The 284,967-nt window shown below is 43.2% G+C and overlaps 9 protein-coding genes and 1 long non-coding RNA gene across 15 annotated transcripts; 6 read left to right on the top strand and 4 right to left on the bottom strand.

The window, feature by feature from the left end:
- Positions 1–66,292: 66,292 nt before the first annotated feature.
- Positions 66,293–69,306, bottom strand: LSM3 (LSM3 homolog, U6 small nuclear RNA and mRNA degradation associated). The gene is made up of 4 exons (XM_058845450.1): positions 69,191–69,306; positions 68,175–68,285; positions 66,993–67,088; positions 66,293–66,697 (listed from the first exon to the last, which is right to left on the bottom strand). Exons 1-4 carry the CDS (start codon positions 69,209–69,211, stop codon positions 66,617–66,619), a joined length of 309 nt encoding a protein of 102 aa, XP_058701433.1. The 5' UTR covers positions 69,212–69,306; the 3' UTR covers positions 66,293–66,616.
- Positions 69,282–78,705, top strand: XPC (XPC complex subunit, DNA damage recognition and repair factor). 2 transcript variants are annotated; one of them, XR_009278316.1, is made up of 17 exons: positions 69,283–69,416; positions 70,004–70,202; positions 70,389–70,513; positions 70,789–70,912; positions 71,402–71,486; positions 71,970–72,127; positions 72,327–72,447; positions 72,628–72,717; positions 73,136–74,068; positions 74,541–74,701; positions 74,951–75,032; positions 75,478–75,612; positions 76,106–76,275; positions 76,489–76,582; positions 76,784–76,873; positions 77,437–77,698; positions 78,279–78,705. XR_009278316.1 is itself a non-coding variant. In XM_058845425.1 (16 exons), the coding sequence occupies exons 1-16, from the start codon at positions 69,308–69,310 to the stop codon at positions 77,644–77,646; spliced, it is 2,886 nt and encodes a 961-aa protein (XP_058701408.1). In that variant the 5' UTR covers positions 69,282–69,307; the 3' UTR covers positions 77,647–78,152. The 2 variants fall into 2 exon arrangements, 1 of the variants encoding a protein (XP_058701408.1); XM_058845425.1 differs by lacking the exon at positions 78,279–78,705 and having other exon boundaries at positions 69,282–69,416; positions 77,437–78,152.
- Positions 78,706–79,106: 401 nt separating this feature from the next.
- On the bottom strand, positions 79,107–90,374 carry TMEM43 (transmembrane protein 43). Its single transcript, XM_058845447.1, has 12 exons — positions 90,225–90,374; positions 88,843–88,992; positions 87,721–87,855; positions 86,934–87,028; positions 86,160–86,209; positions 84,923–84,992; positions 84,479–84,549; positions 84,192–84,313; positions 83,526–83,600; positions 83,346–83,447; positions 81,902–82,019; positions 79,107–80,952 (listed from the first exon to the last, which is right to left on the bottom strand). Exons 1-12 carry the CDS (start codon positions 90,234–90,236, stop codon positions 80,750–80,752), a joined length of 1,203 nt encoding a protein of 400 aa, XP_058701430.1. The 5' UTR covers positions 90,237–90,374; the 3' UTR covers positions 79,107–80,749.
- A 79-nt stretch (positions 90,375–90,453) lies between these two features.
- On the top strand, positions 90,454–97,486 carry CHCHD4 (coiled-coil-helix-coiled-coil-helix domain containing 4). The gene is made up of 3 exons (XM_058845449.1): positions 90,454–90,697; positions 92,518–92,616; positions 96,330–97,486. Exons 1-3 carry the CDS (start codon positions 90,676–90,678, stop codon positions 96,617–96,619), a joined length of 411 nt encoding a protein of 136 aa, XP_058701432.1. The 5' UTR covers positions 90,454–90,675; the 3' UTR covers positions 96,620–97,486.
- A 3,678-nt stretch (positions 97,487–101,164) lies between these two features.
- Positions 101,165–143,030, bottom strand: LOC131582353 (netrin-4-like). The gene is made up of 11 exons (XM_058845446.1): positions 142,872–143,030; positions 141,593–142,751; positions 134,899–135,440; positions 123,691–123,954; positions 114,793–114,919; positions 114,308–114,496; positions 106,423–106,636; positions 105,558–105,694; positions 104,905–104,973; positions 104,019–104,189; positions 101,165–103,546 (listed from the first exon to the last, which is right to left on the bottom strand). Exons 2-11 carry the CDS (start codon positions 141,657–141,659, stop codon positions 103,410–103,412), a joined length of 1,917 nt encoding a protein of 638 aa, XP_058701429.1. The 5' UTR covers positions 141,660–142,751; positions 142,872–143,030; the 3' UTR covers positions 101,165–103,409.
- Positions 143,031–145,457: 2,427 nt separating this feature from the next.
- UROC1 (urocanate hydratase 1) lies at positions 145,458–182,906 on the top strand. Its single transcript, XM_058845445.1, has 20 exons — positions 145,458–145,730; positions 152,306–152,436; positions 155,014–155,107; positions 155,528–155,587; positions 158,305–158,433; positions 159,123–159,184; positions 160,085–160,151; positions 160,723–160,866; positions 164,858–164,946; positions 165,410–165,472; positions 165,656–165,835; positions 166,337–166,434; positions 166,683–166,755; positions 167,835–167,956; positions 172,426–172,496; positions 173,426–173,524; positions 173,960–174,059; positions 176,841–176,922; positions 181,959–182,058; positions 182,664–182,906. The coding sequence occupies exons 1-20, from the start codon at positions 145,605–145,607 to the stop codon at positions 182,802–182,804; spliced, it is 2,031 nt and encodes a 676-aa protein (XP_058701428.1). The 5' UTR covers positions 145,458–145,604; the 3' UTR covers positions 182,805–182,906.
- A 2,463-nt stretch (positions 182,907–185,369) lies between these two features.
- On the top strand, positions 185,370–197,002 carry ZXDC (ZXD family zinc finger C). The gene is made up of 10 exons (XM_058844775.1): positions 185,370–187,337; positions 187,823–187,975; positions 188,829–188,907; positions 189,032–189,162; positions 189,746–189,916; positions 190,461–191,146; positions 191,840–191,924; positions 193,707–193,879; positions 194,654–194,755; positions 195,586–197,002. The coding sequence occupies exons 1-10, from the start codon at positions 185,804–185,806 to the stop codon at positions 195,670–195,672; spliced, it is 3,201 nt and encodes a 1,066-aa protein (XP_058700758.1). The 5' UTR covers positions 185,370–185,803; the 3' UTR covers positions 195,673–197,002.
- Positions 197,003–198,077: 1,075 nt separating this feature from the next.
- CFAP100 (cilia and flagella associated protein 100) lies at positions 198,078–214,196 on the bottom strand. The gene is made up of 15 exons (XM_058845215.1): positions 214,178–214,196; positions 209,079–209,135; positions 208,572–208,678; positions 207,177–207,366; positions 206,506–206,573; positions 205,666–205,829; positions 205,012–205,092; positions 204,285–204,433; positions 204,024–204,162; positions 203,259–203,307; positions 202,529–202,680; positions 201,652–201,775; positions 200,971–201,173; positions 199,356–199,443; positions 198,078–198,429 (listed from the first exon to the last, which is right to left on the bottom strand). Exons 1-15 carry the CDS (start codon positions 214,194–214,196, stop codon positions 198,364–198,366), a joined length of 1,656 nt encoding a protein of 551 aa, XP_058701198.1. The 3' UTR covers positions 198,078–198,363.
- Positions 214,197–215,494: 1,298 nt separating this feature from the next.
- On the top strand, positions 215,495–231,503 carry LOC131582017 (uncharacterized). Of its 3 annotated transcripts, XR_009278254.1 has the most exons (5): positions 215,495–218,806; positions 224,427–224,531; positions 226,221–226,840; positions 226,971–230,340; positions 231,246–231,503. It is a non-coding gene; the product is annotated as an uncharacterized LOC131582017 (long non-coding RNA). The 3 variants fall into 3 exon arrangements; XR_009278252.1 differs by having other exon boundaries at positions 226,221–230,340; XR_009278253.1 differs by lacking the exon at positions 215,495–218,806 and adding an exon at positions 224,003–224,019 and having other exon boundaries at positions 226,221–230,340.
- A 783-nt stretch (positions 231,504–232,286) lies between these two features.
- On the top strand, positions 232,287–245,978 carry KLF15 (KLF transcription factor 15). 3 transcript variants are annotated; one of them, XM_058845341.1, is made up of 3 exons: positions 232,287–232,668; positions 236,892–237,999; positions 243,954–245,978. In XM_058845341.1, the coding sequence occupies exons 2-3, from the start codon at positions 236,957–236,959 to the stop codon at positions 244,120–244,122; spliced, it is 1,212 nt and encodes a 403-aa protein (XP_058701324.1). In that variant the 5' UTR covers positions 232,287–232,668; positions 236,892–236,956; the 3' UTR covers positions 244,123–245,978. The 3 variants fall into 3 exon arrangements, with proteins under 3 accessions (XP_058701324.1, XP_058701322.1, XP_058701323.1); XM_058845339.1 differs by lacking the exon at positions 232,287–232,668 and adding an exon at positions 232,782–235,794; XM_058845340.1 differs by lacking the exon at positions 232,287–232,668 and adding an exon at positions 235,815–235,944.
- The last annotated feature ends 38,989 nt before the right edge of the window (positions 245,979–284,967 follow it).

Raw genomic sequence — 284,967 nt, 5'->3', positions numbered from 1 at the left:
GGGGCTGTTTGTTCTTCATTCTAAATTTAGACCAACTCATCACTGAATTTCAAAAATGTCAAGCTGTTTCAGCATTTCTGTATTATTTTATTCTGAAAACACTGAAGCAGAACACTTACACTTTTTTAAGTAATGGCTCCTTCCAGCAGAAACAATTTGTAAACAACAACCTGAAAATTTCAGACACAAGAAATGGAAGAGTTGAACAGAGACTTTCCTGTTCCCTGGAACACTACCTGTCCCCTTGCACTCCAAAAACTCCCACCAACCAACCAACCCCCACCAAACAAAACCAAACCTCATCGTTTAAGCATATGACTACACATACCTGTACAAAATAGCACAAAAGTGCTACAAATTTGAAGCCTAAGGACTTCTAGAATAAAACTATGTGTGAATCCAATTGATTATGATTAAAATCCAAGCATCTCACAGTATAGGCATTCCCAGATAATTGTTGCATCCGTGGCATCATTTGGGAAAATAAATACCATCCCAAGGAAAGACAAAGCGGTATGGTCTCTTCCCATGAGTTTCACGCAAATGAGAACAGGAAATAAATGTCTTTTACACACTGCTCATTTGAAAACAATCACATTCTGCATGCAACAAATGCTCCCATTTTTGTCATCTATCATCTTTCCGCCTATAAAATTGTAATGACCAAACCAACAACTTCCCAGCCTCTCAGTTCTACAGTTCTCTGTAGCAGAAAGACCTGGATCAAAGGTTTAAACAGACCATATGCATTGCCTGCTCCATCCAGTTATCAGAACATTTTAAATTTAATTAGTGGTCCATATTGCCTCTTCCTGCCTGCTCACAAGTCCTGGAAGCTTCCTGTGCAGATTAAGTGTGCAGCTGCACCAAATCTGCACTGCACTGCTCTCTGCAGGAGAAGGAATGCTTCCACAGCTAAGGACATGGTGGAAATGGATGAGTTATGGAGCCTGTGGGGAGCATCCCCCTTTTACCATCACACACCTTGAACAAACTGACCTGAGAACTTTAAGGGTTGTAAAGCAAACCTCTGCTTTACTCCTATAACTGGAGCCACCACTCCACTGCCCCCCAAAATAAAAGCAAGTGGTCCCACCTGTGTCTGGACACCTAAGCATTACATTGACTTTGCTCCAGGTATTTTACCTATTTCACTCCCCAGAAAGCAGATACAGAAGTCATCAACCAAGACACCTGGCTACACCTCATAGTCCTGCAAATGTGACACTCCTAGAGCAGCCACACGTAGCCTGAGCACTCCTTTCTACAGAAATAACCACAGCAAAGGAAGCAGCTCTAACCTCCTGCTATGCTATCCTGCCAGCACACCTCAACTTTAACCTTTAAGGTTTCCCCCATCACTGCCCATTCTGCTGAGGCTGCCAAAAAGGGTACAATTAGTGTCATTTGGGATGGCAGGGTCTGCAGGGCTGACATATGACCCTTCGGAAACTGGACTGTACCCAACATTTCTATTTCCCCAGGCCATTAAACAGCTGTCATAGCGCTGACCTATAATTCCTCCTATCCCATCCCATGCAAATTCCAAGTTGGTGACAAAACATGGAAGGCTCTAGGTACACTCAGTCATTCAGGCATCTAGAACAGGGAACTGTCTAATCCATGGGCTGCCTGTGCAATGGCCAAAAGGATTTTGCAGCCAAAGATAAACACACCTCTTCAGTTTCCAGCCAGCTATAGCTTCTAAGCATTCTCCTGCTTTATACAAGGAAGGAACTGGTTGTTCTTCAGAAAAGATGTCAGGCCCACCTGCTACCACCTACCAAAAACAGATCGGTCACCTTCAACTCTGGCAGAAATCTCTTCCATCAACGGTGTGTTTAAATGGCTTTCAATCCTTTGAATGGGGCCTGGCGTGGAAAATTCTTTCAGGTGGGGTGATAGCATCATTTTAATGTTGATATTCACAAATATAAAGAAAAATAAATCTGCATTTACTTGCCAGTTATAAAATGCCTTTTAGATCACAGGTTTTAGCAGAAACTTTTCCCCAGAAAAATTTAAGTAGAAAGTGGAGGACTGAAAATGCAACATCTTAAGTAAGAAATTACCTTAATCTCCCTTTTTTTTATTAATTTGTTTACACTCAACCCTTTACCCTCTACTCATTTCCGTATATTTTCTTCTTCCTCCCCTCTTCTTCCATACCCACCCTTTATTATACATACATATGATATGTTTGCATTAAGGAGAACTATGATACTTTATCTGCATGTTGGATGATAAGACCCACTCTCAGAGCACACATTAAGACAGAAATTTGTAAAAAAATAATTTTAAAAATTTGCCTCATAACCTCTCTCTTCAAATCACTTCTAATTCCACCCTATTCCCTTTACTTCTCCTCTCTTGTCTGCCATACATAACAGGCTATCCCCATGTGGGTGGATACAGCAATAGCTAAGAGAGATGGGAGATGAAAGCCTGTAACCTGGTTTTTATTTATGTCTTGTAAAACCCAGCATGTGGAGTTACACAAGAAACCCTGTAAACAAGGTGAGGGCCAGTTGCTTTATACAGCACGGAAAATTTCCATTCCTTGGAATAGACAGGTCAGCTTGGAAGGAAGTCAGCCCTCAAGGTCTTTCTCCCTCTTTAGGGCTCCTCAGAAGCACTCGCTAACCCAGAAGCCGCTGCCCAGGAGTCAGGAGAGCCAAACAAACAGATCAGTGGAAGGCACAGCCTCAGCTGCAGTGATGTTTCCATTTCTCGCCTGGCCAGGCACCCGGAGGTGGGGTCGTGTTGTCAGACCAGTATTTCCTCAGCTGCCAGGCTCAGCAGTCTGGAGATTTCTGCTAGAGAAGCACAGCTGGGACTGGCAAGCAGCACTTGTCCCAGGGTTAATATACGCCTGTGTGCCTCCCTGACAGGCTTGGGAAGCCAAGGAGGGAAAACCTGAGAACTGTTCCAGAATTAGATCTGATGGCCCTGAGCCATCTTCCCAGCCCTGTGTACTCAGAGAACTGGGGGAGAGTCTCACATATGAGTTTCACACTGGTGGGCAGGTCCAGCACCAGTAAGGGTGAAGAGAAAAGTTCATTTGCACCTCTGCTCCCCTTCCCAGCTCCCCTCTTGCACCATCTGAATCTATTCTTTCTGCTTCATTTTCCCTCCCATGCTCAGCAGTGCTCTGACTTTCCTTCCCTCCCAGTTTCCCATATGCAGTTCATCTCCAAGCTGTCACTCAAAAAGTTGACATTTCTGAAAAATGTCCAGATACTTCAGCTATTTCTATTCTGCCTGGCATAAGGTGAAAATCTGAGTCAGCTGGCTGTGCTCTGTCAGGTTTTTTGCAGCCAGCGTCCTGCCTCTCAAAAACACCCACCTAATTTTGGAAACACCAGTCTTAACTTTGGTGCTCCTGATGAGAAGCAGAAAAACACACTCAGCTTAATCCCAACTGCACAACAGGATCCAGAGAAAGGAAGATGCCTGAATATTAAAAAAAAAAAAAAACAATAAATACTTGCTCCTGCTCATTTACAAACATTTTATGTAGTTTTTATGGAAGACAGAAGCCTCTTGCCAAAAATATTGTCTGGGCATAATTATTCCTCTCTCCTCCTCCCCCTGCCAAGCTAACCTCCCTCTGAATCAGGCCATAAGGAAGGAATAGAGCCAGACAGGACTTCTACACATTTTGGCTTGACATACTGCAAGTGTAAGCTGTCAGGCAGCACTGTAGCAGCAGAAATGTGTTACTGAGTAGTATGGGAATATTAATAAGCAAGAGATGGTTTTTAACATCTGTCACAAAGCATCCTTCAGAACCACAAAAAGAATAGAAAAGGAAGAAGAGAAGAAAACAAACTAATCTGCTGTTCAGGGCAGTACTCCGTCATTCCAGAGGGAACAAATTTACCCCAGGCCAAAAGCTTCACCATGACAGTGACCATTTGGAGTGACTAGTAATTCTGAGACTTGCAAAATTGGTTGAACTCTCCTCCCAGTGACATAAAGAGTAAACTCCAGATAGACAAAAAAAGATAAACTTTTCAATGAAAAGTGACATACATTTTAAAGAAGTACTTTTTAAAAGCTCAATTTTATGTTCCAGCTCCAAAAGCAATAAAAGAATCCACCCCAATCCCAAACCTCAGCTCATCCTATTTCCATGCCACAGGATTAGCTCTACCTTTGTCATGCCTTGTCAGCATTTCTCCAATTGCCCTTAGAATTTTTCAGTTCTGAAGGCTCTGTGCACTCCTAAACTGTCTGTCCCAGGACTTCACTGCCTTAAAATCCTATCAAAACCTGCTTCTTCAGCAGCAGAAATCCATTTCTTCTTTACAGGTTGCCACAAAACACAGTTTGGTCCCTTTCTTTTTGCAGGGATCTCAATAGAAAGGCTTTTTTAATATCTGAAAGCTGTAAAGGCTGGGATCACTTAGCACTAAAACAATGCACACCACTACTATGGTCTCACATTCATATCACCTAGAAAACAGTGATGAATTCAAGCCTGGAGAGTGAACCACAACACCTCTGATGCTTATAAATAAAATTGCTGTAGGGTGCAATAGCAAGAAACAACTTTTGGAGGCCTCACCATGACCAGCACCCACACCCCAGTTTCTAGGCAATTAGTCTTTTGTAGTTACTATTAACAAATAGTCAGCTACCAGCCATGAGATAACTTTAATAATGATTCTTTTAAAAAGTAAATTCTCAGTATCACTCACCCTTCACAACACAGCCACCTCTCCTTATTTAGTGGTGTGTCTGATGTCAAGCCAAGCCTCTAAATGAAAAACTCTCAGCCTTGAGTGGGGAAATAGAAGCAGGGCCTCTTGAAGCTGCACCTCATAAGGGTAACAAGGCTGCCAAGGTGCCTCTCCACAGGGTTGGTCAGGTGTGCTCTGGCTTTCCTCACAAATCCTGTGAGGACTCTTCATCCACAGCTAACTATTCTGTGGGGCTTTGTGGTTTACAACTACAGCTGAAACCAGAAGGAGCCTGTATACTATTTCTAGCATGATTGAGGAACTTCTGGTGAAAAAGTGAAAAATATTTCTTATCTTGGGGATACCTTGGCTTTAAATCTGAATCAGTTATAAACTCTAACTCAGAATTAAACTGTGTTTTTTTGTCTTTTTCTAATTAGTATTATCACTTGTCTGTTATGGGCATATCAAACAGATGTTGTCAGTCACCAAAAGTGGCTCCTGCCTTGTAGTTTCATTAAGGTAGGTAAGAGAGCCTACCAGGTAGTAGCTAGGGAAAAATCAGGAAGAAACTCCAGTCTATGGTCTGAGCACAGTGCTGGGGATGAAGCTCTGCTATGCTCTTTGCTGAACTTAAAGTATCATTCTGGAATCTGAGAGAATCAGTTAATGTCTCTGAACCTTCTCCTCTAGAATATTATCTCCATTTTGAACATAAAGCTGTGGTCCGCAGTTATCCATCCCTGCAGGGGGGACTGTGTTTGCACAGTGCTTTGTAAACCTATGTTTTTAAGAATTATCTGCTGGCACTCGAGTCAGAAGCTGTAAGTCATTCTACACCATCCAACTAAGAAATTGGATTCTACTGACATCCGTGGGAATGTTCTCATTGGCTTGAAGCTGTTCTTATTTAGGTATCATAAGTGTGTCCTGTAGCCAGTATTGTTTTGTGGCCAACATTATTGCTATAGCTCTATAAATCTGCAGACACTCTGCAGCAGGAGTGTAGTGCCAAAAAACTGCAGAGTTCTCTGCTCTGCTTCCAGTTTGGGAACACATGCTGGAGCAATACAGCTAGACAGATGTGGCATCCTGAACACCTGATAAAACCTGGTAACGAGAGGGATTTCTGCATGTCTCTCAACTGAAATCATTGCTTTCTGCTCAAATGTTAGAGCAAATGAATGAAAAATAAACAGGAGATGTTGTGTATTAGTACTTCTAGGACCCATACACAAAGAGGTATAGTTGGCAGTCACTGGGGGTGTCTGTGTCTTCTCAGTCTTCCTCTCCTGCCAAATCACCTCCCAGGCTTACTTCCTTTGTAGTATGGAGAGGGTAGCAGCCTTCTGGGGGACTGCTTACTGCAGGAAAAACAGCCCCTTCATGGAGCAGAACAAAGAGAACATCAATCCAAGCTGATGGGGCCAAAGGGACTTCACAGTGCTGCAAAACCCACCTTCCCATCTGTGCAACAACTGCAGGAGAGAGCTGGGAACCCCGGGGATGCTCTCTCTTGGCACCCTCCCAGCCTGTCAGCTGGCTGCTCTGCTCTTGGTGTGAATGAGAGAAACTCTGGCTTCAGATCCTATTCTGCCTCTTTCCAAAACCCCGCAGTCTGGCAGGAAGGGAGGTGCTTTAGCAGGGGGAACTCAAATTTATTCAGTACAATTCAGCCTGCTGCAGAGGACAGCTCTTGTAGAGCAGGTGGCAGCATTACAGCGACAGCAACACCTGCAATAACTGCTGCAATAATTAGCATTATGCCAAAAGCCATAACATGGCCTCTCCTAGGCCTGTCTGCTCCACTAACCACTGCTCCCACCCACAGCAGCTGCATCCCCATCCTGCCACCTGCTGCAGGCCAGGTGAGTAAGTTTGCGCCAGTCTAACCCCTGACCATCCCATCTTCTCCAGCACAGCCTCTGCCAGGCAGGACACAGCCTCTCCCAGGCCAGGTACCAAAGGATAGTTCCAGTCCTGTCCATGGAGCTCCTACCTAACTGAGAAGATGGAAGGGGAAGAGGGTGGGGAGTTGCCAGAGCTGTACTGACACTAACTCTGTGTGTCATGTGCTGTGGCCATGGGATTTTGCCCTTGGGCTGGCTCTAGAATGACTGCTCAGCAGGAGTGGGCTACTGTCTGGCCTTGCAGCTCACAGCACAGGAGGGGAGCTGAGGAGAGCGGCTGTTCCACTGCTGAGATGGGGACAGTGGGTTGTTATTATTTATGTTGTGGTGCTGCCTAATATGTTCTGGGTGCATTCCAAAGGCAGAGAGAAGCATGGGCCCTGCCCTGGAGAGACATGTATAATTGAAAGAGCAGTCAGTGCATTATCCAAGCTGCGGGCTCTCCGAACAAGCCATCCCCCCCATTCAGAGGATTGTTTGAGGCTGAAGGGAGTGCTGGGGATCATGCAGACCACCCCAACTACTGTCATAGATTGGGATTTATTTAATCTTCCCAGAGCAATGGCTGGAAGCTTAGGAGAGATTCCACAGTGTCCCCTGATAGTTTGTTCCAATTGCTGTAACTCTTCTTGGAATGATGAGGTTTTTTCCTAATATTTATACTAAACGTTCCCTGCTGCAGCCTCAAGCCATAACAGCATTTTCTGTCATTTTACTAATGAGAGTGTTTGATGTGTGCTCTTCCTCAGAACATCCCTTAATATATCTGAGCACAGCCAGCCTGTCTCCTCCGTGGTAAGAACTATCCCAGGGCTCCCAGCATTTCCTTAGAGGCCACAGCACTTTCGTGGGTCAGTGCACAGCCCCAGTCAGCTTGCCTGTCTTCATCTCAGCTGGTACAAATGAACACTAAGCACAGAATCTTTCTCTGACTTTCTTAATAAGTACCACATGGCCAGTTCTCTCCATGCCTCCAGCACTCAGGCCCTCTCAGCTCTTTGCACACCATCGTTTAGGAGCCTTCACAACCACTGACACAGTGAGAGACTCTTGAGTTGGAATTGGGTGCTTTTGTTACTGATGCAGAGAGATAGCTGGGGGTCCACAAGGTGCTCCAGAAAAACAGTGGTGAAACTCAGACTGCATCCAGAAGTGTTGTGGGTGGACCTTTATGCCACACTCCCTCCATTCTGTGGCACACATTTCTCTGCAAAAGGATGAAGAAACACACTGTGATGTCCTGTTCACATGGACCTGGAAAATCAAACTCTTAGACAAATAAACTCAGAAGCAGATTCATGAGATTAGTCATGAACTGGGGAAATACATTTTCTCTCCATTTCTCCTTGTCTCTCATAGATAGCTGGTAAAAGCATACATGTTGTGGTCTCAGCAGTGAAAAACAAATTAATTATCTATTGCAAGTCTTCCTGGGTAAAGCCTTTCAGAATAATTTTCTAATCTCTGGGTGCCCCAGTGAAGTCCCTGGAAAGGAACTCAATTTCTGGGAGCATCATGTAGCTGTGCAAGACCTTTCATTGCTGTAGGAGCACCCAGAATCCTAATCCCCTCTGAAAATGTTGGCCGTCATTAGCAAGCAACTGATTAAAGTGTGCAACAGTACACTGGTTCTTTTGCTCTGGATACAGTTACCTGTCTGAGATTTTACCAGGAGTAATGAACAGCAAAGACTAGATGGATGAAACCAAGGCTGCACTTGCTGGTGATTTGTCTTGATAGACATAAATCAATGAGAAGAGGGAAACTAAAGAAAGAAAGGAAAAATAATAGAATCCAAGACAAAGTATCTGTAAACAAAGATGTTTTGTAGAGTTTTTTATGAGGTTTCAGGTGGCCTTCCTTAATCCTGACTCAGAGAATTCATGAATATTCCTGACTCTAGGAGGACAGAATTATATTATGTAATGTTATTCTCTCTGAATTTTCTCTCTGAAATGCATGCATGGACTTCATTGGTGTTCTGGCCTTGCCACAGCATTTAGTACATTTAGTATTCATTAAAAAATGTGTTTGTTTTTGTTAGTTTTACCTGGCCTCTCCTGGGGTCCTGAATCACATCCTAGGCAAATTTATCATGAAGAATCAGGAATAATCAGTGACTTTAAACGACCATTAGGCTTAAGTATTTAGGAAGAACAGTCAGTTAATAATCAAGATCTAGAGGATATTCCTTTGGTTTATTTCCAGGGCCTGCTTTGAAATTCCCCATGCATTAAGGGCTTCAAGAGTAGCCTTCTCATTAGAGAAGCATAATTCAAACGTAATAATTAGAGAATCATAATATCACAAAGCCTGGTATTTCTTCCCAGCTTAGTACCAACGTGCCCATGTAAACACTGTATATTGCACTTGGCTGAGCACCCAAGATGAGTCCCATTCTTGCCCTGCTGTCCTCCAGCCTGAGAAGAAAATTCATACATCACGGAGCTGCTGGCAGCCTTTGCCAGCTGCTGTGCACATCACCACTTGCAAAACTAAGTGTTTACATCGTGCAAGTTTCATAAAGAAAACTAGACCTCAGCTCATAATTCCAAGCCTGGCTTAACCTGGAGGAGATTGGGAGCCTTTAAGAGGGGACAGAAAACTATTTTGTGACCCACCACAATGGTAACCATGGCCATCATGATGACACTGATCAAAGGACCAGTGGAAGAGGCAGCTGTGGGCACTGACAGAATATCCACTCTGAGGCCAGGGAGATGAGGAGCTGCACTGCCTGTGGAGCCTTGCAGGGACCATATGTGCTGTGCCATGGCAGGATTCCCAAAATGCCAAGGGAAATCAGACCGGCTGTGCAGCCAGTGCAGCCAGGACAGCCAATGCAAGACTTCCACTGTGGAAGAGGAAAGGATGCTGCAGTTTGGGTAGCTCCAGGGCCACGAGGTTGCAGCTGCCTCACTGATTTTGCTCTGGGTTAAGGCTGACAACTTCAAAAACATTCCATGACCTTGCTGTTCATTGCAAGGTTTGTCACTCAAAGCCAGCATTTGGCTGGACTCAGAGGAAGTCACAGACTCACTATTTCAAACGTGGGGAGAAAAATGAAAAGCCACAGCTAAAACAGCTGCTTCCTTCAGCCTCCCTGACCCCTTGGGTGGAGACCAAAGCAAGTTGCTTCCCCTGTTCTCCTCAATGGCTCAGAGGACAGCCCTCATGCATAATATTAACTCTTAGTAGGGAGGAGCTCCTGAGGGACCTCAGGTGAAGTTGGTGGAAATAAAAAAAAAAGTATTAAAAGTGGGGTTTCAGCAGCAGTTTTTATGCTGTACTAGAATGAAGTGAGGTGTGTAAATATACCTTGGAAAATGAGTTTATCCTTTGCTGAGAAGAGACCCCACCCCAGGTGAGTGCCTTCACAGCTGGGCAGAGCCCCAAGGTGCCAGAGCTCTTCCAAATCAGGCTGCAGTGTTATTCTTTCAGTTTCCTGCAAGGAAGATGTCCCAGGGGCTCAAAGCAGGGAGTGCCACCCCTCTGTGGTGTACAATGCTGGGGGGTCTTGTCTCCTTCCCCGCAGCTGGCAAATGAGAAACTTTCCCAACAGCGTGTTAGCTGAAACTCCCCTGGGAGAGCTGGTGGAGAACATTGACAAATACTTAATTTGTGACTGGGTCAAGATGGAAAATAAGCACTGAGATGTTCTGATGGGAGCATATTTAGAAAGAGCATAGGGTATCTCAGGTGTCTTCAGATCAGACAAGCAAGGGAGGTTTAACTGCTTCCTTATGTTAGGTGACCCCTCACTGAGCCTTCAGCTGACTAAAATTCTTATTTAGCTGCTTAGATCCTGAGTGGGTTATTTGAGAACATACAAACAAGTTGAAATAGGATGGGAATGAAACCCAGATTCCCTGTGTCCCAGGGTTCTATTTACCAGATCGTCATTCTGCACAGACAGTGCATGTGACTCATATCTGCAGTGTCAGAAGTGAACCAACACACCCCAGTAAATGAAAGAATGTTTCCAGACCTACTGTGACCTAAAGTTCCTCAGGATTTCAGCCTCCCTAGGAGGGAAGACAAGACAATATGGACAACTGTGCAGGAACATTCCTCATTTATCACAGAGAATCCTTCCATAACATGATCAAATGTCTCAGAAACAGATGATTTACTCCTGAACAGTCACTCCAGAACTGGGCTTTTCTGTCAGAAGCCTGAAAACTTCTCTAATTCCTGGGCTAAACAAATATTTTCAGTAGAATATAACAATAACACTAACAGTTAATGTCCTCCCATTTCTGTGATGAAGTTGATCTTCAACTTAAATATGTTTTAACACCCTGGTTCTGTGTGCCAGAACAACTGTATCCCATCTTAGCCTCATCTTCTTAGGCAACTGACAACTTCTCTTCAATCTTTTTTAACACTGCAGTCTCTCACCTCCCCTCTAGCCTGCTCCCTTCCCAATTTTTTTCCACTTTTGTGATAATCCCAAATTTCTTAAGTGTTTTACTGAAGTTTAGACACGTGTGATCTATCACATCTTCTTTGTCCAGATCAGTTATCTTATCAAAGAAAAGCATGAAGTTAGTCAGGTCAGACATGATTTATCCTTTATCAACACTTGTAGTTCACCTCATTTTTCCATTTCTTCCTTGTATTTAATTATTGTTTCCTTCACTAATTGTTCTGATAGCTGTCTATGCTACAGCAGTCAGAGTGACCAGTTTATAATTTTCCAGATGGCTTCCTCCTTCCATCTTAAGCACAGGTACTACATTTTCTATTCTCTAACCATACAGCACTATCTTTAACTTCATGATTTAGTAAAATATATCTTTTACTTGCAGTTTCATTTGCCAGGTATCCCCAAATTTTGAGGGTGAAGATGTTTTGGTTCCCTGCACACATCAGTTAAACACCTTGTGTTTTCTTTCCCATTGGCCACCCTGATTTTTTTCCACATGTATGAATGTACCTATTACATAGAAATGTACCTATTGCAAGTTTGGGTCATCCCTGGATGCTTTAAAGAAAAACAATTGGGGTGCCCCCACCATTTTCTGCATCAGATCGTTGTTACTGCATCTGCAAATCTGCCTTGTCTCCCCTTCTCCTCCCTCGTCCTCCTTCCCTCTTTCTGCTTTTAAAACAAGAGGTAGGAAAAAACCCCTCTGTATCTCCAACAAACTTCCTTTGCTGTTTGTTCACATGGTCGGGTATCGAGAGAGTAAAGGAACCCCTAGAGCAAGCAGGAAAACTGATTCTGATTATCCACTCTGACAGGAAAGCAATGTTCTGGCTGCTGACAATGCCTCCCTGGAACACTTGTGGACTGTCCATAGGGAGTTCATTTTTAGCTCTATGAGTTGAAACCAGTGTTATATTAGATAATTATTTAATTTCAGCTGTATGTGTAGTAATGCCTAGAAAGGGTCCTGAAGTGAGACATGGAAGTCATACAGATAAGGTCAATCTCCATGTTTTAATTCCAGCTCCAGGATCTTTGAGAACACCCTGTCCCTTTCCCTACTTAGAAGCCTTACTGAGTGAAGTGACCTTCATTCATTTCAGATGGGTTTGTTGCCAGATGTCTCCACAGGCAAGAGTGCTTTCTAACCTCATTCTAATAATAAATATGAACACTGCTTTCACAATACCTTTCAGCATGGGAATTCAAAGTGTTTTAAATATGTTGAGCATTTTAACAGCAATGAAGAACAAATTTTGTAAATTGTGGTTTGATCCTGTAAGAGCAGATGAAAATTAACACTGAGAAGAATACAAATATAAGGAGATAGCTTTGGCTTTCTGATGGATGACAACCTACATCAGATCTTTGGACAAACCTCACCTTTAATAGCCTTTTCCAAGCTCGTGGTGGTGCTACAGAAATCCCTTCAGTCAGAAAAGATGTTTCCTGGAGAGCAGTTGATATCAATGGGCTACAGGCAGCTGCTGAACAGCCCATCTCCTCCAAAACAAGGGAATGTATTCCCTTTGGATTCTGCTTAAGGAGTTCCTGCTATGTTTTGCTAACTGTACAGTGAGCCCATTAAACTGATGTTTGCTCCCAAGCTACGCCCCAGAGCTTCAGGGGAGATAGAGACTAAGGAGATCATCTGGCATAAGAGTGTTCTTGCTCTCTGCCAGGCTTTTCCCAGGTAACAACTTGGTCAGCACTGCTGCCCTGCTACCATAGTGATCTGGCTCGGAGTTCACCTCTCCTCAACATCCTTCAGTTGAGAAGGCCTGGCTTCTTCAAATCTTCCTCATCCGAAAGAAGATGTGATGTGTGCCTAGAACATCCTGCAGAGGAAAGCCTTTTTTTCCCAGCAAGGTGTGATGGCTCAAATTGACCAGACAATTTCTCTCTGTTGGAGGACAATATGTGAATGAGGAGCAACCCAAACCCATTGGATGAGAAACTTTTCACAGTGATCCTATGCTTTGGAAACACTGCAAGTTATTTTTTGGGCACCACAGCATTTGTTGTCAGTGAACTGCCTCTCCTGCAGAAGGGAAGAAGTTTGGAGCTCTAAACCATGCTATAAGCTGCTGGACTCCCAAATCTGCTTGGCTTCTTGATGTACAGGTGGGACCATGGAAGTTCTGGGAGCCCCAGTTCAGCACTGCAGAGGTACTTGGGAGCTGCAGACTCTCAGTATCTGCCAGTCATAGTAGTGACAAGGCTAGATTGTGGAAATCAAGAAGTATGAAAATTAATAGATTTAATAGGAAGAAAATATTGTTGAGCTCAACAAGGATGCTTTAAAAAGGGAGATTTTACTGCAGTTAGAAAATATAAACTGAATATAACTCACTTTCTCTCTTGGGGGTCATGGTTTTCTACATGAGTTCTACAGGTTGTCATTTTTTTGTAAAATATAAGGTAGGCAGAGCATAAGCCATGAGTATATATTTTAAAAAAATATTTAAAAATTAGAAAAAGCTCACTGTGGCTTGATTCCATAAAGAAGAAAAGGTAAGAGTTCAGACTTTTTTCCTTTAACACCACCCTATGGAAAATCACACCAGTTCTGTAGCACTTGCAAGAGCAGACGCCTTGCTTTAAGCCAGGCAAAGATTTGGTGCTGTTTTGCCCTTTGAGTGTGGGAAAATATCATGGGGGAAAAAAGTGTTAGTGCTTTCCATTTCTTGCATTAATCCTCTCAGCCTGCAGAGTTATCATTATCATTCAAAAAAAAAAAAAAAAAAAACAAACCAAACTCAGCCATCTGCTTAAAAAGCCCAGGCTGGTAATAAATCCACTGGATCCCTTAGATTTAAAATATGGGGAAATGCTTTGAAGCAATTGCAAATTATGCAATACCAGCCCCCTCCCTGGGAGTGCTGAAACCTTTAATCACCTAAGGAGGGGGAGATGCACCGAGGCCTAGGAGCCCTGTGTCAATATTATTCCTCTTACATAACATACTGCTTTATTTGCTGATTGAATAAGCTTTTTTTTATTTTTATTTTTGGTTTTAACTGAAGTTGTCCATCAGATGCCAAAAAAGCTTACTCGTGAATTGCAACCTCTTCAGGAGAAAAGCAAGCCCCACCCACAAGCAAAACCAAAACAGCATGACAGATTGAGATTTGCTATCTAAAACCAAACAATCATTAACAACAAATAATCCAGCAAAGAAGGTACAGCAAGCATTGGGCACCTTCCTGACACAGAAAATTCCTAGGGCCAGACTGGCAGGACAGAGACAGAGCTCCCCCTCTCCCACAAGGCAGAATTACCCACTACCTATTTTCTTTACCCTCCTGCAGGGAAAATGTTTTATTGATAAGGCCTCTCCTGAGTTTGTGATTACCCCCAGGGCTGAGTGAGATTTGAAGCAGGTCAGTTTGACATCATGTCTAGACAGTCCCTTTCCTTGGTAAGAAGTCAGTGTACCTGAGAACAAATCTGTGGGTCCAACAATGTGCAAAACTGGGCAGGAGGAACCTTTAGGGGCACACTGAGGAGGCTGCACAGAGATGCTTGGGGGCGTCTGTAGCACAAGGAGCCCTCTTACATGGGTGCAGCGACAGCTCTGCCCTCTCCTGTCTGGGTACACAGCCGTGCCCAGGCCGGCATCATTAAAGCAGCATCCATGATCCCTGTGAGCAGGCCCAGCAGCCCAGCCGTGCACACAGCAGAGCTGCCCCGGTGCCTCCACACAGCAGGAGTGCCAGGGGCACTGCCCCGTGTCCCCACAGTGCTGACAGGCCTGGGCTGCCTCACACCGTGCTGGGCCATGCTCCACATGGCACCTCCAGCTCGCTGCCCTGGGCCTGTTCCATGGTGATCTGAGCTACCAGGGAAATCCTGCTGGAGCTTCCAGCCTGCTGCTTTAAGGAAAACAAGCTCGGAACCATGTTCCTTAAAGCACAGCAGCTCTGGGTCACCTGCCCAAAGCTGGGAAGAGAAGGCTGCAATCCCTCTTCCAGCCCCCTGGGCTCTGGCATACACACGTGTAGGGGCTCTCTCACAGGCAGTGAGAGAGCAAACACCACATTTGTACATGAGAACAGACCTGTGCCTTACCCTCACTTCTTCCAGGGTTAGTGCATGCACAAGGACGAGTGCCTGATCCACCAGCCTGGCGTACACATCTCTCTTCAATCTCTGTTCTCTGGTACAAGAGGAGAGGGTGGAGACCTCGAATTTCCTCCGGGATGGCCAGACGCTGTGTTTGACATTGCCATCTTTTAGGTTCACACGATAAAGCTGCTGCCTGCAGACCAAGCCCATGCCAACTGAATTGTTGTCCGGGCCAACCGAGACCCACAGGGCCCAATCCCTTTTGTGCTCTCCCTCTTTGAACTGAGTAGAAATCATCTCTGTGAAAACTTCTGGTATTTTTAGGCCAGAGCTGAGCCGGCTCATGGCTGGTTGTCTTCCTGCCCCTTGGGGTCGGGGCATGCAGAAGGCAGGGAGGAAAAGGCACGGTCATGCCATGGTGTTTTGCAGCCGTCCTCAGCTGCCTGGGTGCCATAGACAGCCTGTAGGTGCTTTATTCTACAAATAATATAGGCCTGAAGGATCTCTACATAAGGGAGGAATTCAAAGGTTGCTGAGAGCCACCTTTGCTTAAAAGTGGGATAGAAGGACCTGAGAAGAACTTCCCTCTGGTCCTGGTTAGCAGCTGGCTGGTTCAGCTGAGCACCCATCATGCAGCAAAATGCAATAATTGTCTTGCTCTGTGCTCCCCAAACCTGCCAAGTGTGGCTGATGCCCACTATTAGCAAATCCCACCCTCATTTTCTGCTCCCCATCCTCGTCTGTCCGAGGCGCCGGGCTCTGGAACGCACAATTAAGCACCCGCTATCCCGTTGCTCCTAGGCCAGCTTGTCATCGCCAGCATTTGTTTGGGAATGTTTGTTGGGAAGCACATGGTGGCAGGGTCAGTGGATGTTGTTGAGGTTTTTTCCTCTTGTGCCTGGGGGCCAGAGAGCTTTGTGCGTTTCTCAGTATGTTAAACTCAATTAAAAAAAAATAAAAAAAAATAACATCAGGATAACTTAAAGCAGATGTGAACACAAGCCTGAGACCCTTCTGAGCACAAACACAGCCATTTCATTGCAATTCCAAAAGGCTTTTCTGGCAAGCTTCCCCCCCATGTCCTACATTCTTTCATTCCAAGGAAGACAAACAATTCAGACTGGAGCAGCAAGGCACGTTTTTCAAATAAACAGGTTCCCTCAAACAGTTTTTGCCTTTGTGTCATCCCAGAACCACATTCTTCTCTTAAAGGATCTTCTGGGATGATCTAAATGACAATTTGTGTCACACCTTCCATTTAAAGAGTTCAAAACACTGTACTCAGCCCATGTGAGCCTCTCACATGGAAGTGTTTTCGCCTTCATATGACAACACAATATCTTCATTACTTGAAGTTACAGACAGGATCTGTGGCACTTTTGGATGCTAAAACTAAAAATGCTGTGAAATCTTGTACTGCTGGAGGAGGACCATCCCTAGAACGTGAAGGGCACTACTTGATGGTGACTGGGTATCCTTTGAAAATCATGTTGCATGGTCATTTCTGCTCATCAATGCCACGTCTGTGGTTTTAAACAAATAAAGCATGTTTTACTTTATAAGTCTTTCAATGGCTGAACCAGAGGGAGATTTTTGGACAGAAGTAGTCTATAACACATTACCTGATTCCCTTGTTACCTTAATCCCATCTCTCATTTCTCCCCGTGTCCCTCAGACCAGCAGCAGCCTTGTCCAGAGTCACTCATTCCCTCCTTACAGTTTCTAAGTTTCATGCTTACTTCACCAGCTACTTTTGAGTCTGGCCATGACTTCTGTGGTTAATTCTTGGACTCTGCTCCAGCCCTGCTCAGGAGTTTTCAGCTCCACATTGTTCCACCTGTCTCTTGAAAAGTAAAAGCAAGGCCAAGTCTGGAAGGATTTTAGTATTTCAAAGTTTTGGTTCATTATATGTTTTCCATATTCTCCTCTGTGAGAAAGAACAGAGGTTGTCTCTGGAGAACCTCAGGAGGTGGGTGGAGACAGTTCCAAAATCTGCACCTGGGATCCTATTTCTCCTGGACATTCCCCATACAAGGAAACAAAACCGAGGCAGACTCAGCCTTCTACCCACAGAAAGTAGACAGCCAGTCAGGTGAAATGGTGAAAGCCAGTCTGAAATGGCAATTTCCATTTCAAATCAAGACAGTTTGGAGATATTCTGGGCTGCTGTATGTAGTCAATTTGAAGAATTTCTTAAACCCTTGAGTCAAATAACATCTACACTATTAAAACTGATTGTAAATATTACATAATAGATGTAATAAATAAAATAGCGGGTAGCAAATAATGAATAAAAGATAATAAGATGAATTATTTCTCACAGAATAAATAAAGAGGGATTAAAGAAAAAGGAATGCCTTCTGCAATGTGAGGACAGAGCAATGGCTTGGGGACCAGCAGGAGGTCAGTCCCTGGGTAAACAGTTTCAATCTATACCACTGCATCCCCCACTACAACATCATCTTCCCAAGTTTCAAATCTGGATTCCTTAGTAAAACACAGATACAGATGTGATGATCAGTGCAATGGCAGCCAAGTGACTCCAGTGGTGAGGGTGAAGCAAGAGAAATGAGATGGCCTCCACAGCCCAGCCCTTACAGGAGGTACTCTGTTGCATCAGCTAAGAACAGAAATATCTACTCCAGCCCCCTAATAGGATTTTCATATTCCTCACGAGCTTAACATGGGAAAATATGTACAAAAATAAATCGATCATTACAAATCAGGATGATGAAAAATCTTTAAATCTCCCAAATCCTTCTAAATCCCTTTACAGGATTCTGTATTTCTCACAGTAAGTTACTTCAGTTAATTCTACCACTGAGTTAAGGTACCCAGAGGAGAAATAAAAAAAGCTGTGCTTGAAAAACATTTTTCTCTGACTGCTGGACTTTGCAGGACCTGACAAACCAAGGGACAAGCACCCCACATCAAGGACAGCTGCATAAACTTCCTGAGCACAAGAAATTAATCATAATAAAAGGCTTTTAAATTTTTTTTTAATACAGTTAGGTACCAAAGATAAAAGGGTTATTTCCCAGAATCGTTCCTGTTTGGCATGAATCCTGATTGCTTAGATGAAGAACTTTTATTATTGAGCTTTTCATAACCTCTGACCTCAAAATCTGGGGAATGCCTTACATGGAAAATACAGAACACAGTAAAACTGCAAGTGATCCTGGCTTTTGTGTTCCCTCACACCAATATTCCTTCCAGCTCTTCAGCAACTTACCCCTGGGCCATGCAGGCAGCAGTGTCTGAAGGCTGCTCCCAAGCCAACTCTTGGCTAATAGAAATAATTCTGAAAGTTGTGTGGGACTGAACCAAGCAAAGTATACTGCTCTTTAAGCCTACCCTGATTTGCTTCTACTTGTATAAGATTGTGAATGGAGTGCTCAGGATTTCAGGCTTCTCCTGTATCGATTGATGTTCCAGATATTCCTGCTTTCAGTGCTCAAAGGCTGTTTGCTGTCAATATTGATTAAGTGTTCTCTATATAGTTCTACAACACAGGACCATTCTGCTGCATGGATGGAGAGTTCAGCGCTTCTTGTCTGGAGCCAGCTCCAGGAAGTGGCCTGGGAATGGCAGCCTGAGCCTGGGCAGAGCAGTGTCCACTCACCCACCAGCTTCCAGCTGAAGCTGGTGCAGGAGGCAGAAGAAGGAGGAGAAATGCTCTCCTGCTGCAAAAACACAGCATGAGCACACACACTGCAGTCACTTTACACCTTTGCTCACCCTGAAATTTCAAGCAGCTGGGAAATGAAACTGAAGTGAGCATGAGGCAGAAGGGAGTCCTGCCCTGAGCTGGCCGGGGCGCAGGGACAGGGCAGGGGCAGCGCTGCTGCGGTGCCATCAGTGGAATTGGAGGGCTCATGGCAGCAGCTGCTCCTGAGGAAGGTCAGGAGGCTGCCTCCATCCCCATCTGCCAGAGCTGTGTCCAGTCCAAAGCTGTCACTGCATTAGTGCTATTTCATCACATACCAGCACTGCCTCTAACTCCAAGCTCATCCCATAGGCTATACAGGCAGAAAATAGATTTTCGGGAAACACTGGTTCTGTCATGGCCTTTAACATTCAAAAACAAATATAAAGCTATTAAGTGCAAGAGGGGAAACTGATATTTGGGGATGGAGGAAGACTTGCAGCTCAATTCTACAGGGCATTCACTCAGAGGAACAGCCCCTTTGAAATTATCATGCAAATCTGGAGGCTTTTCAGCAATTTCAGCTAAGTCCTTCAGGCCTGTGCGCACAGAGAGGTTAATTTGGTTTCAAGCTGTATGGATTAAAAGCAGAACAGTTATTCCTGATTAATTCCCTCTGTGATCACTTCTATTTTGGAATAAAAATGCCTGACTCTGAACCAACCCAACTCATCCTTAGCTTGATTTAGGTACATTAAGAGTCAGTCAGTCTTTCCCAGCTGATATTTTTGTAAAGACAATTGGTTGGGAACAGTCAGGAATTGCTTCACAAACAGTCAAACCTTTACTAGGTCAGGAAAAATAAATATGGAATATTTCCTAGATGAGACTCAGCTATCAATTACATCATTAACAAGTTCAGGATAATCCTGTTTTCTTCCATGAGCCAACTTTTGATCTTACCCACAACAAGAACTTGACCACTGACTTTAGAGGAAGTTTTTCCAAGAATTGGAAGAAAAAAATGTTATCAGACCTTTAGCAATGATTCCAGGGGAGTCATTCACACAGGAAAGGGTGACAGAACTGACCCTTTATTTCCATGCAACTAGTTAAAAAATTTGCCAGTTGGAAAGAAAGTTTTATAGGAGGGAAAGCATTGAAGGGCTTGAGTTGCTTGTAATTCACTTTTTTAGCTAGAATTTTGTTTATATAAGCAGTGAAATGAAAACAGTGAGAAATCCAAACATTTCACCAGTCAGGAAACTAAAAGTGCAGAGAGACCTTGACCACTGAAGAGCAGCTGAAAGGAACATTAGAGCACAGCTGAGAACAGCTAAAACTGGAGGTGAGGAATCAAGAAACTACCTGTGGGTTCAGGGGATGCGCTGGAAATATCCACTGGAAATATCTAGAAAGTGACCTCTGAGCTGCAGTGAAAGCATTGCCTGCACTCCTGCTTTCTGCCCAGGAGGGATTCCTGCACTGGCTACGTGCAAATCTGTGTTTCTATAAATCATCAATTCTCCCTGCAGGATGCAGACACCTCCAAAAGAGAGCACAGCAGCTCTGTGGGTTCTTATGGCAACACTGCAGGGTAGGCAAAGAGACAAAGTAAAGGAAATTATCTAAGATGGAATATCTGGTCCTGTTGCAACTCATTCAGACAAACTCCAGCAAAATATCTCCCTCCTCCTACCCTGCAGGCAGAACTTTCACCTACCAAATTCACATCCCACTCTCACCACAAAGTCTTTCCTGAAACCATGCCTTGCCCAAGCTGATCTCAGAGAGACTAATCCTGAAAACTGCTTTTATAAATCTCAGTTTAGTGGATGAAGAAATGAGGAATTAATTACTAAATTAAGTGAGCAATAGTAAGGGAATCTTAAAAAGCTGGAAGTTTTAGTCCAAAGCACCTTTCAAGTTTCTGCTGTCACTCTCAGCCTGGCTTGCTGCTGTGCCCTACAAGACTTGGGGATTGTTAATAAACTACATCAATTTACAGTCTCTCAGGTCAGCAAGATTAGAATAAGAGGTGGCTCAAGTAATATAAAAAAAATAAAATTAGGCTCTTTGGGCAGTAGACACTATATAAACATTAGTCCCATCAGTCTCTGTTATTTACTGCTTGTGAAGCACAGCAGGGAACACGGAATAGGGCAAGAGGGGGCTGGTCACCAGGCTGCAAGTGGACAGAGTTGCCAAGCTATAAATATGCTGATGTATTTTTACACTTGTTGTGGCAAAGTCAGGATGGTCGTTGTGATGCTGGAACATTGCTGGGGCTGTTTTCTAATTATAATTAGATTCTGTTACTTTTCCAGTGTCATTATCAGAGACACAGTCATGTGTGCTTGCGTTTAAATGCTACTGGCCCTGCTAATTATTCTGGGCACAAGGGAACTCCACAGGCAGAGGGGAAATAATTCCAGTCCCAGGAGCGCCTCCTTCAGATGGTGAGTACCACTCTGACACCATCACAGTGCATAGCAGGGACACACTGCAGGATGCTCTGCTGATTTTTGGATGCCAGTTTCAGCAAGCAGCCATCCAATAGCACACCTCAGGATAGCTGACAGCCTCTCTCCAGGTGCTTTTTCCTTGCCCTCACCTGCTGGTGATTTCATGTCTGTAGGCTCTTTTGCACCTGTGGATTCAAAGGCAGGATTTGAAAGCAAATGTACTGAAATATTTTCAGAATCCAAAAATAAATGTCACCTGTCAACTATAAAATCACTTGCTGAAGCAGCCACACTTAAACATCTGTGCCTTACCTGAGCATCTGATGCTGAAAGGGTTTTTCATTTTTTCTTGGAGCACCATTGTTCTGTATCTCACAACCACAGGGACCTTCCCAAACAAACTATGAGGAGCTGTGCCCAGGAAAAACAGAATCCTGGACTTTGTGGGTGTAGTTGATATGCAGAAAGATTCCAGCTGAAAGCATTAGAGGACTTACTGGAACAGTTCCTCATCTACAAATCCACTGGAAAGTGGAATTAAATGATGGGACTTAACATCTAGGGAGAACCACACTGTGCTCTGCTTAATCTTCCTATTAGGATAACACAACCAGGACAAGGGCAGGAAACAGCCTACCACACTGATACAACACTTCAGGACTATTTTTTTCTTGAATTCTATGCCACCAATTGTATTTTTGATGTTAAGCAAATAGTAGGAAGAAATTTGAGATGGTTCTGTGCAAATATGCGAAAGCTCCCAGAAGCCTTGGCCATTCAGCCCCAGGCACTGCTCTGCCCAGTCAGGTCTGACTGATGCTCAGGTACCTCAGTCTGCACCAGTTCCTTGATACCAAGCCTGCAGACTCCAGATTCTGCATCTTGCACCATTCCCAGGGTGCATCCCATTCTGTGGAGTGGCCTCTGAAACATAAAGACTCACTCTGTCAGATCCTGCAAACTTCCCTGTACTCATTGGGATGTCTCTTTGGGTCCTGCGCATTCCCTTACGTTTGTGTCTGAATGAACCGCTGGAGCTTCAGAGGGGAAAAGCTTTCAAGATCAGCAGTGGTACTGCTTTTATCAGCTACAGATTCTTCTTTACATGTTCTTTCTGTGTCAGAGGAAGAACTGATTGACCTGACTCTTGCACTCAAAATTTCACAGTAACTGTTTATGGCTTTCCCTAATTACACTGGCTTTATGTTCAGAAAACAAGGTGTTAGTGCCCAGTGTATGTCTTCCTTTGCTCAGCATCTCTGAGTTCTATTCTCCTTTTTATCAATAGCTCTTCCCCTTCCTGATAATGATTATGATTATGACACCTTTCAAACATTGTAGATTGTTTTAAGTCACCTTTTAATCACCTTGTCTAGCCAGGGCACATATACTTAGCTCCATTAATCTTACTTTATTTAGCTGCCATACTGCAGGGCAAGATGCTCCCATCAAATAACCCTTCACCTTCCTGGCTCTGTAGGAATATCAATTACTCTCAGTCCCAGGGGGACTGGTCACCTCTGCAGCCCAGGGTGCTCCAGAGGCATGTGCAGGCCAGGATGATGGAGGAGAGCATTTCACCCCACTTTACAGCTTGGAAGTATGGGGAGACCATACAAAAGAATCCTCTTTGCTTTTATAAATACTGTATGAATCCTCTAAAGCAGGAAAGTTAATTAGCCTGGCTGCTCTGACAGTTTTCTCCTGGGAAGAAAACTTCCACTCCTTCAGTGATCAGAACTTTTTAATCCTGGTGCCAAACACATTTCTCTGAATTAATATTGGTGGAATGAAAAGGCTTTCTTCTCTGCTTCAGCTTTCTCTCCCAGGATAAATCTTTTTGGAATTTGCTTTACATATTGTGCTTTTGAATGTTCTTTTAAATGTTAAAAAATGACTGTGTGAGAATGTCGCCTTCTCATTAATGAAATTTACTACATATTTTCCTCTATTGTTACCAGTACAGTTCTAGCAGTGTTAACAATGGGAACCCTAGAGCAAATGGTCTGGCACCAGCACTTGTCATCCAACTATGGCTGGTCAAAAATGTGTTTGAAAAGTGGCCTTGTGTTTTTTTCAAGTGTGCTTGTTTTCAGTAAGCACTTCCAAATGATTTTTTTAAAATAAATAAATAAATCAATCCAATGTTTAGTTGTATTTTAATCAGAAAGATATTAAGTGGCTTCTGGATTTTTTGAGAAAATGTATGGTGGTGAATAAAGGAAAGTATTCTGTTACATTACCTGCCTTTTTCTTGGTTGGGGGGAGAAAGATAATGAAAAGAAAAGGAGCATATGGGTCTCTTCATTCATAATGAACTGAAGCAGTTTTTAAAATTCAAAATCGCTAACAAAATGGGAAAAAAATTATAAATCTTCTGATGTATTTTAAAATTCATTCTAGTGTATATTCCCTCTCTTTGTATCACAGAGGAGTGTCAGTACAATATGGCCCATCGTGACAACAGTGAGTGACCAAGTTTTCAAGTTTGCAAGAAGCTTTCAACACTAAGGTGAGGAGACCTCAGCTTAATTCAGCAAAGGCAGGGAATATTTAAATGTGTTTCTAGCACTGGCAGGAGAAGTGCAGCAGCAAAGCTCTCTGGTGAAAGCTCTGCAGGCTGCCAGAATGGTCCTCTCTGATAATAAAATTTAGTAATCTACAAAAGCTGCTTCCATTCATTGGAAACTACGGATACTTTTTTCCCTTTTGCAGATACTCAATTTCCTTTGTTACCACAAATCTCTGCTGTAACTAAAACACAGCAGAAGCACATGCTCTGAAATCTCTCAGCTGTGCCTTCCTATAGCCATGGAAACAGAATTTTGCATGCCCAGGGCAAGGCAAGGTGGATTTGTCAGTGTTTTTCCTTTTCCTTGCAACCTGTCACAAAGTCTATTTGCTTCTTGTGAATATGCAAATCAAGATCCTGGACTGAGACATTTTATTTCAGCTCAGACCAAGGTCACACCTGGGCATGACTGACACTTGCCTGGCCCTCCTCAGTGAATTGGTTTTTTTACTCTTCTCATAATGAATTTAAGTCATCAGCAGTTAATACTTCTGCAAACCTACTGCTTCCTTCCTGGTGTTAGGCGAGGATCCAGAGGACCCAGTTAATACTCACAGCTCGATCCAATTTAAGAAGAGGATTTGGAGCTCAATTAGGTTGCTTACTGGCTGCTTCTGAACCCCAGCTGGGACTAAACTCTGTGAGAACCTTCCATTGGGTCAGACTGAAATAACCCAAGATACGGCGGCACACCTGAACAAAAGCTCTGCTCCACTGCTGATTTAATGCTCTGTATTCCCAGCGGTCCTGTGGAGATGCCTGCAGTTGTACAAGAACCTGCTCATTTACAATACAGCCCCTTTTTCTTTTTTCTCTTTCTTTTTTTTTTTTTTTTTAATGTGATGTTATTAATAGTTTGTGATCTGCTGCGCTTTTCATCTGAGGATCTCTCACAAAGCATTTTAGGAGGCTGAATCAATTTTCAAAACACTCCTATGTAATACTATCCCAATTTTACTGGAAGCAGTACCAAGGCAGTGGGAGGCAGTTTTCCCAAGGGTTCATTGGTAGTGTCAGAAATAGAGACCTGGACTTGGACTCCAAATATAGCCGACATTCTCATTCCATGGCTGAAAACTGAATGCAGGAGTCTCCACTTTAACACAGAACATACCTTCTGTCTTATGCTTCCTAAACGGCTGCCCGTTGCCTTGGCAACTGCGCTTCAGATCTCTGGACCAGATTTGCTTCTGTTACATCAATGCAAATCATGAGCAAATTCATTGAAAGTAATGGAGCTATCCCAGATTTCCATGGTCAAGGGAGGATACAGAGCAGATTTTGTCCCTCTGAATTTGATATAAGAAGGTGGTGATCTCTTGAGAGTGGGAAAAAATTCTTTGATCATTGCAGGGGGGAAAAGGATGAAGATCTTTATCTTGCAATAAAGGTACAAAAAGAAAATGAGAACTTGACTTTGGGGTGACCTGACATTCTCAGATCTACTGACCACTGCCAATGGAAGGCTTTATTGTTCCCAGAGAAGTGTTCTGCTTTCCCCCTGCACTGAGAAAAGGCCATATTCATGCTTTTACTGTGAGAATGAGGGGTGGTGGAGAATGGAGTCAAAGAATCTACAGAATGGCTGTGGACAAGACCAGCTTGTGCTGCTCTTTGCAGGATGGGTCTTGCAAAGATGAGGGAGCAGGCAACAAGTCCTCAGGTTGCCTCCCTGTGACCTCTTCCTGGAGGGGAAGGGAATGCCTGATGGAATGGCAGCCCAAATAAACAATTTCTCCAGTGTATGCCACAATATTGCGAGGACCTGTCCTGCTGCTTACCACAGAAAGGAAGAAATGTGGGAGGCAAGACATGAAACAGGGAGAGCTCTTCTAGCAATAGTGACCATAACCTCAGAGCTGCCTCATTTCCTGCAGCTCTCTAGACCAGAGGCAAAACTGAGGCTGGCACCGTGTCCCCGCAGTCACACACAGCCTTTGTGCAGTGAGAATTCAGAGCTGGCACGGGCGAGGAAGGATGTGGTAAAGTACAGAAATAGGGCATCTTCAAAGCTTCATAGCTGGTTGATCACCCTGTGCTTGAGCTAATGCTCAAATTCTAATTTGAGATAAATTTCTATGATCCTGGAAAACAAAAAATTCTATCCTGTGTCCAAAGCTGAGCAGGCAGCTCCTGTGTCATACAGTTCACAAAGACGTTGGAAATATCCTCCCATAAAGCTCAGTTTGTAATACTAGCAGGGGTTATGCTGTTACTCTTGCTGCACTTCAAACACTTTAATCTACAGTTATTTTAACTTCATGAATTAATATTCAACCTTTCCAAGCTGCCAGTCATGCACATTACCCTGTGCCTGACTGCTCAAGGTAAACCCTTTGGATCAGGTAGATTCAGTACTCAAAGGAGGTGTTATGACCATGGCAAAACTGATGCAAATCTTTTAAGTGGAACTCCTGAAAATCAAAACAGGAACTGGAAAGTCCATGTGTAGCAAGATCTGGCACCATCTGCTGTTCCTTATGGCAAAAATCCTGCCGAGTTTTCAGAGCTGTTTATGCATTTGTGCTGCAAAAAACTTGTCCTGATCTGGGGACAAGGGGCACCTGGCAGTGACACTGGACAGGAGTAGGACTCAGTGCCCAGTTTGAAGGACCACAGACACCGTTCCAGAGGTCACTGCAAGATTGATCCTTGCACATATTGAAGCTAGAGCAAAGACTGGCTTTGGAAAGCAGAGCTGATCAGGCTGAACACAGTGACCCTGCTGAACACCCCAGAGCTGCACCAGGAACGTGCATGGTCAGCCAGGCCATGGTTTGGATACGTGTTTCATAACATCTCTTGTGAAACAAACATTATTTTTTTGCCCACCTCAAAATAAGAGGTCAATGCTCTGATACAGTATCTCATCACGTGCTAGCATTTGTATTTGTTCTATAATTTTACCAAAAACCTGACCTGATTTCAAGCTTTTAAAGAAATCCCATGAACATGAGGTTCAGGCTGAGGGACCAAGGTGAGCACTTTCCATATCTGCTACTGGAAAGAGCAACCAAGCAAAAAATGACTGGAGATAGTACAGAACTTAAGTTTTTATGCTGTGAACATTTCCAGTTTCTTGGGGAGTTGTGAATACAAATTTTCTTTTTTTATTTTTTTAAGCAATTTTCTAATTCTATCCAAAAGATTGGGTAAAGAGCTTGAAAATACAACTTAAAATTGAATTGTCATAAGACTAATAAAAAATTTTGCTCATATAAACAAATCTGTCATTTTTATATCCACTTCATTACATTTTTGAAGGCACAACATATAAGATTAAAGTACTTGATGTTAGTGATAGTACAGTGTCATTACTATGAGACAGCAATATCTATCCATGTATGATAAAGGCAAAAACTGACTTTTCCCTTTAAGTTAGACAACATTAATCTCCCACCCAATTCCCTTGAAGATTTATCCTCACAAAATGGAGACTCTCCTCTGACTCAGGAAGTCTTGTCACTCTACAGGATTGCCATAATTTGAAAGGACAAAATGTTTACAAGGAAAGGCAAAAAAATCTCATGGTTTGAATTTGCTGATTGTTGTTAAAAGCTCAGAAATTAGACAGTCATATTAATATTGGAAACACACTTTGTAAATAGGTGTATGAAAAAGGACTTTGCTCCTGTAAAAAGGGGATTATTTCTAGGTCTGATGGACCTAGAAATGAGTCTGATGGACTCAAAAAATGAGTATTTCCACTTCTGAGTGATCCAAACAAACCCGTTTCCTCACAGATCTTGGAAGAGAAATATCTGAAGATTATTGTCACAAAAGTTTACAGAATGAGCTTCTGCTCCACACACTGACTTTCACAGACATAGCTCTACTGTGCTCTATAGTTCTATAGCTCAGACATCATGAATCTCCTGTGCCTAGGAATGGCAACAAGCATTCTTTGGATCTATGTTTTACAAGTACTTTTTACATCCAAACTACAGAGTTCCCTTATTTTTTCCTCCCAGGTATCTCTGAGCACAGCCCTACACCAGGACACGTCCCTGGGCATTGTCCCCCATTCCTCATGGCTGCCTGTGGAAGCTGGGGAACAGTGCAGTCACACCAATTCTTTGTGCTGAAGTTGTAAAAGGAGCTTTTCAAGGTCAGAAAATATCAGAAGACTGAGTGGTCATCCCTCTGTGAGAAGGCCTGGTACCAGTGACTTTGCCAACACAGCTTGTTTTTGCTGACTTTACCCTGATTTTTTTCCGGCACTTCTCACTGCCCTTTTTCTGACTATCTAACTCTGTTCCCATGGTTATGGTAACATTTGGAACACAAAAGGATGGAAGCTGAAAACTCTGTGTCAGCTGTGTATATATATATACACACAGTTGGGTTTGCATAAATGAACTTTACCTGTAAAAGTCAAGAGTGCACCATACATTGGGGTATGTAAGTACCTGGTTGTCTCTCCTCAGTAATGAGACAGAGCAACAAAACAAAAACATCCAAAGACAAACCAGGGCCTAATTACATGACTGTGCCAAAACTGGAGAGCCATAAAAAGGGAGCAGCAGCAGCAGCAGTAAATTATCTCAGCTGCTGCATGAAAATAGAAAAAAAAAGTGTTTGGCTATCATGTTCTCGAGCACGGCTTTCACTTGCTTGAGTTGGTAAATTGTCCATTTTTCACGGTTTTTTGGCTTTGTGAACTCAATGTTCTTTTTTCCCCCGCAGTCAAAACTCATCCTGTCCTCATCCCATGGCCCCAAGGTGCAAAACTGCACTTTCTTACAGCGCAGCTCTGTCCTGCACCTACACCATGCCATGGGGAACCATCCAGAGACCTCCCAGCTGGCTGAGACCAGGCAGGGCAAGGGTAGAGCTAAGTCACACATTACCCCAACATGCCATTAGTCTCCTCCAAAGAGAGTCTATTGAAATGAAAATCAGATTCAGATGAATTAAAGTCAGTCTAATGTGGGTGCTTAAAGGGAGGAGGATGCTTTGCTGAATTCCAGGTGAATTTCCAGTGAGGCCAAGGTTTTCTCACATAAGAAACCAGGGTATAAACACTCCCTTTCCTCAGAGAGGGGCTGGGTGGGTAAGACCTCTTATGCTCCCAATAGAAACCAATTTCCAAAAGCTGTAAAATCAGTAAGAAATTCACAGTTCTACTCCACAAGCATTTAGTCTTCATAATGAATTAAATCTAAGAATAAAACATACAAATAAATGGTCGAAAAGTGGGGAGGTAAAATCTCAGTGACCAAAATTATGTCAAAACATAAACTAAAGACGGAGCAGCGCTGCCGGTCACAGCTGAGCTCCTCCCCACACTCTTCCCCTGGTGCAGAGCCTGACCTACTTGATACATGTTCCTGCACTAAGGCCCCAGCACTAAGTATCTTACACCCCTCAAATCGCATTCCAGACTTATAATTGCAAAGCAGCTGTCGGCCTGAGCCCTGCCACAGGAGCTCCCCATCTGTTCAGCACATCTAGCATTACAGCAGGGGACAGCACGCAGCCTGAAACTCTATCGGATGTGGAGACGGGACCTGCCGCACTGCCCACGGGGCTGGGGGAGATCACTTGCACTTTCACTGTCTTGAAGTGCTTCAGCCTTCACTAGAGTAGTGGGCAGAGGCTGATCAGAACAGGGGAGAAGGGACACTGCAGATGGATCAAATTCTGCAATGTGACTCTGGCAGCTGAGTCAAAAAGACAGACATCCTTGGCTTCACTGGGAGGAGATGTTTGACTTCTGGCAGGGCTGAGAATCATCTGAGAGCCCCTTAGAGGAAAACCTGATACCCTGACTTTCCCCAATGCCTCCCCCTCCACATCTCTCAGTATTAACTCTTTCTGTAGTAGCTGATTTTACATAATATTAAATCATCTGTGCTGAAATGTAAGCCTGGAGGTACACATTTCTAATTTTTTGTGCCATTGCTTAGACAATGTGCTAATGGGGGAGCACCTGTCCCTGAATCAAACAACAAAGGTCCTGTCCTAAAGTCTTTTCCAATAATCCCAGCAAAACTCCAGATGAAAACTGATCACTTCTCATTCTCAAGAAAAACTATGGAAATATAGAGGAAGGACTTAAATATTTGACTCCATCTGATCTGCACTAATTCAGTGCAAATGAAACATGCTGTATTTTATACAGAAGCTGGAAGTGCTTTGACTTGCTATGTTGTTAACACAGACCTTGAACAAGCAGTGTACACAAAGCCCATCTCCTGACTCTCAGGAGTTTTAGATCCTCCCTAACCCCAAGTCCTAAGGCACCACAAGTGGTCAGCAGGTGCTAAGATGTGAGGAACAAAGTGTGGTGCCATTCCCCTCCCTCTGAAAGCGAAGAACCGTGCTCTTGCCCTCTCAGTGCCACCCATGCTGAGTAAGGATGCAGGCAGCTCAGTGCCGAGTTCCAGTGGTCCTTGTGCTGACAGATGTCCGTGCTCAGGGCTGCTGGGGTCACTTCCCCTGTCCTGCCTTCCCAGCTGGGAAGCATCCTTTAATCCTTCTGCTTATGCCTCCAGGTGGCCTAAGATCCCCCAGTTGCTCTCAGGGTAAGAAAAATGTTCTTTGATCATCTGCCCAAGGAATTTTTGCAGGCTGGGACTTATCCACCTATAGAGACCCAAACCTATAACACGAGCAGCCTCTCAGGGACTGGAGCTGCCCAGCCCACACTCAGCACAGCCAGGATGCTCCGTGCCCTGCTGTGGCAGCCATGCCCTCGTTGGCTTGCCCTGGTCCATGTGGGATGACGGCTGCCCGAGGAGCTGCACCCCGCTCCTTGTGCCCTCTGTGTGCACACGTGTGTGTGCTGGTAGCTGTGAGTGCCAGGCTCCCACGTGGCAGCAGCTTGGAGGCAGAAGCCAGCGTCTCACAAACTCATTTCCTGGCAAAGCATGAACGGGGGAAGGGACAGGCGCTCTTTGTCAGCCCACACAGCTTCACCCAGACCCAGCCTGGATAAGCCAAACCTCTTAAAGGCACAAAATGTGTGTGCAGCCGGCAGCAGCTCTGCCCTAAGTCCTCTGGACCAGCTGGCACGAGGGCAGCTGTGAGTTCAGCAGCTGGGCAGAAGGGATGGTGACGCACAGTGCTTTATCTGGAGATTTGCTTTATCATTTGCTGTTTTAACCTCTGAGCCTTTGGGTTCTGAGGGCCAGATGCTGGGCTCTGGGCAGGCCCTCCCTGCCCAGTCCTATCGACCCCAGCATAGTCACTGTGACGGCTCCCACCAAGACCCTGTGCCAGGTGCAAACAAACCACATGTTGCCCGAGCACACTATCCCTCAAACTCCTCCAATGGATCAGTTTGGAGACACATGGTCAGGTATGTCAGCCAGAATTTTCCATCTGGGGCAAAGCAAACTCCTACAATTTCCCTGCAGTACTGTGCCAAAGGTGCCGTTTGGTATGCTCATCACTCTGGTATGTGTTTCCTCCCTACTTACACATGGGCATATTCAAAGCTTTTGCAACTTATCCAGAAAAAAAACCCATCACAGTAAGAGGATTTTGCCTCCCTGAAACCCCTAAGTTTAGAAAGGCCAACATTTCCTGACTTCTGACTCAAGAGATCTCTAATCTCAGACTGCTTGAAGGCTGGAGACCATACCAGCCAAAGGATCACTCTGTGCTTCATCTGATCCTCTCTCTTCACCAGTGGCTGCCCTGTATCCTAAAGACAGGATGCAGAGCAACAAGGTTTTTAGCCTGGCCCAAAAAGTCGCTTCTTATAACAAATAAAAGGATATATTTTACTGCCTGAGCAGCTGCTGGCTCCACACATGCCTCCCTATTTCAAAGTGGCAATAAGGAGTGGAGCTGAAAGGGCAACATGTCCTTTACTCTAGATCTCCAGCCAAGTCCACAGGCACAGGTTCCACTCACAGACAAGCAGGAATGCTCATGTGGAACTCAGGATTTCAAAGCATTTGGACAGTCACACATGTAGCAACACGTGAGAAATCTGCAGCGTGAGATGGGCTTTGCTGGCACGTGGAAACTGACATCCCCAAAACAGGCTTAGGCTGACGTCCCCAAGCTTAGTTCAAGGACTGGCAGCAGAATTCCAACACAAGGGTTCTGAAAAAAATTCCCTGATACCAGGTACTGAAGGAGAGAGGGAAGCACACTCTGCCATTACAAATCACAGCATGATAGTCACATTTGGTGACATCCAGAGGACCACATCAGTCCACCATAAGCAATTCAGCTCCTTTTCTGGTAATTCCCAAGGGACCAGCCTCTGTTCTGAACATCCTATATGTCCCCAGCAGCCTAACACAGATACTGTCTGTGTTGTCTATTGTGCATTCACTCCATGAAGGCATATGTAGTCCTCTCACATGAAAAATATTACTGGGGAGAAGGCAGTTTGAAATTCTCAGGTACCAACAAGTCATGACACAGCCCAGTCTCCAACTGCCTGTACTTGGCTGGCTAGCACACAAATAAGAAAATCTTTCTGTCTTCTACAATGAGATTTTAGCTCATCTTAACCATCTGTTTGATTTTTTCTCCCCATAGTAACAAGTCCTCTTTGGAAAATTCCAAGGGTATCTATCTAACCACTCCTTATAAGGCATTACCACCTATTAAGGTGCCATCAGAAATGGCATCTTTCCTATGAACTATGAATAGTAGTTTTTGCTGATATAAAATGCAATTTTTAACTGCTCCCTTGACAGAAAAGCTTAAACTGGCAGTTTTATAATGAACACTGGAAGCTGAAATTATATCACTTGTTTAATAAACATCAAGAGGAACCAATCTATGCCAGAGCAAAATTTCTAAATGTAGTATTTTCAATATTAAAAATATATATTGTTTCTAATACCCAGAAAAGAAAGGATAGAAAAAGAAGTCTGGAACTGACCTACTTTCATTGCCAAATCAGCCTGTTATTGAGCCAAAAGTATTCTATCAAACTTCTTATTGTTCTTAGCAAAGAGATGCCATTTCTATGAATTCAGAATGATTTGGGAAAAGCAACCTCTCATTTTGTGACCTGAAAAATTTTATACAAGTGTTTCAAACAGTTCCAGAGCACACGAACTTAGGAAACTGCCCCTGTGAGACAATTTCTATAATCTCCTTGATCTTTTCCACTTCTGAAAGTGATAGTGGTTACAGCTGCAGAATAGAAGCTTGCCAAATGTCAGGCTTTTGTCTACAGCTTCCTTAATATTTGATAGTTTTTCTAATCCCCAGCTTCTAAATTCATGTGATAAACCAAGAAATTCTGCTTGGGTAAAGTAGGAAGAAAATATTTTACCTCTCCTGATTGCAAAGTGCAGCTTCAAGTTATGAACTCTGGAAAGCAGAACACTAGAGAACAAATAAAAATAAGTAAAAACTCTTTATTATTTTTAAAATGTAAATGCAAACCTCACAATTGTCTGCAGCCCCATGCATGATGCCGCGAGTGCTGGGAGTTGAATGAATTAAGCTCATTCCCAAACATCTTATTGAGAAACAAGTTGTTTTTGCAGCTTGAATTACTTAATTTCTCAATTCATGAGTTCCCAGGCAGGAACTACTTTTCTGGCGAGGTGATGGGGCTTGAGGAGCAGTTTTTGGGCAGAAGTGTCCTTTTGCTGCTGTCTGAGAACACACACGCTGTGCCCAAAGCCCTCACTGTCCTCTACCCCTTGCCTTTCATGCCAAGCTTGATCCTCAGCCTGGGTTTATATATTTCCACATACTGATGTCAACTGCTAAGTGAGTCATGGGAGGGTCTGAATAGCAACCACATCAGCGATCTTGAGAAAGGAGGGAGCACTCAGGGCAGTCCTCCTTATGGCTGGGAGAAGGAGGAGGCTGCCACCCAAACATCTTGACAGTCAGATAAAGATGGGGTGAAGGGAATGGACTGGGAGAGGATCATTAGTGAAGGCATCCATCTCCCCAGAAAACAGAACCTCAGCAGAATCTGGCCTTGACTTTGGCCTGAAAGAGAGGTACATCCACAACAATCCACTTAATGTGGATGTGCCTCTCTAAAAATTAGTAACAATTTTAAAAGAGCAGACACAATAATTTTTGCAAAGCCATCACAACCTGCAGTGTTTCTTGGCTGTTTTGTATATAATTGCTTTTTTAGGGGAAAATTTTCACTCCCCCTCCCCATGTCTAGGAAGACAGCAAACATTTGATTGTTTCACTGCACAGATCCCCTTTCAGGATCCTGTTCCATCTTGATTAAATCATAACTGCTTTGCTGGAACAAAGAATGTGCCTAGCAACCTTTGCCTGTGTCTTCAGAAGTTTGTTTTGCTGCCAATCTTCTTGCACACTTGCACAGATAACAGAGAAAAGTCCTAAATGTAGCTGGACTTTACTGTAAGAGAAGCAGAAGGGAAGCAGAGGGTTGTCAAATGACATGTACAAAAGAATGCAGCTTCAGGACACTGTCTTTACAAGAACTTTTCTTCCTTTTCTTTTCCTTTATTTTTTTCCTTTTGGCTTTTAAGTCAGCCTACACAGACCACAGAATCTTTTAAAATCCCAGCAGGAGTTTAATAAAGAAAATGAAACTGCGTTTGTTGAGACCAGGTCCCAGCTTCACAGATTTCTGAACCAAAGTTGTACCCTTTGTAGGCTGTCAGATGCAGAAGATAACAAATCCAGATATTTGGATATGATTTGGTAAATCCAGTGGATTTACCACAAACATGGGTCAAAACAGTAGAAATCAGAATTGTTCCAATTTATTGATATACCTACCAGTTCTAACATAATATATTCAGACTAAAAGTGCAGCATAAAATGCATTTCTCACAGCCACATCTTTTGGAGAGTGCTTTAGCATCAAGAAGAAAACACTCCTGTCCTCTCACAATTTCAGCTACAGATGGAATACAGAAATTTCTGCAGATCTGCTTGGACAGAAAAAAGCAAACTTACACATGACATCATGGGCACTTGTGCAACGCAGCAGTCTGGGATCCTGGAGGAGCACGGAGATCCTGGGAGTGACATTAAACAGACTGGAAACAAACACTATTTGTGGGGGGACATGCTAACACCCTTATTTTTGCTGTGAGACATTTGTGAGCAATGACTGACCCCAGCAGAAGCTGCAGCTCTGTGCTTCAATGTGCAGCAGACATAGCTGGCCATTTTGTTTCAGCTTAGTATTCCTATTTCTGTGCCAGAGCATGTCTAAAGCACCATTTTGCATTCAATTTTTCAGGTTACAGTATTTCCATAAATGAATGCACAGCTCAGAGAGAGCCCTGAAGAATCATAAAGAACATTTATATCTGGTAAGTACTACAAACCCTTGCTAATGCCAAAAGCCTGCACCATGGACCTGAAGAAATCTGGAGATGCTGATGGTGCACAGACCTGCAACAAAAGCCCCATTTTCAGGCTCGTGTGTGCATATTCTCCCTTTGCCTTTCGAAGAGCACACAGTCCCCAGGTCTCCCAGCCCAGCCCTCCCACAGCTCAGTTATCTGAGTCTGCCACAGACCCACACTCGTCTGAAATACAGGCTCAGGCTCCCACCAGGATCTTCCAGTGGGTGTCTCATGGCAAAGAATAACATTCTGTTTCTCCAGGCTAATTGCACACTTGTGCTCCCCAAAAAGAGCAGCCAGGAGACAGCTCCCTCATGCTGACTGCTTTACACTTCTTTTTTCCCCTCCCTTTTTTCTCCAAATACTGCTTGAGGGAGCCTGCTGAGTAGATATCTGTAATAAGCTCCTTCTGGGAGCAGCTGGACTGGTACAGGCTGAATGCAAAGGCAGCCCCAGCTCCCCTCAGCCAGGCTCTGGCTGCACTGGTGGCACCCACCCATCCCTCTTCCTCCTCCCTGCACTGCCTGAACATTCTGTGCTGCTGCTGCCTGGGATGTCACCATGAATAAGTACAACTGTCAGATTAAATCACTGCCTGGGTGGGATCTGCTGAGCCTACGACACACATTCCGGGCACCTAAGTCACACCAGGGAACCTGTCCAAGAGAGAGATCTAACTGGAGCTGCTGCACATGGCAAATCAGCTTTGGGGCTGTAGGATGAAATATGCTCTGCCCTGTGTCAAGAGGGCTGCAGGGGGTGGAGGGGGAGGCATACAGAGGAGGCATACAGACTCCTTTTGCTGTGATTGTAGAATAACAATGTTTTAAGTTCCTGGGGGTTCAGAGCAAGAGCTGATGTAGCAGCTGCTGCTGACAAAGCAGAACTTTTGTGTGTTGGGAGCACAGTTGTGTCTGTGAACCCTAAGCAGAGGTGGTCAGAGGGATGGCAAAGGTTTACTGCTGCCACCTGACATCCAGAAAGGGCCAGGCTTTATCCAGGAGTCTCTCCTGATTACAGTCCCCACTGCAAGTTCTAGCTCTCAGGAGAAAGCCCTGAATTACTTCACTCCACCAAAGTCCTCCCAGTGCTGGCACTGTGATGTTGCATCCATGCATTGTCCATCCTAGCCTGGGCTCAGGGCATGTTCTTCCCAAGTGTCCTTCCCTGGATTATGGTGGGCACACTGCACAGAAAGCACTCACTGGGCCAGTCCTCTCAGCAAGCACATGTATCAATCTCCTTTCCTAACAGCTTCTGGAAGGTCTGGCCCAACTTCTCTGCACACCTCTGTCTCCCCCATGACTCCATTTCACCAGTGGTTCCTCAGAACTCTACTCCACATGGCTCACCCAGACATACCAGACCTTGGGGGAAAAAACAAAACAAAACATGGGGTGGTACAGCAAATGTAGCAGGAAGATGAGGGAAGAGAAGTCATGTATGGACACTCTCCTTCTCACTTGCAGGTTTCTTTCATGTGAAAATATGAGCAAACTTATTCTGTGCCTGCAGTGTCAGCCACAACTCTGTCACCACCAATTCTACGTGTCTTTAGCATTTTGTGTTGATTGCTTTTCCTCCCACTTTAAATATTTCTCCTGTCATCAAGGGTTTTTGAAAACCATGCTGTTTGGAAACTGGATTTCTTACATACATTTGCCACCTGCCTGTGAGTGGAATGCTAATTTTTTATGAATATTTACTGCTGTGCTGTAGCTCAGCATGGGGAAAGAGGAGCCCTGCTTGCCCTTGCTCTGACCTTTGGTGACTGTGGCATCAGGACAAAGATCTATCCCAGAGTGGCTTCATTCATGGCTGAATGTTTAATTAGGCAAAGTGGCACAGTTTAGACAAACTTCCCTTGAATGTGCTCACTGAATGAATAGGAATGACAATAACACTTTATTATAATATTGTGTCTTTCACCCAATGTCTTGACAATGCTGCACAAGGAGGGGAAGATTTATTTATGTTTATGAAGATAAGTGTGGAAAAAGTGAAGAATAAAAAGGTGAAACTTCTGCAGAAGACATTGGTAGAGACAAGGAAGCAGAACTCAGCCAGTCTCTGGCTCTGACTGCTATGGCTGTCAAACAAAATGAGTCCTAGACCTAACCTCAAAGTGTGCTGCCCTCCTAAGAGAATCTCAACTGTTCTCTTCACTGAAATAAAGAGTACAAACAGTACTGTGGCTGTGTCTGTAGCCTAATCAAAACTGTGAGGTTCTTAATTAGGGCAACTATAAGGCTGACTGACCTTTATCTGATCACAGGAATGACCTTCCCATGAAGAAGCTGCTTTATGGTCCCCAAAAGCCACCTAAGAACCCGTGTGCTTCCAGGACTAAGCTGCTGATGCACGTGGCAGTTAGTGTCTCTTCGAGGTGAGGAGAGATGTGTACCCCCACATTTTATCCACGCTTCTCTGCTTCCTCTGGATCTGGTTCAGCAGCAATGGAGACTTGCCATGGACATATTGAACAGCCACGTGGTGGGGTTCTGTGAGCTGAGCCAAGCCAAGCAGTGTGATGCCTCTAAGTGAAGGAAGGAAGGGAAGAATTTGATTGGGAATACGCAGAGGGCAACAGCAAAATAAAGAGGGAGTTCTAAACACAGTAGGAAGATAAAACAGATTAAAATGAAGGAGAACTACAGGCACAAAGAGAAGCTGGACACAGATGGCCACATCTGCACTGGGTACATCACTGGGCTTTGCCAAGGCATCAGAATAAAGATCCAGTTAAAATGAAAGGCAGAAGACTGGTGCCTGCAGCAGAACACTGCTCCCTATGAGATCACTCAACACGCGCCTGATGCTGTCACTGACCCGGCATTGTCCCGGCAAAGCTGTTCTCCAGGACACCCTGCAGAGGAACAGTGATTTGTAACACGCTGGGGGGTGAAAGGAAAATGATGGGGCAGGGAAATATTGGGCCTCACAGTGGGAGGCATGAGTAACAACCAGACAACCCAAAGCATCCGACCTCAAAGAGCTGCGCACAGGGGACACTGGGTCCACAATTTTTGCTAGGCTTACAGAAAGGAATGTAAGTTTAATTTATGGCAGTGAGAAGCCACTGGGGATTCAGGGAAATTAGTAAAAGGAGGTGTTGCTGCGCTACTTTATAGGAACTTGACATGATGTTCAAATGCTGTCTGTTGGGAGCCTGGATTACTTTATTATTATTTTTAATAACTCCAGAGGGCTTTCTTTTGCAAAGGAACTCAAGCTGAGATGGTGGGTTTGTATGTTCACTATTCATTTGCAGGGAGAATTGTTTGATGGATGCTGAAGTTTATGTTTCTTTTGCAATGAGAATTGTTGGAATGTTTTGTGGCCCAGATCTGTGTTCTCATTTTCACCACGCAGTTATGTAAGACTGAAATAATAAAATAACACTGGCTTTTTAAAAGAAAGAAATGGCTGCATGTGCTCCCAGTGTGATGGCCTGTGTGTGGTATGCACACAGCACAAGTGTGATCTGCAGGGTCCATTGTGATGGGTCCCTGACATCCATCAAGATTCTTTGTTCTACTGCTGGGAAATGAGAAGGAAACTGTTTCAGAAGCTCAAAGGATTACTGGATTTGTGTATACTATATGTCGATACTATAGAGCGTACAGATGTGAGTTGACATCAAAATGTCTATCTCTGATGCTCTTATGTGTATACTTTGGGGGAAAGAGAAATGGGATATTTCCAGCACTGAGAAGATCTGGTCATTTCTGCTGTTCACCTGATTTCCTTTGTGTGCATCCATTGCATTTTTTAACCCAAGGATACTTCATTTTACAAAGGAATGGTCATAAGGTCATTTAAATTGAACTGAAATATTAGCTGGTCATCTATCCAAAGTACTTCCTCAGGCACAGCACAACTGATTTCTCTATCTCCTACAATTCCCTGAGATGCAGGTGTCTGGTCAAGTTCTGATGTCCTGATATGCTGATTCCATACTGGCCCTGGGCATCTTGATACACAGCTAAAGTACACTACATAAAACCTTTCCTTTTGCTTAAATGACCTTGCTACAGCCCAAGCTGATTTACTTCTGTTCCTTCTTCTCTGGCTAACAAATATAACTGATGCTTGATTTCCTTCTCTCAGCAGTAATAGAAGGTTGCATAAACTGTTTCCCAATATATTGTGTTGTAACATGATGGGCTGGGTATTAAAATAAAGAGCAATAAACAATTTAAGATAAGCAATTAAATTAGTGCACTGCAAAGACTGGGAAACCAAGCAAGAGAGACTCAGGAATTCCAAAGGAACTATATTCTGTTTCTGCCCTTCTTTGAATGTGAATTCAGAGGGACTCCATTAATTACAAAGAAATCTCTGGTGAAGATTTGCCAGGCTGAGAAACTGAATTGGAGTCTATACTGTTGTAAAAAATACAGAGAATTTTTTTTTTTTTAATGAAGCTTTGTTTCTTCAGCAAGTTTCTACCCACTGCAGTTGGTCTACTGCTCAGTTAAGCTGAATGACTAAGTACATCCATGTAGCAGATTTGTACCCATCTACAGTAGGGATTTGGGAAATAATTTTATTAAGTCTCTGTCATTTCTCTGTGTAGAATGACCCTTTGTGTAAATGAAGCTCAGTGGCTCATAGTCCATGAGAGGAAAATCTCCCAGGGTTCTCACATGCAGTATCCACCAAATATATCCCCAAGGAAAGCAGATTTGCTGCTGCTTTCCCATGCACAAGAAGCAGAAATCAGCTCAAAGTTGATCAAAGCAAGAATAAGCTGTGGCTGCTCCAAGATTTTGAGAAGATACATCCAAAACCGAAACATCTACAATAATAAGGGGTTCTGCTTTTATGTTTCTTCCAACCATGCTGTGACCATCCCCAAGATCCTTTGCCAACATGGCTGTGAGGAAATGCAACAGATAAGATTTCCTTTGCCCTTTTAAGAGAAAGTTTGAAAGCCCAGGGAGCTCTGCTGGAAGATAATGTGACACAGGCTGTCTGTGCTCTCCAAAGGATTAAGATTAATAATAGGCAGATGATTAATTCAAACAACGATAAAAAATTCCACTGGATTGTTACAAGATTTTATAAATTGGCTTTTCCTCCTTTACAATCTAGAAAATCTGAGCAGATCCATTCTCAGAAGCAATTAAGCTCACAATCTGGTCCCTATCTTCAGGTTTCATCAGTTCGATTTCCAAATCTATTTGAACACAAATACTAGGAAACCTGAAAGAGAAGCTGTTATATTGTAAATCAATCAGCTACCCTGTCAGACAGGAACTGAAGCCTCTGCTTTTATTAGTAGAAAGAACTGAGTCATTTGCCATGACTACATGCTTCTGAATATGATTTACTGCTTCTGCAGTTCATTACAGAAAAGAAACCACAAACCAGTGCACAGAGCTTTCCTTAAATTTCATATCAACATATCCTGGGAACTAGAGATGGACACAAACTGACTTTGGCATCTGAACATCCCTCTGATAATAATCTCCCTTTATATTTGCTGCACACATTTTCCTGAGCAGTAAGAGAAATGTGGGAGACAGGTCGTGACACAGACCCAAAGAGAAGGGCAAATTGGCTCGGAAATGTCGATTCCTTCCTTTCAGACAAATAGACTTCTGGCCCCTCTCACAGCAATTCCTTATCTTTGCTGTGAACACTTAGAAGAGGGATGTCACATTAGCCCAGAATATGGCTAATTGTTTTCAGAAATTCATGACAAATGGGAAGTAGTTTAGGTCTCTCTCTGGAATGACAGGGGAAAGAACTGGAGAAAAAATTAATTGCCATGAAGAAGATTGCATCAATCAGAGAGACCAACCATGGTTTGGTGAATACAGTGGGACCACACAGAGCTGTAATTTCAGAAAAAGGTTCTACTTTGACTAGCAAGCCAGTAATGTTTTAGATCATTGTTCTATTAGTAACTATTTTCTTCATAGTAATACAACAATTACTACATTTTCCAACAGCTTCTTACAGTTGTATCATGGAAATTACTGCCTATAAATTATATAAATATGGCTGATCATAATCTCAAAACAAGAAACTGAATCAGGCAACTCATTCACACCTCCTCTTCCCACCTATCGATGGTATTTCTTGGACGCTGATGGCCTTGGCAATTAAAAGCTATTGCTATATACATAATACATAGGAAACACAGAAGCATGTTCAAGTTGTGTCATCATAACCTCATCTACTGAAGATGTTACTTAAAGCTACATTCCAAGAATTTGTGCTCATGGGACTCAAGGTGAATCATTTGCCTGGAAATTGTCTTTTTTTTTTTCTTAAAATGGGAATCTTGGTTTGGTGCACTCTTATGATGAGAGGGTTTGGCCGGAACTGTGAAATTTAGATTTGAATGCAAACTCCAGCTGTATTATAAGCTGTGGAAATCCCAAGGTTAATAGACAGACAGGATGACTTGAGCCCAAATTTCCCTAAACTGTGATTATGTTTGGAAGCAGGGAGAGTAACAGATTTGTGTAATAAGAACAGGAGTTGTTGAAACAAATCTGGATTGAGCATGACCCCCTGGGCCGGCTACAGCTGTACCTGCAGGAAGTGAGTAAGAGAAGAGAGTTTCCCTGACATGGTGCTCACTCCTGTGCCCCCGTTTGGGACTGCTTCAGGCTGAGCTTTGCAGAGCAAAACAGATCAGTCACTGCCTAAGCACAGGTGAGAATCCTTGGAACTGCTCCTTGCACTCCTCACTGGCAGAGTGGGGAGTGGGCAGGCCAGGGAGAAAAGTGTGAAAGACAATGTCCAGTGCTGTACCTGCTCCTCAGCCATCCCAGAAGCCCGGTGAGATCACCAAGAGCTAAAAAACTGCTCACTTCCTTTGGGAGCTAAAGCTGAGCCTCCATTTCTTAAGGAACAGGAAAGGCTGGGTATCTTTGCTCCCTCAAATGGGAGCTCACTGATGCTGATGATCTGTTCTGTGGCTATTGTTTGAGCCTTCAACAAATAATTTTCTCATCATAATCTAATGACCTTATTTGACCTAACAGAGTGGTACTGAAACTCATTTCCCATAGAATCTCACACCCAAACAGCATTGTTACAGGTCTCTGTGGACTTGCACTGAAATAACTTTTCCATGTAAAGGGACATTGTTCCTTCTCCCTGCAGACTTGAAATAATTTTCTTGTTACATCTCACATATCACAGTGCTGTTGATATCTATAGGCCATCTCTCTTCAGAATAGCTTTCCACAGAATTTCACATTTAAAATGCTATAATCAATAACCTTCATCTAGCACAACGTAGTTACCCCCTAAAATTACACATTCAAACAGCATCACTTCTGTTCCCTCCAGACTTGCATTTACAATCCATTTCCCACCCTAACAACATTGCAAAGATGTTTTAGTTGGTGTTACATTAATGCTGCAGGCAATTTTCACTCCTATGACTAGAAATTGCTATTCAGAAGCTTGTGCCCTATATGAGTGCCCGTCCAAATGGGCAAAACACTGCCATTAGAGAAGAGCATTCAAAATGATATGGCACGTAGCTTACACAATAGAGCTGCAACAACCTCACTGTACAGTAATGTCAGGCTGTTAACTCCAAATGATCTCATCTTTATCATGCTAGAATTTGCCCTCTTTTTTATGTTGTTACTCTTTCAGCTTTCTCAAATCCTTTCCCTCTCTGTGCAGCATTTAGTCCCTCATTCTTCTCCCTCCTGCGCTATTTACAACCAGTGGTTTCTCAGACTATGGTTTTCCATTTCTCTACTGTAATGTAATTTTAAAGACACTTGCTCATGGCCTTCTCATTTGCCTCTTTGGCCTCTTGCCTTTCAAAAGGAAGGCTCAAATTCACAGCCTATCCTATAGTACAATCAATTCTCACCTGTCAAAACTAATCACATGGGTTAGAATTCAGGAACTCTCAGATTTGCTTGCATGCTTTGTGTCTGTTTCTTCTTCCTCTTCAATCTGCTGTTACCCAAGCCATTGAGGAGATTTAATTTCTAGAATTTTCTCTGCAAACTAGGGCCTAGAAACCTTATTTTTATGGAAGTCAAATGACAGAAATCACATGAGTTGGGGGGCTGTGGCTTTAAGAGCGTTCAATATCTTGAAAAGAGCAGCCTGAATATGTCACAAGAAGTGACTATGCAGAGACCATAAGAGGCATGGTTAGGAAGTTTCCATCTGTTTCAAACCCAAAGAGCACATCAAACATTGGGCTGGCTCCAGCACTGTTACCTCTTATCTATTATTCTATGAATCCCTGGACTTAATAATCCTGTAATAGGAAAAAAGCCTCAGATTCCTGAAGATCAGACAGCAGCACAATGGCTCAAAATATATGTCAGAGAGGTGAAAAGTCTGATAAAACCTGCTTTTCTTCCCTAGAATCAAGAGATTATTCTTTATGTGAAGAAGAGAACAGTTCCCCTTGGCTGTGCTATCTGACATGTATTTCATTATTTTGCCTTTAAGGCTGATGTTCTTTGGAGTTCATTTGGACAGAAAAACTCCCCATTGACTCAGCTGTACAGTTACTACTGCAGGGATTCCTGAACTGAGCACACATCCAGTGAGCACTGAAACCTGCACAATTATTTCTCACATGGTTTTCTCAGCCTCTTGCAGTGTCAGCTCCTGAGGGTGGTGTTTGGGTCCACACTCAAACCCTTCCTGAGATGTCATCAAACCCTTGGCATTGAGAGTACAGCTGCAAGTCCCTTGCTGATGGCAGGGGGCTGTTTGTTGGTTCCAGAGGGCAATGAAACATTTTCCCAAAGAGCTTCATTTCCAGCCTGGTCCTGGTCAGGGTCAGGGTCTCACTGTACCTGGCACCCTACAAAGTGAGTAGAGCAAAGCCACGGCCTCCAAGAGCCTACTCGGTAAAAAAACAAGCTGTAAAAGCCAGGGCTAGAGGCCAAGAGAAGGAAAACACCAATGAGCAGAGAGCTCCACCTGCTCAGTGTTCTGTGTGCTCACAAAGAACAGGGAAAACACAAACTCAGGCCCTTTCTTTGCCTGAGTCAGGCCTTGGACTCGTCCCTGGGTCATCCAACTTTGATATCCCAACTGTTATTTTTTTCATCAACTTTTGACCCAGTCTTTCTATTTGGGAATTTCTGTTTTGTGTAACTAAATTAAAGCAAATTGATCAAAACTATGACAGCATGTGTGTACACATGAGAGCACTGACTGACAGCCTGGCAGAAAAAAGCTGAAGTCCTTCACAGTGATTTGATTTGAATTCTATCTCAGTCCTCTTGCAGGCAAGTTCTGCAGCACTTTTGCTACCAGCAAAGCTGGTGTAGTGCTGACTTCCATATCTGGTCCAGCTGATTCTTGATAAACTAGCATTTTAGGAAGAAAAGTATTTGTCAGAAAGCTCCTGAGGATTCCCTTAATGCTAAGCCTGCAGAACCAGTTTAGCTACTGTCCACCTTGATGGCTCTGAGTCATCTCCAAATGCTGCTCAATTCAGCATCATCAGTTGGTTGATTTCTCTCAGCCATCACAGCCAAGAGCGCAGCTCAGGCTTGGATTTTGATAAATCAAGGCAGGTCTTAATTTTAAAAGCAAGATACTCAGTGGAACACATCTGGTGGGAGAAACACTTTTGCATTCAGAGACAAGAGTCAAAGTTTTCCAAATCCAATAGATGTGCCCTAGGTAACCTTTTGTTACAGCCTGACCTATGCATTGAACCAGCAGTTGGACCCTTTGATTTGGCCTTTCTTCCTTCAGGCATTCCATTTGTCTCTTGGCACAAAATGCACCTTAGGCAATTCTAAAATATCACAGCACTGCAGTGAGCTCTTCAAGATGTACACATGAATGCTTGGTCCCCTTCACGGAGATCCCAGTTCAGATAATGACCTTCCCAAAAACTCCTGCTGATCACACACTTGGGAGGGAGAAATCCTAAAGACAATGTTATGCAGATGAACATATTAGCTAAGAGTATCTGAAATTATTCTATGAGAAGCCCTAGGGAGGATGAATTAACAGGAGAAGCAGAGCATGTGAAAGAAACCCTCTCAATGTCATTTTGTGCTGAGTATTCAAAAACCACACACAAACTGCATATAAACTTGGTAAGTGCTTCAAGGGGCACAATCACCATAAATCTGGGCTAACACTCCAGTCTATTCAAAATGATTTTTTAAAGTACTGTTCTGTTGATGATGTCTTTGTTTTATTTCATCCGGCTTAGGCGGATTCTAGACTGGCTATGTTTTTCTTTTGTTTACAGAGAGTGTCTCAAAGCCATGAGTCTCTGAAAGTCATCAGGATTATTATTTCTGTGGAGACACAGCTCAAATGTGGACAGGCTGGGTATACAAGTGTATACAAGCTGCAAGTGATGCACATGTGTCCCTCAGCAGCTACAGGACTCAGTTCTTGCACTTACACTCCTGGAAAACTCTCCAGGTTTAGACCCCAGCCCTCACTTATTAAAATGGGTTGTAGGTTTGGCTATATTGCTGCCTTCACTTTCCACCTAGAAAGGTGTATAATTTATTTATTCTTGAAATGAGACAAACAAACTCTCAGAGCCATCCAAAGCAGATCTAAAGCAAACCAACCCAAAACTTAGTTACAGAAGCTAAATTCTACTCTCAAGCCCTTCCCAGCAGCGTGTTTCCAGGTAACATTATACTGTGGCTGCAGCTCAGGATCAACTCTGTCATAGACAGAACATGACATAATACTGCACAGTGTCAAGTGTCCAACCCCAAATTCTGCAGCTGATGGCTTGGGGAGGATATTAGAAAGCAAGAGAGTGACAAGCCATGTAGGGAATGAATCACGATTTCAAGGTTGTTTATGGCCATAAAGAAAATAAAACATTAAAAATGTCCCATGGAGTGCACTCAAAAATCAGTTTAGAGGAAGAAAATATAGTATTTGTCTTTTTTAAAAATAAGGGTATGTATAGCTTGGGCTGCCCCTAAATGTACTTACCTGTAGTATCTGCAAGATCAAGCACGAAGGAGCTGAGTCTCTCAATCACAGAGGAAGAACATTAACACTTTCTTTTCCTCCTTATTAAGAGTTTATAAACAACTTTCTGATCTTCTTTAACAAAAAGAATATTACTTTTTGGAAATTTTAGAAATGAATGAGGAAAGTTATATATTTCAGTTGCAGAAGTCCTTGCCCTGCTTGTGGATGAATGATTTTTCTTTTTTTTTTTTTTTTTTTTTGGCAGAAAAATACTTTTTCTGCCATCAAACACATAAAACTTGGACTGTAAAGGGGTCATACCCAGCAGCAGCTTGCTGACAGTTCAAATATTGTATCTTATGCCAATTAAATGGAGCAGCCTAGGAGATGTAACATATATTTAAGAACACGTGGGTGCTTCAGAACACAGACAAGTGAAGAAGATAAAACAAGAGGGCAGAGGTATCTTACAAATAGATGGATATGATACAGAACATATCCAATAAAAGCATGTGCTGTCTCTCCTACCCAAAGAGAACAAACATTAGTAGAGGGCTGCAATGAGATCACAAGTATTTTAGAGGATCTGGCACTGTCCCTGCAATACCCTGTGTACTGAGGCAACAGAAGAAACAGTGTGAGGAGGAAAATGAGGGATATATCTGGAGGCATCAGAGAGCAATTTGAAGAGATACTTGGTGAAGCAAATGATTCCCAGGACTGATTGCCCCTCACTGTACTACCATTGTACTCTGGGAGAATAGAATTAGCCATGAATGCTTTGCACCACTGAAAAGGAGATGCAATCTCCTCTAGCACAAAATGCAGCCTTTGGACTTTTTTGCTGACCAACGGTGAGCCAGCACAGTCAAATGGAAAAGGGACTAAAGAAGGGTCAGGAACCCTCCATTCTACCCACCTGTAAGGAGTGGCTGAAGATCAGTGAGTGAAAAGTCATGCCAGGTATGATCTATGTGAGAGAAGAGAAATCTTTTGAACAGGAACACTTTTACAGAAGGACATTTTTGATTCTTATTTAACCTATAAAGTCCTGAAAACTACACTGATTTTTTTTTTTTTTAACTACTATTTCCCTAGATTGAAATAATCATCATTGCTATGCAGTGAATAGAATCTGGATAAACTCTTTGAGACAGTACACTTAAAATACAGAAGTCATGAACAAAATGTCTGGGGAGTACAAGTCAGGGAAAAAGATAGCGTTTGAAGTCAATATTTTGTTAAGATCACATAAAATTGGCAGGTAGAGACAACAAAGGCACCATTTGTAGAGTTTAAATCAGTTTAAAGCATTATTTACATGGGGAATCTTCCTGCAAACTGCTGGCAAACAGTGTTGAAAAAAGACAGTTATTTAGGAGAATACTCCTCTTACTCCCTGAAATTATTCTCCAGCCCAAAGCCTCATGGCCTACTGCTACTACCTAAAAAATAAAAAAGGAAGGAGAAAAAAAAAGAAAATTGGCTGCTCACAGGGGAGACCAGGAGGTATTTTTCTATATTGGCTAATCATTATTAGTGAAATCTTACATCAATCATAAATTGAAATGTAAAAAGGGTTTATGCTGTCTGAAGATTATTCTGAGCCATGAAATGAATTCCTATATTCATTTCCACAAATTCCAAGCTTGTCAGATAAAAGTTTGTTTGATTGCAAATATGTACTGAAATAGACCTTAAATTTCAAGTCTGAGTTTGAAAAGAAATGTGAATTTTTTTTAAATCTGAAGAAATGTTTGACTTGAATCTATGTTTATGTCCAGAAATCAGTTGAGGAGGAAGGTTCCTTTCTGACAAACCCCTTTGGAAGACAAAGCTGCATTTTAATCAAACAGAGCTCCTGCCTCTAATTCATGTTTCCTTGCAGTTGGTCTGTGAATTACGTCTGAAAAACCAATCTCAGAACTCATCATCACCTACACGAACACACCCTCAAAATTAAGATAGACTCAGCTTCCAATAACCTTTATCCACAGATAGACTGTGTTCTTTTCACTGCTGATATTCTCAACACCAGATTAGTGTAATTTAAGACTGGAGAGTGACATTTTCTGTTTCAGTAGAAAACATTGCCCAGGTAAAAGCAGTGCCAGTTACCTCACCATCCTACCATCTCTACTGTTTTTTATCTCCATTGGATTGCTCTAATTGACTAATATATTCCTATTATCCTTGGAAAATGTGTTAACTGTGCCATCTATTCCATGTGTTTTACTACAGACACCGTTGCCAACAATACAATACACACAAACAGTGCCTTTACAGGTGCACTCAAAGTTCAGACTAGCCATGAATTACACCTATGAATGAGAATTAAGTAGAACATTCCTTTCTAAGTAGTTAGAGGCTGGAAATCAAGGCTTCTTTAGTAAAGAAGATATTAAGCCTGAAGGATTTGGCACTAAAATGGAATTTCTTTCTGGGACAGAGATGATTTTACTGAAACATTTGATAATTGTAGTTACTATAAGCAAGGGTTGGTAGAATCAGTTATTACAAAGGTTGCTTGACACTTCCCATTCATTATAAAATCCTGTTTTCAATTGCTGCAAACATTGCCAACCTTTAGCCAGGCAGTCTGAAATTTTCCATGCTGGGTCTCTCTCTTAGGCTGATTTATTTATTTAAAGGAAAATTTTAGCCACAACAGTCAGATTTTACCAAGAACGAATCTAGATAAGAATACATAATTTTGGCCATATTTAAAAAAGAAACTGATCTGGAAATCCATATTCTTCAGAAAAGATCCTGAAGGAGAAGAGAGTTTTTATCATTAAGTGTCTTGTGCTGTTCCCGTGAAACTCAGAAATTATGTTGCACAGACTTTAATCAATTTTTCTTGAAGGTGGAAATATCTTCAATACTAGGTAAAGGTTTATGAAAAATCTCTTTTCACTGCAGATCTTTGTTCCTCTGCAGCACCTACATGGGAAAGGGGGGTGGGTGTGTGCCAGCATACTTAAACCCCTAAACTGAGCCTGCAGAATTCAGGACTGTGATGGTGGACCTGATTTTCTTTTCCCTGCACACTCTCATTTCTATCCCATCCTGACAGGGGAAGATTCTCCACTGCCCTGTGCTTCTAATGACCTCCTCACTGCTGAGCCTGTAGCAATGATGGGAAAACTCTCCTGACACAGGAGGTAAAAGTTCCAAGACAAGTAGGAAGGGAAAGAAGGCAGCTGGAGCTCTTTGGAGAGGCAAGAAGTAGAAGATGGTCAAAAACTGAGTACAGGGGTGTTCAGGATGAGTGTGGATGGAGGGAGGGGGAAGAAGACAAAACAGCCACTGGGACTGGGAGCCTGGAAATGCACTGAGTGGGGCTTAAGGGCAGCTGGCAGGCGTGGAAATGGGGCTCGTTTACACTGAGCAAGTTCAGCCTAGTGAGCAAGGTGTCCTTCAGGTACCTCTAAGGTTGAGGGGAAAGCACTTGTGCCACTGGGTTGCTGGTAATGGTGACCAAATTAAGCTCCTAGCTTGAATTGCCTTTTGGAGAAATATTTCTCACTGGGGAAATGAGCCTACAGAAGGGGAAGTTAGATTGTAAAGGAGAAGCTGTGACAAAGGCAAAGGGATGAGAAGATTCACTGCCAGGTTTCAGCAAAAGAGAAGGGTTTGGGAATTCATTTGGGAGTCAGTTTCTTCTCCTCCTTATCAGTCCAGGTGTCTCCCACTGATTTGTGAGTGCTGCTCCTGCAAGACTAGATTTCACCTAGCCCTCCACCACAGTGTTTTTTTGTGTTGCTAAGCAAATGGATTAATCCACATTTCCACAGTCTGTCAGTTGTCCTCTTAGGGATCCGACAGGATACCCTTGAGTCTCATCTGCAAAACTGTTGGATATTCACAGCAAGAATTGAAATTGGTAGGAACTATTCTTTAAATATATAAAATATTCTGTGGTGCCATGAAATCAGAGAAAAAAAAAATCAAACCCCAGAAAATCAAGAACCTTTGGCAGTTTTCTCTTCATCTTCGTATCTCTATTTTCCATCTGTCCAAATAGAGGTGCAGTATCCCCTCATTTCACTGAGGCATTGTGAAAATAGATTATTTCATGTCTGTAAAGCACTCAGATACAATAACCATGACTGCTGAGGAAAAGCTCCCAAGGAAATTGAGAATTCTGTATTCAGAACAGGCTTTGAATGGTGTGCAGTAAATAAGCCATGGGGTACACACTGAACAATGAAGATAAAAGAAAATATTAAATAGCTGCTCATTAGGTGAGCAATATCCATCCTGCACTTTAAACAGAGCAGAGATTTAATGTATGTGAGCCTGTGATTAAAGACAATGCCCTACTGCATATGACACAAAGGTTTTAGTGAATTTGTAGCAATAACTTCTTGCATTCCCCTAGTTTTGAGTGTTTGTCTTGATCACTTCTTGAGAATGCCAAATACTCAAAGGTACAGGAGAATCATAAAAATGTATTCTGAGCTTTGTCTTGAGAAGCTAAGTGCCATAAACTGCCATCCAACTGCCCACAGATATTGGAAAAGCAGAGGCTCAGAGTAGGAAATCAGAGAATGCACACAGAAGGTCTCATTTCCAAGGCAGACAAATCCTGCAGCTGCACCTGCTACTACAGCCTGCAGCACCACCTTGAAATTTGCTTCAGCTCTACCACGTGAAGCCACAGACAAACAAGAGAATGTGCCACTTCACACAACAAAGCATTTATATTTGTCCTGTCCTCCAGGCTGTTGGCTTCTGAATCTACAGGTACACAAGCAACAGCACCCGCACTCAGGTCATTGTGCACCTGGAGTTACACAGAGGCCAGAAAGTGTTCATTTCAGACACAGAATCACACCGTTCCACATATACACACTCCTGATGGACTGCTTTTATAGTCCTTACTCTTAAAAACTTAAACAAAATGTAAAGCAGCTGTAAAATTTTCTTTTATACAATAATTTATCCCAAACATCTTGAAAAGAGTCTGTCAACAAGAATGATCAGTTACAACACTGTATAATAAATAACTTTGTTTTATGGTGGCTGAAAGCATTTGCTTTTATCCAGTATGAACTTGTCAACAGTCAGGAAATGATATGGATGTTTGGTCCTACAACCTGAGAGAGAGGTTAGGAGCTCTTGATCCACTTCTCTTGTTTTATTCACTATTACATAAAACCTTCACTGTCTATGCAGAAATTATGGAAACAGCACATCAGAGGACAAAACTATTGATATAACCAGGGAAAAAACAAAACAAAACAACAAAAAACCCCAACAAAAAAAATTCTAATCTATCCTTCTTGCCATTGGATTAGCAGCCAGAATGTTCAGTATTCTAATCCTGGCTACTGAATCCCATTTCCCATACGAGAGCATGGGCAATACTGCTTTCTAATACCTGAGGTGCCACATCTGCTTAATTCCTTTTCCAAGGAAGGAAATTTCTATGTTTTCAAAACTGCAGACAGCTCCTGCTGGTCTCTGAAGCGTGAGTAAGCAATGATCACACGATACATGTGCACAGAGGTGTCAGGAGTGGCACAGCTCTGCAGCTTGTCCTGCTGCTGCAGCCATCGCAGCAGAGGTGGCGCTCCACGCCACAGAGGCGTTCCCATGGGCACGTGGGATGTGAATCCTCTTATCCCACATCAACCAGACAACACTTTTGCAGCATTCTCAGTGTCTTTTCATTCTCCGCTTTTGGCTGTGCGGTCACAGAGCAGGTGCAGCCCCGTCAAGGGCCCGTGTGGTGCTTTAGCTCCGTGTCCGGAGCGCATCTCCCGCGGCTCTGCCCAGCTGAGCCGGTCCAACACCGGCACCTAGCGGGGAGCAGCCCCGAGCATCCCCCAGCGCCAGGGACTGCGCTGAGGGATGGGAAATAGTCACCCTCCTCTAGCTGAGCGTCACTCTGATTCCTCTCGCTTATAAACTACAGCTGCTATCAAACAGGAATCCCGTGCTATTCATTCTTTTTTGTGCTCGTCCTCCCCAGAAAATCCATCGTGAAAAGGGTGCTAGAAGGAAACGTGTTTGCTGCTGCCTTACTGGAAGGTTCTTCAAAGCAAGTGCTAGAGGTCTGTGATTCAACATGTTTGAGCACAAACACTTCCCAGTGCTGGAATCTGCTACATTATGAACAGGCAGCTACCAGCCTTTGCTGGGCAGAACAGTCCTGTTCACACAAACTCTGCAGAAATAAAACCTGATCTTGTGAGAAGATCATAAAACGGTTTGGGTTGGAGATGACCTTAAAGATCATTCAGTCCCACACCCTGCCATAGGCAGGGACACCTTCCATTACCCCTGGTTGCTCCAAGCCCTGTCCAACCTGGCCTTGGACACTTACAGGGATGGGGCAGTCACAGCTTCTCTGGGCACCCTGTGCCAGCATCTCACCACCCTCACAGAGAATTATTTCTTCCTAACATCTAATCTAAACCTACCTTCTGTTGGTCTGGATCTATTCCCCCTTGCTGGGGACCCCAGAGCTGGATGCAGCACTGCAGGTGGGGGCTCACAGGGGAGCAGATCACCTCCCTCAGTCAGTGTGAGACCAGTAGAACATTTTGAAAGTCTTAAGCAGGTCTGTCTTCTCCCCAGATGGTGAAAAGGAGTATTAGCACCCACTTACAGGTGGTGAAATGCTGTTGCTTGGATCCCACCCCAGCTTTAGATTTGTACTTTAACAACACATCCAAATTGGTCTCTTCTGCTTTCCAATTTGAGTAGCCCACTCGAAAAATTTCAGAACACACCTTCAGATTGCTCATTTTCCCTAACCCCCATAATAAATATTGTAATAAAGAATTTGGTGCTTGCTACATTTGAAAGATTTGTGTGCCAGAGTTTCATGGGGGCAAACCTGAAATATGAATACAATGCATGTCAGCAATGACTCATCAGCTTGCTAAAATAGTGGCACTGCTAACAGAATGGGTCTGACTTCTTCCACATGGCTATAGTGAACAGAGCCATAGCTAGGTTTGTGCTAACCTACCAACCTCATTGTACTGTGACTCCTGGTAAAATTAACCATCCAGGATTGTCTCAAGTGAAAACTTCCTTATCATATCTCTTGTTTCAGTTACAAAGTTCCTTTTCCTTTTCTCTAAATACATAATCTAGTTTTCAAATGCCAGTTTTATTACACTGATTCCTCAAGTCAGTTTAAAGCAGAGGGTATCTCAGAAGGAACATCACAAAAATACAACTTGATGTCAGAATTTCTTTCACCATTCATGTCCTCTGCAATTCCTGCCACTTGTGTCTATGTTGACTTTCTGGCCTCGAAGAATCAGCAGAGCAGCTTACTTGGTGGTGAACAGATTTTTATTCTTTCAGCTGATGGCCTTTAGAAAGTTCTGTTCTCAAGCTCCCGGATCTTGGTGCAAGAATAGGTGAACAATGACTAACCAAGCATCAGAGACTGGAAAGGTATTTTTGTGGTGACTGGATTTCTCATTTGGAGCACCATGGTTCTCCTAAGTTCACTTCACTAGCTTCTAACTAGCCAGTTGCCAGATGATAAGGGGTTTTTTGATACTTAAATAATTATTTTCCTTTTCTCATTGTTTCTGTAGCTATTTCCACCACCTCTATTTTAAAAACAATTGAAAATGGGAAAAATCATCTAAGTCTAAATGCCTGCATTTGCCTCTCCATAAAACCAGATTCTTCTCTTTCATGGTAAATATATTCATTAATTTCACTTCAAGGAAAGAATTTAAAGGGAGGAATAGTATTACTCATTTGCCTGCTGTTCTTGACAGGCAGTGACATGTACAAAGCAAAGCCACAGGTCCTGTAATTGCCTTCAAGTTAAAGGAAAAGAGAGAGAGAAACAAAGGCATTGCTGTTTCACAGAAAGAGAAATGAGTAATGGATATTTTGCGGGTCACATTAACTTGTATGGACGCTTCTGAGTAATTCTTTGAATCCTGAGGTCTTCAGGAGGTCACTTGCTTCTTAAACATTGATTTACAGTAAACTCAGAAAACATAGCTCTGGATAAAGTGATCTCAGTTCTACTTTCTGTTGAAATTTATTTGTAATCGTGTCAGGATCACTTGTCCAGTTTCAGGTTCAGTGGTGGGGCTTTATACCAATATCAGGCATTACAGATAAAAAAAAACCAACATGTCTAAAGTTGTTTCATAAAGTGAAGAGAATGTCTTCAGTGTTCAAGAAAACATATCTTTGGGCAAAAGCTGAACTTGAGAATGGTGAAGCTGTTTTTGGTGAAGCTGTGACAATTCCTACCAGCAATCCCTTACATTTAATTTCCAATTTTGTTTTGATGCTCCTTGCTGGCCTCAAGACAGACTGAAGACAGAAACACGGTGAGTGTGTTGGAACAGCACCTAATGGAATCCCAATCTCAGTTTGGGCTTTCAAGCACTACCAAAATATGCACAAGAATAATTAATAAAAAGTAATCACATTTAGGGGCCTTCTGACTAGACATGAATACCATGGCTGTCTAGATTAGAGAGTGACAGCCTGCAGACCATATCTGACTTATGGGCTGAATCTACTCCAGCTCTAAATGATTTTGCACCCTACATTTGCTAATATATATTAGCCTGGAAACTGTGATAGTGCAAGATGAGAAAAGGGCAAGGATATGCAGCCAAACCTGCCTGTGACTGTAAAGCTGATCCTTGATATCTTACAGGGTTTATAGAAGCTTTCCAAAAGTGGCCAGAGGCTAAACATTGTGTACCCAGGTAATCATAATTCTGGTTCACAGTTTCTTCACTTGTACCTTAAATAAATCACTTAATAGCTAGACTTCAATTTTGCACATCAAAATTGCTTATTGACAAAACATTTAGGAGAGAGCTGGAAGGGAGACGTGAAGGTCAGTCAGCATTCATTTGCTGCTGAAGCTGAGCAATCTCCAAGCGATCCATGACTGCAGTGAATGAATTTCCAGTCCCTCTGAAGGCTTGTGGTTGATTCAGGGGGGGGCAGGATTCTGTGTGCAGCATTGATAGCAGCTACAAACCAGCCTTTCTCGGGAATTCAACCCTAGACATGCTGAGACAGGGGTGAGGGAGTTTAGGAAGGGTTGTGTGGCTATGAATACAATACAAGGAGGACTAATAATGCTATGAGCCACACCATTAGCGTCTGAAATCAAAAGTTTCCAAGAATCTGTAACATGTGAGAATGTAAGAACAATCACACTGAGCCAGCTGACAGCTCCCTTTAGCCCAGAGCATTGTTTTCAACATAAAGTGAAGAATATAAGAAACAAGGTGTGTGTATAGAGCAGTTCTTGCCCAGGGACAGCCTCCTACTCTCTAGCAATCAACAGTTTATCATGAGAGATCACAGCAGAACTATTGTGTTTAACAGTCACATACAGACCAACCCTTCATAAATTATCCTAATTCCATTTTTAACCTACGTTGACTTCTGACCTGCACACCATCTCATGGCAAAAAGTTTCTAAATGTAACTAGGAGTTGCATAAAATTGTGCTTCTGTGTTATCAACTGTAAACACAAAACTAGTTAGTGCCATGTAGCTAGTGGCCAGAGCATTTCAGCACAAAGTACTAGACTTCATTAACATCCTGGGTAATTATGACACCTTAGAGTGCTTTTAAATAATAATGATTTAACACAGCCCTTGAAGAAAAAAATAAAAAAGGTATTTTCAAGAGCAGGCAGTGTTGGGTATCATCCAAAGTTCCTCCTCTAGCAATGTTCCCTACCCACTGTCTAGACCAAGAATATTCAGATAAGAATCTGAATCCTGATCACTGCACTGGAATCTCAGGCATGTAGACCATCACACATCCCTAGCCAGAATACCTCTCTCTGTGCTACGTGCCACTGCTCGGAGAGCACAGGACAGCCTGCTGCAAAAGTTATATTAGAATCCTGTAACAGATGGAAGGGAAAAAGCCTCCTTTGCCTTCTGCACAACTGCCTCAGTCTCTCCCCACCAGAACTGTTATGTCTCAAAGACAGAAGCCAAAAGATGGTTGCACAAGCTGTGTTCACTTCTGTGGCTGCCTGCAGCAACCCAGTGGATAAACAACAGCCATTTCAGCTGAAGAATTAGGAAAACCATCTAAGTGCATTTCTCATTGGTGGCATTTCCAGGGTAGTGCAAAGCAGCACAGGATGAAACAAAGAAAAGCAAAACCTTCTGCAAACAGAGATTTCAGCATCTGCTTAGCTTGCAGGAGTATTTCACATTCAGCATCTGCCTTTGAAGGTGAAACTTTCTATACTGGTCACTGAGGGAACAATTACGTACAAATTAATTGATACCATTAACTCAATGGGGTCTGAAACTTAGGGGGGGGGACAAGTCAGTGGACTTTTTTCTTCCAGAAATAGACTACTTCTATCTTGGAAATAATCTTAATGTTTGCTGACACTGTAATTAAGAATTAAAGCTGCAGAAAAATGTGAGGTTTGCTAAAACACAATAGATATATTTTTTCCATACAATATATGGCACCAAAATATGCAGTGTTCTGGGGAGGATAATTAATCAGTGTTCTCTTGCTGAAGTTCTTTTAATTGTCTGTGATGGTCTGTGTTGGGGGAGACTATTGAGTTTTAACAGGGAACAAGATCAGGCACCATGGGGAATACTTACATGAATAAAGATTGCATGATCAAGATTTTTGATCTGGGAATTGCTATTCTGTAATCATCTGTAAAGCAACAGGAGTGCCCCTGGCACTGTATATATAATAATAAACTATTAACAATAAATCATGTAATTAAATCTTCACTTCCAACATTCTTTTCATAATTCTTGCCTCAGATTTAAGTTCCCACATCAGACATGTTAGGTCCTCATAATATTATTAAAGCTCCTACACTTCAGATTTTAAAATTCCCCTAGGGATCTATTGTTTCTTTGTTTAATGTGTTTATGAGCCAAAGGCCCTATTAAATACAATAGGGAAACTCCCAGACCTTTAAAAACTTTGCCACCAGAGACATTTCTTAGGAAACAGGACCATTTTTGTCATTCCATCGTGTAACTATTGGAAAGTCTATTGATCAGAGAAGTTTTAGGAGAAAAAAAAAAGAAATATATTCACCCTTCCACAGACCATCAGGTCATTAAAGCCACAAAACCATACAAGGCAGGACTGCTGTACACAGAGTTTTCCCTCCTCCATCTGCTCATTCACACAATCCCATATTACGAATATTTTCCGTTATGATTTTCTTTGTGCCTCATTGCCTTGGTAGATGCTGTCTGTAAGGATAAGAGCAAGGCCACTCATATTTCCTTGGTCTGCAGGGTGAGGGGATGGGCACATGCTTATGTTCCTCTAAACAAACAATGTACATTGTCCTCTACAGATTTAAACAGAACATTTGGTCTGAGACAGGATATGCTGCCAAAACCAGTGGAAATTTTGATGATCAAACCCTGACTTTTAAAAATGAATGTCCATCTACCTTCAATGGGACTTAAATATGGAGTGAGATCTACAGAGAGTAAGAGAGAAGGATGAAGCTCCTATCAAGTGTGCTGAAAAATCTGGAATTTACCAGAGACATACTTCATGGGCTGAACCCTTGTTGAAAATTATTTGACACTGTAATCCAGTGTGTGTTATGGTTTATTTTAGAGGGGTTATTTTATCCGGCTGTGAGATTCTCCTCAATCGCTTGTCATATTTCTCTAAAAGGTAAAACTCATTCAGAATTTATTTAAGTCTCTTTGGTGAAGCCACAAAGGATAAGCTGGGGTGCTGTGATTTATCAATCACAATTCAAAGAAGGCACAAAGCTAAATGGGGAGTTCACACTTGTGTAAAAATACACCCAAGGGATATGCAGAATGTTCCTGTGTAAGAGCTTAAGTCTAAAGTGAAAAATGCCTGGTAACACCATGCCAATGAAGATGGTTCATCTGCAGTTGAGTTGACAGTTTCTCAACATAAAGGAGCTTAGAATGAGGTTAGTGTGAGCCATGGGTGAAATGGAAATTCCTTTCGCCTTGACTAATGCATTTTAAGTGACTCCCACTTCGGGTCAGAAAATTACAAGTTCTGTTTTGTTAAACAGTTAAAAAACCAAACATAATCTGCATTAGGCTGGAAAGTTCTACATTCCAGTGAACATGAGGGATGGTGAACATAGCCTGTGGGCCAAACACAGCCCACGCAGAGCTTCACACTGTTGAAGCTTTCATCTTCAGCACCCCAAGGTACAGCCCACAGAGACTACAGGATCTCAACAGGCAGTGCTCCATCTTGCTCCAAACTAATACATTCCACATGCCAGGACCTGCATCTCCCATGAGCTGCACTGTCACACCACAACTGAAGAGGCTGACAGCTCACTGTGCAAGCATCCAGGAGGTGGGGGGCTTCATTTGGACTTGAAGAGGACGAGACCAAGGTGCAAGCTCTGTAACCAGCACAGTTCCCAAAGGGCTGCTTCTTATTCAGGAGTTACTAATGAATAGTGAACATATTCACCCATCAGTCTGCTGATGCCAGATAAATTGCACTCTCATGTAGTGTATGTCCCATGCTAATATTTACAAGTCACTAAAAAATACAAACCAAGTGTGTTTCGCTCCTGCATGTCCCTCCTATCTCTCTAAATTCATATAGAAATTGAGTATCTGCTTGGTTGTGAAGGTATCTGAAGAAATATGGTCATGCAAAAATTCACATAAACAAGGGAATTTTCATGGTAGATGACATATAGCTCATGACCCAGTGTTAAATAAGGAGGAGCGTGAAAAAAATGAAGCTTGGATAAATGAAGGTGCAGCTGTATCTCTGTAATGCCTTTACAGGACTTCATGGTATAACTGTAATGAAGAGATCTGGTATCATAATCTACTTTCCCAGATTGCCAATGGAAAGTTTTAACTATGATTAATACAGATATGGTATTTTACTAATAAAAAATATTGCAGACAAGCTCTCCACACACCCGTGAAATGGCTACAAACAGGGTTTGCATGCCAAGATTTCAGTCAAGTCAGATGGCTGCCTAGAGTAGCTCCAAAGCTACTGGTACAAAACCCCTTCTAGAAGTAGCAGTTGTGCTCATGACTTCTGAGTTATTTAGCTGTGGCAACAGAATAAGAAAGGACTAGAATAAATTTGTAATTTCTCATTCCCAGATCTTGAGCCAAATCTGAGGATTACATCTTATTTCTTAGCCTAGTATTCTATTCCTTTATTTCTTCCTAGTATCCTGTCCTTTGATTTACCTTTTGTTGAGTTGAACTTTATAGCAGCCTGATCAACCATCTGCTCACTCTAGGGAAAGAGATTAGAGATTGAGTTATTCAGGATTGATCCTTTTTTTGGTATTTTTCTTAAGTCTCACACTCATAATTTCATCTTTTTAGTATTAAACCCACATGGAAACTGATACTTACATTCTACTAGCATTAAGCACTTTTGTTTGCTTTATGTGTAGAAAGAAACTATATTTTATCCTGTAGGTTCAGTTGAATTCCTTCTCCAATGCCTTCAGTGTTGGAGGTTCCAGTGCTCTCCATGCTAGCAGTGTAACAGTGGAAACACTGATCCAAGTACTCATGGCCCAGGCTGCATTCCTGGGCTCTAGGGTTTAAGAGACCCTTTACAGAGGACAGGGCTGTGCCCTGTTTGCAGTTCTGCCATGGGCTCAGCAGGCAACCTTGGACAAAATGTTTAATTGTAATATCCTGCTTTCTTTTCTTCAGATGAAAGAAATTAGACAATAATTTATAGCCTCCTTTTAAAATTCTCTCAGATTTATGAATGAAGCAATCCTCCTTCCCTTGCTACTGCGTTCCTGCAATGGCTTTCTGTTAGAAACAAAGGATGTCGTGTTAGAAGGGTGACTAATAAGCAACCTAAAACCAAAAGGAATCTAGTACTAGGACAGCATGACCTGCAGTAATTCTGCTCCTCTCAGACACACACCAAGGATTAGCAGTCACCCTACACAACTCCCTTGACCACCAGAACAGTAAAAAAAAAGGAAAAGGAAAAAAAAGATAAGATAAAGCCTCTTGTCCCAAGCTTACAGCTCAAAGGACACAAAATACTAAGCTCATTCCAAACTTACAGAGTATTTATTTGGAGGAAACGCTGGGAAGGAATCCTATGGAAATTAACCCTTGCTTCTCTAGATGCTTTTACTACTTGCAGAATTTCCATAATGCTCAAAAAATTCCTCATCCTTAGAAGTAGAAACTACCCTGATTAGTTTCTCACACAACCATCCAACCCATAAACACCAGAGCAAGGCTGGAGAGAACAGTTATACAACAGAGCCCATGAAAGAGAAAAAACTGCTTGAGGCCAATTGGCTGCTTACATCATATATTTTCATGCTCTGTTTACAAACTCTCTGTGTAGGCATCTCACATCTCACATGTGCTGTATAAGTTGTGGGTGAATAGCTCTTGATCAAGTAAGAAAAAAAACAAACAACTTATTGAATGTTCACATCAAATTTCAACTCTACAGTCTGTTAAGTGTCACATGTTTAATGAAGGGTTTGCTTCATTAATAGGCTCAGTATGAGTGGGAATACCTTCCATATAACTCCTGGGAGTTATTTTTTGAGACCACAAATCACACCACATTCAGCTCTTCTTAACTCTTTGAATGTATTACTGCTAGATCAAGAACCAGCAGATCTCTGTAGGATGTGTGATGATGGGGCTGTTTCTCTGTGTGATCTCTCTGTGCAGCTGAGGCAGTCGAAGAACAGTTTTCCCCTCCTTTTCAGAGCTGTGTATCAAGGCTGGCACCAGAGTGAGATGGAGCAATGACTGCTGGGGAAATTTCATCCCAGCTATGTCAAAGCCCTTCACAAGAATGAGACCTTTTACCCTGTTTGTAGGACAACAGTACTAAAAGAAAATACAGAGGAAAACAAAAGTAATGGAAATTTAAAGTGAACTTCATATTCAGCACCTGAAAGACCACATGTAAAATATTTCTCCTTAACTCATGAGACTGCACATGAGAGAGGAGAACAAAAAAAAATCACTGTATGGACATCAGACATCACAGTGCCTCAAGAAAGCAAAAATAGCACCAGCAGCTGGCTTTAGGATTGAGTACAGAGGACAGAGCTCTTGTTTTACCCACAGGAAGTTGCAAACCTGGAAGCTGCAAGCAAACAGCACTGCTGGGTTTAGATTGTTTTTCAGGGAATGAATGCAGGGCAAGTAAGATATAAAGGCTTAACATTTAAACATCAAAATAGTCTCTATTACATTAGAAAATCTCCACTGAGATTAGAGCCTGTGCTTTATGGATAGGGCCACATTAATTCAGAAACAATTCTGAATATTTGAATTACACCCACAGGCAGCAATAATGATCTGAAGGTTTGGTATAAGAAAGCTGTTGAGAATTGTGTTCAGTTTAACTGCAGTGTATCCTCCTGGGTTGCAGTGGAGCTTTGGATTTCTTGCCTTTTATAAGCAGCACGTCAGTCAACAAGAATTTAGCTTGGAGGAATGCATTACAAATGTAGAACAAATCAAATTAGCTCTCAGATGTTATCTGTTGATATCTCATTTCTTCCTCAGACTTCTAACCACTGGAACACAACATCTGGGCAGTTGGGGGAGGCAACTATTTTACTAAAAAGTACTAAATATAGGTGCTGTAGAACAAATTACAGCAGCTGCATTGTCACACCACCTACACCACAGGATGAACCAGGAACAGTTACCTGCTGTGAAAAAGGTAATTCAGTCTAGCTATCGTGTCACATTTACAGCATAAAAAGGAAACTTAATCATTGCAATTATGTGCTGAGGATGAGTGACAGTCATCTGTTGCAGCAGTTATTTAAAGAAATCATGATTTGGAGCACCATTGACTTGTTTCAAATTTTCCCTGCCACTGAAATTTGAAGGCTCCTGAAGAATTTAGTAATGCAGTCCAGGAAGGAAACTACAGGCTTTATCCTTAATATTCTACAGACTTCAACATAAATTTAGAGCAGCATTCTTTCTTCTTTTTAAATGGAAATAGTTTGCTTACCTGAAAATTCTCGTGATATTCAGAGATCAGAGTGGGGAAGGAATTATGTGAGTTGCTTGGTCAAAGTTTTACACACCCTGATCAGCATTAAGTGACAAGTTCCAGTGACACACACTCGTGATGCCATGACGTGCATCAGACTGGAGGTTTTACTGCCCAACACTTTAGTGGATTCAAGAAGAGCAAATGCAAATTTCCTGCAGCAGAAGTGCCACAACTGTGAGTTCTGTTAAGTAGCAATTAAACTATGAATCACATCACAAACTGTGCTATTGATAGCAAAGGCTTTTGCAGCCTCCCTTACCCACAAAGATGGTAACTTTTCTGTGCCATAGCTGAGTGCTGTGAGAAAGGAACTGTAACTTGCCTGCAGCACTAAGGTTTCCTTTAGAGGCTAAAATTGATCCACTATTGCGGAAGAGTTTAGGAAACTCAGGCTTCGACTTGTCAGTTTAAATCCCCTGGTAAAGGCTCCTTGCTCAAATCGCCCAGAAACAGGCTAGAGGAGTACATCATCTGCTGCAGGTACTGACATTGGCTTTGGGTGACATGAACCAACAGACTGAGACCCAAGAGCACCACATTTAGCCAGCCCAGGTGTGTAAAACATAAGTCCTTATCAGAAAATTAATTAAACAACTGGTTCTAAAAATGTAAAGCAATTTTCATTGCTAAAGCCAAAGAGAAAGTCAAAAAATATGCCTACATTTGAATATCCTGATGCCTTCCATGTGCGCCTTGAGGAAGCAAATATCCATGCTTACCATGTGCCACCCAGAGGAAAACTTTGCTAAAACCCCTCTTTGTGATCAGCCATTACCCAGCTCTTCCTGAGGTTTGTGCAGTGCTTTCTGCAACAGCCTGTCCACCCAGACAGTGAGCACGCCTGCCTTGTCCCCTGCTGGTGCAGGCAATCACATCATAAACTGATCAAATGCCATTGTACAACTCAATAGGCTTTTTGGACTTGGTTTCCAAAATTTGGGAGTGGGCCTTTCTTCCATTCAAACTAATTTGGGCAACAATGAAAAAATTCACTCATGCACAGGGTTTCTGACTACATCTTTTTCCGTCAGTGGTTCTTGCTTTCCGCTCCAACCCACATCATCTATTCTCTTCCTTCCACCCATTCTTCCCCCCAAAAAGGCTGGCTTGGACACTGTGCTTCAGTTTTCTGAAGAACTTTCTATTTTTCTTTCCCATTCTTTTTGTTTAACATATGAAAAGAGCTTCCTGTTTAGAAACATGGGAGTCCTACACCCTCAGTAATGATGTATTCAGCCCATCAATGATCTTGGCATGAATGCTTTAAAACCTTAATAAGTCTGATAGAATTTTTTGTACATGTCACCATCATCATCAGTTCAAAAAACAATGCACAGCATTTGTCATCTTGTACTGTATCAGCTCCCCTCCCAGTCCTATGGTTCTAGTAAGGAAAATCTAGCAAGAAGGCTTAAAAGTTTCCTTCTCTTAAGTATTTCAAACTATAGATTTCCAATGAAATCTACAGAACAGAAACAAAAACACCAAGAGGAGAAAGTGCTGTTGCAGAACTCCCAACATGATCAATACTGTCCTGCTTTTCCAGCCCTGAATCCCTGCAGCAGCTTGCCAATGCTCACACTGCTCAAGGCTTACTATAACTGTAATGGCCAAATCCTGGGCTTGTCCTGTGCTAGGGAATAGGAATAAAATATGCAATGTAATCCCTGTTAAACTTAAAAAAAAACCCAAACTAAACACATCTTCCCCCCAAGCCCTACATGGCCTACAACAAAATTGTATCTTGTTCAAATATGTAGGATGGATTCAAAACCTGTTTATATGGGTCCAAAAAAACCGGCAACAGCATCAGTGACTTGAAATAAACTCAAATATTTATAATTTCAGGAGTTTAATGTACAGAAACACCTAAGTGCAGGCTGTTCCCCTCTGCTGAATTTGAACTGCAGTGAAGTTCTCTGGTGAAGGTAATGGACAGCACTCGAATCAGTGGGTGCAGCAGCAACCTTGTGAACCAACACAACAAGGGCTGTTCTTCTCCAAGCAGGGCGCAGCAGCACAGTAGTCAACCTCGATTCATTCTATATGGTGCAATTCTTCAGATTATTCTCTGAGAAAAGCTGCCAGCCTGAAGCCTGGGCATCTTAACCTCTGACAAAGCAAGGCACAAACACTGCTTTACTTTAACTCTTGTGGGGACTTGCTCTGTGCCCACATAAACATCAAAACATATTTTGATTTTTACTTGTGTGCAAGCAGCAGTTAATTTAAAACTGTCGGCAAGTGCCATCCTAATTAAAAACAAATGACTAATTGTACAAGCACAGGGCCTGTTGACACAGGCTACATACATCAAAGCCAACAAAGCTTGAATTTGAGGAAAAGCAGCACCATCTAGTGCCCTTCAGGAGTCAGATCAAAAAATCAATTGCACAAGCCCACACAGAAATTTCAAGATAGCAAACACCCACAAAGACAGGACATCAGAAGTTTAACTCTATCAGCACTTCTGATAAAGGGGATTGCATAGTAATAGTTGTGTTAAAAAAGAGCTCCTGAGAATGAGATGTTTTCAGGCAGAACAGAAATTCTTTAAAGACAAACTAAGAAATTATTCTGCCATCTATAAAAAAGATGCAGTTGAAAGTCTAAAACTTACCAGAAGACTACTACTGTCTATAAAAAGCTACTAGAACTAAAATTCCTCAAGCTTCAAGAAGTTCAATATTATTAAAAGTTCTAGGAGACTGAAAGCATAAGACAATATGAAACCACATTTGACAAACCTTGAGAAAATACATGAGGAAAATTAACTTTTTCAAACTCATCAGGAACAGAAATCTAGACAAATGGTTAAATATATGATCAAAAAATAGAAAAAACAGTATGAAAGAAATCAGACTGCAAAAAAACTTTTCAAATGTTTTGGGGTTTGGTTTATTTGGGATTATTTTTTTTATTTGGGGGGTCTGTCGTTTGGGTTTTTTGGGGAGTTTATTTAGGGTGATATTCTTGTTGTTTGTTTTGTTGAGGGGGTTTTGGTTGTTTGGGAGGGATGTTTGCTTTTTCTTGTTTTTCTTTTTTAATCCACATTCATCATGGGGAGGCTTAGACCGGCTCCCACTCGACAGCTCATTCCAAATCAGAGGATCAAGGATGATACTGGCCATTTCAGAGACACAAAACAGTATCAGATCTTTATAATTAGACAGTAAATACCCAAGAAAACAATTAGACAATAACTGAGCTACTATAATCTCTCACTTAAAAAGAAGCAGGTGAGAAATGAGACAATTTTTAATGAGTTTTCCAAGGATTTATGTAGGTGAACTGACCTCTTCCCACTGTGTCAATACCCTGTGATAGAAAAATGCTGTAGATAAAGATATATGTGTTATATTGGAAAATATGGCTCATCCATTATCATTCTCAGTCTACAAGTGTTACTAGCAGATATGAATTCAAAAATTTTTCATGGTAGAAATTCCTGATTTGCCAAAATCCAAGTACAATTAGGAATGGAGAAAAATAAATGATTGGCAGACCTTGCATTCCTCACCACTGTCTCAAGCTATGGACTGTTATGAAAATTTTTAAGTGTAGGAAAAGGTGCCAAAGCAAGCTGCTTTTGCTAACCCTACAGAGAACCTAGATAATTGTCAAAAGTCAAGCTTTACAGGAAGTGCAGACCTACATCTCTCATATGACTCTAAAATATAATTATAGCAGAAGTGTCTTTTTTCACATAAGAAGGAAAGTAAAATGCAAACAAGGTGGGCATGAGAAAGTATGTATTAAAAAAGCTTTGTTCAGGTTCTAGTGCACCTTCACTACAGATAATTTATAAGCATCTTAAGGCATCCAGCAGAATTTAATGTATTCAAGAACTGAAACATGCTACAAACAGCAGTAAATGAATGCAGCAGGCAATTCAACAGCATGTGAGCAACAATCTCAGCCTGTACTTACAGCCTTGCAAACCCTGTGTTAACAAAGCCAATGAAACAATGAAAATATCTGAAAATATTGCACAGAAGCCCATCTTCTTTATCTTAGGTGGAAGATTCATATAAACATCATTTCCCTACAATGAGGATATGCATCACAAATTTGAACACAGAGCCATAAGTTACAGCACCATTGATTAACATAGTGTTGTCCCCAATAATCTGCAACACCTGCATGTTAGTAAGGACAGAAGTTAAAATAACACACTAAAGATCCTGCTTTCTCTGACAGCAAGGCTGATACTATAACTTCATAAAGCACTAGCTCTATGGAAGAGCCCTCAACATAAAAAACATGACAAGTCAAATCTCAAAGACAAACCAAAGTTTATTTAAAACAAAAATAAGACAGTGCTACTGCCAAGATAGAAAAGTTCAGGATTATTTTACTGAATGTGACAAGGCAGCCAATTTACAGCAGTTTACATTAATTCTGAGATCAGGTTGGGTTTTACACTGCTTCAATTGACTACATGTACTTTCTGCAGGACAAACTGGTTCCCCTTCCCTTTTCAAAAGAACTGACAAAAATATCCTATAAAAAACATATACAGAATTTTCAGACATGATTGAAACATGAACCACTGTCCAAAAGTCTGGAACTTTCCAAGAAGGTTAAGTCCTTTGTTGCTTCAACCAACCCTCAAGGGGGGAGCTACAAGCACAACGCCATCCCCTCTGACAAAGAGCATCGGAATATTCCTTTTGGTAGACTGTGAAGAAGGAAAGAAAAGTTCACATTTACAAAACATTGACTTCAATCATAAAAACACACTTGAAACAACTCCAACAAACAATATTCTGGCATGCTGAAGAGATCAATACAACTAACACCAAATCTCTAGATATCCTGTGTACTTTCATAACGATTTGTCCAAATCCTGTTAGAGCTTGGTTCAAAAAACAGTCAGCAATAAAGCAATAAACTACTTGAACAATATAACACAGTGTAGTTCTAGATAAAAAAAATATCTGTGATGATAAATTAACTCTCTTTTTAGTCCTTACTTTATAAATCTCTTCATAGGTTTCTTCATCAATCTCTATTGTAGTCACAGTTTCTTCCACATCACCCAAAATCATATTTAAGTGCTGGTCATATGCCTGTAGGAATCAAGTTTAGTTAATTATGTTTTCCAAAATTCAAACATGAGTTTATTAAAATGAGAATTTTTAGCAAGACTTTCAGACATAAATAGTTTGGTCTAATTTTGACCAAAATGAAGCACTATCAGTTATAGCTACAACTCAAGACAAACAAACAAATGAGATCTCTGCAGCAGGAAAAAGAAGGCACGACATTTACATCAAACACTTGCAGGAAATAGGTCTGAAGAATTTTGTGAGAGCACTTACAAGACCTCAGAGACAGACACACTTTGTTAACATTAACCCAGCTACACATACTGCTGCCAGTCCAGCCTCCCCGAATTGACTGCCTGGGGGCAACTTAAAGGATATGAAAGCTGCTTCTCATACACTGCTACAAAACCTTAAACACATGTTCCAAAAACCTTACAAAAGCATGATGCAAACTGCGTGTGTCCCTCGTGGAGCTCTCATTATCTCTGGGTTTCCAAAGGAGTTGAGGCCCAGTTAACTCACAGGGCAACTGGTTCTCTTCCCCAGCAGAGCACAGCACTCAGGGAGGCTGGCTGACTTAATAGAAAGCAAAAATCTGAGAATCCAGCTGAGTACATATCCCATCATACCTCCCAGGGTGTGCCTTAAAGGATTTTTGTTTGATAATGATGACCTCAGTCTAGAAGCAACCTTAGGGTACATCATAGGAAAAGGCCTGCAATATTATTGCTTATTTGACAGACAGAGAAATGGAAGCCAAAAGCAGTGAAATTACTTGCCTGGTATCATTCAGGAGACAAGCAAATCAAAATACATCTCTTGACTTTTTAGGGAAGCAGTTAATAGCTGACAAAGTACTGAGGAAATGAGATTTTTTTCCACCAAGCACATTATCGTTCTGGTAACCAAGACAATTCTTAACCTACTTTCTCCAACCACTTCTGCACTTTCAACCACGAAATGCAATTACTCGTGTTTTAAAATTAATTTTTTTAACAACCAGTGGAGTATTACAGGTAAACTTGTTTAACACATTGTTGTACATAAAGAAAGACTGCCCAGTGCTTACCTGAATGAGCATGACAATGTTCTGAAAGTTTTACTTACATGTAATCTGCCTCTAAGCTCTCTGTCATTTCTCATTTTGACATAGATTCGCTCATCTAGACTGAGTCTGATGAGATCAAGTGGCTCCTCTACAGTATTTGTTGTTTGTTGCTAAAAAAACCCAAAATAAACACATTATTTGTACAGAAGAAGTCTTTGCACTTTTCCATTCCTTAATGTTTGCAAGGCACAGGAAACAAACGAGAAAAAACACGGATGCAAATACTTCAAATCATTCCTTCACATCCTGGTGAACCCAAGCACTGCTCATTTACCACTCCACTGATACTCACCAGCCCTAAGCAACGTGAGTCAAAAGATTTTAGTTTAGTCCGCAGCAAATCATTCTTCACACAGGGGGATTGGAACTGGCTGATCTTTAGGGTCCGGTCCCTTTTAACACAAACCATCCTCTAACTGTGCGAGCTGTTTTTCTTAGGGGCAGCCGGGGCTCATAGCGCAGCAGAGAGCGCACACTGCGGGAGCCAGCAGCACCCCTGTGCCGCGGCAGGGTGAGGGCCGAGCCCGGCTGGCACCGGGGCCAGCACCGGGCGCTACCGAGCACCCACTGCCCCGCACCCTCACGGCTCCCGAGCCCCTGCAGCCGCCAGGCCGGGCCCCGAGGCCGGCGTGAAACCTCAACACAGCCCGGCCTAAGGCTCCTTTCTGTGAGAAAGGCACACTTCGAGGACAGCAACTAAAAAAGCGTAAAGACCTCCGTGCACATCCCACATCTTCCGTATCTCATATATTTCCGTTCTAGCTACCCCTTTCCTTCAGAGCCGAGAGCATTGCCCTCAGCAGCCTTCCCCGCCTTTCCCTCCTCCGGCAGTGCTCGCTCAGAGGGCCCGCAGCGCGCCCTGCCCGCGTCCCGACAGCGCCACAAACGCCGAGGCCGAGCGGGGATTTCACCTCGCACGGAAAGCGCTGCCGGCCCAGCCGCGCAGCCCAGAGCCGCCTCCCGGGGCAGCCGCTGAAGGAGCCCAGAGCTGCTGAAGGAGCCCAGAGCCGCTCACCTGGTCCACCTCATCCGCCATCTTTCAAACCGCCTCCCGCGCCCGCCCGCGAGACTTTATAGCCCCGCCCCTTCCCCGCGCGGGGCCGGCCCGGGACCGGCCCCCCCCGGCAGCGCCATGGCCCGAAAGCGCCGAGCATCGCCCCGGCCCGCGGACGCCAAAAAGAGGCGCTCTGGGGGGCTGCGAAAGCAGGAGCAGGAGCAGGAGCAGGAGCCGGAGGAGCAGGGTGAGTGCGGCAGGGAGGCGGTAGCGGGCCGGAGCTGCGCCACCGCCGCGGCTCGGGCCGCTCCAGGCCGCGGGGTCGGAGGGCAGCGCCCTCGGGAAGGGCGGCCAGGCCGGGCTGGAGCGCGGCTGCTGTCGGCTGCTATCGGCTGTGTTATCGGCGCTGGGATCCGTGCCCTGGGTCCCGGGCGTTAAACCCGTCCGTGACACAGGCCCCAAGGCTGGGCGAGCCCGTGAAGGGCTGTTCGTTGTTTCACCTCGGCCGCTCTCCAGAGCAGCGTCTCCTGGTCATAAGTTGTTGTGAGTGGCAAGCACGATGCTTGGTTTTCCACCGATTCCATCGGTAGGGCTATAGGAATCTTTAGGTACTTCTTGTGAGTTACATAAGCATTCTCCTCAACAAGTCTCACTGTTCAAATCCTGCCTGTTTATAAACAAACAATGACATGCTCAGCATGGTGAGTGCTCACACCACTCACACTACTTTCTGTAGCTGCCGCTCATGAAGTCCATGGAGATGTTGTTTCAGGTTGCCATGGAGATGAAACTCTATCCTCTAACATTAATCTTAATTTCTTTTGTCACATGCAGATGATTTTGAAGAGAAAAAGCCCTGTATAAAAAAGAACTCGAAAGCTCCAGCTAGGAAAAAAAAAGATTGTGATACTGAAGTTTCCAACTCTGCAAAAACTTCCAAACCTTCAAAACGAGAAGAGGCAAAATCACAAATAAAAGAAAGTAAAAGGAATGCAAGAAATAAAGAGCATTGTATCAAAGAGGAAACATGCAGGTGAATTTATAATTCAAGTCTATAGGATGTTTTTCTTCATCTTAATTTCTGTGGTTTGATCGTCAAATACTTAATCTGTTGTTACTGATGTAGAGGTCATGCTTGATTTATTTCCCTATTTTTAGTCTTTGATAAACAAGCACCTACATTTCCTGATGCTAACACTGTTTTGGTGATTTTTAACAGTGACTCACTGAAGCATCCTCAGAAGGAGATTAAGTTAAAGACAGAATCTCCTGTTAAAAAAGAGATGGATGAAGACAATGCTGATGATGATGATGAAAGTGAAGATGAATGGGAGGATGTGGAAGGTAGAAATTTCATATTTTTTCATACTAAGCACTTTTTAGGAGCTTGTATATCACAATGATTCCTCAAGAGCAGCAGACCAGCATCCCACAGTTATTTGAAATAACTTAGCACACACAGTGTTATGGAAGATCCAGGAGCTGGTAGGTACTGGATGTGTTCTGTTTAAAGGTTGTTTTAACACTTAAGACGGAAAATGTAGATTCTTATCCCATCATAAGTCCTCCTTGGGAATCTATTCCATGTTTACTTATAATTTGGAATTCTATTTGTACAGAACTTCAGGAACCTGCTACAGGTAAGTTAGAAGAAGCTGCTGTTCTTCCATCAGTGGGTCTGCCAAGCAATCCTGTTGAGATAGAGATTGAAACCCCAGAGCAAGTGAAGAAAAGAGAGAGGAGGTAAGAACAAGGAGGTGGTAGAGGGCTGTTGAAGGCTGAACTTAAAAATATCCAAAGTTTTGACTGTCACTGACGTGTTGAGTTCAGGGTGAAAATCTCCACTTTTTCATTGAGTTGGGTGATGCAGGGTTGTAGGATGAAGAACAGTTATATATACTGACAATTCTACCAAAAATCCTCAGTGTAAGCTAGCAGGAATGGAGGAGGCTTTTCAGCTTCCTTGAAAATCAAGTGTGTAACTTGACTGTATTTTACTGTCTCCATTTCCAGTGAAGGGACAGCAGGAGATCTCTTGAAGGAGAGCTGTGGTTGAATGGTGTTGTGTTAGTGCAAAATCTTAATGGCCTGTTCATCTAGCCTGTCACTAAACCTTTCCTTAAGAGTGCACAGTAGGATGGATTCTCTCTGTGAACTGACCCAGTTCAGGAATATAGAAAGGCAGGGCCACAGAAATGCCACAACATCTATTTCTTTTGTAATCTTCTGCAGAGAAAAAAGAAAAGCTGAATTTGAGATGTACCTTCGGAGAATGATGAAACGTTTCAGCAAGGAGGTTCGTGAGGACACACATAAGGTATTTGTCACAGAGAGCCATGGAAGAGAAGAAATTGAGCATAAAGGTGTCTGAACTGATTTGTAATCAAAAGAAGCTAATTTTTATCAAATATCATGGGGCCACGGCTAGAAGTGAAAAGATAGAGGCTGTAGACCTGACAGATACTTGTAAAGGTTACTCCTCAACTGTGAATTGGAAAAACCAGTGCCTGTGTTAGTAAAATTGTAACTCAATACATACGTGAGTAAGATGTATATTTCTCTGTGGAGGGATATCTTCTCATTCTGTCAGGATTAAACTGCCACTTTTGTAGAACAGGAAACACTTGGAAAGACTTCAGTGCTTTACTGTCTTCTGAAGACAGCACTGTGAATGCTTGGGAGGCTTCATTGTCACCTCTCTGTTAAAAGGGATGGTGAAGTATTCCTTGTCTTTACCATGGACAGTAGCTCCAATGAGGAAAATCTCTTGTGAACTCACTTTTAAACTTTTCTCTCTCAGGTTCACTTGCTGTGTTTATTAGCAAATGGCTTCTATAGGAACAGGATCTGCAGCCAGCCAGATCTCCTCGCCATCGGTCTGTCCATTGTCCCCACCCGCTTCACCCAAGTGCCCGCAGGCCAAGTGGGCCTTGTCTACCTTTCCAACTTGGTGAAATGGTAAAACTCTCTTCTGATCATGCTGTCACATAGAATGTAGAGCTAGGGTTCAGGGAGAGGGCTAACTGTAATTAGCAATTTTAAATTTTATGTACAAGGGTGAGAAAGGCTGTCCTTTTTAGAGAAGGAGAGGGTGAACTCAGAAGTTTAAGAATACAGTCACAAACACTGTATAATAAGCAGGTGTTTTGTATTTCAGGTTTGTTGGAACCTTCACTGTCAATGATGAACTTTACACTGAAAAGGGAGAGCCCCTTCAGTCAACACTAGAGAGGAGGTTTGCCATCTATGCTGCACAGGATGATGAGGAGCTTGTTCATGTAAGAGACTGGGAAGTGCAGGGTTGGTGAATTTGTATGTTGTGTGTCAGGTCATAGACAAAGTGGTGGGAGGGGTGGATTTGGAGAAAGCAGACTGGTGGTTCTGTAGCTATTTATTTTCATGTATTTTTATCTCAAGACCTCCTGTGATTAAGTCACTCAATTTAAACTGTTTTGCAGATATTCTTAATTATTCTGCGAGCATTACAGCTGCTGTGTCGCCTCGTACTGTCTTTTCAGCCTATTCCTCTCAAGGAAACAAGACCAAAGGTAGTTTTTGTTGTTTGTATGGAATAAGGAATAGGTCACTGATTTAGTAGGATTAAAAAAACTTTCTGGCTATTACAGCTTGCAGTGAATCACTTACTGCATTGAACCAGGGTCTTGTCTATATTGCAGAAAATGCACACCCTTAATTTTTAATTTTCTTCTTTTAAAAAAGCCACTAATTTCTGTGTTTCAGCAAAGATTTCTTAACATTTCAGTGGGTTTACATTTCTTTAAAACTTAGATGGCAACTTGTGCTGCATGAGTACACCTCTCTTCAGCCAGTTGCCTGAAGCTTTCGAATTAATTGACTGTGCCTGTCAACCTTTGGTCTGCATGAACCTTGGGCAGATTTCAGTCTTTTTTTTTTACCATATTCTTAGCTGTGGTGATAAAAGTGACTTGGCCTGTTTCTCTGCAGGGAAAGAGCTCATCCAAGAGACTGTCTAATAGCAGCACCTCTGAGGTGCAGGAGAGTACTGCCACAACACCCAAAGCTGCAGCAAAAAAATGCCCCTGCAAAAAAACCAAGCAGGAGGAGAAATCCTCAGAGAGCAAAGGAAACAGTGTGGAGCCAAAGAAACCCAAAACTGCCCAGACTGAAGTGACACACAAGTCAAAGCTGACTAAAGACAGCCAGGAACAGAAGGAATCAAATAATGAGACCAGTTCAGCAGAAAAAGATGTGCCGGTCAGGCCCAAGAATGACCGCCGGAGACGAGTGGCCTCCAAAGTGTGTTACAAGGAAGAGAGTGGAAGTGATGAGGGCAGTGCTTCAGACTTCGAGGTTTCAGAGGAGGAGAGTGATCTCTCTGATGAGGATTTTGAAACTGTCCCTAAAAGGCGGAGGAGCTCACAGGCCTCCCAGAATTCAAAGCTGACAACTGTAAAAAGGTCAAAAACTGAGACTTCAGAAACAATGCTATCAAAAAATTCGTATGGAGCTGAGACTAAGCCAGCAAAAAGTGCAACTTCAGCCTTGCCTCAAGCACAGAAGAAGAGAAACAAAATCATTTCTAGTGATGAGGATGATGGACAGCAGGAGGTGAGGAAAGCAATGGGCACAGACCAGTGGCTGGAGGTTTTCCTTGAGTCTGAGGACAAGTGGGTTTGTGTAGACTGTGTTCATGGCAATGTGGGTCAGCCCCAGCTGTGCTTTGCACATGCCACAAAACCGCTTTTCTACGTTGTGGGATTTGACAACGATGGGAGTGTCAGGGATGTGACACAAAGATATGATCCAGTGTGGATGACCTCAACAAGGAAGAGCCGTGTGGACCCAGAGTGGTGGGAAGAGACACTGCAGCCATACGAAAGTCCCTATGTGGAGAGAGACAAGAAGGAAGAAAATGAGGTAAATGGCAATAGGTTGTTCAGGACACAGAGTGCCAGGAGTCCCGTCCCTGGATTCTCATTCAGGCAAAAAGCATTAGAAATCTCTTTCCATGAGGAGGGAGGTTTGTATTTGAACTTGAATTGTTGGGATTGAACATGTTTTAAAGAGACTATACAGTAATAAATTTAAATAATATTAAATTTTGGAAGTTATTCAGACAAGTTTGCATAGTGGAAGTACTGCACAGCTTGTGCTGGAAACTTACTAGTGAGATTTGTGTAGTGTTTAGCATTACTTTTCTCAGAGTTTTTAAAATACATAGGTCAGGGTACACATCTAAGTACTTGCAGCAAGAATGTTTTGGTCTGTTGGCTCATCTGATAAGTTTTCGGTGTTTTTTTTCTTTGGTTCATATTATAGTCGTTCTTATTTTCTTACAAAGGGTAGTGGAAAAGTTGTGAAATTACTCTTTTCTGTATAATTCTTACAGTTTCAAGTGAAGCTTCAAGATCAGCCTCTACCAACAGCAATTGGAGAGTACAAAAACCACCCTCTCTATGCACTGAAGAGGCACCTCTTGAAATTCCAGGCCATCTATCCTGAGACAGCTGCTATCTTGGGGTACTGCAGGGGAGAGGCTGTCTACTCCAGGTGAGCTGTGCACCTATTGTCACCTGCACCTGTGATCTTTGTAACAAATTGGAGAGCTAATTTGCATGATTGTATCAGCAGTAGCCTCAGACCACATGCATAAACAGGTGAGGCATTTTGCTGCTCTGACAGCATTTGTGTATCACTAAGATAGAGCTTTCTTTATTATTCCTAATATGGTAAGTTTATTGTGGATCTGTTATGAATGACTTGAAAACTATTACATTTGCTTCTTTCTGGCCTTTTCAGAGACTGCATACACACACTGCACTCCAGGGACACTTGGCTGAAGCAAGCTCGAGTGGTGAGGGTTGGAGAAGTGCCTTACAAGGTAAGAGGGTTTGACTTCGTCCTGTGCAATTCATCTGCCCTCTAAAGCTCAAGCTCAATTGTGTTTTGGTTTTTTTCTTCTATCTTGTCAGCAGATGTAGATTTCACACTTTTTTTGCATGGTAGCTGTACTGTCCACCTGCTATGCCTATAGCTCATACATGCTGCCCAAAGTCCAGCTTTGCTTTTTTCCCACCCCAAGGGTATCTGGCAGAACAGCTCCCTTTTCACCTTCTCCAAAGGCATCCCAGTGTTTTATATGCACTGTTGGATCTCTGCCTGTTGCATACAGGTGCCATGGGTTGTCATTTACAGGCAATGGATATTGAAGCTAGGAAATAGCATCTCTGCTCTTCCAGAAACTTCTCCTTTGGTGTCCTAGGAAAACCTGAAACCACTGTCAGCTTCTTGTGATTTTTACAGGCCTGGTTGTTATATATTTGCAGATGGTAAAAGGATTTTCCAACCGGGCGAGGAAGGCGCGCCTGGCAGAGCCGGCAAACCGGGACCGGGAGGACCTGGCGCTGTTTGGCCACTGGCAGACAGAGGAGTATCAGCCTCCCATAGCAGTGGATGGAAAGGTAGCTGGAAGGCAGAGGGCTGGTGCTAAAGGAAGTGGTTTGTGTGCAGCTCTGGGCTTTATTTTTCCAGAAGTTGCATGTTTCAGACATGAGATGAGTCAGTAATATCTGAAATCATGATTAAGAGTTCAGACGTAAATGTTCACAGGAGGAAATAGTCAAAACTCTACTGAGGCCTTTCTTTCACAAATACAGGTAGTGAGTGTGGACTGCTAAAGTCAAAATTCTGTTGATCTGATCTTCCTAGCCCATGTTATGCCTTGGTAATTCTCTGCATTACAGCCTGAGAAACAAAACTTGAGCAGAGGACATAGCTAAGGGATAACCATGCAGCTAAAATCTAGGCTGGTACCTTGTCATGTGAATATTAATTGAATACTGGAGTGGAATGTAGCAGGTCAGGATGGTAGAGTCCCTGAGTTGCAGCAGGAATTTTTCACCTCTCTCCAGAAAGCAGGATTATCACCATCTCTCTTTAATCTTGCCATAACAGGTTCCTCGGAATGAATATGGGAATGTCTATCTCTTCTTGCCATCCATGTTACCTGTTGGCTGTGTGCAGCTGAAACTTCCAAACCTGAACAGAGTGGCACGGAAGTTGGATATTGACTGCGCTCAAGCCGTCACTGGATTTGATTTTCATGGTGGCTACTCACACCCAGTGTATGTAAAAGCTTTGTTGCACCTGTCAGATGTTGATGTCCTGCAGAAGCTGTGTATCTTGTGTTAAGGGGAACATGTGACCAGTTACACACTTTGATCCTTTGAGACACAGTTCTGTCACTATTCTGTAGCTTTTGGGCTGGGTCAGCAGGCATTTGCTCCCTGTTTTTTTCCTTCTCGTAGCTGACAAGAGGATTGTGTTCTCCTTCCTAGTACTGATGGGTATGTGGTCTGTGAGGAGTATAAAGAGATCCTTGTTGCTGCCTGGGAGAATGAACAAGCAGAAATAGAAAAGAAGGAGAAGGAGGTGAGAACTATTTTTGCAGCTTCCTTACTGTTATACTTAAAAAGTAAACTACATTGAAACTGGGCAGTCAAACAGGGCAGGCTCTGTAAGCAACAAGCTTTTTAGATGACAGTTCAAAAATCTTAAAACTTTTTATGTGCATAAATACATTGAAACTCACAGTAGTAAATTTTTCTCTTTGCCATTAACAATCCCCCACAGAAGCGTGAGAAAAGAGCTCTAGGGAATTGGAAGCTACTGACAAAAGGACTTCTCATTAGAGAGAGGTTGAAGCAACGCTACTCCATCAAGGTATCCTGCATTTCTATTAGTAATTTCTATTTCTGGAGGTTATTTTAACTGTAGAATAAAATTTGCAGAGTGTAGTTCCTCAAAAAGTCTTCAGCTAGTCAAAAATCTATCCCAGAAGTTCAGTGTGGTCATGTTCAGTAAAGATTTATTACTGTTTAACAAGGAATAGTTTTTTTATTTTATTCCTATTTTCTGTTTTGTCATACCCCTTCCTAGATTTCTTCCTCTAAGTCAAGCACGTAGCTAACAGGATGAGAGTTGGGGGGCACTTTTTCTTTTAGTTAGATGTTTTAGTTCTAATTTTTTTCACAAGGAAAAAAGGTGAAAAGCCTGATCTTTTTAAAACAGGTTGGTTTTATTCTTCCATTGTCAAAAATGCTTGTGTTGCAAGAATGTTTGGTGTTCAGAAATAGCAGCACTTTGGGTGGGAAGCCCAAACCAGAGCAACCAACTTCTGTAAGGTCACACAGTGTCACTGTGACCAAAGTCAAGCTCTTTTAGAAAGGGGCAGTTACAAGTGATTCTTAGAGCGACTTTCTGATTTTCACACCTTTTTTTTCCAGACTGAGCCATCAGAACCTGAGACAGAGAAAGGAGGGGGATTCTCTTCTGATGAAGAAGGAGCTCCGAGCTCAGAGAGCGCAGTGGAGAACACAGCCATTTATTGGCCCCAAAATCGCCAGCTCGAGAAACAAGAGGAGAAAATAACCAGAAAGAGCAAGCGAGAAAAGAGAGGAGAAGCAGCTCAGTTGTTCCCTTTTGAGAAATTGTGATGACAAGCTTTTCTTTGCTGTTTTCAGATGCAGGAAAATAGTCATGATAAAAGTATCCTTTACCAGTTAGGGCCTTAGGGTCTTGTTGTGCACTGGTGTTTCTGAGGTGTCAAGGACCAACCTAATTCAATATCTAGTTTCCTTTGAGATCACAGGTATTACTTAGGTGGTGTTAGATTATTCCCTTTGACCTTGGATAAACAGCAGCACCTTGCAAGATCACTTTGCTTTGTTGGGGTTTTTGCTCTGTATCACTCAGCACTAATAGTTGAGTTCCCTGAGGCATTCCTGTCCATCAGCAGTCTCTTCCCATTTTTCTCATTTTTCATTTTTCCCTGCTAGTTCTTGCTCAGAACTAAAGCATCCAGCTGCTTTTTACCTGTCTGCAGAGATATGGCCAAAGGAATGCTGATGCCTCCTTTGAGTCATAGCTTACCCAAATGAGTGGTGAGGCAGAGTTCTGGCCTGTCTGTCTCAAGGGGAAATACTGCCTTTCAGGTCTAAAAGAAACCCCCCACAATCAGAATATGGAGGAATTAATACTTTCTAAAGAATACTTGCATTTTGTGATCTAAGTTTGGCTTTTCAGCCTACTATCTTCCTTTACTCTCAGAAATCTTATGCTGTGGAAGGGAGAAGCCCTGTCCTTACTACAATTAAGGTTTAGTATGCCTTTTTAAGCAATTTACATATATATGTATTTGCTTCTGTTGCTTACCAAGATCCTGGTGTGGAGCAAGACATGTAAAACTGGCTTAATCTCACTGCTGGAGCAAAATTCACTAAAACCACAGAATTCTTGTTACCCAGTACCATAGCATTAAAAACCTGCTGAGAGAGGAATGTTAAATCTATGTAAGCTTTTCCTGCACTTTTGTAGTAGAAATACTGATCTGTCTTTGGCAGTACTATGTATCTAAATTCCACGGACACAGTCTCTTCAAAAACCAAGGGGAAAAACAATTTAGTCATTGCTGGACATTGTCACAGAGACTGAAATGTAAGAAAATGGCTTTCATGTAATTATTTTCAGAAAAAAAATCTATTTTTGTACTGTATTTGTAGATCAAAATAAAGTTTGAAAAAAAGAAGATGCTGTCTGTTTTGGAATGCACAGGTAACCCTCAGTATCCTTAAAATACAAGAGGCTGTAGCAGTCAGCTTGAATCATATTTTTCAAATAATCTTAGTGGGGCAAGGAAGTGACTGACTTCTTTGGTCAGTAATGGGGAGTAAACCCATGGCAGGCTGGCAGCAGTACACAGATCAGAGAACAGCTTCCCAAAACAAGGAAATATGTGCAGGACAAACAAACCCCAACAATAAGAAACTAGTTCTTGTGGAAGCTACAAACTAATCCTCCACCTACCTGGGCATTACTCCTGGATATAAAACATGCAATACTTGAATTTAATAAAAAAGCCTACTGACCAACCTTTTGATAAAACTGTATTTTATTAAATATACAAAAGCTCAGCACTGCTGTAGAAAATTGTCACTTCATTTCCAATAGGTAATGCTGGTTAGTGTTCCACATCACGGGCAAAAGAGCAGCAGTTCAAACCCAGTTTCTCTCTCCCGTGGAGCACAATTCCTGACTGCTGGAGCGTGAGCTGGTGTTGCTGAGCAGCAGGAAGACTGTGCAGCACCACTGCCATGCACAAGGCCATCTCCTGTAGCCACCCCTTCACTCACTGCTCCTGCTTTCACCAGCAGGACAGAGCTGTGAGACCAAACTGATAATATTCAAATACCAAAAGAATGCAAGTAATTATGACTAATCAAGTAATTACAAATTCTCAAAACACTTATGATTTCTAACTCAGATTTCTATTTCAGTATAATTTTCTAGCAAACATTTGCTCCACTGTATGTTCAAGTCAAGTTCCTTTGGTACAGAGAACACTCCTCTGAGTCATAAGAGATTTCATAATTGAAAACATTATTTTTGTACTGAATTGTGTATACTTAGAAAAACCCCCAAAACACAGTAGTGTAGGGAGGCTCATCTGGAAGTCAGACTAGCTTGGTGGAGACTTAAGGGTGTCTCTAACCTCAAGTATTGGTTACAGCAGACAAACATGAGCCATCACAACACTACAAGGCATTCCTCTATTGATACAAAACTAACAATTTAGGCTACAAAAATATATGAAACTAATCAGGCAAAAATACTTCCATTTCTTAATTTCACAGAGTACTGTCATCGTCCTTACTAAGTGAAATTAAAGAAAGGAACAGAATACAGAGCAAAAAACCCCAACTCTTTTAAAGACTACCCATTCACTTATGAAAGTCAATATTGTTTCAAGGCAGTAAGTTTTATATTTACAGGTGAATGACCTCTGAGCATCCCTTTAAGTGCAATTTGAAGTGAAATTTTTGAAACAGTTTGCAATGATATGGTCCAGGCTATCATTTTGGATGCTTAACCAAGAACAATTTCAGACACTTAAAACCTGGGGGAAATCAATGTGTCCTGATAAATCTGCCCAACCTCAGAGCACAGCTAACCTGGCCACTCATTACATCAATGACTTTAAAAATCCTCAATCCAAAAGCAGAGGGTTTACATGAATATTGTGTTGAATTCACCTAAACTATGTTTTCCCTTTGAACACATGCACTGCCAAACACATCAGCCAAAGGAGTGTTCCTGACTGTGCAAACAAGAAGAGGCAGCAGAGGGAGGGTTTGTCAGAGACAGGCAGACACATGTTATTTCCTAAGGATATCTAACCAGGGTCCATGGGATGCAGCTGGCACTTTCTCCAAAACGCACAAGGTGCCCCACCCAGCAAGGACTTGCCAGTTGTTCTCAAATCAGGAGAAATTACTAAGCAGTTAAGAGGTACAAATCTGCTTGTTCAGTTACTTACCCAGAATGTTTTTTTCTGCACAGCTGGCGTCACTGACTTCCCACAAACAGCATCCTATAGTCCCATGGATAACGTGTACCAAAAGCCAAACTGAAGCCCCCTCCCCAGCTTTCAGTGCTCGCTGCTGAGCTGTGATTTGCTGTAAGCTTGCTGCAGGAACCGGGCAGAAATGCACTTGGGAAGGTTCTAACCAGGACTCAGTTCAAGACCTGACCACCTCCTTGTCACTGCTGCTTCTTGGACGGAACACGGGACCTGGCCACCACGATGGGGACTGCGGAGAGCAGCGCGAGGAGCAGGGCCCAGAGCGGGCGGTAGAAGAGCCAGCCCGCAGAGATGGTCAGCAGGGACAGCGAGCTGGCCACACACAGTGCAAACATCTTCAAGCCAACATTAACCAGGTCCCTCACAATAGGAAACCAGTCCACTGCAGAGAGAATTAAACATGGCATGAAGTAGTTGGTAAGATGACAGTTTAAAAAAAAGTCTGATTCATGCTTAGGATCTGCACCCTAATGACTGCAATCCCAAGACAGACTCAAACTATTTTATCAAGAGCAGTGGATTAGGCATTTCAGCAGAGCATCATCAAGACATTTGATCATTAAGCAACAGCTAAACATATAAGGCAGTGCTACCCTCTTCACACAGAAAGAAATCCAAAATGAAGTCTGAAGATTTGTCCAAGGCTTGAGAAGCAGAGGACACAGATAGCCCTGCAGCTATGGAACAAATCTAGGGCAACTGATACAAGCTGCTAGCGCAGAAATTCCCTTCTGGCAACAATAAATCTTGGAGCAGCATGTATATAGATAAATAAATCAGAAAATTAAAGTTCATAGCTACAAAGTGAATGATATCTTTGATGTCTGAAGTCTATGCAAGTTTGAGGCGTTGTCCTGCCTTTCTGTTTTTACTCCAGCATTTTTTTATATTAAAAGAATAAACAAAAACTTTCTTCGCTGTTTGTTTACAATAGCGTAGAATAACCAGACACAAATCTTATTTCTGTACAACTGCTGACCAGGACCTGCTGGGGGGACCAGTTGTGTGTGGGTGCAGAAAGTAATTGTATTGCAGCACCTTGAATTAGATTTGAAAGAACCAGCCCAACATGTGCTTCAGCTTTTTATTTTGGTAAGCACCAGGCTGGGATCTTCTGAGACTGATAAAAGATATTTGTGGGGGGTTTTTTAATGTTCACAAAGCAACCAGTTGGTTTTGCAGTCCTGTTTACCTGCAGTTGCCTACAGTGACTTTTCAGATCAAATAAAATCAGAGTTCAAACCAGATTTCTCCTGGTCTCCAAATGAATTAACTCTTTAGGGGTTAGGATCTTATTTCTAGATCATTTTACCTTTCTGTGAAAAACTTACCTAATGTGTAAAAGATTCGGGTCATCAGGCTGATGCCCACAAACATTGAGAACCAGCCAGCTGCACGGAGGGCCCAGGTCTTCATGGTGTTACTCTCATGCTCCTTCTGAAATACCTCCTGAAAGCAAACACCATCACGTGCAGCCTGTTTCTTGTTCTTTTTCAAGAACTTCTTAATTCCAGTATATTATGAGCCAATCAGAGCCAAGAGCATTTTAGGAGTCCAATTTCTCTTGCAGAAGATACACTGCAGCTCATTCTACAGGGTCTGTGCAGTATGGCATTGCACTGCAATAGATTGAATGGTGCAGCATGGGGGAAACTGGCACTTTTCTTAATTAAAACAACCTAAAAAGCACCATTCAACACTACCCACAGGCAGAAAGCACGCAGGTTTTGCTGCAATTAGATACATTCAACATTACTGTGGAAAATAAGACACTAATAAGTAACTGTAATAAAGAAGGAAGAGTCTGGCTTCATTCTGAAGGAAGAGAGAAAAGGCAACAATATCCACTGATGGCTGAGGGAAGGTGTGTGAAAGAGAGCAAGCAGGATGGAGGGAAGAAAAGCTAAAAAGTATACGTGCATTTCATCAGGCAAAGCAAAACATCTCTTTTCAAGAATTCTGAGGAAGATTTTTGGTTGTGTGACCCTCTGGCTCAACAAAATGTTCACATGAAGATGGCAGGGATGTTAGCACTAAATGGTAAGAGATGTGTAAAACTGATTGATTACTTGCACATACAAGTACTCGATGAATTATTTATTTGTAACCAGTTAATTTTCAATGAAACAAAATTCTATCTAATGAAGATTCAGAGCTTACAGCAGAGGGTTGATTCTACTGCTACTTTTTCAAGTCAAAACAAAGCCTTTTTAATGCTTTTGGGAGCACCTGTAAACTCTTGACATCTGCTTTTCTTTGCAGCAGGGCATGAAACAATCATTAATGGAAACAAATCTACCAAAAGGAGTAAATGAATCACCAAATTGCTGGAGCATGCAGGATTTATTGAAGCATAATGCCCTGCCTGAAGGTTCTTTCTCAGCCAGAATAGCAATAAACATTTCAAACAAGCCTAAACTCCTGTTATTAGGAGGTGACGGGAGAATAACTCTTATGGTTTATTTAATTAAACCCTGATTTTTACTATTTTTACATGTGATGTGTGCTTGCATATGTAAGTGGGAAACAACCAAGGAGCAAATAAAAACAAAATGAGAAGGCACAGAAACAAACTTTAAAGCAAACAGATAGAATGTGTAGAAACCTGGAAGCAAACACAGGCTACAACCTGTTGTCCAAGAAGGAGGAAGAAAAGCCAATGTTTATATGAGTATCTCCTCCTCTAGAGCAGGTCTGAAGGAGAGTAAGAGCTTCCTCTTCTGCTGCTTCCGCACTACCATCTCGAGTTTTAACCCTTCACTAGAAGAGTCTCACCTCCACAGAGAGGTCCCCAGGGTAGAGAATCTCCAGAACATCTCCAGACTTGGTAGGATAAGGAACCAGCTGATCACCTCGCTGCCGAGCAATCACAGTCACCTTGGAAGAGCGGCAAATATTTACTGGTTACTGAGTTGGGGACAGGGCTTGCAATAACAGAAAGAGCTGAAGATTCACCTTATCAGCAGAGCCCAAACGGGGATCATCTCCACTCAGACCTGCGTAGAAGAAAGAGACACGAAGGTCTCCAACCTACAAACAAGAGAAGACTGGAAGTCAAGAAAGATTGTTTTACAAAAGGGAATCACAGGAAAGATTCACAGCACAGGAGCATCCTTTATTTATCAACACTTTTTCTGAACATTTATGTCAGGAATGACTGAGCCAGAATCATCTCCAAGCTGTCCTTTCCTCAGGGCAAGCTGGCAGCTGGAACAGGAGAGCTCAAATGCTGTTTTGCAATATCCCTCTGATTAAGCTCCAGGAGCACATGATATGCTTTGTTCATCCCTCATCATGCCATCTTTTGGCAAAACAGAGCAGGCAGCACTATTTGACAACAAGCTGTTTGATTGTACTCCTAAATTCAGCAAGGCAGAGGTGGAACCCACTGCCCAGAACCAACCCCGTCCATTTAAAAGCACAGCAGACTTGAGAAAACAGAGAACAAAGAAATGGGATTGGAAGCCTTCTGCAAGAGAAGCTCTCATTCTGAAGGGCTGCACTAAGGAAGTCATCCTATGTGATGGTCTGCACTCCATTTTCTATACATTAAATAGAAATGGGACATGCCCTTTTTCACACACAAGTAATCACTACTTTAGTTTATCTTTCCCATCTTACTTCTGGACGCCTGGGGTTGTCACTGTGATAGAAGTAATCTCCTCCTCGGGTAACATCAGCATGGGGATCCTCCAGGTGTGATAAGCTCAACTGCTTGAAATCATCAATTTTATCCACGAGACCTAAGCAGAATAAAGCATCAAGCTGAGGCTCAGTGTCTAACATGGAACAGCCAATTTGCTGGCTGGCTTCCTGATTATCACCTGACATGACAGCTGTTGTGGAAAGAACCAAAGTACATTGCTGATGCAACAGCAGACACAAAGTCAGGACAAAACAATCCTTACCCTTGGAAAGAAAAAAGCTGCCAACCTGGACATTAGGAGAAACAGCAGTGAAAGACTCCACAGCCATGGCACTGAGGAACAGAGAGAGTCCCTGATTAGTCCCAGAATTGTGATCAAATGCTTGATTTGCAGTATGTAATGTACAGCACAGAAAAGGTACTGTGGCAAACATCAGGAGAAACTCAAAGAGCTAAATGACTTTCCTGATGTGAAAACAAATCCATCAAGAGACTATCCAGACTGCATACTGTTGGAGCCATTAAATTAAGCTCAGCCATCTCTGCTCTGAGCTGCTCTAATTTCTTTATGCCTTTGTTCTCCCAACTACCAAAAGAACAGCAGTTTCCATCTACTGAACTCTGTTATGAAATCAGTCATTTAGATTTCATCTTTGATTAGATGCAGTGACAGAATTCAGAGGGACTGTGCCAGATGGTACCTCACCTCGGGTTCTTGTGTCCAATTTCTCGATCAAAGTTTCTGCTGTTCACAATTTCTGATTTCCACTCTGTATCTAAACAGAATGATAAGAAGGTTGAGTAAAAGACACTCAGATCTCAGTTACTGAAGACACCTGTGTTTTGCCAACACACAAGTCAGCAATTAAATATTTATTTTAATTGACAATAAACTTTCCCTAAGGTGAGTCTGTTTTGCCCATGATGGCAATTGGAAAGCCATCTCCCTATCTTTCTTTCAACCTGTCCTTCACTCCTGTCATTCCCAGTTTCCTCAGTCCTGGAAGTCTCCTGAAGGGAGAGTAATCAAGCAGCTGTGTGGGTCCACTGCTGGCATACATCGACATTTACAGGACAGAATCCATCAATCTTGAGAGGACGGCTGTTTTTTTGGATGGCATTTCTTTTTGTTCCCTGTCACTGTGAGCCTGTTTTTCATGGCTCACAATCACCAACTTTGCCCCTTATGTACCTCCATGATACAGGGTCTCCATGCCTCACTCAGCTGAGCATTTTTATATGATCACACCCAGAAACTGTTGCACACCCACGTTACACATCCACGTGCTTTGATCAGAGCTAAATGAAGCACAGAGACTGATCTCCCAAAACACAATGACTCAGAGTACTTTTCTGCCACTGGGTAGATCAGAATAACGCACCCAGTTCTGCTCCTGCCAAAAAACACTTGGCAAAAGCCACAGTGCACATCAGAAGGTACTGGTGGTTTTCACTGGCTGGTATCAACATCTAAACAGGTTCTCTACAGGCTCCCTTACAAGCTGGAGCTACCCTGCTTTTCCCTGTCTATTCTCTTCTGCTCACAGCTGACATTCCCAATTACTCCATGTCTGAAGTGTAAACTCAGGTGTGGCTTTGAACACACTCTCATCTCTGGTCATTGAGGACCTTGTGGGCCCTATTTCTGGAACATCCTATCCCTGGATGTTCTTCTCAACTTTTAGGGGTTTCAAAACAAGACTCAGATTTTCTGTAGCCCTTGCTTGCTGACAGCATGTCTCCTTTCACCTCAGTTACCTCAGGAAAAGGAGGTTCTGTCATTTGTTTAGGAAAGAGAATTTTTGCTTATTTCTTCACATTCCTTTCTTTTCCAAAAAGAAAATACAGGTTTTGTAACAAAAATCAAAATACACACACACACACACACGTAAACCCAAAGTTACATGCATAAAAGGAAAGGGGCTTTCTGCTAATCAACTTACTGTATGAATACGTTGTCTCTTTCTTAATCTCACCATTCTCCTCATATTCCCTGCAGAGAAAAAGGGCTGGGATGAGAACCAGGACAGTGCACACACCCTGTTCAGGGCAGAATACACTTCACCAATGAAACGCACAGACCGATCTCTGGCAACACAGACTTATCTTTATACATAACCTAACTCTTCTCTGAGCTACCTTTTCTGAAGACAGATTTTCTGTACCATGAGAAAACTATACACAAATGTTCAACAGCCACAACCTTTTTATTCCCATACTTTGAACAAAGAGGTGTTGACTAGATTGATGAGGAACAACCAGAATTAAATACAGTGAGACAAGCTGGCCCAAATCAAGTCTCTAACAGATGCTGCACCATAAGCATGCTAAAACTGAGAAACTATTTTTGACACCTTCACAACCGCTGACCTTTTTTTTTTTATATTACATGAAAGACATTTGGAACATGAATTCTGTGCAGTCACACATACATAATAGCTAATAACATTCATACTAGCAATGGTGGAATTATTAGCAATAGGAGAAATGTTTTTCTTATTTGGGTTGCAACTATTGGCAGAGCAGTTAACATCTCTCAAGGAAATTAAAATGATTCTCTGAAGGAAAAAAATCCAAGAGCTCTAGAATTGTTTTGCTATAAAGTGGGTTTTTTAGTTTGTTTTTTTTCTTAGGTAAAAGGAAAGAAAAAAAATAGTGATAGGATCCTGGTAACACAACAGCCTCATAAACTACTTTCAAAGATTACTTTCACTTACTTGGAATCTTCATATTCTACCCACTGGTACATTTCCACATTACGCTTAAGTTTGACAGCTTGGATGGAGAGCCCGTAGCTGGGGTCAAACAAAGGCTGTGCAAAAATACATGAAAATACAAGTCAGTCTAAATGCTGCATCTCACAACCTCAAACACTCTACTTTTACTACTGAATCCATTTACATACCTCACTGTACAACTAGCACTATCTTACACACGTGAACATGGTATAAATGTTACAAAAGACAAAAAGGAATGTCTCTGGAAAATGTGACCTGAAGAATCCTTATCAAAAGTTATGGCCACAGTGAAGAATGAAACCAGAATACTGACTATGGGTTTACAGGTTTCAGTGTTTAAACTAGGAGATTCTGTTTTGCTGAAAGGTGCTGTGTCACCTTCTACAATGTGTGTGGACTATGGAAAATGTCACCACTACTGAAAAGTCAGAACTTGCAAAGCTCCTGTGCTGCAAGAGCCTGAAGACTTATCAATATCATGAATACACAACAGGTTCCCTACACAAATGGCAACTGAAATTATCCGCAAAAAGCAGATGGAGGGTAAACATTGCGAGAGCTGGTATTGGCTTGGAGAAGTGAGTGCAAGGCCATTCAGCATCTTCCTGATTTCAGGCCAAGAACCAGAGCTTGAGTGGTAGCTGGCAATGCTTAGAGGAGGAAAAAAGCCATGTGTCTTTTCCTGGATATCAAACAAAACTTTAATTGACAAAGACTTTTCCTTCCCTCCAAACTTGAAATACTCATTTCTTCCAAGATACTTTACCTTAGATGTACTCAGATCTCCAGCCAAGTGCACCAGTCTCCCCTCATTCTGCTGAGAGATACCGTGGATGCTGTCAAGAGGGACCACAATAGAAAGCCCCTCCTCAAGAGACTTGGCTGTCCTTACAGCTCGTCCCTGCAATGAGGAGAACAGAAATCAAGTTGTTCAGAATCAATGTCACAGCAGTATTTTGTGAACAAGGTTAGCAGACAAGTGAACTGATGACCATAAGGAATGCTTGCATATTCAGCCTAAGGCATATTTTTGAAACACACTTGTACTTCTCCACTCTCTGTGTCTGAGCCAGTTTGGGGCAGTACTTCTCCACCCAGGCAGCAGGACCATTAACATTGACTAAGCTTCTCAAACAGACATAAATTCTTCCTATAAAGGTCCAAACTTAATGCTCTTCACCTCTTACCTTGTCCATTATTCCTGAATAACTGCAGAAATGACACAAATTACAGTTCATTTTTCCAGACACATATAGTGACTCCTTGGCAGAAGTTTTCCCTGCCTTACCATCATATCCTGATGTGCTTGCTCTTCTGCAAAGTCATCAAAATTTGGAATAGTTATTTTTTTCCTTTTCAAGAGGTATGAAAGGAAGTCTCTAAGTGAAAATTATGATCTCCACTCCAAAATTGCCAAAACAAGTACATTTTCAATGGTAGAGTGTTCAGATTCTTGGCTTACTTTTTTTTTTTTTTTTTTAAATCTAAACCCAAGAAATAATACTGAGAAAAAATTGAAAAATTAACACCCCCAATTTTGCTACATGGGGTATGAATTCCTTTAAAGTACTTAAAACAACACTAGAAATGAAGACCTTTTGTTACCTCAAAGAAAAAGAGAAGGCTGGAATGTGGCTGGCTCATGCACATTGGGCTGCCTCTTACCACAGGCTGTTTTGTCATCAGTTTACAAGCTTTGGATCTTATCTCTCATCACACACTGCTACTGTCTCTACCACACCTAGTTCCAGACAAATACTACCTGTGGCCTGTGAATTCACTTTTCTGTTATATCCTGAACATAAACACCAGGTCCCCAGACAAAACCTCCTCTTCTCATAGATCAAGTAATAAAGCTGTGTACAAACACTAACAGTATTGCACTTACTTCATTGGTAAAAAGAAGGTAGAAAGCCAGAAGAAATGTCACAAATCCAATCAACATGCCTCCAGAAGTCTCACTGAGCCGCTCCAGGAACCCTGGTTTGGGCTCACTTGTGATTTTAACATGCTCTTTTCTGCTGCCTGTGTCAGAGAACTGTTGAAAATAAACCAAAAGTGCAATATTGGTGTGAAAGGGGAAAGCATTCAGTTTCAAAACAAGTCTTTTAGTTTTGCTAGCACTGCTGCCCAAAGATCAGAACCTCTTGCCTTGGACCAAAACTTTCCCACACTTATTAAATGCCTTATCACACTTTTGATACTAGAAACACATTCAATAAATAAAACTCCAGCCTAACAGAGAAAAAACCAAAACAATTTCTATTAAAGTGGTTCTACATATTCAAGCTTTCTTCAGTCTGCCTCCAGGTTCTGTATTTGGAGTCCACACCCTGCATTGAGGCCATGACAAATTGAGTAATAGTCCTGAATTCCTGACCAGCTAAAACACTGCTATAAATAACAAATTATGATTCATCTCACCAGTAAAAAGAGTGCCTGCACACTCTAAAATAATTATATCCAGGGTAACAATAACCTATAACAAGGCACAGGACTAACATGGGAGCCCAGGGGTTTATCTGTGCATACGCGACTTGTGGGGAGTTACTAAATTCAACTTCAGCACACACACACAGCCAAGGCAGGGCATGGCATTTCTCTGTATACGGAAAATCACGCTATGAAAAGCCAGTGTCCATAAAGGAGACAGAGGAGTCCTGCAACTTTATTGAATAAAGGGAGAGTCCACAGGGGCACACGGCCGCGGGGTTTTCTCTCCCGAGGTTTCGGAGGGCGCAGCCTCCTTTCATCCTAAACTCTCCTTTCATCCTAAACTCTCCTTTCATCCTAAACTCCCGGCCGCACGTTGTCCTCTTCCTTTCCCCACTGGCTGAGGCACTGGGGAGGTACAGCCTTCCCGAACCGCCTGCCACATATCCGCCCCTTGAACCTACTGTTTTACCCTAAAGTTCAGACGTTCACACTTATGGAGACCCACTTTCTGTTTCATGAGTTAGGTAGTTCAGAAACCCAGGCTCACTTTCTGTTTCAGGAGCAAAATTGTCTCGGCTCTGCAACCAACCTGCTGCCCAAAGTCAGCAGAAACATTAAGACCCATTTCAAAGCCATTAACACCCCTACCTTCACCCACTGAATTATTTGTAAAGACATTAGCACACATTTTCCCTCTCATCTGGCTGTGGCCGGCGGGCTGTGAGCGGCACAGGGCCCTGGCCACAGCCCGGGCACCTCGAGGGCGAACGGGGCGACCCGGGCGGCCGCACACGGAGTGCGGAGCAGAGGCGGGGCCGAGCGAGCAGCACTTACGTTCCTCGACATCCTGAGCCTCTCAATTCTCCCCGGGAACCACAACTCGGGGGCCACCAGAACCGCGCACCGGCAGCCTCGCCCTCACCCGCCTCAGGGCTCCCCCGCCCCCGAGCCGCTCCCCGCCCGCAGCGGCGCACGCCGGGACGCGTAGTTCCCGCCGCGGCGGGGAAGCCCTTCCTTCCTCCTTCCCTTCCCGCCTCCCTCTCTCTCCTCCCTGCCGGGGCAGGCGGGGCTGTGGTGCGGCGGGGCCGGGCCTGGCGGAGCCCTGCGGCCGGCAGGAGGTGCGTCAGCGGCCGCCTCAGGGCCGGGAAGGCGCTTCCGGAGGCGGGAGGTCGCGGCGTGGAGCAGCGGCGCGGCGCTGCCCGAGCGGTGCCGGCGGGACGGCAGGAGCGGAGCGGCGGGGCCCGTGTGCGGCGCGCTGCGGAGGAAGGCACCGGCCGGCTCCGCCATGTCCTACTGCAGGCAGGAAGGTACGCCCCAGTGTCCTCCCAATGTCACCCGCCGGGCGGGCTCGCCGGGCGGCCGGGGGTGGGCGCGCCGAGGGGTGACCGCCCCCTCCCCGCAGCCCGTGAGGGGCAGAGGAAGCCGGAGTGGAGAAGGAAGCGCGGCAGCCGCCCGCAGTCCTTGTGGCGGGGCAGCGCTGCCTCGCCTCCCGCCGCCGACCTTTCTCCTCACGGAGGGCGGGAAGGGCGGCGGGGCCATGAGGCGGCAGCGCGGGGCGTGGGGACGGTGCGGGCCGGCTGCGGCCGGACGTGCCCCGCAGGGAGCGTGTGCTGAGGCGGGCGGGCAGCGCAGCTCCCGGCTGCGGAGCGCCTTCTGCCCGCAGGGGTTAAATTTATCCCAGCCTAGCTGAGTGGCCAGAGGTGTGGAGTTCTGTCTTTTAACGGTCGGTGGACAGAATGGGTAGAGTGCGAGCTTTTCTGTATCATTTTGTACAGGTGGTGGTATTTATGACTCTTGACCACTTCTTAAATTGGCAGATACGTAGATGAATATAGTAGATGTATATCTGTGCCTACATATGTATACATAAGTATATTTACACTCTTAAGTAATGCGAAGTGGCTAAATGTAAAGTTTCAGGCTGGAAAAAAAGCGTCAGTAGTTCTAAATGCCATTTATAAGTTACCAACTTGGACACAGACTATAAACTGCATTGAGGTAGTCATAACCTATGGACCTCTTTTATGCTGTGCTTTGTTTAATTTTGCAAGATCTGTAAGTTGCCTTATGCAACCCTACAAAATTGCAGTGACGGGGTTAGAGTTCGTGTGTTTCTAGCTCCTTTTATATGAGAAATGACCGAACATTCCACATTGTAAAGTTTGCTGGAGTACAAAGCAGAGTTGTAAGAAAACTGTTTCCCTTGTTTTTAAAGTGTTAGATTTGTCTGTTTTTCAGACATGTTTAAATGCATGGTTACTGAGCAGAGTTAAGTTACTGAATGTCTGCTGGCTGAGGTCACACTGAGGGGCCAGGAAATTCTAATTTCTAATATGCCAAGTTGCTGTAGTGGCCTTTATGAGTTTGGAGAATTCTTGGGGAATTTACCATTTTTTCCACTCTTAGAATACTTGGTTTTGTATTCTGAAGAGTTTCAGCTAGCCGTTCTCTGCTTGTGCCTCAGACTGTGTGTTAGAGCTTTGCAGGGTGGTTAGAAAACTAAAACTACTGAAGTTTCCTGCCAAACCTCTCCTGACCCCGCTACAGAATTTTTTAGTTAAATCAAGAGCAGGAAATTCGCTCTGTTGGATTTCCATCCCTTGTGATGTTCACAGCACCTTTCAATGTAGTTAGTTCTATATGGTGATGACTATCTTCAGTTTTTAATTCAGATGATTAATGTAAAATATTACACCAGTCTTCAGCAAAGAGCACTGTTATTAATAAGTTCCTATTGAACACTTTACTGTTATTATAGCTTTTATTTCACTTTTTTTTTAATTCTAAATCCTTCATCTGCTTTAGTCTTGATATTGAAGTAATTTGAGTTTGTTTTGAAACAGCTTTTTAAGTTAGCAGTTCAGTGAACTGTACTGTGATCTGCAGCCATTACAGGACATTGCTATGAAAATTGCTTTTGAGTAACAGAATTTCAGTTTGTATGTGTTCCTCTGAACTAGTAACTGTTCTAATTGAAGGTGATTGTTAAGTACAACAGTTCATTCTCTATTAACATAAGTGTATCACACTGAATATCTCATTACCTTGTGGTGTTCAGTAGTTTTGTAAATGACTCTTTCTGTCTCAGATTTTTCTGAACTTTTGCTTCTTGTCTCCTCCATGGTAGGAAAAGACAGAATAATATTTGCAACCAAGGAGGACCATGAGACACCGAGCAGTGCTGAGCTGGTTGCAGATGACCCAGATGACCCTTATGAAGAACAAGGTCAGTAGTGAGCAGAAGAACAGAAGTAAGGGATGTTATATCATATATAAATCCAACAGAAAACAAACCCTCTATGAGTTATAAAAGCTCAAGCATATTTAAAGACTGGGGGCAGCTGGTTGTGCAGTACATACCCAAACTCTTGGGAGTTTTAACTGCCAGATTAGGACATCACTAATGACACACTTTCTTCCAGTCTTTCTTTCTCTACATTTGTAATGGTTTGTCTTAGTGGCCTGTTCAAATAATCAATTGATGGCTTTTAGTTTTGGTTAGTAGCCAGGGATAAGCAGGGATACCTTTTCCTTTTATTAATAAAGTTAGAGCCTAATCAAGTGAAAATTATGTTTGTTTTTTCTAAGTTTTAAGTAACAGCATGCAGTTTTCAGAGAAGCTGGAGTGAGTTACATATCACTGTCATTGATGTGAGTTGCTCATCTGGTTGTGTGCAGCTGAAATTGCACGATTTGGTGATCTCTGAGTATCTGATTTAATATAAGTTAATAGCTGGCTAATCAATACTGTTAGCAATATAATCAGTATCTTTCAGTGGCATGTGATGGGTAAGTTAAAATTACTGAGTTTTCAACTGTAATCATCTTGCCTTGAAAAGATAAAAGTTTTCATGAAGATTACAGTTCTTGTATGAAGTATATCTAACCTGCAAATAGACATTTAAGAAAGAGTATTTCTGAGGCCAAGACATAGAATATTCTGGTTGCACAGACCAAATAACGGGTAAATAAAATAATCTTCCAATCATGATGATTTAATAAATTTTGCCCAGGGCTAATCGTTGCCTTGAAAATGTGAGTTTAGGTTATTTTTTTATTAATTACTTCTATGTTTACAGGTCTTTTGGCCTCTTTGTGTGAAGTGATTTCATTGGTTTCAGCTCAACTGAGGCTGAAGTAAATTCTTCAGGCTCTTTGAAATTTAGTTAGAAAGTGAAAGTTATGTTTTCTAAAGTGTCTCCAAGACCTTTAGAGGGCAGCATTTAAGCAGTTTAGTAGCTGGAGCTCACAGGGTCTCTTTGTTAGCTGTTATGGTGTGTACTGTCATTTGAACCACCCCTTCCTATGTCATTAACGCTTCTTGTACATAGATTTGTGTTGAAATGTTACTGCTTTTATCTGCCTCTTTTGGCTTCATTACAGCTGTATGTAGTCAGTTATATATTCAAAAGTTTTTCTCACATTTCTCACAGGACACTAAGTCTGTTTATGACCTGGTGTGACATGCATTTGGGTAATAAACTAATCAAAATTAAAAGAACCACTTAATTTTTGTTAAAATGCCATAGCAGTTGATTGCTCTTATGTCTGTTTTCCTGGACATGGAAAGGCTGTGGTGAGGAGGAGAGGTGATGGGGTTTGTTTCCTAGCAATCCTGCATTTACAGAATGTTAGGTCACTTTCTTCCTCAACAGTAGGTCAGAGAATAAAGGGGGAAAGCCTGGAGCTTTTAATGTCACCTTACAGTGACAGTGTGTATCTGTGGGATTCAAAATGAGAAACTATAAACTATGTTTAAGTGCTGTCAGTGAGTTTGGGTGGCGATTTCTTGTTGCGTGGTTTTCTATGTTAGTTTGTTGAGTTTTCTTCTTAGTATGTGGTAAATTACTGCTGTGTTTTAAAGTCTGAAAAACCACTTGAATGACCCAGGGCTACAGTGCATGACATCAGAGGAGAGAAAATGGACATATCACAGAATGTAGCTGCATCTAATGGGAGTGAAGCTTGTGGGCAGGAAATGCATGGGTAAAATGGTTCGGAGTCTGCTGAAATGCTGACGGTCTGTCTTGCATGGCTTTTATTTAAAAGAAAATTGGGAAGAGTTTTGCTGTACCTAGTGTAAAATGCAGGCTTTTCTAATTTCGCTTCTATTTGGAATAGAAGACATGGTTTCCAATGTTCAAATTCTGTTGAACTATAACTATAATTAACTATAAAGACTCTTTACGTGCTTTCTTCTGTGCCAAAGACACCAGTCATATCTGGGAAAGAATAGATGCATCATATAGACCTACCATAATCTGTACTGTTTTCTAATAACCTGAAACTTGGGTTTGAGGTTTTGGTTTTTTGTAGGGGCCTTTTTCATACTTGAGATAGACATGTAGTTTGGTATTTGTTAATTTTTGATGGTTCTTATTTTGTCCCAGACATTAGTCTTTGAGCAGTTTACTTGAGTCAATAGATGGTCAGGAAAACCTGTGTTCTGTTTCCCTTAGCATAAAAACCAGTTGTATGCTGCTCTTATTTCTGTCAATATTTTGTTGTTGTTGTTGTATCAGCTGGGAGATTTTGGTAGGCAAAATGTTAATGGATCACTTTAGGCTAAAAACATTGAAAGAAAAAAATCACCTGAAATGGAAAGGCAAACTGGAGTAAATTCAGGTTAGGATTTCATACTGCAGTGAAAATCACAGTTCACTGTCTGTGCCTTTTGACAGCTGTGGCTGATGGAAACAAACTAAGAATTCATTTGCAGTGGTTTTGAAAAACTCTTGTTACTGTAAAGCTTCTTTTTAGTCCTATGTGTTGCAGATGGTGGAGCTTAAGCATGAAGGATTCCTGGTTTTCACCAACATCTTGGCTGCCATCAGAATGATTTTTTATTTTATTAAGCTTACATGAAGAAGGCACTGATGAGTTTTATGCATGCAAAGTGACTTTTATAGTGCTACAGCTGTGATGGGAAGGTTGGATAAAAGTACTTACGGAATTGGACCTCAAACACAGATTAGTGCTGGTCTTTCCCTTCTGTTTTTCCAGATTTGTTCCTGTCATCTTATTTTAGAGACAGTTTTAAAGTGGTTGCTACAGAGCACTGATGAAGCAAAACCCCGCGTTCTTTTAAGAAAGAACTTGATGACATGATCAGATGTACAGGACTGTTTCTATGACTAATGATGTCCCTCTCAATCCTGCTTCATTGTGTAAATCAGTTGCCATCTAGAAGAACATATGCCCTTAAATCTCCACCTTGCCAGTCCATCACTGAAGTATTTCTGTCACAACTTTGGCTGTTCCAGGGCAGAGGTTTACAGCTGTTCCAGTTTAGAGTCTGAAGTGGTACTTAACTCCTTTCAGTTGTTTTCTAAAGTACAATTTGGTTTCTGGCAACCAGACAGGCTTGCTCTCGCTTGTGTTCTGTGGCACATGACTTAATCTGTGCTTTACAGATACACTGATTTTTGTTTTTGCAGTTCTGGTCTTCTGGCTGAAATTTGGAGGGGGAAAGTTGTGGGTTGTTATTTCAGAGTTTATTTAAAACAAGAAGAAAAATGCATCCATTTGATTTTATTTAAAAGATTTCTAGGCTTAATATTGTATTTAAATTCTTATTACTTGTATGACATGTTTTTAATGCTTGCTTGTTCCCCTGACAGAGTCTGGTAAATCAATTTACTTGACTTCTATCTGTTTTGCAGTTCTTTTAGAATATTCTCAGTGGTCTGTAGTCCAGGGAGAAGGACTTAGTTCAGAGAGGGATAGAGAGCTAATCTCACTTGTGCCATTAAAGGATTATACAGATCAGAGGGAGAAACAGACTGGCTGGGAAGTGAAAGGTGTTTATCAGCCTTGGAGCTACAGAGCTAAGATGGCATTATAAGTGCCTGAGTTCACACCTGCAGCCCAGCAGCTGTCGCTGAGTGAAACCAACATTTGGAAGGAGCATTAACTTTTCTTCTCTCTTTTTTTGTTCAGGATTGATATTGCCCAATGGAGATATCAACTGGAATTGCCCATGTCTGGGTGGAATGGCTAGTGGTCCCTGTGGGGAGCAGTTCAAGTCTGCCTTTTCTTGTTTCCACTACAGCACAGAAGAAATAAAGGGATCAGACTGTGTGGACCAATTCCGTGCCATGCAGGAATGCATGCAAAAATACCCAGATCTTTACCCTCAAGAGGATGAAAATGATGAGAAGTCCAGCAAAGATTTGGAAGCTGCCTCTATGGAGGCCTCTGCTGCCAAAGAGGAGAAGGGATCCAGCTAATGAAGATGGAAGGAGGCTGTCGTCTCCATTTCTCATTTTCAGAGGCATGGACTTTGCACTGTATCTGTCTTCTGAGTAGCGAGGAAATGTTTCACTGTGTTCTGTGCACTGTATCATAATAAATAATTTATTCCTGAAGGAGAAATCTCAGAGCTGCAGCCTTGCAAATAAATACTGCGAAAAGAGTGAGTGCGTGTGTATACTGTGTAAACTGCTTTTGGAGACACAGTTAAAACTTTAACAGCTGTTCTTTATTCTCAAGTTTTCCTTGAGTTTTGACTTGAATAATGTCTTGAAGTACATAGCTTTCAATTAAAATTCCACTGGCACACCAGGTCTGTGTTCATTTCAGTATATTCTGATCAGTAGTTGCTTTTTTTTTTTTCATGTATTCTGTTCTATCAATAAAAATTGCATTAAATGATTCTTTTTCCTTATGGATTTTTTTTTTTTTTTTGCCAAAGCGATGCAAGACATTGAAAATGGCCTAGATCAAGAATTTCTAAAATAATTTCAAATGGTCTTATTAGATTATGGTTGCATTTTATTGCTGGCATCAGATCAGGATTGCCAGTAAAATGTTGAAATGCACATCTTTGATTTCATTCATTTACTGTGATGGCTTTTGCATTTTTAAAAATGGTGTGTTGTGCAACTGATGATTAAAAGGAGTTAAGAGAATGTTGGTCACTAGCTTTATTTTTGCTCTGAAAACAGCTTTTGGGTTCCTTTGGTTATTACCTACTTTAATGTGTAGATGGGCACTTGTAAAATACTTTGAGATACAATAAATTGTTACCTGGTGTAATGATCTCAAAACAGATACTGTGACTTAAGTGCATATTAAAAAGCAACTTTTTACCCTTACTGGAAGCTCCTGTGTCTTTGTGCTATGGTGGGTTTTTTAGTTAACACTGATTGGATTTGAGAACTGTTCTGTGCTGTAAGTAGACCTTGAATTCATTTGTGGGTTGTGAAGATCAGTTTCTCCAGCTTCTCAGATTTTTATTCTCGTCTTATTCTTTTCTCCCCAGCCCAGGCAGGAAGGCATAAAAAACCTATAGCATTTTCAGTAGCTGTAGTAGACTGGATCATGAACCAGGAAATAAACCTGAACAGCTATTAAAATATTTGAAAATTACTTAAGTACAAATAATTTAATAGTTCACTATAGTTTAATAGCTGTAGATAAGGGAATACTACATTGTTTGTCTTTCCAAGCAAAAGAATGGCTGATTTTTTTTTTTTTACAAAAGAGATTGTGGCTGTGGCTTCAGTAACTTCATTACATGTTGGTTTGGGTTATTTTTTTTCTATCCTTATGTGTTGGTTACCTCAACCAAAGCATAAAAAGTTGTAGTGTCAGTAATGCAGCCCACAAAGTCCAGCAATGTTTAAACACGTGTCTTTCTCTGTGGGTAGCACTCAGTGCTCAGCAGCATTCATTCCATGTAGCACTTCAGTGTCTTGTTCTTGTTTGCATGAGTGAATTTGGTGCTACTGCTGTTACTGAGTGTTTGAGGGGAATTTCTGTCAAGTTCTACAATGTGTTCAAGGTGTTTGTATTTCAGGATGGCTGCTGGATCCTCAGCAAGAATCTGTAGGCAGTTAGGTGGCTGATAACTACTCTGTTCTGAGGCCAGTGATAGCGGGGACTCTGGCATCGCTGCTTTTCAAAGAAACAAATTGACACAAAACTTAGTGTGACTCTTTCAGGCATGGGAAGCCAAGTGCCAAGTTAACCTGAGTAAACAGGCACAAAAGTAGCAGAGATAAACTTTGGCACTTAGGCACTTGGGCCACGAAAAAAATCTTAGGCAATAGATGAACACTGGGCACCAGATTAAAAAAAAATCACATGCACCCAAGCTTCTGGTTGTTCAAATGGAAATCTAGTGCAGTCTCTGTGAGGAAGCTTTGAAGGGGTGCTCTGTTCTAGCCAGTTGCCTCTTCTTTCTTTTTTGCTGTGCTTTTCTTCCCCACATTGCTTTTGTGCTCTAACCAGTTAAGATTTATTCTCTGCAACTGTATTTGTAGCAATCTGTGTGCAAAACAAAATGTGAGAATCTTGGCCTACAGTAGGTAGAGACATGCACCTAATACTGACAGAGGGAGCATGGAGCATAATCTGACACGTTTGAAGGTGTGTTTAGGATGGGCTTGGTAACCTGTTGTGCTGCATCCAGTACAAATATGAAATATGTGTAGGGATCTTACACCAGAAACTGTGAAAAACACTGTGTAATGTGTTTGAAGTGTTTTGAGAAAGGAAGCAATAGTTTTAATCCTAAATAGTTTTTTGTGGAATTATTTTTTTGCTATGTAAACTCATGCAGTTGTGAATGCATAGATAATGTAACTCCTTGTTTCTGTTTCCCAGCGTTGCTTCATTTGTGTGATTTTCCTGCTATAGTTACATGGTACCATTTTTAAATCTAAAATCAACCAGTGTTTTTTAATATATAATAAAAATTATAAAATGATCCTTGGCAATATGTGACAAGCTTGTGAAATAAGCAGATGATAAGTTGTATTTTTATTGTGTGGATACAAAACTTACAGCTGCATATTTCCTGTTTTAATGTGTTTCTTATTTTATATATATATTTTATAAATAATGTCTTGGTTCTCTTCCTGCCACCACTGAGCTACTGGTTCTTGGACAGAGAGTAATAGATTCAAATGGGTTTGAGTAATTGTGTTGATAGAGTAATTTCATAATGATTTTATATTATCAGGTGGTTTTTTCAAGCCATGGGTGCTGCTGTGTCAAGTCACAAGCAGTCATTGGGGGATAAAGAAAGCTTTCATTATGAAAGAATTGCTCTTTAATTTGTGCCTTTTGATTCTTGTCGTGTAAAAGCTGATGTGCTGAGTGTGATGAAACGTTTATGAAAGTTTAGTTAAAAGAAACTGTTAACCATGCATGATGCACTTCTGGATGTATTAGAATATGTTTCCAATACAAGTTACTTAGCCCAAACAGTTACATGTAGATGGAATTCCAGTTGAATTTTTTCTGTTTAGTTTTTAGAATAAAAAGACATGGTTTTAATTGTATTCACCCTACAGACCTACCACTGCTCCCAAAATACTCCCTTATACCATATTGCTGTGAGTAATACTCCAGATTTTCAGTTTTAACCATACTTCAGTTTTTGCACACCCTTGTCCTTCTGGTGCAGTGGTGAAACAATCTCAGCTTTTGAAAGCTGTGTGGATTGTTATCAGCTGGCTGCAATTCCTGCATGTTTCGTATATAACTTGTTCGGATGGGATTGTTCCTGCAGTCAACTTAAACTGGAATCAGTGGTGCATGTATCACATATCCTGATGTAGGTAAAGATTGCCTCTAAAACTTGTCTCTTTTAGTTGATCCTTTAAAAAAAACCCATATATTCTAAAATGTAAAAAACTACTGAAAAATAGTTAAAATTAGACAAAACTGCATTTTCAGGATTAAAAGTTACTCAGTAGATTTTCTGCTGTTCTCTGCTGTACAGCCTGAGGGCATTGCAGAGACCTGACTTCAGCCTGTGTGTAGTAACTTTCCTGGAGGTATGACCTTGCTTCAGGTGCAAAAAGAAACTTTTTTTCTTCCTTCCTCCCTGCAAAAGGAATGATGAACTAAATGGTGGCTAGAAGGAGACGTTTATCTTGCAGGCCATTGTAGGGATCATTAGATCTGGGGATCTGGCAGGGCTGTTTTGGAAACAAGATCTATATCCCATGCAGTTCTGACTGAGGGTGTCCTTGTTAAACCTGACAACGATGTCTCCTGTTTATCTGAGCCACTGATCTGATCACACGTCAATGAACCTACTTATTCCTAGGGAAATAAAAAAAGGAATTTGTATGCTTCTAGACTCTTGTTTTACCTCATTAAAATTCTATCAGTGTTAGTGTGGGACAGTATAGAGAATACCATGCCTTCTGTGGTAGCTCTTTTAATTTACTATGTACCACCTGCTTGCTTCTTCTGACAAATGTGCAACAGCTTTTCCTAGGAGGTCAGTTGTCATCTTGCACTCTTACTCTCATTTTCATTTCAAGTGTACTGCAGAAAAAAATAACTTTTTCCCCTCTCGAAAGTCTCGTGGTGATCAATTTAGACTTTCCCATCATCACTAGCTGTTCTAATGTGATTTGTGCAATCCATTTCTATTTAGATTCTTATTTTCAGGCAGGCTTCCTGGATTGTAGCTCTGCAGAACAAAGACTGCACAGGATAGCTCTGTGTGTATTGAAACTTTATTCTTTCATTTTTCTTCTCTGTGAACTCAGAGATGCCTGTTTAGCAGAAGTAGTGATACCAATAAAAAAATTGCAGTCAATTTTAAAGAAAGATATGTGTATATATCAAATACTTTTGAGATACCTGAAATGTATGAAATATGTGATGTACTGATTGTTTGCATACCACTGTGTTCCATTTGGTAGTCATTAATCACTGTATTATCATAGGCCCCAAGAGAACACACCAGGGCATCAATACTCTTGTTCCAAGTTGTATTTCTACTGTCAGTAGCTAGTAATGCTAGTAAATGACTGTGTCAAAAATCAACTTTCATTCGCAGAAGAGAACTATACAGATGTTTACCCTCCCCACAAAATCACCAGTCTGGCACAAAAAGTGGAAGAGAGGTGTTTGCTTTAATACAGTGCTGACTATAAACCAACATGGAATATCCTCATTGTCATTAAATAAGATCCCCTACAGGTAAATTGGCCTCTGTTGAAAAGCACATTCCTTTGTTTAATTCTAAACCTACACTTGAATTTCATTCCTTGTGAGAGGCCCTTTGAGATCAGACTGTAAATTCATATACAGGTTCTTTATTGATATTTGAAAGAGAAGTAGTTAATCTTTTCGTTGTGAGACAATTTCTGGAGTCAGTAAAGAAAGCAGTTGCTGGGCTCCTAATTTCGTAAGGCTGACATTTCAAATTCTGCCAAATGCCTTGGTTAAAAAGTGTTTTATTGCATTAATTAAATAGCTTGTTGGAGATGCCACATTGTTGGATACCACTTTCGGTAACAACAAATAAATAATGAAGTGAGAGGGGGAAAGCAATGGAGGAAGGGAAATTTCCTGAAAAGGAGGGAGGAAGAAACACTAGAAGCACTGTTTATATCCTGTTGGGAAACAAATCAGAGCTTTTTTTTTATTTGCCAAAGATCTGCCTGTCATCCATTTCCAAATGAGCTGAGGATTTTTCTGCTGTTGAATCAGTGTGAAATTCAAAGTAAAATAGCAGTAAATAGAAAGGAAGAAGCTGAATTTTTTACATTCACAGTGGTAAAGAGAACAAATCAATGGCCTAAATTGTAAGCTGGAACTTCCATCATTCTGCATTAGTATTAGGGTTTTCTAGGTATCCCACTTCCCAGTCAGATAGTGCTAAATTAAAAGATCACCTCTTCCCTAGAAGTACTAAAAATTAGACATGGAATTGAAATATGCAAAAGTGGCATGTGTGCTTGCTCTTTCTCTGTAACCCACTGAAAGAATATAGATTGATTCATTGTAATTTCTGCTTAGTTGAAGAGAGAGTGCTTCAACCAGCTTCATTTGGTTGTGAGTCCTTAAACAGGGGACATAGGTCTCCAACTACAATTTCCTCAAAATTCGGTGTTAGGGAAGAACTTAAGTAGCTTACCTCATGATTACTGTAGGATAAAATGGATTTAGAAAGAATGTTTTTGCAGAGCAGAACTAATTTTACCTGGAGTGCAAATGTTACCACTCCTGTATTTTTGCAGAGGGAGAAATAATCCTCAGGCACTATGGGAAGGAAGCAGAGCTTCAGCATCTTACCCCGGAGTGTAACCAAGAGAAATAAAGCACAATGAAAGCACCAAGTGCAATTGAAGGCCAGTGGTCTTGAGCACAGTTGGAACAGCCAGGTTGCTTCCCCAGAACTACAGCTTACCTCATTTGATACATGCTCCAGCCAATAAATTTACCACCTGTTTCTGCTTTGTAGCTTTTGTATCGTCACAATTTCAACATGAGAGCAGCTGCTCTTCCCTCACTTCGGCTTTTTCCTATAATTAAGGTTTATTTGCGGTTATTAATGTGAAACCTTTGTGGTGTTACAGACTAAGTACTACAGCAAAGAGCTGCATTTGGAATGGAGTTTGAGCCCAGGTGTTTGCTGCAGCAGAGCTCAGCACTAAGCATTGATGGTAGCAGTGCACATCTCTAAAGGACACTGTCCCAAGATAAGTCACATTTTTTTCTGGTCAGCAGTGGGATAATATTCTCTTCTAGAAAGCAGCCCATTATATTGGCATAATTGCAGTCTGATGGTAAATCAGTTTGAGCTCTCTTATATTCTTATTTAGTATTATGCCACTTGTAAAGCTGAAAGAAGTTGAGCTGAAAGAAGTTGCTGCCTTTTAGTGGTCACTTATAAAGAAAGTTACACCCCAATAACGAATGTATTATGAAAGCAGTTTGTGCATATTAATATCAGACTGATCTGAAGTATGGCAACACTAATCCATATCTTTAGTTTTGCCTTGTAAAATGATTCTGGGTGGAATCCGGCTCAAGTGTAGAACTGACTTGTGATCTATATATGATGCACTAGGTAATTTTGTATGATAACGCTGTGTATTTAAAAAAAAAAAAAGTAGTCATGTCCCAAGTTTCCTGTCTAATCACATGAAAGGAGGGATGGCAAGTCTGTTTTCCTCGTTTCATGGGAATGCATGAACTAACTACACCTTTCATTGCAGTGTTACTAAAAGGCAAAGTCCAGCACTGTAATTTCTGAAGCAGAAATTATTTGCATCCAGTTCGAAGAATATCTGATACTTGTTTTCCCAGATATGCCTTCCAGGGTTTTACCAGGCTGTTCATGTTCACAAGGAGTTTGCCAGTCCTAGAGTCCTCCTGGCCTGCTATAAGATAGTCAGTACCTAATTCAAAAAAAAAAAAAAAAAGGGAAAGCCCTTAGTTAGAGAATAGAATAAGAAAGAACCAAACCAGAATTTCTCTGTTCAATATGGATCTGGCATACAGCACCTTTGCCAATTTCATCCAGTTTATGCATGTGCCATCACATGTGTATATGTCCATGTGCATACTATCACTGCTGCCTGGGCACACAGTGTGTGTTCACTGGTGTCAGGACTCTGTGCTCAGGGGTTACAGCTACAAATTGATTTCCTTCCAGTGAGGTTCTGCACACAGATCTGCTGGGATGTGGCAGCTGCTGCCTTTGCCCCCCTCCTGCCATTGCCACCCTCCTTGAGAACCATGAGCTGGAAAGCAAACATGCTTTGGTGGGGATGAATCAAAGGATGCTGCCCCAGGAAGGCTGATCACAGCTGATATTCCTAAGCACTGTTTACAGGGGTAGCAAATCCCCCAGTGAGCATTTGTCCTTACCAGGATTGAGAATGGGGCATGTACAGCCCCTGTTGGTCCAGGATTCTGGGTAAATGCTTCTGTTGCTCCGAGCAATTTTCACTTTGCCTGATTTCAGGACCTTCTTCACTTTCACAACAACTTCTGCATGGGTCCCTTTGTCATGAGCAGATAGGATTCTTGCTTTTATTACTGCCAGAGAACATATCCAAATAGAGACCAACTGTGAATTTCTAAATGAATTTTGGTTAATGCTGCTAAAAGGTAGAATTTTAACACCTTGAAAGAAGATGGGGAAAAAACCCCAAAGTGCAGCTGTACAGAAAGTGCAGTGCTTGTCCACTTCACTTCTGTTCCTTCTGATTTAGTAGGATCCCATAGTTTTTTGGTATGACAGGTTCATGTAGATCAGCCCCTCAAGCGGGCTTTGTTGTTTCCTGGCACAAACACATCAAACCTGTGGATCCCAGAGCTTTCCTTTCTTGCTTCGTGTGATGGCATGAACCAGGTGTTCATAAACAATAGTTTTAAATACATTCTTGGTGAATGAGTATGGCTATTGGAACCTACATAATGACTGCAAAAGCAATGACATTTCAGATGCGAGGTTTTTTATCACTTCTTCTTGGTGTGGAGGCCAATAATTTCACTGAGTATTATTCTAGCACCCCTCCTGCTGTAAAGAGGGAAATGAACTGGTGGGAAGGAGATACCACAGAGTTTTGCATGAAAAATGCTTTTTAATTCTGATCAGAAGTTGGACATGTCACTAGACAAAAAAGGCAGAAGAAATTCTACCTCTCAGGACTTAACCAATCCTGTCATTTTTTCACAGCTATCAGTTAGCAATATGCATAGTGGGAACGTTGTGAAATGATCATAGCTTGGGGGCATGTTACCCACTTACCATAGGCATATTTCATTTGGCAGAAGTCACTGACGCTTCCAAGCACCTTTTCTTTGCACACACACTTTTCTAGCAGGAAAACCCCAGAACATAAAAGGTTGGAGAAGAGCCAGGACATGAGAGAGGAAAGAAGAGCAAACAGTCATCAGTTATAAAGTTAGATAGCTACAGTTCCCATAATCTATATGGACCTTAAGCATAAGTTGGAGAGTGAGCTCAGTTATTTGCAAATGTGTTTCTTGTTATATGATAAAATAATTACTCTGAAATCTGATCAGTACTGTCAAGTAAAATGCAGCCCACATGAGGTCTATTGTACAGTTAATAAACTGATCCTAATGAGATTTGTAGGAATCAGATCCAGCTGTAAATCATGTAAGTAATGAGACCTTTGTTTGATCCCATAACCTAAGAAATGCTGATCCTTCCTGGTATTAAGGCAATATCCGTCTCAGAAAGGTCAAGCTATGCAGTAAGTGGCACTATTTCCTCTGCCAAGCCACCAGTGATGGTCACTGCTGATCTTTACAGGGCAGGCAAAACTGAGAACTATTTAAACACTACAGACAAGCTGGAGATGAGTGGGGCAGACCCAGTCAGGGTGGAGGGTTGAAAGAACTGGCAATTAAATGTTCCCAGACTCTGGGCTGTACCTGGGTGCCTCAGCGCAGAGAATCCCTGCTCGTGGTCGTTCCATGTCCACTCCTCTTCGCTCTCGTTGGCTGGAGTTTGGATGAGGTGGGGGACTTGTCCCCCGATGGGGATGTTAAAGAGGGGCTCACTCTCATAGCTGGGGGACACACAAACCACAGCACTGAGTTAGGAAACCACAGGGGTGGGAAACAAACAAACAAACAGCTGCCTTTGCTTGTACCCAGATGAGCTTTCTTCAGACTGGGAGTGCAAATACAAACAAGACTTCATGGCAGATAGAGAGATCACGAGCTCTAGGCTTTTGTTTAGGCCTCCCACTGCTGACTTAGTGTTTTTTAAAGTGCCTATAAATTGGGTGGTTTTTGCTTACGTTTGTTTGTTTTTAGGGAATTATGTAACTTAATGAGCACTTGTTGATGTCACCAGGATCTGAGGACAGCTTGCAGGAGTGCAACTGCTCAGCAAATCACAGGATTTCTGATTAATACCTGTCTGGGGTACAGATGCCTGGCCCTCTAGAAACAAATGGGAGACTATAGTTCATTTTACCCTGGGCACAGATGAGAGGCAGGCTCTTCAGACTCCTCCATCTATTTCCAAAGCAAAGATGTGTTTAAAGACCATGCACATATGCACCCAGGGGGTTTTGTAAATGCCTATTATTACTGCAAAGATTCATCTGTTCAAGATTACCTTGGATAACACAGTGGACTTAAAGGTGTTAATGTAACCTAAGAAACCTTTCATGATTTACAACCACCTTTTCAAATGATTGTGCACTCCAATTTTTGTTAGTATTTGTTAGTGTTTGTTTCATTTCACAGAGCCCCATCGCAAAGTGAGCCCGGAGCAGGGGTTCTTTACCCGGTGGAGCAGGTCCCAGTGCGTGGGTCGCAGTCTCTGGCGCAGTCACAGGGCCGACAGCCGTGTTCCCCAAAGCCCCAGTAGCCCACCAGGCACCTGTCACACTTGGGCCCCGCCACTCCTGGTTTGCAGTAGCAGAATCCTGTCCTGGGGTGGCATCTCCAGCTGCTGCTGAACGTGGCGTTGGCTGATCCCAAGGGCTGGCAGGCACAGGCTATGGACACACAGCAAGAGGCAATTCAAATTATGTGCCAGCTTCAAATTATGGGTCAGCTGGGGAAGTGACATTTTTGCAAGGCTGATAAACTTATTCCCTCTTCCTCGTGCTCAGCAGTTTTAAGCCAGGACTAGTAAACATTGCACTCCAGCCTACATTTGCATTTTTTTTTTCCTTTTTAATTTGTTAGGCAAACCAAAACGAGTACAACTGTGAGCATTTGTGCATGAAAGTCAGTTCTTCCCTATGATGCAAATAATGACCCCACAGGGTTTTGAAATGATACCAGGAAGCCCTCTCTGTGTGTTTATTTTTAAAGGGCTTGAAGGTGATTCACTTTAAAAGTGTTTTGCAGAAAGTTTCACTTGCAAGGACAAAATAAAGTTTTATAGCTATTGCCTACATTGCCTTTCCTGTAAACACAGAAATTACAAAACTACTGTTTCCTCTGGGGTAGGTGCAGCTTATACAGTGATTCAGATGACCTGAAACCTATTTTCAGGTTCTGCCTCCAAAGAATGCACAAATTTCCTTCAGTTCCTTTCTGCAGTGCTAAACATCACACCATGCAGTACTGTATGTGTTTAAAGAAGCTGAAGATTTTTTTTACAAATGCAAGAGCTGATTTTTTAAAGGAAGGCAAGCAGAATGAGAGAAGACCTCTAAACTTAGTAGATATATTTTACATGTAGCTGAAGATGAGCAAATATGAGGAAAAAAACCTCTGAATCTTTCAAATGCTGTTGCCAGTTTGACACCAGCCTAGCAACTCAAAGCAATTTGGCAGGAAAACAGCTAGTTCTGTGGGCATCTCTTCCTGCACAGACAATAAATTGTCATAATCCCACACCACTGGTACATTCCTGATGTGACAGCATCAGGGAGGGATGCACATAGAGCTGCAAGCCAGCATGGTTGACTCCTCTCCATCAGGGCAGAACCTGGCTGGGATGGTTAAGCCTCATGCCAACAGCTCTGCAGAAGTAAAATACAAGCAGTAAACAAATCCATTCTGATGTTCAGATAAGTTTGATCAAAATGAGAACTGATCTGAACTCCAGGACTTCATATTTCAGCTCTCTTTTGTATTAAGAAAGCAGCATGCCCTGCCTTTTGCTTGTAGCAGACTGAAAAGGTCACACATCACGACTTCATCCATCTGGAAGAGGGCAGAAATAAAAATCTTTTGGCTAAGGCCTGCTTTTACAGAGATTTTCAGTTAAATGTTGGACACCCAAGGTGTTTAGATAGCTTGGATCAGAGGCCAGCCTTTTTGGATGCTTATTTGAACCAAACATGATCTCCAAAGCTTTTGAAGTTTGCCTGTCATTGTCTCGGATCAAACTACTTTTCTTCATGAGCTCACAGATAAGAGACCAAATGAACACTGATCCCACACAACACTTTCCAAGGGGAAAGGGGCAAATATATGACTAAAGAGAGTTTAAAATGTAGCAGGGACAGATTCACTTTCATCTGCAACCTCCTATTTGAAACTCAGGAAAAGAAAAATGCCTTTTGAAAACAGTACAAGAAGAAGGGCGAGCAATTTTGTTTAAAGGGCATTTCTCTTATGATCTGCTTACTGTATAGTTATTTTTTTCCCCTTGCCCTGTGTTCTTTATGCCAATAATTTTAATAATATTATTATACTGCTGTGGATGGATCTGGGCCCGTTGTGCTCAGGGGACACTAGCACAACAGCCTAGGGACAGAAATGCCACGTGCTGTCATGGGCAATATGCTGGGCACAATGGGCAGGCTGGCGGAGGGCAGCAGCCTCTCCTGCCTGCCACAAAGCAGCCTCGACTTTGGGAGCAAACCCAGGGCTTGTGCTGTCAGCTCTGGAGAGCAGGTGTGACACTGAAGTGCTCATTAGCCCTGACAGGTTCAAAGGCATGGTCTGATTTTTTTGCTGCTAAACTTGATTTCACCCCCCCACCCCATTTTTGCAGGGCTGACTACATCACCCTAAAAAAAGAACCTCTTGGTTTGTCAGTCACTGGAAAAAATGGATGTCATAGATTTAGAGATAAGGAGGGGAAACACCCTTCCTTTATTGCAGACAGGTTTGAGAGACAAAGAGGAAGAGTTTGTCGACACCAGGGTTATTCAAATCCAGTTTGTTTTCACTGTAATATTACTACATGTAGGATATACCTGTGGAGTTTTTACTTCAAATGCCTTACATTTCTGCAACCTCTGTGTCTGTCTTTATCCCTCTTACTTCTAGTTTTCGGCTTTCATCAGTTAAGAGTCACTTAACAGATGGGTAACTCACATCATTAGACTCCCTATCCCCAGCTGAGACTGGACCCTGATTCAGGAAGATGAGAACTTCTCCTATTCTATTCCTAAGGGAAAATATTACAGCACAGTGACTGACAGAAATGGTGAAAGCTGATGAGGAAGCAGAAAACAAAAGTGCCTGTTGTTTTTTTTTTTTTTATTTCGAGGCTACAGTTCAGTAAAAATAATGTTCCCAGATGAAGAGTGGGACATATTCTCATGTTAGAAACTGGGACAACTTCTGGTGTATGAGAAAGCAAGCTGAATCAATACATGTAGAACACTTTCAGATGAGTTATACAAGTGGCTTGCAAACTCTTTACTCAGTCTGTGTTTATTTAGCATTTCAGCTTGGGTGGGTACATTGTCTGGCTTCCAGAGTATTACATCCAAAATCCCAGTTGTGCATCTAAGGTAACTCCTAAAATAAGAGCCCACATGTCACATGCTGAAGGGGCAGCTGTGGATGACTGAGTTTTTATCTGTTTAACAGTACCATGGGTTTACAAATAAACCTCACAATTAAAGAAACATAAAAACAAGTTTCCAAAACCTCACCATTTAATATTTTCCAGTTTTTGACAACACTTTCCCACTGCTTTTTGCTTCTTTTCTCTTGGCAAATGTTCATTTTCTCTCCATCCACCTCCCTGTCTAACAAAACAGCAGCTGATGTGACACTGGCCTTGTTTGTCAAAGGCATCATCAATTATGTTAGGGACGGTGTGCAGACAATCCTGGCTCAGAGCTGGGCAGTTTATTTTGGCTCTCCCCTTGACAGTAGTGCAGTGAAAAACATCATTTTACTTTAGAGTTGCCTATTGGTCACAGAGTATCATGAAGCATCCTCTTGCCTTTTAGTCTCACTCCCATACTAGGTTTTTGTGAGACACTACTGTAAAAGGGAGGAGACAAGAAATAATGAAAAATGAATAATTCATACTGCAATCCCCACTCAAGTCTGTCTGCCCTCAGCACAGCTGTCTTCCCCAAGTAATTAGACACAGATGTAAAATATAATATTGGTTGTAACAATACAGTCCCAACTTACAGGAAAATACCAGGTCCTCCAAGTACGTCAATGGCCTTTGAGGTATCTTGTATTAAACTTTTGTCTAATAATACTGCATAAGAGATAGCCAATCTGCTCACAGCTATTTGATATTAAAAAAAACCAAAACAAAAACCAGGCAAAATGAAAAATCAAACAGTCTTTTAGTCTGAAATATATACATGTGCATCTTGGGAGCGTATGATCAAACCAGTGTGATTTTTAAAGCATGTCAGGTGTGGGGATTGACTCTGCCAATGATGTTTCTTAAATGAAGGAAATAACATAGACAGCTCTGTGTGTGGTCAGGGCTGATTAAGACAGACTTTGAACCAAGATGTGATGGGGCCTTTGTGATATTAGAATTAAAAGTTCACTCCCTCTGCTCAGAAGTAAAAGGATGAGAAGCAGAGCCTTTCAGACCATGTGTGTGTGCATGTGCATCTGGGCACATTTTAATTTTCCAGCCTCGTTCTTTGAGTAAAAAAGCTTGTTTTCCTGGAGACCCTTTTTAATGGGTCTACATGCCTGCATTATTTTTAAGCTAAGCAAAGGGTGAGTACAAAAGATGGTGCCATTTCAGAAGGATCCCTTAAGCCTTGGAATAAGCCACAGGAAAGAGCCAAGGATACAGCAGCTTTTCTAACCATTGGTTAGGAAACAATTAGGCTTTTGAGTCAAAGCTCCCATACAAGTCTATATACAAACTACTTAATCCTGTGTTGTCACCCCCAATAACAGGCAGGTGTGTGCCTTGCTCTGAGACTCTTTTCATGCCTTTTTTTCTTTTTAATATAGATCTAAGCAGTGTCAAAACAAGGCTCTGCCCATGACCCGGCTCTCATTCATCCCAGCTGGTAGGAACAGGAGAAGCAAAGGGATCAGAGGCAGGCTACCTCTGCAGACAAAAAGGAATAGCAGATTCACACTTCCATATCAAATTTCATCACTTTTTTTTTTTTTTTTTTTTTTCTGAGGGAATGTCTTTGCAGTCTCAGACTGGAGGGTCAGCTAAGGGTGGTTTAGATAGTGCCAGGAGATCCAATTGTTATACAACTTTTTTTTTTTCTCGAGCAGATTAAGAGAGAATGCTATTCATTATTATGACTAATGCTTAAAGACTGTTTCTGGGCCTGAGCAGTGTCGTGTTAACTTTCTGGGAGCCTGAGGGGGATGTCACAGCTGAACCTAGACTTTGCTTTGGATGGCAGAGCACTCTTCAAGCGTGCTTTCTCAAAGGGATTAGCACAGCATTTCATTCAGCTTTTTCATCAGACTTCCTTTCCCAGCTCAGTATCTACTGTACACAAGGGTCAAGTATTCATCTCCCATTGAAGGTTTTTTTTTCCTCTGAGCTCAAAATGGGAAGATGGGCACTAGGTTGCTCTCACCAAAGCCATCCATTCAGTCTGCTGTTTGCAGTTTATTACTGCTTTTCAGCACTTGCTCATTGGGAGGGTTTTTTGTTCAGTGTTTTTAGTCTGGTACTGTTTGCATGAATATCTCAAAGTGAGATGATGTCTTGGAACTGGTACACTTAAATCCTAAAAAACATGCTAATCCAAGAGTGGCAGCTCTTCAATTTATAATCAGCAGGCTGAGGTATGACAAAAATGTGTCTGGTGGTCTCATTTTCTAAAATAATGGCAATGCTCAAAATAGAAACTTTTTTTACTGAGTAACCAGAGTGGATTTTAGGGTCACACAACCTGAACAACTTGGACCAAACCAGATGAGGTTTACTGGCAATGCAAGTTTTCAACCTAAAGGATGCAGAAGAGGGTCTCTATGCTTCATGTCCTGCAGGAGGCTTTTCAGTTTAATGTTAGCTGATGATGGTCCTGGAAGAAAAAGCTTCCCTTTATCAAACTGAGTCTGCTGTAACCAAAGCCTGTTTCCATTGGTTTTTCTGGTTTTGCTGTCTCTGGTAATAACCAGAGTAGTGAAGTGTTCCCTGAAAATTCTCTGCAGAGGTGCAGTGTAACATGAAGTACTCACTTACTGCCTGCAAACCACAGGGGGAAGGGTTTGGGGATCAGGACTTCCATCATACAAAGTACTGCCCAGTATGGTGATTTCTCAAATCTTATTGGGGAAATTCTCTTATTCTCTGCCTTAAATAAAAGGGAAAAGGCACAGATTAACCACCTCCTTCCCAGTTTTCTCTGAGCTCTGCAGTTATATCCAGAGTACCTCCTATTCTCACAGAGGTACAAGCATCGTGCACACAGCTGCTGTAAAAGCCAAGTGGGCTGCATTGCCCTTTCCTTATATCTTGACATGGCAAGCATTCATGAACGCCTTTACACCCCTGGGAAAAGGTCCCATTGACTTGAATCATTCACAGATAGGGTCGTGTTTACCTTTGCTGCTGAATCAAACCCATTAAATTCATCCCAGCTAAGAGAAACTCTAGGCAGGCTAGTGATCCAGGGTACCTCTTAAGGAAATAGATATGTTTAGAGGGCAATTCAGTCCACCTGTTTCAGGCATCTGCCTTAGACTGCAATAAATAACTCCCCAGAGGTCCCTCTGTTTCTCCACTGACAGAACAAGGAGCCTAGGAAAGACATATAACTTTCAGTGACTAAAGCAGAATGGCAGCTCTCTAGGCCTGAACATGCAACTCAGAGTGGAGACAATTGCTTTTGGGGGCCTTCTGCTGGCAGCAGCACCTTCCCAGGTGAAAAGAACATTGTTGTGCCTGACTGGCACAACAGGAATAAAGCTCTTTCAACAAGGTAAATTTCTGAAGAGTTTTTCTTTTGCTATGCTGAATATTGGCAGGGGTTACTGAGAGACCTGTAACCAGACCAGACAAGAGAGGCAGACGTAGAGTCAAGGTCTGATTTCATCTAGGCAAGCAGTTCTAGGGTTTCCAGACAGATAGGCTGTATTTCCAAACAATGTTTTTTCCTCTTTGCTGCTCGCCAGTGCTCCTTGACTTCAGCAGTTATCTAGTATTACACACGATGCTGGTTACTGCACCATCTCCCTGCTGCTCAGTGCAAGAGTTCACACACAGATTCTTTCAGGTGCTATAAGATTGAAAGCTAATCTTCTGGCACAACAATTTGTTCTCATTACAATATTTCCCTGTAGTAAATCTGCTCAGAGTAGAAACAGAACTAGAAAGGGGCCATCATAGAACACTACAGGATACGGGGTGAGCCAGATACGCTCACCCTCTGCCCCGTCTGCTGATCCGTGTTCTGTGATGAACATTATGAAAATGAGAAGAAAAAGTTGTGTGGGAACAGTCTGCTGTCACCAAGTTCCAGTGGTAAGAAGGCAAAAGAGCAGAAACATTGGATATGTTGGGCACAGAAGGTTTAAGCAATATCACAGGACCCACAGACCTAGGGAGAGGAGTAACCTGAGTGTTTAAGAGGAGTCACGTTGAAGAGCATTAAAAGGGTCAGAAAAGCTTCAAGACTCATTATGTCAGTGGCCAAGAGGTCAGATAACAGAGGATGAAGTTCTCTATGATGATGTCTGAGCTATGGGGAAAGAAAATTATCCAAAGGGAAAAATGAAATTAGGTATATTGCTGGAAATAACAACCTCTCAAACAGATGTGAGATAGAATCAGATATGTGAAGCCTGGCAGGATACTCAGGAAATGTTTACTTTAAGTGAGGGAGGTTTGGGCTGTTTGCCAGACTGGCTGGGTGCAAACTATCTTGATCCAGAGGCTGTACATCCTCTGTACAGCCATTAGTGCCTCTGTGCCCAAGACACACCCTAACACATTCTGTTGAAGTGCTAGTGATGCAATTTATTTGGGCACAGCACCCCATAACACAGCTGTAGAGTCCCAAGATAAGTCTGAGTTCTGATGTATTTGTTCCCAAGTGAATACACACAGGCCTCCTCTATCTTCTGCATCCTTTATATGTATTTATGTGCACATAAATACTTTATATGTATATATGTTCCACAACCAAATGGAATTTAACAATAGCTTGCACATAGGCTCACACAGCCTTGAGAGACACAGAAAGAAACCCCAGGTAAATAAAATGTGCCTCAGGAGAAAAGGAACCATATTAATTTAAAACCAAACATAAGAAGAACGTACCTTTCCTCAGGAAGTAATGCATTTGGAGTTTTCACAAGAAAACGTTGTAATGGGAAAAATAAACACAAAAAATCAAGATGATTACCTTTGATCAAAACCCCCTGTCATTTAGGAGAAGAATAGAAAGAAAAGATAGTAATACTCATGAGTTACCTCTATAGGAGTTACTGATTGGATAGAAATTATTTTGTTCTTTCAATGAATCTTTCACCATTCATTTTTCACCTCATGTAACACGATCACTTACGTTTGCAGACCTCTGGAGAAGACATGGGCTTCCCTCTGTCCCGGTAAAAGCCTGGTTTGCACCTCTGGCACCGATGTCCCTCTGTGTTGTGCTTGCAGTTGTCACAGACTCCCCCACTGCGCTTCCCCGAGGCCAACCAAACACTCAGGTCGAAGTGGCAGCTCTCGGTGTGGTTGTGACAGCGACACTCTGGTGAGGACAAGAGAATGTCCTTCAGGCCTTTAAACTGACACAGTAATCATGGTATCATTTTCCAAACCAATCTGGCAGGAACGTGAGGGGGTGTAGCTACATGAAAACCCAACTTCTGGCTTGTAAATTCCCCTCCCCAGTAGCCCCAGTGCAGAAAAACGAGCTGCACACTGAAGTTCTCCGTCAATGATCAGCAATATATCCCCAGTTTCTGTAATGGCACCATTACTGTAAATCACAGAAGTCTTTGTGGGGAAGCTTTGCCTGAGAGCCTGGGTCAGCCTTCCACTTACTTCTGCATTCATTTGGTGCCCCTGTTTTCCCATCTCCTGGCTTCCACGGCTGGTCGTTGTAGAGCGGAGCGCATTTCTCGCAGTGGTGCCCAGCCGTGTTGTGCCTGCACACACACTTCCCGTGGACCTGTCGGGGAAAAGAGACACAGTCAGACAGCTGCAGGAACAGCTGGAGCCCCCAGCAGCCTCATAAGGTGGTGGGACCTCTGCACAATTCCCATACAGCTGCCTGGCACTCTCAGGAAACCCACAGAGCCTGGAGTTAAAACATGTAGCCCTCTCTTTTCACAGTTGTTAATGATGTAGAATTTTTCCAACACCTTATAAAATGCAGATAGCAACAATTTAACTCTCAGCTGGCTATTTAACTACTGCATTGATGAACAGCTCTCTAGACTCTAAACTGGGTGAGCTAACAGGTCTTATTTTGATTTACAGGTTCAGGGCAAGAACATACAAAGAGTATCAAATGTACTCTGTGCTAGCAAAGCCAAGTCACAGGAGAGCACAGGCTAACAGAGGATGCTGGGCTCTCTCTTATTTGATATTAGCACTGATCTGGAAAAGGGAAATGAAATAACCATGAATTACTAAATTATAAACTGTTAGATGAATGAGCAAATAGTCCTGGACATCCTAGGACAGTTAAAAATATAGCAAAAATATTAAAAATGGAAAAATACCAACCAGTAACGCCACAGAAAAGTAACCTAAACCCACATATTCTGTAAGAAAGGCACTGATATTTTAACTTAGGTACAATAGGCACCAGCCTGCCAACTTACATATGACAATATATAAATTAGATTAGTGGAAAAGGCCTAGTAAAATTTTGGGCTATGGAACTAAGAGCACTGTAACTCCAAAGGGACAGAAAATTGTACCTGCAATGCTGTGTTCAGTTTTGAACATTTCATTACCAGATAAATTACAAATTGTAAGATATTCAACAGAAATGAGCAAAAGCTGGCTGAAGAATGGGGCTGTAGTAAATTAACCCGTCTAAGCTGGAAAACAATACATACTATTTGATGGACAAATAAAGTGCACAAAGTCTTGACTAAGACTGGCTGAATAGTTCTCTCTGTGAAAAATTACTTGAATAAAGAACTTCTTTCCTTTGTATATACCTACCTTCACTGGAACACAATAATGATTTTTAGTCATGGGAATATTTAAATATATATCAGATTTGGAAGCAGGTATTCACACCAGAAGTCAGACCTTGCAAAGTGAGCTAGTCCAGACTTCAAAGAGAAAGTTACCATTGAAACTACTTCTGCTTTCAAGCCATTTTACACACCAGGAGTAAAGCAGCCACTTCCACAATAAACTATGATTTGGTGCGCGAGAGGGTGGGCAGGGTGGGCGGGGTGTGGCAGGGCAGGGCAGGGTGGGGTGGCTCTGGGCAGAGGCAAGATTGATGCCACCAGTTAGGAAACAAGCCCGTTTTTAGCTAAAGCCTGAGTAGTTTATGACACTGATTTATATGAATGCATATAAATGTATTGTAAAAGCATTGACATCCAGGGGATTTCTCTATCACATCTATATTTCACTTTATCCTTTTGTTCCATAGGTAACACTGCATCACTTGACATATCCTGACCCTTAGATACAAAGGTCTTTAGGCCTGCATGGACTTCTCCATTGTGCTCATTGCTGCAATATTTGAGTACTTTGGAAACATTATGGAGTTCATTTTTATGACACCTCCCTTCATCTGCTTTTCCTCATTACTCTGACAACTGTATTTTCTCTGAGGCTCTTTCCCATTCATTGTATTGAGAGTTCAGTTGCTCTCACAAATATTTTTTTAACTGGATGGTGTCTTCCAAAGTTATTGTGGGGAATGGATCTGAGAAAAAGATGCAGGCAGGCAGACAGTGTGATGGTACAAACCTCCCTATTTCATGATACCAGTCTCAAGTCCCATGTGCATCACCTGGAATAGTTTGCGTTCTTGCACTCCTGCTCTCCAAGTGCATTTAGCTGGTGTTGCTCCTGTCACTAATGCAGCCTGTCAGCTTTTAAAGATGAAAACTGAGGCTTTAAATGCTGATATTCTGGCTTCTTCATGCTTCAAGTTTTCTAATCAGTTTTGAAGAGTAGATGTTTATAAACTGACAAACCTGAATTTAGAGGGTATTAGTCCAGGAAAGGAACACAAATGTTTTGCTATACTCAATCACCATCATACTGACTTTAATGGCCACATGAAAGTGAGTTCTACTTTTATATTTTGGTGTGTTCTCGGACTGTAGCTTTATGATGTAAACTTTTTTTGGGTAATCTCAATTTGAGACCTTACTGCTTCTTTCGATGCTGTCACCTACATCATGCTATGAGTTATGTATAAATTGGACTGTAAAACCAAACCATGTTTGGAAAAAAGCTAAACCGAGGGGTTTTTTCCCTTGGCACTAGTATTTTTAATCTGGATTAATTCCCTCATCTGTCTCACAGCACATTCATGCTGTTACAAGTCTGGTGTTGTTGCCAAAGGCTTTGATTTGTACATCAGCCACCCCGAGCAGCTTTGAATCAGGACATAGAGGAGGTTATAGCCTTGTGGATTTTAATGCCAGGATGATCAGTTCTAATAATTTAGCTTGACATGCTATACTCAGCCATGAGTTTTATCCAGTAGTTCTTCCATCAATCTCTGTAACTGCTGTTGGATTTATAGCACATAGTGTAGAACTTTATCCTGTTTTCATACAACAGTTCCAAGAAATTACATGATACGTAGTCGTCTTTGCACAAAGCTTCTTCACCTGAATTCTGATCCACTGCTGAGAGAAAATATTTCACCTTTTTGTCCTCCAGTTTTTAAATTGTTCTAAACTCTGTTTAGCTTTGTATAACACTGGAAGGCTCTTGCTTTCTCTCTGCCTATTTAGTTTCTTTACCTATTGTCTTTTCAGTCAACATTGTGGTTGCTCTTTCTCCTGGGCTACTCTCAGTCTGTTTGGGGGCTTTTTTCCTAATGAATGAAGGTTACATTTGGAAGCCTTCCAGGTCAGAGCAACTGCTGCTGATTCAGAAAAAATGTTTGCCTTTGGTCTCTGTATTCACTCTGTAATGTCGCTGGAGAAAATTTGGGACACCACAGTTTGCAATGACATCAGATGCTATCCCTTACCTGCTTGTAGTAAATTGAGTCTTCCTGGGTCATTTTGCATGGTTAAATGAAACAGTGTCTGCTGTTCTGCTTTGTTTCTCTTACAGTTCAAATGGGCTCTGTGGTCTCTCCAAATGAAAAGACATATCCATGCAGATTTATAAGAAATCCTTGAATATCAAGTCCTAAGGAGAGCACACACAACTTATAAGAGGTCAAACTAAAAATTTCCTTTATCTTTTTCAAAGTCACAAAGAGAATGGATGATTTGATGGGTGATCCCAGATTACAGTGCCTGCTGTGCGCAGATGGACAGCTCAAATTCCTGTTCTAATCAGGAATGAGAAAAGCCATTATTTTCCTCTGTCACTTGCTGTTGTCTGGGAAATGGTTTAATACATGTGTATGTCAGAAAGCTACTACACATTTGGGTGTTTTCTGAGGGAACTCAGTTTCTGGCTCATACTTGGTGACTGGTGAATGAAGTCTGCAGGAACTTGGCAGGGATAAGTAGAGCTGGGACACTTGAGGCAGCACCTGAGCCCGTATAGGTTTTGATCTCCATAGCAGTGAGTGAGTGAATGAGCTGCTGCTGCTTCCAAATTCACTGAATTGGTAATGCTGGAGAAAAATCAGTGATGGTGTTCAGCTGAATATTCAGACTGACATCCTGAAGAACTTTTTGAACAGTATCAAGATAATATCACTCAGTCTGTAACAGTTTCAAGACACAACTCCACCCTCTGCCTGAATTCACCTCCCTCAGTCCATATTTCATGCTGCTTTCTTATTGTTTTCTTTCTGAATTCTACCTTGATTATTGCTGATTTTGGGGGCAAGCTGCCCTCTTTTTTTTTTTTTTTTTGCCTGCAGTGCCAGTAACTCCATTATCAATCTGTAACAAACTGCACATGAGGAACAGCTGTCAGGCTGAAATGCTGCACCTGACTTACAGCAGGTCCCCAGCTCCTGGTGAGTGTCTTAAGAATGGAGGAAGCAGAAATGGAAATGAGACTCAATATTTTAGCACTAAGTGCCCGAATCACATAGAAATTAGTAAATTCCCCTGTTGAAATGTCCTGAAAGTGAGTGTCACATCTTGCATCTCTGAGTTCTGGGCACAGCTGGAATCAGATAATGTGAAAACTTAGCTGGGGATTATGAATAGAACTGCACAGGATATCTGAAGAGGAGGTAGATCATATTTGCAAGGGTTACGACACCCTGGTCACCTAGAAAATTGATATAAAAAAGCAAGTTTTACCTTATGTAACCTCCATTATGCCAAACAAGGAATCCTACTTAGAACCAGATCCTGCTCCCTTTGAAGTAAATGGAAAAACTTTCCATTTGCTTCATTATGGAGGATCAGGCCCACAGGGAGTCTAGTTTGTCTCTGTAAACAGGATAAAGAAGCAAAAGAAACATCCGAGGCCACTTGTAAGAATTTCCTGGCAGTGTAGGTACCAATAATTAGAAGTAAAGAAAAAAACCCTAATGCTTTATAGAAAAAAAAGCATTTTAATCCACATTTGCTTTCCTCTTTCCAAACTTACTTCTCATGAGCTAGAAAGAGAATTGTGAAATGTTTGGCAAACAAAAAGGACTTTGGTCTTGATTCTGTGTTCTGTCCATATGCACTTTCTGCTTTGTAAACTTTGTTCTGGAAACACCTCTGGGCTCAGCTAAAATGGGCCATCAAAGCAGATCCTAAACCTGACAGCTCTGTAGAGACACACACAACTTTGTACATCCTGCAGTGTCAATACCTTGGACAGGATTGTGTTCTGTTGCATCCAACCATAGAGCAAGGCCAGATTCAGCTGCCTGGGTCCTGGCAGTTGTTTCATTTATAACAACATATTGATGCCACCCATTAAAAAAAAACAAAAAGCAAAAAACCAAAAACCTAGAAACTACTTGTAAGAGTTTGAAAAATGCAGGCTGTGTTATTCAGAAAGGAGAATTTTGCCATTATCTACCATTTGAAGCTATTGAAATTGGGTGAGGAATGACATCTCTGGGTCTCCTTTTATTTTCCCAATCTGAGTAAAGATAAATAGAAACCAAGAAAACATTACTGTCAATAGCAACAAACCTCAACAAAATTCATGACATGTTTGACCTGAAGTTTCTTGCCTATTTACAGCTCCTATCTTCATTTCTCAGTTTTCCTCCTACCCAACATGATATTCTCAGCTGTTTGTACAGAAAATGTCATCTAGATAAATTGTGTTGAGGGGGTGCATGGATTGTTTAAAAACAAAACAAAAACAAAACAAAAATAACCAACAACAACAACAACAAAGTCCCCACAGAAAGAGTAATTATTACTGTTTTGCTCCAAAATAAGAAGTCAGAGAATATTTTCATTGGATCCTATGGACCTATTTTGAATCTTGCTGAATTTTTACAAACTTTTGACCAGAAATATGCATGAAACTATGTAAGATTTCAAGGTATGAGGAATGATTTACCATTTGGACATTGGGTTTACAGTCTGCAGCTTTCTTGTGTCCATTTGTTGCTATGACACTGTGGCATCTGTGACATTGCTTCTCACGGGGCTGCATTTCTTATTGGCAGCCTCAGTGGAGAAGCCAGAAGCTGAACGTGTTGCCATGACTGAGGTGACATGTCCACAGATAAACTGATCATGGATAGATTATCTAAAAGCCATAGCTCATCCAATCCCTCCAAAATTGTGTTGGATATTGGTTCAAAAGTATCAAGAAATTTGCTTTAATTTTCTCCTTTATTTAGTATCAGTTTAGCAGTGTTAGGAGTATTGCAAATGGGAGGGATTTCTGTCAGAGTAAGAAGAGCAGACTTGCAATTTAACACAATAATGCATTTTCTAAGACCCAAGTGCAGAATGGTCTCAGATTTTGGGCCTATCCCATATCAAACAATTAGTTTGTATGTATCAAACATTAGTTGTATTCTACATGAAGTTGCTTTTATTTTTGTTAGCTACAGAAGAAAATGCCTCATAGGAGGACTATGAACAGTTAAGAGGCTGAAACTCATATTACTTAAGAGTTTCTGTGGAGGTCTTTATATTTTGCAGCATTTTATTTAATTACCTAACAGCAGCCCAGGAAACAAAGCTGCTCTGCCTTCAATCTGTGGATGATGTGACATCATCCTCAGCAGGCACATTAAAAACTGTGTGCCTTGGGACTTGTTCTGTCCATCTGTACATTAAATATTAGATGTGGCCTATGGATTGAATCAGATTATTTCTGGATGTGAAGTGTTTGTAACATCTTTTCCACACCCTGTTTTATGTGGGTCACCATTACCATGTGACTGAAAGCAGAGCACCTTTTCTCTGACAAGAAATTGCAAAATGGCAAAGTTTTGCAGTGTATTTTGGCTGATAGGAACTTTATCACTGATGTTGAACCTTCAACAACAAAGGTCTTTTCTCCTGCCTGTAGGCAAGGAGATTACTGTGTTTCAAGTCAAAAAGTTATACCCTTACATAAACTCCCTCATGCTGGCTGTGTAAACCAAACCTTGAGATCTGGACCTATGTGAGCTCTCCCTTCACCACTACTGTATCATTATTGGTAAATATTAGATAAAATGGAAAAGGATCCAGGGATCAGGCTCTTCCAGGAGTGGGTTTTCTTTTGCATTTGAGAAAGACTTAAGCTGTAATGTCTAAAGAAAAGATTAATACAGTAGCATGATCATCTTTACTCCAGGCTTGTGTGGTCTGCAAGTAGAATTTTCAATTTTTACTGCGTAAGGTTTCACACTTCTCTGGTTACTACCAAAAATAGAACATAAGGAATTATATGGAGAGAACCTTCCAATGGTATCTGCAGAAATAGGATCAGCTGCTCACTTTGGTTATTGAGAGAGGGGACAAGGAGGAATCACCTCAATTTGCAGCAGAGATTATTTAGGCAGGCACTAAAGAAGAGTTTTCAAAATGTTAAAGCTGGAACAACTACTGAAGGTTTGAGTGTTCTTTGTCAGGAAAATCACTAATTGACTAGTGAATGGTTTAGGTGAGCTTGATCACACTTTTATGTGAGGACACAAACCAGCCCACTCGTGGTCATTTCCAGGCCTCCCCTAGGATTCTAGAGACAGTTAAAACTACAGAAGACTTTCTTATTTTTTGCACAGCTGTGTTTGAATCCTTGCTTAGACAAAGACTTGATAATATCTGTGCGAATCATGTGCTGCATCCACCCTCTCTCTCCTGGGACATGAGTCACTTGTGAAGTGCATTTCATCAAAACTATTTCACCTTCTGCCCTGTGAAGTCATTGATGGCACAAAAAAGATTCTGTTCCCTTGTGACCAGTGGGAAAAAATATCCAGTCATGGTTTACAATGGTTATGCCAGTAACATACACAATATTGTGTTTTCCTTTTCTGATGGGCAGAATGTTTCTTTTTCTACCAGCTGCTTTCACTTAGTGTGTTATTCATCTATTTGACTTCACTGTGTGTCTAAGTTTGCAGTAAGAACATTAAGAGATACTCTCTTTAAACAGCTTTTCTCCACACAGTTATGATTCAAGTGAGTCTATATTATTTGAATCTTACAGTATCACATAGGGTAGCTGAATCTTGGATTTATACCACAGATGGAACAGATTCAGAAATTATTTGAAAGTCATACAGTCCTAATTATCTTGCAATATCTACCTCTGAACCTGGGAAAGTTGAAAGAAAGACAATGAATACACATTCCAAAATGACATAAGCCAAAATGTCACGTGTACCCTGTATCTAAAGGGACAGAAATTAGCTTAGGATGTTTTTCTTGAGTCTTTTATGTCAGAGTGCACTGGAGACTAGAATTTTAAAAGTTATTTGGATTTTCAAAACCCAATACAGAGACAGAGATTTCTGGATCCCGGGGAGATATTGACTAGTTTAAAGAGGCTTGAATTCCATCTCTGATGTATGTGTCTAGATGTACCTAGATATTTGATTAGATTAAATCTCCTTGTGGCTGTTATTACAATTGTCTACACAATGCTTGCAGATAAATCAAAAAGGTGTCATCAGCCATTTCCTCTGAATTTCAGTGTCTGAGTGGGCATTCAAACACAACTCCTCTTGTGCACATCCAGTGTCAAATGCAGATAAAAGATTGGACAGGGAAGGGACGCTCCAAGTACTACAGAAAAATTTTAGTACAGGGTTTGGCTTTTTTTAAAAAAAATGTTCTAGCTTATTTAAAGATGCATGGATAAAAAAGTGGGAAAGAGGAAATTATGTTCACATCCTGAGCATTGCTAAGAACACAAAAGGTTGAAAACATAAAAGTGATGGTTTAAACCCTAACTATGACAGAACTGCTCATGTCTCACCAACTCTGAAAATCTCAGATCTGATGATGAAATTCTGCTCGGGGCAGACTTTGCATCAAAGATATTAGTTCAGTTCTGTGCAGGCATATCAGTAGGAGATTTCACTCACTATATTTGGGGTTGGATCTCTGTTCCAATTACAAAGACCCCTTTCAATTTATAGGTATCTTGAGGTCCATAGATTTTAACAATTTATTTGAGTTTTAGAGTTCCAGAGTGTTTTGCAGTTATTATACATAAAACTGCAGAAAAGAGGATAGGAAATATTTTCCCAGAGTGGTGTAGATTTCACTATAATGGATTGACCGTGCTGCCCTTTTTTGGGATAGGCTTAGGGAGGCTGGGACAGGATCACACATAAAATTCACATTTAGGCTGAGGCAGCAGAAGCAAGTAGCAAGTCTAGTACACTGATAAATGTCTGGAACTCACCATGTTCTCCACGACTCCCGTCCTGTTGGCAAGCTCACATTCCTCGGCATGCCCATTGCAAAAGCAGCTTCCCCGGATGATCAGGTCATAAATGGCATAATGGGAAAATCTCTGGGGTTTCTCTACCAATCCTGAGCCATGGCATGGACATTCCTGTCTTTTTAACAAGAGCAGGCGGAGGTTGGTGAGCTTCAGGAGATCCTGAGCCTCAGGACTGTAAGGGTCTTCAATCTTGTTAGCCGGACTTAAGGCACGGTAAATCACCTGAAAAAGAGAAGGTTCACATTCCAGAACAGATAATAGCACTCTGCATGCACAGCAAATATCCCAAGACGATTTTTAGGAAAAAGCAATAAGACTCTGCATAAGCAGTTGTGGGGCTGTGGCTGATCCCAGAGCATGACAGCTGAGTTACCACCAGCTGGCCAAGCCACAGCAAGTGACTGTGCCCCTGCTTTCATCCCATCTCAGATGTGAGATGGGAAATGCCTTTGTATAAACATCACTCCCTGGGGTTACTGAGCCCTGTCACTTCCTGCAGTTCAGCCAATATGTCAAGGGACAAGATAAGTCTGCTTCCTTGTATTTCTGAGCCAGGTGACAATAGTGTCACTCAGAGAAAGCCAAGGTTTATTGGCATAAATGCAAGGTTAATGCCATCCCAATTTCTGGAAGCATTTTAGGAGTGTGGCTTTAGCATGAGTTCTAGAGTCAGGTAAACAAAGGCACTATGGGCATCCACGAAAAAAGTGGAAACTGTGGTCAGACTTTTTCCTGGGTGACCTGAACTCTGCTGGAAACACAGTTTAGCTTATGGCAAGTGAGCACTGGGAGAGCCCTATCTGCACACAGAGCCAGGTGGTTTATTAGTTAGAAGCAGCTACAGAGCAGTGAGTTCACAGGACCCAAGGTGCTTGGTGCTTGCTGGCTGTCTGTAGGTTGTTACTCCTTCGTCACAGCATTTTTGCTGTTTGATAGTTCTCCAGAGAAGCAACAGTTGGGTTCTGAGCATCACAGTTCTAATCTGGTGTTTAACAGTGGCTGTTGTATTTTAGCTCATCAGCACCCTACCCTTCTCTATCTCTTGGGGTGTGCTTGTTTCTGTTGCTTTTGGGAGAGGTTGATAATGGAGGGCTACACCACAGTCCTTGCCATTGAAACAGAGAACTGCTAGCACTGTTTCCAGGCTTAGATGTGCTAACTCAAATTTGGTAGTTGTTTTCTCCTCTGCTTGAGATTTTCCATCATGGCAGAGGGATTTGCCCTTGGGATTCTTTGGCCCTGCTTTATAAGTGGTCACAGTCTCTGTCTGACTCACTCTGTCAGTATTACCAGAGTGAAATCTTTGTTTCCACAGGGATTCCCTCTTTCCCTCTCCCAGTTTTTCTTCCTTCCTAGTGAATTGATCAGTTTAAATACTTGTAGCATGTAAAATACTTTTTTGCTTGCAGAATCCACAAAAGAGCTTGGTGGTACATGCCTAGGAGATAGTTCATTTGCATGTTGATGGCACATGGGGAGACAAATGCCCTTAATTAACAGAATCAGCTGCCAGACTTTGCACAAAACCCAGCAAAGGCAGTGGTACCTCTCCCACATGTCCACAGTGTTTTCTATTTGGTTAACTCTGTTCTTTTTTTTTTTCTTTTTAATTCTCTTCTATTGTCAGCTATTTACAGAGCTGCAAACAGCCTTTCTTGGTGAGATCAGAGATGCCCATAGCTCCTTGTTTGGCAGAGCTGTGTGCAGATTGCCCAGGCTGTGCAATGCAGGTGCCCACATTCCCCTGACCAATGAAGCCATGACAAAATAGCTCAAGCATTTCCATCCCTGTGTCTACATTCCCCTGGCCAATGGAACCATAAGCAAATGGCCAAAAGATTTCTTTTTTCTCTCTGGCACTATACATCTTGATAGCAATAGTGTTGCACTGTGCTATGGTAAAGGTGAAGAAAATCCTCTGTACTACTAGAAGCCTACTTTCTAACTGGTATGACAACTTTAAACAGATGGATTCGTATTTTGGGGTCTCCAGTCAATTATCCATCCTCCCCATGTTGTAATTGGCATTCTGAGAGCCCTGAGGTCTTTAGGCAAGGAGCAGCTGTCGGGGGCTCTTCTGTCAGCAAAGGGCCACTTGCTTTCACCAAGCTGTTTTGTTTCTTGTTTCTTTGCTTGACAGCTTAGAAAAAGGTTTGGTTTCCTGTGGCTTTATTGTTTTGCAAATATTTTCATTTCTGGCCATGCCTCTCTTGAGAGGAGTTGCTTTGGCATTTTCCGTATCCCATCAGAGCACTGAACATCATTTGTGAGTAGAGACATTAATAGCTTGGAGTCCCATAGGGATTGTGGCATCCTTTTAGGAAAAAACAGTATTCCATTCCAGCTGAGGTACAAGAGTTTGTTTGTATGATTAATTCATGACACATTTCTGTCTGGAATAAGCTCACTGGTGAGACTGGATTTGCTTGTCTTTATTTCTCCCAAGGCAAGGCTTGTTAAGTGTTAAAGATCTGATTTGGGTGACATAACACTACTGAGGTCTTCTGGGAGCTGCACTTAAATGTTCTTCTAGGATTCAACCTCCAGTGAGGAATTAACCTTCCTTAGCTTAGTAAAAATCAAAGACATTTTGATCAGCAGATATATTGTGTCAACAGATGTAGGTTTAGGTGAGCTACATTTTGCACAGAGATAGCAGCTTTATTTCATAATTAAATCAGTTTAGCAGTTTTATTTCACATATGCACAGGATTAGAAAATGGATTTTCTCTCTCTTCTGGATGTCCCATTCTCCTTGAAATATTGGTGGTTAAAATTCTTGAGCACAGGCAATTGGGTAAGGTAATCACCATCTCTTGCCTCACTTTTTAATATTCGATTGAATGTTTCATCTGACATTAAAGTGCCAGTCAGAAAGTGGTTCCTTAACATATAGATTGTTGTACAGTCAAGAAAAATATGTTATTTTCTCTTCATTAGTCTACTATGTGTATTTATTCAAATAATTCTAGATTAGGATAATTTTTTTAAAAGAACTGGTATCTTACCTTACATGCCAGGAATTATTTTTCCAGAAATACATAATTTAGATTAAAATAAATAAACAAATAACCCAACAAAACCTGTTCCCTAAACTTTTTTCTGTGTTATAAATGCATGGTTATGTTTTAAATGAAAGTGTTTGGGTTTATAGTTCCCTAAGGAAAGATGGATCCTAAATTAAGGGACAGATTGGTGGTGGCTATATATATATATGGGTTGACAATTTTATATGATTTAGGAAAGAATTATACTTATTTGAAAAAGGAGAAAGTATAGCTTTGATAAAAGTACAGAGTTGGGAATGCAACTATTTGGTCATAGCCCCAGCACTATTGTTCTCTATAATGCTCACCAATTAACTAGGGCCTCATGCTGTTCTGGATTGATTTCAGTAGGAACTCAGTTTCATGTACTGCTTTCTTTCCATAAAAATGGGTTATTGGTATTCAAGTACTTTGTGCAATGGGATGAATATTAATAAACTTGTATCTGGAAAAGTCCCTGAGAATTCCTGGATGTGGTTATACATACATGCAATTTTAATAGTTGCAGGCAAAAGATAAGAGTTTGGCTGTCTCAACTGCTGAGACATGAATGTATTAAAGATTAGATTATAAATTGATGCAAGTATTAGTGAATTCCTAGAGTCATGATCTGTAGGAAGAGACATTCCCTGTGTTATTTGTCCTTTTTATTTCAGTTTGCAAGGTTGGTAATTCTAAAGCCTATGAAACAAATTCCTTCTATACAGATAGACATTTGACTTCTGCCTTTTGCAGAAAGGCAAATTATTTTTTCATTTCCCAGAGATACTGTGTGAGTTTTCAGTTTTCCATTACATTCATGTAAAAGATATGAAGAAAGCATAATGAAAAAGAAGTGTTTTCTTTTAATTAAGATGTAAGTTTTGAAAAGAGCTTCCCATGATTTTCACTGTAAAGCTGTTTCTCATCTAATGAAATCTCTATCTGGTAGCAAGCTCGGTTCTTTTTTTGCTGTAATGGACTGCTGGGAAATCTCCCAGTTGTTTCCCTGAACATCAGTGTTCAGCTGTCATAAAAGTAGCATAGGCACAGCTGCAGAAGAAAATCTGCTGGTGATTGAGTCTGCTTAGGGACACCCTAGAAATCTTTCCATTGAACTGTGTGGAAGCTGAAGGTGTGCAGCACCTCTATAATTTAACCCTTTGTGGAAATACATCCTAGGTCACGAGTTTCTCTTAGAATCAGGAGCTGGCTTTGGAGCTGAATGCTGAGTAGGATGTTCATGCTTATCTGCATATCTGCTATCGAGCACATATTTGCCATTCTCATTCTCAAAAGTCAATCAGCTGTGCCTCAAAAAGATGGTCACTACCCTGTCCTCTCCTGACCTTCCTAAGAGCAAGGAAGTCTGGAAAATGCTGTAAGTGTGCAGAGCTAAACGGCAGTCACTGTTTGTGACTGGTTTTGCTGTACACAAGTTGACACAGCCTCACATTGTTTTGTCACCTATCAAGAGATCATCTTCATTTCGGAGACAGTGTCTCAGATTTTTGGTTTCTTGCCATAGGTTTTGCTTCTCCATTCCTGATGCATCTAATTCTGTTTTCTTAACCTGATCTTCCAGACAGTATTAGTCAGAAGAGATATGGACACAACAAAGGTTCCACCTTGCAAACTCATAGCCTAAGGCCAAGGAATATGAATCATGAATGGGGGGCAGTGCCAATGCATGGCCTCCTACAAAAGAAGATCCTTATGCAGAGCAAGAATTCGATATTACAAATCATCCTTAAGCTGTGTTCATCATGCTGCACACAATCAGGTTAATGAGGTCAGAAATGTCTGTGTGCTTATACTGGATCCATCAGAAGGAAGCTGCAATAAAAACTCTCATCACTCCTAAATCCTCTTCACTAAGAGATTCTCATGTGAGTTAATTTTATTCTTAAAGGAACAGTAAACAATTGTCTCAGAATTTTTCCTATCCAGTGGCATATGTCCTGTGCTTTGTTTGATGGATTTCTGTCTTGTGGTACAGTAGTCTTAACTAAGAAGTAGCCTCTTTTCTGATTTACTGTTTGGAGCACAGAGAAAATGTGACTCTTCTCCCAGCCTTTATAAGGTCTATTCTGACAACTCATGGAATGGTGTTTCTTAGTCAAGATCCACTGCTTTTCTGTCCTTCCAGAGAACAAAGCTAAGAAATCAGTGTGGAATATGGTAGCTTGTTAAAGAAATAATTGTGCTTTTGATTTTTAAAATTTCTTTGATCTGGGTAAACTCAGCTACCAGTGGCATCCTGAATTCATTCTCTATTCTCCAAATCAGAAAGGATTGATGTGTCTTCAGTTTCCATTTGCTTTGAGGTTATTCCAGTAATCCAGTTGGTGTGGCATTTTAATATCAGTATTTAGGCATGGCTGCCAATGTGATTATGGCATAATTAAGTCAGGCAAATCTAAGAGCCATGCAGACTTTTTCTCTTCCTCAAACAAATCGTATTCTGTAGGTTCAGGTTATCTGCAGATGTACATCCACGTAGAAAGGCAAGGGTTGTAGGGAGAAGCAGTACCCTCTATGAGACAGGTAATGTAGTTGAAAAACAAAATCTAGATTATTTGACAGAAAACTCTTCATCTTTCAGTCTGGATAGAGGGAACGGGCAAAACTCCACATAGCAGCACCGTAGTGGGGATATGAGAACATTTCCATGCTCCCATGAAGTGCAGTGTCCTTTTTCATCAGGAGGGATGGTGCTTGCTCTGAAATGGCAAAGGGCAGCACAAGGAGCTCTGTGATGCAACATCTGACTGGGAGCTGGATTGAGAACAGGGAGACTCATTTCTCTGCTTGCTGGATTGTCAGGGAAAGTCAAAATAACCCACCACCATCAGTGTCAATGCATGTCAACCAAGCTGTGTTCTCAAGGGAGAGCATCCATTTCTTGTAAGTGGAGCCATTTGCATCTCTAGGTCTTGGCTGAAATCTTACACATGAACAGAATTAGCTAAATGTACAGTTTCACTGTGACAGTGATGTGTGGACAACTGGAGAGCAAATATTTAAGTGTTCTTTTGCCTGGAGTTTGAAAATTACACCAATAAATTACTAAATTTCATAGCAATTTAGGCAACAATTTTTTTTCAAACTTAAAGCTGGGGAAAAAAAAATAAACCTCCACTAAGGTTTTATAAAAAAGGGTGAGAAGAAAAGATATTTAATATCTGCTGCTGCCTTCTATGTTCAGAAAATGAAGAAAATGCAGAAGCAATGCTAAAGAACCCCCATTGCTGTGTCTTTCTGTCTGATTTATAATCTTCCAAATGTTTCTGAAATGGTTCATTACAAACCAGGTCAGAGTAGGAGACTTGGTGCCCTCCTCAAGTTCAGTTGCCAGGGATGGGATTGCTGGATGAGTCTCAGTCAGTTTGAATTCCCTTCAGAGACAAATCCTTGAGCCCCTTAATTCTTCCTCCAGGGAAGCACGGCCTGGCAGTGCTATCAGCTTGTTTACAGTGCTGGTGTTAACTGCTTCCTCTCAACTGGTCTCTGCATTCTATCTGCTCTGCAGCTCCAGTTAAACGAAATGCTGAACAGACAGCCCTAATCATAACAATCAGGCACTTACCTACACTAGTGACTAATCCCTCCTGGAATCCTTTCCAGATGGAAGTTGGAATAACCCAGCTGGAAGTTGGAATAACCCGAGCATCACTTTCAGAGGCCAGTCCTGCTGGCTGTTGGATAATTCACTGAAGTGCAAGACCCTGTCTTTGAATCTTAGCTATTGGGAATTCAACCTTGTGATGTGCTGAGCAGGTTTCTTTCCAGTGACCCCACTGCCATATGAGATCAGAACTATAAGAAGTCATCGAAGCCTCAGTGGTGGCCTCTTGAATTATTGATGTTGCCATTTAATGAGGGGTGTGTGTATGTGTGTGAGCACAGGGAATACTTCTTTGTTTATCAAAAGGTTTGGCATGAACACAGTAAAAGAGAAGCTTGAGAAAAGACAGTGGGAAATGCAGGTCCTTGGAACAGGATCACATACATCCCACACAGAGCCTTGTCCCTGGCCTGCTTTGGTGCTTGGGTGCGAGTGGTCCCCCTCTGGCACAGCTATTGCTCAGGAACACCCCGGGGATGGAGAAAGGCACCAGAGGCTTCAGTGTCAGTGCAGAAGAAAAGACCTTCCAGAGGGCTGACTGTGGCCTCTGTCTGAACAACCTGGTGGCTTTTGAAGCAGACAGAACTGCACCCATCACAACCTGTCTTGGTCTGGCATTCACTGAGTGGAGTGTGTTTAGAAGAGTGATTAAATGTCTTTGAGTCACAAAGAGGGTCCACTCATCTTTGACAAAAGGCACTGCTGGGGACTTCTGTCCCTAAAGAGGTCACCACAGGATACAAAACGGAGAATGAACAGGTCTTCTGTGCAAGGCACACTTAACATGTTGCCATAGAAACCAGTTACTTAATTCAGGCATACACAATTCTTCCAGCCCCCAGTGAATTCCAGTAATGGGTTTATTATATCACACTTCATTGGTGTCATCTGTCACACAGACACTCACATAAATGAACCAGCCTTTGATTCAGAACTCCCTTCCACCAGCTAGACCCAGTAGGGGAAGGGTCTCCTTCTGAGCCTGATGGTTATGAGCAGGTCAGTGTTTCACCCCACTTCGCATGCTAATGTCTTCCTTTCATGCAAACATCATATTCAATGGAGAAGAACATTTGTTTTCATTTCCTGATATTCCAGTTTATTAAAAACGTGCTTTTAATCTCTCAGATCCTTGAGTGCACGTGCTGTCAGGATGCAGGTTCAAACATTTCAGTCCCTTTTTCCCCCACGTGATGTTTGAACTGCAACTCGCATTGATGTCTGATGCAATTTCTCCTTCTGCTTGGGCCAGAGTTTTGGTTTATGTTATCTGACCTGATGTCTCATTTTAGGTTCTGTGACTATATAGTACAGTGTTTTTAAGTTAGAAGAACAGATGGATGGACAAGTGGGTAAAAAATCTCTCAGTCATGCCAGTATTCCCTGTAGATGAGCTTACAGATGATGAAGAGGCCTTAAAACTGTGGTGTTGGTTGGTTTCAGTTCATGAGATAATGATGAAGATCCTAGGATTCAGATAGACAGATTCTACCTATTAAAGTACTCTGGATCTGAATGGGAGTAGGGGATTTGACAAATGCTTGAGTAAAAGAAAATGCAAAAGATGTATTAGAAAGTAATCTTCTTGAATTTCTATATGAGGTGTTCCCCAATGCCTTATGTCTCCGATGTATCTTATCTGAGATGGAATGGAGATATGTGACCCTGTCAGAGGGGAAAAACAGGGGGCAATCAACCAGAGACAAGGGATGTGCCTTAACTTAGCATTATGTTCTGCTGTGACTTTTTCATGTCACTCATCCAAATGTCTTTTGCTCCATTCTAGTCTCCTAAATTTTTCTCTTCTGAAAAATTTTTTTACCTTGCTTTTAGGAAGAAACTCTTTCAGTGGTCTTGGTGGCCAGAATGTGCTGCGTGAAATCTCAGTTTCCAGATGTGTGTAGGTTACTGTGGCTCTACCCCCTTCCCCTTTCATGTCTGCATTCTCAGTTCTGGAAGCCAGTTGACCTGAAATCTTGTTTCATGATGTGTCCCAGCATGGGTTTTAAACCTAAGTACTCTCACTAGGCCATCTTTTTTTTTTTTTTTTTTTTTTTTTTCCTTTTTGAAATTCCTTTTGTGCCCTGTTAAAAAAGGAATTTATGTCTGTTCTAAGAATGAATAGGACCCAAGAATAACCTGAGTCTCATGTGGTGAAAATTACTTCAAACCCCTCAGTAAAGAAAACTGGCATTTATGTCAGAGCATTAATTAGCACTTAAGTTGGAACAGTTTTGATCATTTCAGTCATGCTGTCAGCTTGTGATGTGAACCCCTTGGCAATCCAAGGCTTAGCCAGAATCAGTAACTGGGTAGGTCAGAGTGGAGGTGAAAAAGAAGCAGAGAACACTGAAAAAATACTGGTGGGGATTCAGTCAGCTGCCTTCAAAGTCACTTGAGTCAGTGCTTGAGGGGATGCTCTGGTGACATTTGTGACATCTTCAAAACAAGGTGTAAAATTGCAGTTCTGAGGTGTGTGGGCAAAGCTCCCTTGAGACCTGTAGTAACAGTAGCAGTGTCACTCAGGCAAATCTGATCAGGTATCACTTTAAATAGCTACACTCTGCCTTCCTTTATTTCAACTCACAAAAGGATCTGCTATGTCATACTGCTGACCTGAAAACCTGCTGCTTCTGCACCTTTGCCACGGGACATTTATGGATTGATTAAGAGGTTTCTGTAAAGTCTGTCCAGATCTGGACAATCCTTTTGGGTTAATCTGCTGTGATACATCATGATAGGTCAATCTGCTGTGATACATGTGATGCTTTTGGGCATCTGCATTTGTCTTGTCCTCTGTTGCTGCCACACAGATTCCTGTGTGCTGCTTTAAAGCCTCAGCACTTCTCCCATGGAGGAAGTGACCTCTGCACCTATTCAATTCATGTTCATGAAAGTATTTGGGATCTACAGGGGTAAAATAGGACTGGTTTCATTATTAGTATTGTTTCCTGACATCTACTACCATGCCATTGATTAAGCACAGACATACTCATTTCAGTGTAGCTGCTGCCCAAATTGACAGAATCACTTTGACACTTGTAATCACAAAGGCTTGCATCAGATGAATGTTTTATTATTTGATTTTCTGCCATCCACTTCTTAGATTTGTTGTAGCAGCAGCAGCACATGGTCTTAATGATATTCCCCAGGTCAAGTAAGTACAAAAGCCAACACAGTGCAGGGGACACTGCAGAGAGGGAAGGGTTATTTTGCATTTAAGGCCAAAGCATTTCCCTCAGACCCTGTATTCTGTCCCTCACTCAACCAGAATTGTCCTCCTTTACCACAAAACATTTCACCTTCCTGTGCTGCTCTTTTCCCATCTGTGAAATGGCAGCAGAACCCTGTATGTGTGCTGAAGATCATTAACTGGATCTTGCAAAGTACTTCCAGATTTTTGATTGGAAGGCACACAAGAATGGAAAAGTATATTACTTGCCGAGATTCTTGACGTGGCAAATTGCAACCTCCCTACAGAAGACATTTGCATGCATTTGACTTGCATTTGACTTGGACATGAAATGAATCATGATAACTGACCAGCAGAATTACTGCTCCAGAAATAAGACAGTTTAGTAGTCAGATGATCTGTTCCAGGTTTCTAATACTCAGAGATGTTTCTTAGCCTGTTACACACGGATGAATCTCTCCCTACAGCTGTGCCCCTGCCTCGGGTATAATACCTTGGCTTCTTCTCATGTGCATTTTGAAGTGCACTGCTGCAACACTGGGTTTTCTGAAGCCTATCTGGACCATTCACCTCCCACCTAAGCTTAATTTGCAGATAAGTGTTACTGCTGAGTCTGCTGACCACTCCAAGATTGAAACCAAAAGGATTGTGACTTCTCTGAGGAAGAGAGAAGGAAGTGAAAGAACATGAAAATATTCAAGCCTCTCTTGAAACAGAGAACAAATCAGAATATTCATACCAAGGCAGAGCTTTTCCCACCATTGTGTAGTGAATCCTGGCTGCTCTCTCCCACTTCTGCTTCCAAGCAGTTTCATTTCTGAAGCCTATGGCTTGATACAATCAGCCATAGTCACCACCAGCATGAAAAGTGAAAGCAAGAAAACATTGAACTTGGAGAAATTATGTATTTAAAAGTCAGCCAATCATCTAAGAATTTTTATATGAAGAAAAAAAAAGAAAGATCATGCAGTTCACATCATCCTAAAGTGAAAATCGTTTGGATAAATCTGACTCTGCAGATGTGTGTTTCCCACATCTACTTTGCTAGAATTCTAGTTCAGTTTTGGGCATCTGCAGTGTAAAATTAGGTAATGTTCATATTATCCTGTGAGCTCTCATAAAAGAAATTTGCTAAAGCATTTCTATCCCTGATGTATAATTTCTCTTCTTCTTCCCCTTTATTTGCTCAGCACAAAGCCTTTAGGGAGAGGATACCTTTTTAATGTATATGCACAGTATCTCTTTGAGATACACTCTGTTTTCTGGCAGTCTGGAGCTGTCTGACATTAAACTTTGTCCAAACCTCAATTATTGCTTACCTCTCCTCTGGTGCAGGGCACTGCATCTGAATACCTGGAAGTGCACATGGAGCCTTCCTCAATGAGATCATCCTGGAGCCCAAAAGTAGCTGTACAGTTGACAGAGAAATACTTGTAGGGCCTCCAAGTCTGCCCATAATCCTGGGATCTTTCCAGCACCATGGCAGCTGGGCGAGGTGACTTGAACACAGCAATGACGTGGGTCAGGTAGAATTCTGTTTCAAAGTCCAGTCGGATTTCCTCTCTGTGTACCCCTTGGGCTGACTGCCACCAGGAGACGGGGTTTGCAAAGAAATCATCTGTCATGTCAGCAGGGAGGTGGGAGTTATCAGGCTGGTTGCTGTTGCATTTGGTGCAGCGGGGCTGCCCACAGCTGGGGGAGGCGTGGTGGAGGAGGTTCTGCTCTGGGTAGAAGCAGAAGAGCTCTGTGCTGTTCTGGCCACACGTGGTGGTGGTCACTGGTGTCCTTCCTGTGGCGAGGTTCCCCACGGGAGGGTTGCAGGCATGGCCATTGCAGCGGAAGGCTCGTGGCCTTGCGGGATCTGAAGGACAGGGAAAAGAAACACAACAAGTAGAATTTCTCAAGTAGTTCTCATGGTGTAAGCCAGGTGACAACACAAATGTTTGGAGTCCTCATCTGGGGACTGGCATTTAAGAGGACACCTTTGAAGGAGAGCTGCTTCATCTTTTCACACAAGGTTTTGGGATAGTGACTCAATAAATCTAGTCTTTGTGTTTGGTGCCTAACTCAGAAACTGATCTTTAGAAAAACTCGTGCTTATGGTGTTTAACTTTGATTTCCATTGAAAATGCAATTGTGCCAGTCTATTGAATTTTATGGTTAACCAGAGAAATCTTGTGGTTTTTACTTTCCCTCTAGTAAAGCTCCATATTGAAGGAGTGAATCTATTCCATGGGTTTATTTTCATGGTAATCAGAGAGCACATTCAAACTGGACTGGACACTGTCAATACATTAAGAAAAGAGATGATTCCTGACTAACAAGTTACAGATATTAATTACAATAATGAACACATGAAGAAAGCCTGTATTTCTATAGCTGAGTGTTGAGCTTCTACTGCTTCTAATAAGATCAGGTGGAGTTATTAATTTGTTGCAAAGCTGAAAATCGCGTCTCTGTTTTGTTTAAATACCTTGATATGGAGGTAGGTAGTTACATTCTATTTGCCAAGTCTGCAAATACTGACAATTTTTTGGTATCTTCAATGTATATATTAACTTATTTCTAAATTAATAAAAGGAAGGGATAACCACAGAATCTTAATGTTGTTTGAAAATCAGTAGTATCTTGTGAACTGGAATTAAAGGTCATTCCAAAACCTTATCACTATGCTGAAGAAAACTGCATTTCTAATGACATACAATGTTCTCTTTGCAACTTAACACTCTAGAAGGAGCTAAAGACTGACCTTCCAAGGTCATAAATCTAATCCAAGAGGTCACAAGTCAGATGACTGGATTTAGGTCTTACAGGAAATGACCCTTCCAATGAAATGTGGCACGACCCTGGGTAAAGCCTGGGTAATCTAGGAGCAGTTCAAAGGTCATCTATAAGTTCAGCATTCTAGGCCAAATTTTAAAATCCCTACTTCATTTATATTCAGCCTTTTCTTTCGTAAAATCAGTTTAAAAATCAAGTTAGGTCAAAGAAAGGGGTCTGCAAAACTGTCTTATGAAAGTACTCAGATTGTAAATGTTGTTGAATGAAATGGGCATTCCTGCTTCCTAAAGGAAAGTTTAAAGTGAAAAAAATGCATCCAGCTTGCACAGTTTTGCTTCTGGGTTGATCCTGTCCTTGGTTCCTCAGTGACATCTCTGCACAGGCCAGGAAAGAAAGGTCAGACAAGAACTCTCTGTTGCAAAACACTTCATCAATTCTGCATTCCAGGGGTAGGATGCAAAATAGTTATTTCATGTCCACTGAATCCCATGACCAATGGTTTGTGCCATTGTAGCTCACATACAGTTCCAGGTAGTCTAAAACTTCAGATAGCAAGGAAGGAGATCATTCACAAATGCTCTTGTCTGCTCTTAGAAACAGGTGGAAGCCACCTCCAAGGTAATTTGCAGTGTGTTGTCTGGCAATGGTTTTCTTTTAGTGCCACACTGAAATCAGTCCCAGGAGCCTGGCAGAGCTCAGAGGGCAGCAGTGCCTGGATTACGAGGGCACCTGACAGTCCTCAGATCAAAGGGATGGAAGTGCCTGTCCCCTGTCCCACCACCACTCCCTGTGCCAGCACAGACATGAGGAACTGCAGACCCATCTGGAGAGGAATGAAGATGGGGATTTTTGGCTCTGTTAGTTCTGTTTTGTGCTCCCCACCTTCAGCTGAGCAGGTGATCCTCAGCACTACCAGAAGTAAGCAAAGATATAATGAGCTACAAGTGCACAGCTCAAGAATGACTCCCCAAATGGCATTTAGGTTCATGTCCAAACTGCTTGGTAAAAACTGCTGGAAATAAGGGAGGCAATTTCTGTGTTTAAAGCAGATTCAGTATTAACTGATTTTGCTCAGTGCTGCACAAAGGTGTCATCTTTGCCTCCAGAGAATTTTAGTGGGACTGGTCTTACAACTGAGCTTTGAACAAGCATTAGTTCTGACTAAGAGTCAGGTTACATAGTTTTGATTAAGAATGGATCCATGTTACAAATGTTATTGGATTATGGATGATTATGTATAAATTTACCATGTAATTAAAAGAAAGCCCATCTCTATTGATGGATTATGCCACTAAAGCTTTCACAGAAGAAATGGGATGCTGGAGTTCTAAATTAAGGAAGTTGCATAAGGGGGAAGCTTTGCAGACAAGAATGTGAGAAAGCAGAAAAGGAAACATTTTCTAAAGGGAATGGCTGCTTTTTGTATTTCCCATAAATGGGCTATTAGTTTTGTATTGAATTTTTAGCTATTTTTTTCTGAGCCTTGAAAAGAAAGATGTTTTTTCTCCTGAACAGTAGTCACAAGAATGTTTATCTGCTCTGCCTGCTAATGCAGCAACATCAATAAACAGTTCCTGTCTGAACTGCTGTGTCATTAGGTAAATGGGAGAAGAACAAAGTGCAAATTAGCAGAAGGGAGTTTGAGAGAAGGAGAGAGACTGGAAAACAAAATCTGCAGTCGATTAAAAGCTTTGTATTTAAAGAAATCAATTGGCAGAACATTGTTTGGCCACAAGGATAGTGCAGCCCGTCCATCACTCACTGGTTCTGTGGAAAAAACACAAAATATTGAGTCTGGACAGCAAGAGGAGACTGCTGCAGGAGAGAAACAGCAGCCAGGCGAACACACAACTTACCCCAACTGCCAGGAGGAATCACTGAATAATTCATAGAGAATTAAACAATTTGATTACGCACGGGCACTGCATGTTATTATGAGGTTGATTAGCTTTTACTCCATGGAGGGTGGCTTGGCTCCATAAATGGTATGATTAAAAAAATTATTTGTTTGTTTTCTGGTCCCTCAGATCTGTGCCACAAAGTGGCAGGTCAATGGCACATGCCCAGCCCGTGTTATAACAGAGCTGTTACCTGGTGATTAGGGACTCATACTCATTACTCAGTTCAAGGGAGGTAATATTGTGGATATTCCTGGGACACCATTTCAAATTAAGATCTCTTACTTCACAGTTTTGTAGTAAAACACTGTAGACATTAACTAAAACCAGGTTCAATTATTTTTTCTTCATTTCTTTTCACCCTCCATTGGATACTCAACAGAAGAAAGGTCATATGGCAACTCATCCAAAGCCTGCTGATATGACTGGAAAGATGTCTAATATTTTCTGAGTGATTCGAATTGGAATTTTTATTTGTTTTCCATATGCAGGTTTATGATTTAGTGTGTTCAAATCTCCTGCAGTGAGTCAGGACAGTAAATTTCACATATCTCAGAAAGAGCAAACCTTTGGACATCTTCTGCTGTGTGTTTAATGGAGCAATTTCAGCATGTATGTCCAACCTGGATTTCACTTGTTACATATCTGTTCAACTTTTTCTTAATAACCAAGACCTTATAAATGTTATTCTAAATCTAACCACCCTGGGGACTTAAGTTGCTCCATTTTTTCTTAGCCAGACCTAGAATTTTATGCTTTAACACTGGTTTCAACAGCTGTACAACTCTTTGGTTTGTCTGGGGCCAACATGCTGAAAGTTTGGCAGATCTTCATCCCCTTTTGAGAAGCCTGGTGTATTTCTGCACTAAAATAGTTCTGATAACTGGAGCTAATGAGCCTGCTGTCAAAATACCTCTGAGGTGAAATTCAGAATGTGCCATGAAACTGAACTTGAGGCATGGACAGAAGAACAAGATCCCAGGCTGGAGCCCTCTTCCATCGTGTCCAGTTGCAGTCTGCCTGTTCACATCCTTCCTGGAGCAGCAGTGGGCTCCAGCACCTGCAGCTTCATTGGCAGATGAGCTGAATAATCTCAGACCAGATGAAACCTAGTCCTGCTAATAACCAGGTCCTGCAATCCTTGATTTTCAGCTTGATGGTAGAAGTGGCCATTTTTGACCACATCACACTTTCTTTTCCAGGGCTCCCACTGGGATGAGAGCTGGCCTGGGTGCTGCTCCCCAGGCTGCTGCTCGCATGGGGAGGTCTGGGGCTGAAGCAAGAGCTCAAGCTGTTGTCAGCTGCACTAAGTGTCCCTTATGCAAGAGTTTTCAGATGACTGCAGAGTTGATTTGAGGGGAATAATGCCCTCCACCTGCATAAGACAAGGGGAAGGATTGTCCAAGTGTCACATCTTACAGTATGAACCCAAGCTGACTGCTCCAGCCTAATGAGTAAGGTGTTTGGTTTTTTGTTTGGATGTTTTTTTCTCCATTGTGTTTAAATGACTAAGGAGTCAATCTTGACAACCCAGACTGCCTTCTCTGCACAGAGGTGGCAGAAGGCAAATATTGGACTCCCCACAAATATTATGTGCCTTGTACTCCCCACAAATATTATGTGCCTTGTACTCCCCACAGGCTAATGAAGTATGCCAAAAACATACTTCTCTGTGCTTCTCTAAATAAAGAATCAAAACCTAACGTGCAACCCTTGTGCTTCCACAGGCTGATTGTTTGTGCAACCTTTCATTCAAACACTAAATATTTATTTAAAGGGGCATTGAATCCTTAGCAGCATCACCTTCAATATCCAATTATTTTGCTGGCATTCACTATGTTCTACACAATTATTTTGAGTGAGTTGAGCTCCAAACAGAACACACTCCCTCCCTGCAAATTCACTTTCTAAGCAGCCAGCTGGGAGCTGTGTTTCCTTGAAGATTCATTTTCTCTTTGTGAATTGGATGCAGAGCAGATTTAGGCTAGTTTCTAACAGACTGCCTTCTGCAAGTGTCAGCAACTTCACAGGAGGTCTCTGCAACCTCTCTGTGCTGCATGTTATGTGTCCTATAGGAGCTTACATCCTAGCCTGGGGAGCTAGAGAATGCCTAGAGTAAGACACTAAGAGAATTAAGGCACATGTACTCCCTCCCCTCACTCCCTGTCACGCTGTGACAGACAGCCTTTTCCCCAAATGAGTTACTGGGTAATATGACAGGATGGTAAATTTATGAGCTGTTTCCAGTTTTTAAGAAAATAACTCTTGTGCTTATGGAAATCTGCTGTCTGTTATCAGAGGGGTTCTAGCTAGGGAATAATCTGAGCTGAATCCACTTGATCTGCCTCTGCCTTCAGTGGAACTTGCAGGATAGTTGAGCGCTTCAGTTGCTTTCAAATCACTTCATGAGGAGTGTTGTTCCTGTCCTAATACTCTGAGCACACAGGTGAAATTTAAACCATTGAAATGCTTTCCTATACAGGAAGAGAGATTCCAAGAGAGTATCTCAAAGGAAAAGTCACCAAGGATGAACTGTTTTTTCATCAATAATTATTTTTATTTTTTTCTGACCTGATTCTTGTAATTAATCCTTTTTGAACTTAAAGATGTATTAAACCACTGCAGAAAGGACATAAATCCAATGCTTTGCTTCCTTTCCTTTAAGGAATTTGTCTTCATCATAATCCAGATATTTTTAGAACCCCATGTAAATACCATTACAGCTGTATCATTCCTATATGTGTTTATTTGTACACCCACATGTCTACTCACGACTAATCAGCTTCTCTCTCTGTTTTAATTAATTTTTCTCTAATGCTAATTTAATCCTGTCCTCTGCATGTTAACTATTCAGTTAAGATTTCCTACACAGTGTTTCTGATTTTCAATGATGCAATATTAAGTTAGAAGAGAATAATTCAGATTCCTGCACTGATGCTTTCCAAGGATGTTGTCATTTCACTCTTGTCCTGCCTAGGAAGGCAGTGTTTCACCCTCAAAACAAACATCCAGTGTATCTCACTCCATCTACCTTTCTTTCTCTTACTTTTCTTTTGTCTTAAAAAATGATACTCTCCTTTCTTTTAAGGGTGTATGAACCTGTGCATCCTATGATAAGTCTTTGGAAGAAGGCTGAAATATAAAGTTGGGTATTGCAGGGAATAAGAAACATTTGTATATATTGACTAACACAGATTCCTTGTAAAAATCAACCTAAAATAAAGATGTTGACACAATTTATTTTTCATAAACAGACTTGATTTCTATCCCCTTTCCCCTTGCTAAATCTAGGATGAATTGTTTCAGAATGGCAATATTGATTTATTTTGCTTACCTGCTTCCCCATGTCCAAAAATAAAATATTCCAAGAACACAATCAGCATGATGCCTTTCTGCTGCATGGCTGTCAGTAAAAGATTTGTCCTCAGTGAAGCAAAAGAGACCTGCAGTAATCTACAGGTTTGGTGCTTGCATGGCTTTTCTGTTTTCTTTCTTTCTGCTCACCTTCCTCTCAGTGTAGGGGTCAAGGCTGCTGTCTCATTCTTCTTGCTCTCGTTCGGGTCCAGAGGTGGTTTGGTTTTTTTCAGGGCTCAGATGCCTTCTGGGTGTCACCCATACATTGCTTCCAATAAATAAATAAATGACGAGGTGTTTCTGAGCCTTTAGCCCTCTCCATGCAGCGGGCAGGGGACGTTCACATCTCTGGCGCAGCCCCTTGGATGCACCATCGGGGGCTGATGCGAGGCGGGGAGCTCTGCTCGGTCCGGTCCTTGGCGCTTGTTTGGATGCTATTTCGAAACTTTCATTTCTGCTCCTTGCTTTTGGTGGAGCTCCGGCTCGGCGGTGCCCGGGCTCGCCCTGGCAGCCCTCCGTACCCCGCCGCTGCTCCCCGGGCTGGAGAGGGGTCCTGAACCCGGCTTTGTTAGGAGGTGCCCCCCTGTACCTTCTCTCCCTTTGCTCCCTGCAGCATGGGGTCATAAGAAGAAAAGAGTTGGCTTTGGTCCCTGAGAGATGATGAGAAGCAAGCGCTTTCTTGGCTCTTCTCTTTTTTTTTTCTTTTTTTTTTTTTAATTTTTTATTTTGGTTTGTTTTATTTTATTTTATTTCCCTCCTCCCTCCGCTGTCACGGAAGCCGCTTCTCCCCCACCTCCGAGGGATTTGCTTCACACAGGGAGCGCCAGGGGAGTGGAAAACAAACGCAGCGCCAGCTCTCCGGGGCCGGTGCCCGGGCAGTTCCCGGTCTGCGCTGCTGGAGCGGCTCCTGGCCGCCGCTCGGGGCTGCGCTCCCGGGATGGAGGTGCGGGGAAAGGGAGGGGGCTGGAGAATCCTTCCTCCCTCCTGCTACAGCAGGGCTCGGGGCGGGGGGTCCTGCCCTCCCGAGGGCGGGTTAGTTATCTGCAAGTTTTGTCTCTGCTCCCTTCAACCTCCGTCTAGCACATCTCTTCGTCCTGACCGGGCACTTCTCAGTTCTCCTCCTTTCCGGTCCTGTCTGGCTGCAAAGGGGGTTATTAAAACATGTGATCTTTATTCCTGGGCTTTATCTGTGCCTTTTTTTGTTGTTTCGTTTTGGGTTTTTTCTGCCTTTTTTTATTTTGTTAAGGTCGGTTCCGCACCTCCTCTCGGCTGGGCTGGTCCTGGCTGGGCTCAGCTACGGGCGTTGTTTCCCAGCCGCGTCCTCTCCTGCGCAGCCGGGCTGGCTGTGCTTGTCCCTCTGCGTGTCCGTGTCCGTGTGTCCCTGTCCCTGTCCGTGTCCGTGTCCGTGTCCGTGTCCGTGTCCGTGTCCGTGTCCGTGTGTCCCTGTCCGTGTCCGTGTGTCCCTGTCCGTGTCCGTGTCCGTGTCCGTGTCCGTGTCCGTGTGTCCCTGTCCGTGTCCGTGTCCGTGTGTCCCTGTCCGTGTCCCTGTCCGTGTCCGTGTCCGTGTGTCCCTGTCCGTGTCCGTGTCCGTGTGTCCCTGTCCGTGTCCGTGTCCGTGTCCGTGTGTCCCTGTCCGTGTCCGTGTCCGTGTCCATGTGTGTGTCCGTGTCCGTGTCCGTGTGTCCCTGTCCGTGTCCGTGTCCGTGTCCGTGTGTGTGTCCGTGTCCGTGTCCGTGTGTCTGTGTCCGTGTCCGTGTCCGTGTGTGCGCACAGGCGGGGGCGCGCCGTGTCCGTCTGTCCCTGCAGCACCCTCTGCCCGCCCGGCCGGCACACGGCACTGCCCGGTACCCGGGGCCGCTCCCAGCCGCGGCAGCCGGGACAGGACAAGCGGGCAGCCGGGACAGGACAAGCGGGCAGCCCGGACAGGACAAGCGGGCAGCCTGGACGGGACAAGAGGGCAGCCCGGACAGGACAAGCGGGCAGCCGGGACAGGACAAGCGGGCAGCCCGGACAGGACAAGCGGGCAGCCGGGGACTGGCGCTGCCCGGGACTGGCGCTGCCCGGGGCTGGCGCTGCCCGGGGCTGCGGTGTCCGGGGCTGCGGTGTCCGGGGCTGCGGTGTCCGCGCTGGCAGAGCCCCTGAAGCGGGTTCGGGAGCTCTGGCACAAACCCAGGACACGGAGACGCTCCAGCGTGTGGCAATCGCGGGGTGAAAGTGTCCAGCCCTAGAAAACATCCTAACTCAGGGTGTGAGATCCCCACATTTTCATTCTCTCTTTCTTCGGGCTTCTCACCAATCTAACGCCATTAACTTCTGCCGATGTCATGAGGGAAGCAGGTCTGACGGCCGTGCAGATAAAGACGAGGTTGTTCTTGTGCCCCTGTGTGTGCAGGATCAGACCATAAAGGGATTTGAAGAATGTAGGTCATACAAAGAAGAGTAAGGAAAGATTTATTTCCCTTTGAGGTGGATATGTTTATATTAGACAGGGTTATCTGGTTAGATTTTGGGGTAGAGTTTTCTGACTTTATGTGCTGGTTTTGCATTAATTGATAATTAATTGATTTGGTGTGTTGGCCGGGAAACTCAAATCAGCAAATCAGCAAACCTAAACCACTACACTTTACCCTTTTCTATTTTTTTTAAAATTTTATATTTTTAATATGAAAACTCAATAGAAAACTTAAAAATATAAAGGCTTTTCTATCTCCTTTTTGTCTTTGCCTTTTGTTTGAAAGCAGCTAAAATACTGTATAATAACAAAACAAAATTCTCCTGCTGTAAATGACATTATCCTTCAGAGGGTCTGAGTCTGCTGTGTGCTCAGCTCCCCTGGGATGCCCTGAGTTCTTTCAACTTGAGCATCTTCACTGGGAGCTGGGGATGTGAAGGATGTCCTGGAGCTAAAGCAGACCTGACATTAATGAGATGCTGTCATTTAATAATTGTGCTTTGTTGTCACTGCTTGTTGATTGCTGCCTTTGTGAGGAAATGCTGTATTTTTTCATTTGTAGGGTTTAGGCTCATTTCTAACCAAAACGCTTTGCCCAGTTAATTTCACCAGGCTTAAAAGGTGGCACATGTAGTTCAATGCATGTAATAAAGGTCAAGAAACTTCTGTATAATTTAAACAACAAGCCAGAATGGAGAGCAAAGTTCACATTGCACTGTTAAGGGGAAAATCAGAGTTAAGTACATTCATTTACCTGTGATAACTGGATAGCAATACAAGACTTTCTAGTTGTTGTTGACTGTAGGGTATAAAAGTGACATAGGACTGAAAGCCTTTATTATTCCTCCCACTTATTGCCTGTCTTGAGAAATCCACTTCCAGTGCTAATGAGTACATTTCCAGTTCAATGCTATGAAAATCCATTCATGCCTGTGAGCTGAGAGGAGCTAACACCTACGGGGGAAATTCTGCTGTTATGATGACCACTGCTGCTGTCTAGAAGAGGAATTGATGAGATCTGAGGAGCTGCCCATACCACGGGGTGTCAAACAGAGAATGCCTGTCTTAACTGAACACTGTGTATGAACAGTGATGTGAATAATCCTTAACTTTCATTAGTTCCTAAACTATAATAACACAAATATACAGTTCTTGATGTCTCAGTCAATATTCCTGCTCCAGACCAAGACTCTTACTTGGACATTGTGGGGGAATCAGGTTATTTGGAAGGTGACTGAATTTTCTCTAGTGACTTAGCACCAGTTGACAAAGTACCCAAAGAACAATCGCTCAAACTGTGAATCATTCATTTTGGGGGAGGAGGGAAGAGCCAATGGCATGGCACAGAGCAGGGAGGTGTGTCACCTGTACCACCTGCCCTCTCTGCCTGACAGCCCTGCTTGCAAAAGCCAGAGCACAGTCTGTCCTCTTGGAGATCACCCTGGAGTGGAGGTGCATTTGAATCGTGCAGCATCTTGCTTTCCTGAACCCTTCCTCTCCTGTTTGCCTTGCCTTTCCTCCTCCTATTTCCTCAGCAGCTATGACCAGCCTGAAGGAAATCTGTCGTGGCCTTCCTCTAAACCCTCTGCCTGAAAACAAAGGTCGGAGAAAAGGAATACCCCATGCACCTGTGAGAACACCCAATCTCACTGCTCAGGAGAAAAAGGTAACATTGGGTTTCACAGGGCCTCATTTATTTTCAGATAAAGGCAGCCTGGGGCAGCAAACCTGATTGCCTCAAATGCTTTTCTGAATGGGAAGCTAACTTTGTGTCAAATGTATTTCCTTGATGTTATAATTCACTCTGTAATGGGACAAAGGACTGGGAGCTCTTCTGTTTGCTTCCTTTCTTCCTCCTCCAGAATAATTGGGTTGATTGAGGAAGACTTTCTGCACAACACCTTCCATGACTTTGAATGGCTAAACAAGAAGCATTAGACTTCAATGCCATCAATCCAGCATTGTTTCTCAGAGGTGAAATTCAGAATGCTGTTGCAAAACCATTGCATATGTATGGGAGTGAAAGCTAACCCCTCCAATAAAATAAACATCAAAGCTCATGAATCAGCATCATGGTAGCGGCTACAAATCTGTATATTTGCCTAAAAAATCCAAAGATTACTTATTTTAGCCAGTAGTCTGGGCATGCAATTTAGGTGAGTTTGTAGGGAGTTAATTATTTGTCTTTAGTTGCATAATTATTTTCCTGTCTCTTTTTGTTTAAATAGTCTTCGTACACACCAAAGTAATAGTTGCATCACTTCATGTTCAAGACTAAAAAAATCAGCAGCAGAAGAAAATAATGGCCAATGGGTGGAGATCCCTAGGAATTTGTGTGGGAGAGGATAAGGTGGGTTCCTTAGTTTGGAAGTCTGTGCTTCATCACATGTAACATCACTTATACTGAGACATTCTGGTCAGAACACAGAAGTTCCTTCCCCAATAACAACTTGCACACAACTTCCTTGCCTTCGTGGGAGTTCCCCTGGCATCAGCAGTCAAATTCTTTTAAAGTCACTTCTACAAACAGAGGAGAGTCTAGTCAAAGGGTAGAAAGAGGAACAGCTGTGAGATATCCAAAGAGAATTTACTTCAATGTCAGGAGCATTCATGGCTGAGGCATCCTGTCTGTGCCTGGGACAGCTCAGACCCATGGAAATGTGGTTCTTAAGTGTGCAGAAGGGCTGAGGTGATGGCTGTGAAGATAAAGGAGTGGGGAGTGAGTTTCACTGCATGTCAGAACCTTGCCAGTCATCCCTGTTTTGCTCTTTACTGTTCCTAAATCACTTTTCCCCAGAAGTCTGATATAGCAGGAAGGAGTCCATGTTTCAGGAGAGGAGACGATGTCTCTTGAGAGGATGCCAAACCTTGCTCTCTAACCTGTGGAGGGGAAGGTAATGACAAGGTCTTCACTCCCTATAAAGAAACTGGAATAGTTTCCTGCCTCCTTTAAGGTTTGGAGCAGCAGATTGATTTTCTGTCCCCAGCTGACTATGTAACATCCATCTCTCATCTCTCCATTTTACCTGCTGCATGTGACAAGAAGTCATGCTAGCTGAGTATATTTCATTAAACTATTAGAGATTTTAAGGCTTCCTTTATGATTTACTTTATGGTCAGTCCTCCACCTTAAACTCTTAAGAGAATTAGAGGTTCAGCTAGCATTTGTTTCATATCTGAAAGGTCAAATCTCTTTTTTTAAGAAGTGCCCCATGCTTAGAAAAGCATGTAGATGAAAGATTGTCCGTCTATAAGGTTTTTTTAAGTCTTGAGACAGGCTTCCAGATGTTCACAGTGTGTAATGCTGAGCATGAGACTTGTCTTTATGTATGGTTTCATGTTCACTTTCTAATTGAAATATTCACAGGAAGCTTTGACAGAAGTGAAGTTAATAATGCTCTCCTGATTTCCTCTGGATTTGTCCCTCTTTTTATATTGCCTTCATTCCAGTTTTAGTTCTTGTTACAATAATAAACCTGACCACTGCCAATGTTTTATTTTTTTGAGCATCCTTTTGTGGTCATAATAGAAATCCTGTAAGTGAGATTTATAAAGAACTGTGTGTTTTGGGACTTGCTGAAGAAGTATCTAACTCTTCCTATCATACCAACTTTAATCTCCTTGGATAAGTTGAGCCATATCTCAGAACTGATTCTGATTATATGTTTCCTGAATTCTCTTCCTTCAGCATTCTTTGCCTGAGGCCTGAAACAGCCACATCCTCTCTCTTTCCCTCCCTCCCCAGCTCAGGAAACCCCAGCTTTCTGTTTCTCAGCATCTGTATCTTGGTGTAAATATGCCTCAAAGACACTACTCTTAAGATCTAGGTGTGGTGTGAGCTTTGCAGAACAAGGGTGTTGCCTGCTCTGTACTCACTGACATTCCAATAAAGCTGGAGCAACTTGGACAGAATGGGCACTTCTCTGTCTTGCTCAGGATCAGGAAAAAATGGTATTGCTTTATCCAGACAGCAATTCCCTTATGGATCTTAGAGCCAAGTCATGTCACAGTCCTGCTGCTCCCCAGCAGGGTCCTGTCTCCCCTGATTGCAGTGTCCTGTGTTTCTGGAGGGGCACTGAGGTCAGTAATGGGCACTGATGAGCCTCTCCTGAGGTCTCCTTCCACACCCTCTGCCCGCAGGCTTAGGGGCTCCATTCAGGCCTGGGGTTTCAATCTCAGCTATGCTGGTGATGCCTTTGGTCCTGTTCAGGGTGTCCCTGTACTCAGCCATGGACCTCCTGGATCTGCTCTCCTGCTTGTGGGCTGACATTCCACTCTGAACCTCCCTGAGCATTCCTGTGCTCCATCTCTCCATGGGAACCATCACCAGACCTGGTCCTGACTTGCACTTCCAGCTTGGTCCTGGAGCTGCAGGTCAGCCTGGTCTTGCCTGCTGCCCAGGACTGCTGGTGGAACCTGGCTGCCCGCCCTGGGCTGCCCTGCTCAGGGAGCACAAGGCTGGGGTCTGCCAGGGGAGGTGCCTGCCCCGGCTGTGCTCTGCTCGGCTCGCTGTTCCTTAGGGAGCAGCTGGGACCTCCTGCCTGGGGACATCTTAGGATGAAGAGCTGAAAACCAGAGCCTGAAAACTCATTCAGCACCTGTAGCTGTTCTTCAGCCTTCTGGTAAAGAAATGGAATGTTTGACCTTTATGATTTCTTTGCACACCCAGAAATCAGGTTACTTTAACAAGTTTGTATGTGCCTTGGGAAGGCTGACATATTAGCTCCTGTTTTGGGACATCTGGATGATAAAGAACTTGCTTAAACTTTCACAGCTCATAACCCATTTACTGCAATGACCAGTAAGAAATCTCCATGTTTACTTCCCAGCTGAGCCGATTGAGACTGGGACATATCAGGCAGAGTAAAAAAAATGAAACAGTCTTGTTTTCTGCTTAGAGAATAGTGCCACCAAAGATCCTGGGTCTCGATGTCATCAGGCAGAAGATGGCAAGTGGGAGGGAAGCACCACCTCCACTGGAGAAAGGGCAGAACTAAGAATGAAATTGTAGAGTTAAACCAGTCACTTCCTCTCCTTGTGCTTCCCTTTCCCTCAGAAAACAGGGAGACTGCAACCCTTATTGCTTGAGTGTTTCAAGGGCCTTAAACTGGAAGTCCTGATGATCCATTTCAGAAAATGGAAATGAATGACTTTCCTTCTGAAGAGGCTTCCTTCTGGCCCTTAACAAACACCAATTAACAAAGAGGCTGGTTTACTTGATTTCTCAAGAGAATCCCCGGGCAAAGTAATTTACAGCTGATTGATTTTATTTCATGGGCTCTCTTGGTTTATTTTTAACCTTGAGCAGTCTAAATCTTGATTAAATAGAAATAGATTCCTGTTACAATATAAAAATTCTAGGGAATATAGAAAAAAAAAAAAGACACCCTAATTCTGATTAGAGCTTAAGCACAAGAACCAAATGTTAGATCCAGCTGGCAGATTTAAGAGGAAGACTTTACATTTGCTTACATTGTGTAGAGTTGAATTAAATCAGTAACTCAGCGAATTCAGAGTAGATAATTTTTTAAAACAGGCTATGAAACTCAGGATTATACCACAAATAATATTTTTAAGACAGCAGTGAATTCTGGAACGGCTTCTTCAAAGGTACTGAGAAGGTGCAACTTAAGCTTTTGTAAATGGAAGTTATGAAAAGAGAGAAACAGTATATATCAAATACAAAAAAAATTTCAGAATACAATGTATCAGAGGTAAATCAATCCTAAAAGGCTAGGATAATGTTTTTTATGGTGCTTTAATGAAATATACTGTCCTCTCACAAAAGCATAATGATCAGCCTATTTGAATTTGCTCCTTGAGTGTCTTTCTCAGGTTATTCTGTTTATGACTCAATAATAAATATGCAAAATTTTTCCCAATGCACATGGCCATTGCCCTTTCACAAAGCAGCCAGGCTTCATCTAAGTAATTTTGAGCACCCTGGCTCTTTTATTGAGAGGTTGTGTCACCATCTCTTACATTTAAATCCTTCTACTTTCAAGACTACATTTTTACAGGTAATTCACAGCTATTTATTCCTTTTTCAGCATTTCCCTGAAGCTTCTTCCTGCTTTGACATTTATCCTGCAGTGAGACAGCAATCAAATATCACCTTTATTCCATTCAGCTAAACAAGCCATGGTCTTAATCCTGTTTTATAAAATCTCTGCTGTCTGTGTAAGGTGCCTTTCCCATATTTCATGTAACATTCGAGTTCATGTTTCATTAATGTTTGCATCATCAAAATTCAGGCTTCTGATAATGTGCAGCATTAATAGGATAGAGGCTCAGTCTAACTGAATTTACTTGAAAGTCAAAACAGATTTCTCTTGCTTGAATTAAATGGTGAGGAAAAAGATTTGCCTATCAGTTTCATTTTAATACAAATAATATATTCATCAAAGACTGTGGGTGATCCTTGCTACAAAGGAAGCCTTATAGTTCTCAAAGACAGCCAATAAACCAGTGTTTGCCTCTTGATCTTGTTGGTTTTAGGGGTGCAGGTGATTTTATTTTTGCTTTAGAAATTTCTCATATTTATCTGCTTACCTCTGGGAATGACTTTGGAAATCGCTGTGTATTCTGTCATTGTGTGGATATAGGTGGCACTTTTGTGTTTATTAATAAGGTGCCCTTGGAAAAAGACTGCTTATCTAACTGGAGAAGAGTGAAGTGGTATTAGAAGATGGAATTTGCATTTTCTCATCTGGTAAATAAGCTTTCCCCCTTGTCATCCTTTGTGTGGAATGGCAATTCTAATTTGTAGGCTTGTGCTGGTCTGATCCTCGGGTGGTGTAAATCAGCACAGCCTCACTGATCTTCAAGCTGCATGCCTGCTCAGGGGCAAGTGTGCCAAGAGAAACCTCTCTCAGAATGAGGCATTTTAGACTGATTGTTCCCTTAGTGAGCTCTCAGGGATGTGAACCAGCGTGCTCAGATGAAGCAGCTGGAGAGCTCCGGCCATCAGAGCCAGACCATGGACAGGTGGAACGAGGAGTTTTGTTGCTGAGCTGAGGGTTTTGTGGAGCTTCTCAGCACTGCTTACCAGGGTGGCTGGGGATGATAATTACAGTGGATGTTTCTAGATGCCTTTGCTCTGGATGTCTGCACTACAGCCCACCCTTCATCCCCCCCAGGAGGCACATGATTCCACAACTGAACTGCCAATGGCAGGTGTCACAAACTCTACTCAGTCCTCTCAAAATGTGATTCAGAAGTAAACTTGATCCCTTTCTATCCCTTCCTCAGCCATTAAAAATCAACCAAAGGAAGATATGAAATTCCATATGATATATGAATCTTTTAATCTAAAAGTCCTTTGGATGGTGTTGCCATTTGTCAGGGAACTTATAAGATCTTTGCATGAAACTGGCTATTTAAAGATGACAAAATCTTTGTTCTCATTATGGTTTTAATCAAATGAAACACAGAATACAGAGACATGCCTTAACAGGCTGTTACTAAAGATAGTGATTTATTTATGGATTCTTTCATCCAAAAGGACATATTGTACTTTGCAAACCATGGCTAATGTCTTTGAAGGCAATAGGGAGTGAAAGCCACGTAGTATCATCTGCAGAATTTAGCTGAGTGCCTAGTAATCACTTCAGCTAATTTGGAAGAGATACATGTAACATCAATAAAACAATGTAACCCAACACCCTCTGCAATACATTAGGATGCTAAATGTAGTGAATCTGCAATAAAACTTAGCCCACAAACATCTTTATCTGGGGGTATGTCACATAACTTTGGGCTAAGTTCCCTTTTTGAATGGAAAGTACAGGAGGATCTTCAGTGTCTTGGGAAAAAAACCTAAGTTTTGGGACTTAGTTTTAAGGATTTCTGAACAATGTTTCCTTGGTAGTTCAGCGCTTCCCAGCACTGCTAAAGAGAATTTGTCCATGTCTGATATTAATAAGATTGAGCACTACTTGCCAAATCTCCAAGGTCTCTCCATGCAGAATTGGGGAGGCAGGTGGGAAGGGGATGGTTACATGTTTACCCCAACTGAACCTACAAGGAAAGATAAAGTAGATAGAAACACTTCAACAGGGAAGCAGGGATGAATCTTCCCTGGTGTGAGCTTGGCCTTTTGCATTGCACTGTCCCTGCAACAGCTTAGGCAGGCTTTCAGCTGGGTCTGGTTAAAGTTCAGGGCCACCCACTTACCTCCGTTTCCCTTGTAGCTCATTTTTTTTTCTCTCTTGTTTATTTTTTGTGTGTGTTTTTTGGCAGCTGGCTCTGCGCAATGCCTTGCGCTATTTCCCACCTGAAATCCAAAAGAAGCTGGTGCTGGAATTTGCTGAAGAACTCAGGCTGTATGGCCACATCTATATGTACAGATTCTGCCCAGATATTGAGATGAGGTGAGGACTGGACGGTTCACATTGTATTCAGCTGGCATTAGCTTGCCAGCTTTCACCTGTGGAACTGACCTTTAAAGAGTGGCATTGCTGCCTCCTAATTTACCTCTTGTAGAAGCTGTCATATTAGTGAAGCTCAGCATCAGCTAATTTGGATGTTCTCTGTATTGCAGTGATTTCCTTTCTAGGGAGCGCTTCTGCATGCTTCGGGGAGTTCCATGGGACTGGGAGGGAAGCAGTGTGTTCCCTTCTGGACAGGCTGTGGAGGGTATGGGCAGTCTCACTGCTGGGAAGCTCAGTAACACAGGGAAAGGACAGCCAGGCTGAGTGTGTGACAATGCCAGCTTTGCCACACACAGGGATCCCAAATGCTCTGCCCCATGGTAGGGCTCAGTTTCCAGGGGCCAGCCATTACTCAGAGACCTCCAATGACAACTTGGCAGAAAACTTGCAATAGTTCTGAGCTGCTGCAAGTCAAGTCCCAACTGAACCAAGAAGTAAGACCAGGTGAGTGGCTGGCTGGGTAATCTGTGCTCTCACAGCAGAGGAAACTTTCTGGGCTTCAAAAGTAAGGCAGTTTTTCCATTTTTTTCCATTGGAGCCTTTATGTGACCCCAGTGTGTAACAAGCTGTGCCTGTTGGTCTTGGACCATCACTTCATTCTAGGGCTGCTGGGGCTAATGCTTGTGAAGCAGAACAGACTTAGGGAGGGCTGCCAGGGGCTAGATGCTTTTTTTAGACTGACTGATTCCTTTTTGCAACAGCAGGGGCCTGGTTAATATCCATACAGAAATCTGAATAAAGCAGTAGGAAGCACTCTGATTTCCACAGGCAACCATGTTCCTATGCTGTTCATATTAGGCTGGGGACAGATCTTGCAGAATGCAGCTAAGGAGTGGACAGGTGGAAGACTATCTGAAAGATTTTGCAGAGCTGGACTTCAGAGGACCCTGTACTAAACTACAGACGATGACTCCTTCCAAGTAGGCTTGGATAAGTCAGTCCAGCAGCTTGTTTCCATCACTGGCATCAGTGATTCTTTGATAGCTTCAAGTAATTTTTATTCTGTGACCATTTCACTGATCATTTTCTAATAGATTATTGCAGTCTCTTAATGAGAAAATTCCTTTTGATCTCTGTAGTCTGAGAGTATTTGATTTTTGGTTTTTGTGTCCCAGGGGCCATTGCTCCATTGAAGTCATGTTCCTATGCCAGAGCACTCACCTGATACTGGATGTTTGGTTTCTTATGTTCAGAACCATATTATGTGTAAATATCTCCTCATTATGAATTGGTATCATTCCACAGAAACTCTCTTTTATCAAGTTTAGAACAGCAGAAATCCCTAATAAAAAAAGCATTGTGGAAAAACTCAAAGGCTTTCCCTCCTAGTTTGGCAATGACTACAAGGCATTTGTTTTAGTATCCTGATGTAAAAAGCCAAGATAAAGTGCTTGGGATCATGGGAGGAGCCCATTTGCTGAATCTGTGGAATATGCATTCCAGATCTTGGCTCATGATCTGGACAGTGGATGTCCAATTTATATTTTTGTCGTTGGCACTCTTTAGCCAGACCTTTTCAGTGTAACTTTTCCTGCACAAAGCAAGTGTCCAGCCACTGAAGATCTGTGGTCCACTAAAGGGATGATAATTTGGAAAACATGCCAAGAGATCCCATCCCTCTTTAAGAATTTTCAGCATTAGTAATGGTGGTGTTGCTCACAGAAAGGGAAGGAGTAAAACTCTTGATCAGTGGTACTACTTCCTTTAGGTGTCATACCTTGGAGGACTCAGCACAATTGTACTAAAACCTGTGCAGACACAGTGAAGGAACCATCTCTGACCTAAACAGCTACAGTATAAATCCCAAGTAGAAGTTTTAGAACAATTTGATACAGAGACAGATGGTGGAGGAGAAGATAACAATGATCACAGCAGGTGGCATTAAGGACATTAGTGCCAGGTAACCTGAGCTGGGATAACTTTGCCAGTGTTTCTCATACCTCACCTCTCAGCTAGTGGATAAAGTTCATCCTCACCCACACAAAAAGGCACATATTTCTCAGAACTAGTTCAGTTTTTGAGAGTTTCTTGGAGTCTGAAACTCAAGCAGAATTTTTTTCTGAGATACAATCTAAAGTAAGAAGGATGGATGAGCCTGAGGGCAGCTTCCAGGGATGCTGCTTTCCTTGGCATTGCAGGACTTGGCTGCTTGGCCTGGAAACTGCTGCAGAGGCCACTTCCACCACCCCTGGAAAAAAAAACCTGCAGTTAAAAAGCAATGAGCATTCTTGGCCACCACATTTATCAATTGCGATCAAATAATTCAGCAAGTGATAAGCTGAATGCAATTCCTTGGTTTTGCTTTGTTCTGATAATAGTTAAAACCTGATTTGCCTGTTAAGGTACATATATAACTTCAGATCTGTGCTTTTTTCTCTTTACTCTTCTCCCCTGAATAAAAGCCTCCAATTCAGACAAGTTTGAGTATCCTTGGCATGCAGAGATATTCCAGTGGGGTGTGTTCTGGTTGTCTTTGTGAGCTGCAACACTTCTAAATTTTTGTGCCTACCCTTTCAGAGCGTACCCCATAGGAGAATACCCTTGCAAGACCAAATCAGCTGCTGCCATCATGCTGATGATCATGAATAATCTGGATCCCTCTGTGGCTCAGGTAAGGTATAGTAAAAAGAATCTGGATTCATAAGCAGCAGCAAATTGGCAAAATTCTTCCTGTATATGTTCTTACATAAATACTGAAAAATTTAGACATACAGGCACTATATACAGGAGCTTGGTCGCTGCCTGAGACAGAGCTCAGCTCTTGGTACATTGCTTCTAGAGTTGATGTTGAAAAATTTGTGCTGATGGTGTTTTTGGAAGCTTATCCTTGTGACAATGTTACAGTAACAGACACTTAATTTTGAAAAATAATTTTTTGTTCTTAACTTACCGCTTTTACCATGTTACTTTCTGATTTCAAGAATTTTGATGCAGTAAACGCTAGAAAAAAATTATTACTGAGATGGCAAAAATAGCTTAGAGGTACAGTAAAAGTTTTGACAAAAGCTTAATGTTGAATTGCCTTTTTTAGTTTCCTCAGGAGCTCGTCACTTATGGAGGAAATGGGCAGGTCTTCAGCAACTGGGCACAGGTAGGACATTGTTGGGTTTGCAATTTGTTTCACAGAGCCTGTTTCACCCTCCCCCATGCACATTCTGCTTAGGCAGTTTGGAATAATTCTTGGCAGTTGCTGCCTTAAAATACTCCAAAACATCCTGTTTGGATAGGGGAATGCTCAATTATGAACTGTGTAGATGGAGAGTTTTATTTAGTAAGGAGAACACAGATAGCTCGACAGAAATACTAAACATGATACCATAAACAAGCTGTGTAGGGTGATAAAAGGCCAGTTCTTCATCTTTCTCTAATGCCTACATATGTGCCTCTGAAATTAGCACAGATAATTTTAGAGTCTACATCTAGGAAACAAAAAAGGGTATCCTCTATTTGTTTGTGGTACTTCCACAGCATTTTTCACAAGTAGTGGAATAAAAAAAGGCTGTGATTGAAGAATGTGCAATTCTGAGTCTTTTTCCAAGTAAATCAGATTAGCTGTTAATATTTGTATTAGCTGGCGAGTTCATGCTACACGTTACTATGGACATTAGACATTATCTTCTAAGAATAGTGGTAGCTGGTTAAAAGCCTCTCTAAAATCTGAGAATGTTTTAAACTGTGTTTGCATAATCTCTGTTCTCTTATATATATATATAAAAAAAGTCAATAAATATATTCACTTTATTCTAAGTGCTGCAAAATGCACATGGGAAACACTTTCAGGAGATCTTTGGAATCAGCAACATATTTAAAATACTGTTTGCAGTGCAGGATAGAATCAGCACAGGCAGGAAGCTAAATCTCCCTGGAGAGCAGCATCACTCCTGAAAGCTGGGGAAGTCTTGATGTCTGACTGTAGCTGGGATTGGCAAAAGCTGATGTAAGGAGCCAGCTTCTGTCATAAAGAATCACATATGCACCTTGCTGTGGCTTTATCTGCATCTGGCCTCTTGCTTATTAAAGAGCCCAAGCAAAAAGAACGTGAATGAATTTCCTAGTTAAGGGAGAGGAATGGATTCCTCACTGCAGCATGGGACTGAGTGACCTGGGATTTCTTCCCAGTCTGGGATTTCTCATTTGTGATTAAAAGAAAATTCATGTTTCAGTTTCATAATCTGGTAAATTTAATCTAGAAGTTAAATGGAAGCCTTAGGCAGATTTTGAGGCAAAATTGTTCTGTCTTCTCAATGAGAGGTACAATGTCAATGCTCACCATTTCTTTATTCTGTGCATTAATTAATAAATGCCCATTAACTATTGCCTGTTATCTATGAGTGTTACAGCATTTCTGTGGTGAGCAGTGCTGGCAGTTTATATAGTGGCTTTTATTGGTCTGACAATTCTAAGGCAGATGCTGGGCTACAAGGTGAGGTAGAAGTGCTGCCAAAGTCAGAAATATTTTCTCTTGTTCTCATCCAAGCCAGTCCTATGACTTGCAGTTGTTTCACAGCAGAGCAAACAAAACCTTTTTATTTTTGTTTACTTAGAGTAGCAATCACATGAATGATTCAGTTACCACAGAACATTTTATTCTGTTTGTAGCTTGAAAACAGCATTTAAAAAAAACAAAAAACAACTAACTAGGAAAGGCTTTTCCCTTCCCTCTTGCTAGTTATGCCTTTCAATTCCAAAATACCTATTTATCTTACAGCTTCTAGTTTTATCAGGATATTTTTCCCAGACTGCTGGGTATTTGAGAGTTCAGCTAGTTACCTGTTCTGTCCTATGCCATGAATTCAATTATTCAATATTTTTCATAAACCCAATCGCAAAAAGCAAGACAGTAACTTGACTTTTTCCTCTTCAGCTGAACTTGCAGCCTGGGGAATTGGCTGTGTTAGAAGGGACTGGCATCAAACCTGTACCATTTAATTCAGATCAAAGCCACAATCTCAGAGCTTAAGTGCCTGTGTTTATTTGTCACTGATACTGCTGCCTCTTTGATCAGCAGTTCTGGGGGTACTTTTCCCCTGAGAGTTTTGTTTGTGTCCCTACAGAAACTCTGGTTTCAAACAATAGTTGAATTCCTGTATTACACAGGGGTTTCTCACAGGCCTAGCTGACACGTACAAGAAGTCCTGTGGAGCTTAATGGGCTTTGTCATAGACAATGATGGATTAAAGTTAAATTTAAATTCAGTTTAGATGGTCAAAATGTACATTTTGGCATTAATCAAGAGTAAATATTGAATTATGCAGACAAAGCTGAAATATATTTGTGTACTCCAGGGTGCATCAAGGATTTTTTTCTGTGTCCACAATGAAAGCTGATTTTTTTCCCTTGAGAAGAAAAGCTATTTAATTTTAAAGTACACATGGCAAAAACCATTTATTGCATTAGAAGATGCTGAATTTTAGATTAGGATCAAAAATAAGCATGACTATTTAATCACTTCTAAAGGGAAAATTATGCTGTTTGGCTTTGGAAGAATTGCCAGAAAAGTGCCAAATACAAGTGGTTAATCACAAGATAAAATTAGAATGGCTTTAAAAGTGAAGGATATCTGGGGTTTGTACTGGAAAAATTATTCTGGAACTTATTCATACTTTTGTTAGTTGAGGACTTGTGTTTCCTGATGAGTGATATCCCTTAAAGGACTTTGAAAGCAAGGATGTGTTGAGAGTTGTGTTATTCCATATGTGAATGCACCCTGTTATCTCTACAGCTGCCTTCACTCTCCAAAATTAGCACCTTCACAAAAACCAATAATAGTAAGAAGCAGACAAAGTCCCTCTCTTCCTTGCTTTTCAGTTCTGGTTGGTGATGCACTATTTGTCAGAGATGACAGAAGAGCAAACCCTGGTGATGTACAGTGGGCATCCGCTGGGGCTCTTCCCCAGCCCCCAGCGTGCTCCTCGTTTAATCATCACCAATGGCATGGTAGGTATTAGCATCTTGTTTTCTTTTTCCTCCTATTGTGTTTCATTTTCAAGTGTTGGCTAAGTCAATATATGTTAAAAGATTATTTATACTGTCTGAATTTACTGCAACACACAGGAGAATCTGGGGTCCAAATTCTGCAGCATTTTTTCCAGCACAGCTGCTGCCACCTCACGTGCGCTGATCTGCAGTGATGGAGGAAACAACATTCTCCTTATTAGAAAATCTCTGTTCTGACTGAGTCTGAGACACTTCCTTGCCCCAAACAGTTCAGCTAGGCTCAGCCTGGAAGATTTAAAAGCCCTCAGTAAGCAAACATGCTTCATGATCAATCAGAGCCTCAGACATCTGGACTGCTTTTCTTGCAAGGCAAGGTGGACAAGTGGAAACACTGGTTCACTGCCAGTCTGTTGAGCCATTCAGTATCCATTCCCCTGCAGGTTAGTTTTGTGGCTGGGGAACTGCACTCCTTAAAACTTGTGTGGCAGGCACAGTGCCAGGAAGACTGGACATCTTTGTTTCTAATACTAGAATATGTGAAATAAAACACCTGGATTACTTCTCCTGTTTCTGCTGTTTTTCTGCATAAGCAATAGTTACAGAAATAGTTAAAGAAATTTAGGCTGCTTAAAAGACCTGCGTAAATCTCTAATTTGCTTATGTGGATTTTATTTTGGTTGTTTTCTTAGGTTATTCCCAACTATTCCTCCAGAGATGAATATGAGAAGATGTTTGCTTTGGGTGTAACAATGTAAGAAGATAGCTCACTATTAAAATATATCAAATACTTAACTAAAATAAAATTTAGACATCAAGCAGTGAATGGTTAAAATTTCTAATGCAGATGGATTTCAACTGTGCTGCATGAAGCACTGATGCTGCAAAGCATTAATGAACACTTAAATGGAATTACTTCAGAGTTTGAGTTATGTTCAGCCACATATATAAGGATGTAATTGAGGTCTGTTAGGAACTAATATTATGTGTGAGGCTTGGCTGAAAAATAGCCTAAAGCCTTAATCACAAACCACTTAAAGCATTTGCTAGTTCTAATTTTCAGTGGTTGTTTTGCAGTCTATGGAAAAAACAAGTCATAAAACATTCTTTCATGCTAAGAGAAACTTTGAAGTAGAAAGTGTTCCTTTTAAAATGATTTTTACATACTCTTCTACTGTTGATGAGCACAAGACTATCATCCTTTTGTGTACTGAGGAGAGAATAAATTAAAACAGCCAAAGAGCTATCCCACTTCTCTGGGAATTTAGTATAAACGTTTTCAATCATTCTGGGCTAAAAGCTTCCAGAGTGGCCATGTGTCTGAGAGGCACGAGTGCCACTGAAACCCTCAGAGATTCCAGTGAGGTCTAAAAAGGGTATCCTTTTGTCACTGTGCTAAATGCCAAGACCATTTTACACTCAGATTTTGATCCATGCATTTTTGAGCTCAATTTAATGAGCTAAACACTCTTCCAAAAAGATGCTGGTGCATTGCTAATGGTAAAACTCCAAGTTGAGAATTTGATAACAGCAGACCTTTAACGACAAATAGAAGCCCAGAGGGTTTTTTGTTGTACTGGAGACACAAGACAAGAGGAAGCGCCACTCCAGCCTGAGCAGTGTGTGGTCTCACCGTGTTCCTTGCTGTCCCCAGGTATGGTCAGATGACTGCAGGGAGCTACTGCTACATTGGGCCTCAGGGAATAGTCCATGGGACTGTGGTAAGGACCTGGGAAAGCTCCCTGCCAGCACCTCTTGGAGGAGGTTTTCTCCCACAGTGGCTGTCTGTGGGAGGGGGTTGGACTGCTGTGAGAGGAATTTGTGGCTACTAAAGAAATTCTCATTGCCTGCTCCATAAAAAATTAATATCTTTTCACTTAGATGTGTCTTGTCCATAGCACAGACTTGAAGGGATTTGCAATCAAGGTCTCAATCTGAGCTCATATTTAGCTACAATATGTGAAGTATGAATTGACCAAATGTGCTATATAAAAACATATTCTTGGCTGTTTTCCAAAGCTGTCCTTTTCTGCCACCCTTAAATCTCTATGCTGCAAGAGCAGCATGTTGGGAACCACTGATTATTCTATTTCATGATGAGAGAAATAAGCATAATGAGGACAGATGGCTTCACAACATCATTTTGTTAACACATTTCCTTCTTAAAGGATTAGAGTGCTTCATGGTGCTGATGACCCCAGAGTTTCAGAGTCTGTTTGCTAAAGGGACAGAAGATCTTTCAGGACTGCAGTGGAAATGTCTCCTGGTGACGGCAGTGTTTGTTGTGTGCAGCTCACGGTGCTGAACGCGGGCCGTCGGTACCTGAAGGCAGAGGAGCTGTCCGGGAAGGTGTTTGTCACCTCTGGCCTTGGAGGGATGAGCGGGGCTCAGGCAAAGGCTGCAGTCATTGCTGGCTGTGTGGGGATCATTGCAGAGGTGAGAGCAGTGCTGCTGTCCTCCTGTCTTCTCTCCTTGTGCTGAGTCACAGCCCTTGTTCTTCTCATCTGCCGGGTTCCTGAAGTGACACTGACAAACCAAACTCAGAAAAGATACTATTTTCTAATATATGTCTCCTCTTTTCCACTGCTGAGCATTTTTCACTGCTATTCCATTCTTTATTCATTGGATCAGACTGCAAAGATATGGACTTAGAATTGCTTCAGAAATGATGCAGAATGATGCTGTCAGATGAGCCATTCCCTCTGTTTGAACTACCCTCATTTCACGTATGAAAAAGTGTAACCTCCACAGGCAGCTCCCATGAGAACCACATTCTCTTCTGCCTATAAAAAGTCTGTCTTAAGAAGGTGTTGTGTTAATTAACTTTGATTAAAACCCCCAGCACCCTTATTAGACACAATAGGAAGTACCCATTAAAAATGTTGGCATGGTTCACTTAACAAGATTGGTACTAATGAAGTTGTTTGATGTTGTGGTTCCTTGAGGTCAATGGGACTTTGTTGAGATCTGAGGTTAATCAGAAGCACTTCTGAGAACCCCAGTTTTTAGGAAATGAAGGTAAACTCTGCTCAGAGAAAATTCTGGTGGGGGATAAGTTCTGTAGTATCACTTTCCCTGTTCCCAAAACTCTCCCACAGTATATATTTGTAGAGAGTCTTTCATCTTGTGGAAAATTTCTCTGTTCCTAATACGCTAAACTATCCCAGTAACTTCTTCCTGTAAACAAAGAGAATCTAATAATGATTTGTGATTGGAAGAATGCTAATGCCCATACAGTTAGAATTGTGGATGATAGGATCCACTGGATCCACAGATATCCTAAAGTATCATCTAGTGGAGAATGCAAATATCATCATTTGGTAAAGTGCATATGCCTGCACGTTTTGAGTGAGAGACATTTTCACATAGAAAGGTTCTCCCAATACCCCTCTTCTCAGCTCTTGTGCTGATCATAGGATTCTGTTCTAGTGAGCAGATGGAAGGAGGGATTGCACAAGCACTCCAACAACTTTTAGAAGAGATTGATGCTCTGAAGTTCTGTGAAAACGTAGTGATGATGTTTAGTTGTTACTGGTAAGTGAGGCTTTATAGAAGAGAGACCTTGTAAAATCATGGTTCAGGCCTGTTACTCTGGCTGAGTAAGTAAAGGGCTATGGGAAAGAGATTCAGCTGAATTAGGGCTAGAAAAGCAAGTTATATAACCACTGCATGTTCACATTGTGGTGAATTGGTGATTGAATTATGGTTTGTTAGGGTTTAAAAGTAACTGATAATCAGCTAATGGCTTGAAAAGGCCGGGTTTTTGGAACAGAGTGGCTCTCTTTTGCACCTGCCTGGGGACCCTGCTGCACTTAGGGCCCTCACCTCACATTTAGTGATATTGACTGCTTAGGAACATTAAACTTTTGCATGCATGTCTTTCCTCGTGGCTGGCTTTGATTTCAATACACTGGAGAAACATTCTTGGAGGAGCAGATCCAGGACTGACCGAAATGCATTGAGCTCTTCTGAGTAGCTGCATGTGATGGGCTCTTGTTTCTCCACAGAAAAAGGGATTTTTGAGAACTAAGCTCCAGTCAGAGCTGACTGCAGTGGGAGCTTGGCCTTCTCAGCTGAGGTCATTTATAGACAGCTGGAAATCCTACGCTGTGGGCATGTCTCACTGCAGTGGAAAGAGTAAGAATATCACAATCTGACTTATTTTAATTACAATTAAACTGCAAAACATAATGAGTCAGACTGCCCATGTCAGGGCCAGTAAACCTGGCTGTTCTGGCTACCTCAGGTCTCTCATGGAAGGCTTGAGCTTTGTCAGCTTTACAACAATGGTGCAAAGGTGCTTTTGTTAGCACGTGGGTTTTGCATGTATTTGAGATCTCAGCAGGTACTCCCTGCAGATGAAATAAATTTATTCAATTTACTATTGAATAAATAATTAATGAATGAATTATCTTTATTCAGACTTCTGCCATCATGGTCTTTCAAACACTAGAATACAAAAGAAAGATTTCAGTGAATGCCACTGACAGCCATCCTTTGTCCTTTTCATCTCCATGGCTGCAGATGATTTTGTTCAGGAGACTGAATATCGCCTGGTTTTTATCTCCTGTGAGATGATCCTTGTCGGAAATGAGTCTCAGGAGCACATGTGGATAGCTATATATATGTACAAATTATTTATTTAAGGAACTATTTATGCAAATGACACTGAATTGTGCAAGAGATCATTTTGTCAGCCAGGGCTTCTGAAGCTCCAACAGAAGGGATTAGTGGTGCAAGTATTTTACCTCTCCTGTTTGACAGGAAGCTGATTGTGATTTTATGAAATAATTGTGTGGAGGGACAGATATCTCCTCTGAGCTGCACTGGGCTCTCTGGGGTTACACTGGAGGCAACATTAGCTCATCATCTTTATGCAGTTTTTAAACTACTGAGATGCTGATCCAAAAATGAACATATTTTTCAAAGTGTGGTTCAATAAGCTAGTTTTCCTGAGCCAGCAAGTCTGTGAAAGACTGGGAATGTCAGAGGGAACTAAAGTAAAATATGTAGGATGTGGTAACATTTAAAAAGATCTGATCTGTGTTATGTGGGGATTTAAATGAACCCAATTCCTGTAATTCATACAGACCACTTAATATTTTTCCTCCTGTGCTGATTTAAATATCTCAGAAGAAGCTGTCCCCCATAGCACCTGACTTCATTGAATAATTCCATTGGCAGTGACACTTATTATCATATTTTGGGGTTTGGGAAAGATAGTCTTCGTTACTGATGTGGAAAATGATGGATGGTGTTCCATGCTAAGAATAATTAGGGAAGAAAAGGTTTTCTGGTGTTCAAGAAGCACCTGAATACAGAACTTATTTAATTTACAAGTAAATAATTTCTTAATGAGGAAGAATTAAAATGATGGGGAAAGATTATAGGGAAGTAAAAAAATGCTTTAATGAAATACCAGAAGATACTCAGGTTATGTGTTCTCATGAAGACACATCACTGTGGGGGATTTAAATCTGTTGTCACCACAGAATATTGGTTTAAATTAATTTTGCCACTTGCCTTATGCCACTGATAGCTCATTATAAGCATATTAATGATGTGCAAGCTTGTACATTGGACCATTAATATGGAATCTGTGCCAAAGCCTCCATCGTTGGTCCATCCATTTATATTTTTATCCAGCTGTCTCTTAGGCATGTACACACTGGCACACACAGAAGCTGAGCCCAGAAGAGAGGACAGATTTGGGATTGAGCTTGTTTGGAGCTTCAAAGTTCAGGCAAGGGGGAATTAAAGACATAGTTTTGTTTTTCTCTGTGCTATTTTCCAGTGGCATTAGGCAGCTGGGACAGGAAAATGCTTTTCTCTTTTCTTTCCATATTTGGTTGAGCTTTTCAACCAGCAGCCCAAGAACAAAAGTGAGGGTTAATTTTATTCAGCAAACCCTACCTTCATCTTGGGCAGCATGGCAGAAATTTATCTCTGGGCTGATCAACAACAACAAAAACATTTTCTTAACTATTAAAAAGCATTATTTTCACAAAAAAATAGCCAGATTTGAAAAATAAATTGAAAACATTTTTTCCTTTTAACATAATAATGAAAATAAACAGTAGGAAAATTTGAAGTTTTCAGAAATGTACTACCTGTTATAGAATTTCAATGATAAATTTTGATACATTAAGTATTTTGGGAAGTGATGTATCAAAAAAAGTATTTCCTGTTTTGAACCTGGAGTAAAAAAGAACAGAAAATTTTTAAAAAATGAGGTAAAAAGCATTTGAACAATAGTTGTATATATGTATTATCTATATCTTTGCAATGTATATGGATAACTCAAGTAATAGTAGGGCTATTACCTTTACTTTTTGTTGCTTTTTCCTGCAGGGTAATTGAAAAACTCTAGGTAAAAATGACTGCATGGGGGAAACAGGAGTTTTAAGATCTCTGCTATTTCTCTTAGGTTGATGAAGCAGCACTTCTGAAACGTCACAAGCAGGGATGGCTGATGGAAATCTCCAACAACCTGGACCATTGCATTGCTCGCCTCAGGTATGACTTGTAACATAACCCAGTGAGTTTATCTCTGCTTCCTAACCCTCCCTTCACATCTTTCTGCACTGTGCCATTGTAGTCTGCTTACTGAAGGAGTTGAGGGACACCTCTTCTTATTCCAGGTCTGCTTTGGAATGTGAGTCTGACTTCCCAAGCTGCAGCAGTCTTTGTTACTGACCACTAATGCTTCACATTATTTGTATATGTTAAACATGTCTTCATTTAGTTTCATGAATATGCACTGAGCAATTACAACTAATGTTACACTTGCAGCATCACTCAAGCTTCATGGAATCTGTGATTAACAATTATGTGAATGTTGAAAGATCTGTTTCTGAGACAAGTGTTGAAAACAACATATAGGCTCTTTTTTTTTGCTGGGTTTGATTCTGTGTGTGATTTGTATATTTCAAGATAGAATGAGGTGAATTTTCTTCAACCAATCTTTATTATTTTCTAGAGAAGCAAGAAAGAAAAAAATTGCCCTCAGTTTGGGTTACCATGGGAATGTGGTAGATCTGTGGTGAGTAGTATGAATGGATAATGAATACATTAATGCTCTGTCTTTTTGGCCAATGTGGAATTAGTTCCCAAACTTGGTAGAGGCATTAAATTTAGTGCTGCATACATTGTTCTAGATGCTCATGAAAAAGTGCTGTCAGAAGGGGGATCTTCACCCTTGTGTTCCATTTGCTGTCCTCCCTAGGGAGAGGCTGGTGCACGAGCTGGACACAACAGGAGAGCTGCTGGTTGACCTGGGCTCTGACCAAACCTCCTGTCACAACCCATTTAATGGGGGGTACTACCCAGTACAGCTCAGCTTTGAGGAGGGGAAACAGCTCCTCTCCTCCAACCCAGGGAAGTTCCGGACGCTGGTGCAGGAGAGGTAAAGGTTTGACAATTCATCTCCCCCACCTTTGAGCTTAGTTTGCTCTTCAAGCCGTGCAGTCCCAGGGTATGATCCGCTTCTGGAAAGGGTAAATTGGGCAGTCTGGGCCAAGGTAGAGGCCAGAACAGTGATGTTCTGTTTTTCTTTTTTTCTCTGCTTGCTGTGTGAACTACTTAAACTGTTCTGCAGTTTTGTGCAAGCTGCTTTTCGTTATCAGCTTCCATCTCCAGAGCTGGCTGCATAGCTCGGCTGAAAGATATGACACCTCTTTTCTATTTAGTGAAGTTTCCTCAATGACTGTAAATCACTTCAAGATTTGGGGATAACAGGTGCTATAGACACTGAAAGCATCTCAGTTGATGTTTTATGTCTGAATTTATCTGGGGTCTTTTCATTCCCTCTGTCTCCTCCTACTCCCATGCCTTTGGTTAGTTAATGATATTACTCATTTTTATATTTCATCGACCTCAAGATTTACTGTTCCCTTCTTTATTTCAGTCTGAAGAGGCATGTGGCTGCTATTAACAAACTAGCTGATAAGGGCATGTTTTTCTGGGATTATGGCAATGCTTTTCTCTTGGAAGCCCAGAGAGCTGGTGAGTAGATCCTGGAGTTATAGGTGGAAACAAGGACAATCCTGCATGCATCTTCCCAGCTGTGTATGTCAAATAGGATAGGGTTATCCACTGTAATTCTAATCTTTAGTCCTTCTTTCTCTCATGTTCTTTGAAACCCCAACCGTCCCTGGCTGAGGTACAACCTTCATAGGAACTTCTGTGCAGCCTGGTTCTGCATTTTATAGTTTCCCTCCATCAAGTGACTGACTATTAAAATTCTTTTATAGGTGCTGATGTTGCAAAAAAAGGAGCAAATAAAACAGAATTTCGATATCCTTCCTATGTTCAGCACATCATGGGGTATGTTGGGCAGAGTTGGGAATATGCTGTCAAGTACCTTGTGATTCCCTCTGTTCAGAGGGAGAGTACTACAGAAATTAATGCAGATTGACAGTGCACTGTAAGTGATCCAAAGGAGGCAAGAGCAGTAGGAAAATTGCTCTCACAAATGTTATGCCAGAGTTAGTGTAGGCCAGCCATTGTCAAATCAACACTCTTCACTCCTTTACATGAATAGCTACATTTTGTCTTTGCACAAATTTTCCTTAAGCAGTTCTGCTCAAGAAGAGCCAAGTCACAGCCTCACAGTGTGACTAAAGAAAATTTCACTTCTAGGTGCTAAAAGCTGAGAGCTTGTCTCTTCAGAGCTGTAGAGATCAATTCCAAGTCATCCAAGCCTTATATCTGCCCTGAAGTTAAAAGTATGATGGAAACAGGACACTCTTCTGCCCTGGTCACCAGCAGTGCCTCTCACCCACACTGTACATGCTGCTTGTAGAAACAGCTGAGCTCAGGAGATCTGTTGAGGGACTGGATTTATAACTCATTTTTCCTCTGACTCATGCTTAGCTTGCCTATGCCATGTGAATAAGAGCCTGAACGTGGAGTAAGGCCCCAACCAGATTAGATCTTTTCTTCCGGCCCTCAAGTGAAGCGTGTCTCATTATTGTATGCAAACAATGTGGACAGCAAATGAGGCTGGACTCAGGCACTCGGTCAGAACCTGCACTTGTCTGACAGTGTAGATGCACTCAGGGTTAGCCTGGGTTAAGGACACAAAGACCAGGCAGCAGGGAGAGTATATTTGATGAAACTGAAGAAAAGCTGCAATTCATCTGATGATGCACTTGATTGAACTGTCTAACATGACTATGGAAATTCTGGCCTGACTATACTTTTATATACCAATGGATGGCTGCATGAAACAGCACTGTTTAATTTCTCAATTAATGGTCCTTGATGCTTCTGTTTAGATTAGTGCACTGAAAATGTTTCAAATTCTTCCGTCTCCAGCTAATGAAAGAAAAGCACTGCTAGCAGCCAGGATAAATAAGGAAAGAATTTCAACTATCTCTTAATGAAACATGTTCTCTTCCCAGGGACATTTTTTCCCTGGGATTTGGGCCATTCCGCTGGGTTTGTACCTCAGGTGACCCACAGGACCTTGCTACAACTGATTCCATTGCCATGTCAGTGCTGGAAGATGCCATACGGCAGGGAGGTAAGGCATCATCCTGTGCTCCCCTCCCTGGGGGGCTTTTGGAGAGAAAAGGAAACCCAGAGTTGAAATGTGTGTCAGCTTTTGGCTGAAAACATGGAAAGCAGGCTCCTCCAGTTTCCATGTAGGCAGGAAGCCTTGTTGTCTAAACTCTTGGTAGGAGTGTAGCCTGCAGGTAAAACAAAAGCACCACGGATGCTGGTCCCAAAGCAATTTTGGCTAAGAGCCTTTCTTTTTATTTGTTACAGGTGTTTTTAAACTTTGTCACCTTGAAACTTTAAAGGTGAAACTTTCACCATCAGGTCTCCAAGAGTAATTTAAGGAGTCAAATTGTTTTGCCCCTGTCTCACAGGTAAATGAGGCATGAAAATCTAGGGAGGTTTCACGAGTTAGCAAGGAGCTCAGAGCAGGAAACCCAGGTTTCCTGGGTGTGGTGCTCCATCCAGTGTCATTTTTTTGTGATTACAATTTTGAGATCACTTGTTAGTCGATGGACAGCTATTTCTACTCACTGGTGGAACCAGTCTGGAATACCTGCATGGCTCTGTATGCTGCTCTAGGATCTAGGAATCACACTCTTCCACTCTTCACATCCCTGAAACCGGGCTATTGCTGGTATCCCCTGCTTATGAATGGGAACTGAGACAAAGCTAAGTTTGTGTCAGCAGACATTGATCCTGATCTTCCAGGATGGAGAGGAAGGCCCTACCCTCTTTCTCTTTCTTTGTCTACCTTTGCAGTTACCAGACAGCAGGCTCAAAGGCTTGCCACTGTTCCCAAGCACTGAAGTCCTCTGCTCTTCTGTTTTGAGCACCAAAGTTTGTGCTTTCCAGAATCAACAAAAGAATCTTTGAATTCTGGGGAATCCTGCCAGAACAAAAGGAAATGGATCAGAAATCCAAACCATTTTTTGAGAATGAGAGCATAATATTTTTTTTTCCTGGTAATATTGAAATATTTGTTGCTTTTTTTTCATGAAAGACATTGAAATACAAATAGAACTGTGAACATTTTGAATGCTCTCCTGTTTGTTCTGGGACAATAAGTACTGGGAGGATCCTGGGTGGTATCTCTGAAAAGGATATACCATGTTCAGATGCCTCTCATTTGGAATAAAACTACTCTTGTCTTCCTATAATGTAAGGCTGGTGTCCAGCCTCCTTTTTCTCCCAAGAGGTGAATTATTGGTGCAGTGGGTCTGACCCTGCAAGGACCTTGGTTCTGTCTGTTCTCCTCATCTTTCCTTAGGAGTAAATCTCAAGAAGTAGCACTGAAGCACGAGTTGTGTTTAATGCAATACCCAGAAGTGCCTACTCTGTTCTGTGGGTATTGAAACTTCCATGTTTTTAAGCCTGGTCCCTTGGATTTATTGAAGGAAGGGTGAAGTCCATTACTACAGTGCTGGATCTGTCTTCAGAAATCTGCAGTGATTTTTCTGCCAGGTACTGCAGCTTCCAGAGATGATCTCTCAGGACTGAACCATTGTATGACCTTTGGATGGTTTGCATTACAAAACTGGGAAATGAAGCAGTTCCTGTGTGTACAAGGGTGTGTGGGTGTTTATACAGATGTAATGTAAAGCTAGGGAGAGAAGTCTCTTGCACCAACAAAAAGCATTGAAATATTGCTTGTATATTCTTGATTTAAATGAAAAAAAATTACATATATACACCCAACAGGTGAAAACAGGCTTAAGGGCTTAAGGCTATTATTCGATTTGTTGTTAAATTTGGCAATGGGAATTTGATTCAAAGAGAAAGAAAAGCAGAATTTGATCAGAAAATAAACAGCCATTCATGCACACATATTCTTGAATAATCCCCTTGGAGTCCACTTTCCATGAGGCCTGGGTTTGGAGCAGATTTCTGGATCTGGATAGCCTCACACATATACATATCTGAAATCTGAGCCTACCTTAGAAATTTATGAAAGAATCTGTTATAAAAACTGCGTGAAAACTCCACAGAGCTGAACTCTGTTGCATTCCAGGTCTAAACCTTTGACTTGGCCTTCAGTCCACTGTTAACCATTCTTCTTCTTTTGTGGACATGAATTTCTTTCAGAGTTTGTGAGATTTATGTAGTTTTATTATCTGCTTCTAAGCTACCTGAGCTTTTAAGAGGGCCTTTGCATGAGAGATGCAGCACTGATGGTTGGGGTGTAACGTGGATTTAGGACCTCTGTGGTAGTTTGAAGGCTGAGCTGATGCATAACAATATAAATCTCTCTAAGGGAGCCAGTCTCTGTGTTCCTTGGGACAATTTCTCTGGGTACACAATGCTTTCCAGTGTATTTTAAACCCCCAGTGTGTACAAGGGCCTATGAATACCAGAAACTATACAGTTCATTGCCTGACTTCTAAACACATTCCTGTTGGTATGGGAAGGTGGAGGCAGCAGTTTAGCAAATGAGGTACATGGAGTTACTCCACAGTGAAGGTCTTTCTAGAAAAAAATTGTGAGATTTTTTCCAATTGCAGGAAATAAGACTAAATAAAAGGGAGTATTCCTCACTTCCCCAGGGACAGCTGATGAAATCCAAGTTTATTTGAGCTGGCTGGAAGGGGCAGATGTTGAGATAGGTCCTTGCAGCCAGTATTCTCACCTGGCTTCTCTTCTGTATCTTACCTGGGTTCTGTAAGATCTTTTCTGTAAGCATGTGCACTGTGAAGTATAAAATATGGTAAGTGTTCTATGCTACAGCTTATGAAAGTGATAGAAAGGAACACATTCTCTGGGGGTTTTTTGTTTTGTTTTGTTGGGGTTTTTTTGAGATATTCCAATAAACTGTCATTACATATCTATAGTAAGCTAAGTGAACAGTACCCATTATCTTATAGAGGCTGCTTCCTTAAAGCTTCTAAGTGGCAGCACAATCCTATTAGAACAGCACTAGCAGCTGTTTCATCTTTCACTCCCTGCAAAGTGAAGTGCTGACATGTTAATCCTCACTGCAGAGTTTAGAAGCTATCACTTGAAGCCAACCTCTCAAGCACTGACAGGTCTTTTTAGCATCATTAAAGCTCTTGGTATGGAAGGCCTGCCTCTGCAGGAATGAGCATATTTTTCATTTCCCTTAAACAATGTGTTTTAACACGGGTTCAATGTGAGCTTCTTACACTATCCTTTTTCTTTTTTCTAGTTTTACCCTGCATAACTGCTCTCATACTGCCTAGTGCAGAAGCAGTAGTCCACACACTCTTCTCAGGGACAAATTCAAGTCAGCAGTTTCTCCAGCTTGACTTTGAAACATGCGTTGTCTGTACGTTATAATTTGCCTTGAAAAGGGGTGAGAGATGGGAAGTAACAGAGAACATTCTATCTGGGCATCTGCAGAGACGACTGTCTTGAAGCTCCAATGCAGGAACAGGTCACTGTAGCTCAGCTGTTGTCACAGGCCACATGAGCAAGGTAATGTGGCATAGTTTAGACCACAGAGAAAGAGCTTACAGACAGTAGCTTCTGCAGCCACAGTGACCCCATCTGAGCTGTAAAACCCCCTAATGAGGACAGTCAAACAATATTTCTCTCATTCCTTACCCCTAACCCTTTTGTGACTCACTCCTTACAGATGCTGCTATGCCCTTGGAGGCAGCTGATTATGCTGAGGTCACCATGTATCTGACTGATACGTGCCATATTTCACTGTCTTTCACTTGAAATATCTTTATTCCTATTCCTTTTTAGTTTGGCTGATTGAGATGGAATGAGACAGATATAAATGAAAAGAGAAGCTGGAGAATGCTAACCTATTACATAGAAATGTCCTCTTAGATAACATATACATCTAAACAAGGTGTAGGGAGGATTTATACATAAAGTAACTGCTGCATAATAAATTTTCCTGTGTGGATTTTGTTCCATAGAAATGTGAGACAAATACAAATACATACAAATCTCTTCATTGGATAAAAGACCTCAGTTTTACCTTGGAAATATCCAAGGGCTGTGTTGTACAGAATAACTGCTGTGTAAATCTGTATCCCAGATATGGTGTCCATTGGTGTAACTTATCCTCAAGTATGTGTTGCAAGCTGCTTTTGAGGATTTCTGCTGGCTGCCTCGAAGGAGTTATTCACTATGTGGTACAAGGTTGGATTCTAGTACCCAATGTCACGGAGTTTGATGAAACTACTAATCTAGCAAAGATTAGTAATAGATTGGCATTAGGAGGCAGTAAAACAGGAGACCAAAAATGGACAGTACGTGTAAACCACATTTCAAGGTTTAATTTAGTTTGCTGAAGATCCAAGTGGGAGTTACCATTCCAGCTGTCCTCTGAGTGGCATCTTGTACCTTTCTCTAAATACATGATGCAGTTGCTGCATCAGCTGCTTTATACAGCATTTCCTATATGCGTGCTTGTATCTGAGAGTAGAATGTGACTCCCTAGTGCTGCCAGATGAATTAAGTAAATTTAGAACATATTGCAGTAATTTTCAAACTGTACTTTTTCTTGTTTTCTCTTGCAAGTGAGCACATCTGTGAAGCAGCAGTACCATGACAACATCCGCTGGATTCGGGAAGCCGGCAGGCACAGCTTGGTAAGTGCACAACCTCCTGCAGCAGATGTGGCTGCTCCTGGTCCTGAATGCAGTTCTTGAATACTGGGGTCAAAAGCAGGAATGGACAGGAATGAAAACATAGTCTGTAACTCTCGGGGCTGACAATTGAAACCCTTCTCTTCACAGCAGGATTTTAGGTTGAGCTGAAGCAGCTCTTTCCCTTCATCTCCCCATCTGGAAATGTTAAAATAATCCAGCAATATCTCCTCTTGGATCTGGAGTGAAACATATCTGTGGTTCACCCTCCACCTCAGCTGTAACCACCTTTCTTTCACAGTGCTATTCAAAATATCCCCTTGGCATTGCTGTGGACCAAGCTCCTCACACGTGCAGTTCCCAGAACCCTTTCCAAAACGGATGATGGGGCTTGAGAGCTGCCATCCTCCTGCATTATGGCAAGCAGGACAGGACACCAGTGGCTCATCCTTTGTTTTCCTTTTTGGGCAGGCTGTCCCTGTGAAGCCAACAAGGGATGCTGTAGAGCACATATGTGCTCTCCTAATCTGGAAGCACAGCAGAGCTGTGCAGGGCAGATGTTCTTTGCTACATTTCTCTTCTCTTCCAGCCCACCATCACCAGTTCCAAACCTCTGCTTCTCAGCTGTTGGTAAGGGATTTGTTGATAGGGGGATTATAGTCTAGCAATCAGGTTGAGTTAAAATTGGAATTTACTGGACACTAGCAGCTGGATAAAGACATACATCTCATGGATTCTGTGAGTGGAGATAAAACTAAGTTCAAAGAGGGATTTAATTATTTTTTTTTTCTGGAAGCTGGATGTTGGTGAAGAAATAATCTGCACTTTCTTCTATAGAAGGAAAGGGGTCATACCTGTGACTCCATTCATCTGGGGTCTGAAGATAAGCCAGTTGCAGAGAACCTTATCCCTTTGTCATTTTTCTTTTCCAGGTCGTTGGCTCTCAAGCCAGAATCTTATATTCTGATCAGAAGGGTCGTGTGTCTATAGCTGTGGCTATTAATCGAGCCATTTCTGAAGGAAAGATTAAGGTTTGTCTCCTGTGTCTTGATATGCTCTGGTAATTGTGTTTAATATCTGAGACTGGGCTGGCAGATGGGAAAGGAGAAAGCTTCAAGCAGTGAGAGCAGAAGTGCCTGTCATTTACATGGGACCAGTTTGTGTTAGAGCTCAGTCCTCTCTGCCTGCCACCAGTATTGTGCTCTGTCACACAACACGACACGAGGTGGGTTTAGAAACTCTCTGAAATTTTGTTTCATGATGAGACTGCCTAATTTTCTGCTTGGACACCTACAAGCACAACTTATCATTCTGTGATTTGCTGAGAGCACAAACAGGGACTCTAACTCCTTAGCAGGGCCCCAAATATTAAGACTTAAGACAGAAGTGAATTGAGCATATAATGGTCCTCAGTAGCAGTGTCAATCTGTGAAGGATTCCACTGTCTTGTCCTTGGCTTTTTGCAGGCTCCAGTAGTCCTCAGCAGAGATCACCACGATGTGAGTGGGACTGACAGCCCTTTCAGAGAAACGTCAAACATTTACGACGGATCGGCCTTTTGCGCAGGTCAGTGGAACAGCTGAGGCTTGTCTGCCTGGGTCAGCAAGGAAATGACTTTAAAACAGAAATAGCTCTTTCATGCAACATTTTTTAAATGTTTTGTTTAAAAAACACCCTTTAATCTCAATTAATCAGATTTCCTGAGAAGCTTTGTGGGATTTAACAGCAATACAGACACGAATGTGGAGCTGGTTACATAGAAGAGGTTCTGAACACTGCTAGAAATTCCGTGGAAATGCACCAGATGTATCTGCATACAAAGGGAGAGCAGTCTCAGAGGATTGTATCTTCTGTTTGATTTTAATTTTCAATCACTATTTCAAACAGGTGATCTGATTACAGCCATATTTCCTTGGGATCCACAGGCTCAAAATCAGGTTTATAATAATATCTTGCTTAAAGCAAAGAGGTTCACAGCTGTTTTCATTCGATTGCCCGAGGACTCAAGAAAACAGTCTGGACTTTCTGAAAGGGACTTTTCTGGTCATAAGGGAATATTGATAGTAAAGGCATAAGAATAAGTCAGACCTTGCTGCTCACTTAGAGTGTGACTGTGGGCAAATCATATAGATATTATCTACAAAAAGAGCCTTTAATTCTGCACACCTGACCTGTGCTAACCAGACCCTGCTTTTCAGTTTGTGAAACCATCTTTTAGAGAAATAGACACAAGAAATATCAGGTTGGAGACCTGAAAAAATGAATGAAGCACTAAGCACTTTTTAACCCTAAATCTTCCTCAATTTTCCATCTGTAAAGTGGAAATTAGGGTAATAGCTTTAGCCCAGTGGTGTTTCTGTATGTCATGAACTGACAATCACAAAGAGGTGTGAGATTGGAGGATCTGCTGCTGTAGAAGGAGAAATTATGATAGAGGAAGCTGAGCATATTGAATTACTTCCATTACGGGAATTCATAATAGAACCAAATTATGGCTCAATTTTAAGGGGAAAAGTTCCCTGTTAACTGGGTTTCCTGGTGAAATGAGGCTTTTAACTGTGTCCATCAGTCCCACTTCAACACTTTTTGAGCATGTTGGCTAGTTCTAATAGGCCAAATAGATAGATGCCTTCAATAATGTTTTTTTCTGACAAGCTGAGAGAAAATGGTGCAGCTGCACAGAGAACAGAAATTCAAAGTAATGTCCCCATCTTAGCAACGTAAGTAATCATTAGGCAATGCCCTCAGAAGAGGACAATAGAAACAAGGCTTGATAAACCCCATTGCTCATCATGCTTTGTGGTTTTCTTTGCATTTTGTGATTTATGTGATCCATTTGCCCTCTTCAAGGGCTTATCTAAAGCCTGTTGGCCACTGATATCACTGGTCTTTAAAACCAGGCCTAAATCTGTTTGACCAGATGAGCCTCTGGAGGCAATAAAAGAACATCTTAGGTCTTCCTCTCTCCCTTCTATCCTGTTGTTTTAACACAACTTTTGAGCCGGTTTGGGTGAAATTTGCTCCTCTTTAATACACACAACATTTCCAAAATGTTTGTTTGTCTCATTTTGTTTTAAAGTACCTCAGCCTGATGGGTTATTGCTGCTCTGCAAAGTGTATTTCAGCACTGACATTTGCAGCCAATGACTTTTATCAAAGCCAAGGAGCAGCAAGTTATTGCATTGTTAGTTCACTCCTTGTCCAACCTCCACTCTTATCAGGCCAGTGGCTGAGGAGAAAATCTGTGCATTAGAGAATATGGTGATTTAGATCTCTCCCATTCAATCTCGACAGCTCTGTAATTATGATAATTGCGTTATTAAAGTGACATAATGTCAGATAAAAGATGCCATAATGGAGCTTTTGAAAGGGTTTAACATAGATTAGCACTCAAGTAAACTCATTTTTCCATCAGACACATAGCTGTGCGTCTGCAGGTGTGGCTGGTGGGGATATTGTTGTTTTTCTCTTCTTTTTCCTGTTAAAAATATGATGAACTATGTATTGAATCTTTCCTGAATTTAATCTGGATGTTTTCAGTAAATTTTACTCTTATCCTCTATGTGCACCTCTTTCCACCTCTCTGGGTATATGCTTTAGTACAAATTGCAGTGTATATACAAAATTCTAGTGAACATTTCAGTAGAAATCATGCACTAATCATATCTGTTTGCTAAATTATGTTTCTTTGAGGATTTTCATAGACAAACCTTCTTAGTGGTTTCAGCAGTTCCTGTTCAGGATAAAATTCCCACATGTTCAGAGAATTGGGGTGGATATCATTTTTACCCCAACTTTTGTCTCCAAAATGCAACTCCTTAGCTTTAGGCTGGCTCTCTGCACAGGGCTGAAGTAACTCTGCACTCTGATCTGAAAATATTTCAAACTTCTGAGAACTGCAAGGTGTGCAATGTTCCAGGTGCCCTACCCATTTTGAATCCATACACATGGATGTGTCCAGCCTGTTCTTCCATGACTGAGGTATCCCAAAGGGGTGCTTAGTATTTCTCTCCACCCTGAAGAACTATCTCAGAGGTGAAGAGTGGTAGGTCCTTCAGCTGCTTGTGTTGGAGCCAAATGCAGGAATCAGCACCCTCCTCATAAACCACAGAGTAAAATTGGAATTTGTTTCCTCCCAAGTCAGGACAGAGAGTGGGAGACAAATCTCTCTTGCCTGTTCCTCCCAGGAATGAGATGTTCAGTATGTATCTGTGAAAGAAGCTGTGAGTAAAACCTGCCTCCAACCCTGCCTTCCCACAGCCCCAGTGAAGGTGGTAGTGGAAGGAGGGAGCAGCAGAACACAAAAATGAAGGTGGCCCATGAGTAACACCTTTGCTCTCTTCCCAGACATGGCAGTGCAGAACTTTGTGGGAGACTCGTTCAGAGGAGCCACCTGGGTCGCGCTGCACAACGGGGGTGGAGTTGGCTGGTAAGAGCTTGTTTGTGTTCCTAAAGCTCTGAATCCTGCTCCTACTGCTGTGTGTGTGTGTGTGTGGGGAGGAGAGACAGGAACTGCTGGAGATGTGTAGTACCAGAGGAGAACTGTGTTGTGGTGGTGGGAAAGACGGGTTTGGAAACCAGGACCGAAAGGACAAATTATAAAGCAAAGTATGATGTTGTATGACTATTTCTAATTAATGCTCCCATCTCCAGAAAAGTGTTTTGAACGGGCCACAGCACAGTTTGAAGAGCTTAATTTGCTGAACAAGGACAGTCTGCTGTGGTCATATTGAACAGATCCTGCTTCCTTCATTGTCTTCACACATGCACAGCCAGAGTGTCAGTGGATGGATTATGTTCAGGTCTCTTAAGCTGTATTTAGGACCCCAATAGAAATGATCCCATGCTGAAGTGTAATGAGGGGTTATTGAGACAAACCAGCTCAGGTGCCAACCCCAGTCTTTTTCTCTCTGCTCGTGCCTGGTAGCATTAAAGACCACAGCCAAGTAAGGGCTGAATTAAACACCTCCTTCCCATGACATGCAGAACTCAGACACATGCCTAAACTGAAAAGCAGAATGAAAGAAATTTTCTAAATGGAGATGGAAACGGATCTCCTCCATACGGCACTGAAAGGCTACCTGGATTGGCAGAGATGCAGGAAAGCCTGGCCACACTGCAGTCTTGAGTTCTGGTTGTACTTTCCAGCATATTCCTGCAAAGCCTCTCCCATTTTACACTCATGTCTTCATTTAGTGGTACCGACAGGTAAAACGCTCTGTTAAATACTGTGGTGAACTCTCATGCTTCCTTGTTTCAAACAGTGTTGGAATATGCCAAAAAAAGCAAGCCAAAGAATTTGTAGCAGATGTTGTCCTCAGAGACATTTTAGGATAATTAATTGTAATTCATCTGGATGAGATGAATATAAAAAACATCCCTTCAGGTCAGCTGCAGAACCTCCTTGCTGCACTCATAATGCCTTTGATTTCTGTGACATAACTACTGCATAGAAGGGTGCAAGAGAGCAAATCTGAACAATGGGAAAAGAAAGCTTTCTGAGGATTTAAGTACATGGAGTAAAGATTTGCCTTTGATTATTTTAGTGATAAGGACCCACAGCCATGATTTCATTTACAATTTCCATAATTCTGAATGGAAAACACATACCAGAATGTCTCCCTACTCTGGTCATCTCAGTTTGAGGTTCCAGAGGTAGCAGCAGACAAGTTCTGTCTAAATTTTCTCAGCTGAGTTTAACCTTTTAAAATATCTGCTTGTGAAATACAAGCAAATAAAATAACTTTTCACAACATGTTGTATTTGAGATATTTTTATGACAATTCTAATTATTTGAGTTGGTAAAACAATTGCTAATGCCATGAATGTTCTGTGCATTGAAGATGCTTAATTCAGTGGATGCAAATGATCCTATTCCTTTCTGATCTCTCTAAGGCCAGTCCTTCCAGACACTTTTACCCCTCTGTGCCATTCAAAGGCAGCTTGGCTGAATGGTGAGACTGCCCTTAGTTCTGGAAAACTGGCCCTGACCACACTGCAATTTCAATGATACTGTTTTGGTTGTTTTGTAAGAGGAGTTACATCCATTTTGCCACAAGGCAGAGCAGATTTATGCTGTAATTTATGTAATGCATCAGAAAATTAGTGTGTGGGTATTCACTGAAATCAAAATTTCTCTGGAAAAAAAAAGGGTTTAGGTCTCCTTTTTGTCAATTCTTATGGCTGCTTGGGGGCTTGTCATTGCAGAACAGTATCTGCTCACCTTGTTCATGGAGCAGTCATAGATCTCTGTGGTCAAATTACCCTGCCTCAGTGAAGAATGCACCTGAAAATTAGGTGTGTCTCTGCAGAGCCTTACCAAGCCAGCATGCTGAGGCTCTGCTGTGGTGACCATGTCGTGTCATGAAGTGCCCTGGCCTGGAGAGCCCCCAAAGCCAGGCCAGGCAGGTGGTTCTGCTCGCCTTAACTAATGTGGCACCACCCTGGCTGGTGAAAGGGCTGCACCCCTGTGCCTTCTGAGGAGAGGGAGGAATAATCTAGAGGTGGCAAAAGAAGCAGAACAGCCCCCAGCCATAAAAAGTTGCTTTCTTTGCCTGGAGAAGACAGATACCCTTAGTTTTTGACCCTGTTTTGCCTTTTTTCTGGAGCGCTAAAAATCCATCTGACTTTGCCATAAAGAAATCTCCACGTTTGATAAACTCTTCTTGTCATCAATTGAGTTGGAAATGTGAAAGTGGAAGTTTATATATCTTTATAAAACAAAAATACATGAGATTAGAGAGAAATCCAGTTGTCATTGGCAAGGTTCTGCCCTGGGAGTTCAGACATGGGTAATTTCACTGTGTTTAGCTGCCAGTCCTCCCTGCAGAGGCTGGGCTTGCCTGGAACTGCTGGCAGATCAGCTGTGCCTTCCCACTGAGACTGTACAAGTGCCTTTTACATGCTTTATTTTCTGTTACAGCCTTGTGGGACAAACAGGAAAAGCAGGATTAATATTTATTTAGCTGGAATCTGCATCACATGTACTCTGAGAGAGATTTAAGATTAACATGGTCTTGACTATAATTACAGTAAATGATTGTTATTCATTTTTTGCTGCCTGTTTGTTTGCAGGAGAATGTATATTAGCAGAGCCTGGATAACTGCAGTAACAAAAAGGCAGTAACAAAGGCAGAAGTGCAGAATTGATCTGCACTGTTGACAATGTGACATCTTGATTGTGAGAGAGGCCTTGTTTTCTTTGATCATCTGAGAAGGAGACATCTGGAAATTATAGGAGGTAGCTTAGGTCAAAATGCCACATGTTTCTTTAATTCTGAAAATGTGACTCAATACTAATGAAGGCAGAGAGAAGTTTTGGTAGAAAATCCATCATGACAAACGTTGGCATTTAGTGTAGGAGTGATTTTAGGCAGTAGAATGGGCCCTGGTGAATGCTTTGGATTTGCACTGGCGTAACTTCATGGAAATCGATGGAAAGGCTTTAAATTTACCAGCTGCAAGCAGATCAGCTGCTCCTTGTTCATGCCTAAGCTTCAAAGGATGCTCTTTGGGATACTGTGGGCAGAGGGAAATTTTGCCACTGAAAGAATATCATCCTCCTACATGGCATCTCTTTATAAAGCACTGGTCCAGAGGTCTGGGTTTCTGTGGCTTTGAACTCTGACAGTAAAGAGTAGTGCTCTGTTCTTTGGTCTCTATACAGGAGCAGCAGAGCATGGTGGAGTAACTGGCCCTGGCACAATCACATTTGTTGTCATCCAGTCTGGTCCCTTCTTTTGGAGAGGACAATAGCAACATGAGCTATTCAAAAAGTAGAATTTGCAAGAAATGCAGATGTTTGGCTGTTTGTATTCATCCCCAGATGAGACTAAGAGCAGAACTAGTGAAAGACTTCAAACAGTAAAAACAGCCTGGGTATTAAATTCCAGGCTGAAAAGAGTTGACAGTATCAATCAAAAAGAATAATTTTATTTTGAAGAGTCAGATCTTACAATATTCAAACATCTCAATTGAACTCATGACTTTGAAACAAATTTTCCAGTTAAAAACCTAATTCATTCAGTGATGTTCTGCTGTAACAACTGTCACTTTCAAGAAAACTCTGCCTTTCAACAGAAAATGCATTTGTACTAGTGACATGGAAAAGTGAAGGGAATTCAGAAAATGGTAGTGTGATGATGGTGAGATGTGGAGCCCTGTGTTCCTTGCTGAGCTCTGTGATAGGGTCTGACTTAGCACACAGGTACTGTATATAAGTAGTAGGAAGGGAATTAACACCACATGAGTAACAACATTCCATTGAAACTAAGAAAATGTGAGTTCTAGTTTTCAGGAAGTAGATCTCAGGTCTGTGAGGCTCTAGTTTAGCCTCAATTCTCTATTTCCTCAGAAGCTCAAGTTACTGCTGGAAAATACACATTAAGAAACAATTCCTTCCTGGACTGGAAGACTCTCAACTCCTATCTGATTAATGGACATGTCTGATGTTGTTCCATGTAAATTTTGTAAACTTATATTAACTATAAAACTCAGAGGACAAAATCCTGCCACCAGGGATTTCCATTAGTCTCTCATACCATGTACTGTTGTGTGACGTGCCCTGTCCCTCAGGTATTGCTGATGCTGAGCTCTAATGCCAGAACTCTCACAGATTTACAGCAAGATTAATCTCCCAGCTGCATCCACCACTATTCACCATATGCCATGGAATGGGAGCTCAAGCAGGCCAGATTCTGAAGTCAAGACAAGATGTTTTGCTCTACGTGTTTTCCCTGTCCTTTAAAACCAGACTGTTATTTCCCCCAAGAATAATCTGTTCATTTTAACATATTTCTGTTCTTCTTCTGCCAATAAGTCTGCTTCCTGAAAAGTTGGCACTGATGTATATAAACATCTCTGTATCTCATACAAAATGAATGACTGTTTTGGAAATGATTGAGGCAGATGTGTATTAAGTGGTGGTTAACACTTTTTTAATAAAATGCTTATGCTCTGTCATTTGTCCCAAGAGAATATAAATAGATCCATCTGTCTGCTGCTGTAAGTACACTGTCACCCTCAGGATCCTGGCTAGGTGGCAGCTGTAGTGCAGCAAACATGAGGAACTTAACCTTTAAAAACACCCTGAGACAGGTAAATCTCTGGCCCATCAGATCTGTTAACCTTTTTTCACCTGTTTTCAGAGCCACCACGCAGTGCAGGACTCAGGAGATACAGAGCAAACTTAATTTTTGGTGTCCCTGCTTGGAGCAGATCCTGACTGCTAGCTGGTCATTATAAGAAAGGTGGGCTAGGTTTGCTGCAGATCAGGAAATTCAGCCTTTGCCTGCTAAACACTCTTTTTCTTTTTTCATATGTATAAAACATCGCTGATAGTCTCTTATTCAGAATAATTTCTGTATTCTCATCCTTTTTGCAGTACAACTGAACAAATTAGCTCCTATACATTTTGTGGTATTTGTCTGAATTATTTTTGTTTCATTCTCTCACATTTTATTTTAGGGGTGAAGTGATCAATGGGGGATTTGGCCTGGTTTTGGATGGGTCCAAGGAAGCTGAAGAACGAGCTAAGATGATGCTTAGCTGGGATGTTTCCAATGGAGTAAGCAAAACTCATATATGTATACTTTAATTTTTTTATTTTTTTTTTTAATCTGGGGAATCTTGCTTGTACACAGATCAAAACACAGAGTTTTGCTGATGGAAAAGGGGTTTATGATTTCTCTAGCTGTTGGTAGAATTTCACCCTTCCATGCTGGCACAGAGTTTGGCTCCTTGATTTCATAGTTGAAAATGCATTGAAGTGACATTTTCCTTTTGCATTTAAAAGGAAATATTTATCCCACTACAAAAGCACTGACTGCTTAAATGACACTGTTATCTAAAGCTAGTTTTACAGAGCTGGGATGGAGTGCACAATTACTTCTGGTAAGGGAATTTTGCAAGTTTTTAAGGTACCTGTCTCTACCAGTGTTTATCTGTCTAATGTTATGCATGGAAAAGTACCATGTCTACCCAAGTACCACTCACAAAATTGAAATATTACAGAAATTACTTGCAAAATCAGAAGGGAATCTAAAAACTGGCAGAGGGCTGAAAGATTTATTGTCACGAGTTGGGTGCCAGTGTTCACGCAAATATGGTGCAAGGTGGGTGTGGCAAGAGAAATGTCTGATTTTTACACCCCTTCATTCTGCTGTCTGACAGGTCGCCAGGCGCTGCTGGTCGGGAAATGCCTTTGCTTATGAAACCATCTGCCAGGCAATGAAGGAAAATGGCACACTGAGGGTGACTCTCCCTCACAAGGTGGTGGATGAGAACATCTTGGAGCAAGCCGTGAAACATTAGTGGTACTCCCAGTGCAATGTTGCTCTTGCAGATATAATTGAAGTTGCTTCCTTGATACCCTGCTCTGCTCTCTGGCCAAATGATAAAAATCTTGCAAATGTCTGTTCCATGTGAGTTCTTTTTTTTTTCCTTTCTCTTACTTATTAATGGGGCAAATCTGTTTGTGTTTGTGACAGGTCCACCAGGAACAGTCTTTTCACCAACATATTTGGAACAATGTTTGCAATAAGAAACTGTTCATGATGGGAATGGAATGGGAATTTTTTCCCTGAAAATTAAATGGAAAAAAAAAATCCCCAACAACAAAACACTTATTCCTGTTAATATATAAATTAATGTGTGCTGTCCTGTCTCATGCTAAGCATGGCGCTGTCACACACAGGCTTCATTCTGACATGAACACAGTGGCAGCAGTCCCTTGCCCCCATGGGCTTGCTCTGGAATGTCACTGCACTGTATCCATTACCTTTTGGATGGAAAGGGGTGTTCACACATAAACCTGCCTGTGCTGCTGCAGAGGGGATGTGATGAGCTGCAGTATCAGGGCAGCACACAGTCCTCAGGACTGTGAAGCTCTACCCCTGCTAGAGCCCATGCTATACCCACAGGTGAGCAATCTGCAGCTCTGCATTGCTGCTAAGGAAAGGAAAGTGTTTATTTTGAATCACAAATGAGTTCTTTACTCTGTTCACGTACTGTGTCTGTCTCCAGATGAACAGTGAGAGTCTGGCATCTGCTTGAAACCGAGCCTTCTGTGAAGTACAATCTGCAGTTGATAGGAATGGCTTTACATTATGGAAAAAACCCACCCACATTGCCAATTTATATGATTGAGATGGGAGTAGTTGTCAGGCAGATTTGACAGCCTTTGCTTTGACATATGTTATGCATTACCTTATTAATAATCACAGTGGACTAGGTCCAAAGTTAGGGTATTGGTATTATGTGAAACCACTCTAATCTTCATAGCCCAAAAACACTGGTGTTTCTTGCTTTGTTAAGAGGAACAACCAGAAAATACACTAGCTTTTCTTGTACCGAGGAATGTAGAGCTGTTCCATAGACTCATCTCAATTCTGAGTTGAAAATACACCACAGACAAGATGCTGAAGAAATATTTGTCACAAATTCTTCACCTTTGTACTATTCAGTACCGGGGTGCCTGCCAGCATCATCTACCAGTTCACCTTTACATCCCAGGCACAAAAAGAACCTTATTTTTTTCTAGTAGCCTTATTGCCCAGAGGACATAACCTTACCAGTGTAGCCAGGATATGTTTAATGTCTCCCTGGGAGTTTATAACTCTAGACTGCCTGTAGGGACACATAGAACCCGTATGTTCTATAACCCATATGCTATAAACAGCTACAAGTTGAAATTCAGATTATGAAGTCTATTAAATGAGGCAGCATGAGTTAAGGTAAAAAGGGGCACAGAAAGGCAGTGAACTGGCAAGCAGTTATATAAGACTTCACTGGAGTTTGTTTCAGTGATGTAGTATGTAGCTATATGTAGATGTTTAAGTCTATTTTGGTCTTTTAAGTGCGAATCTCAAGCACCTAACAAATGTGAACTGGCTGAAGTTTACAATACCTCTGTGAGGGCACAGGGAAACACCTGTTTCTGCCAGGGATGAAATAGCAGGGAGTTTCCAGCACACAGAAACCATAACCAGCCCCAGTGAAAAGCTCCTTTTCTGAGCCCTGCTGAGTCTTAATTTATCTGTCCTCTACTGGCTTGCAGAGAAGCTGAGACTGTGAATAGGCTGTTGTGGTGTGGGGGTGCTGATGTCATTTCTAGGTAGCTGACCTTGCTCCTGGACAAAGGGAGGAGAGTTTTAAATCCATCCATCTGTAGGCAGTGCATTGGATCTGATCTGGGCAGGTGATGTACAATCAGTGAATTTCTGCAGTGCAGTGAAGTCTCAAGTTTGCCAGGCTGAACCATCCTTCCTATGAATCTTAGCACCTTAATGCTTTCCAAAAATGCAGACACTTATCCTGACAACCTTGTGAATGGTTGCAGATGGAGGCAAGAGCTTGGTGATAGGTTTTACATCCTTCAACCAGGGATGCACCTTTGTGTTAAGCAATAAACTCAGGTGCAGACCTTTTCCCAGCAGTGTGAAGGAAGGTACTGCAAACACCTCCACAGAGAGACTGGGATGGCTGGGGACACCAAGGACAGGGAAGACCTACACGCATTGGAACTCAGCCCAGTGTACCACAGCTCTGGGTGTACCACAGCTCCAGCTTCCCTGGAGATGCGTGTGCCTGGCCAGGGTTCACACCCTGGCCAGAGGAGGTTTGATGCTCAGAAAGGAGGAATAATCTGAGCAAAAGGATCACAGCACCATCTGCTGGGACTGCTCACCAGTCCCACAGCAGCATGGAACTGATAAATTTCCCATAGCAAATACAGGATAATTTTACCTTTTCCTTAAGTGCTGGAAAGCCATAAGGCAGTTGAACATTCTCCCAAAGAAAGCTTTACTCAAGAATAAATAAATAATAATAATAATAAAGCATTAATTGAATTTTTTTTTCTATTTTTTTTGTGCTGGTCCATCTTGGGTGATGGTGTGCCATGGTGATGCTTGAACAGTGACTTTGCACTGCCTAGGGCTGGCCTGTAGTGCTGTTTCCATATTCCCACTCATGGAATGCAGGGTGTTTTGCTAAAGCATTTCCCCCTCTCAGCTCTCTGAGCTGCACCTTTAGCATTGCTCCCACACGTCCAGGGACACAATCCTCCCCTGCTACTTGTGAGACCACATCTGGGGTGCTGTGCCCAGTTGTGGGCTCCTCAGTATGAGGAGGATATGGAGCTACTGGAGAGGGTTCAGCGAAGGGCCACAAAGGTGATTTGAGGTCTGGAACATCTGTTTAATGAGGAGAGACTGGGGGAGTGAGGCTTGTTTACTCTAGAGAAGAGAGAGGGGATCTCATGAACCCATATAAATATCTCAAAGTTAGGTGCTGTGGTGCCCAGCAACAAGATGAGGAGCAGTGGCCATAAACTAAAACATGAAAAGCTTCACCTCAACATGAGGAAGAACTTCTTTACCCTGAGGGTGGCTGAGCACTGGAACAGCTGTCCGGGGAGGGGGTGGAGTGTCTCTGCAGCCACCCAAACGCCACCTGGACGTGTTCCTGTCACCTGCTCACAGCGACCCTCCTTGGCAGGGTGGTCGGACTCCAGAGGTCCCTTCCAACCTTTATTCTTCTGGGGCTCCTCCTGGCCGTTAACAGGGGCACCACACAACCCGCAGGGCCTGACCCGACTCCAGGGGTGCCAGGCCGGGTGTCGCACGGGCCGCTCCCCGCTGCGCTATTCCCACCCGGGGCAGTCCGCTCCGTCCCGTCCGCAACTCCGCTCTCCGGGTTTTCCCGGCGCCGCCCGCGCCGCGCCCGCTCCGCGGTTCCGCGCTCCGCGTTTCCGCTGCGGCCCGCGCCGGCCCCGCCCCGCGGCTCCGGTTTCAGGCGCTGCTACAGGGACCCCCAAGATGGAAACGCAGGGGCTGCCGGCCGCGGAGGCGGCCCGGGCCCGGCCCGCCGCGCAACATGGCGGCCCTGCCGCGCCGCCGCCGCCCGGCTGGGACCCGCCGCCCGCCGCCGCCGCCCCCTCCCCCGCCGGCAGCACCGCCGCGCCGGGCCTCTACGTGAGCTTCCCGGTGCTGCTGGTGGAGGAGAAACCGGAGCCCGGCGCCACCCCGGCGCCCAGCGCGCCGCCGGCGGGGCCCGCGCCCGACAGCGACGGGCTCCTGCTCGTCTTCAACGTGGTGCGCGGTGCGGCCGAGTCCGGCGCGGGCGGCGGCGAAGCTGGGCGAGCTCAGCCCGGCCCGCCGCCCGCCGAGCTGCCGGAGGAGGCCCCCGGCTCGGCCCCGTCGCCGCCTCCTCCCCCGCCGCCAGCACCGCTGCCCCCCGCGGGCGGCGATGGCGGCGGGGCGGAGGACGGAGCCTTCTCGGGGACCATCACCATCAACAACCAGAGCCTGCTGGTGCGCATCGAGAACGGCGTCCTGACGCTGGGGCCCGGCGCCGAGCAGCCCGCGGGCACCGCGCCTCCCGCCGCCGCCAGCCCCGCCGAGCCGCCGGGCGGGCCGCGCCCGCGCTCGCCGCCGGCCTTCCCCTGCCCGGAGCCGCGCTGCGGAGAGGCCTTTCCCCGCAAGCAGCAGCTGCGGCTGCACCGGCTCTCGGCGCACGGCGGCGGCGAGGACGGGCGGGGCGCGGCGGCGCGGCCCTTCAGCTGCCCCGTGCCGGGCTGCGCCTGGTCCTTCGCCACGGCCTACAAGCTGCGGCGGCACCTGCACTCGCACGACAAACTGCGGCCGTTCGCCTGCGCGGCGCCCGGCTGCGCCAAGCGCTTCACCACCGTGTACAACCTGCGGGCGCACAGCCGCGCCCACGAGCAGGAGGCGGCGCACAAGTGCGAGGCGTGCGGGCAGCGCTTCCCCAGCGCCGCCCGCCTCGCCGCCCACCGCCGCCGCAGCCACCTGGAGCCCGAGCGGCCCTACCGCTGCGACTTCCCCGGTAAGCCGCCTCTGGGGATGGGCTCCCTTCCCTCCCCTTCCAGAAACTGGGATCCCCGCCCTGAGGCCGTGCGGCGCTCGGCTCGCTTCTCCTTCCTCTCCGTGGAAGTGGAAGACGCTCCCCAGAGTGTCGAGGGAGGTTCTCCTCCGGGCCACCTCAGTTACCAAGAGGAAAAAAAAGGGAATTGGATGATGCTGTGCCTTTCCTTCTACTGGTGCAGTGAAACACCGCAAGACACGGCGCCAGAATTCAGTGGGTGCTTCTTCACCCAGGCTATACTTGATTGCCCACCTTGGCAAAACAATTGTAATTCCTGGGAATAATGTTTAGGATTTCACAGTTCGATTTTTTTTCCCTTTTCCCCGATGTAATATCCTGAAAAACAATCATGAAAGTACCTCGCTAAAAGCTGGGAGGGAGAAAAGAGTGCAGTTTTCCTGACTGAGTTTTGTCAAGCAGATGTGCCGTTTCCCTTTTCTCCCCAGGCTGTGAGAGAACGTTTATCACAGTGAGTGCATTATTCTCCCACAATCGAGCCCACTTCAGAGAGCAGGAGCAGTTCTCCTGCTCATTCCCTGGCTGTAACAAGCAGTATGACAAGGCCTGCCGACTGAAAATCCACATGAGGAGTCACACAGGTATTCACAGGGATGACTTGTAAACGGGGAAGTACAGGGAGAACTGTAGACTTCAATGTGGTGGAAAAACTGGAAGTCAGGAAGGGTGACAGTAGTTATTTGGAGTCAGGGGAAGTATTTGATTCTTTTGGGGATGGGAGTCCACTGAATCAAGTTGTCAATGCAGAGTAGTTAGGGACGTGCAAAGCTGTGGCTTTTGTCCAGAGAAAACAATCCCAGCTCTATTCCCAAGTTCGCAGATGTTCAAAATGTTGCGTAAGTTTTACTTTTGATACAAACAAACGGCTAAAAACCTCTCAGAACAAATGGAATGTACAGTTTGGAACAGCAAGAAGATAAATTTCAGCTCTGACAAGCACGCCTGACTTGCAAGGACCACTGCAAAGCTGAATTGCAGCCTTGTCATGTTACTGCTGTGTCCTCTACTGTCCTCTCTTTTCCTGGTTTAATGGTTTTACAGTTTTGAGGTCTTCTAAAGTGTCACTTGAAGTTCATAGGTGTGATGGAAGCCAATGTCACATACTTCACAGTCTTGTAATCAAGACACAGTGACAGATCATGAAAACAGGTAAAAACAGTTCAGTCGCGTTTCTGAGTGATGCTGTTACTGGCTGTTGAAGCAGCTTCAGGATATTAGGTGGATTGGCAAATACCTGTGCTCTCTGATACAATAACGTGGAGTTAAAGCAAGCCCACATTGTAGGAGGGGGAAGGGACATGATAGTACTCCTGTGTTCCAGGAGAAGCTAGCTGATTTGTCTTGTCTTAATTCAGCTTAAGCAAGTTTTAAGATTTTCTAGTAGCAGTATGTGGTTTTGTATTAGATTATTAATGTACCATTTTTTTATTCAAGGTGAAAGACCTTTTATCTGTGACTTTGAAGGCTGTGGCTGGTCTTTTACTAGTATGTCCAAGCTTCTGAGGCATAAAAGGTAAAGGAAACTTTTTCTGATTATACTGTCCTAAGGCACTGGCTGTTTGCTTGTCTTTGTTTATCTTCCAGTAGCTAAGCAGCAGTGGATTTATCATGCCAGTGACAATTTCCTTCTCTTGTAGGAAACACGAAGATGACAGGAGATTCATGTGCCCAGTAGAAGGCTGTGGGAAGTCCTTCACAAGAGCAGAACACTTGAAAGGCCACAGTATAACTCACCTTGGTACAAAACCATTTGAGTGTCCAGTAGAAGGTATTGCTCCACTCTCATATGTGTTTCCTGGTAACTGGTGTGCATTTCTGTCTAAAGGTTATGTGTGCATGGTACAGCACTGGGATAATTTAGAGTGAGTCTTCTAACAGGGTTTGAAGAGGTAAAATTAAACAGAAGACTGAACAAGTGATCATTCCCAGAGTTAGGAATGACAGAGCAAACTGTTTTGCACTGTAGCCTGACCACCCTCACCACTTCAGTGGGACTCCAGAAGCAAAGATTTTTGGGTGTGATCTGGATTATTCAGCTTTTTAAAGTAAAGTAGCTCTACTTGATGATTGTTTCTCCTTTTCATGGCTTTTCCAGCAGTCGTCATGGAAAATTTCAGATGCCATAGTGTGAAAAGGCTGTGCTTTACCCTGAATGACTTAAGTGCTTTGTTTTGTCAGAAACAGGTTGTTAAACTGTTCTTCCCTTTGTCAGGCTTACTTTATTGTGGTGTCTTTGATTGTATGCACAGGTACTGCAAAAGAGCAAGTGATTTGTTAAGACATTAAATATTAGTATTAAATTGAAACTTCATTAAATTTGGAACTTCAAAGCCTTATATATCTTCTTGCAGGCTGTTGTGCAAAATTTTCAGCACGAAGTAGTCTGTATATTCACTCCAAAAAACATCTTCAGGATGTGGACTCGTTAAAGACTCGGTGCCCTGTTTCCAGCTGCAATAAACTGTTCACTTCCAAACACAATATGAAGGCTCACATGGTCAAACAGCATAACTTCAGCCCAGGTAGTGTTTGTCTCTGTCTGTCAGAGGGTGCAGTGGAAAAAGTAAATGTTTCATTAAGGGAAATATGTAATTACTGATGAGCTCCATTGATATGAATGACAGAATCTTCTCTGATACTGAAGTTGGTTTTACCCTCTTCTAAAATTTTCTGTGGGATCTCTAAGTATCAGAAAGTGATACTTGAGCTTGACCTCTGAAATTGTGAGGAAATGCAGCATTTTTCAATGAAGCAGAGCTTGTTCTTTTCCATGCATTCTGTAAAATATAAACAAACTCCAAAAAGAGTTCTTTTCTCACCCCTGTCACTCCTTTTACAACCTGTTCTTAGCCTGCACTGCCTTAGTGTTATTTTTTGGCCAGTGCTTTTGTAACTCACACTTCTCAGTAAAGGAGTGAACTTATTTCAGTAGGCTGCTTTTCCTTAAATCTGCTCTCAGGGAAGTTGGGAAGTGTTTCAGTAGGCTAAGAATATAGAATTTTAAGATTCCTTTTCTTCCTGCTGTCTGTGGAAGCTCTCCCTTACAACCAAACCCTTCTTTTCCAGATCTCCTAACCCAGCTGGAAGCAACCAGCTCCCTCACCCCCAGCAGCGAACTCACTAGTCCAGGGCAGAGTGATCTCAGCAACATCGACCTCGTATCCCTGTTTTCCAACGTGTCCAGTAACAATTCTGGAATTACGATGGACATGGCGCTGGTGAACTCTGGAATTGTCACGATCGATGTAGCTTCGGTGGGCTCGACGCTTGGAGGGAACCTGCCTGTCAGTAACAATTCCCTGAACCAGGCAGTGGATCCCTTGATCCTGGTGGCGAGCAGCGACATGCCCCAGAGCCTGGACAGTTCTCTCCTGCTGGGAACCAGTGCAACGGTTCTACAGCAAAGCACTTTAAATTTGGATGATGTACAGACTGTCAATGCCGAAGCCTTGGGTTCCCTGGCATCTCTGTCAGTGAGGAATTCCGGTCAGGATGTGCACGGGTTGACATCCAGCAATAATTTAACAATAGACACAGCCACTTTGACTCCTTCCAGCAGCCTCGGCAGCACCACTGTGCCTGAGTTACTGACGCCAACTAAAGCTGAACGGAATTTGCTTCCCAGCTCAGATGTGGTTGGTCAGCAGGAGGGCAGCAAAGTAGTGACACAGTTTGTGTTCTCCAATCCCCCGGGAAGTTACAGTGCACAGAAGGAAATGGATCTTGGCGCAGTGACTGGCAGCTCATTTTTGGTATGGAGTAACTGTGTTCACCCCTAGATGAGACAGCCTGACCTTGGGGATATCCCTGACTACTCACACTTTATAGGGAGACCTTCCAGATTTTGCAGATCATGCATTTTGGCTCTCTCTTGATGAAAGATGTAGATCGATGTGTTGAGTAGTGTGTTTTTGCAGGTACATTCAGTTCTAAGAAATACTGAAATTCTGGTGGGAACAGTTCAGGAAGAACCTTTCAAAATAAGCAGCTGTCCATCTGAAATGGAATTTGCAAGAACACCCAAGAGTAAATGTTATAAATGTTACGTGTTCATTTCATTCCAGGGAAAGATTTGGGCTGTAACAGTAACTGCAGCATTTTCATCCCAGTCCTCATTCCTCTTTTAAGTACTTTTCCCTTTCTGCTTCACTGTGTTATTGCAGACTTAACTTTTGTTTACATTACAAAGTACATGTTTACACTCTTAAAATCTGAACACTTACAAATGTGGAGATGACTGTTTCTTGTGTTGAACTCCAGATGTTGAATAAATTCACGGAATTTATTGAAACTCTAATCATAAGATGGGGGAAATTAGAATTCAGTGTTTGCAGCATAGAAGATAACTGCATCTGAGAACTCATTAATCTGTGTTCATTATCTTGTTTTGTTCTTAATTCCAAAAACCTTGCATCTCTGGGCTTTTTTTTTTTTCTTTAAACTAGGAGAGCAGTGGGTCTGCAAGAACAGACTACAGAGCCATTCAACTGGCCAAGAAAAAGAAACAAAAAGGGAATGGCAGCAGCACAGGTGAGAAGCCATTAATTCTGATAAATTTACGAAATAAAAATATTTAGTAATTGTGGCAGTGCAGTGGGAGCAGGTTTCTGAGTAACATTCTTAAATGTCCTACCCTGTGTATTGATAGTTAAAATAATTATGCATGTGGTGTACCATCTGTTGCTTAGGATAATCACATTGTGTGGAATATCAGAGTCACAGGAAGTTTACAAAGAAAGCTGTGCCCTATGTTTCATGATTATTAACAAGACACTAGCTGTCCATCTCTTTATCTGCTTCTTATTTTCTTATTAAAACAAAAAATAATGTCACTGTGCTTTCTCTTTATGCTTTTGGTCTTATCCAGGGGTTCTTTTACTCAATACAGACAATGTAAAGATCAACTAGATTTTGCTTTGTGTTTCATGTAGTAACAGTGTTAAGGAATTTACTTTTTGATTTTCTAGATATACTCAAACCTCTCTCTTATACTTTAGCCTTGCAGGGGGGTTCTTGTGCAGGGTGAGTTTAGTCATGATTCCAGATATCTCCTCTTAGTTTGACTCAAAGCCATTTGATGTGAATAATAACCATTCCTTTGTCAGATCAAACGTGGTTCATGGTTCACTGGACTTGCACAAGCTCAGGTGTTTGAGCTGTGTCTACCTTTGGGGCTGGGGTAGAATATCATGTTTATATCAATATCATATATATAGATTGAGTTTAGTGCTGCTTTGCTGTCTCTTAGACCTTCCTTCTCTGACAATCAAGGCAATAGTTTTTGAGGCAGTTTAAGAGACTAGTTCTGATTTGAGACCTGTTTTGTTTGTGTATTTGTAAAATGCACATGTGCATACATTCTGTCTGGTTCACCAAATCATCACATGGAAGGATAAGTGCTTTATGAGGTTAGTTCTGAAGGGCCTTGTATTATCAAACATGTGCATGTATCATCAAACACATCTTTTGGACATCAGTTTAAAAAATATGATTGCACTTTGCATGACTCCTTAGATGACCTCAGAAAATTCCTGTCTCCCAATAGTCCACTTTTCACTAGCTGTTGCCTTAATGGTATGCTGTGCTTCTCAAAGTGGTCTAGATAGTCTTGTATTTCTTACTGGTTTCACTAGATTGAGTGAATATTGTAGAAGGAAGTCCAGTGTTTAAAAATAGGTTATCCAAGCCTTTCATGTATTACAGATTTTTAAAAAAAAATCCAAACAAAAAACTGAAGAGCTGACAGGACTGTATTCTTACATTTGTTTTGATTAGGGTTTTGGCTATCAGCTTGTGATACAGCAGCTGGTTCATCCTGCTTTAAACTGAAAAAAACTTAAGGTTGTTATAGTTATACTTGTGTAGCCTGTTCTACCTAGTAGTCCTTGAAATCTTTCTGTAAATAATGATCTTCACTATGCTTTATTTTACAGTTTAGAAAAATCATGTGTATGGCTTCTTGGGAAATGAGTTGCAAAATGAAAAATAGAAAATGCAATCCTACTTCCTAGTTCTTTTCTCTAACGCCACAAATAGGCTGATATTTCTGTGCTACCACAGGGGAGGGCCCTAAGCTTAGCAATGATTTTTCAGTGGTGTTCATGTAAAAAGGTGCTCAGTCAGCAGCTGGAGTTCACCAGCTGAGTGTTCTCTGGCCTTTTAGCCAGAGGTGTTAGATGGTGCATGATTATGTTGCACTGTTGTGGGCATTTGCTGTGTGGTACATACAGCTGCAAAAAGTTGAAAAATACTAGCAGAAAACTTTGGCATATTCTTCCTGACCATCTAAATATTAAAACTGCTTTCTTTTAGGGGCATCTGGCTCTGGACAGAGGAAAAACAAGGGTGGTAAAGTAAGCCCTACCAACTTTTCTTCATCTGCTCCTGGCAGTCGTGTGGGTGGTAACATAGTTCTGCCAAATGGAGGGCTGACAATAAGGGACCCTGCCACTGGAGCCCAGTATGTGCAAATTCAGCTTCTTCAGGTAAGCGCTGAGGAGAAAAAAAAAAAGTGCTCAACTTCTCTGTTATCCAGACTCACATTTATGGAAGAATTTGAGTGTTTGGGAGCTCAGGTACTACTGCCCCTGGATAGGGTCTTGAGCTCTGCAGTATTCTTACATTATTCCATGCCTTATTTACAGAGTAAATGAGATGGACATGAAAATGTTTCTGCAAAAAGAAGTTTCAGCCTGAACTGTTATTTCTCTTATCCAATGAAATAAAGCTTAAAATTAAAAAAAAACAACAACAACAAAACAACCTAATAATTGGTGGGCACTGATTAATGGAGCATGGCCATGTTTTTTTGCCAGGTGTATCTGTGTAGTATTCAGAGAAAGCGTGAATTCCTTCTCCTTTATTCCTAGCAACTCTGGTATGGAAATACCTATGGGCAGATTTATTCATGGATCTATTTTTTGATGGGTGTTTCATGTTAAATATCAGCTTCATGAAAACATGATGAAAATTGTGTGTTTCTTTCTGAGTGTTAGATTTGTTGAAAGAGGACCATTCCTTTCTGTTCAGATCTTGCCAGTGTTCTAAGTTGATGAGGACGGGATAATACATAGCTGTACATTGAGCTAGGCTTAGATTTAAGTTGTAGTTAGCTTTCCACATCTTTGTGGAGTTAGGCCTTACTAGTACGGTGCAGTGGCTTTATCAGATATTTTAAGATTGCGAGGCTGAGTGAAATTTGTCATATTGTGCTGAGATACCAGGGGTTGTGTATTTTCATCATGTTTCTGCATTCACAGGATGATTCCCCAGGAGAGGGAGATCTTCCCTTCCAGCTGAGCTCTCAGTCTTCTTCATCACATTCTCAGCTTACAGTGGATTTACCTGTTCACATACTTCAGGTACAGCATGTCAAGCCACTGGGTTTTATTGCCTTGCTTGAAAGTAAAGAGTGTGAGCACTCTCATGTTCTGCCTGATGAAAACACCTTGTTTTCCATTGGGGATTGAATTCCATTCACAAGGAATAGTAAGCAGAGAGCTGCACTGCACGATTTATCTTGTGTCTGTTACCAACCTTTGGCACATCAGAGGGGGTTGTTTTTTCCCCTCTGTTGCTGAGTAATGAATAACTACGTGTTACTATTTTTTTCCGAAACGCCCCACCCTTGTTTTCCTGATCCCATCCTGCAGATACTAGGTGGGTCAAGAAATAGGATCAGAATTGGAATGTTGGAGGCTACAGGGAGGGGTGAGAAGTAGGAAATAGAACCTTGAAGCTAGATTTCAGAGTGGTACCCTTATGGGAGTGTCAGTTATGTTTAAAAGCCTGCCTGCTTGGGGACCTAATTTTTTATAAACTCTGCAGTGTACCTATTCCTGCCAAGTGTCCTTCTCCTGGATAGAAAATAAGCCTTTTTTGTTAAGGAGGGGCACCTTCCTCAAAACCTAGAAGTACAAGAGGAGTGGGTATGTTGGCCATGGTAGGGAATTAATGGAGGAAAAAGTGATTTTAAATTTATTTCCATTAGTAATGCTTATCTGAAGTGTTCCATATTAAAACTGTAGATAGATCTCCACTGTTTGGGTGGACCTCTGAAGTGGAAAAGCTTTGGGTTTCCTCTGAGCCATTCCAAGCATTGGTGTTGGATAAATGTCAAGAAAATCTTGCTGATAAGCACTGAAACCATCTAGAGGTGAAAGTACTTTATGCTGTCTGTTTCCTTTAACAGGAACCACATAATTCCACTGAAGATGATGCAGGTTCTGATAACTCTCAGTTCACTGGAAGCACAATAAATTTACAGGATCTGGAATGATGATTATTATGAACAGTTACTTGAAAACAAGTTGAGCAATCATGACAGAGTGAGATTACCGTGTGGATCTTTTTCCAAGGAAAATACGAAAAGTAGGAGAACTGAAGTATGGTTGCACTCTTTGTGATTTGCTTAAGACAGTTGCAGGTGAAAGATTTTCTTTAAAAATGTAAATCCCACTTGATGTGCCTGTGTAAGATACCCTGTCTGCCTGGTGGTTGGGAGGCTGAGGCAGACTGCTGTACAGTGTTGTTTCAGGGAGAAGTACTTTATTACACTTCAAACTGAGGTAATATTTACTGTTTTCACAGGAAAGCAAGTATTTTACAGCTAACAAGTGCAAATTTATAATCCTGCCTATGAAAGTTAAAACTTTCCTTCCATTGGTCTCCTCCCGGAGCCAGTGCATCGAGGAGTTAAGAGCTAAATTTTGCAAGTGTTTTCAACACACAAAAAAAAGGATTGTTACGGCCCCTGTGTTTGGCAGAAAACCAGAATAAAGTGTCACATGTAACAAAGTTAATGTTCTATGCCATGAAAATGAGATGCTCTAAAATCTTTGTTTTAGAAAGCTAGATTCTAAATGTTAACTTAGCTGTGAATCAGTTTGTAGCTCATGTTGAGTTTCTCCCTTTCCTTGCTCCTGCATCCCAAATACTTTGCTGAATTCTTCCAGCAAAACTTGAAAAAGAAAACTGCAATAGAACTGTACTCACTGTAAGTGATTAGCTAAGAGTCCAACAGCATCTGAGAGAGGTTTGTTTTATCTTTGTGTTCCCTTTTTGGGAGGAATGTTGACTGTCATGTAAATTTAAGCACCTTGATTTTTATCTCATCTATAAACCGCTGCCAAGTTACCTGTGAACTGGTCACTACCTTTTTATTTAGGGTTGTTTGGTGTTTTTGTTTTGCTAATTGAACACTGTTAGCACATGTTCTTTATTGCTATCCCAGAGTGTCACATATACCTGGAGCTTCTGGCTGGTTTACAAAAAATGCAGTTGTCAGAGTATTTTGTGAGGGGGAAAGAGTTGTTGCCCAGGAACATTTGCCCCTGAAAAACTGCAGTTTCTCTTGGGGGTGGGGGAGAGGTTGTATGTACTCTACTTACCGGTATACACCTAAATAAGTAAAGGGTTGTATAGGGAAAAAAACCACCTTTGGTTACGTTTTAAGGTAGTAATTTAAATGTTTCCTATGGTGATGTTCTGAATGCCTGTAAAAGTATGTATAGGAGTTTGATAAAAGGCTGTTTGTACTTTTTTTTTTTATTCTCAGTGAGGTGTGTGTATGCACGTATGTGTATTTACCTTTTTTTTTTTTTACAAAATGAGATATGTCACAGAGGAGAACGTTGTGATCTTTTTAAACTTGCACATATTTATTTATTTTACAGCTATACTGATGTTAAATTCACATGAGGTCATTCAGAAATGCTTTTACTTCCTGTGCCTTTTGAACTATGTATGTGTCCATATAAATGCTTTTTTGATTGCAGACTTGGGGAGGAAAAAAACATACAGGTTACAATGAACTTCAGCTCCTGATTTTTAGGCAGTATTATATCTCTGGTTGAACCAGCTTTATTTTTCTATCTTTAGCCTAACTGAGCATTGAGGTCTCTCTGTTCCTCTCACTCTGAGTTTACAGCTTACATCCAGGGAAAGTCTGAACCCTCTCAGGTTGGGTTTTCAGACCACTTGGTAGCTGAGATCTACCTGGTGGCTGTGACTGCAGCCTGGAGTCCACTCCTTAGAGGTGGAAGGATTGAGGAGGAATTGTGCTGAAGGGTCTTGCTCTAGTGGTCACCGTGCTCTCCCTGGAAGCTGAGACACCTTGAGCTCCCAATGCCTGCATTATTCTGTTCTCAAGGACCATACCAGTTTGTAATCTGTTAAAATGGCCAAGGAGCACTCCATCTTTTTATGGGACTTGCAACCAAATCTTTCTACTTCTGAAAATGTACCTCACTCAGCTTTGTAAGTGAATGTAAAGTGCTAACCTCTTGAGGGCGGAAACTTGGATCACTTGGCTTGGGCTCCATTGCTGGCAATGGATACCTGAAGAACTGCTGGTGCAAAAGGGTTAATAAAGCTTTTTTTTTTATGGTCAGTTTGTCACTGGGTATTGTTCTTTGCATGGATGCATCTGACACAAAGCTAATTACTGGAAGCTTGATTTCTGTGGAGAGCTTGTGTTTTGCCTTTGTTTGTGTCTTCTCCACTGTAGTGAAGTTAATAATGGCTTTGGATTGGAGCATAGTCCTTGGATTTTACAGTCCTTCAGAAGACCTATGAGTATCACAAATGTCTGTGAGGTACCTGGCTTAGTTGTGCCTTAACAAAGATTGCCATCTAGAACTCTCACAGATCTCACTGTTCAGGCTTGTAGGCATAGTGTATTTGCATCAAAAACTGAATGAGAAAAGCATTGGTGCTTAGCAGGAGCTTGTGAAGCAAAATGAGAGATTTTTTATTTATTTTCTTAAGCAAAATACCTAAGGAGGGGAAAAGGGCTTGCAAACTTTCCCTGGAATCTTAGGGTAGGAGAAGCAGGAAATATCATGGGACAGTAAAGTTCAGCTGAACAAAGACTGACAGAATGTAGATCTACAAAAGACTGCATCATCAGCCCTATGAGCTGTGGTTAAGGCTATGCCATCGGGAGAAATAATACAATTGTTCTTCCTTTTTATCTTTTTCCTTGGCTGTTCTTCCTGGCAGTTGGGTTGGAAGGCAAGGCCGTTGTCTTGAAGTTCTGCAGAGGAAGAGGTGCTGCATCAGTGCTCAGTAGCAGGCAGCTAAAGCTGCTGTGTGCTGCCAGGCTGGGAGGGGCTGTGGCCCGTGCCCTGTGCTCTAGGCAGGCTGCAGGCTGGCTGCTGAGTGTGCTTTCTGTATTGGAAAGTGAATGTCAGGTGCCTGAAGGCTGTCTGTGTGCTCCTGCTTCAGCTTCTACAACTCACTGTTGTACCTACAACTGCTTTCTGACTAAAGCCTCATTAGTCCTGTGTCAGGAAGAGGAGGGAAAGTTGGAGATCCAAAGGAATATTGGAGGCTACAGAGCCCTCTATTTTCTCTTGGCTAAAGGGGCAGGGACTCGTGATCCCTGCTCTCATGTCACCTGTGCTGTCACTGTGACACAACCGGGGTCTCCTCACAGCTGTGTTGGCCTGGGGAAGATGCAGCAGAAGCCATGGCAGAAGCTCTGCACTGAGCCTTCCAAGGGGCCAGAGCTCAGTTTGAGAGGATATGGAACATGCCAGAAAAGGTGTAGTTTGATGGTATGGCTGAGCTGATCTAGGGCCTTGCTGCTGTTATCAGGAGTGTCCTGCTGCTGCCCAGTTCCTCATTTGCCAATTTTCATGCTTGGTTTAATACAACTAAGTTAAAGAGTTTAAATAAGCTTACTGAGAGCTGGCAAGTAGTGGAGGGGACTGTGTGGTTGAGAGAAGGATGATGGAAGGACACTGAGCTGGAATAAAAAAAAGTGACTGACTTCCCAGCAGTGGCTTAAGTTACATCACTCCTGTAAATTGGGCTACACCTGGATCTAGGTGCCATCCTCACAAGGCTGCAAAGGCCCCTTAATAACACTTCTCCCTCAAACACTTGATATTTGGGTACCCTCAGCTTCTCCAGCATGAGCTGTTGAGGTGAGATTTTTCCAGCGACCACTGCACTTACCTTTTTTTCTTCTTGTGATCTTTCCATGTCCCTTTTCAATCCTTCATCCTGCTGCTGCTTTGCTTGTTTCTGCTTTTCCTCTCTCAGCCTTTTGAAGAGAGAATAAAGGATGGGTTAAATGCAACATGCAGCTACATCAGCTGTGCTTTTGACACACAGCATCAACATCTAAGATAACATCTTACATCACACCTTACATCTAACTGTTGGAGCACAGGGGTTTGGGTACACCTGCTGCTGGAGTTGGTTGCTGTGAAGGGGGTAAGAGGGAAGCACTGCCTGCAATTGATCCTACTCTTTCTGGTGTGATGGATGTAAAAAGCCTGTCAGGCTTTGGCACAGAGATGTCAGACAGCTGTTCTATCAGACATGCTCTGCACCCCCTTCAGCAGGTGACTGGTGCCCTGCAGTTGACCGGGATGCTCACCAGCTGTGGGGAGGGAGGATGCCTGTTGTATCCCCAGGTCTGGAACACACAGGTGTGAGCAGCAGGCTCTTACACCCATGGAGCTACACTTGGCCCACAGGGGCACAGTGGAGGCCAATACTGTTGCTCCAGTTCCCTATGAAAATGAAGTGCTGGAACAGAAATGGGCTCAAGCTATGGAACACTGGTGCAGAGAAACTGCAGTCTTAACTGTGCAAACTTGAGGAAAACATTTAATGCTCTTTGTAGGGTTTGTTGTGTTTTAGTTTTGTTGGTGTGGTTTGGTTGTTTTTGTGTGTGTGGTTTTTTGTTTTGTTTTTTGGTTTTGGGTGTTTTCTTTTTATTATTGTTTTTGGTTTTTATTTGGGAGTAGGATGTGTGGTATCTTTCTTGAATTATTCTCCTCCATCCCCATGTGTGTCTTACTTATTTTGCAATTTAAGAGTGCAAACCCATTCAGAGAACATCAGGAAGATGCACCATACCTTTTCTACTATGCAGCTGAATAAAAATGCAGAGAAAGAGAATAACAGAAGCAAAATGTCACTGTTCTGGCTTTAAATCCTTATGCTAATCTGTCTGATTCACTTCAGGATGGCCAGATACAGTTATGAGTTAATTATCTTTGTTACTTGTGAGGTAAAATTTTGTATAACTGGGCCTGCAGGAATGTGTCTCATCTTGAGACTTGCACTTTTGATTGAGTTAATTTTGATTGAGTTAGTTGTTACTATTTAATCTAGTAATACAAGTTAAACTTAAAAGTTTTGTAGAAGAAACATTTCAAAGCTGGAGTTGTTGACAACTGCACTTATGTACATATTAAAGTCTGACAAAATATCAGGGCAAGGCAGACTGTATTAACTTGAGATTTAATTTATTATTTATTCTGTTTAAATTTTGTTATTGTAAATTGTTATCTTAAAATGATGAGTCTCATCATAGAATCTGGTTTTGTTTGTGGGTTTAGTGTTTTTTATTCTTCTAGATTTATGTACTGTAGTTTGCAGGTCTTTTCTAATGTAGCTATGGGTTGCTGCTTATTGACAAGGAAATGCAAGAAGTAAAATTGGATGGATTGCTCACATGGGATTTCAGATTGCTGCTACAGTTTTTTGGGTTGATTTGGCTCTTTCAGCTGTCAACACTTAAAATAGAGATGTTATCCAGAAGAGGGTCTTGCCTTACCTTGCCCTCTGTTCCTTTCTTATGGCTTTCACAGCCTTTTCTATCCTTGCTGGTGGGATTCTCTCCACACTGTCCAGTAAATCATTGAGCTGCTTTTCTATTACCTTTAACATCTCTACTGTTGGCAGGTTTGTCTCATTGTCTCCAGTGCAGTGGACATAGACTTCCAGCACCTTCTTGTTCAGGCTTGTGAGCATTTTGTCCTAGAGGAGACAGGAGATACAGTGAATGGCACAGCTGGGTTCTACCAAGTAGAACCATAATATCCCTCCAAAACCAAAGCAAATCTGTAAAGGAAATACTTTAATCCTCTCAATAAGACTCAATTGCTTGTCTCCTGGTTGGCTAAAGACAGTGGCAGGGACAGATGGCCAAATTGAGCATTCTCCTATTGGTCTCATCTTCCCAGCTTGGCTGTGCCCTGGGTCAGGTGGCAGCTGCCCAGCTGTCTCTGTGAGCCCTGCTCCCACCTTGCAGCAGCTGCACAGAGCACACAGGTTTGCCCCAGTTTGCTGCCAAACCAGCCTTGCTATAGCTGCACTGCTGGGAAACAGTGCTGATCCCTGCTCAGTGCAAGCCCTGTCTGCTCTGTTCCCAGGATGGATGTGGCTGGTGGAGAGGAACCCCTTGTGCACGTGTGAACCCCCCTTGCTGGATCCCAGCGTGTACCTGGTAATCAGCTTCGTGTTCTCCAGAGGAAAAGCGCTGAACTTTGAGCTTCAGGTCGGCTGCTTTCTCTTCTTCCTTGTCAACGGAGGCTTGGAGGGTGTTCACCTGCTCTTTCAGCTCTGCCAACTCCTTCTCCCTGGGGGAGAGAGAGTGAGAGGAGGTGTTTGGGAAGGGCACCTCTGGAACACACGGCTCTGCTCTCTGCAGCCTGGGCTGGTCCCTCGTGCTGCCGGCAGATGGAGGTAACACTTCAGCCTTTCCTTGCACCCACAGCCCTGAAAGCACAGGGAGCTTCGGGTTTTTTTTCTAGAAAAGCAGTTACTGGGCTGGTGTGGGGGAGGGAGAAGTAGCATCGCTAAACATTCCAAGTTTTTTAGTAAGTCAGTGGGGGATCCAGATTACCTTTAAAACTTCCACAAGGAAATAAGATACATTTTAAATGGGAATATATCTGTCTACCTGCCACTGAAATTGTAGATTATAATGACACTTGGGTTCCCTGCTGTCTTCCTCTAGGAGGGTTTTGCACTGAATCAGCATTGGTGCTGCTCTGGATCACTCCAGGAATTGCCTTGTTTCTTTCTTTGGTCTTCCTTCATGAGAATTACACTATACCTATATTCACTCCAGGATGCTTAATGCATCATTCCCTAGCCTGTGTCTTGAGGACTAAGGAATTAGTCCCAAGCTGAAGTCTCATCTCCTAAATTAAGCATATATGGGACCCTTTCCCAGGAGCTCACAAGAAAGACCCTGCTGTGTGAACAGCATTACGTGTGCTCTGCGGTGCCTGCCTGACGGTGAGGTGTCTGTGGGGGCAGAGGGGTCACTTATGTCTGAAACCTGGAGCACAGGGACCCCTTCCCATCACTTGCAGGCTCACACTTACGTGTTTTCACATGTGGTGATGAAAGTCTGTTGGACCTTGTTCCAACTCTCTGCAATATCCTGGGAGTTCAGCACGAAGGATAAGTTCTCATCCAGCATCTCCATGAAAGTAACCAGCAGTTGTTCAGGATCAGTGAAGTAGAGCTCAGGCTCCTACAGTGGAAAACAATTGTGATGAGTTTTTCTCTCCTCTAGCTTCTGTTCCACTGAACTACGGGGAGGTTGGTCTGCACCAGCCCTGGCTGTTCAAACTCTCTTCCACCTAGAGAGGTCCACATTTATCCCTGTAAAAACATATATGGACATCCTTCCTGCTAAGTGTGCAGCTTAATTCTGCCTCAGTAGCTCACCCCCAAAACAAATTGCATTTTGAGGGGTAAAAAATGTTGCAAATATCTGTGAGTGGGAAGACTTCAATTTCAGATATAAGCCAGTAACTGCACTAATTTAAAAATCTTTCATTTTATGATGTCATATCTCACTGGAGGATGGCAAGCTTAGGAATGATGGTAGGTTTTTGGAAACTGAAGGAGGAAAGTTAAACTAAGGTATTTATAATGTGTTGCCAAAATGTGAACATTTATGATTGTATAAACATACATTCATAATTTGTAACTACAGTAACTCCTCAATACTGTAACTAATGGTTAGAAGGTGAGGGAAATTAGTAATCCTGATAAATTACACAGGACAATGAGAAAATGAAAATATTTCAACATAAGACTTCTGACCTCATCTTCGTCCGAGCTGCTTTCACTCTCTGCATCCTCCAATGAACTTCTGAAAAAGTATTTTGTGTGTTAGGCCCTTAGAGAAATGACAGCTCAGAAGAAATCTCATTAGTGACATACGAACATTGTTACTGTTCACTGTCTCTGTTTACTCCTGACCAGTCCTTTGCACCTTCACACCTTTGCCTCCCTGTGGCTTATTTGGAGGTCAGGAAGGTCTTGGGGTCACACGAGCAAGCAGCACAGGAGCCACTTTTGACCATGAGCAAGCTGCCTTTTGTGCTGCTCTGGGCTGTGCTGCTGTTCCAGTGGGGCTGGAACATGACACATGAACCTGAACAGAGGGTGTTGATCCAGATGCCTTTAAACTCACTGGGAGACTTTGTTGAATGCTTCTCCCTCTACACAAGAGCTGGAAGAGGGAGAACTGGTGCCTTGTTGCTGTTGGCAGCTCAGTCTGCTCATCACTTTTACTTGTACCTGTCACCCTGTGCCATGAAGGGTAAAAACCTCTGTTTGCATCGTCTTAGTGACTGCCCCACTTGGGGCAGGCTCTCAGCAGAGGATTTGAGGATGGAGCTCACTTGGAGCAGGTACTGACTTGTACCTGACAGCTTTTTGCTGGTATCTGACTTTGTTCCAGTAAGCCCCAGATCTTGGAATGCCCAGCAAAGGTGAGCAGTAGGATTTCCCTGTGCTGATCCCCAGTCAGCTGCGTGCTCTTTACAGTTCTGAAGTCTGTTGTTTGCATCATCTGGTACTTACAGGTCTCTTGATAAAAGAGGCTTCAGGAAGTGTTTAAGCTGTGGCCTGACATCACGTGACCTGAAATCCAAACTTTCTGAGAACAGCAGGGAACTTGGCATATCTGTGAAACTGATGCTATGGGCAGTGTTTGTCCTGGCTGTCGGATCCTGGTCTGGAGACAAGAGGAGGCGTCCACTTAGAGCCTGGGGCTGTCCCAGGGGGAAGCAGCAGCACTTTCCTGGCACTCACCCTGCTCTGCAGTAGGGGCAGGTGAAGCACTTCCTTTAATTTTGGATTCTGTTTTCATATCCTTTTCTTTTTTGTGCTTTTTTCTGTGTTCCTCCTGCCACTCTTTTGGAGATAGGTGGTAGAGGATGTCCCGGTACATCTTGTAATCCTGCAGAGTGTCCTTGAATCTGGAGATATCACTGGGTTGAGAGAAGTGGACAAAGTTTGTTAGCAGGGAGGGAAGCTCCTGTTTGAACAGGTTCTTTCTCGCTCTTGATAATTGAGTTTCATCCAGAGAAAAGGGAGAGAGGGCACATGTTTTCATGGACATGCAAAGGCAAAAGGGAACCTGCCCTCTGTGGTTTCTCATGTGGAAACTCAGAATCAGTCATATTCCCTGGTCACATCTCTTGCTATGGTACTGAGCTGGCTAATTTTTGAATTTTTACTTGAAAAGGAATGAGAAATTTTTCCAGCTCAACTCGTAACAGTAATTATAGTTAGATCCCCATTAAAATGCATTACTTAGTTTTGTTTGGATTTTAATCTCATGTTAGGCATTTAATTTTGGATTTGGAACATTTATACTTTTTTTAAAATGTCATTAGAAAACTAGATGAGTTGTTTTAGAAACAAAGCCAGCATCTGGAAAACAAAAGCCAAAACATTTTGACTCTCAAAATGGAACATTTTTCAAAATCTATCCCCTGTAAGGACTGTGAAGTTATAGCACTGTAGGGGCTGTTAAAGGTGAGGCAGGAATAATGAGCAATGTTACCTTTGTATTTTCTTTATTTCGGTAGTGATTCCCTGGATCTCTGTTACTTTCTTCACCTTTGCTGAGGTTTCTCTTTTGGCTCTAGGAAAGGATGTACAAACAAGCCATTAAACAATCTAGTAGTGAGTAGTGAATTGAGGTGGCTAGTAACAGTGAAAAAGGTGTGATATGAGCCCTAGAAATCTGTGTTACAGATGTATCCCAGGAGATGCTTGGCTCCTGCCTGAAGACTCTTGGAAAAGCAGGGCATCCCAGTGTTTGGGCCTCCCTAATTTGGCTGCTACTGAGCATCAGTTGCAGCTCTGCCCTTGTGATGTAATGGGCCAAAGTGCTCCATTTGCTTCACTGAGGGGACTGTGAGGGGTTGGGTAGAGGCATCTCCCTCCAGTAAAGGGTGTTGTGAGAAGAATGGAAGTGGTGGACCCACCAGCAAGTTCCTTGCTGCTACCAGATCAAGGGCTTTTGCAATGAGGCTATTCCCTGGATGTTGTTCTCCTTCCTCTTTTATTGAATGTGTGGGAAGAAAGTGCCACCAGAACTGTAACTCTGGGAAACTCAAGAGTGTTCAGCCAAAACCCTGCAGGGAGGTCAAGCAGCAAATCTCCTGTGCCCAGAATGAAATAGCACACAGGTGGTTCCTTCAGTATTCCTTACATTCTCAGTGCTTCCACAGAGCTATTATGGTTCTCCTTCAGGAACTCATCAAACATGGCAGCATCCTTCTCCATTCTTCTCTCAGCCTTTTCCAGTTTTTTTAACTCGTTCTTTGCTATGTTCTCCATCTTTTCAATCTCCCCTCGCTTTACTGCAATGGCATGCTGAAATGAACCCCAAAGGCAACACAGCCACATCAGTTGGTTGGTTTTAAAGGTACATTGGTTTAGCTTTGTACCTGGCTACCAAATTACCTGATAGTTGTGGGCAGAGAGGGTAAGGATTTCAAACCGAGGTGTGTGAATTAGTGCAAGCCAGGTACATGGAGGCCAGGAGTTATATCAGAAGGAACATAGCAAATAAGCAGTGAATCTAAAGACAGAATTCAGAAGTCCCAGCTCTGCATTAACTCCTGGCTGACCCAGATTGATTCAGTTGTGTTACAGCACAGTAATAGAGATAGCTAATGGGAATATTTGAGCACGGTTACTCCACTCCCTTATTTTGAGTTCAGAATGGCTCCTTCAGCTACAATTTATGTATAGGACAGCAGGAGCCAAAGATCAGTGTATCTGTGCATCTCACAAATGGAATAGTTTCATGGTGGCTACGGAATGATGGGAATGATCTACATTCCTTTATTTCTTGGCTGGGAATTACTTGGCTACAGATTCTGAGTGACTGTAACACAGGACTTGGACAGTCAGTTCATGAGGTCTGGTGTGTGCCACTTTGGAAAGATCTCTAAGCAGTGGATCTCGGGAGAGTAAGCATCAAAACAAAGCAACACAGGGAAGAGTAATTAAATGAACAGAAAGTAACATGCTGAAAGCCATATACCTCAAGAAAAAAGATCTGTTTTCTGTCCTGTAGGTAGCCATGGAAGGTCTCCCTGTCTAATGCATAATCTGAAATTAGAATATAAGGTTGCTTAGACTAGAGAGGCAGAAATATGGCCAACACAAAAAAACACAATGAATATATAGGCTGCCATGAGCATGGATCTGGCTGGTGCTGGAGTCAGCAATACTGATTATTGTATTATAGTTATAATCTTGTTTAGGATCAGTTTCATGTGGGTTTTCATGGAGTAAAACCAGGGAGAATGGAGTGGAGAATCTGGTCCTTGTCCTCTATACATTAATGGCAAATCTACTCACGTCAGAGGCAGAAAGTATCCATTAAAACCCAACTTTAGGTTGGCTTAGTAAAAGGTTTCCACTATAAAAGATCCTGCAAAACCTCAGCTGGCTGTCAGCTCAGCTGCTGCAAGGCTGGTGGAAGCCAGGCCACCGTGAGTGGGTGTCCCATGTAAATGGCTGTGTGTGTAAATGCCTGAGCTGGAGATGGCTCAGCCACACAGAGGTGGGCAAGATAGAGCACAGAACTGTCTGTCTGTCTGCATGACCTCACCAAAGTCAGCCAGAGCCAGCTGCTCCACCCATCCCCTCTTTGGCCTTTGCTTTAGGCTGTTACCCAGCATCTCTGCAAAGACAGAGCCTGGTCCCCACCTTTTTTCATGCCTAACTTCCGTGAGAGCAGCTCCTGAAGAACTTTCAGTCTCTCTTCACATGTTGCCTCTTTTCTGCCTTCCTCTTCTTCCTCCCTTTTCAAAGTTTTCCTCAAACTGCTTTTTGCCTTCATTTTTGTGGAATAAGTAGTTTTCTCATGGACTTTCATAGTCTTCCTCTTTTCACGTTCCTGTGAGAAGTCAGATTTGTGTACAGTTTGATCCTGTGCTTTGTTTGCTGTGGTTTTTAAAGGCATGAATTAGTTATTGACAGCCTAGAAATTTGCAGAGTGGTGATACCCTGCTGATGCATATTTGCCTGGTTTATGTGACTAATCCAAGTAATATTCCCTCTTGAGGCAACTGAAACACTAAATTTCTTAGCACTTGCTGTCATTGTTTTGTTGATTTGTATTCTGCACCCATCCACCAGCTGTGCCAGTATGTACCCACTCAGTGTCCTCATTTTTCCTTCTTGGGTTATTCCTGTGAGTAAATGGAAATTTTCTGAGATTCATCCTTCTAGTCCCCTGGCTAAAGGGGAACAACCCACACTTAACTAACTCAATCAACTTTTACAAAGACATTTTAAACCATTAAGTTCAGATTGAGAGGATCTATTCAAACCCACATGAGAACGTTCTGGAGGGTAAAAGGTGTTCCTGCTTAGTTCTTTCACATGGACTGAAGTGTAATTCAGTGCTGTCTGCAGAGTTTGGGCCTGGTTTATGTTGAGGACATCACCCAGCAGACATTCTTAGTGCACTGCTTCCTAAGCTTTTCCCCATAATTGTACAGTGACCTTCAACCCAAACAAAAACCAGACTGTATCAGTCACCAGTGTGAGGTGAGTTCTTGCTTTAGACTTCTTGCTTCCTTCCACACCATGTGTGTGCTGTGCACCCCGTGCAACTATCTGACCTCTCAGAGATCACAGAATCACAGAAAGGGTTGGAACCTTAGGGCTCATTTAGTTCCAACCCCCTGCCATGAATAGACCAGGCTGCTCAGAGCCTTGCCCAACCTGGCCTTGAACAGTTCCAGGGATGGGGCATCCATAACATCCTTGAGCAACCTGTGCTAGTGTCTCACCACTCTCACAGTAAAGAATTTCTTCCTAACATCTAATCTAAATCTTTCCTATTTTAGTTTAAATCCACTTCTCCTTGTTCTATCACAATCTGCTTGTGTACAAAGTTGCTCTTTTTTTATAAGCACATTTTAAGTATTGAAAGGTCACAATCAGGTCTCCCTAGAGCATTCTCTTCTCCAGGCTGAACATCCACAGCTTCCTCATCTTTGATCTCTCATGTGCTAAATTTTGGTATTCTGTTGGGTGGGTGCCTGCCTTAGTAACTGCTTGTTACATAGTTTAGCCTAAAGCATGTGTACATACCACTTCTGCCTTCTTAAGGTCCTTGTCCCTCATTGAGAAAAATTCAGTATCTGGTGGGACTTTAAATGGATTTTTCATTGGGTTTTCTTCATCCTCTTCTGTGCCTTCTAGAGGAAAAAAAAAAAAAAAAAGCAAACCCAGAAAAAAACCCCAGGATGAGGATGTAGAAGATGTGAAGCTGAATATCTGGACCCAGTGCAAAGAGAGTGGGATGTGCTGTGTCACACCTGGAGTGTGGGCAGTGCTCCCAGCTGCAGATGTCTAACAATGCTGGATCAAGAGCAGGGAGCTGGATGGGGCCTCTGAGAAGCCAGTGATAAAAGTGAGACCTCTGTATGGTTTATGTCATTTGACCATATCTGATGATCAACAACAGCATTTCAGCCAGGGATTTTTGTAAGTCTGTAGCTGTTTTACCCATTTCATCTGTTTTGGGGCAGAAGAACCTGACTTCAGGCCCCTCCCCTCACCTGACAAAGGAACATTGCTGGAGCATTGTGTCCTTACCTGACAGTGTAAGGTGGGTTTCCATTTCCAGTTTGGAAGAGAGACTTTTAGATGTTGCTGTTGTATGTCACGATGGTGTCTTTGATCCTGGCCCAAAGAAAATCATAAACAAATCAGTCAGCTGGGATCTGCCAGTAATTGAAGAGATAAGTTTTACAGCAGTGATAGGCCATGGGGCTTTCTGTATCTTAGCCACTGAGCCTTTAGTGCCTGTAGTAATCCACAAAGAGCTCCATTAAACTGGAAAACATATATGTTCTGACCTCCAAAAGATGTTCATCCCTACCTTACATGTTTCACACAGCCTCCTTACATGTAAACTGATGGGAAAGCAACAACAAAACAAATTTGGAGATAGCAAGCAACCCAAGTCCCTTGTCTCTTTTTCCACCCAGTCACCAGTTCTGATCCACACCCATGTTTTTCATCCTTCTAGTTCTAGTCACTAGTTCACAAGCTACATTTTTACTCACTAAAGCTCTTCCCAGTAATTGCTTCAGCATTGTGGATTTCTTGCAATAAGCCTGAATGATTGTTGGACAGCACAGACACACTTTACAGAGCTCTGTTGCCTTTCATTTTAGGTTGGCAAACTGTTGAAGGTTATTTTTTTGTTTCTCTGACTCCAGTCTTTTTGTAGTTTTTGCTATGGATCCTAAGGGACAAGGCATAATTGGAATGATCTCACTTACAAAGAGCAGATAGACCATTGTTAAAGCTATCCTTTAATCACCAAAGGCAGCAAGCTGGGCTCAGCGAGGTATTAGTTCAATTGATGCAATTCTGCTGCTGGCACCATTCCTGATCTGCACTGCTATAAGACGCTGTAGAAAATATCCTCTTCTGCTTGCACTACTTTTAGGCTATTTTAGAACATCAGTTTTTGCTCTGAACAGCCTCCAGTTTTTATGTATTTTTTGCTAAACTCATCTGGCCTAATTTCCATGTCTGTCCTTGGTGCTTTGTGTTTTCTCTGCAGCTGCCCAATTAGTACCTTATTCTTTGGAGGTGTCAAACTTTCACTGCTGATGAGACACAGAGGCTGAGGTAGAATTTAAACTTTTGAATATATCCCAAATATTTTCTCTCTCCTTTTCAGCTCTTGAGGTACATTTTACCAAGAACCTCCTTGACTCTAAGGAGTTCAAACCTCTCTGACCTTTGCTTAATGTAAGGGGATATTTTTCTCTAAGCATCTCTCATCTATGTCCTGGAACAACATCACCCCTGCTGCTGATGTGAGTTTTGGAGAAAGCCCCAGCAGGGCAGGGGTGGGCAGGCAGTTGAGTTACAGTTTGTGAATCTTGCAGAGCAGTTGCAGCAAACACCTGGAGCTTCAGCCCTCAGTGCACACCTTTATTTCTGTGATCTAAAACCTTTCTCATAAGAATTTTCTTTTTCCTATGGTTGATTTAAATTCCTCCTACAGTCAATGAGTCTGAAAAGTAGGACTAGACACTGGTATATGGAAAATAATTGTCAGTGCAACCCTCAGAGATAGAAAGTGCTTTATAATATAATTTTAGCTAAGTATAGGAAACTGTGTCTATAATTAACTTATAAATATTCATTTTATTAAGGTAATTTTTTGTTTGAGGTTGCTGGTTTTTTTATAGGTTGTTTGCACAGCACTTTGGAAATAATGCCAAAAGCTACAGAAGCACTAGCTCTGCTAATTTATAATTATTAAGCTCAATAAAGCAAATAAAAAATGCTTCACTGCTAGAATAATTTGGCATATATTTCGCTGCCTCTGACATTATGTTCCAGTAGCTGGCTACCAGTAGTACGTGAATCAATAGATTAAGCATTCATGATTTTAATTCACTGAAACCTTTATTCAGTGCTTTTCCCTAACGTCAGGCTGCTGAGCAAAAAACAAAACAGAACCACAAAATAACCCCACCAAACAGACAACAAACCCCCAAACAAACAAAAAAAATCAACAACAAAACAGAACCAAACCCCCCAAAAAACAATCAACCAAGCAAAAACCCAAACAGAAAAAAAAAACCCCAACCAACCACGGAAAGCCAACAAAACGAACCCCCCGCAGAACGAAAGGAGAAGGCAGATGTGCGGCCGCCTGTGGGGTGCGGGTGTCCCGGGCTCGGAGCGGAGCCGAGCGCTCCCCGCGCGTCCCCCAGCGCTGCCATGGAAACGCGGAGCATCCAAGGCAACGAGCGGGGAACTGCGAACCGCTGGGCTTGGAAAGCTCCCAGCTCCAGGGACACCTTCCAGCAGCACAGCCCCGCCCGGGACACGGTTCCGAGATGTGGGTTTGGATCTCCCGTGAAGAAGAACAAAACTGCTCTGCTGGGAGAGGTCTCCGTGCCTCGCTGGGTTCTCTGTTCACTATCGCATTCCCCCTTATTTCAGGCCTGGGAATTGGGTGTTTAACCCCATGTCTGTCAGCAGAGGGTTGAGGAAATGGGAGCTGGGGCTCCTGTTTGTGGAATGACCACAATTTACAATTTCATAATCTCTGCTTCGCTCTGTCTTTTTGCAAGGTGTGAGCAGTCAGAGTTTGGAGAGTATGTGCGGGATGGGTGAACAAACTGCCATTTGCTAAAAGTTGCCCAAGTTAAAAATGCTATAGAACCCCAAATATCACCTTCTGAAATACCATAGAATTCTATAGAGGATTTGATAGAATATTAGTTAGTAAAAAACAATATGTTTTCATAGTGGAAAAGCTCCTTAAATCCCCTTATTTAACCTTTCCTGTTTCTGAGAAGACCAAATTGGTTCCAAATGGATTCTGTTCCTCTTTAGACCCCTTAGAATCTATATTAATACAATTTCAGTTTTCAGAAATAGCAGTTTCTTTCATTTACTGATAAATTTCCAAACAGCTTTCTCTGTCTGAATAACTCATGCAAAAAATAGCTTGAATTTCTATAAGTGCAAACTCCCATTTGATTGTTATAATTCTTTTCTGTAATTGCTGATTATCAAGAGACTGGATTCAGGCAACAGAAGAAAAATGCTTATACAGAAAGAAATTTTTCTTTATTCTGCACATGAATGCTTTGATTTCTAGCAGTGATGCAGAAAACCATAGTGCTTTTTTTAGTATATTTTGGGATATTTCCCAAATGTATTGAGGAGTAGGTATAAAAATGGCACTACATAATAATTTCTATTACAAAAAAAAATAAAAAATTCAGGAGTAAATTGTACTAAAGATGCATATTTTCTAAAGGCTTGACATGAAGTGGTCTTTGTTCAGAAACACCAGTTTATTACAGAATTGTGAATTTGTCGCAGTGGAAACATCACAGAAATAGATAACAGAAACTGAAGACATTTGAACATCTCTGGCTCTGACTGGCACAACCTCTATATCAATGAATTAAACATTTGTACATCCATTGCTCTGCTCTGAACTATCCTTGCTAACCACTTATTTCCCAAAAGCAGAACAGCGGTTATTTAAAGCAGAGATGTATTTTGTGAATTCTTGGAAATGTGCAAGCTCTTCATATCTTGGTTCATTACTTGTGTCCCACACATGCCATGAGCTACTTAGGCTTTGCATTTCCTTGAGGGCAAAGAAGTTTTTAAGGCCAGAAGGACATCTGGGGTCTATTCTTAGCCACCATTAACTTGGTTAGTGAATGGAATAAATAGCATGTGCAACATCATGGGAAAATCTGCCTGCGAGGAACAGGCTGTGCAGCTGACCATCCCTGCAGCTCCTTAGGGGTAAGGGTGCTTCAGGGCACCCCAGTTTTTGGGATTATGTTTGGTGCCCAGCTGAGAAAGCCAGGCAGCTGGCATGGTAAGAATGGCAGGTGGCTGCTTATCTTTCCAGCAGAATGTCTGAGATTTGGGGATTTGTGATTTTGTTAGGATGCAGGATTGGGATTTCAGGATGTTGTCATTTCTTTGCTCCCTTTGTTTTTTCATGAAGGGGCTACTTTTCTTCTCCATTCAGTCCCCCTGTTGGTACACAGGGATGGTGATCCCCTCCACAGAGGTGCTGTGGGGCTTAATTAGTGCTGGCAAAAGACTTTGAAATGGATGACTGAGAAATGCTGACAGAGATGAAAGCTGAATCAGTACCTAGATATAATCTTCCTCTGAAGTCTTATCACTATGGGAAACTCCATAGTACCCAAGGATGCTGCACAGGTTGCTGGGCCTGTCTCCCTGTTGCCTGGAGTCTTCTCCAGGGGACTCCTTTATTCCAGTAAACTGGAAGTATTCCACTTCAGTTTGTGTGATGTGAACCCCAATATGTGCCATAGAGAGAGAACAGCCTGGCAGCAACCAGTGAATCTGTGGAAATACCAAATGAGTTGGGAACTTTTTCTTTCTTTGGAGCTCTTGTTCTGCTCTTTCCCAGAGGGTTGTGCAGCTGCAGAACCTAGAGCATCCCAGGAGGAAGAAGGGGAAGTTGGAGCCTATTCCCATGGTAAGAGATGAGGAAGGAGGAGGTATCCTTGAGTGAGTGCCCACAAGACATGACCTACAAGAGCTCTGTGGAAGGTGATCCAGGCAGCTCTCTGCTTTAGCAGGGTCTCTGGTGAGCTGTCAGCAGAAGTTTTCTGCTGGTGGATCTCTTTGATACACTGTTCTCCTGCCTGTGGGCCAGCAGGTGGTTGTGGGGATGTCACAGGGAATATATGGCTGCTCTCACACTTCTTTCAGCTACTGTGCACACTGCTGAGCTTGGCAGAGAGGCTGAAAGGGGGCAAAAGAGTGACCATGTAGTTCTCCATTTGTACTTTATTCACAGACTAAATCCCTGCATCAGCACCACAGCTCAATAGAAGATACCAAAAGGAACAGTGCTGGAGACCATAGCCATCCCCTTTGATCCCAACATGTCTCTGTTTCACCGTGGATCATCTCCCTTCCAGCACCAGACCATTGTGAAGGCCACACACGCTGCATGGGCACAGCAAACCCAGGGCCTCTCAACAACAACAGGGATCTCTCCTCTCTCCTTAGGTCACAGGGCACAGAGAGGTGCTGGCCTGATGGGAAAAGAATTACCATGGCTTGGGGTGGAGCCATCCCAAAGCAGAGGAGCAGCTCCAGCAGAAGGCGAAGCAGGAGAGCTCTCAGGAACATCAGCAAAGCTCTGCTACCCGACTGCCGGGGCCCCATGGCGTATAAACACTGGCACTGTTGCTTGCCCCCTGCTCCTTCCAGCTGAAACTTACTTGCAGGAAGGATCTTATCTGAAAGGAAAATTTTCCATCTGGAGCAATGTCCCCGGTCACCTTTGCTTGGCCAGAGCCAGCCACGAGATGGCAGCAGCCTTGTATCGCCGGGCTGCGATTTGGCTCTGTCCTGCGTTTCCCACTCCGGTTCCTCCAGGCCCCTTTCACCTTCTAGACGAGGTCTTCAGGTCTGACGAGCACCAAGAAACCTTCTTCCAACCTCTGGGTTAAAGGAAAAGTGACCCCGAGGAAGGGTCTGAAAGAAGATCTGTGAGCTCAGCTCCCCTCTTTGCAAACGAGCTGATGGAGCAGAGCCCTCTCTGGTCCTCATCTCCTGATCCCCAGCCCCAGGGCGTTCATGGGATGTCTCATCCAAAGTGAATGTGCACAGTTCTTTCAAGAGCTCAGATTTCAACCTAGTGGATCAAAATTGCTGAAGTTTCTGAAGGGCCATATGGAAATTAAGTCTCTGTCATTCTTCCTTTCACTGCAGCTACTCAGGGGTGCTGTGTGATGACTTGGACAACGAGCAGCAGGTGCTCAGTGATTTGTATTTCACACTTGTTCTTGCTGAGGATGCAGGCTCCTTCCTGCTGAAGAGAAAATGTTCTGCAGTCTTCAATCTGGGATCCTGGCCAGAGCTGGGACAGTTTCTTTTGCAATGCAAAGCTTACTCTGGTGTATGCTGAGACATCTGCACAGAGATAAGGTGTGTGCTTTGCTCTGGCTCCCAGCTAACAAAACCAACCAAGGCCATGGAGAATCGCTTGGCTTTTGCTCCCTGACCTGTGGCTCAGGCTGTGTGGGACTGCTTGGTGGTGCTGTAGCAGAGCCTGGTGCAGATGCACTGCAAGCTGACAGAATCTCAGGATAATGCTCCTGAAGAAAGACCTCTGGAGGTCTCTTGTCCAGCCTCCTGCTCAAAGCAGGGATAACTTCCAAGTCATATCAGGCTGCTCAAGGCCTTGCCCAGCTCTGTTGAAAATCTCTAAGGGTGGAGATTTTGTCTTTGGACGATGGAGGGTGAGACCAGGAGTCTGGGTTCAGTAGGGTGACCCCCCTGGTTTGCTCTGGTAAGGATATAAATAAACAATATGGTTGCAATTTCAAGGCCAGTTCTGAATAAACATGTAGACCTGGTCCCCAGATGAAAACTGTAACAAGTTCCAGACTTCCCTCAGAGCTCAGTACTTTTGGGAACTAGAGATTGCATTTGGCCCATTGCGCAAAAGAGAGCCACAGAGCTGCAGCCAAGGAGACTTTCTTAAGCTAGACTATAAATCCACACTATTTGCACGGACAAATGACCCAGGAACCTGAGACTGAAACTTCATGATTTTGCATTAAGCTCTTGAGGCACGGTTCCAGCCTTTTTCCTGGCTCTTGCTTTGTGGCAGAACTTCAGCTGCTGTCACTGCATGGGAACTGATCCAGCTGAAAAATACCCTGCCTGAGGAAAAGATCCTTTTTTATTGTGATCACTGTTATGGCTTGAGGAAGAGGGACACATGGGCTGGGGAAAGATGGAACTGTCCTCTCAGTGACAGCCTGTGCTTTGATCATTTAGGAAGATAGTGAAACTGCAGCTGGTAAAAAGGGCTGATCCTGCAAGTCCTACAGACAAATTTTCTTCAACAGGGGCTTATAGAGCAGAGCAAAAGGGATTAATAAACCAAAGTTATGGGCTGAGCTGCAAAAGGAAGCACATGCTTCACGACTCCAAGCTCTTTCTGCTCATGTGGAATGGATTAAAGATAAAAACAACCCTGTTATGCGCTTTGCTCCTGAGCTGTTTCGATCCTGTCTATCTTCTTCTCCAGAGAAGCGTGTACAGGAACTATTATCTGTAACTCAAAACTGTGGCTCATATTTCCAGGATAGCTCATGGGATCCACTTCTCCTTGCCAGAGAATGAGGTATCAATGGGTACGAGCTGCAGTGGTTCAGGAACATTTAGTGCCAGCCTGGTTGTTTTCTTGCAGGATCTGCCTATTTGCATCTGTATTTTAAATATGGAATACTGGGGCACATAGAAACATAGTGACTGCTGATGCTGGGCAGTGGATCTCCTGTAGGACAAGCACCAAATCCACATTTGATGTCTGTTTAGCTGGAATCATGGACAGCACAAACATGCTCCTCACGCAACAACAGCTTTATTACTCAGAAATACTTTGAAATTCCAGATCCCGTTCCTATTCTTTTTGCCTGCACCGATGTGAATGACCGCTGTTCTCCTCCCCACCGGGATGTCAGCAGATCCTGGAGCTTGTTTTCCACTGAAATGTCTCCTCTTAGGTAAATATTACATCTGGGGTTGCTTTGCCAGTGGCTTTCCTACCTGGAGTTTGTACAACAGGTCAATGCCCTGCCAGGAGATAAGAGGAATACTTTGCTGCCAGTGCTGTTTGCTGCTGTGAAATGCCACCCTGCCAACCTCATCAGTTGCTTCTCCAAAGTTTTTTGAATGTTGCTTATGTCCTGAAGGTTTTTGCAAATTGAGGGAAATTTAAAACAAGATGTTGAATGTTTGGACAGAGCAGAAGAACTTGTTTATTGCAACAGCCATGACTTGTAAATTATTCATCTGTGTGTAATTGAAACACTCAGATCCTCAAAGGTCATGTTACAAAGAGTGAGGTGAAGGATCAGCGAGCTTCCAGCAAAACAGGAAGGTTGGCAGGTGCTGGGGAAGCCTTCTCCATCCACCTGTATCTGTTCCGTGGCAGTGCCTTTTTGCAGATGAAAACTGAGTTTTCAATAGGTGAAGCAATGTACAAACACGTGTCTGGGAAGGGGAGAGGCCATGTATGAAGTACCTTCCTCTGACAGTTTTCCCTCCAGTGGAAAACACAGGTTTGAAGCCTGTTGCAGTGAGACATCTACACCTGTCTGAGGACTCAGCCCAAGCATCAGCACACACACAATGGACTCTGGCCTCTGTGGAATGGAGAAGTTCCAAGGACCAAGAGGGACCAGAATAGCTGTGTAAGCAGAGAAGAATCCAGTGCAGTTCCACTCAGCAGATCTGTCTCCAGACAACACCAGACTTCAACTAATTTAAAAGAGCAGATGCTAGCTGGAACATTAATTGCAACAGCTACTAACTTTTCTCTGTGCTTCAGTCTGTATTCTAGCTCTCTCATACCAGGTTTGGAGAGAAAGAGTTAACCCTTTAGGTTGTTTCTTTTTTTTTAGTCACAGCATGTCCTTAGAAGAGAGCATGATGTTCTATGAATAGGTTTGAATCCAGGTTTTTTTTCATCTGAAAACAATTCTCTGTCTAGTAATGCAGAACCATCATCACAAACAGCACTCTCAACCCTTCCCTCTCACTGTGTTGTCAGTAAAGTGATCTTGCTCAGCTTTCAGAGGCCTTGTAGCAGTGCTGGGCACAGAGCCAGCTGCTCTTCTTCCCTGTATGTATTGTATTAGATGGACACCTCTTCGTTAACCTGGGCTCATTTGTTCCCCTCAGGCTGTATTCCTTCTCATTAGACTTGATGTATGATCAAGAAAAGAAAGTGCAAAGAGCTCAGCTGACATCTGATACACTTATAAATAGCCTTTCTGCCCTGCTACAGTTCTGTGGCCATCCCAACGGGAGCAAGCACTCAGTGTATCACACTCTTCCTGGAACTGGGATGCTATCGAAGATTTTCCTCTAAAGCAGCCAAATTTGCTCTGCTGGAAACTGGGTGCTTGAATGCAGGCACCACTGGTCTGTTCCAGATTGGCAGTTCCTTAGTTTTGTCCTAATATCCAATCAGGCAAAGGCATTGTTTGAACAATGAGGCTCTTCCACTGTTCCCTGCCCTCCCTGCTCCCTGTAACAGGCAGAGGCTCCCTCAGCTCAGTGAACAGCCCTGGACTTTTTCTACAACTGTGCTCACACTCCACCCCAGGCTCCTGTTACTCCCTTCATTCCCAAACCCCATTTCCTCCCTCTCCCTCAGGGCTGGATCCCATCTCCTCCATGGGCTCACTGAGTCCATCACAGGTCTGGCAATCCTTGTTGAGATGTGTCCTGTGATGCTGTCATGAGCACCAGTGTTCCCATCTAAACACAATCTTCTCTGGCTTCCAGCGGATGATGAGGAGCATATCCCTTAACCCCTTTTTCTTTTGCTGACCTCCTTGGGTGATAACTATTGTCATTTCCCACACCTTACTGGCACTGAATGAGCCTCAAAGTCAGCTACCAGAGAGATTGCCAGGGAGTGATGAATTTAGGCAGGAGAGCTATGGGGAGGATTACAGGGCTGATTGAGATATTACAGATTATTCCTGACTCATACTCTTGTAGGTCTGATGAAAGAAATGAGTCCGATCCTTCCAACACAGTTTGACCTGGCAGATGCAGCCGGCAGCCAGCTCAGCGGCTGTGTGAGGAGCTCACTATGTTTTGTAAATGGAATAAAGTTCATTTAACACAGCAGGCCTGTATTTGCTGTTAACTCAAAGGCCTCTCGCCTGAAAACAACCTGCAGATCACTTACCCCATCACTGCTTGCAGGAGGAATTAGCTCCTGAGAACTGCTGCTGGTGGAGGAGGTGGGTATTTCTGAGAGATTACTCCTGTTCCCAAGGCAGGGTGAAGGTCTTTTTCCTGTGATGCTGAGTTCATCATTGAAATATTCAGTCCCTGTTCCCTTTTTTGATAGCCAGGACTCTGCCCCAAAAATGCTCTCCTGCCTCTGGGCTGTCTCTCTCAGCAGTGCTGCCAATATTTGTATTAATGTAATTTTGCATTTTTTTTAACTTTGCTTCCTAGATGGGAATGCTGTCATTACCAAATGACACCCGTTTCCCATGGGTCCCTTCAGCCTATAGGAAAGACATTCTTTCCCCCTAGCTCAGCTGCAGGCAGGCATCTCCTGGGGCCAGTGGCTCAGGTAAGTTCTCCTTCTCCTTCTGACTCAGTTCTCTCACTGAGCTATCAGTGCCTGTCTGCCTTCTGGATGTGTCTTGTTGACTACTGACAGCCACAGGTGAATGGCTCACACTCTGATGGCAAATGTTTAGACATTTAGAGGTTAGGAGATAAAATGGGAACTGGTTTCCTAGTGTTTGCCTCCCATGTTCTGTCAGCATCTTTCCCCTCAGCATCCACCCCAATGTCACTGCCCTCCAAGTCTCTGCTATGCTCTGCTGCCTGTCCTGGTTTCCCTCTTGGGCAGGTTCAGGTTTAGACTCTGCCAGCCTGTTTTCTTCCAGCAGGAGACAAACTCCCATGCATCCTCCACAGCTCATCCCTGCAGCCCATCCCACCCCTGCCCCAGGGCAGCCGTTCCCTTGTGGTGCCCCAGAGCTGTGTTTGCAGCTGACCTGTCTGGAGAGAGCATTAGCATTGCTGCATCGGGGCAGAGGGCAGCTTTAGGATTGCTCCTTGAGTTGTTCTTTGTGGCTGCTAACTCTGCCTTCATGCCCCAGAGACGTAAGGTGTGTCCTGAGCCCAGACTTTCCCCTGTGGAAAATGGGGGCAACAGTTCTCAGAGCCTCCAGTGGGAGTTTCTTTGGGGCATGGCAACGATCTCACCTGGCTGAATGCAGACTTGTGCCAGGTTAAGCCATCAGCCTTGAATGACTTCTCTGTTCTTCTTCCAAAGCAGCTTCTAAATTAGAAATCCTACCACCTGCATTCGATATGGGCAGGGATTTTGCAATACTGAGAGGCTGAGTCAGGCACAGAGACAAGAGCCATTCCTGCTGCTGAAAGGTTCTGATGCATTTAGGTACCCAGTGCAATAGTTTCCCTCCTCACCCCATCTCCTCATGGGTTGAGCAAGACTGGCAAACCTGGTCAGCTCGGCACCAGAGGAGCAGCTCTGGGGGGCCCTGGGCACTGGCTGACTCAGCAGGGACTCTGCTCCCTGCCTGCTCATGGCTTTTCCCCTGTCAGCAGCAGCATGGCCAAGGTAAATTACCTGGTTCTGGAACAGCTTTGGGTCCTGCTGAGATTGGCAGCCTCTGTCTTACTGTAAACCTTTTTGAACACCATCGAGGTATGGAAAACAGGCTGACCCTCTCCAATGGTCTGCCATGTGTGTGTTACATTTACTGATCCAAATTTTCCTAGACTACCCTGAAGGGAAAGCATCTGATTCCTGTCCTTCAGATCCAGGCCCCTTTGCCAGTTCCCACTTTAAAAACTTCCCTGATAAAATCTAATGGAGCTTATTCAGGCTATTAGATTATTGATGGCTGTGGGAAAGGGTCTTGTAAAAAAAAGTGTTTAGACTTCTGTTATCCTTGTATTTAGTTTCCTGTGCTTTTCAATGCCTTCTGACCTATGGCCAAACCATACTCAAGGGATTACTTGAATTATTTTATTGATACTTCTAGCATCTTGTTAGTAGTTTTCTGCTTTTGAAAGCAGAATGTTAAATGGTGAAGGAATCAAGGAGTTCTATCACTACAATACATCTATGTTTTGTCACAGCAGAAGTTCCTAACTTTTAAGTTGTTCTGAGTTTCCATGTCTGAATACACAGCATTCTTTGGGCCAAGCCCAGTGAAACCTCCAGCAGTTTTCCTGATTTGCTTTCCACTCTCCATAAACTGTGTTAGATCTGGGATTTCATGCTCTGCTCATCCTGGGTCACAGCTTGATCTCTTTCAGGTGGTGAATCCTGCAGCTCCATAATGTATGGCTGCTCAAGACAGCCCCTTGAAGCAGCCCGCGTGGCTCCTCAGCAGGTCTGCAGGCTTAGAGGCAGCCAAAGAAGGCTCCTGGCACATTTTCCTCTTGAAAGTGGGTGTGAGGGAGGAGGAGGCAGCAGTTATTGAGCTCACAAAATTTCTTGTCTCCTGCCTGGGTCTCAATGGGCTTCAAAAGAGGGTCAAGAAATGCCAAGTCCTCAGGCTGGCCCTGTTCCATGCAGGGGCTGCCTTCCAGTGTGGCCTCTGCTCAAGGTGATTTTTGTCAGCGTTTTTATTCCTTTTGCACCTCTTGTTTGGGTTGCTGAAGTTTTTCTGCTGGCTTGTACTTTTATGAGGATTCATCTCACCCACTGGGCTCTGATGACTGGGCCACCTTCCCTTTGCTGGTTTCCAGCAAAGCCGTGCCACAGCTGAGCTGCCCCGGGATGCCTGCGCCTGGTCCGGCTCTGTCCCGGCCGGCTGGAGCTCCACCAGCAGCTCTGCTCAGCCCATTATGGGAAAAGCAGAACTCTCTTTCCTTTTCTGAAAAACCTCCAATTCTCTCGACTCTTTGGCCCGACTTTGAGCCCAATGGTTCCTCTGTTGCTTGTCTTCTGTTGCCTGGACAGAAATATTGGCCCTCAGTGTCCTCCTTGGAGGTAACATCCCACACCTGAGTCCAGCACTGAGCCACTTGCCCCAAGCAGCCTGGGAGTGTCCTGGGGCTTTCTGTGCTCCTGCCTGTGTCCAGTTCTTTTGGCTGGATTGGAGCTCTTCTGTGCGCTCTGATTTTTTCCCTCCCACCAACTCCAAAATCATCTTCTGGCTGCCCATGAATTTCTTTTGATTCTCTTGCCTTGACAAGACCTAAACATCTCCACACACTCATGCCAGCTGATGGGTGCCTGGAATATTTGTAGCATTTATTTCTCTTTTTCAAACCCATTTGTATTAGGCAGTGCCCCCAAAAGAAAAAAAAACAAGTATTATTGAAACCCTCTCCTCTACCCCACGCAAACAGCCCTGCCTGTGAGGGCAAACAGGTCTTTTGTCTATCATTTTGCTGCTCCATGTTGATATCCACTCTATTTTAAATGTTTTTGCCTGGAGGAAGATTATTAAACATCTTTTTGAGCAGACTTGTACCAATTTCTTTGCCAAACTCTTGCCATTCCTACCCACTTCAGGCCGATCCTGGTGGTGCTGAGTTGCTGGAGGCAGGGATGTGCCCGATGCCTGGGTAAAGCCTGTTCTGGCATTGCACAACGTGTCTGTTCTCTGGGGGGCCATGCGCAATCTCCACCCGGGACAGATGTCTGAGCTTGATCCCGCTGGAATGACGTCAAAGGCTGCAATACTGTCCCTCTTCCCAGGGCTGGCAGGGCCTGGCCAGGGGCTGCTGTGGTCACCGCCTTGCCCTGTGCAGTGGCACTCATCTGTCACCAAATGCCAGCACAGGTGGCCCCTGCCACTTTGCACAGTGGAGATTTGCTTACATGCCTAGGCCTTCCTTGTAAATTCCTGCTACTCTAGAAACCCCTGACTGAGAGCAAATGGGACTTGATTTTAAAAGGAGCATCCTCCGCTGTTGACCTGTGAGCAGATGAAAGTCCAGCAAACTCATGGCCTTTCCCGTGCTTGTGACACAGGCTGGCACAAACAAATGCCATTTGTCATGGAGCTGCAGCAGCCAGCACAGCAGAGGGTATCAGTAAATCCCTGGATGTGACTTGGCGCCTGTCTCTGTGGCACTGATTAGGAGGACAGGAATTATCTGTGTGCAGCTATTTTGGATGCTTGTGTGAAGGGCTGCTGAAGGCAGCAGCAGCCTCAGCTCGTACCCAGCAAGCTGTGGTGACATGGGGTGACACACACTTGCTGCACCTGTTTGCCACAGGGAGCTTTCCCAGTGCTGCAGGGAAGGAGACTGGCATGTCCCTGGGGCAGGTCTTCCCCAGGGCACCCCTCCAGCCTCTGCGCTCCCCGGGGGCTGTGGCAGGGCAGGGGTTGGAACAGGATGTGATTCACAGTGACCTTCTGGCACCATTGCCAGCCTTGCGTGTGCCTGGCCAGCCCTGCCCGCTGCTGAGGCACTGCTGACATTCCACATCTGCCAGACCCAGCCTGCAGTGGGCTGCATCCAGCCCGAGCTCGATGAAATGCTGTTCCTGTACAGCTGCGTGCTGGCCCGAGCCATGGTCCATTTTGACAGCTCTGCACAAAGGTTGGGGGAAAGAAGGAGCATTTGACATTTTCAATTTTTATACGAATGCCCTGACAGTTCTTAGATTCTTCTTAAAAAGCTGATGACAGATTAAGACCAGCTCCCAGTTTGGGATTTTGGAAATACTGAGGTTTTCCAAGTTGTCAATCCAGCAGGAGGAGTTCCAGCATGCCTGTGGCTGTGTGCAGCATCCTCTCCTTTAGCCAGCTCAGGGCTGCTGGTGGTAGCTGCTCCCAGGATGTGGCCACATGTATGTATAACCTGATGAAAGTGGAAAAAGAGTCTGTAACATTAGCAGGAATATTTTTATTGGCTCATGAAAAGAAATAACTATAAAATGTAGAAAGCTATTGAAAAATTGCTAGCATTACAAAAATGGGGGAGATTGGTTTTTAACCAATATAGCTGCAGGGGTAAGGTATCTTTAAAAATGTGTAATTTTGAGCTGGAAATACCACCAAGACAAGTCTTGAAAATAGATATTTAGTTACCAAATCAATTTTGCTAAAAAGATCCAGAGTTAACAATTGGTTTCATTAACCTCTGCTGAACTCACTAGCAAAATCCCTGGATAGAACTGGTGCTGCTTTGTTGGTTTGCTGTGGGTCTCATCAGCAAATTATTGTGATTATAACAGACTTTGAAGTGAAGAACTTGACATTCGAAAAGCAACATCCTTTCTGTCTTCTCTGATAGAGATAACTAGTTTATTCCTAGGTGTAAAAGCAAAAGCAGTTGCCTTGAGTGTTTGTGTTAACAAGGCTGTGAGGAGAAGGACTGGTGTGGCAACACTTCACACTTTGCAGGGCAGAAATTGGCTGGTGTTTCCCTTAGGGACTGTGATATTTAGACAGGAATTCCAAAGGGAACTACCAGAGTGAACTTCCACTGACTCTGACAGGTTTGCATGATCAATGCCTCGCTGTAGTAAGAGAGATGCTGCTTGCTGGTGGCCGGGAGCCCTAATGGTATCCAGGGAAACCTGAGTGCCTGCAGTAATTCACAGGATGGTCACCATCGAATGCAAGCTTGTGCAAAACCATCTAAATGTGGCTTGATCATTGAGTAAATTGGCTTTAGAGCTGAGGGCAGTTGCTGTGCCATCCTCTGCAGCAGACAGATCCCAGGTCCACTTGGACAAAAACTGGGTGATGTGCAGAAATTGTGGAAGAATTAAATCACTCAATAAAATGTGATGTTTCCCCCAATCCAGTGATTACAGGCTCTTCTCACAAAAGCTGCCATATTCCCTCTGCCTCTAGCACAATGGAAATATCCTGAAAAAATATTCTATATTTTCTTCACCAGGCACTTGAAATTCATTTTATGAACATCAGTTTGTTCTGAATTGTACTTTGCCAAGATTGTTATCCTTAAGGAAGAGGAGGTGAAACCGCAGAGCAAGGAGATGAGGTGAGTCACTTCTGGCCATATAGACATTTAAATAGTTGCAGAATTGGGAAGGGACATATTTTCCTCTCAAGCAGTGTTTGTGGGGAAAAGAAATATATGCCAGTAATCTGAATTTAGCTCTCCATTATTACTTGTAACATCAGCAGGGGTAAATATTTTGCTCACAAACACCTACAGAGTAAGAAGATGGGCATCTTTAGATTGCAGGATATGTAATTAATCTTCCCCCAAACTTTTAGGCAAGTCTAAGGTGGACCTGAATGAAAACACTATGATCATATCTGTATTTTGAGAAGAATAATCCAGGTCTGAATCAGTGGCTTTTCATGACTTACATTGCTACTAAGGACCCACTAGATGAGAAAATAGAAGATTTCATCACAGTAGATAATTTTTGACATGAGTGATCCAGTTGCTTGGGGTTTTTTGTCTGTTTTTTATTATTAATTATTCTGCTGAGAATATCTGCCCTGGGACAAACAAAGCAGTCAGCTCTCAACGGCAGCAAAATAAATCTCAGTCCAGGGCAACACAAATTGGGAAGAAGCTCTGAAGAGTGGTGCTATTTGAAATAAATTGAGGAAATATTTTAAAAGCTTGCATAGAAGAGCAGAGTTTTTCCAGCTCTTACAATTGGACTTCAGAGTAACTGCTGAGTGGGTAATTAGTCCCATGGGAACACAAGAGTCTGGACAAATGTAAAAAGGAACAAGACGGGGGAAAAAAGCGTATGAAGAATTAACTTTGGAAAACAAGCTAGAACATTAGTCACAGGAGAGATATAACTCAACTTTCATTTAACATTTATTTCTGTGATGAACAGAAACATTGTTTTTAACCCTGTATTGAAGCAGGAAATACAAACCTCACTTTTTAAGAAGGCTGGAACTACTTTACTGATGTTCATCTCTTTGATAAGAAGGTAAAGGAGAGGGTAAAGAGGTGCTGAAAACACTGCAAACCCAGCAAACAGGACTTAGGTTTGGGTGGAGCAGGGAAAACAGTTGTGGAACTGGTCAAGATATTCGGTGGGGTCTGTTTTGCTCTTAGAGACTACCCCATCATGAAGACAGAGCAGTTAGTCAAGGTTTAAAAGATCATGTCCCCACCAACCTTTGCTCACAGCCTGTCTACAGTGCTGGGTTGAGAGCACCCCAGCTGGAAGGAGGTGATTTACCTACCTGACATGCCAGAGGATGCCTCTTTGCATAACTCTTTGCTGGATTTAGAAAGACTTGGTGGAACACAACTACAAAGAAATCTTGAAGCGTGTGAGACACTTCTGAGGTTATCTAGTGCTCATGTGGTTGGTTCTGCCATTCCAGAGCTCCTGATCCATAGTCCTGTGCTGTAACTACTGAAGCAGAGACTTATTTATAATTTCTGCACTTGGCTTTTGTGGTTCATTGCTCCCATTATTATCTCAACAGCAGTGATTTGCTAATCAGTCCTTTGTAGAACAGGACTAGTATTGCTTTGGCTGCTTGATGTTTGGAAAAAGGAAGAATGTAATTCCATCATCTCTGGAGAAGAAGGAAGCTTTGCAAAATCTCTTCATATATCTGGGTGTGAATCTATGTAAATGGGCCTGAAGCAGTAACAGTAACATCACAGCTGAAGGTTCAGCACCAGGCACCAGACCTGCATTTTCCTAATTTTGAGGACTTTTGTGCTTTCTCTACTCTACAGCCTCCAAGAATATGAAGCTGACCTCCCAGCTGTGTGTTCTGCACTGGTACCCACAGGAGCTCTGTCTGTTGGTGCCACGATGCTGCATTTCTGACCTGGCGGTGCTCCAGCTGTGACCTGAGCGAAGGTTACTGTGTTTGCATGTAGGCTTTGTGTTTGCTATTTAAGGTGAGTGAGAGGCTCTGAATTCCCTTGGTTGGGTCACCCTCTCTGTTTCCCAATTCAATGCAAACAGCCAGAGAGGCAGGCAGCTCTTCCTTGAAGACATTCAAATCCTCAAGAGGTGTGCCAGTGTCTGGCAGATGTGGTGTTGGCAATGCACGGTGGACACAACGTGGTCATAGTTGTTCAGTCCTGTAAACACTGCGTTCAAAACCACCATCTCCTCTCAACACCTCCTTGAGCCACTTCCTCACAGTGCTCAGCACAAGGATCCTGCACAAACGCACCCAGCCCTGGCGTATTCCTTCCAGGAGAGGGCAGGGGAATACAGTTTATCGCAGATCCACTCCTGAACTGGAGCCAACGTCCATGCAATCCCAGATCTTCCTGTACGTCTTCCAGTATATTTTGCTTTCCTAAACTTGGATGAGCAGAAGTGGGTTCTGAATCTCCTCCAGGTGAGTCAGAGGGTTTTGTCACATTTACAGACCTGCCTGTCCCTGAGTCATTTTCTGGAGGGGCGGCTTGGGCTGGGCTGTGCCCCTTGCCCTGGACCCCTTGCAATGAGCCTTGTGTATTCCATTGAAGGCATCGGCTGCTGGGCAGCTTCAGGACCTGGATTTAAAGAGCCGAGCCCCACCTCCTGTGCTTCACCTCGCCATCAAGCCAGGGGAGGCAGCGATGGGCCAGCCTGTGTGTCACACGCTCAGCACACTCCTGTCCCTGCAGAGGGTGGCCTGATTCCCTTGGATGTCCATGATAGCAGCAGGAACAGCTCTGCCCCATGGTGCTTTTGCCAGATTAAAGTGCAGGGGTTGTGCATGGAAACCCGAGGCTGGAGCTGGACCTGGCTAAAGATGGGCTAGAGAAATGCAGCCAGAAGGTTGGCTAATGTTTTCTCTCTCGGTGTATTAATGAACAGAAAGTTTGGGACAAAACCAGAAACTCTCCCCAGGTCCCCCCACTGTCTTTAACAGTCAAAAACGTAATAGCATAAAAAATCCTAAAATGAGTTTCTTCCAACTTATCTCCTCCTGGACCTATGATTCTGACTTGAAAAGACAACATAATTTCCAAACCAGTGGAGGAAAGAAAAAAACCCAAAAATCAATAAACTGTTGGCCCTGCAGCACAGATGCCCTGGCAAGGCCAAAGAAATTAAGTCCTGAGATTGCTGTTGCTGTTTCCACCTTGTCCTGCAGAGACACAGCCAGGGATAAACATATTCTTTGTGTCAATATTTCTGTAGTACCGAGGGAACTTACAGTCCTTATCTGTGAGTGTCAAGGACTGCTAAGTTAACATGATCATATAATTACTGGAGAGTCTGACAGGCTTTTTTTGTTTCCTCTGTCTCCATGTCACTGTTCTGGTGCTGAAAGTCAAAACCCAGGAGAGCTCAGCTGGATGTGACCATGGGCTTTGTGGCACATGGAAGGGATCCATCTGCAGGAGATTAATTTTAAAAAAGGACCCAAAAAATCCCCAAACAACACACAAAACCAACAAATAGAATTTGAACTTCCTTTTTATTTTTTTTTTTTTACTGTGCTTGATTATTTTTGCTTCTTTCATTGGAGAAAGAACAACCTTGATTTGTAAATCAGATGGAAATAATCAATTCAGCCTGACTAACCCTTGTTTTGCCAGGTGGCTAGTAGGCTCATCACATTACTAATAGTTTGCTGCTGCAGTAAGTGGGATATAGCAAGGGCTGGGGCAGAAATACCACAGGTGACCTCTAAAGACAGCAAAGCACTCGTCCAATGCAACACAATCTCTCTTTTTGCCCATCCATGAAGTTCAAACATTTTTCCTTCAAATCCCCTCAAAAACAAGAAGTAATTTGTAACACAGAACTGTGCAAGCAACATAGAAAAGGGGAGAAAATCTGAGGCAGGAAAGGTCAGCCTCTGTAGAGCGTGTTTAGAAAGGCAAATTATGAGCAGAGCCAGACAATTGTTAGGTGTAAACTGCTGAGTGTGGTGTGGAGGAACCCTTTGCTGTCTTTCCCACCTTGAATGGCTCTGTGCTATGTGGCACAGAACAACTCATGAATAATTCCGACTATGGCTCCTTTTTAACTTTATAAAACAGGGCAATTATTATCTCCAGGAAAATTTTTAAAAGCTTGAGTGCTGAGGTTTATCTGCCTTTCCTGACTAGATCTTTAGCACACAGCCAAGAGACAAAAGCCAGATAAAGGGACCTTAACTCTGTGTTTTCCCAGTGTTTGACTGGGCTGTGCCAATGCGAGAAATGCTGTCTGAGCAGGGCAACCAGTTTGACTGAAGTTCTCTCCTGAACAGTGCCAAAAGAGAGAATGGAAAATGCCCAAGAAATATCAAGGGACAGAAGTAACAGTAGATTTTCAAAATAGTTGCTGAAGAGGTGAAAATAAAGAAATCTCTTAGTGATGCACAAAAAAGATGGGTTGGGAAAATTCAGATGTATTTCATAGTATGGGATGAGGACTCAATTGTGCTGCAGTACCAAATGAGGGGCACTAATGTGAGACATCAGTCACAGATGCACAAAAATTAATTCCCAAAATCTTGTCCCAGCCCAACAGCCATTGCTGTTTCTCATGAAAAGTTGGCAGAAAAAAAGGGATCAGAAGTAATTATATTTGTCTAGATCTGTGCATTTCCCCTGCTGTTAATAAAGGCTTGTAGTGTGTCCAAAGCCTTGAGCAAAACGTAGATGTGTGTCAACTTGCTTTCACTGTCATGGGGCTCAGAAGAATTAACCAGTGCACAGCTTAAGAAGTACATTCAGAGATCATGGAGGGATGGAAAAGTGGCTGAGCGGCTCAGAGGCTGGCACCTGTCCCTGTAGCTTGTAATCTTCAGTTTTGGGTTTAAGCCCCAAAGTGTGCCTGCAGTCCTCAAAACCAAGTCTGCAGTTCAAAGCACTCACAGAAGACTCATGGATAAGAAAATATAGTCTAGCTGAGAATGGAAATTTCTCTGTTAAAATCTTTGCTCAGGAAAGATGCTGTGATAGATGAAGCTATGGTGATGTTCCAGCAAGGACAGCCCCAGACTGGCATTTTAGGAGGCAGTGACTTTTGTGCACTTTTCCATTATTCTCTGTTGTAAGGTGCCAGGTTTGTGCTGTACTGAGGCATCAGAACTTGTGCCATTCTGTCTGTTTGGTTTTAACATGTCCTTTGTCTCTGTCTAGAAATTTTGCCTGGGCAGAAAAAGAGGACTTTGGATATTTGCCCAGTGTGTACTGATGTCCAACAGCCTGGTTAGGGCAGCAATTTCTACAAGAGTTCTGGACACGCAGGAATGCTGAAGGCACAGTCACTGAGCCTGCACACAAGGGCTGTGCTGAGGTTTCCCATGGAATCTGTGTGCACAGAAAAGGGGATCTGGACATATGCAAAAGGTCTGGTGCATCCAGAACTTGTCACACTGTGTGGGAGTGAGCTTGGGCCAGGGTTCATTCTGCATGCTCTAGACTCACTTCCCAGGTGCTGTGCACTGCCTGACTGCATTCCTAATACTTTTTTTTTCCCCCACAGAGAAATCTCAGGGAGAAATACAAATGCCTTAGTTACACTTTCCTGGTATTTTCCATTGAATTTCGCCTCACAGCAGTATTCAAAGGCTGAGATGCTCAGTAGGGTTCTTCAGATGTGAAGAAAGTATCAGATCCCTCCTCAGTCACGACATGCAGCCACTCAGGGGCAGGTGCTGGCAAAAGGGATGGTGGCAGTGCATCCTGTCCCACAGCAGCACGTTTGGATCTGCTTGAGCCCACTGAAAACTTCTCACCTTCCTATCTCCAGCCTCAGAAACAGCCAAGAGCACAGCCCTGCAGCTGCACAGTGGGCAAAGGACCCAGCCTCCAGTGGTGCTTCTAGGGAAGCGAAAAGGCTGTGGGCCCAGTAAAATGGATGAAACTTGAAAAGCAGAACTGGGAAAACACCATTTTATTTCCACATAAGGTAAATATGGGACTTCACTGCATCTCTAGCAATGTAAAGAAAGTTCAGAACTACTGTGACTAAAATGTGAAGACATTGCCTTTTGCAAGTGGAAAAATGCAAGCTAGGGAAATCTCTAACATGCCCCAGTGCCTAGGTAGGTTATAATAATGAAAACAATTAAGATTACAACTTTTGGTGGTTTTCATGTAATAAACATTAAAATGGAATTTTGTATGCATAGAGACAACAATTCAAATTCCATTAAATTCCAGCCTTGAGAGCTTAGATTCTAGCTGTACCTAAATTTCATGTCCTTCGCATTGCTAAATCACACTAAACTTCACCTACTCAGGCAACAAAGGGGTTTTAATTGAGAAAAAGCAGTAAAGTGAGGTTTGCCAAACATCTATTTTGGGTAAAAATATTTAAGGCCAACATTTTTACCAACGTAATCCTTTTTACGTCAGTGAAGTTACACTAATGCAGAATTTGGCCCTGGTGTATTTGTATAAATATAGTATCTAGGATTTTGATGAGTACATATTCATGCATTATTCATTGAGACAATGTGGAGAGGAAGAATGAGGTCTGTGCAGGAAAGCAGAGCCCTGAGCGCTCCCAGGTCCTTTGTTCATCCCCAGTGGGATGAAGGAGCACCTGTAGGGTCAGCCCTGTGCTGCTGCCTGGCCAGGACTCGTTGAGGCTCAGTGTCCTCTTGAGAGGAGACTGGTTTACGTGTGCCAGGCTGTGGGATGTGTTACTGGCAATTCTGAAGAAATGCAGATGGAGGATATTTTTGTGAGTTTAAATTGAGCTGGATTTGAAAAGAGATGAGACTGTGTCTTGGTTCTGCCACAAACCTTTTGTTTGACCCTCTGTGCCTCACTTTCCCCATAAAATGAGAATTATCATTTTCCCTGCAGAACAGCAAGGCTTTCTGTGGGGAGAAGGAATGGTGTGCTGTCCCATGTGCCCTCCAAAAGGGTGCACAGACCTCTTGTTATAGGACTGCATCCTCATATCCCAGGCTGCACTTTCCTAAGAAATCTGAAAAAAGGAAAAATTGAGAATTGAAATTGAAAAATGTCGAGCAGAAAAACAGAAAAGCTGCTGCTGCAGCTGGCCCCACTGTGATCCTCTTCTGCAGGAGTTGAACATAGATCCTGATCCATACCAGGTACTGCATTACTACAGTGTGTTTGTGTATATATGTATGTAATAAAGATAATAATATTTATATACATAAATTATGCGTGTTTCTATTAAGAACTAGTGATGTCTGTAGTAACAATGGTGTGTGTGTGTGTGTGTGTGTGTGTGCGGGACACACATCCCAACACTTTGTAGCATGTCGGCAATGCCCCCATCAAGCTTTGGCGGGCAGGGAAGGGGCAGGTGTGGGGCAGGAGAGAGGGCACGGTTCTCCTCACACCTCCCCCGGGCCTCGCTTATCGCCAGGAGACGTCCAGAGGCTCGCACACCTCCAGACTCACAGAGCGGTCTGGGTCGGAGGGACATTAACAGGCCACTAGCCCAGCTCCCCGCAGGGAACAGTGGCGTTTTCAACACGATCAAATTGCTCCGAGCCCTGTCCAACCTCACCTGGAACGTCTCCAGGGCCAGGACATCAACCAGCCCTTGGAGCAACCTGCTCCGGTGTTCCACCACCCTCACTGTCAAACATTCTGCCTCGCCCCGAACCCAAACCACCCTTCTTTCGGTTTGAACCCATGGTCCCTCGTGCTGCGGCGACAGGCCCCGCGCACCCCCGGGGCTACGCGGCCTCCCCGCGGCCTCCCCCGCGCGGCACCGCCCCGGGGCCGAGCGCGGCTCCCATTGAGGCCGCTGCCGGGCCGGCCCCCATCGCGGCGGGGCCAATGGGGGCGGCGGACGCGGTCGAGCCTCTCCCCGGCCTCCCCCGGCGCGGCCGGGCGCCCGTCATGTGAGGGGGATATAGTACTACGGGAGCGGGGCCGCGCTCCGCAGCCGCGCACCCGCCTCCCGGGGGAGCTGCGCCCGCCTCCCGCCGCTCCGCTGCCGGCCGCTCCTGCCTTTGCGGGCTGCTGCTTGGGCTTTGCTTGGTTGTAGTCCTGCGATTTTATTGTGCGTGTGTGGCTTTTGAATTTTTTCTTCGGTTTTCTAAATTTTTTATAAATTATTATTTCTATAGTTTGTTTTTGGTTTTTTTGGGTTTTTTTTTTTGTTTTTTGGTTTTTGTTTTTGTTTTTTTTTTTTGTTTTCTGTGGCTCGGTTGTGTTGTTTGGGTTTTCTCCCCCCTCGTTTTCCTTGTTGTTGTTGCGTTCTTCTGGTTGTCTTTGCTGCCCTCCGGCTCGCAGAGGAGTTCAGGTAAGGGCGAGCGGGGGGCGCGGGGCCGGCGGTGCCTCAGGGCTGCCGCAGCCCGGGGGGCTGAGCCCGGGGGCTGAGCCCGGGGACTGTGCCCGGGGACTGTGCCCGGGGACTGTGCCCTTGCTGCTGGCACATGGAATTCCATCCTCGGCGGGGCAGCGGGAGCTGTTTTCGGGCTGCAGCGGTGCCGTGTCATGGAGTGACAGGCGGCGAGTGCGGGCTGTTTATTTCCGATCATCGCGACCACGCTGCTGGGGGGCAGAGAGGGAGCTCGGGCCCCCAAAGTCTCCTGAAAAGGGATGGAAGGAAAAACCAATAAAATGAATAATAATGTTAAAAAACCCTCTACAAACGGAACAAGCAAACAAAAAAAGGCACCATTAAAAAATCCCCAAACGAACATGTTTTTCAGCCACGGAAGCCTGGCTGTGCTCCTGCTGGAGTGGGAATTCCGTGTGCGTGTGCCCCAGCACCCTTTCCCTGCCCCGGCGGCTGCTGCACGCGTTATTTCGGGCCACCCTTCACTGCCGGGGTGCAGAGGCACTGCTGCCTCTGCCTGCTGCAGGTGAAGTGCTTCCTCTTGTGGAAGCCAAAGTTTGGGGCTGGAGCAGGACAGTTTTCAGAAAAGAATGCTTTGGGAATGTTTCTGGAGCTTCCCAGGAGCAACGGGCTTGGAAAAAACAAACCTGAACACCCCACTGTGTCCGGGGAGCAGCACAGCCACCTTGCGGAAGAGATGAGAGCAAATGGATTTACTCCTGGCTCACGGCTTCTTTTTGCTATTTTTTTATTATTTTTTTTTCTTCCCCCCCACATTTCTCTTTTAATTTCTTAGAAACTCTGGGCCTGCTTCACTGCCTTGTTTGTAGCTCTATCTGTGGAGCAGAAGTCAGCCTGAACAGATTTAAAACCTTCTAGGGAACAAGAGAAAACCCTGAAAAGATTAGTCTTAAACTAGAAAAAGCTGTGGCAGTAAATGTAGGAAATGACTGTCAGTGTCTCATTCTGTGTGATCAGGGCTGACTGTCCAGAAATGACAGGCTGGGAAATACAGCCCCGTGTTTCAGCAAGTTCCCAGGACTTTACATTTTAATGTTGCTCTGCATCAGAATATGCTTTCTCTGTTTTGCTTTTCGTTATTTTTTTTATTTTTTTTTTTTTTTAGCTGGCGATTAGATGAACAGGTTTTAAACAGAACAACATGTTTTTGGCAGAAAGGACATCATAACAACCCAAGGAACTCTTAAAAAAAAAGTTGGAGACGGTCGTGCTGCTGAGCAGCTGCTGTATTTCACTCCAGAAGTGCCGCTTCCAGTGGCTCAGGCACTGCGGTCTCGCTATGGGTGCTTACGTTTCTAACACGTTTTTTACGTTCCTAGAGGTGAAAGTGTGTTATGGAAACAGCATCATTAATTTTCATAGCCTTCACAGCCCTGGCTTTTTTTGGTTTTGTTTTCTAATCTTCTGTTTTTGGCTGTGTCTTCAGGCAAAGTAACGATAAAAACCTTTTGGTTGTTAGCCTGGCCTTTAGGAGAAAAATATAGCCAGGGCCCAATCCTGCATTCCAGGCATTCTCCAAAATCTTCTTGGCTGTTCTGCAAGCTTTGAGAGTGCACAGAAAGCAGAACTGGCCCGTAATGTGCCTGAATCTATTTGGCTCTGAGAGTCCCCTCTTAAAAAGCCTCTGGTTACATCGAGTGACATTGTTCCTTGTCAAAAGAGATGGGAAACAAGGCTGCTGGCTGTTTTCTGCTGAGGTAACTGGCCTGCTGCAGTTGCTAGGGGTTCACTGTTGTTTTTTTTCCCTCTTGTTTAAGTCCTTATTCAAATTACAGTTTAGTTCTATTCCCAGGGAAATATATGGATATTTTGATATGTGGCTTTGCAGCTCTTGCAGGCATTTAAAAAAAACCTTGAACATTTTAATTTATTTTTTTTGAAAAGAAGTTCATCAACTGCTTTTGGTGCATGCAGAGCACGCCAGCTTTTCTTAGAAAAGCACATGTTGCAGTCCAGATTTCCCTCACAGCCCCATTCTTCAGAAGTTTAAGCTGGAATGATACAGACATTGGAGGAAGGATCAGAAACCAGCTGAGGGCAAGTCTTCCTTTCTGCCCTGTGTTTCTCAAGACAGTCACCAGCTTTTGGTGCAAGATAGAAACAGTCATCTTGGGTGAATTCTCACCAGATGCCAATACTAATTTGTCAGAAGCAGATGGTGCCTTCTGTTTCAAAACTGGAATAACTCAGCTATGGGACTTCTGCTGGGGAAACTTTCCATCAACACGAGATTTAAAAAAAAAAAAAAAAAGTGTTAGAAATAGTTCAGCTCTTCTGACTCTTCGCTTTTACTATAAGACATGATTATAGGTTAAGGTCACAAAACAGAGCCACTAACCTTTGTTTGAACTTCCTTGTGTTCAGCACATGTAGGTATTTCATTATTGGTTCAGAGGCATAGCTGACTGACAGAACACACAAACCAGGAAACTCTGCAATCTTACTTTAAAGTCTTTCTTGCAACCTATCCCTGTTTCCTCCATGTGTCTATGAAGGAGGAAGCCATATCTTTAAGAAATATGCCTTTTCCCCCCTCTTCCTGTGAAATATTAATAGATGTTGCCAATGGGTCAGAGCTCTTTAAGGGTGTTGTGTAAAATACCTCACCCTGTGCTCACTGCAGCACTGAGAATACAGACACCTTTTGATTTTTTTTCCAGAGAAGGAAAGACAGAGCAAATTTTAGAGATGAGGCAGCAAAGATGCTCTGCAACAGCAGTAACAGCCATCCTCTTGCCTGCACAAAACTGGGAGCTATTGACTATTCATGGCAAAGCGTCCAAAGCGCAGCAGCAGAGCCTGTGGAAAATGACAGCGTGTAACAAGATTGACTGGCATTTCCTTCATGCTGGGTCACATGCCTCCTAATTCACACACACACACAACCTCATAGGCTGATCGAATGACTTCTATCTCTGCAGTCCACATACCTTCCACAGAAAGAGTTGTTTTATTATGCACATGTACAGCTCTGTTTTCAATCAGTCACCTTGAGCAAATGACTGAGGGCCAGTGTTCGCTCCATCCCGAGGTCTCTGCGTTTGCTGTCTAAGGGGCATAATCTCGGTCCGTAAGCAATTTTTGTTTTTTCCCTTGGGGAGGTGGGGAATAAAAAAAAAAAACCTGCAGATGTCCCTCCTGCCTGCCCTCCCCTTTCGAGGAAGTTTGCTTGTCTTAGCTGGTAAAGCGTTGTCAGCAAGCCCCATAGTGGGAAAGGTAGGCTTTGCTGTTGTAGGGCTGCAGCAGGATCGGGGCTCAGAGGAGCGGATGCTGTGGGATGCTGTGGGATGCTGTGGGGTGCTGTGGGGTGCTGTGGGATGCTGTGGGATGCTGTGGGATGCTGTGGGATGCTGTGGGATGCTGCCTGCTCGCTGCCTCAGCACGGGCAGCTCGGGATGGCAGGGGGCCGTGCAGCCCTCCCGGTTCCACACGGGGCTCAGCTCAGCCTGTGGAGCCGAGGGGTGAAAGCAGCCACCAGCTGGCTGGCAGGGCACAGTAATTAGCTCCGTGCAGTGCCAGCCTTATTAAGGACAGCACAGGTGATGATGACGTTGGCACACTGATTCATTACATCTGGAGGGGAAAATCCGCCTAGTAAATGCTGAAGCACAGTAAATATTTTTGGCTCCTGCCAGATTGATCCTTGCATTATGCTGAACAGCCTATATTTGTAGAACTGAGGAAGTTAAAAATAAGGTTGGTGGAAAGCTACAAGATAGGGAAAGGATTTGTCTTTTATGGCCACCAGCAATAAACTTTTTTTATTTGTTTCTTTTTGGTGGTAAAACTTTCAACACTTTATTTTTTTCTTCCCATTCCCTTCTTTGGCTCTGGATTTCACTGCTAGGTGAAAGCTCATTATTTATTTTCTCTTGCTGGTAATATTCTGTAAGGGAGCTGTAAATCTGGAGCACACATGGTTGGGAAATGATTTCTGACAGAATTCTTTTACAAATATGTGGTGCAATCCTGCAAAACGCTTCAGCCCTGACAGTCCTCGGGGGGTGGTGCAGACATATCAAAGCTTGTAGCAGCCTGTGTACCCAGAGAGGCTGGATGCTCTGGACTTTCCTGTGGGCTAGAGGGCTTTATGAGCTGCAGTTCATGGAGATAAATGATTAAACCAACTTCTGACTGTTGCTTTTTTGTTTTCCTGCACTCAGGCTCTCACCTGAACTTTGGCTGCCTGGTATATGCTGTTGGGATATCCTTAAGAGATCATCCAGGAATGGTGGATCACTTGCTGCCTACTGATGAATCCTTTTCATCCACAAGATCGTCTCTTGGATACTTTGGGGACATGACAGCAGGCGTGAGGTCCTACCAAATGCTGCCCTCTCCCCTGTCAGAAGATGACAGTGACTCGTCCAGCTTTTGTTCTTGTTCCAGCCCTGACTCCCAGGTCCTCAGCTCCAGCTATGGAAGCACATCCAGTGCAGAAAGTCAGGACAGTATCTTAGACTATTTATTGTCCCAGGCCTCTTTGGGGAGCACCACTGCATCATGGTGGGACAAAAGGAGACTTCAGCCAATAGTGAAAGAGGAGTACTTTAGGTTGCCTGAATTTAACGTGGATATGGAAGACTCAGGACCATTTCAGCCCACACTTGAGGAAATTGAGGAATTTTTGGAGGAGAACATGGACTTGGAGCTCAAAGAAAGACCTAAAAGTGAGACCAAGGACTTGAGAGCTTGCAGCCAGGTCTCTGTTGCTTCGCTGCAGCAAAAAGACCATATGTTACCCAGTACTAGTTTAAAAGACAGTAAAAATGAACAGTTGACCAGCTCAACGGAAGGTGGCCAAGCTTCAAATGGAGGAATGACCCTGGAGAATGGAATACCAGTTATGCTCCAAATTCAGCCTGTACAGATCAAACAGGAGTCCAACACGAGCCCCAGTTCCCAAGGACCAGCACAGGAGAACATTAAAATTGCACAGCTCCTAGTCAACATCCAAGGACAGACATTTGCCCTTGTGCCTCAGATAGTTCAGTCTTCTAATTTGAACTTGTCCTCTAAGTTTGTCCGCATTGCTCCCGTCCCCATCGCCGCCAAGCCACTTGGGCCAGGAGGCATGATCCAGGGGCAGACGGGAATCATCATGGGTCAGAAATTTCAAAAGAACCCTGCAGCCGAACTCATTAAAATGCATAAATGCTCTTTTCCTGGTTGCACCAAGATGTACACGAAAAGCAGCCATTTGAAAGCCCACCTGAGGAGGCACACAGGAGAAAAGCCCTTTGCATGCACGTGGCCAGGTTGTGGATGGAGGTCAGTATTGGAGTGCAGCTCTGTCCAATCCCCCTTCCCCTGTTTGCACACTTGACCTAACTTGCTGTGCAAGTAGGTTTGTCCTTTGATTTATAAACTGTTTCTATTGCCAGAACTTGTTTGGTTGGTTTGACAACGAAGACCTTTTTTCTTCCTGTTAGGTAACCCAGGGTTTTGAAAAATTAAATAGCACAGCATCACCTGCTGGTACCAACAGTTTTAGTGTCTTAAAAAAAATAAAAGTAGTCCATCATAATTTGTGTTTCATTCTAGAGGGTCAGATTAAGCTTGTTACCACAGGTAAGACCTGATGTTTGCATTGGTGTGGTTGCAGCACACCAGCCCCATCAGACCAGTGGCTGGCACCAGCTGAGGCTGAGTGAACTGGATGATTTAGGGCAGAATTGCTGTGCACAGCCATGTGTGGGACTGAACGTGGTCAATGGAGGGCTGTTATAAGCAAGTTAGTGGTTAAAAGCAGTATTCTGTGCACTTTGATAGAAAATGAGCTCCATCCCACTCCTTCTGAAAATGCTGGCAGTGACACTCTGGCATACTCTGGGTTTTATTCTCTGTCTTGATTCAGAAAAAATGCGTGGGTGCCACTCAAAGTTGCAAAAAAGCTGTCAGATGTAACAACATAACCAGAAGGCTGAGGTGGAGTTAAGCATTGCTTGAATGAAAGATTGCGGGTTCGATTGAGAAAATGTTTGGCAGAGGGATTTTAAAAATATTTTATTTTATTTTTAATATGAATTGAAAAATTTAGTATTTTTTTTTTTTAAAAGCAACTTTTTATTTTAAGGAAGCTTTGACAGGTGCCTTCCTCCCTCTTTCCAGTTAGCTGTATTACTGGCTTGCCTTCTGGCAAGTGCTAATGTACAGCACCACAAATGATGATGGGAGAAAACATAATCTTAACTACCTTGTGTTAAATTAAACTGAATTTCTTGCAAATAATATGCTGCAGAGCTTCAGTGAGCAATGTCTAATGAGAAAATGGGCCGTGATCAAGGGCAACAGATGAGGTAAAAAGTAACAGGAGTGTTGTGTAAAAATGCAAGTATGTGAGACATGCAGCAGTTAGAGATGGCTGGGTTGTTTTGAGGGAAAAGGTCACAATGGAACTGAGCCCTCTCTTCCCCAGCTGGACCAGTCTGAAGTTTGCTTCTCAGGACTGAGGAGATCAGATTATGGTCTCTCTACAAACTGCTGGTGATACGTTTCCTTTTGTTCTGGCAGCACCTCTCATGAGCTCAGTTTGTTGCTGCTCAGGGTGACCTCTCACCAAAGCCATGTGTTTCAGCTGACTGGTCCCAGAAACTGTGGGCTGGTTGCTCCTGACCTGCAGTACAGGCACTTGCTGCTTTTTATTTGGTTGCCAGAGTAGGTGTGCAGAGGCAGCAGATGTGCCTGTCATGTTGGCTTTCCTTGCTGGGAAGTGAGCATAGCTCTCCTTTTTGTGACAAGTGCACGTGGCACGTGAGGGTTTGTCTAATCCACACTGAGATTTGTACCAACGCTCCCAGTGACTTTTGTGGCTCAAGATCAGGAGCCTGAAGCATTTCCTGTGGATGACCTTCTCCAGCTCTGTCTTATCACAAAGCTGGTGTTCCCCAAGACACATTTAGGAAAAATATTAAGTGATAAAGGATGATTAAATTTACAACAGGTGCCTCTCTTCTCAAAGTATTGTGGCAAATGGTTTGCATCAAAAGCAGGATGCCGGTGGGCCAAAAGTGCAGGTCCCACAACCTGGAGCAGCCTGAACTTTCAGCCACCACAACTTTTTAAAGATGAGCTCAACAGAAATGAGAAATTAATCACCTTCATAATGAAGGATATGTGTCTTGACCACAGCTTCTGCAAAGGGCTTTTCAAACTCTTTTGCTGTTTGTCTTGTTGAATTTCACAGCCTGGGCTGCAATCCCAATCCCCAAAACCCCCAAACTTTGGAAGGGCCCTGCTACAGGAGGAGAAGTTTATAGCCAGAGGGAGAGGCTGTGTTTGGGGAGCTGCCTTCTGTGCTCACAGCAGTCCTTAGCACCAGCCTGAGATTGCTGCACATCCCCTGTGTGCTGCTCCCACATCAAAGGCCAGACCCAACTGAGCATTGAATTACTCAGTCCCCTTTCATCAATAAACCATGTTTACTTTTTCAGAAGTTCAGTGAGAGCTGTGACTTAAGTCTCACATGACTTAAGTCCAATGCATCTGGCCACTCTGTTTGCTCCCAGGTCTACATAATCTCAAGTGAATTTCAACACTAAAACACTGCTGGGCTCTGCTTTCCCCCTCTTTTCTCTGCATTCTTGTGCTTGTGTATTTATTTTTTCACTGAAGACACTTAAGAGCTGATCTCACTGGAGATAGTAATTTCAAAACCAAAACAAAGTGTTGCCTAGCACAAAGTGCCTGAGCTCAGTGGGAGGGTTAAAGGTTCCTCAGCTCTCTGTGCAGCCCTGCTATGATGTTTTAAATTCACCACGGTTGGAGTTTGTACTCAGCAAATCCTTTTGCTAACCCCTAGGATGGCTGGAGACCCCGAGCACCTCCCTCATGAAAGCTGAACCTGCTTGCTTATGCCCTTCCTAGGCACGGGGCAAGGGCTGGTTTTGGCAGTCTGCAGAGTGGTGCTCATCTGGCAGTGGCCAGTGACCCGCTGTGTCCCCTGGATGGGTCAGGGCACTGATCTGTGTCGTGCCACCTTCTACCTTTGGCACCCCAGCCTCTGGTTAGCACTGCTCAGGCCAAAGAGCTGAGCTGCAGCATGGGCTGGGCCCAGCAGCTGTGTTATGGCACAGAGCAGGACAAGCTCCTGCTTCCCCTCCCTGGCACAGCTCTGTGCAAAGCTGCAGTTGCTGCAAGGATGGGGGATGAGGCAATCGCCTTGAAATGCCCCACTGCCTCTTCTGGCTGGAGGCTCCACAGGTGACAGCATGAGCCAGAAGCTCTGCCTGGTTTGGCAGGGAGGGTTTAAAGCCTTGTAACACCTGTGCCCAGGAGTGTGCTTGGGCCTGAGTGAACATGGGCAGTACCATACGTGGGGCAGGGCAGGCATCTTGCATTGGCTTTTCTTGCTGCTGCCGTGCAAGGGGATGACAGACACAGGAGCTGTGCGGGTTTCTTGTAGGAAGGCTCTGGGGGTGGGCAGGAGGAATCAATCTAGAGCCTCCCCTCCACTGTGGAGGAGAGGTACAGCTTGACTTGGCCTCAATGGCTGGTGGCCATGGCAGGGATCAGGAGTACCAGGCTGAAGCTTTTGACCTTTCTTGCCCTGTGAGCCACATAGGAATGTCCCCATATGGCTGGGAGACACAGGACACGTCCTGCACATCAGGGAGCTCTAGGATTTTTCTTCAAGGGAGATGTAGTTACAGTCCCTTGGGGTCCTGCCAGATGGATTGTAGTTACAGTCCCTTGGGATCCTTCAGAAGGATGAAGAAGGCTCTTTTAGTTGCTGTGGGATTTCCCAGATCCCTTCACTTTTCTTTTGAAGGAGGAATCCTTCTAGAAATGGCAGTGACAGAATAGTGAGGTATTCCTTGGGGCTTCCTTTTTTTTTTTTCCCTTTTGAATTTTGCATTCCACAGTGGATTATTTTCACTTTTTTTGGGTTGATCCCAGTGCCAGAGTGTGTTGCAGATACTTCACTGCAGAGCCAGACCGCCAGATCCTCCCAGCTTCCTCGTCCAAACCTTTGTGTTGTTTTTTTGTAAACACACAGACAGCTTGAGGTTTATTTCTGTGGGCTCTGTAAGTTGATCTTTCCGTCACTGCTGGGGAACAGTATTGCAACATTCCTGCCTCTTCAGCTAAGGACATCGTTATGAGGCAGAGTGTATTTTTATCAGATGAACTCATCCAAGCTCATTCCTGACATGCGCTCTTTCTCCCCCACCATCCATGCAATTCCCCTCAAAATGCACTTGTGAAGCTCTTGTGCAGGATTAGCCAAGTGCTACTGCACTTCTGTTGCAGATGGTGACCTTAATGGCCAAGGACATAGGACAAGGCAACTCAGCCACATCTGGTTTTACTTCTTTGAAGTCTGTGTATAAGAGGATGGCTCTTTGCAAAAGTGCTTTTCCCTCTCTGCTCCCTCTTTTCCATGGATGTAGCACAGGTCTGTTCCTTGTCCAGCACTCGCTCCTGTTGAGGCAGTCTGCACAGGCAGCATCCTAAACTCTCCAAGCCCACTCCCCCATAGCCCTACAGGAGCATTCCTGCAGGGATCTGGCACTGGGACTAGCTCACTGCTAAGGACTTGGGAGAAATCCCTGACCCTGCTGCTCCCATGTCAGACTGTGTTTTTGGGAAGCTATGGCTGAAAGGACCAAGGGTGTTAGAGAAAGCAAACATTCAAATAGAAGGCGTAAAGAGAAACTTCTGTCACAGCCTTTGTGAAGAAGACTCATCCCAGACAAGGAGCAGGTTGAGAGTTCCATAACAATTTCCTGTTCATCGTGGAGAATTTGACTCTTTCACCATGAAGATACCAGAGCAAGGAAAGGAAGACAAGCAAGGGAATAGGTGAAAGAACCTTCCCTAGAAATGTCCCTGGGAGAGATAAGTCCACACCACATCTCACCCATGGTGAGTGCCTGCATCTGCTTTCCACGGGCTGAGTGCTGTCTGTGGAGCATGACCAGACTGAAGAGCTGCAGCAACTGAGACCATTACCAGCTTTCCCAGTGCCTATGCCCTGGTCCTCAGCTGTTGGCAGGAGATCAGAGCTAATTAAAACCTTTATGTGGAAACTTACTTTTCTTGCATGAGGAATTTATTCATAGGAGCCCAGTAGTCCTGTTTTTTCCCTTTCATAAAAATAGTGTATTTGCTCTGTTAGGGATAGGATATTTTGCTCCAGAAGGGCACATTTGTCTACATGTTCTTTCCCCAATTTGTTCAGCTAGTGCCCATGACTTCACTTATTTATTGTAAATAAACAGCTGATACCATTTCTTGCAAGCTCTCTTTCTGTGCTGCTCTTTGTTACTGCTCTGGCAACAAAACACTTAATTGCCCTTTGTCAGGCAGCAAATTTTTTGTACCCATCTGGATAGGACTGTTTTAGTGCGACATTGTTAATTAACCCTCTGTCTCCCAGTCATGTCCAAAGTGGAAATAGTGCCAACCCTGCTCTTAAGACCAAAAGATTAGCTCATTTGGGTTCAATAAAGCCTATGGGATTCATGGTGGCTGTTTGGGGATTTTTCTGTGAGGATAGAAGGTGGAAAATATGTACAATTCAAAGGACTATGGAATACAGTTTTGGTAATTAAAGGCTCATTCTTGGTTGAATTTACCCATGCTAACTATGCAAATAACTATGCTAATGGCCATTGGGGCCCACCTGAATTTCAGCTGTTGAGATCCTGAGCATCTCTAGTACTATTAATGACTTTATTTAGGCTGCAGGAGCACACACAGAAGTCAATTTTTCATCTGGATCTAATAAGTCACATTGTTTCTACGTAGCTATGGCTGGATTTGTCTGGAATCCCTCTCAAACCGTGTGCAGTTAGTGTGTGACTGTTGTGCTCATGTCAGTGGGAGCTTGAAGCAGACCTCACCTGCAGGGCAATGGCTGTCTCTGCTGGAGGAGTCTGTGCTTGGATTTGCAGGAGAGAGATGGTGGGGATGGCTTTGGTGGGGACTGGCAGGGGGATCAAGAGCAGCACTGTTTTTGTCAAGCTGTACCTGTGTTGTGGGGTCCAGGGCGAGGCTGGTACAAACATTGCCTTGAGTCCAGAGCTGACAGGGGCTGAGGTTGGTAGCTGTGTGTTTCCATCACTGCTGCTGCCTGCAGGCTGGGACCAGCCCAGCCCTGCCGTGTGTCCCTTTCACCTCCTGGAGTCTCCCAGTGGCCTGAGCGGACTTTTTTAACCTGCTGTGAGAGCCCTGGCATCATAAACCCCCATTTATCTGAAAAGGCTTCTCCTCTCTTGCAGGTTCTCCAGGTCAGATGAGCTGTCCCGGCACAGGCGCTCCCACTCGGGGGTGAAGCCCTACCAGTGTCCAGTCTGTGAGAAGAAGTTTGCTCGAAGTGACCACTTGTCCAAACATGTCAAGGTGCACCGGTTCCCACGAAGCAACCGCTCCGTCCGCTCCATGAACTGATGGGTCCTGCTTTCCCCTTCTGCCCAGCCATCCTACAACAGCCGATGACAGCACTTTGCTCACTATATTTCTAGTGATAATTTATTTGTCTCCACAGAACAGTCAATGCTGTTACTTAATACCACCATGTTTGAGTGCCCCACGTCCTTCAAAGGATTTGAGAATGAAGCTCTTTTTGGGTCAGGGGAGCGGGGCGCTTCTTCCTTCTTTTTTTTTTTTTTTTTTTTTTTTCTTTTAAGGATATTATTTTCCTTTCCTTCTATATGTCTCTCCTTTGCTGCTGCTTCTTTTGGAAATTACAGTGTTTTATTTTTAGCTGTTTTTTGCTGCACAGGAAAATGTAAAAGTTGCTTGCTGCTAGTTAATTATAGCCCTGGCATTCCTGAGGGCTTTGCTCATGTACAGGCCACTCATTGTGAGTTTTTATTAAGCTGCTCTATTTGTCCAGTTTGGAAACAGCAAATTCCTTTTGAAATGAAAACAACTCCTTTGTTTTTGGGTCGCCTGAGCCAAGGATTTGTAGGGGCTGGCCATAGGAGGAAGAACAGTGGGAGTCGGGGATAGGGGCAGACAAGGCTTGGAGAGCACTGGAATGTGCCTCCATGCATCTCTGGATTTTCCTGGCTCACATTTACCTTTCCCTTGGCTAGGGCTATATATAAATATTTATGTATACATATACATACATACATACATATATATATATTTAAAGAAAGACACGTCCCAAGCAAACCCAGAAGCTCAGGCTGCATGGAACGGCTTGGAGTGAAGCCTCTGGAACTGTGTGTGTGTTTCTGTCCTGCGCTGCCGAGGGGTGAAAAGATGCCCAGGTGCCAAAGGATGCTGCTTTCCTTTGAGGCTGGTTTGCAGCACCCACTGTCTATAGCAGAAGAGCTGTTGTCTGCCCACAAAACAGCACTAAGGTGTTTGTGAGAGTGTCTGAGCTCTGTTCCTGTCTCTGCTCCTGCCCTCCTGTGTGATCTGGGGGGAGAAAGCAGAGCCCCAGCCCCAGGGTGCCTGGTGAGCACTGGGCATCCTCACATGCAGTGTGAGTCGAGGCCTGGCTGGCTGGAGCTGTCTGTGTTTGCTGGCAGGGTGTGTAGGATGTGCCTGTGCCCAGGGAGGGTGGGAGGAACTGTGAGCTGGTGGGACAGTGCTGTGAAACCCAGGTCTGGGGGTGATCCTCAGTGCTAATCCTCTCCCTCCCGACAGCCATGTCAGAGCTCCATGCAGCTGGGGTGGGCAAATGGGTGAGAACAGTAGCCAAAAGAAACAAATTTGTGTGGTAGCTGGCTAAGAAGGGAATTCAAGCAAATAATCAGATGGCAGCAGGCAAGTGATTTTATTTGTGTTTCTTCTTGTTTTGTTTTTCCTTTTGAACTCTGGCGATTGTAAGAAGCTTTAGAAGAAAATAGAATTCAGTAATTAGGAATGATTTTATAATGGATGTTGCATTTCCTTTCCATTTGCAGACAGCCTCTGTTTGTCTTTTCTGTTGGCAACTTGGGAAGTAGAAAAGTGTGATCCCAGAGCTAGGCAGAGCAGAAGCCCACGCTGTGTGAGAGCAGCAGGTCTGGCTAAAGTGAATGCATTCCTTTTGTCCTCTAGAAATTAATATAATTGAACTATCATCTATTGACTGGTTTATATCACATCCTATGAATGTATGTAAATAAAACTGTACATAGATGCATATCTATATAAAATATCTTTTAATAACGTATCAAATTTGTGTAAATTGGAAACAAAAATACCTATAAAGCCAGTGTACATAAGTTACAATTCTGTATATTTTCTTTTTGTTCTTCATAAAAATATATTTACTTTGACAATAAAATGAAAATGGAAATTTTAAATCCCTTCTTGAAATTATTATTCTTTAATTTCCTTTATAGCCAGCTCTGTAATCAGGACAATAGCACTTGAAATTTTGATTCACTCAGATGTAACTTTTCAGGTGCTGAGTAACAGGGAGATGATGGATCAGTTCTGAAGCTGAGTTTTTCTCATCTCAGGAAATTCTAGGGAGGCACAAGATGTCTCAGCTCTCTCTGTCCACTGGAGCCCTCATGCCTTGCTTGGCAGCCACGCTGGGACACAAACGCCTTTCATGGCTCCTGACTGCTGTGGAACAGGTCTACAGATGCAGTAAAACTGTGGTTAATAAAGCAAAGCAAGCAGGTTTTGAGGGAATTCCAGCTTTAGTGATTAGTGTGGAGGAGGAAGGGCTCCAAAGTCTGCTTCAGACTGGGACTGTGACTTGCTGTGTGACCCAGGACAGAGGACTCGATTGCCGTGTTCTGCAGTTCCCTTTCTTGTAAAACGGGGATGGTAACGCATCACAGTGATACTGTGGGACTTAATTTGCGTTTGTGTGATCCTTGGGTGGAAGGAGCAAGCAATGAGACAAGTAGTCACAGGATTAGATTGTTAAAGAAAGGCCCAGCAGGACGGAGGTCTTGGTGCCAGGGCGCCTCAGTTGGCTCTTCTGTAAATCCCACGCCTGACAGAGCGATGTGAAGGAGCTGTGGTAGGAAGCGTTGCCTCAGGCCTGAGGAGGAGACACCCTGTTCTGCAAAAGCCATTGCTTCCATTTGTAACAACAGGGGCATGAACACCCTGCTCCTGTGATCTGCAAGCTGGGACAACTTTTGCACCGTGCTGCTGCTTACTTTGACCTCCACTGGAAGAAGAAACCAGCAACATTACTGGTGTTAAAGTCACTTCTGATTCTCCATGGGAGCAATGGTGCAGTGGGTCCAGATCTTCTCCCGGCAAGAATCATTCTGAGACTAACAGGCACTGAGGGATTAAAGTCTCTCCCTGAAGAACTGCCACCAAAAAGCGCCAGCTGATGAGCCAGGGCTCTCAAGACCCCTGATTTTTTCCCAGAGAATCCCTTTTGAGTGTGACAAGAGGACCAAGGGATGAGGCAGACTAAGTTCTGTGCAATCCAGGTTGTTGTTACCTCTTGAGGTGTAGCTTGAAGACCAGAGTGCTCAGGACAGCGGTTTTAAGCTTTAATTAGCAAGCCTGCACCAAGAGGATCTGCAATTCCCTTCTGTTCTCACCCTATCCACTTCATCCATTAAATCAGCTGCTTTATTTTAACCAGCATCTCAGTGTCTTCCCCATCCCACCTGGAGTTCTGATATCGCTGTAAAGTTGGGCAATTTACCCTGCAAGACCTTTGGGGAAGACCTTTGCTATTTTTCTGCAAGAGGTAATACTTAAAGCTGAAGTGGAGTAATGCAAAATGCCTACTGTTGGAGCACAGCAGGGCAGGAATTTAAGATCTCAGTTTTGTTTTAGCCTGTAATATTTTCCATGAAATGCATATTCTCTCTCTCTTTTCCTTTCTCTTTTGTCTGTTTTAAGTATGGATTTGAGTGTGAATTGTGTGGGTTTTTATAGTTAATACCTAAAGAAATGTAAGTTTATGTAAAAGTTGCAATATTTTGCTGAAAAGAGTAGGGCCATGTTTGCTGTGAAAGCAGAGTTAGTTCTGCATGAAGTGATTGACATTTTCAGAGTTTTGTCCCAAAAGGTAGAAATTTCCAAGAGATTTTGATGTTTGTTTTATGTGGAATTACTGGCCTGGCTGGGCTTTGCTGATTCAGGAGAAATATGTGGCCTTTCCTTAAGCCTGACTTCATCCACCTGAAGATAAACATATATTTAAGTGTTTTGATGCCACAACTAGATAAGTTGTCCCAACTTAAGCAACTCTGCATGGCAAAGCACAGCATGGCATGGTTATATATATGCCTAAGCCTCACTGACTTCAAACCTCTGTAATTTGGTTTCTGAGGTGTGAATGGATGTGTGTGCAGTGGCACAGCCTTCACAACATGATCGTGATCTGGTTCCTAATGCTTGCCAGAACTTGGTGTGTTTTTAAAAGGTTTATAGTCCCTTCACCACCCTTTGGTGGTGAAGGCGTGGTGTTAGAAGAGGTAAAGGAGCTGTCAGCTGAGGAAGTTGTACTCAAGGTAAGGAGGAGAAAAAGGAGTAAAGTGATCTTTCTGTAAGGTGACCTGACTTCCATGACCTGTGGCTAAACACAGTGCAGTGGAGTGATGAGTCTGAGACCACAGAACAACACAGAGGGGAAATGGGAGCGGAACCAAGATGTCCTAAATCTCCTTTGGCCCCAACAGTGGCCCAGACAACACACCAGTAACACACAGCAGGTTACAGGAGGCAAAGAGTAATAGGACACGTGAGACATCAGATAAGCAAAGAAAGATAAAGACAGGACACAGGTAAAGTCAGGTTGCAGTGATAATGAGTGTTTTTGGAAAGGATGCCAGGGGGAGAGGAATGACATCTTGCTTGCTGGTGTGCCACATGTGGGAGTCACCAAGGTAAAGCTGCCTGGGAAGAGCTCTGCCCCCCTGACCTGTTATATGTGGGGGCTTTTTACCCTGGTGGTTTTGAGGAGAGATGCACCCTGGTGGAAATCAAACCAGCCCATTGAGCAGGGTGCTGTGATGGAAGGTGGCAACTCTGGCTCCCTGGGGGAGTGCTTGGGTTTAGATCCTGTGATATTTGCAAGTCTTCTGCTTCCCGCCCTCCCTGGGGTTGTTTTCACTGAAGTCCTTGTGCCAGGAGCCTTCTCCTTGTCTAAATGGCCACTATACATTTAATCCAAACAACCAGGTGACTCCAGCACAAAGCCAGTGGCATTAATCCAGTGTTAATGATTACCCTGGGCCCCTTGGGTTATGTAAGCCTGGATGTGCTGTTCTCAGCTCTCGGCTCAGACCTGCCCTCCCCGTCTGGGAGAAATACCAAGGACCTGCCAACACACATAGAAAGCTCTTTGGAGCCAGCTGGGATTTTCCTTTTGACAGCACCTATGAAACCCGTTATTCACTCAGTTCAGTGATTGCCATGCCATGCTTGCTTGTTATTCAGAGACGTTGCTCTTAAAGAATGAGTTGTGCTAAGCTCCCACTGGCTTCAGCACAAGCCAAAGACAGTGACTGCCATGGCTTATCCAGGGTAAAAATTTCTCAGCTAAGGCAGGAACTGCAAATCCCAACAGGTCCTCGGCTTCTCTTGCTCATCCCTTCTGGGACATTTGTGCTTTTGTGGCTTTTAATCTCTTTTTTCATGGGTCTTAGTTTTGTTCTTGCCTATTTTTTGGGGTGTGTGGGAGTGGGCAGGGTGGGAAGTGTTTGCAGGTGTGTGATGTGAGAAAAATAGGTATTGAAGAATATTCAGAGAGTTGAGACATAATGCCTCTTCTGGTTAAATTATCCAGATCGTGAGGTTTGCAGCTCCTCAGTGCTCAATGTTTCACAGGTCTAAGCTTTCATCTACTCTGTCAGATCAGTGTAGGTCTTGCTCCAGCTGGAGCTGGAGCACATCCTTCATCTCTTGCCATGTTCTTGACTATACTCTACTGTTCTGATAGTTTTGTGGTTGGGTTGACTGAAAGCACATGTAAGTACTTGATCTCCTAAAGAGATAAGGCTGGAGGAACCTCTTAGCTCTTGGAGAAGTCTATTGCAGACAGCTTTCATCAGCTCTCCCACCCTGCCTGTGGAGCATGTGTGCCTTGGCCAGCATCTCACTGAGCCCCAGACTGCTGTTCAAACCATCCTGAAGACTGGAGCAACATCTGACAAGAGCTTGGCCATCACGAGAAGAGGGCAGGATTTGCATTTCTGCCCAAGCACAGCAAGACAAGGTATTAGGTGGAATGGGAGTGAAATACAGGAGTGACAAGTGACTGTTGGGAAGGCCAGCTCTCCTCTTGCTCACACAGGTGTGCCCTGGTAATCCTTGCCTTGCTCATGTTGGATTCAAAAGCATCCTGAAAGGGAAAGAAAATCGAGGTGAATGTGGCCTATAGTTTTCTGTAAGAGAGCTGAGGAAGGAAAACGGAAGCTGGAGCAAGCTATGGTGTAGGAGGCACTGTTCTGTCTTCCAGTAAAAAGAGAGTGATGGGCTCTTTTTGCATAAAGGGCTCTGCTTGCGTAGGAGAAAGGTCTGAGCTGGCAGCCAGCGTCAGAGAAGCTGCTGTGCACTGTCCTGGGGCAACAGCAGCTTTACATCAGGAGGTTTAGTGAATAATAATCAGAGGGTTGTGCCTTGGACCGTTGGCAGTCACAAAGAGAAGGGTTTGGGATTGCTTGCTCTCAGTCCCTCAGGCCCCTTCCTTGTATGATATTGCCTTTCTCCTGAATCTGTAACTGATTCTTGGAGTGGACTGAAGGGATTCTTAGCACTTTCCAAAGCAGAAATATTTTTTATCTATATAAACCGGGAACCTTCATAAGCAGTCCAAGGCATTTAGTAGAAAAATCTATCCAGGAATTGTTTTGCATGTGACTGAGGGTGGAGTCCAGTAGCGCACAAAAAGAAAAGAGAATTACTGTTATGTATCTAAAAAAGATTCTGGCATCTGCCTTTCCTACTGAGTCCACTGGGCCCCAGCATAAGCCCTGCTACTTATTCCAACATTTTGGTTGCAAATACAGGAATTGGGCTATTGGGCTGAAAAGTGTCCAGACATTTTATAAACTCACCTTCTGTAAGGGAGTGACGTGAATATTTGAGTTTGGCTGTTGACTGCTGACTTTTTCTGAGAAGTCTATAAACAGCAGCCAGGTAGTCTCTCACTTTTTGTTTCTCTGGTGTGTGTTGTTTTTCCATGGACAACGTGTTCTAGACCTCAGAGAGTTGGCCGGAGCTAGATTCATTCAGATCCTGTGTCCCTGGTGGCAGATAATGCACCAGGGAGGGCAAAGGGCTTGGAAATTTTGTTATGTCAGAATAGCGATCCTGCAGCCAGCATGGCTGGAATAACACCCGGGCTGTGCTGACGGTGGCAGCGCTGGGGCAAGTGGCCCCATGGAGCCCTGCCTGTGCTGGACCTCAGCTCCCTGTGCCAGTTCTCGGCTCTGCCTGGGACACGGTGTCTCCACGGAACTGGGAAGTGTGTGTGGGCATCCAGGGACAGGCTGATGTGGGGAGCCCCTTGCTGTAATGAGACCTCTGCCTCAGCTGACGTAGAAATGGCCTCTGGTGTGGCCTCACCACTGCTGGAAGAGGCAGATGCTCCTGGGTCCACTGCGGCTGGAAGGGGAGGACAGGGAGCAATCTGTCAATTCAGGGACTACTCATGATCAATCTGTCCCCTCTCAAAAAGCCAAGTTAGTCACAGCTGACAAGTTTGCTGGTAAGCTCTCCCACTTGCTCCTTAGGAATTAATGGCACAACTGGAGGGTGTTCATTTACCTGCCACCCAGGACCTTTAGTCTCTTTGCAGGGTATTGGTATTCCAACAACTGATAAATAAACACACATTAGTAAGGCATGGGGTGGATTTTGTTTGGTACTGAAACTCCAGTTGCCCTTCTCCAGCACTGCCCTGCATGAGTTCCCAAGCACTAACTCCTCACTCAGTGTCCCTGGTGCTGCCTGGTAGATAATCCAGACTTGAGATCAGTAATAGCCATGAAAGTTTAATGTGAATCAATCTCTGTCATGCCTAAAGGAGAGATTAGTGAATTAGAATTGGTCCTGATGACTTCATGCAAGTTACCTGATACCCTGTGACTGACCCCTGGTGTGGGTGAAGGACCATGAATCCAGGGAGAGCTGGAGCCACCTTCCTAGCTTTGCTTCTTCATTTTCATGCCAATCTCATTGAATCACATTAGCTGTTCTAAATTAATAATGGTATTTGGCAGCTCTTTAGCATCTTCCAGCTGAGGAACAGAACACTCTTCCCAGTGGGAAATGAAGCCTTTCCTGCCCCTTGAAGAACACTTGTCACCTTCACTGTTCAAAGTCAGAAAAAGGATTTAAATTATTTGACCACTAGTCCTCAGGGAGCTTGTGGTAGCGCTGTTGAGGAAGCCCAAATGTACCAGTTCCTCCTCAGACCCAGATGTCAACCACAGCTTAACGGTTTGGTGTGATTTGGAGCCATCTACACACGGATGTACAGATGCACACTGGGGGAGAAGTGGGGATGCTTTTTAGCCCTCTGGATAGGCTGAAGACTTGCATGAGGTGAAATATGAGGAATGACAAGCGTTTATTTTGCTGATGTAGCAGGAGTGATGCTGGTGCAGGTGTGGCCCTTTCAGGTTTTGCAGGACTTGGGGAGCAGTGGGGGAACAACTTGGCTGTATCTGCTTGTGACCTCTTGAGTCGTTGCAATGGCCCTTGGTCACGTCTGTGAGATGGTGGTTCTTCATCTTCTGTGGAAACTTGTTGGCTCCCACAGTAAGTAGCAAGAAACTCAGCTCAGGTTTGTTTCTTGCTTTTATCACCTCATGAAGCACTTCCACCTGCTGAAGCTGTCACCCTTATGGTGTGACCAAGAGGAGGCTGATTAGCACCCTCAGAGATTTCCTCGCACTAAGGTTCAACTTGCACCTTGTACCATCTTCCTAAACATCTACTTACAATCGTTCCTCCTTAACTTTGATACTTTCAGCTGACTCTTCTCAAACTCATTTGTTCTAAAGAAAATTACCTGCTGCTGGTGCACGAGCCGTTATCTATTAACCCAAACATTTTAGATTGCATAAGAGTGTCCATTTTGAAAGTTAGTACAGAAGAACTAGTCCAATGTAATCTATGCTGTTTATCCTGGTCTTTTATTCAACTTCTGGAACTAGATAATTTGTGTGGGAATTAATAAACTATACTCTTTGTTGTGATAAGTTCTAATTATTGCTTTCCAGGCAGTTTGTTTGATCAACAAATAACAAGTCACTAGCTAGAGTGATGTGCTGTTGGCACAGAGAGGTTTCTACCTTCTAGTGAGTAAGGAGGTATTTGTAACCCACAGAGAAACCTTGCAAGTAGGGTCTCTTTGCAGTATATTTGCAAAGCTAATAGCCTGAGTCATCTGGCAGTCTAAGAAGATGCACATTATAAAGCACATTTGGGGCTGCTGAGAAAATAAAGCAAAAGTAGAATAAATAAATAATAAATAAATTATTTCTCATTAGGAAAAAAAAATTAAAGTGTTCACCAAAAGAGCAGTGGAGGCAAGAGAGAGAGCAGGACTCATAATATGGTGGCAGGCAGTCACTGGGGCTGCTGGCTCTGCTGGTTTGTTGGTCCCTCACTGTGGCAATGCAACACCTACACCTGCCCAAGTGAGGTGGTTTGAGGTGGTGCTCCTTCTTCCTCATTTCCTTTCCACTGAGGCTCCCCTTGTGAAATGAAGAAGTGATTTTGCCAGAAGGGCTCCATGAGCGAGCTAATGTTAGAGACAAATAAAGTTCCTAGAGCAGAACATGGCAGCCAGCTGGGGGTTCATTTAAGCGAAATGCTGTTTGGGGACTTGTTGTGGTCACACAACTGTGCAGAGACAATGAGGAGTGGAATCTTCTCTAACTTTGTCCATGAAGGCTCCTCATGAAACCATTGTTAAAACTATGTTAGCAAAGAGAAAAACTCTGGAGAGAGAAGAGGTTTAAACATTCAAGGTCATATTCCTAGTTATTCCTAAGCTCAGTCATTCTCCATCATCCTTTGCTATGTTTGCCCATCTGTATTGTTGGGGCAATGCAGAGGCATTTGCTCCCCTAATTTTTTGGATGGACACAAGGACAGAGGTCGGCCTCCTTGCTAAAGGTGGAACAGCAGCTTTTGATGCCCTGCCTCATGTTTAATGTGGGAGTCTGATAAACAGCAGCACGTGGATTTGGAGCCTCTCCTGTTCAGGCTCTGGGTGCAGAGAGCCACAAACAAAGAACTCTCACCCAGCTGAAGTCTCATCTCTGTCAGTGAAGGCAAAAGCCCCACTGAGTTTGCCAGAACCATGGCTTCATGCCCCACTTGTACTGAGGCAGTCCTCCCTCCCTCCTTCCCTCCCAGGGCTAATGACTCTGCTTGCTGGGCTGGGCTGGGAGGGAACAGGGAGCCTCTCCTGGGCCTGGGTTTAATCAGAGGTCTCAGCTGAGGAGCTCAGGTGAAGGGGTGGGATGGTGGTGGGGTGCTCATGGCTGGCTAGGGAGGTAGTGTGGGTGTAGACACCAGACTGTGTAGTGAGATGCTCTGAGGAATGGACCTTCAGCAGGCACTGTGTAGGGAAGGCTGTGATTGACATGGTTGAACCTTTTGGGTTTTTTGGGAAAATGGGTTCCATTTAGATGTGAAAGGGGCTCGAGGCTGGTGGCTGAAGCCAGTTTGCTGGTGTTTAAGACCAGGCAATGATGAATTGTTATTGGCTGACAGGAAATTGTGGTGCTCCCTCAGTGAGGTGTTTGAGCTTAGTGTCCTGTTTGTGTTTGGCTCTGCTCAAAGATGTAGGATAGGTCCCTGGCTCAGCTCAGGTGGCTGAGCCTAGGCTGTGCCAAAAATCATGACTCAGGGGATCATGATCCTTTCTGGACCTGTTCTCCTTTTCTTTCTCCTGGCACAGAAGAGAGGGCTTCCTCCTTCTCCAGTGTCCTAGTGTAAAAATAAACCTATTTTAAATTCTTTATTTTCTTCTTCTCTGGATAAAAGGGGCTGTGCTCTGAACCACAGAGACAAGCACACAGGCTGTTTTTGTGAGACCAGGAGGAACAAACACAGTTTTGCCTCTGAGCTAGAGAGTTTCCTAGTACAGGGCACAGTCCAGATTTTTCCACGTGCAGGCTTGAGCCCAGACATCACCCTGACAACATGTGGGAACATAAATACAAACAAAAATAATTTCCAGATGAGGGATGTATGCAATGTTTTCTTTTACTGGCATTTATACTTGCTTATTTGGCTGGAGTTGACAAGCAACTCTGCTTGTTGCAACAGGGCAGCCGGGAGGATGCTCAAAACAGTGTAAGTGCTTCTTCAGCTCTGTTTGCACCCCCAGGGGGATCCAAAACACAGGGCAGACACCTTGGGGAAGCTCTGTGCAATTTTCAGAGGGAGACGGGGTCCAGGAACCAGCAAAAATGGTCTTGTCAAAGCAAAAGCTTTTGAGGGACCCTGACTGACCCACAACCATTCAGGAGCTCTTGCATCTCACCAGTGCTTCTTGTCCAGCTGTGCTGTGTTAGGACCCCTCCTTGTGGTGTGTCCTCAAGGATCTGGGCAGGACTCATCCTCAGGAAGTGAAAGCAGTACCCCAGCAAAGGAGGTTTTGCATTTTATCTTCTTTCACTTGTGAATAACACAAGTTTTTGTTGCTGGGAGAATCCCTAAGCAGCCAGGTCTCAGGTGATAAGGATTTCTTTGTGTTGAATGCCCAGCATCTCTCAAAATTCCTTGTGGGGGAAGAAGGGGAGATACCAGGTGCTGTAACCCCTTGTTTTATACTGGCACCATCCTCTTCTGCTTTGTGTGGCTTTCTCATGGGCTGCCTGGTCTGCTTCTGATGCCCCCTGAAGCTGGGGGTATAAAAGCCATGTCTCAAGCTCCTTTATGTAGCAGAAGATAAAATCATGGCCTCCTCCATGTGTGTATATATATTCCTATAGATAGTACAGAAAGTTGCTGCTCTAAGCAAAGCAATCAGGATGCCTTGGCATGACACTGTACTGTGGCCCTTTGAGGGGCATCCTGGTATACCTAGGCACTGAATTTCTTTCCAGCTTATCCCCAGGGCACCATTAGGAAAGACAATAATGACAGCAACATTAAAATTGGTGAGGGGAAAGCAGGGCTGATTCGTGCTGGCTGCCCTTATAAATACGTCTCCTTTTTCTTGTTGGGTTTTTTTTTCCTTATTTTCTCTCTCTGGCAAAATCAGTCTTGAATGTAGCTTCAATATATTACAATAGTCAGCCCTTGATGTTGCTGCTTTGAGTCTGTACAGCTACCAAGTCTAAAAATAACTAAATAAATCACTCAAATGAGGCAGTAAGCAAATACATTTGCCCACCTGTTTATTAATAAACACACGGACATGAACCTATATTTCTATATTAGAACATGGCTCTGCGTCTCCTGTGGGTATAAAAAGAAAAACACCTGGCAAAGAGCGAGGGCAGCAAGGCAAGTACAAAGTTTCCACAGTAAACATATTTGTGTTTGCTGAGCAAGTGTTGCCTTAGGAAGGCAGGCGAGGGGAACAGCTCCTGCTGGCTTGCAGAGCCTCGGATTACCAAGCACAGGGAGAGAGATGACTCCATGCCAGCTGCAGATGTGCAGCTGGATCACACAGGGGAGCATTTCAGAGATGAGATGGGCAAGAAGTCCTCCCCAGCCTCTCTCCATGCTGACTATACCCATGTTAAGTCCAAATGCATTTCCTCCTTGGAGTGTGCAGCTTGGAGAAAGCAGCCAGGAGATGCCACCACCACAGCTCATCTTTGCTATTGTGCTTTGTTTTGTGGAGGCTTTTAAAATTATTGTTTTATTTATTAGTTTTCTGGGGTTTACTGCTTGGGTGGCTGTTCCTTGGGAAGGCTCAAAGCATGCCTTACCCTTGCAGAAATATTTCTGCTGATTTGCAGAACACTCCTTTCACAGCATCAGTGTAGAGGTGATCCAAGCAAACTTGTCCTGGCTTGTTTCATGGTCATTTGTGTCAAAGCTGAATATAGGAATAAAGGATGAAGGAGACACAGGAGGAAGCTGGGGGAGGAGTGTGCCCAAGGCATGCCAGGCCCTGGCCCAGGGTCTCACAATGACAAGTGTCATTCCTGTGCTGCGAGGTCAGGGCGGCTGAAAAAACTCCAAGTGGATGCATCCATCACTATGGCTCCTTTTCTTCCTTCCCATTCCTGTTTGCAAGCTGTGGTGTACCACCCTCCCAGCCATGCTGCTATTTCTGCTCTGTCACAGGGTCAGCTGAAACATGCTGAACAAGGGGCAAAAGGAAAACAAAAAAAACTGAAGCAACTGGGACACGTTAAGACGTGTGGGTGGGTGTCTCAGGTCTTTCTACACTGCTTCCTAGCTCTGCAAGAGACCCAAAAGTTTAATTAAGGATGATGTCTCTTTAGAATTAAACAAATAGTCTTGCACTGGATTAAGACCAAGCCTCCCACCCCACTGCCTCCAGCTGGTGCAAAGGCAATTCAGGTTCACGCCTGAAAATGGTGTGAGCCCACGACAGGCAGTTGCACCTGGGCTGGGCTCCTTCAACATATTTATAGAGCTTTGGGTCCTCCCACTCCATCAGCAGTGGCAATAAAGATTGTGAAGCTGTTGGGTAACATAATCAGCTTCACAGCTCTACTTAAACGGTGATTTTGCTGACCATTAATGGGCAAAACCTGAATGTTGGATTTATTCATGTGGTCTTTACTCCGGATTTGACACCTAGTGGAAGGAGGATCAGAAATTTAAGAAAGTGCTGTGATTCAGTGATGGGTATGTCACTGCACTTGGTTGCATGACCTGCATTTTTCTGCCTGGGGTCAGCTGCTGTTTAATCAGAATCACAAAATGATGTTTAATTAGGTCACAAATGGCAGTGAACTGTCATTTCTTCTGTGTAATAAAAGCCTTGAATAGCCTGGAGAAATCCCATGAAGTAGACTTGCTATGCCCTATCTGCCCTGAGAAACTGCCTTTACCTTGGGACAGGGCAAACCTGAACATTATTGTCCAACTAATTTCTGGTTGTGTGTAAATGATTGGTGTCAGCAGCTGCTACCTGCAATGAGATCTCCCAAAAAGAAACTATAGGCAGAGGAATACATCCAGGGCTGGCAGAACCCTTCCTTGACCCAGGACTGCTAGTAGGAATTGGAGAAGCATTTTTTCCTCCTAGTATTTTCATTAAAAGTCATGTTCAGTTGGGATGGGTGTTGTCAGAGACATGTGAGACCTAGTCTGGCCATGTAGCCACAAGAAATCACTGAAAGCAATGGTCTGCTGAGGTCCTTTGGCATCTGTGAGCTGCAGAAAATGTGTATGTTCCTAAAGTTGGAGCTGACCAAGTGAGGGCCATCTGTAATGTGTTCTTGCTCCACTGGTGGACAAGCCTAAAGCAGTCCCAGTTAACAGGTCCCTCTTGGCTGTCCACAGATGCTATTTCATTGAAGAAAACCGGCAGCTAGCACAGAAAGCTGTGCAAAGAGTGGCCTGCCAGGCACTTGAAACAGCAGTGAGGGAGTCTAGACACGTTTAAGCAATAGTAGGAGATGGGTCACATAATTTTGCCACAGCAATCTATTTCCATTTGGTTCTGCCTGCTGGCCCAAGGCAAAGCAAAACTTGTCCCTGGAGCAGTTGTCCAAAGGACAGAATCTAGTGAAGCCAAAAAAGGATCATGCTCCTTTAACATATAATGCCAATAAACTGTGGAAATCATTAAAGTGACAAAGGACTGGCAGACACAAAAGATCAGAGGAAACAGGTCTCTACCTAAGTATGCTGTTGCATGATTTCTGTTAGGAAGCAGCTTTCAGAGCCTGCCCCACTGAGGAACTGGACATTATTTTGGGACATATATGAAAATTTTGGTCATCTTGTGGTTCTACATTTATTTTTGAAGTAGGTCCACGAGGCAGCTGCTAATACAAGTGAGGTGCATGTTTTTAAACAAATAAGAGAATTTTGGTTAAATATTAACTTTTGGTCATTTCAACTCTGATAGCTTTGGCCTTCAGGCTGGTCATTTAATGAGCTCCTTTCTGTTGCTACAGCAACTGCAGCCCTGGAAGACCTTGATGTTCAAGTAAGAAAAAAAATTAAAACTTGTTCTGAAATTTGCTTAGGCTTCTATTGATAAGTGTTTGTGCTCAGAGTCAATTGTTCAGACAAACAAGGCTTGGAAATGTACCACAGGGTTTAATGCAATCCTTGCGCAACCCCATTCCAAGCCATGGGCTCTTGCAAGCTGTTAAAAAAAAAACACAACACAACAAACCAACAAACCTCTTCTGACATGCACCAAGCCATTCAGTGATGTTGTTTTAAGAAAGCAAACAGACTGGTTTGTTCCTCTTGCAGGGTTATCTTTGCACACTCTGCAGTTCTGCCCTCGGTGTGCCGTGTCCTGGTGTCTGAGGTGTGACACGGCTGGAGGGACAGAGCTCCTCTGTGCCCCCCTTCCAGCGTGTGTTTGGACACAGCACCATGCCAGATCTCAGCTGCTTCTTTTCTGTCCCTTTCACATACAACTTCTGGCTAGAAGGTCCTTCCAGCTTGGACCTCTCCCAGACTTGAAATATTCAAATTTCCCCTGAATGCTAGTTCTGTTTTATGAACTCTTTTTGTGATGACTTCTAAGCAGGTGTAAATCAATATCACCTTCTTGAATTCACAGCAAGTGTGCCACTTAAAACCAAATGAGATTCTGGCAACTTGTTTTTGCAGCAGTAGAATACCTCCTCAGTCCTGTTTACTTCTCTGAATGTTTGTCTTAACCATGTTGTTTGAATTCTCTGATTTTCAATGTCAATAATTTTTTCTTAATCTGGGCAATTGCATCTCCATCCCTGATATAGGCAGAGATCCAGAATGAGACTGTGAGCACTACACACATTTTTCTTTCTAGGCAGAATGCTCCCACTCTTTCTTAGAGAGGTATAAATATTTTAATGAAATGTGGGGCTGCAAATGTGAGCTGAGTGCTCATCAAAGCTCATGCCAGAGCTGCTGTTGTCTTTAGTGTGCAGCCCTGAGGGCATCTTGTTTGAGTCATGTTTCACAATTGTTTTTAAATGTAAAGCTTTATGGCTCAATTTAAAATACAGCTGGGAGGAAATGCTTTTTCCTATCCTGAGGAACACTTGAAACCTTCAAAAAATAGTCCTGCTCTGTGCAGAGATGGACTGACAGCTCCCAAACTGCAGAGGAGAAGCAGCCCATTATAACTACTTAAAGCCCCAGTAATTTGTGTTCTCTTGGAGAAGCTGAGAGATGTTTAAATCCACAGTCTGAACCCAACTCAGCCTGCTGCCTCAGGGTGGATGACCTGGCCAAGAGCACTTTGCTACTTCATGTTTTCTCTTCCAGCTCTGGTTCTGAAAAGTACATTGTGGACCTGAGATAACAACAGCGTTTTCACTGAGCTGTCACTGTGAAAGCTATTCCCAGGAACTGTTTCAATTTTAGCAAGTCTGCATTTTCTGTCAAAATAACATTTTGTCAAAAACCTCCAGACTGTTTCTCATCCAAAGCCTGCTGAAGTCAATGAAAAACATACTTCTTCAAGAGGTTTTAATTACTATTAAGAGTACCAGAATAAAAGCATAACCACATTAGAAATTTGCTCTCTTGATGGAGGTTTATATTGATTTTTTGTTTCTCTGGACTACTCAAAATTAGGAATGGGGCTACTGGATAACAATCTGGACTTTGCCTTGGTTTGAAAAATGGGGTATGAGACCAGTCCATGCCTGCTAGAAAACCTGTGTTTCTTTGATTGCTGCAGCAGTCTAGCAAGGGGCAGGCTGTCATAATGGACAGACATGACCACAAAGCAATACTCTGGTCAGATGTGTGTTAATAAAATTACACACCCATACTTTTAAAAAAATAAATAAAAATAAAAGCAAAACAAAAATAAACCCTCAAACAGGAGCACAGCCCTTTTCTCCTCCCTTGAAACTTTTGGCTGATAGAACATCAAAGATTTTAAAGATGACTGAAAGAAATTCAAGAGGCAATAGTTTCAACACCATGGGTTTTGGTTTTTTTTTTTAAGAGTATATAGTTAAGAATGCAAGACAATAAAAGGCAAATGAAATCACCTCTCCACCTAACTCCTTCCAGAGAATGCATGTGTGTGCTCACACAAATATCTTGGTGAGTTATTAGCCTGGAAGTCACTCAAGTCTTAGAGCGATCCAATTCTCTTGAGAAGAAGAAGAAAGTAAAGCTGCCAACTTCATGCTTCAAGTGGAACAATAATCCTGAGCTAAGAGAACAGCTTCCAAGTCTTCAGATGGCAAATTATTTATCTGCTGACACAGAACAATGCGCACTTTGTAATTGATGTATGAGGTTCCCTATGTGCGCTGCATTAGAAAGGAAGGGAGTGTGGAGTTATACAATTATACTTTTTTATTAATGGGGAAACACCCGCTCCCTCCACAGCTTTAAAATCTATAATTAGTCACAAGGGAACCCAAATGCCTTTGGCAGCCCCTTTTGAGGTGTTTGACTATTTTGTTACTCAGACCAAAGGATGCTGCTGGCAAAAGTTTTCAGTCAAAGCTCTGGGATTATCTGCCAGTCCCCAGGACAACTCTGGCAGAGTGTCCCAAAGGACCCCAATCAGTGCACTCCAGTTCCTTTTTAACTTTTTCCATTTTTTTCCCTTTTGTATTCTCTTACTTCTTTAGCTTTTTATTTTGACTGTAAGTCTTTAATGTGGGGAATCTTGTCTCCAAGACTGTCTGTAAAACACCTTTTTACCACTGTGCTATTGGGAGGATGGCAGAAACATGGTTTGTTTCTCAACAGGGAAGAGCCATTTTTGAAAGCCTTTTTGTTTTAGGATTGCCAAGCCTTGGCCCTGAAGTTGAGGTAACAAGCCAGGGCTCTGCCTAAAGGCAACTGCTTTTGGGCTTTCATTGCCTGAAGCCCTCTCTGAGCTGAACTGGGCTCATTTCACCTAGGAACTGTCTGAGTTATTTTGACTGCAACATCATCATAAAATAAAATCTGTATCATTAACACTGGTTATCTAGAGCCAAAAAAACTTTGTATCTCAGCACAAAATGATTCAGCTTTTAATTGCTTCAACCTTTATTGAAGGTAAGGTTTTTCTGTGGACTATTTGCATCCTTGTCTGTGATCAGTAAGTGGGTATTGCTGTTTTGCAGAAAACAGCATTGGTGTTTGCAGCACCCCTGCAGCAGGCAGGATGCTGCTGCATGAATTGCCAGAGGCTGGCCCTAATGCCATCCTTCCATAGAAAGCACCCACTGTACAGATTTCCTCAGTAGCTTGTGGTGCCAGGTTATGAGCCTTAAGAAGTCCTTTGGAGATGTTTAGCAGTGTTAAACAAAATTACCTCCTGATGGGAATGGGTTCACATACCCAGCTGATAAGTGTCCTCTGTCTGGTCACCAGAGTGGTGACATTACCTGCCCTCTGTGCTGGCTCTGGCCCTGAGGGGGCCCAGTGCTCACCCCTGGGGTCAGGGCCAGGGCACGTTGTGCTGCTGTTGCCTGTTAGGGAGATCGATACGGGACTTCTGCACCTTTCATTGGAACAATCCTCACGTGCATTTACCATGTGAAAAAAATCCAGGTGCATCCCAAGTTCCCATTCAGGGCAGCACGTGTGTCCTGTCAGGTGGCTTGCACGGAGTGGTTCCTGTCTGGATGCATTGCCTCTGCTCCTGGAAACCATGGCTTTTGCTGTTTATCTCTCAAATTAGAAGAGCAGCATGAAAGGCACCCCCCAGTGCATGGGGGAATGAAAGGAAGATCAAGGCTGTAAAGACCCCCATCTCATGCTCTAGTGTGAGCTACATTAATGTATCCATTTCAAGGGAGTAAAGTGAGGTGTTTTTTACGTGAAATCCTGTGGGCAGGAGGAAGCCACTGTCAGCTCTTGCAGTGTCATTCAGAAGGGGAGAAAGCTTTGTTGGAAGCACAAGACAAACATGGTTTGGTGTTGGTGGTTTGTTGGGTTTTTCCTCCCCCTCCCTGGTCTGATGAACAGTCTGGGGTTTACTAGTACTGAGCTGGCAAGACTTTCTTTCCTTAAACAGGACAGGAGACCAGTTCCAATTTTTTGGATATTAACCAGGACAAATGTCAATGAAGCTGATTAAATCCATTCCCTTGGGCTCAGCTTCCTTCCTTGGCTGTTCTTTTGCAAAGTATTGACTACGATTACTGCTGATTACCATTTTTTGATAAAGATATTATAAAGCACAATTTTATCTTAAGGTATAATTTCCAGCAAAGGGAAGCAACACAGACATGACACTTTACACTGTTTTCTGTATTTAGTCAATCAGCTTGATGCAATAAAAGAGCTTAAATCTATGTTTTTTTCAGAGCCTTTGCTTCCTTGCTTCAGCGCTGCAAACACCTTCAAAACCCTTGGCAAATATCTAATCACCACCTTTAACATGACTGAATGGCAGGACCATTCCCAGACTTCATCGCCTTCACTGGCCTGGCCAGGGATTACCAAAGTTGCTCTTTGCCTTCACTTTTTTTGAGCTTACACAATATTGCTGTTAAGCATATTGCAGAACAGCTTGGTGACTGATGAAATACCTTGCAGAGATGACAGGACACTGTGTAGGTCCTCACACTGCACTCTCCCAAGAGAGAGGTGCACATTGCAAAGGGCAAGAGTTTGTCAGCAAACTGCAGAATTTTTGACTGGCATATTCATGCTACAAATGATGTTGTGGTCTGATATGTTGAACAAGCAAAACTCTGACCTCTGAACTGAATTCAGCTTTGCATTCAGAATGGTTTTTCATTTAAGCCCTAGAAATTTTTATCTTAAGAGCTTTCCATCCTGTACAACTGGGATCCCAACACAGCAGAGGCATTTTGTGGTACATGTTCAGCGTAACAATCAGAGCACTAAGCCTGTGACAGAAGAGAAGGTAATGTGAGGACATTTGGTTTTCAGGCACCTCGCTCTTGGCCCTGTAGAGCTCTGTACAGATAGGTCTTGTTTTGTCAAAATAGGGGTTTTGGCACACACCCATGCTTGTGCTGTGCTGGTGGGACCAGCTCTGCTTCAGGCTGTCAGCAGGAGCAGTGTATGCAGGAGCTCAGACTGGCTCCATGGCATTCTGGCTTGTACTGCTTCTTACATCCTGCCTCACCTGGGTGCTAGGCTGAGGAAAGCAGCATTGTGCCTCCTTGGAGATATGTGTTTTAGGGACTAAGAAGGGAAATTCCTCATGAGCAGGAATTTGTACAAAGGGCTGAGGTGTTTTTCTGGTTGTGTGCCAACCTTGTCCTGTTGGTGACATTTCCACACAGGTAAAGTGGGCACAGAAGTAGCTGAACCTGATATATTCTATTGTGCTTGTTCTACCATTGCTGCAGGTCACTGTTTTATAAACACTTCATCTCTATGCAAAGGGCTTTATTCTTCTCCCAGCTGCAGGTTACAGCATGTTGTAAGATGATCAAGCAGGAGCTTTACCCTCAGTAACAGAGGGACAGGGCTGCCTAGTTTGGCCAGGTGCTTGTTTCAGACATTTTTAAAGAGATACTTTGTTCTGCACTTATTCAAAATATGGCTAAATTGTTGGCAACTAAATAGTTCAGTGCTTGCTGCAAGATACCTCTGCATATGTAAAATAACACCGGTAATTCCATGTTGTGCACCTTAAACTGCCTTTTTTTATATTTGAGTGGTATGAACATGTAGGTGCCAAACTGCTAAGAGGTGAGACCATCTGAAAGGGAAAGATTTTCTTTTTGCCTTGGATTCTTTCCTTCATTGTTTCCCTTTCCACCAATCTCAGTCCCTCCCTGATGTCTTTGCTATCAGCTTCCTCTGTGCCAAAAAGCAGTGATGCAGAGGGAGCAGTGAAGCCCTGTGGCCACCAAAGCAGTGACTGCACCAGTCAGCATGGCTCTGCCTGGAGCAGCTTCTCCAGGAGCCATGTGGGATGTGTGGTGTTGAGTGGAGATGTTGCAGGTGCTGTGCCAATGCCAGGCATTGACAGATACAGAAAACCTGATTCAGAACTTGGAGGAGAGTGTGTGCCTTTCTGGGCTTAGCTCTGGTAGGAGTCTGATTCCCAACCAGCATAAAAGCAAACGGATTTTGTGTGTCCAATGCCCTGAGTTTTGGAAATCTCAGGACGTGTGTGTGTCACTCTCCTTGGTGTGTGTGTGTGTCTGTTGTCCCAAGTGAGGCAGTGCCCTGGGACAGCTGACAGGGTTCACTGAACTGGAAACTTGACCCTCTGTAACTCTTTTTGGACCCTGCAACTGCTTAGCAAGTCTTCCATTTTAACCAATGCACTCATGGCACAATTTTAATCCTTCATTGCTTCTGCAGAACGGTCATTTAAAATGAAGTCCTGGCCTCAGAGGAGTCAGTGGGAATTCTGCACTGCCTTCAGCCAGGGCCCCAGCTCTCCTGTCCCCACAAGGGCACTGAGCGAGCAGAGGGGCGAGCGCTCGCTTGGGGCAAGTGCAGAATAAAGCAGGGGTCAGGAGGAGGAAGTCAGGGCACTGAGCTGTGCATTAAGCTGCCACTGCTGCCAAGGGACTCCTGCCAAGGAGGGGAATATGCCCTTTCCATGCCCCGTGCACACAGTCTCTCCTTGCCCAGCGTCAAGGCCACAACGTACCGAGCACTTCTGTGAGAAAGCAAAATACGCAAGTAAACAGCAGCTGCCTTTAGCTCCAAACATGTCTCGGTTGGTTGCTCCTGTTTTCTTGTCAGGGGAGTGGTTCAGCTAAGGGAAAGGTGATTGAACCATTACCAGAGGGCAAAAACACCTATTAAAAATGAAATAATTCAAAACTGGAAGTGGCTCCTTTATGTGAGCATACCTATTTGATTTGTCCACTGACCAGTCCTTGGCAATCCTTTTTTTTCTCTGCTGCTGACAAACCCATGTTCAAGAGCTGTAGGGTGATTCCTGACCTGAAGGGAAGCAGAGCTGAAGTAGTGTCCTTGTCTATACTGTCACTCAGGTGAGTTGGGAGAAACAGTGACAGGATGTTTGAACCAGCTGCAAGGATCTGGAGGCTGTGAATGCTGAAGGATATAAGAAAGGAAGGGAATGGGATGCTAAAAGGAGTAAAAAGCTTAAACTGAGCAATAGAGACTGTAGATCTAAATGTCAGGATATATTTCCTAATAGTGATTTCTGTCAAGTTGTTGGATAATCCCAAAGGGAAGTGGTGGAAATCTTGTACATGGAGACGTTTCTCAATTTGGATTTTGATGAAGGCAGCAGAAAATACATACTTACATAAAAACTCAGTTGAACTAGATAATCTCAGAGTATTTTCCCATCTCTAAAGTGTGATTTATACTATAAACACTGCCAGACCCTGCAAACTAATCTGTTGTACTAAAAGTGACTCAAACATGACTGCTTATATTTTTATACCCCTCATGATGTTAAACATTTGGTTTGCCAGGATGAGTGGGAGTATCCAGGACACACTTTACTGTGAATGGATTTCATGAACTATAATTACTAGGCCATAAATCCATACAAATGGGAAATGTCTCAGGCCTTGTGCTGGATAGTAGGAAAGGACAGGAACTGATTGCTTTGGGGGATCACATTTTTGTGTGAACTTGGAAGGAATTAAAACACCAATGCTGCTTTTGAAGGGCCAGTTAGGGCAGGGGGCACAGATTTGTTCTTTACATTAACAGTAAAAAATGTATTTGCACAGCTCTTTCTTGGATGGGAGCTCGCACACAGACAGCTGGTTTTAATTAGGCAAACAGATGCAATAGCTGCGCAATTACAAGTTGATCACGAGCCCATGGAAGGCGAGGGGATCTTTAGCAGTCTGTACTTAAATTGCTTGTGTTGGACAGGATTAGACCTGCAGATGAGAAACCTTGCACTCACCACAGCAATCCTAGGAAGCTGCTGAGAGCAAGATTTTTTTCCTATGGCAGATTCCATTTGTGCACCAGCATTCCTAGTTCTGATTTTATGGTGGATACAGGTTTTGGGGAACAACCAACAACAATTGGCTTTGCTGTCATTTCTTCCTGCTTCCAGTGTGGTAAAGGATGGGAGAATATAATTAGAATCCCTGAGCATTCCCTGACATCATTTTAGGGGAGAGTGCAGGTATTTCTTGTATTTTGCTGGAGGAGTTTGCTACTCATCATTACAGAAATTATTACCAATGGTAATTATTATAATGCTCAAAAGGAGTTTTGTATTACTACAAATGGAATAAAAAGATAATTTCTTGCCAAAAAGAAATAAAAATAAGGAGGATCAAATGAGGATCAATGAGGATCAAATAAGAATCTATGAATCTGTGACTGTTTGAGCATAGATTCCCCACAGAACACTACAGTGGACTTTTCACCCCACTGAGGGCAAAACTGCTTCTGTTGTTAGTGGCAACACAAGGAGTTAAGCCCCTACAATCTGTGACTCATTATTTAATGTCTTTAAGTATTATTTTCTTCTCCCTGCTTTTTACAGAGGATATGCAGGGTATCAATATGTGAGCATATATATGTGCACATGTGTACGCATATATTTGTGTGAGAACACGTACATACACTTACAATAATTTTCCAAATAAGTAATTATGAGCAGTCCAAACTCTGCATTATTTTATTATCATCAGCCATTGGGCTGTAGTAGAACAGCAATCTAGCACTGCTGAGAAGGACAAATGCAAACTCAGCAAAGGAAAGACAGCCACTTGTTCATTCAAGCAATTGTGGAAAACCTTAGATTTACCTGCCTGTCATAAAAAGCTTCTGCAGAGGGTTCCTGTCCCCCCTGCCACATCCTCAGATGCAGAACAATGCAGAGCCTGTTCACTCTGTCCAGTAGAACTGGAGGGAAATCTCCTAATTCCGAGCCCAGCCCTCAGGTTCTTGATCTGACCCTGCAAATAGCAGCTCTGGCCCGTGTGAGGTTGGGCCCTCTTGGCTCCTCACTCTGTTTAACATCCCTGACAGCTCTCTTTGGGAGGGTTCTTTCTGGCCTGTACAAGAGAGCTCAGGAAGCTCTGCTCTGCTGGTTAAAACATGTGCAAGACAAACTGTGTCAGGCCCAGCTGAGACCCTCTGTGAGCCTGTGCTAGGGTTGTGTGAGCCACATGGGAAGGCCACTTTATGAAAGATGGATTCAAACTGCTCCTCCACCAACATGAGTGTGACTAGGTGGCTGTCCCAGAGCTCTCTAAATCTGGCAGTGTCTGGCTTGGTTTCTGTGTCTTTGTGACAGCACATCATGCTGAAGAGGAGGTTGATCAGTGCAGGGTGAGAAATGAAAAGGTGACCTGGCTGCTGGAGGAAAACCTCCAGGCTTCTGCCCTCAGACTGGGCAGGGACCCTGCCATGTGGTTGTGAAAATTACAGCTGCATCCCAGGTTGGCCAGGTTCCCTCCTTCCCCCAGCTGGACCTGACTCTGGGGGGCAATGTTGGTCACATTTGGCCTGCAAGTGTCTCTCTTTCTGCCTCCTTCTCCTACCCCCTCTAGTTCAGATCCCCAATTCTCTCCCTGTGTGTTAGAGAAGGGAATGTGGGGGTACCCCAGACCTTTATTCCAGAGATAGCTGGGTGTTGTTTTGACAGCCCTGCTCACTCCAGTCTTGTCTCCTTCTGCACCTCCAGCTCCACTTCTGCTATGACCAAGACACAGCAGTTTTCTTTTCCTTCTCATTCCTATTTAAAACTTTCCCTTGAACACCAGTTCTTCCTCCCTGGGTGTCCTCACAAATTTGACCACTGTTCTAGGCAAGGAGGAGGTACCTGCTGGAAGGAACTGGTTTCACATGCAGGAGTCACCAGGAGTCTACATTTGCTTAATTGTCTGCCAAAAAACGTTAGGCAGATGCTTAACCTTCATTTCTACCTTTGTGATAGGAATAATTTGCAGCCCACTTCAAATCAGAATCCCTTAATTCCTTCCAGAATTACATCCATGCTATCCAAACATTCAAAATTTGAGTTTCATTAGCGATCCTAGACCAAACTTTATGTCATATTGCTTGATTACTGAATTTCTTTCTTTGGCTACTTGCTTTTTCATTGCAACTCCTGCTATGACTTTCCCAACACTGCCCTTTTTGTCAGTCTATATATTTTTCTGGTTGGAACTGTAGATCTCTGGAAAAGCAGTATCAAGTACTGCTTTGGATATTGAGCAATTACATGACAGAAAGCTCCTCCACAACGCCAATGAAATGGTCCCTGGTGCACATACAGATATCAGCAGTGCTTTGGTGCTCTGTTCCCTTTTGCTTTATTAACCCTGGCCCTGTGGGCATTGAGCAATGATCCAGATTCTATCTGTGCTGCATGTACAGTGCATTCTGCTGGCCACTTCTGACCAGCAAGGCAACACTGCAGGTTTCTGAAGCTGAGTCCTTTACTTGCAAACACATTTTCATCAATGACATAAATGAGCTTATGTTTGCAAACATCCATGGTGCATACATGACTTTTCAGCCAAGAAAGAGGCATGCTCACACCAAGCTCAGTGTGGACAATTTGCCTCTCTAAGCAGCTGTGCAGTATCCTGCACCCTCTCTAGCAACTTTTATCTGCAATTACTCTTTTAAAGCTTCTTTCAAGTGAACTCTAGAGGATTTGTGCTTACTTTTTGTGCAAATAAGATATTTTCTTGAGAGGGATTAAGAGAATGGTAGGGAAAAGAGCTGTCTGATGGGGAAGAGCTCACATTCATGCAGAAAAGATTATTTCAGTATCATGCAATGGGCTTTATTTTTACTTCTGATGGCATCTTTGGGGCTTTGTTGGCTACATGACAGCAACAGATGAGCAGCGTGTTACTCATCAAAAGCTACCTGGCACGACTACCTAAAAAAAGAATAGAGCAGTGAACAAATACAGCAGAGAGGGAAGCGATGACAGCAGCCACATTTCAAATCAGATCATCTTTGTCTAAACGGTGTTTTGATGAAGAAAGATTAAATGATGTGCTGGAATGAGTGCAGTATGACTAATGAGAGGATTCACAGTTATAAGTGATAGGAGAGAAAAATATCAAAAATATCAGGACATTAACCATCAGGCATCCACACGCTGGTGGATTTTTGTGAAAACAAAAAATTGCTGACTGGCCAAAGATATTGCTGTTGGCTGTTTTTTGTGTTTTTTTGACCATCCTCTGAGATGTTTCGGCCCATTAGAACTATCTCCAGAGGATCCAGAGATGAAAATCTGTGACCAGAATTGTTTTGCAGCAGCTCTAGGCTATGACTGCATAAGCAAGATAAATTTGGGCTGATTTCTGGCTTGTCCCAGTAAGAGTCCAGCTGCCCACTATGGCACTACAGAGGGCAGAAAGCATCTTCCCATGTTTCCATGGCCAAGGAAGAACACTGACATTTGTCCAAGGGTGTATCCAACTGCAGAGAGGCAGCTCGTTGCTGGATGGCAAAGTCACAGAGAGTTGTTTGTGTAGTTGTACTTGGACAGCAGGGAAAAACAGGAACATCATAACCCCACTGATTTTCCAGGGGAGCTGAATTTTTCAATTATGTGATTAGTATTAACATTGTATTTCAAGTCTAAGCATATTTCCTCATGAATTTGCCACTATTTATTAGGCCTCTTAAGATGGGTATAAATTGTATTAGTGACATCTAATAATTAGTTCTATTTTTACAGAAAGTAAAACTGCAGGAGAGAAATGGCCTGGCAGGTGCTTAGCTCAGGGCTAGAACTAAATGAGTTCCCAGCAGCTGCCTAATCAAGAAGCTTTACTGCCAGAGTCCTTGAGATGATGGAAGCTTTTTCTTTCCAGTAGTTTCAGATTTATACCTCTCCACTATTTTGGTCTTGGTGTTTCCTCGGCTAAAGCAGAGTTTGATGATGGAGAGGACTGAGAAAAGATTCTAGAAGGTGGCTCCACATGCAGTGCAAACAAACAGTTTTGTTATGTGAAGTTGTTCAGATAAATACCCAGAGGTCACTGCCCACACTGACCAGGAGAGCTCAGCCCGTTTCAGTTGGATATGGCAAAACTGGCCATAGGGCTCTTTCCTTACTCTGTGAAGTACAGGCACAATCATGTTGGGATTGCAAGACCTTGGAGATCCCACAACAAAAGGAAGAGGGAGACACAGCACCTGGCAGCTCAAACTGAGCCCTAACACCAATCCTGAAGTGTCCAGACAAAAAACAAAACAAAACACTTTTCCTTTCTGGCAGAGATTTTGGCCACTGATCCTCATGGCATTTGACATACAGAGGATTCAAATAGCAGGAAAAATGCTGCAAGGGAGGGAAGAGGTCTCTGCCTTTATCAGTTGAGTTGTTGTATTTCAAGACTTATCCAAAATCTAATGGATCAATGGGAATCCTTCCAGTCATTTCTGCTAGGATTTTATAAGGCTTTAATTAATGGCCTGGATGCTGTGATTGTGAGTGTTCCTCTTACAGTACCACTCAGACCTGTGCCTCCAAAACAGACTTGAGTAAGCAGGGCTCCTTAATCAACATTTTGCAAATGGCAAGAAATTAACTCACTTGGGAAGTTCTTGTTAACAAATATTTGTCTGCAACTGTCTGAAAGTTGTCTGTAATAAATGGAGGGTGAATAAGCCATTTTTGACCCTGTTTCTGACTGATTTCCAACTGTATTAGGTTTAAGGGTAGTTTTCTGATAAGGGGTAAATATTTAATATTAAGAATAAAAATATCCTAGAAATAAGGAACTCCTAGTAGTTAATGTGAATATTTGGCACAGGACTGAAAACTGCATCTGACTTGGAGGAAAAAGAACATGCTCTAGTGTAAAGGTTCAGCTTCTCCTGCAGTTCTCATTTTCCCTTGGGGTGTACCAATCCAGCTGCTACCCTGATTCCACAAGTTTCTTTTTTCTCCTTGTGCATTTTGAAGAATCTGTGCCCTCTCTTTTTTAACCACACTTCTTATTTGCCAAAAAAATTCTTTGCCTACCCCATGTCTCTTCTCCAGCAACCAAAAAGTCAGATACATTCTTTAAAAGCCAGACAGGTTTTTAGTAACCAGCTTGTCAAGAGAGGTTGGTATTGAGTGGTACCTTGTGGGTACTCATATACCTGCTTGCACCCACAAACAGGGCCCTGCAATCTTGGCCTTATGTTAGAAAATAACTGGGTTTCAAACCACAGAGCTGCAGACACAGAGTTGTGGTTGGGACTGGGCTGAAAGAGAAGTGCCTGTCCTGGAGAATGTCACTTTGTTTATGGCTGAGTCTCTCTGCTCACAGTGATTGTAGTAGTTTTTTCTTAAATGCCAAACCATCACACTGATGTGTGAGAAAAAACAATAGTATGTACTCTGTAGGAGTGTGTGTATATATGTGTGTGTATACACTCAGAGACACATTTAGACTCAGAGTCACATTTATAAACAAGCCACAGAACACATTGCAATGCTTGAAAACACTCCAGTGTGTCTATGGACATCTTGTTCTCTCCTTCTGTCCTTGAGGTATCAGGTTTCCTTGTTTACAGTCTGCCTCATTCAGGATCTGGAATTCCTAAAGAGCAGCAAAACCCTATCATGTGACTGAAGACTGATTTCCAGGAAAAGCGGAAGGGGTTCTAGGAAAGGTCAGTTCTCACGTTTTCAGTTGTTCCCTTCATGAATACAGAATGAAAGAGATGAAGTCAACATGAAGCTCCTGATCCTTTGTCTCTCTGTTGAGCCTGGAATGAGATCTAAAGGAAAATCCAGTGCTTGATGCAGAGTTCCTTAAGCTCTACATTTTTCTCCCCTCTTTAAAGGTTTACTGACATGGGACATTTCACACAGAAGTGGGATTTCTGCCTCCAGGATGTCAGTCCCCCCAGTGGCTTCCTTATCTTCTGAAGCGTTGTTTTAGCATGTCCTGTCACAAGTGGTCATAACCCTGCTTGTGACATCACTAACAGGACCATGGGACGGATCCAGGCTATGGTACATGTAGGGAGAACTACATTAACGTAGTAACAGAGAGCAAATAAAGAGGAAAATGCAAACAAAACCAACAGCTCCCAGGTCACGTATTCCAAAAGCATCAATGAGAGCATTCCTGAGCTTGTCTTGTTGGGCAAGAGCAGGACTAGTGAGCATTGATTCCATGGGGTTGTCTAGATGAATGGCATCTGGGTCTGTGGCCTGGGCTATAGCTTTGAGGCTCTTCACTATAACATGGCTGTAGTGCCTCTCCTGGCTGTGCCCCACAGGTCCCAGGATGTGAGAATCCTTCTCTTTGTGGTGAGACATGCCTGATTTACTGCACTGTGCCAGAGCTTGTCCTGGGTGAAGCCTTGGGCCCTGGGTCTCAGACAGAAACCTGATGTGCTGCCAGGCTGCAAGTCCCTGTCACTCTGAATCAAGAGATCTGACTTTTTTTTTTCTGAGTTCTCATCTGATCTGCTATCAGCTTGGATCCAACCCGGTGGATCAATGAAAGTTATGACACTGTACAGATTTGTTTTTCAGTGGCATTGATGAACCAGTGTTGCAAGATCCTCAGCTCAGACTCAGTCTGGCTAACTGATGGTTGTGAAATTTCCAAAGGCAACAAGGGGGAAAAAAGCAAAAAGGCAAAATACCACTCTCCTCTGTGTTGCAACTCTAAGTGCAATCAGTTGCAAATAATAATTCCCTCAGATTCATTTGAGTTGGGTCCACAGAAAGTAATTTCTATATATATCAGCTAGATATAGACCTGAGGGTTAAACCAAAAACTATGCTGGCCAAAAAGTTGCGAATGCCAAATTCTGGCATGGCAGTCCAAGTTCTGCCCTTGATTAACACAGATTGTCTCAAAATTGTGAGCATGTTGAGCAACTGTTCAGGGCAAGTGAAGATCTCACCCATTCAGTAGAACCTCTATAAGCTAAAACACCAACAATGAGAGCCAGATATGGAAATACTTGGTTAAAGAGCACTACTGTAATGTAGATCTTTACTGTGAAATAGCTCCCAGGACTGCACTGATGCTTCAAAGCATTCTTCCTCATCTTCTTGGGCAGCTGATATTTTAGTTGCTCTGTGCCATTGACAAATGAGAAGGTCACTGCCCTCCATCAGTGTTTCAGCTGCTTGCGTGGATTCAAAATGTGGGCTACTGGCTGAAGCACAAAGGTACAGGCTCTAATTACGTCTGATTCCCACACTGAAGCATCTCTGGTATTAGTGGGCACTTCAACACCTGAACATGACACAAAGTCAGAAAGATTCTAGCGAGAATTTTGAGATGTTGACTGATTATGGCAGAGCAGAGGACCCCCAGTCCTGGGCTGTGAAGGGGATGTACAGGCAGGGGACCTTCAGGGAGTCCCTACCTCAATAAGCCTGGCAAGAGCTGAGGAGGACTTCTCTAAACACTCAAAATTCAGAGGAGGAGGCCAAAAGGGAAGAATCAACGCAATTTGCACCTGAGAGTTGAGAAAACAACAGAGAATCTCTAGGAAATTCTGCTCCATCTCTTTCTCCTTTGAAGAATGGATTCACCATATGATTTCAGGTTCCCAGAAATCCCTCACAATATAGGCCAGAAAAAAATTATTCTAATCCCTTCCCTTCTAAAGTAATTTAGTTTCTCAGTGCTGTGAAATGTCCATAAAAACATTTAAGATATTTTTAGTTCTTTTAAATGTTGGCTACCTGCAGGACCATGTCATGCATACCGTTTCTATATGGACATTCATTCTTAGTGGAATTTTCATTTAACTTAACTGAGATAAATTGCAAGAGGAAACGCTTATTAATGATAGCTACACCCAAGAGAAGCCTCATGAAGATTTTTTTATTAGGATCATTATAACAACAATAGGATTGTGCCATGCTGTGATGATCTAATGATCACCACTTTACTCACCGTGGAATTGTCATTGTGGGTGACCTTCCTTTCAGCAAGGGTGAAATGTAGCACAGAGCAGGCTCCTGATTCACCTTCCCTTACCTCAGGGGGCCTGACCTTAGTGACCTTTCCAAGGAGGAGCTGAGCTTGTCCCTCATCTGAATCTGGAAAATCAAGTGAAAGAGCAGGCCAGAGCCCTTCGTACCTTTTCATGCAGCAAATAATGTTGCATATGTAGTGTATCAACCACGGAGAGCAGTGCTTAACACCTCAGGGAGTTTTCAATTTTTCCTTGACAAGTACCTTGATTATCAGACTTCTGTATTTGTAAGTGATGCTACATTGGACTATGAATATCAAAACTAATGCCAAGGGAAAGTGACAGTAATTTTTGACTCTATGTTTTCATCAATGCTAAGCTGACTTACACTGCACCAGCTAAAGCAGGAGTCTGATCCCTTTGTACTTCAGATACTGCTTTGAACCATAAAATCAAATGGGGTCATGTAGATAGTGAGGTGCAGAGTAAAGGTGCCACAATCTGGCATGTGTCTCTAGTGAAGTCCTCCAGAGGAGGTACAATAGAAGGGTGAAGTGGTAATAGTTCTTCTGAGTTTTTACGACTCCTGTTTTGCAAAGAGTAGTCATGTGCTGTTGTTTTGAACTTTACTCACGTTTTTTCTGTTTCCTAGATCCGCCTTTGTGATGGCCACTCCTAGAGCAACCAACCTGGAGGAAATTCATATCTGAGCTGATGAAGCTCAGTTTTATTCTCAGCTTCTCATTGGAAATATGGAAGTTTTTCTTCTATCTGCATTTTTCCCATGGTGTTCCTAATTAAAGAACTGTGGTTAATTCTGGCTGCTTTGGTGTCAGCTCTTCCATGTCATCAGCACATATCCTGTTACTTCTAGGGTCAAAAAACCACATGTGAAATGTGTCAGGTAGACCTTCTGTTGCCTCATGTACACAGGTCCTGTGTTTAAATTCTGAGCCAGGTGTGATTTCAGGGAACCAGGATGTTTTGATAACACCATAGATAGGGACTACAGAAAAACTCATCTAAACCAACAAGAGCTGAGTCTGCAGCACCTGGTGCTGTTGGGACCATGCACTAATCCCTGGTGCTGGGTTTGCTCTATTGTGTGGGTACAGTACTCGGTCAGTGCTAAGCTACTGCAGATGGCTTGTGTCCACACAGGGTGAGTACCTCTGTATTATATGTTCCTACGTTTCCCATTTGTGTCCAAAAATGTCTTGGGACTCTCTTCTGCTTGTTGAGAGGAGGATTTTGATGAGTTCAGCCAGGTTTCTCTTTCCCCTTCCTTAAAGGGTAGTCACGGATTGATATTTTAGTTCCAGAAAGAGAATCTTTTAAACTTTCCATGTCAGCTGTAGACTCTACCCTGTACAGACTGAACAGTGTCAGCAAGGGAGGATGAGGTCTGGGGTTATGAAAATGGCCACTCAACACCAATGAGTCCAACAATGGACCTCAGGAAAGCTCTGTGTTCCTACAGATACAGAACTGACGTGCCTCCACACCAAAGCACAGAAGGCTGGCAGGGGCAGGAGCAGCACATGTTTTGATGCATGAAGTCTCCACATTATGAAAACCTTCCCAAAACAAGGAAAAAATAAAGTATTTCAAAATGTTAGCCCAAAGGAAAAGCAAATTGACGTCTAACAAAAGACTTATTTTCTTCTCCCATGGAGAGGTATCTGCCACTTACTCGAGCTGGCAAGGCAGCGTCTCAAAAGGCAATTTAACCAAGTTGCATAAGGCCTTGGCTGGGTGGCTGTAGAAATACAGGGCCTCTTATCTGAATAAGAGCTGGCCACAGCTGTTGCAGATCTTGAAGGCATTATTTCTGTGCCTGTCAAACATCTGCTTTGTAAGCAAACAAAGCGGCTGAAGTGGTGCACAGGACATGCTGCAGCTCATGAGGCAGAGCCAGGAGGCAGTAAATGGAAACTTTTTTTCCCCTGGCATCAGAAATCTGATTTCCCATGAGTGTCTCAGATGGACAGATAGGCCCTAATCCCCCTGTGCTATATAGACCTGTGCCTTGTCTTAGGGAAAGAGCCAGTGTGGTCCAAGCACTGATCTCAGTGTCTGGTAAGCTATAAATCATCTACAGCTGTCATGAACATTCTGACATATAGCCTACAGAACTACATTTATTTGCTTTCTCACCATCCAGGAATTATTCCATATAAATGTGTGTCAGCCCAAGAAGGCTGATGCTAAAAATCAGGATGTACATTGGAGCCCTTTGACATTAAATATCTTCTTCTTCTCCTGTTTTTCCTCCCTTAGTCATCGCTATATTTTTCCTCTACAAAACAATCACAGCACATCCTCTGTTAACCAAACCAGCTGCCTTTCTGTATCTCTGGAAGTCTCCCTATCACCAAAACTCCCGCACTACACAATAAATGCCCTCTGAGAGCCTGGCCACAGAGAGTGGGGGATGCCTGTACACAGACCAGAGCACTTTGTGCTCCCCGGTGTGTTTGTAGGCTACCACCAGTCCCATAAAACCCCATGATAAGTTCCTATTGCTTGTTTCTTTGCATGTGTGCAACCTGAACCTGGGTCTGGAACGTGAGCCCTCACTCTCCCAAAATATGGATGCTGTGGGAGAACCCAGTCCAAACACGAGGACTGGCTACCATGAGGATACTGATTTTGAGTTTTGTCCACTCAAATATGAGGATACTGATTCTGTGTTTGGTCCACTCAAAACTTTCCTTCTTTGTGCTCTACCAAAACCCACTTAAGCACTGAAGGAGGAGGATGGTGATGTGAATAGATGTGAAATAGATGCAACCAGATGAATGAATGTAAAAGGTTGACCTGAGGTCTCCTCTGTTTTTCCCCTGGCAGACTTCCAAGTGTTCATGCAGTGTGTTCCTGAGCTGTTTATCCACGTCTTTTTGAAAATATCTTAGTTCAATGTGACACAGCTCCACATTTTCTTTATATGTATAATCAAATGCAAACAATTAAGATTGCCTAACTGAGCTCTGTGCCAACAGGTAACTACAGTTCAAAGGGCCTTTTACGCATTTAACAGGTTGGACAGCATTTCCTCCACGCCCTTCAAACAAAGTTGTGGTGTAACATCTGACAGAACTTTCCTGTCAAAATCTCCAGTTCTAGGGTGAGTTCTCAGGGCAACTGCCTGAGCCCCCAGGTCATGAAGGACACCTCTGGGCTGAATATAAAAAATCAGTGCATGACATTCACACGCATTCATTCAACTGAAGAGGTGGGAGTGGATCCATTTCAGGCTCCTGTGCAAGACCACAGAGCTATTGCCAGCTGGAAGCTAACAAAGCAGTATCACCTTCCAATGAAGACAATCTTATCAAGGACTTCCAACTAATTTCCATTCCAGTTACAGTTGATGCAATTTTTATCTCATTATTCTCAATGACACTGCACAGAGGAGGTGTTAATATAAAGAAAGGTTGTGTTTTTAGTCTCAGCTTAACACTACAGGCAGAGAGAGTTGGGTTTTGTTATAAGCTTTGCCATAGATCTGGGTTGATTAGCATACCTTTGCCTCATGGCTTTCAAACTGCAATGTGGTGTGAGCTGTCACAATTACTGAATTTAAAATCATTACTATATTTGAAGTTATTTTTCTGGAAGACGCAGATGCAGGTGGCTTGGCTACACTTGTTGTGGGAGAGATGACCTCCAAGTGTCTGCTCAGGCACTGTATTTCAAAGATTTGCATAGTTAAGTTTGTGCCCATCATTCACCTGGGTAGCTGGGTTTAGTTTAGCTGGGGCTGGAGGTGGTGCTTGGCCAGACTTGTGAGAATGGAATCTCAATCTTCAAAGAAAGGAGAGCAGCAGGGAAGGGACTCAGCCAAGGACTGGCTGTGAGATGTGGGGGCTTTTCAGCTCCCAGGTTCAAATCCAATGGAGTTAATAGAAATCAGATGGCTTTCTTGCCATCTGGCAGCCAGTTGGGAGCTTGTGTGCATTCTATAGGTGAATTTTACTATCAAGTTACAGGACAAATGATTTCATCAGTTCTAAGGACAAACAGGGGATGGTGAAGAAAACAGAATAAACTGCATCAACCTAGGGCAGTGATGTGGTAATTTAAAGGAGTCATGTGTGGGAGGAATGAACTAAGTCTTAGTCGTATAGCTTCCTTTATTGACAGAGGAGGACAGACTTTACAACACCCAGGCTTCTTCCTGGGAAATTGAGTAGGTCAGAGTTTTCTTTCTTTCCATGAAACTGATGATTCTGATGCACCAGGGATACTCACAGCCCTAACCACACATTTTCTTTGGTTTGAGAGGGCAGGTTAACCTCCCTGTTAAACAAAGCTTCATTTATTCTTCATACTCACAGTAAAGATGCATGTGAACTCAAGGGAGAGGTAGAGGTAGTTTCACAGGATGGCCAGAGCAGGATGTAAAATCATACAGTGACTTGTGGCTGTGCAGAGATCTTTTAAAAACTGCATTAACTGTGTGCTCTGGCCTTGTATCACCTCATGATTTTCAAAGCAATGCAGTACCTCAGCTGGTGGCCAACACACAGTAGGCCATGGCTTCTTCTGTACTCTAAGAGTACAAACCTTGTGATGCCTGAAGTACTCTGCTAATCTGAAAATGGATCCCAAGACACTTCATAATTTACCAGGAGGAGAAAGCGGCTTCCAAATTTCTGCCCATCCCCTCTCAGCCCTGGGCAAAGCTGTCATTTCCCCACAGGTTCCAGAGCCTGCTCCTGAAAAGTGCTGAGGGACTGATATACTTCTCTCAGCAAGGAGTCAATAACAGCCCTGGGCAGGACATTGGGAGGAAGGTGACTTTTTTCTAGAAATTTCTCACTTTCCTTCTTCCCCTGTGAGAGCTGAGGGATGGTGGCTGCAGCTATCAGGGGCTGTGGCTGTCTGAAAGCACCAGGTGCTCAGGGACACCACTTCAGCTGATGGGGTTTGGAGCTGGGCAGGAGGACTGTGGGTGGGCTCAGTTTGCAGAGCGTTCAAACACTAAAAACCAGCTGTGTTAAACTGTCTTTACTGTAGGAATGAGCAGCTTGGCTGGGAGAGGGAAGCACTGGCCTTGTCCCCTCATCCCAAGAGGCAGTGGAGGAGAGCCCTGCCTGGATGGAGCTGGCAGGGCCAGGTGGGGAAGGTCCAGGGCAGCAGGTAAGGAAGGCTCTCTCTGGGTTCATTTGTCTCAGTGTCACCTTGCTGCTGCAGACCCTGGTCACAGCCTGTGGGTGGGAGCAGCTTGTTTCACCCTTTGGGTATGTTTGGAGAGCTGGATTGGGGCAGCTGAGTGTAGAGCTCCTGACATCTATTCTGTCATGTTAGGCTGTTCTCTTTTATTTGCTCTTGCTTTATCCATCTTAGTTTCCTGTTTGTTTCTGCTTACCTGGAAACTTGTAACACCTCTTTTTGTTGTTACAACAATTCATTTTCCATAAGATAACATTCACATTGTTGTCTGGCTGGAACTGAAGTACCAATTGATGGCAAGAGAAAAGTTTGGCTGTCTCAGTACAATACTGGAGGAACTTTTTGGGCTCCACGCTGGGTTTATTGATCTCTTTACATTTCACATAGAAATGTATATAGAAGCAGAATTTGACTGATGCAGCTGGCATGGTTCTTCCTGAAATTTTATGGTTGGGAGATGATTTCTGGGCATTTTCAATTGGAACTGCATGTCCCAGTTCAAGGTTGGGGCTTCTGCAGTTGTTAAAAAAAAAAAGTCAGTTTTTGCATTAAATGAGGCAGTAATTCATAGGCAGTGTCCCAGATTAAAAGAAGAAAACAGCACCACCATCACCCCCCTGCCCCCTAAACTGCTGCCATCCACATTCAGTATCGGCAAATAAGATTTAATCTCTTGATTGTGTAACTGAGGAAACTGAGGCAGGGAGTGACACAGAAATCATTGAGAGAGCTTAGAATGTCATCCAAGGGTTTGGGGTGGGACTTTGAGTTAGAACTGATGATTTTGGGTGTCTCAGTGCAAGACCCCTAGTAGACTCTGGTGTGTGTTTTTTGGGGTTTTATCTGTTTGTTGTTTTGCACCAGCCCTGTCTGCGTACCCCATCTTCTTCCCTTTCTCCACTGTAGGTGTGCACTCCTGCCTATGAGGTGTGTGGTGCCTTTTCAGTGCACAATTCCGGGTCCTGTAGAAGTGGATTGTCTGAATAATATATGTAATTTGAAAAATTCTTACCTTGCACCCACCTTCTTCCTTGAGTTAAAGTACCTGCGGGGAATAGTTCCATCTATGTGTACCCTAAAGCTAGAGGCTGATTCAGAGAAACCTACTTAGCTTTTGTCTGCTGTAGTACTCAGGTGAGAATGGGCTGCCAAGGACGTGACTTGCTATTTCTAAAATATACAAGTTTTATGCAAGGGACAGCAGATGTAGCTACAAACCTGCCAGAACGTATCTTTCTCCGTGGTGTGTGTTGTTGAAACTGGGTCTCACTTTAAGGAAATAGCAGATGGGCCTGTGAGAGGGACAAAGAGAAGTAAACCTTAGCGTGTTTGGCATGTTAATGTGGGCTCTGAGAGCTCTAAAGGGACTATCCCAGAGGCGGGTGCTGCTTAGCAGTTTTGGCTTGCCACAGGTAATAAAAGTCTGCACTCATGAAGAACTAAATGTACAAGTTTATTAAAACAAGAGTAGACTGTTGTCTTTCTCGAGGAAAATTTCTTGTCCTCTTTCATCACACTTTATAGAGCATGTTGAGACACAATTGAGAACACTGCTGTTCTTGTTCGGAAGCAGGGAGTGTTCCTGTGAATGGGAAAGCTCCATCTGAATTAATCATGGGTGATTAGACATCTAATGGGCTCTGCAGCTCTTTAGATCTGAGGTCCACAGCAGCAGCTGATGCAAAAGCGGTGTGTGTGTGTGTGACAGTGAGTAAGAGCTATCGTGCCAGGTACAGCTCTCCATAGGCATTCACAGGGGTTTTGTTTCCATGGCCTTGCAATTTCATACTTTGACCAGGTTACGTCTCACAGCTGTCTGCATCATCACTTATTCTTTCCCTCAAAACCAGGGTTAGTCAGCATTTTCTGGGCTTTGTTTGGGAATTGCAGTAATCTATGGAGTTGTCAGGAACATGTGTGTCTAGAGACAATAACAGTAAAATCATCACCCAAAAGGAAAAATTGAAATTCACAGGATTTTTAGTGTGTACTTTTATGAGTACACACTTGGTGCTTTTATGAACAAAGAACTGATGCTTTAAAAAAATTAGGCAGACACTGTTGGGAACATGCTGAGTGAAATCCGTGTTTGCTCTGTGTCTGTGTATGTATTTGTCTGGGTGATTTTAAGTGATGGGAGAAGAAAACACAGTGAACCACTGCTTTGTAGAAGTCTCCCAAAGCCTGCTTCAGATCTAGACCTGCTTACCAATCTATTCAGCCCCTCCTCTGGGGAGTTCCATGAGAGAACTTTTTTCTGCTGGCCGTCTCTCTTTAGGCTGCTCCGAGTACTTATTGTGAGGAAGAAAGATCTTTTTGTCTCGCATCGAAATATCTATTTCAAAGTGAAGTAAAAAGCATGAGATGTCTTTTTGTTCAGCATTTGTACAGCTCCTGCTCAGCAGGACTGCTTATGATTGAGATCCTTGATCTCTGTATCAATACAGAAAGCCAGTAAAATAAGCTGCTACCTGGGGCAGGCCAAACTCTAAAATCTGACCAATGTAAAAAAGCAAAGCTTTTCAAATTCCAAATAGACCATCTGCTAACATGCTATGCCAAATTTCTGGAAGACCAGCAATGCAACTCAGATTGTGAAGCTGTCTAAAACATTGAATAGATAATAATTTGTGATAGGAAACTTTCAAGTTGTGAGTGAAGCTGTAAGAAGTCCTGCGTGGAAGTGCAGTATCTGGGAAGGGAACAATCAAACAGCAGTTCAGCTGAGTCCCCTGGCTCCTGCTGATGCTGCTGGACATGTCACAGGGCCAGCCACTTGAGGACAGGCAGCTGCATTTCAAGAGCCTGTGCAGACTAGAATGTTCTACTCAACCGTTCTATTCATGTTCTTGGAGAGAAACTCTCATGAAAGTACCTTTACTGAGACTCACTTGAACACGGTGAGTCTGCTGTAATGATTCATCCACAGGAAGGCACAGATCCTTGATCCCCTCTGAGTACTTGTTTGCATCCTGATGGCTTTTAAGAATGAATAGACTATGAGGTGCTAAAAGCTTAGCCCAGGCTGAGTGGGTGGAGGAAAGGGGATATTGCTAAATGAATGCTGTGCTATTTATTGCTGAGTGGATGCCTCCCAGATTGTAAAAACAAGTTGTTTTTTTTTTTTTCTTCTGTCTCTTTTTTCCCCCAAGGCTTCTGGGAGGTAAGACGCACCCGATGAGTTCCAGCCGGACAACAGCGAGGTGGCCACAGCACTTGCTTAAAACTGCTGCTCCAATATGTGAGCTGGGATTAGGAATGCTCTAGGCTTGTGCTTCCCTAGTTTTCCTTTTGTGTGATTATGAGCTTAACCCTTTGGCGTTTTTGCTGTAATATGTACTGTATTGGAATCCTTTTAAATGTCCCATGTGAAAGTGGATAGAAATGGAAAGCTCTTCAGACTGCAGTTTTTCCCCAAATTAAAGAACCAAATTAAACAGGTGCTGCAAACCCATCTACTGTGGCTTTACCAACAGGGTTGGGTTTTTACCCCCTACAGCTTCTGCTCCGATTGTGTGACCTAACTTTGCTCACTTCTGTCTTATGGAGGGAGATATTTCTCAGCCCTCACTCCAGTAAGAGGCCACGGTTTTGGCCCTGAGTCTTCAGATGGGAGTGTGCCTGCCCTTTCCACATCTGTGACATAAAACCTGTTGGTTTCTGTACTAAAATGAAGTACAGGCCTATGTGTTTGTATAATTGCAGCCTGAGAGAACTGAAGAAAAATGTCCCAGAGAGGGTGTGCTTTTTCCTTTGTAACCCTCTGATGTGCTTTAAATTTGCTCTTGAAATGCATCCACTTTACTGTGTCTGAGTGAGAGTCCTTTTTCTAGGAAAAAAGGAAGCAGAACAAAAATAATTTACGTTGTGATAGCTGCTTTTGACATGGGATGGGATCAATTTCTAATGTGGCAGGGTTATCATCTCCGTCTCACAGGGTCTTGTTCAAGCATCACTTGGTGTGAAGGGATTTATGGGCAAAGATCTTCAATGTCAGCAAAGTAATGGGTATTGTAGGGTCACCTTGGATATGTAATGAAAGGGACCTCCAGGTGCTGTCTGAAGGGAATTTAGGAAGACATGGAACCAGCGTCATTCTGCAGAGTGAGAAGTTCTGAAATACATGTGTGGCTTTTTGATTCAGCAAGTGCTAAAACCTTTGGTAAAATAAGATGTGTGTGGCTCTTTCTGCAGCTAAAGGGAAGCAGCTGGGCGGTTCTGAGTTAACATGGGGCAGAGATTGGTCTGTGCTCCAGGGAGAAGCACAGAAGATCTGTCTGCTCCTCAGTGCCTGCTGCCAGTGGGCACGTCTTGGTGTGGTGCTCTGCAAGCCTTTTTCACAAGTGCTATTTTCCAGCAAGTCCTGTTTCTGCTCTCATCTTGGACCTTGTCCTTTGTCAAGCTCTCTTGAGAACAGCTGTGCTAACAGGTAGAGAGCTGACTATAGACTTAAAATGTCAGTGTCCTCCAGCTCTGGGAAATCCTCTTCAATGCAGTGCTAGGCTGAAGGGAGACACTTGTTTCACAGAATATGACGTAACTCTTCGGTGTCTAAGCAGATTTGTTTGCTGCTTGCTTCCAATAATGGAAAAAAATGTGTTTTCTTGGATTTTAGAGGACATAAAGGCCTGTGGAAGGTGTTGATGCTGTGGAGACTTGAAGAGAGATCTGCATTGCACTCTGTCAGTCAAAAAGGTGACAAAGTTAGTTCAGACCATCCACAAAAGGGGGATGACTGTGATGCTTAAATCTGCTTTCAAATATTTCTTCCCCCAAGTTTAGGAACTTATATCCAGTTCAGACAGAGCTGTGGAAGTTCAAAGAAGAGAGACAGTACAGTTTCCTGCACCAAAACATCCAGTGCTCCTCCCTGAAGTCTGGCAGAAAGTGTTTTTGAGCTGTGGCAATCCTAGGCATTTGGACTGAGGGCATGGAAGCAAATACCATGGAGTGGTCTTTCAGCTACTTTCACATTGATTTGTTTCCCATGTGTTTTTTAATGTGTGGTGTTCATGGCAGAAACACGTGACCAAAAGACGCCTAATTTGGAGCCCAGGTTGTATCACTGCAGCTCAGCATACAGCAGGGCCACCTGTGTACAGAAGAAGAACTTGTGTGAGCTCTTCTCTCCATCTCCTGCATTTGTCCCTGTGTGCTCTCGTGCTGCAGAACCCTCCTCACTGCAGAGCATCTGTCATCATGTGTTCAAAATAATCCAAAGCTAAAATGGGAGTATTCCCTTTCTCTCCAGCCTGAGCACAGAACAGGCAGCAGAGTCCGTCTTAAAGA

This window comes from Poecile atricapillus, chromosome 9, assembly GCF_030490865.1.
Source record: "Poecile atricapillus isolate bPoeAtr1 chromosome 9, bPoeAtr1.hap1, whole genome shotgun sequence".
In the NCBI taxonomy this organism is placed as follows: Eukaryota; Metazoa; Chordata; class Aves; order Passeriformes; family Paridae; genus Poecile; species Poecile atricapillus.
Note: the sequence above shows the minus strand (reverse complement) of the source record. Positions and strands in the feature narration are given on the sequence as shown.

What these genes read in the sequence shown, in the direction of transcription:
- LSM3 (XM_058845450.1), bottom strand. Translation starts at nt 69,211, where the DNA reads ATGGCGGATGAGGTGGACCAG. An exon ending in AGCTTAGAGGCAGATTACAT is followed by an intron (nt 67,089 to 68,174) that starts GTAAGTAAAACT and finishes TGATTCCTACAG; the next exon opens with GCATATGACCAGCACTTAAA. An exon ending in CCTATGAAGAGATTTATAAA is followed by an intron (nt 66,698 to 66,992) that starts GTAAGGACTAAA and finishes CCTTCTTCACAG; the next exon opens with TCTACCAAAAGGAATATTCC.
- XPC (XM_058845425.1), top strand. Translation starts at nt 69,308, where the DNA reads ATGGCCCGAAAGCGCCGAGCATCGCCCCGGCCCGCGGACGCCAAAAAG. An exon ending in ACAAGAAGGAAGAAAATGAG is followed by an intron (nt 74,069 to 74,540) that starts GTAAATGGCAAT and finishes TAATTCTTACAG; the next exon opens with TTTCAAGTGAAGCTTCAAGA. An exon ending in GGAGAGGCTGTCTACTCCAG is followed by an intron (nt 74,702 to 74,950) that starts GTGAGCTGTGCA and finishes TGGCCTTTTCAG; the next exon opens with AGACTGCATACACACACTGC.
- TMEM43 (XM_058845447.1), bottom strand. An exon ending in CAGCTTTTTTCTTTCCAAGG is followed by an intron (nt 84,314 to 84,478) that starts GTAAGGATTGTT and finishes TATTCTGCTTAG; the next exon opens with GTCTCGTGGATAAAATTGAT. An exon ending in CCGAATCTTTTACACATTAG is followed by an intron (nt 80,953 to 81,901) that starts GTAAGTTTTTCA and finishes TTCTCTCTGCAG; the next exon opens with TGGACTGGTTTCCTATTGTG.
- CHCHD4 (XM_058845449.1), top strand. Translation starts at nt 90,676, where the DNA reads ATGTCCTACTGCAGGCAGGAAG. An exon ending in GTCCTACTGCAGGCAGGAAG is followed by an intron (nt 90,698 to 92,517) that starts GTACGCCCCAGT and finishes CCTCCATGGTAG; the next exon opens with GAAAAGACAGAATAATATTT. An exon ending in TGACCCTTATGAAGAACAAG is followed by an intron (nt 92,617 to 96,329) that starts GTCAGTAGTGAG and finishes TTTTTTGTTCAG; the next exon opens with GATTGATATTGCCCAATGGA.
- LOC131582353 (XM_058845446.1), bottom strand. Translation starts at nt 141,659, where the DNA reads ATGCAGCAGAAAGGCATCATGCTGATTGTGTTCTTGGAATATTTTATT. An exon ending in GGCACCAAATGAATGCAGAA is followed by an intron (nt 114,497 to 114,792) that starts GTAAGTGGAAGG and finishes TGTCCTCACCAG; the next exon opens with AGTGTCGCTGTCACAACCAC. An exon ending in ACTGGGACCTGCTCCACCGG is followed by an intron (nt 105,695 to 106,422) that starts GTAAAGAACCCC and finishes TGTGTCCCCCAG; the next exon opens with CTATGAGAGTGAGCCCCTCT.
- UROC1 (XM_058845445.1), top strand. Translation starts at nt 145,605, where the DNA reads ATGACCAGCCTGAAGGAAATCTGTCGTGGCCTTCCTCTAAACCCTCTG. An exon ending in TAATCATCACCAATGGCATG is followed by an intron (nt 158,434 to 159,122) that starts GTAGGTATTAGC and finishes TTGTTTTCTTAG; the next exon opens with GTTATTCCCAACTATTCCTC. An exon ending in AACGGGGGTGGAGTTGGCTG is followed by an intron (nt 176,923 to 181,958) that starts GTAAGAGCTTGT and finishes ATTTTATTTTAG; the next exon opens with GGGTGAAGTGATCAATGGGG.
- ZXDC (XM_058844775.1), top strand. Translation starts at nt 185,804, where the DNA reads ATGAGGAGCAGTGGCCATAAACTAAAACATGAAAAGCTTCACCTCAAC. An exon ending in CCACATGAGGAGTCACACAG is followed by an intron (nt 187,976 to 188,828) that starts GTATTCACAGGG and finishes TTTTTATTCAAG; the next exon opens with GTGAAAGACCTTTTATCTGT. An exon ending in TGCAAATTCAGCTTCTTCAG is followed by an intron (nt 193,880 to 194,653) that starts GTAAGCGCTGAG and finishes CTGCATTCACAG; the next exon opens with GATGATTCCCCAGGAGAGGG.
- CFAP100 (XM_058845215.1), bottom strand. An exon ending in AGAATCCAAAATTAAAGGAA is followed by an intron (nt 204,163 to 204,284) that starts GTGCTTCACCTG and finishes AGGATCCGACAG; the next exon opens with CCAGGACAAACACTGCCCAT. An exon ending in TTTCCTCTGGAGAACACGAA is followed by an intron (nt 201,174 to 201,651) that starts GCTGATTACCAG and finishes TGTCTCCTCTAG; the next exon opens with GACAAAATGCTCACAAGCCT.
- KLF15 (XM_058845341.1), top strand. Translation starts at nt 236,957, where the DNA reads ATGGTGGATCACTTGCTGCCTACTGATGAATCCTTTTCATCCACAAGA. An exon ending in TGGCCAGGTTGTGGATGGAG is followed by an intron (nt 238,000 to 243,953) that starts GTCAGTATTGGA and finishes CCTCTCTTGCAG; the next exon opens with GTTCTCCAGGTCAGATGAGC.